General features: G+C 36.8%; 2 protein-coding genes across 3 annotated transcripts; one reads left to right on the top strand and one right to left on the bottom strand.

Annotated features, from left to right (window-relative positions):
• Positions 1–86,116: 86,116 nt before the first annotated feature.
• On the top strand, positions 86,117–170,314 carry IRAG2 (inositol 1,4,5-triphosphate receptor associated 2). Of its 2 annotated transcripts, XM_043968703.1 has the most exons (18): positions 86,117–86,238; positions 97,697–97,859; positions 132,234–132,280; positions 132,375–132,436; positions 132,553–132,660; positions 136,689–136,759; positions 138,638–138,698; positions 141,149–141,212; positions 141,300–141,327; positions 141,620–141,760; positions 145,320–145,454; positions 150,162–150,309; positions 163,968–164,011; positions 167,085–167,147; positions 167,258–167,307; positions 167,551–167,652; positions 168,807–168,914; positions 169,767–170,314. In XM_043968703.1, the coding sequence occupies exons 4-18, from the start codon at positions 132,412–132,414 to the stop codon at positions 170,008–170,010; spliced, it is 1,392 nt and encodes a 463-aa protein (XP_043824638.1). In that variant the 5' UTR covers positions 86,117–86,238; positions 97,697–97,859; positions 132,234–132,280; positions 132,375–132,411; the 3' UTR covers positions 170,011–170,314. The 2 variants fall into 2 exon arrangements, with proteins under 2 accessions (XP_043824638.1, XP_043824637.1); XM_043968702.1 differs by lacking the exon at positions 86,117–86,238 and having other exon boundaries at positions 97,536–97,859.
• Positions 170,315–170,447: 133 nt separating this feature from the next.
• DNAI7 (dynein axonemal intermediate chain 7) lies at positions 170,448–239,496 on the bottom strand. Its single transcript, XM_043967598.1, has 14 exons — positions 239,431–239,496; positions 224,413–224,460; positions 216,536–216,637; positions 213,221–213,358; positions 210,441–210,587; positions 203,870–203,973; positions 197,996–198,305; positions 190,744–190,828; positions 188,260–188,420; positions 182,799–182,958; positions 181,733–181,947; positions 177,298–177,465; positions 173,541–173,654; positions 170,448–170,798 (listed from the first exon to the last, which is right to left on the bottom strand). Exons 1-14 carry the CDS (start codon positions 239,494–239,496, stop codon positions 170,523–170,525), a joined length of 2,094 nt encoding a protein of 697 aa, XP_043823533.1. The 3' UTR covers positions 170,448–170,522.
• Between the last annotated feature and the right edge of the window lie 2,424 nt (positions 239,497–241,920).

Below are 241,920 nucleotides of genomic sequence, written 5' to 3'. Positions count from 1 at the left end.
CTGCCTCCATTGCATCCTCTTCCTCACTCTGCAAAAATGTGAAAAGGGACAAGAATGCCAAACCTATAGATTATGAAAACAAGGCATTATTGTTTCAGAAGATATTTATTTCTTTTTATTGATCACACTTCAGGAACCATATCTAGGTACTGTCCATAGGAAAGCATTAATTTTAGAAACTTTTGTTAAACTCTTTTGCAAATGATCTCAAAGCATTCGTAATTCCATCTCAAGTCTCTGCTGCTGTGAATAATTACAGCTGGGTACCAGTTCTTTGTGACATTCTCCTCAACTGTATTTAAACCATTTCTATGGGAATTTGATCTGAGCTGTCATCATCATGCTTCATCAGCTCAAACAAATAGACTAAAAAATATCATGTCCACTGCCTAGGATGCCCTACAGCTAATTACTGGAGTCTTTTTGAGGAATAAAATTCTTATCCTCTTACTTCTCTCAACTTGTCACTCTATTATATGAGTCAGTCCTGCTGAGCTACTGAGGCTACAATTCAAGCTTTGTTTCCATGTGAACTTTGCTAAAAAGATTTTGGATGCTGTTCTGTTTGTGCCTGTTCATTGTGTGGTAGGAAAAAACTCACTTCTAGGGGGAAAAAACCCTTAAAGTTAGAATGCCTATAAGAGCTATATGGCCTTAAATAAATCAATTCACTTCTTTGAACCTCAGTTTCTTTATCTATAAAATTGTGATAGTGGTGTTTACATTACCTCCTTTAGTACATTCCCAGACACATAATAATCACTTAATAAATACTTGTTACTAGTCAGTCAATAAGCATTTATTAAGCATTTAATATGTGCCCAGCATTGTGCTAAGATCCAGGGATAAGAAGAAAGCAAAAGACAGTCCCTGACCTTAAGGAGTGTACAGTCGAATGGGGGATTCAACAAATAAATAAATATGTACAAACAAGCTATATGCAAGATAAATAAGAAACAAAAAAGGAAAGGAACTAGAGCTAAGAGGTATTGGGGTTTCCTACCTCCAAAGAGTAATATCAAAAAGTCACAAGCCCAAAAAGAGTTCTTGGAAGAACTTAAGCAGTCAGATATAGGTTGCACATGTGTAATTATGTAAAATATTACCATATTAGTAATTTTTATAATAAAACTTGAATAAAAATGAAAGAAAGTGAAAAATAGCATGCTTCTGTCTGTGTTCCATCAACATCAGTTCTTTCTTTGGAGGTTCATAGTATGTTCCATTGTTAGTCCTTTGGGATCGTCTTGGATCATTGTATTGCTGAAAATAGTTGTCATTCACAGTTCTTCATCAAACAATATAGTTGTCACTGTGCACAATGTTCTCCTGTTTCTGCTCACTTAACTATATATCAGTTCATACAAGTCTTTCCAGGCCTTTCTGAAATCATCCTGCTTGTCCTTTCTTATCAAAGAATAATATTCCATTACCATCATATACCACAGCTCATTTAGCCATTGATTTCCAATTCTTAGCCACCACAAAAAAAGGAGCTGCTGTAAAAATTTTTGTACAAATAGGTCTTTTTTTTCTTTTGTGGGATGTCTTTGGGATACAGAAGTAGTAGTGATATTGTTGGATCAAAGGGTATGCACAGTTTTATAGCCCTTTGGACGTAATTACAAATTGCTCTCCAGAATAGTTGAATCAGTTTTCACAATCCCTCATTAGTATCTGATGGGGAGATTCTGAAATACAAAATAAAGTAGAAAAAGATAAAAGGGAGAAATTATATTATAAAAATGGGACATAGGGGCAGCTAGATGGCGCAGTGGTTAAAGCACCAGCCCTGAATTGAGGAGTACCTGAGTTCAAATCTGGCCTCAGACATTTGACACTTACTAGCTGTGTGACCCTGGGCAAGTCACTTAACCCCCATTGCCTGCAAAAAAAAAATGGGGCATGAAAGGAAGAACTAATGCAGAAGAAGCAGGTGGTAGTGGAGAACTGGTAATGTTGGAACCTTACTTCCATCTGAGTTGAAGAGGAAACAATGTGTGTAGAAGGGTGTAAAAGTACTCCGGACATGTAGAGAGGTAAAAAAAAATGGGCGACAAGTGGAAGACAAACTTTTACAGGGGTGTGTGGATTGGGCTTTGGGATGGTGGGGGGGAGAAGTTGGGGAGGGACTTCTGGAAGGGGATGGGTATGTGGATTGAGATTGAAGAAGGGACTCTTGGAGGGGGTGAGGTGGGAGGGTGGGGGGAGAAGATAAGGTAACAGGGATAGGGTAAAAAAAGAAACTGAAAAAAATGGTCGTTAAAAATAAGATGGAGGGACAGCTGGGTGGTGCAGTGGATAGAGCACTGGCCCTGGAGTCAGGAGTACCTGAGTTCAAATCTGGCCTCAGACTCTTAACACTTACTAGCTGTGTGACCCTGGGCAAGTCACTTAACCCCAACTGCCTCACTAAAAAAAAAAAAATAAGATGGAGAGAAATTCACAAATAGTAATTATAACTTTGAATATGAATGGGATGTTTAGCTCTTTTTGTGGTGGCAGAGAATTGAAAATTGCATTTATTCCCATCAATTGGGGAATGGCTGAACATGTTGTGGTATATGGTTATGATGGAATACTACTGTGCTATAAGAAATGATGAGCTCAGTGATTTTAAAAAGGCAAGGAGAGACTTGCATGAAATGATGAAGAGCAGAGTGAGCAGGACCAGAAGAACTCTGTATACAGTAACAGCAATATTGTTTTAAGATTACTTTGAGCAGGGCAGCTAGGTGGCACAGTGGATAAAGCACCGGCCCTGGATTCAGGAAGACCTAAGTTCAAATCCAGCCTCTGACACTTGACCTGTACTAGCTGTGTGACCCTGGGCAAGTCACTTAACCCTCATAGCCCCCCCACAAAAAGATAAAAAGAAAAAAAAGAATGACTTTGAGGGGCAGCTATGTGGTGCAGTGGATAAAGCACCAGCCCTGGATTCAGGAGGACCTGAGTTCAAATTTAGCCTCAGACACCTGATACCTTACTAGCTGTGTGACCTTGAGCAAGTCACTTAACCCTCATCGCCCCACCCCCAAGAAAAAAGAATGACTTTGAGTGATTAAGTCATTTTGACTATTATAAATACCCAAATTAACTACAAAGAACCTATGAAGAAAAACACTATCTACATCCAGACAAAGAACTGATAAATAGAAGTATGTATAGAATAATTTTACATATTTATACTTATTTGTGTCTAATGTTACCCATCTCTAGGGTGGAGGGGTAAGGAAGAAAAAAAAAAGAAATTTACATGATATCTTTGTGGCTATTCCTGTTTGGTGAGAATAGCAAGTTGTACATGGTAGACTTACAGTTTTATGTGCAATCATCTTTTTTATTATACCATATTATGGAAATGCTTATTTTGTTCCATGAATTGAAAATAATTTTTTTTACAAGAGGGATTAGGAAAAACTTCCTGTAGAAGATCAGATTTTACTTGAGACTTAAAGGAAACCAGTAGGCATGCAGGGCGGCTAAAGAAAATGCCTAGAACCAGAGCACCTTCATGAGAGATGGCATAATGATGTAGTGAGTAAAACTCAAGAAGACCTGAATTCAAGTTCTGCTTCAGATAGTACTAGCTACATTGACCCAAATACCTGTGACAAAGTTACAGAACAGTTGCTCACCTACACTAGTAGTTTTCCCACTTTGACCTCTCTTTACGAATGAAATCACAGGTCTGGACAGAAAAGAAATGCCATTTCACCGTTATTGTATGGATCAGATGAGATGACATTTAAAGCACTTGGAAATGACAAAGAATGCTACAAATGTACATCTTAGGTCAGAGAATGAGAGTACAAAGGAATTAAGAGACCATCTAGTTCAAAATGCTCATTTAGGTTTTTTTAATCATAAAAGCATTTTATTGTTTTCCAGTTACATGTAAAAATAGTTTTCAGGGGCAGCTAGATGGCACAGTGGATAGAGCACCGGCCCTGGAGTCAGGAGTACCTGAGTTCAAATCCGGCCTCAGACACTTAACACTTACTAGCTGTGTGACCCTGGGCAAGTCACTTAACCCCAATTGCCTCACTAAAAAAAAAAAAATCGTTTTCAACATTTGTTTTTCATAAGATTTTGAGTTCCAAATTTTTCTCCCTCCCTTCCTTTCCTCCCCCCTCCCCTATATATAAAGCAATCTGATAAAGATTATATATATATACAGTCATATTAAACATATTTCTGCATTAGTCATGTTGTGAAAGAAGAATCAGAGCACAAGGGAAAAACCTCAAAAAAGAAAACAAAAACAAAAACAAAAGTAGAAACAGTATGGTTCAATTTGCATTCAGAATCCACAGTTCTTTTTGTGGAGAACATTTTCCATCATGAGTTCTTTGGAATTATACTGGATCGTTGCACCACTGAGAAAAGCCAAGTCTATCACAGTTGATCATCACACAATATTGCTTTTACTGTGTACAATGTTCTCCTGGTTCTGCTCACTTCACTCAGAATCAGTCCGCTTAAATCTTTCCAGGATTTTCTGAAATCTGCCTGCTCATCATTTCTTATAGCACAAGAGTATTCCATTACATTCATATACCACAACTTGTTCAGCCATTCACCAATTTATGGGCATTCCTGTCGATTTCCAGTTCTTTGCCACCACAAAGAGAGCTGCTATAAATATTTTTGCATATGTGTGTCCTTTTCCCTTTTCTATGATCTCTTTGGGATACAGACCTAGTCGTGGTATGACTGGGCCAAAGGTGTATGCACAGTCCTGTAACCTTTTGGGTATAATTCCAAATGGCTCCCTAGAATGGTTGGATCAGTTCACAACTCTACCAACAATGCCTTAGTGTTCAGGGCAGCTGGTTGCACAGTGGATAGAGCACGGGCCCTGGATTCAGGAGGACCTGAGTTCGAATCTGACCTCAGACACTTGACACTTACTAGCTGTGTGACCCTAGGCAAGTCACTTAACCCCAACTGCCTCACCAAAAACAAACAAACAAAAAACCCCAATGCCTTAGTGTTCCAATTTTTCCACAGCTTCTCCAACATTTATTAGTTTCCTTGTTTGTCTTATTAGCCAATCTGATAGGTGTTGGGTGGTACCTCAGAGTTGTTTTGATTTGCATTTCTCTAGTCAACAGTGATTGAGACCATTTTCTTTCATATGGAAATAGATTGCTTTGATTTCTTCATCTGAAAACTGCCTGTTCATATTCTTTGACCATTTCTCAATTGGGGAATGACTTGCATTCTTACAAATTTAATTTAGTTCCCTATATATTTTAGAAATGAGGCCTTTATCAGAAATACTGGCTATAAAAATTGTCTCCCAGCTTTCTGCTTCCCTTCTAATTTTAGCTGCATTACTTCTGTTTGTACAAAACCTTTTTAATTTAAGGTAATCAAAATTATCCATTTTGCATTTCCTAATATTCACAATCTCCTATTTGGTCATAAATTGTTTCCACGCCATAGATCTGAGAGGTAAACTATTCCTTCCTCTCCTAATTTACCTATGTTATCATCCTTTATGTCTAAATCATGTACCCATTTTGACCTTTTTTTAGTATATGGTATAAGATGTTGGTCTATGCCTAGTTTCTGCCATACTATCTTCCAGTCTTCCCAACAGTTTTTGTCAAATACTGAGTTCCTATCCCAGAAGCGAGAGTCTTTGGGTTCATCAAACAGAAGATTATTTTAGTCATTTACTACTGTGTCTCTTGTGCCTAATCTATTCCATTGATCCACCACTCTATTTCTTAGACAGTACCAAATAGTTCTGATGACTGCCGCTTTATAGTATAGCTTCAGATTTGGTACAGTTAGCCTGCCTTCCTGTGCATTTTTTATGCGTTCCCTTGAAATTCTTGACCTTTTGTTTTTCCAGATGAATTTTGTTATTATTTTTTCTAACTCTATAAAATAATTTTAGGTAGTCTGATTTGTCTGGCAGTTAATACATAAGTTAACTTAGGTAGAATTGTCATTTTTATTATATGATCTTGGCCTATCCATGAGCAATTGATATTTTTCCAATTATTTAGATCTGATTTTATTTGTGTGAAAAGTGTTATGTAATTGTGTTCATAGAGTTCCTGGGTTTGTCTTGGCAAGTAGACTCCCAAGTATTTTATATTGTCTACTGTTACTAATCCAGTATCTTTCCCCCAAAAAAGCCCCAAATGGGGACACAAAGAGTTGGACATGACTGAATTGACTGAACAACCACCACACTCAGGGTATCAGGGGTCTCTGAAGAGAATATAAAATATAATAGATTTGGCATGAGAGAGTGAGGTCCAGAGTTAACGTGTTAAACAAACCTTTGTCGCTTATTCTGTCAACTCTTCCTGAACGTAGAATAGGACTTGCACTGGATGGAAAAAAATTGCATAATACCCTTGTAAAAGTTCATGATTTAACTATACAACTTAACACACCACGTGGCTCCCTCTAGAAGCCAAATACATAAAGAAAACTTAAGGATAGGCAATAGGTTGACAACCTCTGAGTTGAACAAATCTTATTTTTAAAAAGGCATCTGAGAACATAAGTAATGAATGACCTTTGAGCATATGAGAAATAACAGAGTAAGATATACTGAATCATCTTCCATAAGTGGATGGGTATAAGTAACAATGATGGGATTTTTAGATCAGTTGTTAAGCATAGTTAAAGGGAAATAGAATGTTATAGAGGAAAGAATACTGGATTGAGAATCATGAGACCCTAGTTTAAATATCAGTTCTGGCACTGATTAGTTACGTGACATTTTGCAAGTCCTTTTATACCTGCCTCTCAGACTCAGTTTCCTTATTTTTTTCAATGAGGTCAAACTAAAATGGTTTTCTAAGGTTCTTTCCAACTCAAACATTCTATTAGAAGAATAGCATTAGAGTTTGAAGGGACCTTTGAGATCAGGAAGTCCAGCTCCCTCATTTTACAGGAAACTGAAGCCCAAAGAGGGGAAATGCAGCCTAATGACAACTAATAAGTATCACAGCTAGGATTGGCATCCAAATCCCCTGCCCCTAAAATGTAGCACTGTTTTCACTGTATCACACTACCTCCATAATTCTCTGAATGTTATGAATAGAGGAAGTTACTATTAACAAGAATAGATTTTCAAAGAAATTTGAGAAATAACAACGGCTTTTAAAATGGGGTGAATTTTCATCTGAAAAGGTTATTATTATTGTTATTGTGGTGGTAGTAGTGGTGATGATGATGTTGAAATGTTTTTATATTTATTGTCCTGCCTCTGACTCATTTTATATGCCTTTGGGCACTAAAACTACATGTAGAGAAGGTATATTAGTAGCAAGGATTTTGCATCCATGGAGTTTCCTATATTATAGCAATGAAATTACAGGTTTAGTTCCTATCCCTTATGTTTATTGTTATTGCAGTTTGTATAGTGATTTATGATATACAAAGTCTTTCACATGCATTTTTCCTTATTATAATGTATATTTAAGTTGTAGTGGCTCCTAATAGAATGCAGGAAGATTAATTAGATGATCTCTCTAGGTAAATTCTATTCCTCTAAAGGTATTCTTTTGGTCTATGACCCTATTGTGAAATTCTTTATGTGATTCTGAAATATATATATAAATATATTTACATATATTTATATATATATTTGGGTATGTATATATATATACACATACATACATACATTTATATATGCATGCCAAAACATATACACACATATATATCTATATATAGATATATATGCATGAATACAACTACATATACATACACACATACCTTGGGCTTCTTTTATTATAAGATGATCTGAAGCCAAAGCAGGATGAAGGCATTTGCTCACAAAGGCTATGCAAAAGGGTATATGGAACCTCCTTTTATCACTGAGAGATGGTTCTGCAAATTGTTTGTCCATTTTCTCTTTAAGGTAAGATTCCCCATTTGTATGATATAAGAGGAGTTAACAGAAAACTTTTGGCATTTCTTTCTTCATATATCAATAAAAAAATCTGTTGTTGTCCTTAGTATGCATATCTAGTTTCTATTCCTTTCTTGCTTTATCATTCTTGGTGCTATCCCTTTTTATATTTTTTATTCTAAACATGAATACCCAAAAAGAAAGATTATTTCCATACATACAGCAGAGCACAGAAAAAGAATTATATATGAAACCATCAATCACAATGGTGGGTTTTTTTACATCTTGTTGGCATTTTCAAAAGAAGTATATACCACGTTTCAAACTGTTCTGGTTAGCTGTTTCCTTCTGAACTTAGCTTTGATCATGAGACAATTAAAATTCTTGATCCTATACTCTCTGGTGATGGGGCTTTGACAAGAGTTCTTAATTCATTCAAAGTTCTTTAAATGTACATTGCTAGAAGATGGCAAAGAAAAGCCAGAAATTTACCTGAGTTCTCCCAAATTCTCCTCCAAACAATTTTAAATCATACTTCAAAACAAAAATTGGAGCAATAGGACATACAAAAGGATGGAGTAAAACAATTTTCCAGCCCAAGATAATTTAAAAGGACTGCAGGAAAGATATGTGTCACTTAAACAAAAGGGGAGTACAGCCCAGGGTAGGTAGTATATGGGCAAGCCAGTGGGAGGCTTCTAGCCCTAACACAGATCAGTAACCAAGGTCCTGTGGACCAGTACAGCAGGCCAACAATGCATTGCACCAGCCATGAGCCTTCTAGTCATGGTCACATTAGGCAACTGTCCAGGCCTAGAAACTCTGGCTCAAGAAGCTTGGGACAATGCCTGGTGTATCCCAGGAGCAGAGCTCAACTTTAAAAGTCATAAAATAGATTGAAAATGAACATGTGAGGAGAGATGCCTTTCCACTATTCTGGTTCCCTCCCTGTGGTCACCCCTAGTATTGTAATAAAACTTGGGAAACTGAAAAAAAAGAAAGAAAATTAATATGTGAATGTGTATGTGAGTGCACATTGACTATAAAAAACTACTATGGTGACAGGAAAGATCAAAACACAATTCAGAAGAAAACAAGGTCAAAACACCCACATGCAAATCCTCAAAGAAAAATATGGATTGGTTTCAGGCCCAAAAAGAACTCCTGGAAGAGCTCAAAAAATATTTTAAAAATCAAATAAGAGAGGTAGAAGAAAAATTGGGGAAAGAAATGAAAGCTATGCAAGAGAATTATGAAAAAAGAGTTAATAACTTGGTAAAGGAAACACAAAAATGAAAAAAGATATACCAAACTCAATGAAGATAACAACAACTTAAAAAGCAGAATTGGCCAAATGGAAAAGTACAAAAGACAACTGAAGAAAATAATTCCTTAAAAATTAGAATTAGGCAAGTGGAAGTTAATAATGAAACATCAAGATCCAATAGGAGAAAAATATTCTAAAATTAAAAATAGAAAAAAAATGTGTAATTTCTCATGGGAAAAACAACTGACCTAGAAAATAGATATAGGGGCAGTTAGGTGGCGCAGTGGATAGAGCACCAGCCCTGGAGTCAAAAGTACCTGAGTTCAAATCTGGCCTCAGACACTTAACACTTACCAGCTGTGTGACCCTGGGCAAGTCACTTAACCCCAATTGCCTCACTAAAAATAAATAAATAAATAAAAATAAAGGTAAAAAAAAAACAGATCTAGAGTAGATAATTTAATAATTAGTAGACTAACTGAAAGTCATTATCAGAAAAAAGAATCTGGACAGCATCTTTCAAGAAATTGTCAAAGAAAACTGCCCTGATATCCTAGAACCAGAGGGTAAGATAGGAATTGAAGGAATCTACCAATCATCTTTTGGAAAAGATCCCCAAATGAAAACTCCCAGGAACATTATAGCCAAATTCCAGAACTCTCAGATCAATGAGAAAATACTATAAGCAACCAGAAAAAAAATCAAATATCATGAACCTCCAGGCAGAATTATAAAGGATTTATCACCTTCTACATTAAAGAATCAGCAGGCCAGGAATATGATATTCCAGAATGCAAAGGAGCTTGGGTTACAAGCAATAATCACCTACCCAGCAAAACTGAGCATAATCCTTCAAGCAGAAAATGGATATTTAATAAAATAGAAGACTTTCAAACATTCCTGATGAAAAGACCAGAGCTAAACAGAAAATCCAATTTTCAAAAACAAGACTCAAGAGAAGCATAAAAAGGTAAACAGGAAATAGAAAACATGTTATTCAATATGGTTAAACTCTTTATATCCCTGTATAGTAAGATGAAATGTGCAACTCTGAAGAACTGTATCACTATTATGGCAGTCAGAAGGAATATACATAGACAGAGGGTGAGGGTATAAGTTGACTTTTTCTACTGTGCCTCTTAGCTGTGACTTTGACTTAAATGTGTAGTTCCCAATGGAAAGTAATCAGAATTCATTTTAGAAAAACAAATTGGAACCAAATCATGTAAGGCTTTAAATGACAGATTATCTTTATCCTTTATCAAGCTTTTGATCCTTAAGTCGATAAGGAGACACTGAAACTTTTTTCTTTTATTTTTTTAATCATAAAAGTATTTTATTATTTTCCATTTATATGTAGAGATAGTTTTCAACATTTGTTTTTATGAGATTTCTAGTTCCAAATTTTTCTCCGTCCCTTCTTTCCCTCCTCCCTTCCCAAGACAGTAAGCAATCTGCTATAGGTTATACATGTACAATCACATTAAACATATTTCTGCATTAGTCATGTTGTGAAAGAAGAAGCAGAACAAAAGGGGAAAATCTCAAATAAGAAAAAAAAAACAAAAAAAGTAAAAACAGTATGCTTCAATCTGCATTCAGACTCCACAGTTCTCTTTTCTGGATTTGGAGAGCATTTTCCATCATGATTCCTTTGGAATTATCTCGGATCATTGTATTGCTGAGAAGGGTTAAGTCTATCACAGTTGATCATCACACAATGTTGTCCATATTGTGTACAGTGTTCTGGTTCTGCTCATTTCACTCAGCATCACTTCATGTAAGAGAGTGAAACTTCTTGAGCAGGGAAGTGATGTGGTCAGAAGAGTAATTTGCATATATGCAGAGAATATATTGGAAAGTATAAAGATTTCTAAGCCTGAGAACCAATTAAAAGGCTACAGCAATAGCTCAAATGAAAAGTGATAAGGGGTTGAACTAGAATGGTGATCATGTGAATAGAGAAAATTGCAATGATACAAGGAAGATATATTCCTCCTCTCTGCCATTATTTCCATGCTACCTCTTCCCTCCCCATCCAAAAATCAGTCAAGGTAAGTGGAAAAAGTATTAGCTTTACAAAATATGTGGTAAATAATAACAATAACAATAACTCACATATATACTATTTTAAGGTTTGCAATGCAAGATTAGAAGTCAAGCTCAAGGAGCTGTCACACACTTGAAGTCACTGATCTTAAGTGAAGTAAGTGTGCCTAAAATTGCTCTTGAGCTGAAGAGCCTATTTATCATGTCGATAAATTTGTTCTCTTTTCTTTCTTAAGGCTCTCTATTTAAATAAACCAAAAGAAGCCAGATGTGCATACAGGTTTATTGCCCAGGAGCTTATATCTCTGAGAGAGGAAATCTCAGTCAATGAAGGTCATGATTAAAAGAGACGATGTTATTGAGATCACTTTTGCCTTTTTCAAAGAAAGGCCTTTAGAAAGTTTTGACATATGGAGGACCTGAAAAAAATACTATTACTAACACAGTCATATCCTAAAGAGTTCAGCAGTTAGTCCCTAGCAGGTACTAAATAAATATTTGTTGGTTTAATGTAGCTTGAGGAACTCATGGTATAGGAGATAGAGAATTGTCCTTTGGACTATGAAGGTTAGGTTTTAGATATGTGTCTGACATATGACAACTGTGTGCTTTCAGGCAAGTTTTTGAGACTACAAACTGCAGAGAAGGTGCTCACCAGTGGGGCTCAAGGGAGTTTCCTCACCTGGAAATTCTTTATTTCAATCAAATCATGGATCTAAACCCTGACCCTAACTTCTAGAACAAAATAGAATGTTTTTTTTTCTTCATAGGGTACATAGTACAATGGAAAATAATTTTATTTGGAAAGCCACACGAGGCACCTTATAAAGAAAGTTTCTTTTGATACAGTTATCCCAGAACAGGATTTGCTTTTAAATCTGCTCATTATAATTAAGAAGATTAGGAAAGCAGTAAAACCTATAAGCTTTGTTTCATAATTGTTAACTAGAACATTCATTTCTTCTTTGGATTCCAAGTGGTAATTCTAGTGGATCTAGTGTTTTATTTTCACCAGAAATTTAGGACCACTTTGCAGTTGCCATAATAATGAATCTTTCTTTGGTGAAGAAATATAAACCAGTTTCAAGTTTCATTAGTGATTCAGGCATTCTTCTATGAATCGTATTTCCAACAACTCATTTATAAAGGTGTGTTTTTTCTTCCCCAGTTCCTCACTTAAAATCAATAAATAAGCATTTTAATCACCTATGCTCTGCCAAGCACCATGATAGGATTTGTGAATGCAAAGACAAAAGTGACATTACCCTTTCCAAAAAGAGTTTATATTCCACCAAGATGAGATAACATGTACACGAAAAGGTAGCTATGGGAAGCATGCTCAATTTGAAATCAAAGCCTAGCCCTCCTTTCTTACCTGTGAGACCTTGGCCATTCTGAAACTCAGTTTCTCATCTATAAACTGAGGGAGTTGGATTAGGCAACTTTCTGATCTAAATCTTTGACCCTATGATATTTGAGTATGTAAAACAAACATACGGTAATTTAGAGGAGAATTATTAACAATTAAGGGAATTGGGAAAGCAACATTTGAGCTGAGACAATGAAAAAAGTAGAGATTCTAAGAGAGATAAGAAGGAAAGATCCTAGACATAAGGGACAGGCTGTCCCAAAGCACTGAAGGAAGATGGAATGTGATGTACAGCAAGCAACCAGAAGGACAATGGGTGATAGAGAATAATGTGTAATCAATCAATCTGGGATAGTTAATGACTATGTTTTACCTCTTTATCTATAATACCTAGTATGGTTTTCAACTTCAACAAACATTTATTATCATAATAAACTAGTATGATTAAGGACATTTACTAGATTTCCTGGACCCAGAACACTCGAAGAAGAAGAAGAAGAAGAAGAAGAAGAAGAAGAAGAAGAAAGCCAGGCTTTGAAAAAATTGTTCCTAGGGTTAGGGATTACACAGAAACATTTGAAGAAGGTCCAAAACTCTAATGGCAGTGGCAATCATAGAGACTCAAAATTATGAGTACTCAGAAATTACTTGGTCCAAACTATATTTGAAAAAGGGTCACCTCCATAATATACTCAATAAAGGATTATCTAGACTTTGTTTAAAGAACTTTGGCAAAGAGGAATTTGTTACCTGAGGCAAGTCCATTCTACTGTTGCATAGTCTGTTAGCAAGTTTTCACTGAAATCAAGCCTAAACTTGTCTCTGCAACTACTTCCTTGCTCTTAGGTCTCCTGTCTGAGGTTAAACAGATCAAATCTAATATTTCTTCCATATGGCAGCCTTCAAATATTTGGAGAGTTAGTTATCATGTTCTAAATTGTTTCTTCTCTTTGCTAAACATGCCCAGTTGCTTCAACGGATACTGATATAGCATAAACTCAAGACCTTCAGTTGCTAGTTCCCTTCCCCTCTATATTTTTCAGCCCCCAATGTCCTTCCAGAAATCTGGCACCTAAAACTGAACATGATATGGATTGGAAATGAATTGTTACTGATATAAGAGTTATTTCAAAGTCAGCTATCTATGTATAGAATCATTGGTTTCTTAAAGTTCAAAATCAGTAACAAATCAAGTTATTTTCAAAGGAAGGTATTAACAGCTTGGGGCATTAGAAAAGGTCCCATATGGAAGATAGCACTTGAGCTGACCCCTGAGGAAAACTAGGTATTCTGAGAAATGGACACCAGGAGGAAATTCATTTCAGAAATGGGGAGCCAGACAGTGAAAAGGCACAAAAGTGGGAGATAGAATGCTTTGTCTGAAGAAGAGCAAGAAGACCAAATTGACTGGACCACAGTGTGTGCAGAGGCTAGTAAATGTACAATATAGATGGATATATAGTTTGGGGTCAAGTTTTGAATCACCTTCAATTCCAAACAAAGTAATTAATATTTGAAAGAGCCATCATACTCTGAAACTGACTTTCAGAGGCCATGCTCCATCTTGCCCTAAGGGAGTTAATCCACTCATTTTTGGAACTTCACCCTGGAACTGGGTTGTTTTACTCATAAGTGTAAACTCACCCAATCTGCTACATTTAACTGGTACAGAATATGCTTTACATTCAACCCACAAAATCTGCCTTGACATAGTATGATTGATATAATTCCACTCTTTAAGTATTTTGTCTATACTTTGGTTACTAGAGAACAATTCTACATTTATATATCATAGTTAAATTAATATTTATAGATGCTGTAAAAAGTACATGATTCTTAGCAACTTCTGCCTACTGTTTCATTTCAGGCATACCTCATTATATTGGGCTTTACTTTATTAAGCCTTGCAGATATTGTGATTTTTACAAATTGAAGGCTTGAGCCAATCCTTCATCTAACAAGTCTCTTGCCACCATTTTTCCAACAGCATGTGCCCACATCATGTCTGTGTCACAATTCTTACAGTATTTGAAACTTTTTCATTGTTATTTTCATTATTATTATATCTGTTAGGGTTAGTTATCTTTGATGTCACTATTGTAATTGTTTTAGAGAACCACAAATGTTGCCCATATAAAATAACAAACTTAATAAATGAATACTGTATGTGTCCTGACTACTCCACTGACTAGTCATTCCCCTGTCTCTCTCTCTCTCTCTCCTCAGACCTCCCAGTTCCTTGAGGCACAACACTATTGAAATCAGGACAATTAATAACCCTACAATGGCCTCTTAGTGTTCAAGTGGGGAAAAAGCTCAATTGATGCCATGAATTTCATTGTTGTTTTTTTTTAAGATATTGCCAGTGACACCTAAACCTTCAGCAACCACTACCCTAATCAGTTAGCAGTTATCAACATTGAGGCAAGACTCTCCACCAGCAAAAAAGATTATGACTCACTGATGATGACAGTATAATTTAGCAATAAAGTATTTTTAATTTAGATATGTACATTGGGGTTTTAGGCATAATATAATTGAACACTTAATAAACTATAGCATAAGCATCACTTTTCTATGTACTGGCAAACCAAAAAGTTTATGTGACTCACTGTATTGTGATAGTCACTGTATTGTGGTCATCTGGAACTGAACTTACAATATCTCTGAGTTATGCCTGTACTTTGTTACTGTCACTGCAGAAGCAGAACAGGACTAGATACCATTTCATATCAGTCATTGTTTCCAAGATTATAGTGGCCAAATAATTTCTCACTAACTGACCAGCCTCCTGGTGATGAGTTTCTCTGTAATTAGCTGTGCTGGCCCTCAAAAAGTAGACATAGTCTGTTATTAGGGCTGTACTTGAAGCCCTCCCAAGATGGTAGAAAGTGCCATAGTTTTCATTCCTCTTGTATAACCTTTAGGAGACCAAGGTCACCTCCATACTCTGAAGCACATCCTGATTGAACTTTTTGAAGGAATTTTGAAAATCTAAGTTTGTAGGTTGAGTTCTTTGTTTGTCTACATCAGTCTCTATAGACTACCCACCCTGCCCCTGATTTTTATTCATCAGAATTATTCCTCTCTGAGACTTCAGAATTTTGTCCTTGACTAGGCTAACTTGGTAGAATTTTAGTCTATGGGACAGTCTACCTCTCCTTTCAATGAACCCTTTGAAATATGCCCTCTCAAACTCTAGGAGTTTCCTTTCTCTAATCTCAAACTCTAATGTTGAGTAGTCACTTTCTCCCAAGACTCCCATCATCCCATCATCCCAATGTTTCCTGTTGGTAAGGTTCAGATTCAGAATGAAGTTTCCCCTTGCTTCTTCCTCCACATTTCCAAGGATTAAATTACTATTAAGGCAGGGCAGCTAGGTAGCGCAGCGGATAGAGCACCGGCTCTGGATTCAGAAGGACCTGAGTTCAAATATGACCTCAGACACTTAACACTTACTAGCTGTGTGACTTTGGGCAAGTCACTTAACACCAATTGCCTCTCTCTCTCTCTCTCTCTCTCTCTCTCTCACACACACACACACTACTATTAAGGCAAGTCAACAAGTTATTAACTGTTCTACTGTTGGTGGGAGATACCTCTAGCAGAGGTCTAGATAATTGAAATGTCTCATTATTACTATACCATACTTCTTTGTGTACTTCCTGGACACTTCGTTTATTTCCTCTTTTTTCTCAAGCTGCTATATTCCAATGAAAATACCATCTGTTTTCTCTCCATTCCTATTTACCCAAATGATTTCTGTCCTGTTTTTACTAGGAAACTCTCTGGTTCCTGGATTTTCTCACCTGAGTACATCTTTTTAATATATAATACTATTAGAAGCTATTCCCTTTTACATATCCTATTCCTTTTGGATAAACTTTAGATTTCCACTACTATATTCTAATCATTCTCCTCATTCTACCGAGTCTCTGTAATATCTATGAAATCAAGTTTATCTCCTTACATTAGGATTTAATTTAAGATCTTAAGCTTAAGATCTTGCATTAGGATCTCTAGATTGCTTTAAATGGATACCTTCAGATTCTATGTATAGACATTTAAAGCCATTGGTTTTATTACTGGCTTCTCTCTATCTAGGAATCTAGAATATCTAGTCAGTGACTGAGACTCCATAAAGAAAGATAAGCAAGCACTGATGAAGCCATAGAGACAAGATAATGATCCTTAGGGCAGATTCAGGTGCTGCATGGATGGAATTTTGAAAAATTGTGGGAAATGGGAGAGGTACCAGAAAATATAAGGGCAAATGTACAAATTTTCACACAAAACAAGGAAAGGAAAGGAAAGGAAAGGAAAGGAAAGGAAAGGAAAGGAAAGGAAAGGAAAGGAAAGGAAAGGAAAGGAAAGGAAAGGAAAGGAAAGGAAAGGAAAGGAAAGGAAAGGAAAGGAAAGGAAAGGAAAGGAAAGGAAAGGAAAGGAAAGGAAAGGAAAGGAAAGGAAAGGAAAGGAAAGGAAAGGAAAGGAAAGGAAAGGAAAGGAAAGGAAAGGAAAGGAAAGGAAAGGAGGAAGAGGGGAGGAAGGAACAAAATGGAGGGAGGAAAGGAAGAAAGAAAAGAAAGAAAACAGAGATTGCAAACAATGCCAGTGAGCATAACTATGATTTTTAGGACAATGTATCATTAAATAGACAAATGACAAAAATCAAGAAAGGAAAGTGGTGATTACAAAGAGCTATCATGTCTTCATCAAGAATAGGTCATGAGAGATTGGTACCTCAGAGCCACTCTCTCTGTGCAACGCCTTTCTCCCCATGAGAAGTCTAAAGATTTCTTTCATGGTTTCCCTTTCCCTTCCCTTCCCCTTCCTCTAAATAAATGACTATCTTATTCTAACAACAACAACAAAAAAGAATAGGTAATGAAGGGGGCAGCTAAGGTAGCACAGTAGATAAAGCACCGGCCCTGGATTCAGGAAGACCTGAGTTCAAATCTGGCCTCAGACACTTAACATTTACTAGCTGTGTGACCCTGGGAAAGTTACTTAACCCTCATTGCCCTGCAAAAAAAAAAGGTCATGAAAACAAGTTGTGTTATATGAATGTAATGGAATACTATTGTGCCATAAGAAACGGTGTGTAGGCAGATTTCAGAGAAACCTAGAAAGACTTACATGAACTGATGCTGAATGAGATGAGCAGAACCAGGAGAACATTGTACACCATATCAACAACATTGTGTGATGATCAACTATGATAGATTTGATTCTTTTCAGTAATACAATGGTCTAAGATAGTTCCAAAGGACTCATGATGGAAAATGCTCTCCAAATCCAGAAAAAAGAACTATGGAATCTAGATGCAGATTGAACCATACAATTTCTACATTTTTGTTGGTTTTTCTCTTTTGTTCTGATTCTTCTTTCATAGCACGACTAATGCAGAAATATGTTTAATGTAATTGTACATATATAACCTATATCAGATTGCTTGCTGTCTTGGGGAGAGGGGAGGGAGAGGAAGGAAGGAGAAAAAATTTGAAACTAGAAATCTCATAAAAACAAATGTTGAAAACTATCTCTACATGTAACTGGAAAATAATAAAATACTTTTATGGGAGAAAAAGAATAGGTCATGAACTAGGTCATGTGAACAACATAAGAGAGTACTAGATATTTTTCCTAATTCTTATGACCTCTCAAAATTCTCCAAAATAAGAATTATGCATCTTCTAAATAGAATTCCTCAAGAATTTATTTATTTCTCAGCATCACATGCAAGTTGTTTTTTTTTTGTTTTGCTTTGTTTGTTGTTTTGTTGTTGTTTGGGGTTTTTTCCCAGGGTAATGAGGGTTAAGTGACTTGCCCAGGGTTACAAAGCTAGTAAGTGTCAAGTGTCTGAGGCCACATTTGAACTCAGATCCTCCTGAATCCAGGGCCAATGCTTTATCCACCACACCACCTAGCTATTCCCATCACATGCAAGTTTTGCAAACACTGACTCTGAATTAGGGCATTAAAATATTGCAAACATAGAGACAGAAAAATTAAACATATTTTTTACAAACCATAACACACTCACAATGATCAGTTCAGGGAACACAAACAAAAGACATAGATCCAAATGAAGACAACAATGAAATTTAAAATAAGTAGTAGGTCAAAGAACAAATCATAGATCAATTAATAATTATGTAAAAGAGAATGATAATGATGAAACAACCTACCAAAATTTCTGGGGTGCAACTTAAAGTAATATTCAGGAAAAAAATGTATCCCTTAGACTATATTAACTAAATAGGAAAAGAGTAGATTAACGAACTGGTTATATATTTTTAAAATGTAAAAGCCAAAAATAAACAAACTGAAAGCAAGTACAGAAGATGAAAAATTGAAAATTAGGGGAGAAATGGATAAACTGGAACTCTCCCAAAAAATCCTTTAGAAAAATTATAAAGAAAACTAAAAATCAGTTCTTTATAAAGATTAGCATGATTGATAAATCTTTAGCCACCCTCATTAAAAAGTGCCGGATAGGGGAAGCTAGGTGGCATAGTGGATAGAGTACCAGCCCAGGAGTCAGGAGGACCTGAGTTCAAATCTGGCCTCAGACACTTGACACTTACTAGCTGTGTGACCCTGGGCAAGTCCCTTAACCCCAATTGCCTCACCAAAAGAATAAAAAATAAAATTAAAATTAAAATTAAAATTAAATGAAAGTAAACAGATAGGGGTAGCTAGGTGGAGCAGTGGATAAAGCACCAGCCCTGGATTCAGGAGAACCTGAGTTCAAATCCAGCCTCAGACACTTGAGACTTACTAGCTGTGTGACCCTGGGCAAGTCATTTAACCCTCATTGCCCTGCAAAAAAAAAAAAAAAGTAGCCAGATAATCAAATCGACAAAAGAGTAAACAAACAAGGTAAAATGACAGCAAAACCAGAATATCAGATCCTACCATGCACAGTATAACACAAAAGAAATGGAAGAATACCTTCAAAAATATAAAACACCCAAGCTAACAGAAAACCAAATAGAAATTCCAAATAACTCAGTCTCTGAAAAGGAAATAGAAATTGCTGTATGGGGCAGCTAGGTGGTGCAATGGATAGAGTACCGGCCCTGGATTCAGGAGTACCTGAGTTCAAATCCCGCCTCAGACACTTAACACTTACTAGCTGTGTGACCCTGGGCAAGTCACTTAACCCCAATTGCCTCACTTAAAAAAAATTTTTAATTAAAAAATTTAAAAAAAGAGAAATAGCTGTAAAAGAACTAGCCAGAGGGGTGAAGGAAGATACAGTTCTGATAGATTCACAGGAGAATTCTATTAAAATTCAAAAAAAATAATTAAAACTAATTATTTCCCAAATATGAGAAAGAAATGACAAGGTTCCTATTATGAAATAAATATTGTCCCAATACCAGTGAAGATTAAAGCAAAAAAGGGAGAACCATAGATCAATATTATTAATGAATACCATTCAAAATTTTAAAATAAAATTCTTTCAAACAGGTCGCATCAATCCATCCAAGAAATTGTTTATTATAGCCAAGCTGGATTTATGCCAGGGATATAAGGATGTTTCAAAATTAGGGAAAGAATCCACCACATTAATCACATTTGAAACAAAAGGCTCAGTTTGTTCCATTTGACTCCAGGAGCAATGGATGGAAGTGGGAAAGAGGTAAATTTAGGCTCAATACTAGGAGAAACTTTCTTACAAGTAGAGCTGGTTGCTTAGAGAGATGGTGACTTGCTCTTTTCAAGCAGAGGCTGGATAACCACTTGTGGGCTATGTTTTAGAGGGAATTCCTTTCATGTATGGGTTGTTCTAGACAGCTTCTAAGGAAGGACTTTTCTAAGTCTCAAATTCTGGAATCCCCCTCCCCTTCACTTAGGCTACAGAACACACATACACACGCACACTCACTCACACATGTACCTTCTTCCTCTATTAGAGTAATAAATTAATTTCCCAAGCTTCTCAAGAAGGACAGGAATGCAATTATACTTGCTAGTCAGTGTGTGTCTTTATTTCTCTGTTTCTTTACCACTGGTTTCAGTTACAATTAAATGAATGTTTCATGTGTAATACTACTCCCATCCCCACCCCCAGCCCTGACTGGAACTGTCACTAGTTATTTCCCTGTTATTTTACCACTGGTTCCAGTTACAATTAAATTTTCACTGAGAACACTCTCTCGACTCATACTGATACTTGTGTATTAGGTCTCCAGAGACGTGGCTATTACTACTAACCCTGTAGGTGGCTATTTTTCCCTCTACTAGCTCAGAAGCCCCACCAATGCCATTCCACTTAGTAAGCAGGCAATAGACTCATTTCTTTAGCAAAAGCATTTACTCAAATGGCATAACAAAAGCAGTAGTTATAAAGTTTTGTCCCAAAACCTGGGGCACACTCTAGAGTTGTGGATAATATGGATATGTGTGAGTTAAATGCACTTAGTTTTGTTTTGTTTTTGGTGGGACAATGAAGGTTAAGTGACTTGCTGAGGGTCACACAGCTAGTTAAGTGTCAAGTGTCTGAGGCTGGGTTTGAACTCAGATCCTCCTGAATCCAGGGCCTGCTTTTTATCCACTGCGCCACCTAGCTGCCCCCATTAAATGTACTTAGAGCAGAGATTTTTAACATTTTTGCGTGTGATTCCCTTCTCAGAATAATGTATCTTGCCTACATTCATAAATAGGTTAGTGAAAATAAAAGTTTAATTTTTTTCTATTCAATTTCTTGGACTTTCTGAAATCTATCCATGAAGAAGCTCAAGGACCTTAAGTTAAATATCCCTGATTTAGAGGAATCTGAAATTAGTTTGTTAGAAATGAAATTCCATTATCATCAGCAAATGAGAACACAATGAGGGGAAGGGTCTTCCCCCTGTCCCTAAGTATTTTGTGTCTGCTCCTCTCACTTTTCCTGGTTCCTTTCCACTTGTACTCATGGGACTATCTAGAGGAATAACAGTAAGAATTGAAAGTGTACAATGTATACTTCAGGACAGTGAACCAAGTAATAATTATAATCGACTTATTGTATGAAGATCACTTGCAGCATGTAGCTCTGTAACTTAAGCAACAGCTAAATTTCTGTGGATTGAGTAAAAACTATCTGCATTTGGGATATCATATAAAGTATTTGGAGTTTCCTAAGAAAGTCATCATGGTTATCAGGAATACAGATGGACATGACTATTATATGTGCAGACCAAGAAAAGCTCTCTGGAGATTCAGCATTGTTTTAAGGAACAACTCCATCCTATTTAAAATACTGGGGACCAAAAGCTAGAGCTCAGTACTTAAATACCTTGGAAACACCTTGCTTTCTGTGCAGAAACATAGAAAAATAGAGGATGGAGTAGTCAGAGAGCATGGTATAAACATTAAACCCTTCAGCTTAGAGGTATATCCAGAGAAATTCCACTTTGGCTACTCCTTAGTGTTTAAGAAATGTACAAATCATGTAGGGAAGAAATTCACTCTGAGATCTGATATATTATCTTGGCAGGAGCGAAATACAGGATATAACCAAGAAATATTTCAAAAAATCCACTTGAAAAGTTGACCTTTTATAGCGTGATCATACGCAAAAATTGTTTCCTCTTCAAAACCAGGATCTCAGGAAATAACTAAAGGAGATTTTCTTTGAAATTTAATAAATATTTATTAAGTACCTACTATGTGCCAGGCATTGTGCTAAGAAGTGGGGATAAAATTAAGGTAAAAATCATCTTTGGGTCAGCTAGGTGGCACAGTGGATAAAGCACTGGCCCTGGAGTCAGGAGTACCTGAGTTCAAATCCAGCCTCAGACACTTAACACTTACTAGCTGTGTGACCCTGGGCAAGCCATTTAACCCCAATTGCCTCATTAAAAAAATAATAATCTTTGGTCATAAGGAGCTCATAATTTAGTAAAGAAGAAAATATGCAAATAAGTATGTACAAACAAGCAATATAAAGGATAAATTGGTAATAATCAATAGAAGGAAGACGCTAAGGTTAATGGACACTAGGAAAGTCTTCCTATATAAAGTGGTATCATAGCTGGCACTTAAAGGAATACAGGCAAGTCATGAGATGGAGATAAGGAGGCAGAGTATTCCAAGCATGGGAGACAGCTAGTGAAAATGCCTGGAACTGGAAAAAGGAACATCTTGTTCAACAAACAGCAAGAAAGCCGGTATTATTGGATCAGAGAATGGGGAAGAGAGAGGAAGACATGGGAAGGTTATTAAAGGCTATGAATAAGGGAGGATTTTAAATTTTATATTACAGGTGACTGGGAAACCTCTGGGATGCAATGAGTTGGCAGGGGTGAGGTTTGACATGGTCAGACCTGAAATTTAGGAAGATTACCTACAGCTGAGTAGAGGATGGACAAGAGTGGGAAAAGACTTGCTGCAAACAGACCAGACCAACCATCAGGCTATTGCAATAGTCTAAGTATGAGGTGATGAGATCTACAGCAGGACTGTGCCAATATCAAAGGAGAGAAAGAGGCATATCTGAGAAACATAGAGCAACTTTATCACCTCCAGGATCAAATATAAAATTTTCTGTTTGTTATTCACCATCTCCCCCTTCCCCTCCACTATCCCATTCTCTCATCTAGGGATACTGGCTTCCTTGTTGTTCCTTGAACAGGATATTCCAAACCCCAACTCCAGGCATTTTCACTGGCTATCTCCCATGCTTGGAATACTTTTTCCTCCTTACCTCCACTTCCTGGCTTACCTGTCTTCCTTCAAGTCCCAGCTAAAATCCCACTTTATATAGCAAGACTTTCCTAGTCCCCCTTAACTTTAGTGTCTTCCTTATTGCCTACTGGACACATTGGGTTTAAGATAGCTTCCAGGTATCCAGTTTGAGATGTCCAATAGGTAGTTGGAGGTGCTTCCCCCAGAATAAGCTTCAAAAAAAAGCTTCTAATCTAATCCCCTTGGAAACCACCTCCTTCAGCATCTTCTCCCTTCTTATTGGAAGGCTAGAGGGTGGAGTAGTAAACTCTTCCCAAAGCTTTCCTTTTTAAAGGGCAGAAATTGGACTTTGACCTCATTCCACTTTCCATTGGCAACTCTGCCAAGTCAGGTACCCCCTGCTACCCACCGCCTTCCAGCTTCATTTTGTGTATTGCCTCCCCTCATTAGACTATAAGCTCCTTGAGGGCAAGAACTATCTTTCTTTTTCTTATATGTAACCTCAGTGTTTAGCACAGTGCCTGGCAAATAGCAGCTGCTTAAGAGATGTTTACTGAATCAGTTTGAATTGGAGATACAAGACTGGAGGTCAACAAAGAGGTTAGGGCTCAATAAATGGATTTAAGAATCATCAGCATAGAGATGATCATTGAATCCATAGTATTTGATGACCAAAGTAAAATAGCATAGAAGGAGAAAAGAAGGTCCAGCACAGAGCCTTGTGTGACAAGCATGGGTAGAGAGTGCAAACTGGATGAAAATAGTGGGAAGGACACTGGAAAAGAGCAATCAAAGTGGGAGGAGGAGAAGCCGGAAAGAGTAGTGTACTGAAAACCTAGAGAAAAGAGAATATCAAGGAAAAGATGGTTATTGACAAAGGCTGCAGAGAGGTCAAGAAGGATGAAGACTGACAAAAAGACATTGAATTTCCCAATTAAGAAATCACTGGTAACTTTGAAGAGATCAGTTTTGATTTAATGATGAGGTCAGAAGTCAAATCATAAAGTTAAGAAGAGGGGGAGAAGAAAGGAGGTGGAGGAATCTACTGTCAATAGACTACTCAAGGTGTTTGGCCATGAAAGAGAAATGTGATATGAGATGATAGCTGGCAGAGATGAATGGATTAAGTGAGGGAGGGGGGGAACCTGATCATGTTTGCAGGCAGTAGAGAATGAGCCAGTAGACTGGAAGAGATTGAACAAAAGTCAAGGAGTGGGAATGAAAGAGTGAGCAATATGCTGGAGAAAAATGGGGTGGAATAGGATCACTTGTATCTGTAGAAGGATTTGCCTTAGCAAGGTGAAGGAAGAGCTACCTCACCATGTGAAACTGGGGTGAAGGAGGAGATAGTGACACAATTCATCTGGGTGTGAGATAAGGAAGAGGGAGCACATGGTGAATGACCTCCATCTTTTTCAGTAAAATATGGCACAATGTTCTCAACTAAGAAGGTGTGGGCAGAGGCAGGCATGGGAGGTTTGAGGAAGGATAAAAAGATTTAGAAGAACTGGTGTGACAGGTGGGTTAGTGAGCAAAATAGGGAGATGTGAAGGATCGCCTTGTAAAAGTTAAGGCCTAGTTGAGATTTTGTAACATGAATTTGTGATGGACCATTTCAACATGGTTTCATAATTTTCTCTAGCTTCATTTAGCAGCACATGTAAGAGCAAAGACAGAGGCTATTGGGAGTGATCCAAGGCTAAGGCTTTGTAAGGTAATGTCTGCAAGGGGATAAGGTACTCGAGAAAAGAGAAAAGCATAGAGTTGAACTGGTTCAGCAAAGGATCAATAGGGAGAAGGGGATAGATTGTAACTAATTCAAGGGCCTGGGAAAGAACTGAGGCATTAAGGGATTATAGGTCAACGTGCAAATGAAGAACAGGGTTTAGGGTTGTAGGGTACTCAGATAAGGAAATTTCAGAGTTCATGAAAATTAGAAATGCTGCATTTGTGGGCAGTGGCAAGATCAAGGGTATGGCCATCTTTATATGTGGCTAAATTAGAGTATAGGAGTAATTCATGAGAAGTGAGTAAATTGAGGAACTAGGAGATTAGGGTGTTTGAGGGAGTATCAATATGTATCTTGAGTCTCCTGGTATAAGAGCAGAATGTAGGGAGGAAAGAAAGACTATGAGGCTGGCACTGAACTCATTGAGAAAAGAAGGGTATACTAGAGGGTTGTAGCAACAGTTACCAGGATTTTGATTAGGTTGTATTTACTGATTGGATGAACCTCAAGAGAGGAGAGGTTACTGAGTGATGGTGGAAGAGAGAGAATATAGAAGTGACCAGGGAGATCAAGGAGTATGCTGACTCTCCAACCTTGACCAGTGAATTGGGAAGAATGTGTGAAAGTACAGCCAGTGCTAGAAAGGGAAGCCAGGAGGCTGCGTGATCAGGAGAGAAACAGGCCTCGGTGAAAGACAGACGATAGGAGTGGAAAAGGAAAAGATTTAAGATAAAAACAAGTTTGTTGCCTATGAAATAGGCATTCCAGCGAGTACAGTGGGAAGGGTGGGTAGTTTTAGAGTGGACACTGGGATCAGGCCAAGGTAGACAGAGCATGGTGTTTAAACAATGACCACTGGTGATTCAGAATCACTGGGATTGAGAGGCTGTGACCAGGGGGGTGTTGTCTGTTAATCATTAAGGAATGAGTTCCAGTAGGTTTTCATTATCCATAGAGGTTTTGCCTCAGGGAAATAACATAATGCCTCACCGGGAAATGAGTGCTAGACACATTGGAAGAATGCCTTGTGTTGTTCAGGCAAGGGGATAGGTGCTTAGATCTGAAGGAATGGTACCATTCCCCTTCCCAACAGGCAGGAAAGTCGTCGGGAGACATAATGGAATGCCATTTATTCCATGAAGAGAATTAAGGCCATGACTCAGGGGAACAGTGTTTCTCCTCTTTTGGCAAGAGGCTGGAGACCAGTTTCCTCTGTACTAGTTATTCCTTTCATGGCAGGAAACCTGGCCTGAAGGAATGATGCTTTCCACCCTAAAAGCGGGAGATTGTTACTAGTGGAAGAGTATTTTTTTCAAAGGAGGCTGGTGACAAAAATTTAACAGCATCATCAAGGAATACCATTGTCTTTATGCCTCACCCATAGTAATGAGATAGAAAAATAAATACTGGGAAGTATGGGTGCATATGGACTATCACACTTTAAATAAGAGAATTAGGGTGGATCAATACAGCATAACATAAGTCCAAGATGCCTTATTGGGAAGCCAATTGTTCTCAAAGTTGAATCTGCACACTAGGTACTATTAGATCATCATAAAAGAGGATAATGGGGAATAGACTGCCTTCATCTATCCAGAAAGATAATAACAACCTGAGCACCTACTGCAGGGGATTGCTGGGACCCTTGCCTCTTTTCATATCTGGTAATATAAAATACTTGGAGATGTTGGTATATCTGTATTTCAAACATTATTGGAAAAGCTAGAATATCGAAAAAATTGAAAGAATATTGAAGGTATTAAATTAGCAAGAAACTCTGGTCAAAAAGTGACATTCAAAAACTGCCACTGCTAAAGATCAAGAATTCAGTATGGGGGCAGCTAGGTGGCGCAGTGGATAAAGCACCGGCCCTGGATTCAGGAGGACCTGAGTTCAAATCGGGCCTCAGACACATGACACTTACTAGCTGTGTGACCCTGGGCAAGTCACTTAACCCCCATTGCCCCGCAAAAAAAAATTAAAAAAAAAAAAGAATTCAGTATGGTATTGGGGTTAGAGAGTTGGACTTGGAGTCAAGAAGACCTGAGTTTGAATCCTGCTTCAAACATTTAATGGTTTGATGTTAGGCAAATCACTTAAGCTCTTTGGGCTTCAGCATCCTCACCTGTAAAATGTGAGGATTAGACTAGATGGTCTCTGAGACCATGTAGCCACATAATCCTATTGACCTCTAGACCTCCAGTTCTAGAACAATGAACCTAAATTCCTATGATTCCCTGGGAATTGTTAATTAATTTATTAAATTATGAAATGGAGCAGACATGCTTGGTTTTTTGGGTACTCACTGGGAAAGTCCATGATGGTGGTGCAAGGTGAGGCTGCAATCACACTTTAATAAGGCACAGAGGATGTGCAACACCTTTCAGGGGTGAACAGCAAAGAAAATACAGAGACAAGCAGCAAAAGAGGTACAGAGGCAAATGGCATGGGATAGTGGAGAAAGGCAGGCAACATCGGGAATAGGGAGGCACAGAGAATCATTCAAGGAATCACAGATTAAAATCGGTAGCACTCAGCAGGATGGACCCAGATGGAGACAGACAAGGGCTTGGAGGACAGGAGTTTTGGGGTTCATTTTATAGGGCCTTTGTGGGGGACAGACTCTCTTATCTTTGCCATCTTAGGGCTACTTCATTAACATAGCCAGATTATCTCAAAGTTGTCAGTAAATTAACATGTCCACACCATCTCCAAGTTCTCAGTAACATTTGGTGTTCTGCTGATCTTACTGCAGAAATCTGGAATGTATCTGAGCTTCACATATAATAGGACCAAAAGATTCTAACAGCAAAGCCCAGATGGCGTCCTCTAATTTAGTACATATTACCAGAGTGTAACTTTTAGCTAATACATGGTGCTATTTGCAAATTATGCTCCTTTGATCTTTGGGATGGTCAGCACCTGACTTCTAGGTTCCCCTTCTTGGAGCAAGACATCTGAGTAGACCTCTAAAAAACTTGGGGAACAATGACACCATGGAAAGAATATTAAATTGTAGATTATAGGACCTCCATTCAGTTCACAGCTCAGCTGTTTATTGTGTGTTTATAGGAAAATCACTTAATCTCTCTGGTCCTCAGTTTATTCATCTGAAAAATGAGAAGATTGGACTATTTTGCCTCCAGTTTGTTCTATATCTATGATTTGATGATCCTGCATCCTAGTCAGCTGTCTCACACATCATGCATCAGTGTTGGTTTTTGAGGATCTAAGGAAAGTCTTTAGGTCATATATTGATTGCCTCTTAAAGGATTCATGAGCAGATTTATATCAGGACAGCAGTAGCTAACTTGTCAGTAAAGGTCTCACTGACAGGGAGAAAAGTGATCCTATCCATAAATTGAAGTTTAAGAATTTGAAATGGGCTCTGACTGATGAGTTCTGAGACAACATATTAGACCTTGATTCTAAGTGTAACTTGGCTTCCAAGCCTGGAGCATCTTGTGTAAGGTTCTCCTAATTAGTGGACATAAAGATGTTTTCACTCTGCTTGTCCATGTGAGGGGCAGAGTTGGTATGAGCGTTTTGGAGAGAAGAGACATTCTTCATTCATTCTTCAAGAGTGATACATACAGGAGCAGCTAGGTGGTGCAGTGGATAGAGCACCAGCCCTGGATTCAGGAGGACCTGAGTTCAAATCTAACCTCTTACTAGCTGTATGACCCTAGGCAAGTCACTTAACCCTAATTACCTCACCAAAACAAAACAAAACAAAAAACAAAAAAAGAGTGATACATACAGACACTTGACATACTTACTAGCTGTGTGACCCTGGGCAAGTCACTTAACCCTCATTGCCCTGCCCCCCCCAAAAAAGAGTGATACATAGTTATAGACTCTTTTCAGAGAGAGACCCATAGAAGGAGAAAAAAAAGACTTTGGAAAGCAATAGGTACATAGAGGATCTTACACCTTTTCCCTTAATTCTAACTTGTATCCTTAGAGACATCAGGGTAAGATTGGGCCTCCTTATAATCTGTCATATTTTAAATTTTCTTTTTGTTCATTCCTTAGATTAGTTGGGCAAGTAAACTGGATAAATCACTCTTTGTGACATCATGCTTCCAGGTTTAAGCTAGGAATGACTTCCCTTATTAATAAATAATGGCCAGGAAAATAGCTTGAATGCAAAAACTGTGCCCTCTGAATTTTAGGGAAACAAACAAATATAATTCTAATCTTGGGCTTCTCTCAGAGGAAAACAGAGACAAGTCTCACAGCTTCTTCTCTTGCTCCCCTGAAGAAGGAATTTCAGTCCCTCTTGCAGAAGAGAGGGCAAATTTTCAGAGATATCCATCTCTCCAAGAGCTACATTTAGCCATCCCATATGAAGATATACATTTTTTCATGGGCAGGATAGCTACCTTATACCTGTATGGACATATCAGTAACTGAGGAACTAAATTGGATATTGCAAGTTAGAGAAGGGTAATAGTCAATCATGAGCACTAATAAATAGGGAAGACCAACTTGGTTATAAATTCATTATCTTATAGAACCCTCTTAACAGAGGGACAGTTAGGTGGCACAACAGATAGAGTGCCTGGGAGTCAAGAAGACCCATTTTCCTGAGTTCAAATCTGGCCTCAGACACTTACTAGCTGTGTGACCCTGGGCAAGTCACTTAACCCTCATTGCCCTGCAAAAAAATAAAAGAAAGAAAAAGAGAAAGAGAAAGAAATGAGGAAGCAGGCTGAAAGACGGGCCCTTCCACCAACTGCCAGCAGAAATTTGATGTCTCAATTTTTCCATTCTTAAGTGGATTTTATATTGTAAATCATAAAACAGAACAAAATTAATTTGTATTTTATTGAACAAAACAAGAGAACTGATTCTTAGTAATTAAATGAGTTCTTTCTTTCCTAAATAACAAAAGTTTTCTTGTAAACTAGATGTTCACGTAGTTACATTTGCAGCTTTGTAGATATTTAAAAAGAAATGCTGCTTGAATTCTATTGACTGTTTCCAGTATGTAGTTGTACTGCATAAATTATTCACAAATGTCTCAATCAGACACATGGTTATTGCCCAGATTAATTATCATCCAACCCGCAGAGATGGGAACTTCTGTGAGATTCTGACAGATTTCATTCAATTGTGGTTATGAGGGAGGTGGAGAGAAAAAGGTTAGCTGAGGTCCCACTCTATTTCTGTTCCACCACATTAGACTTTATCATCAAAGGAGTAAAGAATGAGGAAATAACTTGCAATCTGAGTTACTGAAGTATAATATGTATGTATACAAGTATGTGTATAAACATGAAAACAAAACAAAACAAAACAAAAAAACCCACAAAGACCTTTCCTGCCAACACTACCCAGTGTTATTTTTCTGTAAGATGGGAACTTTGTAGAAAAAGCTGAATTTTGTCTTCCACTTATTCTCCACATTTCTACAGCATATAGCATAATGCCTTATACACAGTGAACAATTATATACTGCTAATCTTTAGCTTTAAAAAAAATTTGATTCTCTGATGCTTGAAAGATATAATGTTTAAAAATTCAAAATGGTTGTTCTTACACAAGTGTTAGATTAAAGGACTTTATTATGATATGATGCATGAAATAATAATCTCCAAATTGACTACATTAGAAAGGATGAACGATGTTTTTAATCCTTTTAGGTTCACTGAACTAGGTCAACCTTTTACCAGCAGAGGGAGCTAATGAACCATCTTTTGCATTTAATATTTCTGTTGTATACTATCCCTTGATCACTTCTTAAAGTGTCAACTTTCAGTACAGGAATATGTTAGCTCTCGTTTTACCAATTTCATTATTAAGTAGATTTAATTCATCAAACTTAAATAAGTGGGAGATAGAAGGCTTTTGTATGCAATAAATGTAGCAGTAGAAAAAGACGAGATTATTTTTTTTCTAATCCTTAAATTGTGAGGGAAGCCTTATATACTTTCAATAACCTATATACAGAAGACACATTCAACCTGTGTAATGGAGGCAGTATGGTATAGCGGACAGAACACTAAATTTGGAGTTAGAAGACCTGTTTTTAAGTCCTGGTTATACTATTTCCTACCTATGCAAATTTGGCAAATCTTATAAAAACAACAACAAAATAAATCAAGATTCTGTGGGAACAGATCAAGGTATATGTCATTCCAGTCATCCTGTCTGCTTCTGGACTTGTACCAAAAATGTTTTAAGTGAGTCTACAGAAGATGAGCTTATATCACTACATGCTTGTCCAGTTATTAAAAAAAAATAGTCATTCCATTTGCCTGTGCAATAGTCTGCAGAACATTAAATATAAAAGTGTACAACTATGTGGTAAAACTTGTCCTTAAATTGTTTATATCTGAACCCCATAAAATATTAAAGACAAAAGAAATGATAATAATAATATCAATAATAATTATAGTCTTCAAAATTCACATAACCAGAACTATACCTGGAACACATCATAGAATGATTGGACAGATAGATAGATAGATAGATAGATAGATAGATAGATAGATAGATAGATAGATAGATAGACAGACACCTAGATAGACAGACAGCTAGATGGATAGAGAGATAAGATAGATATTTGTATATCTATTTGCATATATTGCCTATATATTTCATATGTGTATATAACACTTAAACATAAAAATTTAAGAATGTTTTTAATAGACTCTGCCATACTGAATACTTACAGTCTCAAAACTACATGAATTGAAAACCTTTCAAAATGTAGAGACTTAACAGAAGAAATCAAAGCCATACTGGAATAGCATGAGATTCCCATCATCTTGTTGGCTATTAGGGTTACCCCGACAATGCTTTCAATGAGCTTACAGAAGATGTGCTTACATCCCAATATTTTTATTCAATGAAATAAAATAATCATTGACAAATGTTTTTAGAATATTAAACATAAAATAATAATCTCAGGATAACAATTTAACCCAGAATTTTTCATCTGAATTAAACTAAACAATATGAACACACAAAATAACAATAAGATTTTGAGTTTAAATTAGAGGTCATGGGTACTTACACATTTGAATTTTCCCTAAGCAAGATGCACTGGGCATGAAGTAATCAAGGAGAAAGTTGTGGTTTTATATGTTGGGCCTTTTTTTACAATAAAGTAGATAACAATGAATTTAGAAAGTATACAAACAAAAACCTGTATAATGAAACACTGTACCCTTCATCTCAAGGAAGCTATGGAAAATTAATACTTATTACATTAATACATCAAAAATGAGGAAGGAAATTGATTACTTCATTCAGATCACGTGATAAACAGGTTAAAAAAAACTTATGGAAATAATTCTGGAACAGAGAACTTCACAGAGAAATAGTAGCTGGCAATAGTTAAAGTCTTTTGGAAATTATTGAATGCAATTGATATTTCTTCATTTCTGTTTAGAACCTATGAAATGGTTCAAATAGAGGAGTGAAATCAAAGGTCCTTTAATGGATAACATCCACGTAAACTCATTCACAATGTCACCAAAGTTACAAACAAATAATCAAGTCATGCATATTTGTTTACAAAGAAGTGTTTTTGAGAATTATACAAAACCAAGTTTCTGCTACTAAAAATTACATAAAGACTGCCCTTAAGAAGTCTGGATTCATTGATTGATGTAGTTTTTGCAACAAAATGATAAAAAGTATGCAACATATCACTGCAGGTTGCAAAAATTTAGCATCTGTCTGGCCTTGGGGTTCTAACACACAGAGATATCTGAGGATCCCAATTCTGTCTTTAGATTTATTTATTTATTTGTCCCAACTCTTTCATGTTTGTGAATCTGACAAGCAGGCTTCCTACGTCTTCATTCAAATAATTTTCTAGGTGAGCTGATTTACTGATTTTAAAATAAATCTGGGTTGTTTTGTTGCAAAAAAAAAAAAATTTAGCATCTGTTAAGTACCTAAATGCATATGATCAAGTGGCCACAATGATGTAGCAGAAATTCCTTATCTTACATAAACAGTTGACAAATTGCCTTATTAAACATAAGCCCCCAAATATGTTTGAGAAATTTCTAAATAAATTATACTGGAACTGAAGCACCATCACAGACAAAACTTTATTCTATAATTCCTTGGAAATAACAGACTCCTAAGAATTTAAGAACATTCTTTTTTTTTTTAAAGTCCAGCACTTTGTTTTTTCGGGGCAGTGGGGGTTAAGAGACTTGCCCAGGGTCACACAGCTAGTAAGTGTCAAGTGTCCGAGGCCGGATTTGAACTCAGGTACTCCTGAATCTAGGGTCTGCGCTCCATCCACTGTGCCACCTAGCTGCCCCCAAGAACATTCTTAATGGATGTGTCCATACCAAATACTAATAATTTCTGATCTATGTAGAATGAAAAGTTCTAAAATAAAGAAATCTAGTGGGCGGGGAGCAGCTAGGTGTCTCAGTGGATAAAGCATGGGCACTTGATTCAGGAGGACCTGAGTTTAAATCCAGCCTCAGACACTTGATACTTAGTAGCTGTGTAACCCTGGACAAGTCACTTAACCCTCATTGCCCCCCCCCCAAAAGAACTGGAAGGACCTGCATTTTTTAAAAAAAGAAGAAATCTAGCAGAAGAAATCAAAACCAGGTGAGAGTCGGATGAAGCACCTATCATCCCTGATATCATGTCTGCTATTGAAGTTACCTTGAAAATGCTTTTGGTAAATATGCAGATATTACATCCCTACACCTTTATTCAAATGTAAAATGTCATCATTTTATACCCATGCAATTATCCACTGATTGTTAAACATAAAATAACAATAGTTAGGATAGTGACTTTTCCCAGTATTCTTTCTATATTAACTCCATTATATATGAGAAGATAATAATTAGAATAATAATAACTTGAGGAGAATAAAAATATAGTAGCTTGTATTCATAAAGCAATTTAGGTTTACAAAGAATTTTGTATAAATTATTTCATTTGCTTCTTACAACAACCTCATGTGGCAGGTATTACATCATTTCTTGGACATAGTAATTAGAATTTAAGAACATTTTTAGTGGTTGTTTCCACACCAAATGCTCAATAACTTCCAATCTCTGGGGAATGAAAAGTATTATTCCCATTCAACAGATGAGGAAAATTAGACTCAAAGAGGTAGGTCAGCAGCATGATTCAAATCCTAGCTTCTCAATTCCAAGACCAGTGGTCTTTCTGTCACAGGGCTTCCATGTTCAAGTATCCCCTAATTTTTCTAGGCCTCAGTTTCTACGTTTATGAAATAAAGTGCTTAAACTAAATTACCTCCAAGTTCCTTTCCACCTTTAAATCCTATTAACTAAGATAACATTCTTTATCTCCAACTCTAGAACTAGTGTTAAAAAGCCCTCAATTCAACTATAGATGTAGACATTTATTAGCTGTGTCACCTTCGAAAAGTGGCTTTATTTGTCAACCTCAGTTTCCTCACCTGTAAAATAGAGATAACAATACCTCCCAGGAATAGCACTTGTAAAACTGTTATGCAAACCTGAAAGTGCTATATAAACACTAGCTGTTACTCTTATTACCACTCTTTTCATCTCCTTCCCACAAAGTAAAGGAAAATACTTGTATTTTTAACTTTAAAGAATTCCTTTTAATCTTCACACCTTTCTGAAAGGAAGAGATAGATGTTTACAATTCTTAATTCCTTACAATAGGGGAAATATATTTGGATTTGAGATTCTCTAGAACCCCTCTTTGTTAAATTTTGTAATAGAAAAGCACGATGCTTTATAACCAAAGACATCTAAAATATGTGTGTGTGTGTGTGTGTACAATGCTAATAATGTGTATATATATATATGTGTGTGTGCGTGTGTATATATATATACATATATATATATGAATGCAAGAAAATGCAATTTCTTTTACATGGGCTGCATGAGTTTTGGAAAATGCACAATATATTTTGTTATACTGCTTTAGAAACATTAACTATAATAAAAGCCAACATTTAGGGTTTTTAAGTTTTTCAAAGTGTTTCACGTTACATTATTTGATCCACACAATAACCTTGTGAGATAGGTACTATTTTTTACCTCATTTTACAGATAAAGAAAATGAGGTGAAAAAAAATGAAAAAAGAAAATGAGGTGGAAAGAATAATAATAAAACACTGAACTTTTATAGGGTTTAAGGCTTGTAACATACTAGACCCTATTGGATTCAGGATTTAAATTGCATTTTTTTTCTCCATCACTGACTTTATGGCTAGGGAAAAAACTGCCTTAGGGAAAGTAGTGGCTTAGTACAAAGCTTCTTAAACTGTGGGTCAAGACCCCAAGTGGGGTTGAGGAATGTGGAGGTCCTGAAAAATTTGGTAGTAAATGTTTGATTTGTATACCTATATTATATATATACTTGGGGGTATGTAAAAATTTCTTGGGCAAAAAAGGGTCAAGAAAAAGTTTAAGAAGCCCTACCTTATCAGATAGAGTGCTGAGCCTAGAGTCAGGAAAACTCATAGTCTTGAGTTCAAATGTAGCCAAAGCCTTACCAGCTGTGTGACTCTGGGCAAGTCACTTAACCCCGTTTGTCTCAGTTTCCTGATCTGAAAAATGAGCTGGAGAAGGAAATGGCAAACCATTCCAGTCTCTTTGCCAAGTAAACCTCACTTGGAGTCACAAATTCAGACACCACCAAAAAATGACTAAACCACAACAAAAGTTTTCTTAACGTTGACTTTTATAATCTTTGGAGTAAACATCATAGATTTAAGACTGGAAGGAAACTCAGAGGTCATGTAGTCCCACCCCCTCCTTTTATAGATTGGAAAGTGAAATGCACAGATGTTAACTAACTTTCACACAGTAAATTACAAAGTCAGGATTTAAACCCAGATCTTCGAAGGAACTCTAAATCTGGGGGGCGAGTGGGAGAGGGGGCATCGTATTACAGCATTATCTCTTACCCCCAAGAATGGATGCTATAAATTTTCATTGGTTGGGAAGTTATGCAAAATCCAGCAAGCTAACAGAAGGAATTTTTTAACAGAAAATGTATTTCGTGCCTTAAAATTAAGTCCAGCATGAACAAGTGAAACAAAATTTTAGGGAATATGTATATTGTAGCAAGCACAATTAATATTCTATTGTATTTAAATTCACTCCTCCTCATTTGAGGACAGAGAAATTATTCTACTTGTAAGCCCTGGAAAAAAGGAGTTATTACAGTGCCCAAGGCTACATTCTGTCTTTGCCCTTCCTGGTTTCTAACATTAGAATAACTAGAGGGAAAATTCAGGGCCTTCCCCAAGCTTTGTCCTCCTTACCAATAAAAACCTCATTTCCCACTACCCTTTAGTGCACACAAAACCTCTGCTACACTCATCACACAACTGACTTATCACAGGATGTTACCGAATATCTTTGGTATCACCATGACCCACAGGTGAGACACTGATTAGGAACAGGGTTTTAAGGGGCCCCTATTTGCTATAACTCTCACCACATGAAAAGGCAGGCAGAAGAAACCGTCATTTCATCAGCATAGGGACCCCCGACAGAGGAAGCTACAGTCCCTTTCATGGAGGGATGCAGATGTGAAAATTGGCCCTTCCTCACACTCATTTCCCTGTGATTACCTCTAAAACCCAGAGAATTATGTCCCACTCAGAGAAATGGTAGGTTGGCTGGGGACTGTTAGGCCTAATTTGGTCCCACCTGCAACCAACCCCTGACCACGCCTCCAGACTCCATTTTCATTTTTCAGAAGATGGTGTTTGGGGAAACCCCCATAGTGAAGTCAACTCAGGCTGGTGAACTCATCCTAAGGTAAAGAGTTGGACCCATGGCTAATGCTGGCCTTTTTTTTTTTTTTAATTAAAGGAAAGTGTTGCATCTAAGGATATGCGTTAGTTATCCTCCCTAGCTTGCAGTTCTCTGGCAATTGGAAGAAATGGGATAAAAATCTTCTGATTTTTGTATTGTCTAGATTTCAATTTGATGGAAAACTAGCAATTCACTAAGGAAATTGAGAAAGGGCAGATGTAGGGAATGAAAAACATTTTCTTAGCAAGTGACAAAATCAGCATTTCCCAGCAATGAATGCATTTCCACAACCCAGCAATGTGCAATTTGTCTCAGAACTGTTTGCTAAAAGAAAGGGGTGTTAAAAATCCAAGCCCCCATAACTGGTGTGTGAGGAGAGGAAAGAGCGACAGGGACAGAGAGAGGGACACACAGAGACAAAGAGCTGGAAAAGACAGAGAGACAGAGACAAGGGAGGAGAGACAGAGGGGGAGACAGAGACAGACAGACAGTGAGTGAGTGCTGGGAACTAGAGTTAAAAATGAAAAAGAAAGCAATCTCTGACCTTAAGAACTTTACATTCCCTGGGGAGTGGGGAGGAATGGAGATATCATGTACAAGTATATAAAAAACAAAATAAACGCAAGGTGATTGTTTCATTCGGTAAAAATTAACAATGTGCTGACCTCTGAGATCTTTTCCAGCTGGAAATCTTTCAGTGTATTATCAGAATTACAATTTTTGTCATTTGAGTGGTGGTTTTCTTGTCTTTTGTTTGAAATGCTAGGATTGAGGTGTTTTCTAAATTCTTAATATTGAACATCTACCACATATCTTCCTCTGGTTACAAGCTAAGTTCCTGAGAAAGCCAACCTTTCCATAATAAACTATGAATTAAAGTAACAAGTACCCAGACTTTGGGACTTAAAAAGTATAGGAGAATGGTGTTCCTCATTTAGGGATTTTCTCAGTAACAGATGCTTAGAGTAAGGTCAAGGGAAATAAATGGTTGAAAGTTCTGTGAGAATCAGCTCTTTGACTCTAGTGATAACTAATTGGGTTTGCAGAAAGCAGGCCTGTTAAACGTTTAGTATATATATATGGCATGCTTTGGGAAATAATTTTAATCAAGTTCTGCTATCTATGGAACTTAAGTAGAAAGTGTTTCTGTTAGAAAGGTGAGCCTTAACAAAATTAATGGATTCAGAGTTTACCAGCAAATACAAAATTACTTCTGTATAATGTAAGCCCCTTAAAGGCTGACCTAGGTTTCATTTTTTCTTTATATCTCTGGTGCCTAGTGCATAGTGGGTGCTCGATGCTTGAACTGAAATGAATTGAATTGAATTCACTAGGTAGCTGGAAAATCGTGATCTGCTTTTTTTCTAGTTCCCTTGGAGATCATTTTTTTGGCTTTCCATCAATGAACAATCAATAAGCACTTATTTAATAAATGTGTGAAACTGTGCTATGTGCGGGAACTACAAAGAATAAAATAGTTCTCACTATTAAGGAGTTTAAATTCTAACCAGTGGGACAACAAGTACATTTGCAAATATATACAGAATAAATATAAGGAGAATATATACAAGTAAATACAGGGTAGTTTGTCAGGGTGCTATCATTTAGGGGAGGAGACTTGGAAAGCCTTTTTGATAGAACACAGTGGTTGAACTGTGCTTTAAAGAAAGAGAAGGCTTCTGAATTGGAGATAAGGAGGGAGTGAAAAAGGGAGATGGGGTGTCAAGTGTGAGGAACAAAGAGAAAGTCAGTTTACCTGGATAATGGAATACAGGCCAGGGAGTAATGTTCAGTGATGCTGGAAAGATGGGTTATGAGGTAGATGTTATTTAGTATATCATGATGAAAATATTGAAAGACCTCTTTGACAAAAACAAATCATTGCTAGCAATTTTCTAAAAAACATATTTGTCTTCCTAACTATATATTATTAAGACTTTTAACTCATTGATGGTGTGTGTAGTAAGTGCTGAATGACTTGTTAAATATTGCTCAAAACTTGGTTTTTCTAGAACCAGAAATTTCAGTATTCTCTGAAGGAAGTGAAAAATGACACTGGGCAATTTGCATTTGTCCATGTCTTGAACACCACCATAGAAGAAATGAGATTGTCAAAGCAATAGGAGTTTAACAAAAGATTTCTTTGTAAAGAAAAATTACATCTTTCATGATATTGTCTAAGTTTAAATTGAATTCCTTTTTTTCTGGTGTGGATTTTTTTAAATCAGTTTTTTAAATCTACTAGCTTTTGATAGATGAAACTCCAATCCATTGGGTTTAAAATATAGAATGAAATCTGATATCTGCTTTGGGCAGAATCAAATTTTCAATCCTATTAAGGAAGGGAGTTTGTTTCTCAAAGAAAGTAGAGGGTCTGGAAATCTTTCCAGGTCAAAATCAGTCCTTCTCTATGGAGAATTATCATCTTAAATCATCCTTCTATATCATATATCTGTATGCCCCTATAGAACAAGAAGACATATTTTTTTAATGTCAACAGATTATTTTTTCTTATGTTTAAGATCTATGTTTTATTCATAGCTTTGCATCACTGATGTTATAACAAAAGAAAAAAAGAGTAGGGAAAAGTTCAGCAAAGCTAACCAACACATTAACAAAGTCTGGCATTTTAGTGTCCCACACCCTTAGTCCCCCATGTCTGAAAAGGAGAGAGAGTTGGAAGCATTGCTTCTGCTAGACATGGTAAAATGCTTTGAGCAATTGAGAATTCTAACATACTTCTTAAAAGCCTTATTTTAAAAAATCAGCTTGCTTGCAAATGATTTATGGAAAAAAGTATGGGGTATTTTGAACTTATGAAAAAACAAATCCCCTGAATGCATACAGATTTTCAGAAATAAAACTTTTTAGTTTAAAGGTTTTAAGCCTTTAAAATTAATAAGTAGGGGAAATGAATATGGATTTATTAAGCCAATCTTCAAAATATATCATGCCTTATTTGGATCTCTTTTTGCAACAGGTAAACGGACTTGATTGGAATGTTGCTATTCATCAGGAACTTTAATTTTGGCTTGGAGTACTTGATCAGGGAGATGGCCCATAAGAGACTAACATTATCTCAACAAGTACTGAAATTTGACATATGTCAAAAATGATGTTAACAAGAAAAATGACAATGATTCTGTGAATGTCAGTAATTTAAGCAATGGGAGAGAAAAAATTAAAGAGCAGTAGGATAATATTGACTAAAATAATTGCTTATGTTGGTCTCTGTTAAGTTCATGTAGGTCAGCAGGGCTCTTCATTATAAGAGTTGGGGTTTTTTTCCTGTCTATTTTATTACCATTGATTCAGTAACCACTCTGTATCACATGATCCTAAGCATTACTGTGGGATTGGGATGAAAGAGGCACAAAATCCATGAATCCTCTTCTCTAGAGCAGGGGTGTCTATCTCAGGCTGCCTGCCAACCACAAGTCTGTCATCTGCAACTCCTCAGTACAGTCTGAACCAGATTAAAGTGTAATTGGGAAATGTTTAACAAAATAAGTGAAAAATACAATACAACACAGTAGCTACTGCTCAACCACCGTCTGTCTGCCAGCTGGAAGGCTTTGCAGCTTCAGTGTGGCAGAACTGCAGGTTCCCTTTTGGTCTGGGATTATTGCTCTGATTGTTCCACTGAAGACTTCAGACTGGGCTGGAGGCTGGATTTGAGATCCTGCTCTCCTGCTCTTGGGGTCAGAACCACAGAGCTACTGCTTGCTTCTAAATGTGTTCCTTTCTAGGTACCATGTAAGGTCCTCAGTCCCTCTTCCGCTCGGAATACCACCCCTAGCTACAGGTCTTTGCTTCATTCTACTCTGGATCTTTGACCAGGAATTGGGAAGAGAACCTACAGTGGCCATGTTTTCATACCTTGCACAAGATCATATCATGCTTTGAATGCTCTTCACTCCCTTTCCTGGCTTCTCCAATACCGGCAGACCTGTCTGTCTGACCCCCTGTCCTGAAGTGAGCTGGGAAAATAATCACTGTGATTTTTTTCCCCTTGGATTTCCCACTCAGAACTTGGTCTGGTGTATTTTCTAGATCTGATTTCTTGGACTGAGCGTTAAAGGAAGTTAGGGAGTCTAAAAGGCAAAGGTGAGAAGGGATTGAATTCCTGGTTTCAGAGGCTGGGAACAGCCTCTATAAAAAGGGATGTTGGAGATTAAATTAATAGGGCTTATTATCAGACCAGTGGCCTGGAGTTTAAGAGCCCGAGTACGTTTCTAGGTCTTCTATCTTTTAATCTTTTAATCTCTTCTTTTAATCACTTTACCCTAACTTGTGCCCTCTTTTGTAGTCTCCCAGGATGTTTAAAAAAAAAAAGCGTAACCTTCCATATACTGTGACCACTGAAAATATTTTAAAACAAACTATAGCTCTCTTTAGCTTGACTAGGATATAAAATAGTATATTTTCACTTCATTTTCATAGAATGTATTATATGTTATGGAATTTTAGGCCTTCTGTTAAATAGTAATGGTGTAGGGGCAGTTAGGTGGCTCAGTGGATAAAGCATTGGCCTTGGATTAAGGAGGACCTGAGTTCAAATCCAGCCTCAGACGCTTGACACTAACTGTGTGACCCTGGGCAAGTCACTTAACCCTCATTGTCCTGGAAAAAAAAAAGAAAAAAAAGCTCCATGATTCTTTATTGTCAAGATTAGATTTGTTCTAGAGATAGGTATCTCAGAGAGCCACGCCTCTGAGTCATGCCTTCTCCCCATGAGAAGTCCAAGGACTTATCTCTTGGTTTCCTTTGCCTAGCACCTAAATAAACTATTATTTTATTCTAATTGTATTTGTGTGCAAGAGGGTGTAATTCTTTAAAGAGGAATTCCAAAGGACCCCTACCCCAAACACCCACACTATTTCCCCACAATACAAACCAATTAGATATTATTGAAATATTACACACACTAATAATGGTGTGGTAATTAAAAACAACTCTGTTTTAACTTTGTTAAACTTTTACTGTTTTTTTTTTAAAACTTCACAGGTATTTCAAGTTTTCACACCCCTAGCATTCAAAAATTATGATGGCTTTGTATTCTTAATAACTTTTCATCGGCATATGCTTGAGTAAATTTTATTTCATAATAGCATATTCAATTGGAATTTGTTGTTTTTACTATCTGGTGTTTTTGTTAAAACATTTATGCTGTTTTAACCTTTTTTCCTTCCCTTAGTATTTTATTTCATTGTGAGCATTACAAACTTCCACAGCATTCACCTACTTTTTAAATATTGTCCTAACTGTTGTTATTGCAGTATTTTGAGGCAAACTGAATTTTTGTACCAATTGTGACTTATCAGAGCCACCCTTAATGAGGTATCTTTTATCTTTTTTTTTTCTTCCCTGAAAGGTATGATTGCTGTTGCAATTAATTTCTAATGAAAATGTAAAAAGATGTACCTTCCTACCTTCTAGTCTGTGACTTTCTACAAAACTAAGATTTAATTCTCTCCCCAAAGTGACATCCTAATCTCCCTTTCTTTCTGAAAAGGTTCTTAGTGTCTCTCCAATTCAGGTTCAGTTGGATCCCTCTAAACTTCTTCTTTGGGTCTCACAGTATCACTTTCTCAGAGGAAACTGAGGGCATTAGGTACACTCATTAAGGACTATCTATTCTCTGGTCTCTTAGTCCTTGCACTAGTCCTTTTATTTCCTGTTTGTGTTGCTGTTGGTCTTGTCCAAGACCTGAGCAGTAAATGTTTGTGTGATTCCTAGATCACCTGTGGTTCCTAATCCCTATATTCTCCTGAATCTCGTTCCCCATTGACATGGGCTTGGAATAAAGCAAAACCAAAGATGGCCATATCCAGACATATCCAGGAATCAAGGGACTGTTAAAGTTTAGATTGGCCACCTAGATCTCAGAACAGACACACCTAAGAAGAGGAGATACAATTCTATAGCAGGAAGGTCAATTAGGCATGGCAATTACCTGACCAGAGCTAGGAGATGGAGATACCCCCAAAGGTCAAGACCGTCATTTCAAAAAAATTCCCCTGACTCTCAGCATCTAAGCTTTCCCCACCCTACCCCAAAAGGGAACTTTTCAGTCTTCAAGAGGACACCCCATCTACCTTCTATAAAAGCTTTTTCCTTCTCTCTTTTCAGGGAGGAGAATGTTTCTAAGCCCTCCTTCCCTAGGGGTAAAGTCTTTGACTTACCCCTCAGTCACTTTCCTAGTGCCAAATAAAAGACCACTTTAATTCTAATTAGACTGTGTGTGAGAGTGTAATTTTTGTTGAAGAATAAATATAACTGGGGCAGCTAGGTGGCGCAGTGGATAGAGCACCGGCCCTGGAGTCAGGAGTACCTGAGTTCAAATCTGGCCTTAGACACTTAACACTTACTAGCTGTGTGAACCTAGGCAAGTCACTTAACCCCAATTGCCTCACTAAAAAAAAAAAAAAAGAATAAATATACCTAAGAACTGACACCTCTCTCCCCTTGATACATGAGATTCCACTGTTTTCACCATTGATTTCTGTAGTGTGACTTTTTCAGCGTGCCCCTTGATGTGAATGGCCAGTCTCTTTTTACCTTTACCTGGAAGGGACTACAGTACACTTGGACTGTTCTGCCTCAGAGAGCCCCTCCTACTTTCCCCAAATTTTGAAAGCAGACTTGGCCGACTTTAAGTTTCCTTCAGGCTCCACCCTCTCCAGTATGTAGATGACTTACTCCTTTGCTCCCTGGATCTCCAATCTTCAAAAGCTGATTCCATTTTTCTCAAAAGGCCATAAAGTATCTTGTTCTCAGGTTTAAGTTTTTAGGACATCTGATATCAGCAAATAGTCTTCCTCCTTGCAGGATCAGAGATCAAGCTACTATCCAAATCCAATGTAACTAACTACCTCCAGGTGTAGAGCTCTCAACCCAACCACTCTCCTCCCTGACAAAGAGGAAGAGAACCCTGACCAAACTCAGGATCATGACTATTAAAATTATTGACTTTATTTTTTTCCTACTTAACAAAAAAAGAGAAGTAAAGTGTTTTTGGTTATTTTTTCAATCTTTTTTTTTTTTTGCTTTTTAATGCTTTTTTAAATCATAAAAATATTTTTTAAAAAAGATTTGTTGGGGCAGTAGGTGGCGCAGTGGATAGAGCACCGGCCCTGGAGTCAGGAGTACCTGAGTTCAAATCCGGCCTCAGACACTTAACACACACTTACTAGCTGTGTGACCTTGGGCAAGTCACTTAACCCCAATTGCCTCACTAAAAAAAAAAAAAATTGTTCTTTCCATTTTTCCTGTATTATTGTCCTAGCTAATTGTCATGTTCTATCATCACCCATTCTTCCAAGATGTCCCTGCCATTTCTTTTGATAATTTGTATAAGACATAGACAAGGTACTATTATATGCACCATCTTTCTTTTCTGGTATTTTATTTCTTTAAATTGTGAATATACATTTTTGTTAAAGGCTCAAGTACCATTTGCACCATGGCTGATGTTGAAAAAGCTTTTAATACCTAAGCTTCCATATCTATCAATTGATAAACTTCTCTAGTAAATTGTTGAATCTCTTTCCTAATTCCAGCTTCCTGCCTTATAAGAGCTGGAGCATTTTGTCTTCCTAACATGCCTAACTTTACTGGGAAATAGAATTACATCTTGATACTAGTTATCTAAATCTAGAAATAGAAGAATAACATATAGAAATTGAACTAAATAAAAAAGCTTTCTGCAGAATGTAACAATATTTTTCCTATGCTTTCAAATTTGATTTAAGGATATATCATATATTGCTAAATTGATTCCAAGACCATGCCAACATGTTGAAAACTTATTTACTTTTACCTGCATTTCAGAAATATTAGACACAGAAGGAAAAATCAACAATGGCTTCTAAAAGACAGGCAAAAAATAAGCGTCATAATCCAGTGGAAAGCATTTGTAGGAAGATCAAAACAATACAGAAGAGGGACCGGTCTTGCCATCCTACAATTCAGATTGTCAGATTTCATTCTAGGAATTTTGATAGTATTTACACCAACACAGTGGAAATTTTTGAAGAAACATTGAATAAGATGACTATTGGACACTCTTGTGAATCAGAAGCTCACCTCTCAAGTCCTGAGGAAGATGATGTTTCTGATCAGCCTTTGTCTTCTACCACTCAACACAGCTCTCATCTCAGCTCTCCTGAAAAGGCAACACATTCCTTCATTCCCCAAAGCCCTGAAGAAATCTTCAAGCCAAGAACACCAATACTGAATTACATGTCTTTCATGTCTCTCGTGAGAAAGAGGAAGCAAACTTCTAGCAACGAATTTAAAGACTTCCCTTGTGGAAATGATCTTATTACTTCAAACCCTGAATTTCATTACATTTCTAATCAAAGCCCTGACCTTTCTTTGGTGGCAAGAAGGCCATCCATAAATGAAAGAGGTAAAAATTCTTTGAAATTTTTACTCTTTCAAATAAAACATTCACCTTATTTGATTACACAGTTTTTGAGGAATTAAAAAAAATACCCAGGGGCAGCTAGGTGGCGCAGTGGATAGAGCACTGGCCCTGAATTCAGGAGAACCTGAGTTCAAATCTGGCCTCAGGCACTTGACACTTACTAGCTGTGTGACCCTGGGCAAGTCATTAACCCCAATTGCCACACACACACACACACACACACACACACACACACACACACACACACACACACACACACACAGTAATAGACTCTAAACAAATCACTTAACCTTTCGGTGGAATAAGCAACTCTCTAAGCTACTAGTTGCAGAGAAGATGCCCACCTGTTTTGATAGAGGTGAGTTTCCTCACCTGGGAGTTCCCTATGCTAATGAAATCACAAATCTAATCCCTATCCTTGTAGTACTCTACCACTGATTTCAAAAACAAATAATCATTTTTAAGACCAAATTGGAATGTGACCATGCGAGAAATTAGGGGGAAAGTTGAGTCGAAATTCGGAACAATCTTAGCTCCTTTACTAGAAGCAACGACTTAAAATATTCTATGAGTAAAGATTAAATATGTTTGGGGAATTGTGTCATTGTATAGATTCTATGGAAAACAAAAAATAGGTACCCATATAAATAAATAAAAATATGCACACATTCCAAGGGAGGCAAAGGGCACTCTCCAGGCTGGGCTAATGAGGTGTAAGAAAATACATAATTTGGATTTCAATGCCTCTTGGAGGGGTCTGATCATTTTTAAAAGGTTAACACGGCAATTATACTTGTATTGATTCAACTGTGCTAAGCATGGGCAAAAAGAAGAGAAAGAGGCAAACTTTCTGTAGCAAGGGTCTTATGCTACTTATCTCAGTCACCCTATTATATTCTTACACTAGATGCTCTCAGCTAAAAAAATGTTTGATTCTTCAGGGAACCCAAGACATGTAATCATAGGATCTCTGAGTTGAAATGTGGGAAGAGAGGGAACAAGTATTTGTTAAGCATCTACTATGGTGCCAGGCACTGTATTAAGTGCTTTACAAATTTTATCTCATTTGAACCTGACAACAACTCTGTTAGGTAGATGCTGTGATTATCCCCATTTTACAATTGAGGAAACTGAGGCAGTCAAATGGCACATGACTTGCCCGGGTCACACAGTTAATAAATATCTAAGGCCAAATTCACTCTCAGGTCTTCCTGACAGCAGGCCCTACATCACTTAGTGCCTCTGCTGAAGGGACTTCAGCAACTTCTCCAACATTTTTACCCAAACAAGATCCCCTCTGCAATATCCCTGCCAAGTTGTTATCCAGGCTAGGTTCCAGTGATAGGGATCCTAGTATCCTTCAAGGTTGACCATTCTACTTCCAGATCACTCTGGTGGTTAGGTATTTTTTCCTGATGTCAAACCTAAATTTTCCTCTTTGCGACTTCCATATATTGCTCCTAATTATATCCTCTGGTGCCCTCCAGAACATGTATAATCCTTCTTCTGCATAGTAGCCCTTCAGATATTTGAAGAAACTTAATATGTCTCCTCTGAAGTCTTTTCTTCCTCTGGCAAAATACCTCCATTTCCTTCAAATGATCTTTGTGTTGTAAATTTGAGGCTTGTTATCAATTTCATTGCATTCCACTAGATTTGTTGTTGTGTCTGAGTCTTCATGATCCCATTTGAGATTTTCTTAGCCAAAATACTCAAGTAGTTTTCCTTTTCATTCTTCAGCTTATTTTGTAGATGAGGAAACCAAAACAAATAGGGTTAAGTGACTTGCCCAGGGTCACATAGCTAGTAAGAGTCCGAGGCTGGATTTGAACTCAGGGAGACAAGTCTTCCTGACCACAGTCCCAGCACTCTATCCACTCTGCCACCTACCTGCCTCTCTAAATGCTTTAGCTTATCAACCTTTCTATAAAGTAGTATACAGAACAGAGTGCTCCAGATGTCCTCCATTATGTTAGTGATCTGTCATGGCTTTGTGTTCTTTCTTTTTCCAATAACTGATTTTGTTGTGTAAGATATTTAATCTCACTTCAATCTTTTCCTCTTTACTGATTCCTTCCCCTCTATCTGTTCATTTTTTTATTTTTTCTTTTTCCTGCGGGGCAATGAGGGTTAAGTGACTTGCCCAGGGCCACACAGCTAGTAAGTGTCAAGTGTCTGAGGCCGGATTTGAACTCAGGTCCTCCTCAATCCAGGGCCGGTGCTTTATCCACTGTGCCACCTAGCTGCCCCCTACCTATTAATATTTTCAAATCTCACCTATCCTAAAAACAACCTAATAAATTGATTCCCTTTGCTTAATATGTCCTTAAGCTGCCATCCTATAAATTTCCTTCCCTCTACAGTTAAGCTTCTAAAAAGACCAGTCCATGCCTCTATTTCTTCACTAGTGGTTCACTTGTAATGTGATTTCCACCCCCATCACTCTTCTGATGGTGTTGCTCCAATGTCATTATTGACCTCTTAATTAACAACATCTAGTGACTTTTCTTGTTCCTAATTCTCTCAAAACTTTATGTAGCATTTAAACTATTGACATTCTATACATATATTTCTTGCTCCTTTCCCTTCTTTTGACCTCCATGATACTGTCCGCCAATTCTCTGAGACTTTTCCTTTTCTTTTTTTTTCTACTGACTAACCTTTTTTCCTACTTCCTAAATATGGATTTCCTATTTTTAAGGAATTCTTTTCTTCAGTGAGGTTTTATACCTCTTTTGCCATTTGGACAATTCTACTTTTTAAGGAGTTATTTTCTTCAGTATATTAGGGCTGGATATAAAGATTTTGGAAAAGATATCGGAGTAGGAGCGAAAAATAAAGCAATGGGAGTGGATAAGAGCAAGGAAGGAAATATATGAAGAGAGAACAAAAGACTAAAGTCATATCCTGCAGGATATCCATATATGGGGACAGAGCCAAGACAGTGGAGTAGAGGGAACATTCTAGCCAAACTTCCAACATTCCCCTGCAAACAACTTTACAATAACGCTAAAAAAAAAAAAATTCTTGAGCGGGCAAAACATTTATTTATTTGATTTACTGCTCAAGAATATATAGATAGATATACACATACATGCACATATATATATACATACATGCATACATATATATGTATGTATGTATATATGTATGCATATGCACACACACACGCATAGACGTACACATAGACACCCCAGGCTGGTCACCAAATATTTTGAGGATGGTAGGCAGATAACTGGAGTTTGAGGGGGTTTTTTCCCCAGATGAAGGACACTAGAATAGTGAGGTAACTATAGGCTATGTTACAAAATACATTTGAAGAAACTGAAGATGTTTAATCTAGAGAAGAGAAGACTTGTGGGAGAAGGGAAGCACTTCATGTCAATCTTCAAGTATTTAAAAGACCGCCATGTACAGGAGGAAATTAGACTTGTTTTATTTGATGTGGAGTATAGCATTAGGACCATTAGGTTGGAGTCTTAGTGAAATTCCTTTTAACAGAATGTAAGAAAATTCTTCCCAATAACATGAACTATTTCCAAGTAGAATTGACTGACTCTGAAAATAATAGATTCCCCTATCACTGAAGGTCTTCAGGCAGAGGTTTGGAAAACCATTTCTTGATGTTGCATAATGGGTATTTTGTTCAGGTATGAGTTGGACCAGATGACCTCTGACATCCAACCTTGACCTGGAAGTCTGTGATTCTGAGAGAATCATTATTTTTTTTTTATCATTTTTTTTATCAATAGGACCAGAATGGAAACTGGGATCAGATGTTGATAAAGGAAATATGATCCAAAATGATAGCCAGATCTGTGAAGAACAACTATTAAAAATTTTTTATGATTGTGATATAAAACAAAGAGGTATGTTTAATTTTTTCTCCTGTTATGTACGAGAGTGCACATGAAAGTCTGGAGGATTCAGTTTCAGAATGTTTTAAGTCAAACCCGATTCGAGCTGTTGTTATATTTAATGTTTGGAATTGGATATTTATTTATTTAAACAAAATAAAGAAGGGATATTTAGTAGGGATGTAGCCTTGATTCAGTTGTGTTCAGTTTTTCTGTCTCTATGTTCTCTATTTGAGTCTACCCTACTCTAAGGGAAGAGCTCTTGACTCTTCGTGTGCTTTTTATCCTTTGGATACTAGGAGTTTTTGCCACGCTTGCGCTTGGGTGTGTGGAGGTCCCTCATCCTTCTACCATTGGGAGTCTTAGAGAGTTTCAGTTCACAGAAGTATGTGCCCTCTCTCCTTTTAAACTGATTCAGCATAAACCCCAACCTTGACTCCACACCCACCATTCCCAGCAAATCAGTGAGAGTGCATTTGACATATTTGTCCATATCTCCAATTCCTGAAAGGTCTCTAGGTTCCTAGAAAGGATCCAGCAATATCCTTTCAAATGCCTCCCCCACTGCCTTAAACTAAAGAATTCCATTCAAGTCCAGGTTTCATCATTCTCAGTAGTTTCCCAAATGCTATATAGAAAGTTTCATTCAGTACTTTCAGCACAGTTCTTTGAAAATCCCAAAAATCTAGTCACTAGGGAAAACCCGGACCAACTATACTAGATAGGCCTCTAAATCACTATCGCCCTTCCCATTAAAAAAAAAAAAATTATGTAAATTTAGTAAATTACTGTTTGTAGCATTGATCATCTTCAGATCATGATTCTTAAAGATGCAAATTTACATCTGTCTTGGGTTGATGAATGCCCACAGTTCACTCTATTATCTCCCTAGAATTAATAGTAGACATGTTACACTGCAGAACCAGAGACCCCAGGTCATAAGGTTTCTGAATCAGGATCTTCAGTTATCCAAGGCATACCTTCTTCCACATCAGAGGCAGCAAACACAGGGCTCATGAGCCACATGCAGCTCACAACACTCCTAAATATGGACAGAACTAGATTAAAATAGAATTGGGAAATATTTAATATTATAAATTAAAATAAAACCAATAATATTACATTTCAAAACTAAATCAATATGTGGCCTGCATTAATGGCCCCCATTTCAATTTGAATTATATTCCACTGTTCTCCATGATCCTTCCCTAATCCAGTGAGGTCTTTGTGAGTCAATCCTTCAACTATCACCAAATGCTGTAGGCCAGGCTTTACACTGATGGGTCCAGTGGTTCAGGCTCAGGATTAGAGGCACTCAGTACCCCATCTGACGACTGTTAAGAAAAGAAAGTTTACTTAGCCATAGCATGGAAAATTTATTTAGCAAGGATACAGCATTGATTCAATTGAGCAAAGTTTCCTGGCTCTTGCATTTGGCCATACTGGCACACTAGTCAAAACTATGTGTCAGGTGTTAGAGAGGAGTTCCTGATTCCTCCTGCACTTGATTTTGTATGTAGGACACCAAGAAACTATAGCAATATCCTGAGCTAATAAGACTTGGGGAGGAAGGGGCAATCAGAGTTAAGTGACTTGTCCAGGGTCACACAGCTAGGAAGTGTCAAGTGTCTGAGGCCAAATTTGAACTCAGATCCTCCTGACTCCTGCTCCATCCACTGTGCCACCTAGCTGCCCTGCTAATTGTCTTGATGGTGGGTTCACTACCTTTTTAGAGAAAAACTAGCCTAATCTAGGTAGCAGAAAACAGTGTATATTATTCCTACCCCTCTAAGCCTCTCCTATATTTGACTTTTAAAGTCATTTTTTTAACCTAAGGTTAACAATTTACATTTAACCTTATTAACTTTCAACTTTTTCTATTAGGCCCATAGTTACAGCCAACTGAGAACTTTTGGATCCTGGCTCTGTTATCCAACATTTCAGCGCGCGCTCGAGATCTCTCTCTCTCTCTCTCTCTCTCTCTCTCTCTCTCTCATACACACACACACACACACACACACACACACACACACACACACACATACACACATTTTATGTCATCTGCAGATTTGCTAAATATCACTGTTAAAAATATTAAATAGCACAGGACCAGAACAAATCCCTTGGGCGTTCTACTTTTGTATTGACATCAAGATATAAATTAGAGCTCTTTGTCTATAGTCATTGAACCAGTTGTAACTCCACCAAACTGTACTACTGTCTAGACCATCCATACATATATCTTCATTTATCTACCACTGTGTCTTGAGAAACTTTATCAAATGCTTCACCAAAATCTAAATAAACTATGATTTGGGTATTCTCTCCAAAAACAAATATCTCAACCTATTCCTATTTATTCATCAAAATGAGTTTTATCTATGTCCTCTCATAAATTTGCTATCAGATTAGGGAAGAGAAGCAAAGGGAGGGCCAGAAGTCTTTCTCACCTTCTCTTTATATTGCAAAGATACCAATAAACAAGACCAATCTACTAGCTATCCCTTATCATCACCACATGTGCTGCCCTTCTTTTTTGATCCTACTTTCTTTGATGATATCCTTAGCATAGCTTCTTTTGCATAATTCCTTACTTTTAATGTCATAGCCTGCTCACACCCACCATGTGTTTTCCATTGTCCTCTTAGAAATCACCTACAGTTCTTTAGAAATTGTAGTTTTCCAAAGCTGGTAGACATACACGATCACTGGAAGCATACTAGTGTTTTAAAATAATATTCCCCTGAGAATCTTGGAGTCATTAAAAGAACTTTCCCATATCCCAAAGACACTTCAACCCACTTTCCTCTTCTGGTTCAATTCTGTACTTATCTCATTGTCCATTTTTACTGTCTGCATATATTTGTTCTGATGGATGTTGTACATCCTACTACATATCGTAGTTTGGACATTTTTCCATCCATGTATGACCATTTTTCCTATGTAGCCAAAACATTTAGATATTATGGTTTCCAATTAGAAAACTCAGAAGGGATAACATTCTGGAGACACAAAGAATTAAGAATTGAACTTCAATAGTATCGTGGTATTCATGAATCAAAGCATCTGGAATTCCTCAGTATCAAGACGGAAGCCTTTCTTTCCTTACACTGTGTCCTGGATCTTTCCCATGGCTATGGCAAACACCTTAAAAAGCATAGGTCTCCCTGCTTCATGCCACATTTATGCCACCTCCATGTTTAAAAATTCCAAAATCTGCTTATCTGACCATATTCTATTGGCCTTGCATGTCTCCCTCTGCCTTTCCTTACCAAACCCTGCTCTTCATCCACATGATAATATTTAATCCTTTGACCCTTCAGTTCTGTTCCAGGCCATCACCCCTGCACTAACCTTAACATTCTTTTAAACAAATATGAATGAAATAATCACAATAATATATTATGGCATAGTATATTAGAATAATAAAATAATTGGAGGATCAACAGATAACATTTTCTGCTATTATAGCTTTCTGGGAATTTTGTATGATTTTTTCCATATGCATGGTGAGACACCTTGCTGAAAGATTACCATGAAAGCTACCCTTTGCTATACCAAACCAAACAATTTTTTGTAGTCAATGAACAGCAAGCAGAGTGGGATCTTGTGTTTTCTTCACCTTTCTGTCAGTTGTGTGATATAGTCTAAACAGTCTTTAAAAGTCTGCTAAAAAAAAATCAAGTTATCTTCCTGATAGAGCTGCACTGCCCATAGTTTTCACTGCTTCCTTTTCTATGTACTCACTAAGCATCCTCTTAGAAATATATTCTAACATTTTACCAGAAATTGAAATAAAAATCACTTGCCTATAGTTTGCAGACTCCAATTTCTTACCTTTTTTTGAAAACTGATACATCTTCCCTTCTTAAATCATTTATGATTCTCTATTTTACTTCCCATATGAATCTATTTCATTAAGTGTGTATCTCATTCTCCTATTTGATTATAAGTTCCTTGAGGACAGGAGCTGTCATTTTTTTCAGCTCTGTCACTAGTACCTAGAATATCATTGATGTTTAATAAATGTTTCCTGAAATGCATGTTGGAATTTTTGTCTTATATTTATTTTTCTCCTTTTCAGAAGGCAAAGTAGCCATTTCTAAAATAATGGATTATTTGAAACTTTTAACTCACTGGAACTCTGAAGACAATGACCTTGAAGAACTGTGGGCCATGTTTGACCCTGAAAAGAGAGATCTGTTTGTGGATTTGGAGACTTATCATGCCGTTATGAAAGAATGGATAGCAGATTGTAGAAACAGATGGTAATTCATGGCTCTTGCTGATAATTATTTTCATGAGTTTCTGCTTTAATTCCAATGACAGCTGATATATCTAACATTTATCCCTATTTTATGAGAAGCTAGTAAAATTCTGTATAGTGTTGCTCGGCTTTTGAACTATCTTTTTGATAGTGTAACTAGACAAATATCACCATTTTATATATAAAAGAACTGAATCACAGAAGTTAAATGAATTTATGATACTCTTTAACAGTAATAAATTTGGGGGGGGTGGCTTTCACTCTGGCTAAATCAGGGCTCCACTATTTTTTAACTATAAGAAGTTAGATGGTGCAGAGAATAAAATACTGAAACTGAAATCAGGAAGACATGAATTTAAATTCAGCCTTAGACACATAACAAGTTATGTGACCCTGGGCAACTCACTTAATTTCAGTTTTCTCATCTGTCAAGTGAAAAGAATAATAACACATATCTCTTGGGTTGTTGTGAGGAGAAAATGAGATAATATTTGTAAAAGCACTTTGCACACCTTGAAGCTCTATGTTAATGGTATCTATTAGCTATTCAAATAGTTCTAGATAATGCTTCTAGATACTAGGTTTAAATAGGGAGAAGAGAGGAAGATGAAGTTAAGGGGAATAGGAAAAAGGTGAGCTACAGCAAAGGTAAATGTGGTAAAAGTGTGTAATGCCAAGGGGTATCTAGGTCAGAGGGTACCTATTACCATGTTTGACCCTGCTGCCTTCATTATTACCATTGTTAGCTGTTTCCCTGTTGATAGAAGTTGAAAATATTCTTTACAAAACACTCTTTAAGCATCTTATAAAAAAAAAAAAAAAGATGGTCATTCTTTTGGTCTTGCCATCAACCACAAAAGCACCACCTCCATGTTTAAGAATTCGGAAATACCCCCACCTGACCACATTCTGTTGGCTTTCCACCCCTCTCTTTGCTTTTCCTTACCAAACCTTGCCTTTCATCCTCACTTTGAGTGACTTTCAATCCTTCAACCCCTAAGTTCTCTCCCAGGCCAGCAATTCTGCCTGGCCTCATTATTCTTTTAAACAATTAGAATTGTTTAAATTAAATTAAATTGCTTAAATTAAAAGAGAATTAATAGAGAGATTTGATTTTATGTAAATATAAAATTGCTTTATTTAAAAAAAACATTGCAACCAACACAAAAAGATAACAGATTGAGAAAAATACTTATACCAATTGGGACCCCCCCAAAAAAAATTGTATCTGAAATATGGGGGGAATTGTTTTTAAAAATTACAAAAACTCCTACTCACCAAATGATAAATGGTCAAAGCATGTGGACAGACTTTTCAAAAGAGAAAACAAATTGTTAATAGTCATCTGAAGAACGCTTCAATTTTACAAATCAAGGAGATACAAATCAAAATATCTTTGAAGTATCATAATCATCAAATTGCTAAGAATGATTAAAAATTAGAGCATTTGGTAATGGTGGAATCATGGATAAATAGGTACGCTCTTATATGTCTGGTGGAATTGCAAATTAGAAGAACTTTTGTCAAAAGCACTGTAATAGTATACAGTAAAAGACACAAAAACAATTATTATTGGCTCAATAATTCCATTGTTGGACATGTACCCTCAGAGTGTTATCAAAAACAAACCAAAAAAGTTATCTATACAAAGATTTTTTAAATCATAAAAGTATTTTATTATTTTATAGTTACATGTAGAGATAGTTTTCAACATTTGTTTTTATAAGATTTCTAGTTCCAAATTTTTCTCCCTCCCTCCCCTCCCTCCCCTCCCTCCTCTCTCCCCGAGACAGCAAGCAATCTGATATAGGTTATATATGTACAATCACATTAAACATATTTCTGCATTAGTCATGCTGTGAAAGAAGAATCAGAACAAGAGAGGAAAATCTTTAAAAAGAAAAACAAAAAAAATTAGAAATAGTATGGTTCAATCTGCATCTAGATTTCACAGTTCTTTTTTTCTGGATGTGGAAAGCATTTTCCATCATTAGTCCTCTGGAATTATCTTGGACCATTGAATTGCTGAGAAGAGTCAAGTCCATCACAATTGATCAAAATGCAATGTTGTTGATACTGTGTACATTGTTCTCCTGGTTCTGCTCATCTCACTCAGCATCCATTCATGTAAGTTCTTCCAGGTTTCTCTGAAATCCACCTGCTCATCGTTTCTTATAGCACAATAATATTCCATTACATTTATATACCACAATTTGTTCAGCCATTCCCCAATTGATGGGCATCCCCCTCAATTTCCAATTCCTTGCCACCACAAAAAGAGCAGCTATAAATATTTTTGTAGATGTGGGTTCTTTTCCCTTTTTATGATCTCTTTGGGGAAAAGACCTAATAGTGGTATTTCTGGGTCAAAGGGTGTGCACAGCTTTATAGCCCTTTGGGCATAGTTCCAAATTGTTCTCAGCATGGTTGGATCAGTTCACAGCTCCACCAACAATGCATTAGTGTTCCAATTTGTCCACAGCTTCTCAAACATTTATTATTTTCCTTTTTTGTCATATTAGCCAATCTGATAGGTGTCACATGGTTCCTCAGAGTTATTTTAATTTGCATTTCTCTAATCAATAGTGATTTAGAGTATTTTTTCATATGGCGATAGCTTTGATTTCTTCAATGGAAAACTACCTATTCATATCCTTTGACCATTTCTCAATTGGGGAATGACTTGTATTCTGCTACATTTGATTTACTTTCTGATCTATTTTAGAAATGAGGTCTTTATCAAAAGAAAACTGGCTATAAAAATTTTCCCAGCTTTCTGCCTCCCTTCTTATTTTGGATGCATTGCTTCTTTTTGTACAAAAACTTTTTAATTTAATGTAATCAAAATCATCCATTTTGCATTTCATAATATTCTCTGTCTCTTGTTTGGTCATAAACTGTTCTCTATTTAAAGATTTTTTAAAACACTATTTGTAATTTTTAAAAAACTGGGAACAATTTAACTGTCCAACAATGATTTAATGGTTAGTTAAATTTCAGTGTAGTCATGTAAAAGAATATTATAATTCAAATCAATATATTTCAAATACTTAGATCATAAAAATTTTGGGAAGGCCTTTGTGAAATAATATCAAGCTGAAAAAAGCAGTACCAAAACAACCACTTGCACACTTTGTGAGGAAAAATGAATGTTCACATATAGACAAAAAATGCTGATGGAAACTTAGAAAGTTACTGAAAAGTTGAGGTATTTTAGGCCTTGAAATCAATTGATTTGAGTGTAAGTACTTGCAAATAAAAGTAGCTGGGTAGTATAATGGATAGATCATTGAGGCTGGAGTCAGGAAGACTCATCTTCCTGAGTTGAAATCTGTCCTCAGACACTTACTAGCCATGTGACCCTGGGCAAATCATTTTACCCTATTTGCCTCAGTTCCTCATCTGTAAAATGAGCTGGAGAAGGAAACCACAAATCACTACAGTCTCTCTGCCAAGAAAACCCCAAATAGGGTTATGAAGAGTTAGATATGACTAAAACAACTGAATAACAACAATCCTGCAAATAAAGTTACACTGCTCCTTATGACATTTAATGTTAGTTTTATAATGAGTCATTTTTAAAAGAGTGAGAATAAGATGGAGAGAGCCAAATAGTATACATTTGTATGCTAAATATGTAAGAAAAGGGTGTCATTTAGTGAGAGGTGTAAAATAAGAAAAAGCAATAATGAAGATGAGAATTAGATAAAGTGGTAAGATAGGGATGCTGGTGTGAACTTCTTGTCATATTTAATTTTCATATTCATCTATCATCAACAAAAATTAAAGAGAAGCATATCTCTATGGATTCTTCTGATTGTTCCAAAAATATGAACTAAGAACTTTTTTCTAAGCATCTTAAATAAAGGATTAATTACTAAGAGTCAAAAATATAGTGTGCAGGTTTTGGACAACAGATAACCAAAAAAACTAGTTGGAGATTTTGTGCATAGTTGTAAAATAGAATAAAAGAACAAATACCTTGAATATGAAATGTCAGTTGAGCTACAAAAGTTAATTTTCAATAGGAATAAATAACCCTCTTTCACTATACTGAAGATTTGTGTTATTCAGGTCCTTTTCTTCATGTTTTTCCTTCTGTCTTTCCTTCTTCTTCATCCCTAAAATACTTATTGTTAGCACTTTATGAAGAGTGAAGGAGTTAAAAAGAGTCTGAGTACCCCAAGTAGTCTATTTGAGTACTTATTTGCATCATTTATAGTAATGAGGATAATTTGTGCTTTTTGCTAAAAAGAAACCATTTCTACTTGAACGTCCCCTTCCCCTAAATTTACCTACTATCTTATCCTCTAAAACTGTTTCCCTTATCAACTTCCTTTTTTTGCCTCAGTAACAGATATTATCTTAGTCTGGGCCCTCAGCACTTCATAGATTGACTACTGTAATCACTTCCTAAATGATGTTCTTGTTACTAATCTTTCCCTACCTCCAATTTATCCTAAAAAAAAACAGCAGATGAATCTTCCTAAAAATTCAACTCCATCACTTTATCCTCTTGGTCAAAAGCTTCCAGTAGATTGTCATTATCTAGCAGCAAGTCCAGACTAATTTTTAGCTTGATGTTCAACCAAGGACCTCCTTAATATGGTTCTTTTCACCCATACAAACTAATCTTCCATCACTCACCAATGCAAATCTTGCAATTCAAAAGGACTCATTTCCTTCCCATTCCTATAATGTACTGTGTTCATTTTGATGCAGAAGCTATGTCCCATTTTGCTCCTTTCTGTCAACTAAGTCCTACTTCTTCAGGGCTCAGTCCTATTTCTTGACCCCCAAAGCTTTGTGAGTTCCTCCTTTGCTAAACACCAATCAATATTATAAATACTATTTATTGGGACAGCTTTATTTTGACACTTTGCTTGTATACTGCTTTCTATGAATAGCAGAACATCATTCTATGCATAGAATAACAGAATGTTGAATGAATAAATGAAGTCTTTACTAACAACTTACTATGTGCAAATCTCTGGGCTAGTTACTGGGGATGCAAATAGTAAAGTAAGACAGTCTCTGCTTTCACGGAACTTGTATTCTATTGAGTGAGACAATACATACGGACATTTTCCGCTGAAAGTCAGATAGAAAAGTCCTATAGAACTTAGGGTGCGGTAGCAAAGCAAATAGTAATGCTTTTTCTTTAATGGCATTTCCACTGGTAAAATCCTATCCATTTCTGATGTTAAACCATTTGGCAAAACCAAGAACTCTTTTTTCTGAGTCTTTAGTAGCTGTGACTTTAACTCCTATAGGAGCAATTGCCAAGCTGCATTTCCACAGGGGTCTCTTCCCAGGAAAAAAACTATGGCTATAGATGGCTATAGAAACAGGGCTGGAAGTGGTGCTATTCCTAAATTTCTTGAGGTCAGGTCTTGGGTTGTCACCAACATGGTCTTAAGGGAGATGGTGGTCAAGGTAGTGGTGTGTTTTTTTTTAATTGTCTAGAACATACTTCATCTCCCCCTCAATTTGCTATGCTGCTTCAGATAGAATGGCTTGCTTGCCCTATGAATATCAGAGAATGGCTAGAGTTGCCTCCCCAGATGATGACTGTGAGGGCTTAGCTAGAAGTAGGACCATTGGTCTTAGAGTTGCTGCCTCCCCTAGAGCTCCTGTGCTTATATTTTCCTTGGTTACTGTTTGCCAACAGCTTTTGCTAATAGTGATGAGGATGTAGGTCCTCTTCTCCACAAGGATTTCTTCCCTAGATGCTGACCATAAGGGCTTCATTGGAAGGAGGTTCAGTAGCCCAGGGGACACGACTATTCCCCAAGTTCTTGGGTTGAGAATTCTGGGCTATCTTCAAGTATCAGTCCATCAAGAATGACACCTACATAAACCTAAGGGATTAGAAGGGTAGTGGTACCTTCTACAGTAATGGGAAGATAAACGATGGGGAAGGTTTGGGGAAAATGATCATGAATTCTGTTTTGGACATAATGAGCTTAAGATGTCTACTGAATAGCCAGTTTAAGATGTCTGAAAGATGATAGTTGGAGATGCAAGATTGGGGGTCAATAGAAAGATTGGGGCAGCATATATAGATATGAGAATCAAGATGGTAATTAAATCCATGGGAACTGATGATATCACCAAGTGAAGTAGTATAGAGACGAGAGAGAAGAAGAGATAAGATAGAAATCTGAGGGATACATACAGTTAGAGGGTGTGATCTAGAAGAGAATCCAGCAAAAGAGACGGGGAAGGAGAGGTTCAGATAGGTAGGAAGAAAACAAGAAGAGAGTTCGTGCTCCTAAAATCTAGAGAGAAGAGAGCATTAAAGAGGAAAAAGTGATAGTGTCAAAGGTCACAGAGAAGTCAATGATAATAGAGTTTTAGGCCATTGACTTTGGCAACTAAAAATAATTAGTAACTTTGGAGAGAGCAATTTTAGTAGAATAATAAGGTCAGAAACCAGATTATAAGGGGTTAAAAAAGAGACCGAGAGGAGAGAAGGAGGCAGCATCCATGGTTGAAAGCCTTTTTGAGGATTTTAGCTATAAAGGCAGAAGAAATAGAGGATGATAGCAGATATGGAAAGATCAAGGGAAAGTTTTTTTCAAGATGGAGACATGGGCATGCTTTGTAGGCAGTAGGGTTATGAGTCAATAGACAGAGACTGAAAATATGATATAATGGTGATGACAGAGGAGGCAATCTTTTGGAAGAATTGGAGTGGAATGGGATCACTTGAACAAGTAGAAGGGTTGGCTTGGTAAGGAGTAAGACTATTTCATCATGTGAGACAAGGATAAAGGAGGAGAGTGTCAGAAGGCACCTGAATGATAGGAGATGAGGAAGACGGGAGAAGAAGGAGTTTGTAGTGAATGGCCTGAGTTTTTTCCTGCAAAGTATGAAGTGAAGTTCTCAGCTGAGAGATCATCAAGATCTAAGGGAGGGACAGCTAGGTGGTGTAGTGGATAGAGCAATGGCCCTGGAGTCAGGAGTACCTGAGTTCAAGTCCGGCCTCAGACACTTAACACTTACTAGCTGTGTGACCCTGGGCAAGTCACTTAACCCCAATTGCCTCACTTTAAAAAAAAAAAAACTAAGGGAAGTTGGTGGTCAAGAAGGCAGTGGTTTTTGACTCATCCAACACATACTGCCTCCTATTTCTCTTCCAGATTGGTTGGCTCTTTGTTAGATCTAGAAGGACTTTCTAGTATTAACCTCTCATGGAAGAGTAAATTGAAGCCAAAGGAAGGAGAACAATCTGCCATAGGAAGTTAGTATGAGAGGCAGTACTTTCTTCCAGCTTTTCTTGATTTTCTGTCTATCACTCTTTCCACTATAACCTGCCAACTTTGTTTATGCTGGATCTCCCCAACTAGTCTGAAAATTCCTAGAAAGTAGAGACTCTGTCTTGTATTCTTTTTCATCCTACTCCTTACCGAGCACAGTATAATGTATATGTTAAATACTTAATAAATACATGCTGAATTTATCAGATTTGGCTAAACTAAAGACTTTTAGAAAATGCCAGTAAGGACCAAAATCATTGCCTTTCTGGAATCAATATAGAACAGTTATATATTAAAGTGAAATTTATCACATAGGTAAGAGCCAAGCTTTGGTTTCTAATATTTCTAACTTGCTCGTTTTGTTCTTGTTACAGGGGAAAAGAGATGAATAAAATGAACTCTGCAAAAGATTCTGTCTGTAAAGCATGGCATAGCCAGAAGTCAGGTGCAGTCTTTATGTCTCTATCTATAATTTCCTGCCCCTTTCCCATGTTCTCCAAAAATGGCTTTACCCTAGATTGTTTTTGTACATTTTAGTTAAGATGACCTCAAATACAGTGAATATAACATCAGGGAGCCTTGAGGCTTTTGGTGGAGATGCAAGTAAAGATGACTTGTAAGTATGATTACTTTTGGTGATATTTGACATATTTCAACTTGGTATTCTGACCAATTTACAACGTATACATTTTTCTCATGTGTGTAAAGACTCAGTCTGACACTTACTACATGATCCTGAGCAGATCACTTGATCACACTGAGCCTGTTTCCTCATCTGTAAAATAAGGATAATAATACAGCTACTATGGGGCAGCTAGGTGACACAGTGGATAGAGCACCGGCCTCAGACACTTAATACTTACTAGCTGTGTGACCCTAGGCAAGTCACTTAACCCCAATGCCTCACAAAAAAAAAAAATGAAAAAAAAAATACAGCTACTATGTACCTCAAGGTTTTTTCCAGTTATTCAGTCAATCAAAAAGTTTTTTTAAAGTGCCTACTGTTTGGCAAGCACTGTACTAGGCTCTAGAAATACAGATTGAGTGAATAAAATAATCCCTATTCACAAGGAGTTCACATTCTAACAAGGGAAACAAGTATATACATAAATATATACAGGAGAAAAAATGTAAAAGTTAATTAACAACAACAATAATAACTACCATTTATATAGCACTTACTATGTGCCAGGCACTATGCTAAGCACTTTACAATTGTTATCTCATTTGACAGTAAGAAGTTTGAGGATAAAGCACGGGCCCTGGATTCAGGAGGACCTGAGTTCAAATCCAGCCTCAGACACTTGACACTTAATAGCTGTGTGACCCTGGGCAAATCACTTAAGCCCCATTGCCCTGCAAAAAAAAAAAAAAAAAAAAAGTTTGAGAGGGAGGGAACCAGCAGTTTAAGGAGAAAGGTGCTTAGGAACCCTTAAAATAATAGAGAAATGTATAGTATTCATAGTGTCATCACCAAAACTCTTTTTCCAATTAGTCTAAATTAATTGAATAGCCAGGTTTAGATAATTCTTTCCCCCCAATTTTTAAAATGTTTTTATTTAAAGATTTGAGTTCCAAATTCTATCCCTCCTTGTCTCCCTCCCCTAACCCCTTGCTGAGATGGTAAGCAATCACATATAAGTTATACAATGTGATTATGTAAAACATTTCCATATTAGTAATTTTGTACAAGAAGACTCAAATAAAAGAAAAAAAGAAAAGAAAGTAAGTAAAAAATAGCATGCTTCAGTCTGTAGTCAATCAATCATCAGTTCTTTCTAGGAGGCAGATAGTATGCTTCATCATTAGTCCTTTGGGATTGTAATGGATCATTTTATTACTGAGAATAGCTAAGTCATTCACAGTTATTCATCAAACAATATTGTTGTTACTATGTAAAATGTTCTCCTGGTTCTGTTCACTTCACTGTGCATCAGTTCATGTAAGTCTTCACAGGTTTTTCTGAAATCATCCTATTTTTCATTTCTCACAGCACAGTAATATTCCCTCATAATCATATACCACAGCTTGTTTAGACATCCCCTGATTGATTAGCAGCCCTTTGATTTCCAGTTGTTAGACACCACAAAAATAGCTGCTATAAATATTTTTGTACAAATAGGTCCTTCCCCCACCTTTTTTGGATGTCTTTGGGATATAGACCTAGCAGTGGTATTGCTGGATCAAAGGGTATGGACAGTTTTATAGATTTTGGGAATAGTTCCAAATTGTTTTCCAGAATGGTTAGATCAGTTCACAACTCTATCAACAATGCATTAGTATCCCAGTTTTCCCACATTCCCTCCAACATCTATCATTCTCCTTTTTTGTTCATATTAGCCACTCCATATTCAACTAATTCTTAACCATTTTGTACTATCATAGAATCTAATTTATGCTTGCCTTTTTCTCAAGGAGAGAGGAGGGGAAGGAGAGAGGGAGACAATATGAAACTCAAAATTTAGGGGGGAAAGAATGTTAAAATTTTTGTTTACATGAAATTGAGAAAAAAATTAAAATTAAATGTAAAAAATAATGTAATCTAAATTTACTAGTAATTTATACTTATACTTTCTCTTTCACAGAGCCCAATTTCTCATTCAAATAACCTCACTTGATATCAATGAGAAACAAATTATATTAGAAGGCATCCCAGAATAGAAAAAGGCAACTGTGAAAAAAGCTGTAGGCCCTGACAGAATAAAATCCTTATCTTAAGAGCAATTGGGGCAGCTAGGTGGCACAGTGGATAAAGCACTGGCCCTGGATTCAGGAGTACCTGAGTTCAAATCTGGCCTCAGACACTTGACACTTACTAGCTGTGTGAGCCTGGGCAAATCACTTAACCCCCATTGCCCTGCAAAAAACAAAAACAAAAACAACAAAAAAAGAGCAATTGATCCCTGAAAATCCAAGAACCTTCATTTCATGATGATGATAGTTGGGTAGGCAGTAAATCTCTTGAGAAAATTTAAATCCATGAAGGCACTCATATGCTTTGTTTGGTGTGAAAGGGGTTGGGGAGAAAGAGATGCTTTATTGAAAAATATTCCTTTTTTATTTCTTCACCTTCAGAGAGACCTCTGACTTGATTACATGTGTGAAAGACCTGCAGTTTAACAAACAAAAACTACAAGAGGAAAATAACAAATTTAAGCTGGCATTGGAAGCCCTAGAGGAAGCCAACAACCAGTTAACAGAAGACTGCTATGAACTGCGCAACCAAATGAAAAGGTGAACTTATTTAATGCAATCTGTGTATGTGCTCCAAGACTATGTACTATGATATCTATGCTCTTGAATAGTTCATTCATGTCCATGCCTGAGTCTTATAGGCCCTACAAGCCAAGGAATGGGCTCACCTGCATTATTTGTAATTGTGTCAAACTGCTTGTAGCACTATGAAATTTCAAAAAGCTACATTGTTTGCCTCAGTTTCCTCACCTGTAAAATGGGGATAATAATAGCACCTACTTCCAGGTTTTTTGTGAGGTTTGAATGACATTGGTAAAGTACTTGGCACAGCACTTAGCACATAGGTGTTGTATGAATACTAGCTGATATTATCATCGTTGCTGTTATTATTGTTATTTTTATTAAAAGTATTATTTTTAAGAAGCTGTTCCAGCATATGCATGTGGATATTTCCCCAGTTAATGATTACTTAGGAAAACAGTACCAGAGAAAGGGATTTGGATTTCTAGTTCATGGCTTAAAATTGAAGAATAAAAGATTCTTGGCCAAAAATGGAGTTGTACTTAATAAGGAGTGGCAAAATTTTTATTTACTTGGAATCCTACTCATTTGATCCAAAGGGCCTTAAAATAAAAAGAAGGAGAAATGAATGAAGAATAAATGTATGGAAGAATTAATGCTTAAAAAAAAATGTTTTTAAGTGTTTACTATTTGCCAAGCACTGTGCTAAGAAGAGAAGCCTTCAACTACAAAAATGAAACAGTCCCTGACTCCAAAAACGCATGTTCTAATGAGGGAGGAAAACACATATATGGGTGTAGTGGCCAAGAAGGAGTGTTTTGGTTTTGAAATCACAGATATAGTGGGCCATACAAGGCACCCACCAATCAGTATAGCACAGGGTAAGAGTTAGAGGACCAAAATAGATACATGACCTAGATATTATCAACATAGCATAAAGGTATATCATAAAGGAGAGAATCAAAGAAGTTACCTTTGAGATCTATGCATAGAGAAGAGTTCATGACTAAGAAAGTGAAAGGATTACATGAGATAAATTTTGAGCCATTCCCCAAATAGTGAAAGGAAAAGGGAAAGGCAGTTTTCAAAGGATAAAATCTAAGCTACCAATGATCATGAGAAAATCTTCTAAAACACTAACAAGTAGATAAATGCAAATAAAAGCTGCTTTGAGCTTCCACCTCATACTTATCAGATTGTTGAAGATGAGAAAAGAGGAAAATAATAATTTGTGGAAGGGCCACAAGAAAAAAAGGTACACTAATGTTCTGTTGGTAGACCTGAATTACCCCAACCATTCTAGAAAGCAGTTTGGAACTATGCCCAAGAAGCTACCAAACTATATCTACACTTTAGCCCAGATATAACACTACTAGGTCTATACTTCAAAGAAATCAAAGAGAAAAAGGATTTAAATGTACAAAAATATTTATAGCCATTCTTTCATGGAACCCCAAAATTGGAAATTAAGAGAGGGTCCCATTGGAAAAATGGAATATTGTTAGACCATGAGAAATTATGAAATGGATGGTTTCAGAGGAAATGGAAATATCCTAATGTACTGATGCAGAGTGAATGAGAAGAACTAGATAAATTTATACAATTATAACTATTATGAACAAACAAACAAAAAAACTCTTATAAAGCCCTGATCAATGGCCAAAGCAATGAAGAAGAAACATAGCATTCAACTCCTGCTAGAGAGGTGCTGATCTTAAACTACAGAAAGATACATAGATTTTTCTAGAAGTGACTTAGGTGGAAATCTGTCATACTACACTGCATAGATATGCATTTTTAAAATTATTTAGTGGTGGATGATGGTGGCGGGAGGGATTTTTTAAAAAGTACTTGTTACAGGACAGCTAGGTGGTACAGTGGATAGAGCACCGGCCCTGGATTCCAGAGGACCTGAGTTCAAATCTGGCCTCAGACACAACACTTACTAGCTGTGTGACCCTGGGCAAGTCACTTAACCCTCACTGCCTTGCAAAAAAAGAAAAATGGAGGGAAAATGAGAAGCAATGGTATTGCAGAAATATATTAAAAACCATCAGGGCCGAAAGAGAAAAGTGACAAGAAGTTCTTGAAGCATCCCCAATCTGGCATGGAGGCATGAAGGCATGCTATAGAAGTGATGAGAGACTTCAGTTATCTGAAACCCTCTTTCTGCCAAAGGAAGAAAAATTAATAATTTCCTGTCCTGTTTTGTGAATGATTTTATCTTTCAAAAGGTGGAGGAACTAAGAAAGGGAACTGTCATTCTGGATCTGATTCTTGCTGATGAGGAAGAAGTAGATACTGCAACATAAATAATGTGGACTTTAGGGGAGAAGTGGCCACACGCTCTTAAAATAAAACACACAAAAGGAGAAGAAAGTCGAATGCAGTCCAATATACTCCCTAGATTTGGGGAGAGCAAATTTCAAAGCATTCAGAAAAAGGATAGGTAGCATTCCACAGCCTAAAATTCTACAATGAATGTCACAGTGAGCAGAGTTAAGAAGCTATCAAGAATGAAATTCTGAAGACACAAAGAGATTAAATTCTAATAAGAAGGAAGCGCGGGTAGGGAAGCTCAGGTACTCAGAAACCAATGTTTTGGGGAAGGAGTTGTTTTGTTTTAAAATGGAAGCACCGGCAGGTAACTGAGAATGAACATAAAATATGGCCTGGTCCTGTAAGAATAATGTCAGAAGTGCTCAAGTTCAAAGTGAGCATAGGCTGAAGAAGAGTCCTAAGGACAACAGAAGAGGAATTTTTTTTTTGTTATTTTAGGGAAAAGATCGAAGATCGGATAAGCTGCTGCTTGAGGTTGGATGGAACAGTGATAACTGATAATGAGATGACAGAACTACTCAAAATTAATTTTGCTTCTTTTATCCCTGCCAAGAATTATTTTAGGTTGGAAAAGAGAAAATTAAATGACTAATATAGAATTAAAACCAAAGATACAGATAGGATGGCACCTAGGCATTTTTAATAAGTTCAAGGCTCTAGACCCAAACACAATACAACCCAGAAGACTGAAAACCAGCAAATATCCATAACACTTGAAGGATCATGGGAGATGTGCTTCAAGTTTGAGGAATGATAAATGTCCCAATTTTCAAATTATAGGAGTAGAGGTTAGCCAGTAAATTATAGACTAAGGAAGCTGACTCACATTCCTAGCAAAATTAAAGGATACATTTGGGGGGGGGTGGGACAATGAGGGTTAAGTGACTTGCCCAGGGTCACACAGTTAGTAAGTGTCAAGTGTTTGAGGCCAGATTTGAACTCGGGTCCTCCTGAATCCAGGGCTGGTGTTTTTATCCACTGTGCCACCTAGCTGCCCCCTCAAGGATACATTATTAAAGTGATGATTAATGAATTTCTAGAAAAGAAGGCATAAGCACAGATATTCAAAATGATATAATTTGAAATGAGCATGCCTAACTGACCTAATTTCTTTTTTTTTTTTTGATAGAGTTAATAAACTGGCAGATCAGGAGAATATGCTAGTTTTTCACCTAGGTTGTATAGAAACATTTGATAGTTTCCCATGCTATCTTTCTAAACAAGATAAGGGATATGTGGGCTACTCTTGGTATTCATTAAATAATTGCATCTGAAAAGTAATGTTATATGGCCCAAGTCAAATCAAGTCACCAAACACTTATTTATTAAACACCTACTATTTTGCAGACACTGTGCTAGCTACTGTTAGTACAAAAAGACAGCCCCTGCTCTCAAGGAGCTCACAGTCTAATGGAGGAGACAACATCAAAACAACTATGTGCAAACAAGATATATTACGATAAATTAGAGATAATCAGCAAAGGGGAAGGCTTCTTATAGAAGCAATTTTAGTTGGAACTTGAAGGCAGGAAGTAGAAATGAGGAGGGGGAGAATTTGGGCATGGGAGACAGCCAGTAAAGCCTTACATAGACAGAAGATAGTGTATAGAAAAATTGGTCCCTACAATAGTGAATGAGTCTTATGCAAGGAACAGCAGGGAGGACAGTCACTGGCCTTACAGAATCACTGGATTGCAATATAGTAGACATCATTAAGGTATAAGAAGACTGGAAATGTTGAATTTTATATTTGATCCAGAGTCAATAGGGAATCACTGTGGGCACTGAATGACTTCCTACTCAAAGATTCTGTGAACTTGCAAGTCATAGGACTTCCATTAATGGATGGGCTTTGTCTGCTAGTATTCTCTATAGAAAATTTATTTGATTAAGAAATCCCACCAGTAAACATATCGTAAAGACAGAGGAAAAGAACCTCAGAGACATAGGGTATCATGAATTTGAAAGTTCCTTCCAATGATGCAGATTACAACCCATCCAGGCCTGTCAGTCTTGTACAACTTCCATCATTGTCTACCTAAAGTGCCAGATTCCTTCTTCTCTTTCTCCTGATTTCACAATGGTACGAATGGAACACTAAAGTTATCAACATGACATCTCTAATTTTCACCATGTAACCATTCCATATTTATGGAATTTTTAAATTATGTCTTTCGCTCCTGTTCTTTGAAGTTGTTCGTTGGTTATATATTATGGTTTCCTCACATAACCTATGTCATTGCTCTCTGCATGACATTGATTTTTCTTTTTTTTTTTTGAGACTTGTATTGCATGTTTTGCTCCCTTAGAGCAATACTAGTAGGATGTTGGTGTATAAATAGTGGACTTTTGCTTTTATGCTAAAGTTAAGGTCTCTAAAAGAGCTCTGCAGTTTCCCAAAGGAAATCCAGCCTGCTCCCCTCCTCTTTCTTCAACTCTAGACTCAACTCCTCCAACTTTTATGGCTGTACCAGATATATGTAATAATGGACAAGCTATAAAAGTTGTCTATACAAAAGCAGTTGTTATCTAGGCAACAAACTTTTTCATCCCCTTGTTCCTTCTTATGTGGATGATCAAACCACATTCCTTGAACTGGAAACAAAGTTGATGCCCACCCATTGAGAAGTGTCTAAATAAAGTCAATCCTGAATATAATGAATATTATTTCTCCTTAAGAAACAATGAATATGAAGAACTCAGAAGAGTATAGGAAGACATGAACTGGTGAAAAGTGAAATAGGTAGAACCAGGAAAACAACATGTACAATCACAACAATGTAAATAAAAAGAATAACAGCAGAAAAAACAATATTGTATTCTGTACAATTATAATGACCAAACTGGAGAAGAGATGAAAAATGAATCTCTTTCCCTTCTTAACAGTGGTAGGGAACTAGAATGTGGGACATTGCATATTCCATCTGATGTGTTGGTTACTTTTGATAAACTGCTTTTTTTGTCATCCTTTTTTTGTTCTTTGTTATAAGGGGCAACTCACTTGGTAAAAGGAAAGAGGCTAGATTGAGAAATGGAGATGAATAAAAACAAATGTTATTCATAAAAAATTAAGTTCAAAACAAAGTTTGGTAGGTTAACATTAAAGGATCCCTGTGTTTTCCATACCTCTAAACTGGCAATTTTGGCAAGTGGGGTAAACTGAATAAAACATAAGCTCAAATCACCTTTTTTAGAAAATTTGGTTGAGTGAGGTAGGAATACAAAGACCCATAGAGGGAGTCTTCTAACATCATCCCATTGTGGGGGGGGGGGTCAGAGGTCCTAGGATAAAATATAGATACCTCCTTTGGCATAAATGTACTATGTGCTTTAAACCCACCAGTCTGTGGTGGATTTCAAAAGCATCCTGGTACAAATCTTCACTCTAAGAATGGAATTCTTCTGGTGACTTTAAGGTCTAAGAAAGAAGCTTCCTTGAAAAACCTGTTTCATTAACCTCCTTTCCACAAATTGTGAATTAATCTTCCCTAGAACTAATGGGCACATTAAATACTTTGTTCAACCTCTGGCATCCATTCTTAGTGGTTTTTAATGCATGTCCAAAAATAATCCTGTGCTGGTATTAATAGTTCTGACAGTTATATTTGAGGTTTTGCTTATCAATTTTTTTCCAGTGCCCAACAGTCTATTAAGAGAACCAATCTTTTAAAAGAAGAACTGGAGGAACTGAAAATTAACCTGAATGTCTCAGAAGAGGAGAAAACCAAGATAGTAACTCAGAATAAACAGTTAGTAAGTGACCCAGTTACCTTTTAAGGGGCAGAAATATGAATTGTGACTTTCACGATAACATTTAGAAGGCAACTTAGTCAAGCTGCTAGATTAGTAGGGAAAAAACAGAATGTGGAACTAATCTTCCTAAGTTAGACCTGTATTTCCTACAAAGCACTGTCATCCACCTATTAGTTATGAAGGTTTAGAATATTCACAGACTAGTATGGGTTTATGCCCCAGAGATAGTTGAACAAATGCTTTAGCCCTTGAAAACCATTCAAATTTGATCATACCATTGATTTGCCTGCCAAATTTTCATCTCTTCACAGGATATTGACTAAAAGGGTGAGGTGCTCTGGAACTTATAGGCCCTTTTTAGGTTTCACTAATTTGTTTTTTATTACAATAAGAATGCAAATTAGTGAAGGATTGAAGTTCTGGGGCACAAAAAAGTTAGCTAATTTAGTCTTTAAATCATACTCTAGGAAAAAAACATTTTAAAAATAAAAACAAATTATCACCTACATTCAATATAGACATTCTTTTTCACGTGAATGGTTAGTATTATTGTTTTTATTTGATTTTTTTTTACCATCCCCAGCCCCTATCACGGTGCCTGTCAGATACCAAATGCCTACCAAATGATAATTGACTGATTATCAAACACATAGTCTTGTTAATACTGTTTAATATAGAAGTGAAAGTCTTTTAAAACCTATTTATCTTTAAGGAAATATGGTTTATTTGGGAAAGCTTTTGCCAGGAAGTCAGAAGAATTATAAGAGAGTCCCTGTGCTGACACTGCGTAACTAGGCAACCTTAGGCAACATTGCAAGGCGTCAGTTTCCTCATCTACAAAATGAGGGTATTGAATTCTAGCTCTAAAAACCACATGATTCCATAGACCTCTAGCATAGTGAAGATTGACTTGACAAGCTCCTTTAGAACTTGGGGATGTACAAAGTATTCCTGCTTCAGCCCTTCTCCTACGTATGTCTTCGTATAGTCTCTCATTGTATAGCCCTGGCTTATTAACTTCTATTCTCTGACAATTTGCAACTTTGGTTTGGGATGTAAACTTCTGATGTTCAGATTGCCTAGGAAATATGAAACTTGAAATAGGAAGTATAGTCATATGTGTTTTCAGGGTGCTTTTTTGATAGCAGGGTTCACTGCTGCTTCTGACAAAAGTATTGGGGTGGGGGGTGGAGAATAAGGCCAGAGGATACAGCTAAAGCATGCTAGAGGTTTGTTGGGTATTTTTTCCTCATTATCTTCAATATAGGTAAAGCCTTCAAGGAAGAGTTTTCTTCTTATTGGTCCCCTAAACTACCTGGACTTCTAGTAACATTGTCTTCAGTGAAGTTTTAGACTAGCTATCACCTGATTTGTTGATATCTTTCAAAGGAGTTAAGATTCAAAATAGCTACACTTTCATGGGCTTTGAAAATAAGTATATTATGACATCTTAAACTACTTAAGCGTTTTTAACATTTTCCCGTAAATTAACCAGGAAAAAGAAAAAGAGAACCTGATTCTTAAGATCCAGAATCTTCAAGAGGAGGTATGTTGAACAAGTGAAATGCTGGCACAGACAAACATAGGAAAATCACATAGTGACTGAACATAGCAAAATTACTAGTGGTGGACAGGTTAAATCTTTTTCTTTATGGGCTACTGGTCCTATCCATTTGGGGGGCGAGGTGTAATGAAAGGGCAGAGTTTTTACATGTGAACTGTGAGAAAGTATCAAGTCTCTGCCACCTCAGAGGAAATGAGATTTAGGGGAAGCATTAAAGACTGCTTGAAATTCATTTATCTAGTGTTGAAAGCAAGTCCCATTATGCAAAGAGGGGCTCTTAATTATACTGTGAAATCTGAGAGGATAGAAATTGTTTCATTCTTCTTTTCATCCCTCAAAGCACCCAGCAGAGTGCCTTGTACTAACAGACACTTAATAATTATTGACTGAATGAATGAATAAATAAGTAAATCTTAACAAATGAATTTCTATTGTGTGATATATATTGGAGCCATTGAATAAGAATATGAAAAAGTCTTTTTAAAAAGTAAAAAAAAAAAGAGAATACTTAGATTTGCTATAATTTTTACAAAGAAAACAAATTCCCTATTTATAACCTTTAAAGCTCAGTTGTGGTTAAATATTTTTCATTTGGCTTCTGTGCAGCCGATCAACTTGAGGGCTACCCCATTCTCTGCTAAATGTTTTGGTGATATATACAAAACATAAGCCAGGTGTTTGATTTAACACTTCCTCAGTAGGCTGAGTAAACATCTGGAGAAGGACCCTGCAATATTGTTTCAGTAGAACTGAGGTTTCACTGTTTTTCTTTACAATCCAAATCTTCAAGTGAGATCCATTAGATGTTAAGATGTCTAAATAGAATTACTGGGTTATATTAACAAATTTAAATTTGTTTGGGGGAGAGGGGCAATAGAGAAAGGTATAAAAGGAGGGAAAATAGAGAAACAATTTCTAAAGCAGTAATTATCTATTTATATTGGGACATATGTTTAGCTATGCATGATAAGTAGGTAAGAAAAATCGATTTGCTGTGAAGAATAACATCCAAGCTTGTTTCCTTTATTTAGCTAGTAGTCATCCTCCTCCAAAATAGTAAGCTTTGGTGACTTCCACAAGAAATCATTTACCGGTACTAGAGTGAATATTGAAATTATTTTTATACAGTCATGTTAAAGACATGGACAAAAATTGCATAGGGTTAAGAAGGTACAGAGAGCTTGTGATTTCCTTTGGTGAAACTCCCATACAGATGAAATTAAGAGCCACAAAAGTTTTACAAAGTAATGTTGTATTGCAACTAGAGATGGCCTTAAATCCAAGAAAACCTGGGTTAACATCTGCATCCTGACATGTATTGGCTGTGTGACCCTGAAAAGATTTCTTAATTTCTTTTTTTTCTTTTTTTTTTTTTTTAGTCGGGGCAATGAGGGTTAAGTGACTTGCCCAGGGTCACACAACTAGTGTCAAGTGTCTGAGGCTAGATTTGAACTCAGGTCCTCCTGAATCCAGGGCCGGTGCTTTGTCCACTGCGCCACCTAGCTGCCCCCAACTTCTTAATTTCTTAATGCTCTAGGTAACTAAGACCAAATTGCAGAGGCATTTCTAACCTTCGTTGGCATAGAAAATATCCTCACCCAAGAGATCCCTATGCCATTGAAATCACAAGTCCTTATCCTATAAGTAATTTAAGTCACTGAAGCTTCAGTAATTTCATAACTTTCAAAAATCAGTGTTTTCCTTCCAGTCAGTTTTATATACATGTTTGTCTATATTTTTTATTAGAATAAAGGGAATATCTTGGATATAGACAGATTGGAAAAGAAGATTGAAAAATTGACTAAAAGTGAGATTGAATACCAAGTAAGCACTTCCCAAATACTGGGAAAACATTTTCTTCTGTTATTGACACCTGCTGACATTGAAACTCTTGCCTTTGATTTTGATCCTTGAAATTTTCCTACCAATTATTTGAAAGCTGGGGAAGGAATTAATATTGTTGTTGTTGTTATTATAAAGAGTACCTAATCATTGTAAATTGCTTCATATTCAGGATTGTATAACTCATACCCCTAATAAAGAGGAATATGATGGAGGGACTAGAAAAACTGCCCTTGATGGCTCTGATAGCAGTCTGGGCACTTTTCATATATCATATGCGTATATTTTATGTGTTGTTAAGGGCTAAAATTCTAGCTAGTCTGTCTAAAATATCTAATGAGTGGTCGCCAATAAATTATAAGCTTTAGCAAGAGTTAGACTTTTAAGCATTTATTAAGGAGAATAAGAATTTGGTAAAGAGAGAAAGGCCTAGATTCCTATCTATTAAAGGGAGAGCACATTTCTAGCTCCACTCTCCACCAGAGTCCAAAGGAAAGAGAGTGAGACTGAGCGCCAGTCTCTTCCTTCCACCTCCCACTAGCCCGTGTCACTTCCTGACGCCAAAGAAAAGACTCCTGGTCTTGCCCTCAAAGACCTTTGCTTCATGGGCGGAACTCTTCTATAGTAAGTCTCCAGCAGGTGGCATTATTCCAATCATTACAGTGTGTAGATCTATAGTTTACAGTAAACAGAAAGGAGCTATTTGTAAGTTCATTAATTTGAATCATCTTAAATTATTTAAAATCATTTATTTGAACAGAAATCACATTCCTTATAGTATATTAGTTTATCTGAAATACATATGAATTTCACAAATTTTACATTTCCTAGAAGGGATACAGACTCCCTGAATATTTTCACATGATAATAGTTATGAGTATGTACTAAGTCCCTCTTAACAATGGGAATGACTGCCCCAAGCAATAGAACAGTATTGGGATGCCAATTTCTGAATTACTCTCATTTTTTTTCCCTGTAGACTGAAGGTCTATGCTCATTTTATGCAAATATAGAAGGATCATTTATATTCTATTTTATTATTATATATGTTTACTTATTTTGAGTTTTAAATCATATTTAAATGCCTTTGAAATGATCATTTCTGAAGAAAGTCAAGGACATTTTTTTAAAAATTGTGTTTTTTACAACTGACTCTGACCTTCAAAGGGAAGAAGCAACTCTGTCTTACACTTGTCTATTTGTAAAAAATATGAAATATTTCAAAATACATATGTATATGCATATATATGTTTATATGTAATAGTTTCATTTTTACTAAGAAAGTGTGTGTTTTCTACCCTCATATAGAACTATTATTCTACCATGGAATATTTCCCTTCCTTTGCAGGAAATAAGATAGGGCTTTGAAAAAAAAAATCACTCAGAGTTAGATAGGACCTCAGAAGGCATCTAGCCTACTCCATTCCTGAATAAGAATCCTCTCTACAATATCTGCAGTAAGCAGTCATCCAGCCTTTGCATGAAGATTTTTCATTACCACCTGAGACAGTCCATTGTATACCTTGAGGGAGCTCTAAGTGTTAGGTGATTTCCCCTCCTATATAAAGCCTACATTTGTCTCTTAGCATCTTTAACCCATTTCTTCTAGTCTTACTTTCTCAGACCACGGAGATCAAATATTATTCCTCTTTTATGTAAGAGGTATTTAGACACTTTAAGACAGATATCATGTTCCCTCTAAGGCTGCATGATATGACATGTTTGGTAGGCTGGGCAATGTATCTTACATGATGATTAGGTTCTAATAATTTTCTAAATAATACCTGAGACACATACGTCTACAACTACATAGGTTAAAACAGGGCCTCTGTGCACTAAAGATTGTCCATATCAAAATTATATCAAAGATTGGAGACTGTAAAAAGTCTTTGAGGGGGCAGCTAGGTTGTGTAGTGGATAAAGCACTGGCCCTGGATTCAGGAGGACCTGAGTTCAAATTCAGCCTCAGACACTTGACACTTACTAGCTGTGTGACCCTGGGCAAGTCACTTAACCCTCATTGTCCTGCCAAAAAAAAAAAAAGTCTTTGAGAACCATAAAATGTGAAGTGAAATGATGCCAGACAGGAAATCTGTTCCAAATGGCTGAGGTTTTTCATCTTGCCTTCTGATTCCTGTATAAAAGCATCAGGTTAGCTGGATGGAAAATAAATAAGACAGTCCTTACCCTCAAAGGTCTTATCTTCCAATGAGGGAAAGATACAATATTTGTCACATGACCAGCAAGGTAGCAGATTAGTCACTTTCTCCAAACCTTTTCACAATCCTCCAACCCCCCCCCCAAAAAAAAAGGACACATGCACCTGATGTATAATAAAAACAACTTGACAGAAGATTGACTTCCAAAGAAGGCAAACCCCTTTAAAAATCAGCAATAGAGAATTGCAATACTTAATTAAGAGTGTTCACCCAGCACTCCTCCCCCATCAGTTTCCATGTCCCAGTGGCAGCAATAGAAACATATCCTAGGACTTGTGCAGGGCCCCATCCTAGGATAGATGTAAAGGAAAGGAAGATGGAAGAAAGGAAGGCTGAAAACATGTTGTTTTTTGACTGGGAGTAGGCCCTAAGGTCAGCACTCTTATAATGACAATGGTTTGTCTGAACACATCTACACATGCCTGCTGACCTTTGCTTTGGCATTTCTTAAGATGTGAGAGATATAGCTATCCATCTTACATTCAGTTGTAAGATCATTTGAGGAAGGCCTACCACCTAGTCATGGCATTATGTCAGAAGACTACGAAGAAGAACAAGAAATGGTTTTAACAGTTTAACCATTAAAAACTATATTGAAGGATATGGTCTTGCTATGAAATCTCGTGCTGGGATGTGCTGGGAAAATACAAGATGGCACATCAATAGAGAGCCACCCCATACAAGTCATGGAAAGAGTAGGCATTCTACCAAGCTATAGAACTATGCCAGAGAAAGATTGAGCCTTTCAAATATTATGTATTTTAGTTATCTGTTGTCCATGGGAGAAAGTCACCCCCACCATTAGTAAGTGAGAAAAGGGACAAGAATGCAGGAAATACAAGAGTTACATAATTCTATCCTTCTCCTTCCTCCATACTCACCTTTTACTCATTCTGAATATAAACTCCCTGAGGGCACAGACTGTTTCACATTTATCTTTTTTTTTAAGTATGTGAGACATTATTTTATTATAATTCAATCTTCAACTTCATTGTAATACAGAAAGAGTTTTGTGCCTTTAGTTTATTGGTTAGAATATAAACCTCAGATGTTGGGCTTTTCATCTCAAGGTGTAATTAATATCATGTCTTCCACAGATTTCCAGTTACTTTCCTGAGTCAACAATAGGATTCAATCTTTGTTTAAATTTTTGTACAGCAGTTCATTTTGTTCCTCTGCATGTGGTTCCTTTCTTATGATTCCCAATTCCACCATAGTGGTCTTGTTCTATTGAAATTATTATCTTCTTTAGTCCCCAGTCTTCTTGCAGTTCTGAGTCCAATAGTTTTCTAGTTTTCTAGATATAGTTTTCTAGACTTTTTTTTTTTAGTGAGGCAATTGGGGTTAAGTGACTTGCCCAGGGTCACACAGCTAGTAAGTGTTAAGTGTCCGAGGCCGGATTTGAACTCAGGTACTCCTGACTCCAGGGCTGGTGCTTTATCCACTGCGCCACCTAGCCGCCCCAGTTTTCTAGACTTTTAATTTCTTTGCATACAACATAAAACTTTGACTTTTCTTCACTTGTCAAATTCGAGGGTTCATAGGATAATATGTTTATAGATAGAAGGGGCCTTAGAGATCACCTGGTCCATTCCCCTTATTCTAAAGATAAGGAAACCAAGGTACAGAGAGAAACCACACTGGTAGCAAGTAACAGAGGTGGCCCTAAAACTTGGATCTTTCCACTCCAAAACCAATACTCTTGCACTGTGCTGCCTCATCTATAAATAGACAGATCTCTAAGGCTCCCTCCACTTCTGAATACTATGTGATCTTTTCATTTGTTTCACACTTATCTTTGTATCCCCAGCACCCAGCACAGAATCCAGTGTATTGTAGGCATTTAATAAGTGTTTCTTAATTGGATAAGTTTGTAGCATCATCAAGCACTATCATAGTTGAATTCAACAGGCACTGTAATGAGGTTACAAAGATGAAAAATGACAGTCTCTACTGTCAAGAAGCTTTCAAATTAATGGGGAGCAAGAAATGTTTACATCATATATATACAATATAGTTTAGAATGAGGGAAGTTCATAGGAAGGGCCAAACAGAAACATAAGAGATTTAGGAGGAAGATTGGGGATGGTGTAATTAAAAAAATGGCTTCTCTTACATTTGCTTCCTTTCAGATGAAACTACACATGTGTGAGAATACTTTGCTTAATAAAGATGCAAGTCTGCATAAGGTTGGTTTTTTTTAATATAAAAGTTATGATGGACTAAATTTGGGGAGAAAATAGCAAAGACAAAGTAAGTCATCATAGTTTTATTACCTATTAAAATAGTTCATGTTTAATTCAATTTTAATGTCCTGTTATAAGACTTCTCTTTATAGTGCTTATGAAAAAATTCCCTCACTTCTTCTCCTGGAATGAATTTAAATATATCTCTATATTTGGAAAAGCTGGAGTACCTTTTCTCCCCTTATAAGAACATAAATATCTCCTATTGCAATACTGAAGGGAGAAAATGTAAGTCTTCACCATCGAATGGTATACACAGTTGGTTCATAGGATCATAGATTGAGTAGGAAGGGACCTTAGAGTCATCAAATCCACTCCCTTCATTTTATAGACAAGACAAGTAAAGGACAGTAAATGCCCAGGATCATACATTTGGTAACTATCTGAGACAATATTTCAAGTCATGTCTTCCAAACTCCTAAGTCCTGTACTCTATCTGTAAAACCATTGGATGAACCTGACTCTGCTTGGCATTTTAACTTACCTCAGTTTTGGTGATCTTTGACTACTTCCTAGAAAAGATTCTAGTGAGAAATGACTTAAGGTAATCTGAGAATCAACGGGTAGAGCACAACCAAAGCAAAGGGCCTTCTGAATAATGAACTCTGATTAATGGCAACTCCTTGTGGGAAAGGACTATTTTCTTGTATCCCCACCACTTAGCACAGTGGCTGGAACATAAAAAACACTTAATAAATGCTTGTTGACTGACTGATAGAAGAAAAGTCATTGGGAAGGAGGCAACATTTGACATTCTTTCTTGCCCTTCCTTGAGAGAAAAGAAGTTTAAAGGTCACTTCCTGAAGGACTTTGGCTAGCATACTGAACAGAGTACTGACCAGTAGGCCTTTGGGACTCTTGTCACTGGAGGAGGATCAAAACATAATCACCATCTTCACCTTCAATCTCTGCTCTATGGCATTAAGATACTAGTGATTATTTCTGTGTCTCTGATTATAAGACTCAATTTACCAGTGTGAATAGCATGATTTTATAGGAGGTGTGAATTGATATTGCTAGTGTTAGGTGCATAATAAATCATTTCTTGGGTGCATATATAATGGTTTCATCTTGAATTCAGTTACAATAGCTATAGTTTGGGACCTGAACTTGTGCAAATGTCTCTTGCAACAGAACTATTTTCACTTTTATTTTTTAAAATGTCCGTGTCATTAGACAGTCAGAGAACAATATGGCTAGAGAGAAAAGGATGTCTTACTGATGCCATCTTTTTTTCTTTTTTTTTACTCAGCCTGTGATAGAATTCCCAGTGATGAAATTACCTTCATCAATGTAAATAGCAGTTGCTCAGCAAAAATCCTAGGGAATTTCCTGGAGGCATTAAGAGATTAAGTGACTTGCCCAAGGTCACACCCATTATGTATCAGAGACAGGACTTGAATCCAGGTCTTTTTGACTCTGAAGCCTGCCTTCTAACCACTATATCATGCTCCCTCTTCTAGATTACCTTAATCTGTGTCTGAAGCATCTCTAGAATTCAAATAGGAAACTTCTAAACTCGTTTGGTTCATAGTCAGTAACTATCTTGTTTAGTTGTTAAGCCATAAACCTGGCAGTGAGTCTCAGAGTGAGAAGGCAGAATCAGTTCACCTAGTACTGTAGGACTTAATTGCTAATGAAGGTTGATGTGTTAGTCTATTAGACCTTTTGCTATTAACTCTCTATTCAACCTTACAGAAAGATTTACACATAGAAGACCTTAAATCAATCCTTGTGGAATACCACACAACCATAGAGGTAGCCCAGTTGTTTTATCACTGAAAAGCTTAAATGTGTTTTTAGTAACTGCTGACAAAGTAACTCAACTCATATTTATTATTCCTGTAATTCTAGAATTTACGAGGGGAGAAAAATCAGCTGGCACATGAGTTGCAGCAATCAAAACAGAAGCTTCTGTTGTAAGTATACTGCAGCCTCATTCTTTTGACCTGGAAAAGAACATCAGGAAAGTCCCAAAGCAGTCAGTCTATCTGTTTTGGGGGTTTGGGAGCAGGGGTTGATTTTAAGAAATGGATTCAACTTATATGTCAATGGGCAACTTTACAGGGGCATTCCTGAAGGCGAGAAATCATTGTACTATGAACTTCTACGTGCTCAGCCTACAGAGGTATGCACTTCTGAGTTAAAACTTTTCAAAACTGGCCATACCTGTGTGGGAACTCACTGTTAAATGTCTAGTTTACTGAACACAGAACCCTGTACTTTTTAAGAAGTGGTCAATAATGCTTATTTGGTAAATAAAAATGGCAATGTAGGTTAATGGTTATTCTTCCAATTGCAGATAAATTTTATGCTTAGACCTTAGGTAAAGATTTTATAGAAGTATTTACTTGTTATATTAAGAAATGCTTTACTTGGTACATAGTTTCTTTTCACTGTCTTTAAAGGGCTTTCCAAAGGAAAGATGGTGTAGTAGATAGAGTGCTGGACTTGGAATCAATTCAAATCCTACCTCAAACACCTACTAGCTGTGTGACCAGGCAAATCATTTAACCTCAGTCTCAGTTTTCTCATCTGTAAAGTGGGATCAATAATAACACCTGCATAATAAGGTTGTTCTGGGGATCAAACCAGATAACATGTGTAAAGAACTTTGCAGCATCTTGAAGCACATCATAAATTCTAGCGATCATACGTTATGACAGGATGCTGCCCTGTAATGTTCTGGGACAACTTGAAGAGGGAGGATTCAGAAGGACCTGAGTTCAAATCCAGTCTCAGACACTTGACACTAGCTGTGTGACCCTGGGCAAGTCACTTAACCCTCATTGCCCTGCGATAGATAGATAGAGATAGAGACAGACAGACAGACAGACAGACAGACAGACAGACAGACAGACAGACAGACAGATAGATAGATAGATAGATAGATAGATAGATAGATAGATAGATAGATAGATAGATAGATAGATAGATAAACATACCATGGTCCTACAAATTTTTGTTTGTTCCCCTCTAATTTAAAAATGGAAAATAGAGACATAGGATTTTAGACCTACCCATGTATAAGATTTTGAAGGATAATGCTCTGTCTTGAATCAGTGCATTTTCCTCCCTGCCCTTCATCTGGAAAGACTGTCTGATCAACAAGCACACCATCCTGCAGTGAAGGGTATCACAATGTCACAGAATTTCTAGGTTGAAGTGGGTGATAGGATGATACATCTAGAGCTGGTAGGGATCCACAGACCACCTGGTGCCACCCATGCCTGAGCAAGAAAAAAATAAACCCAAAAAGTGATCATCCTGCCTTGACTTGAAGTGAGGGGGAAATCTATTCTCTTTCAACATAGTCCATTTTATTCTTGGATATCTCTCTCTCTCTCTCTCTCTCTCTCTCTCTCTCTTTCTCGCACGCGCGCGCATGCATGCATGCAAATACACACACACACACACACACACACACAGTTTGTCTAACTCTCTCCTTTAGTCATGAGGTAACTGACACCCCAAGAGGTTAAGTGACTTTCACAAGGACACAGATAGTAAGTGACAGAGTTAGGACTCGAACCCAGGTCCTTCAACTTTAAATCCAGCTTGTGTCAGAGGTCAAATTTGAACTCAAATATTCCTGACTTCAGACCCAATGCTGTTTCAGTTGTATTGCCTAGCTGACAGTATGTTATAGTCTAGTTGAGTAGAATAAGTATGAAATGGTTACAAAACAACATGAAGGTGTAAGACATCTGCACGCATTGAAGCAGCTTGGTACAATTAAAAGGGCACTAGATTTGGAATCCTAGGAGTTGGGATCAAATTCCAATTCTATACTTAATTTTTGTCTAACTGTTAATCACTTAACTTTTCTGCACCTCGGTGGTTTTTTTATATATATAAAATGAGAGAGTAGGACAAAATGGTTTCTGTGGTCCCTGGCAGCTCTGAAACTATGTCTTTATGATTCCACATGTTGAAAAGACATAAATGAAGTTAGAAAACCTCGTAACAGGAGATAAATTTTGACCTAAAAAAACAATTGAAAAGAGAGTAGGAAGAAGGAAAGGGTATTCCAGCTTGAAAAAAAATCATTGTTTAGTCAAATCAATAAGTATTTAGCAAACACTTACCATACTCTTGGCATTGCACTTAGCACTGGGAATACAAATACAAGCAGAAAGCTAGTCATTGTCCTAAAGGAGCTTACAGTCTAAGATTATACAACAGGAGCCATAAAGGGTAGGTGGAGAGGGTGAAGGTACCTAGCACAGCAGCATGGTAGGGAAAGTCCTGTGGGGCTGAGTTAGAGGTGTATCCTGGAGGGGAATGAAAATGTAGTTGGCATGAGCCTCTTCCCGAAAATGTCTGGTTTTGGAGGAACCAATCAGAGAAAGAGGTCACAGGGGTAGAAGAGTATTTCTGATACGAGAAATATTCCAGGTGTGGACTGAGCTTCTAGGGTAAAGAAATTTCTGTGGCATGGTAGAGAAAATCCTGTGGAGATGGTGCAGCCAGGAGAGGGAAGATGAGCAGTGAAATGTATGCTTGGAAAAAGTAGCACAGGGAATAATAAAGAGATTGGCTTGACTAGATCAGATGAGTCAACATGGAAAGTACTAAGGGGGTTGTGTAGGTGGTGATAAAGGGGAACCAGCTAATAAAGAGGGAGATACAGATGGATACTTATTGTATATATTTGATAATAAAAGCCAGTACCAGCTCTTGAGAAGGGTAACAAGAAACATAACACTAGTGACTTGGGGAAGATTACTAGAGCATATACATGCAGACTGGACAAAATGAAGTAGGTTTCTCTCAGCTGGGAGGGGAACCAAGAGGACACTGTCAGGTTTAGGTGCCCGCTCACTTGCTAACTTACGGGGTGACTTCTGTTAAGAAGATAGAATAAACACTTGACTCAGGTTGTAATAGCTGCAGTTTAAATAGCTTTAGTAGGATTATTAGTTGGGGCTATTTCATGATTCAAACTACACTGACTTATGAAAATGCTGCTATTAAAACAAAAGTAGCAAGTGGCCTTTAAGAGAATGACATTTTGTGGGGGGTTGGGATGGGCCTTCATTTCAGGCCAGTGAATCAGAATGGCCATACACTTCAATAAATTCAACGTCTCTGGATGACATGATGGACAAAGAAAGGATGGTGCTGCTGAAAGAACCTGAGCCAATGAGAACAGAATTTACAGCTACCCTCCAAAAACTGGTATTGTGTAAAGGATAGATTTAACTTTGACTAAAAAAAAAATCACCCCCCCAAATCCTCTTCACCTTTAATTTTATTTGTTGAGACCAAAAATCAGTGTGGTATAGGAGATAAATAGTGGGCCTTAAAATTAGAAAGACCATTGTTTAAGTTCCACCTCAGATATATATTCATCATGTGAACCTGGGTAAGCCACTTATATTTTGATGCCCAGAAAACTCCAGAAGACTACAAATTGCCAATCTGCATTGATGGAGGGAATTTGCTTACTAAGCAAATCCACCAATGAAATCACAGGTCTTGACCAAAAGAATTAAAAAGGTAAGAGCCCATGTTCTTGATCAGAACAAAACTCTAATATGAAAAAGACAATTTTCTCCTGAAGTGAGTCTTTTAAATCTGAATTAGTCAACTTCAAATTCCACCTTTCATTAACAGGACATTCTTCTACTCGGACAGATTGTATCTGGAGAATTCTCTGGTAACTACTGGCTATCACCTCTTTCCTCCATGTTTATTTTTCAACTGAAACCCTTGATGTTGTAACTTAATGTTTTAAAGGGATCTCCTCTCAAAGGAAAACATTTTGCCCCTATTTTATATGGCAAGGGAGTGACCTTTTTTTCTCCCTGAAGGTGGTCCTAGTTTGACTTGTACATTATTAAGGGAAACAAACTTTTAAATGGGTGAGACTCACCAAGTGCAAAAAGGTTCTCTTTGGCGTCTGACTGAGTGGTTTAAGTAGCATCATCAGAAGCACCTAATATACCCTCCGGATTTTGTCCTAAATTACTTCTTGCTACAAAACAGCATGTGTATTTCACCTTAATTACTAGTTGGAGGTTTGGAAATCTCTTACAGCATGAAGAAGTCTCTGAAGTTGAAATGCTTATTGCCGCTTCTCTTCAGTGGGTAACTGACCCAGAAATAAATGTGAAGGAAAGATGGGAGGACAGGCTTACAGTAAGTATCCTGTGTTTTGTATTTTATGGCTCTTTCAGATGTTTATTTTTCTTTCTAAATTACTTTGATGTAACAATTCTTAATTACCATGTTTGATCTGGGTCTTCTGCTTCTACCTTTAGTTGGATCTATTTTATAAATCTTCAGTTCTATTTCTGAGAAGGCAGATTACCTAGAAGGTGGGGACCTAATCCCTCTGCCTGACATTTTGCCCCCTATACCATCCCAGCTGAGAACATATTTCTCAGTTCTTCTATAAACATTTTTAATTATGAAGGTCTTTATTTCCATTAGAAATTTATTTTGTCACCTCCTACCCTACCTCCCCCCACCAGAAAAAAAATTCTAACAAATACACATAGTCAAATATAACAAATTCCACCATTAGCCATGTCAAACAAAATATATGTCTTTCTTTACCTGAAGTCTATCACTTTTCTTTAAGGGTATGGGTAGTATGCCTCATCTCTGATCCTCAAAGACACCTAGGTGGCACAGTGGATAGAGTACTGGACATGGTTTCTGGGAATACCTAAATTCAACTCTAGAATCAGATGCTTGCTAACTGTGTGACCCTGAGCAAATCACAGAGACTCTATTTTCTTCAGTTTCCTCAAGTATACAATGGGCATAATAATGGCACCTACCTTGCCAGATTATTGTATGGATAAGATGAAAAATCTGTAAAGTGCTTAGCACTGTGCCTCACATATAGTAAGCACTTAATAAATGCTTGTTTCTTTCCTCTGGAATTATGGCTGATCGTTATGTTAATAAATATTCTTAAGCCTTCCAAAGTTATCTTTACAATGTTGTTGTCTTATAAATTAATCTAGTTCTGCATACTGTACTCTATGTCAGTTCATACAGATCTTCTCAGGTTTCTCTGAAATTGTTCCTTTTATCATATAGCATAATAGTTTTCTGTTATGTTCACACATTTTTTTAGAAAAGAAAAAGAATAAAATATTTTTGTAAAAGAGACAATAGTATAAAAAATTAACACATGGCCAATTCAATCTGCAATTTTTATTGTGACCTACTAAAATTCTGTGGGACAGTGGAAAAAGAATCATTCCTGAAGGCAGAAGGCCTGGGCTTTGATATCCTTCTCCAACATTTAGAGCTGTGTGATCTTCAGCACTAATGCTGGAGATACAAAGAAAGAAGCAAAACAGTTCCTGTGCTCAAGGAGTTTACATTATATCAAAGGAGATAAAATGTTCACAAGGTGATTTGTGGGAGAAAGGGCACCAGAACTTTTGGAGAGGGAAGTGGATCAGAAAAGGGTTTATGTAGAATGCACTTGAACAGAGTCTTGTCGGATACTAGGAATTCTAAGTGTAGATGAGGTGGTAATGTGTTCTAGGCATGGGGGACCACCATTACAAAGGCCCCAAGATGGTAGATGAAGTATTGTAAGTAACAGCAAGATTGCCATTTTAACTGGACCATGGATAATACAAAATAGAGTAATATCTAATAAGGCTAGAAAGGTTTGAAGGGGGTTTGTGTTTGTTCCTCTGAGTAAATGTTTTAATTTATTGAGAAGAGGAGCACTTTTTCCCACATAATTCCAATATATTTTTCCAGAAAGACTAGATCAATTTGATGCTCCACAAATAACATATTTCTGCACCATCTTCATTTATTTGCTCATATGGTATTTTGAGATTGTTTTCATACAAAGGAGCTAGGTGGTACAGTGGATAGAATGTTAGATTTGAAAGGAAGAAGACATGAGCTTGAATAAAGCTTCAGACCCTTTTAAACTGTGTGACTCTGGGTAAGTCATGTAACCTTTTTTTAACCATGGCTTCTTTATCCATAAAAGGTAGATGATGATAATAGCATGTATCTATCTCCCAGAGTTGTTGTGAGGATGAAATGAGATAATATTTATTGAGAGAGAGAGAACATTTTATCTCCTTTGATATAATGTAAGATACTTGAGCATAGGAACTGTTTTGCTTCTTTCTTTTTAGTGCTCACAAATGTTGTTGAATTTAGATCATTATTAATCAACCACTTAGTGATCAAAAATTGACTATGGGCTTAAATAATGTCACTGAGGCATCTTGAGATAGTGCGTGCCACCATAGCAAAGCCAAGAACATTGTATGCTGGCTATGAGATTTATTCATTTTCATCAATGTGTGACGCAGAATTTTGTTTTGTAACTTTCCTTGTAGGATCTCAAACATGACCTAGAAACAAAGCTAAATCTCTGCATTCTAAAACTGAGCCTCTTGGAAAACTACAAAGAATCTCTTGATAAAGAGTTCATTAAAGTGTTAGGGAATCTGAAGAGATTCAAGCACGAATATCACCGTGTCAAGAAAGAATTACATTTCAGGTAATGTTAATTCATTATTTTTTTAAAGCAATCTGTGTTACATAGGTATAATTAATTTGTAAGTCTGTGATATGGCTTTTATTTTTCTTTGTTTAGGTTGTGAAAATGTGACTTGTTCTCATAAAATCTTTTATTTGCCGGATGTGACATCTTGTGTTATATAATTAACTTACAAGTTCAAATATGTGAGCAATAAATGTCTAAATCTACAGATTATAAAGTCATTCCTCCACAACAAGAATTTTAGAATCATAGAATGAAATTGTTAGAGTTAAAAGGAATAAGATCAAAGATCCATAGATTGAATCTAGAAATAACACAGGAGGTCATCTAGTCTAACATTCTTATATTACAGATTTTTTTAAAAACTGAAGTTCAAACAAACCCTCAAAGAAATTACATTATAATAGGGGAAACGACATCCACATAAATTGGTACATAAAAGATAAAGAAGAGATGGAAGGTAGAATAAGAAAGGGAAAGCACTAGCAGTTTGAGAGACTGGGAAAGGTTTCTTGCAGGATGTGATATTTGGAATACATATTAAAGGAAGCCAGGGATTGCAAGGGTCAGAAATAAGGAGAGAGAGCATTTTAATCATGGAGGACATCCAATGCAAAGGTGCAGGGATTGGAAATGTGTGTGAGGAACAGCAAGTAAGCCGGAATGGCTGGAAGTAGAATGGATGGAGGGGAGTAATGGGTTAAAGGACTAGAAAGAAAGTTTATCTTTATAATGTAAGACTTCCTGTAGACTGGATTAAAGAAACTGCTGGAGTAGAAAGCCCTTTCTCTCCCTATAGTAGCATGGCTTCATTGCAAACATAGCTTCTGAGAAGTAGGACACCCTACTGGATTTAGGATTTTTATGCCTTAGGTGACTGGGAAGCTATATAAAAGCTCAAAACCCCATCCTCTGGACCAACAAGTCTTAGGAATATCTTCTCTGTCTTTTAAGGAAATAGCCCAGCCCCTGTAGCCAGGACTCTAATAGATGTTGCCCCTACCACACCCAGGACTTAGTTTCTTTATCAGTAAAAGAACAAAGGTTAAAAGAGGATTAGAATCTAATTTCTTCCAACTATGGTAGGCCATGTGTATATTATTATGTGTATATTCTATTGAACAATATAGCAAACATCCACTGAGCACCCACTATATGATAAACATTTAAGAAGCTGAGAATACAAAGACAAAATAAAATATAGTTCATGCACTTAAGGCACTAATATTCTATTGGGGGACACAACATATACACAAATAAGTAAATAATTTTAGGAGAAAGAGATAGCATTTACCACTAGGAGGATCAGGGAAGTCTTCCAGACCTGAATGAAGTGAAGGATTCTGAAAGGTAGACATAAGAAAGAAGAATATGTGCCAGGATCACTTGTGCAAAGTCATGGAAGTACAAGGTGGAGTATTGAGTTCAAGGAATAGCAGGTAGTCCCCTTTCACTCAAATGTAAATCTGTGAAATAAGACTAGAAGGGTGGAATCATAGAACTCATTTATTTCCAGCTCTAAGAGACACTAGAAGTCAGTCATCTTGTATAACTGCCTCCTTTTAGAAAAGGCCCAGAGAAATCAAAAGACGTCTAAGTTCAAAACAGTGAACGGAGATGGAATTTAGACTCAGGTCTTCTGGACCTCACTTACCTTGGGGCCAGATCATAAAGGACTTTAAAAACCAACATGAATTTATATGTTAATCTAAAGGCAAAAAACTGGTTCCTCTGAACTTAATTGTACGTAGAGCTCAAAATTATATGAAGCAGCCAGGAACATAGACAGAGTTCCATGTTTGAAGGAGATAACTCAAGAAAGAATTACTTTTCTCCTTATTGATAAGGGACTGAGAACACCAGAAAGAGCATGTAAGGCATGATTTTTCTATTTTCCTTAAAGAGTAAGGAGTTTGGACTTCCTCATACTAGTGGGTGGTGTGGGTATGCGACTTCCTTAGAGAAATACCATCCCCCTCTGTTAGGGTTATCATTATTTCCCTTTCAAGTAACAAAGAGCAGTTAAGAAAGAAACACAGGCAAGACAGTGCCAATTAGAAATCAGCCTAAGTATACAGATCTTCTATTACATTTGCTCTGAGAAGGTGTGGTATAATGGAAAAATTTGAAGAAACCTGAGTTTAAATCCCATTTCTGCTGCTGACCAAATCTATGTTCCTGAGCAAGTCTGTAAAACACTGAGATTCACTTTCACATTTAAAATGGGGTATTAATACTTGAGTTTCCCTACAGTAGAGAATTATGAGAAAAGCTCTTGACAAACCAAAATAAATACATTAGGGGTATTATCTGACATCATATCCGTCCATTTTAATGTTCATTAACTCATTAGAGCCTATTTGTAAAAGTTATATCATGAAATATATTGATTTAATGCCCTTCTTGAGTGTGACCTTGTGTTAAATAGTTATTATCCCTTCCCTTACAAGTAGCCAGGTAACTCAATGGACCAAGGTCTGGGCCTGGAGTCAGGAAGACTTAAGTTGAAATATAGTTTTAGACACTTACTAACTATCACCCTAGGCAAGTCACTTAACCTCGTTTTCCTCAACTGTAAAATTGGGATAATAATAGTGCCTACTTTCCAGGGTAGTTGTGAGACTCAAATGACATAATATTTGTAAAGTGTTTAGCACAAACCCTAGCATATAACAAATGCTTAATAAATATTTATTGCTTTCCTTTTTTCCTTCTCTCCTTCCTTCCTTCTTTTATTAAAAGATTTACCAAGAGAAAATGGAAACTATATTTTTAAATATAGTTCATTTCCAGGTCCCAAACAGATGTGAGAAAAAAATTCTAGTTTCCATGTAATCACATGTTATCTATGGCAGTCTTTATTTCACCCCCACCAAAAACCAAAACAAACAAAAAAAAAATACCAAGTCAAAAACAAACAAGGAGTGGCTAGGTGGCGCAGTGGATAGAACACCCGCCCTGGAGTCAGGAATACCTGAGTTCAAATCCAGCCTCAGACACTTAACACGTACTAGCTGTGTGACCCTGGGCAAGTCATTTAATCCCAATTGCCTCACTAAAAACAAACAAACAAACAAACAAAAACAAACAAAAAACTATAAAGGACTGATGGTAGCTCACTACGGGAGGTAGAGTTCTTGCTCCCCTTCTAGAGAGTGCCCTTTCACAAAAACAGGAAAGACCTCAAGGCTTTACAGTACACTATCCTAAAGGTTTAGACTCCATCCGGAAGGGAAACTTGCTCCTGTAGAGTATAACAGAGGAGAAGAATGGGGGGCAAATTCTGCCCTGAACCCTAGATTTATGGAATTCACAGTCTCCCATGGAAGGAGATATATATAATGTCCTGCACTTAAATTCTATGTGGGAAGTCAGAAGAAGAGGGATAACAGATGCCCAGTGATGAAATTCAGAAAACACAAGGGAAACATTTTCAAAGAGGATGAAAAATGAAAGCTGTTTAGAGATAGTAATGTGGATGAACTGGGAACTCATAAACCAAATGGGGTCTTAAAAAGAAATTTATAGAAGAGGAGAAGAGGAATAGTTAACAAATGATGAATATAAATGTGTGGCATAGCACTGTAAGAACAGGATGAGGAATGCTCATGCTCAGAATGAGCTGAGAGAGATGAGGAAAGCAAAGGATAACAAAAAGGGTTTTGGTTTTCTAGCTAACTGGAGAGGAAAGAAGATCAAAGAAGGCATAGGACTGCTTTGGGGATGAAGCTACGGTAATTGATAATAGAAGGGAGGCAGGGTTATTCCATTATTATTTTGCTTCTGTTTGCTCTGCCAGGTAGTGCATTCCTTGGCCAGTAAAGGACTGAACACAATTGGTTAACAGGGAGTTGATACCCAATATAAGGAAAGATATATTAAAAGAAACTATTTGCCCTAGTTCAGGTCACCTGGCCCAAATGACCTATATCAGGTAATGAAATTGGTAGATCTATATTGCCAATTATCACCATTTGAAAATCATGGAGAGGGGCAGCTAGGTGGCGCAGTGGATAGAGCACCAGCCCTGGAGTCAGGAGGACCTGAGTTCAAATCCGGCCTCAGACACTTGACACTAGCTGTGTGACCTTGGGCAAGTCACTTAACCCCAATTGCCTACCAAAAAATAAAAAAATAAATGAAAATCATGGAGAACAAGAGAGATGCTAGAGGACCAGTAAATGGCAACTGACCTTTTTTTTTTTTAAAGGAGAGATATTTTTGTTTGTTCTTCGTTCTTTTTTTTTAATTTTTGTAGGGCAATGAGCGCTAAGTGACTTGCCCAGGGTCACACAGCTAGTAAGTGTCAAGTGTCTGAGGCTGTATTTGAACTCAGGTCTTCCTGAATCTAAGGCCAGTGCTTTATCCACTGTGCCACCTAGCTGACCCCATTTGTCCTCCATTCTTTTCTTTCTTTCTTTCTTTCTTTCTTTCTTTCTTTCTTTCTTTCTTTCTTTCTTTCTTTTTTTTTTGGTGAGGCAATTGGGATTAAGTGACTTGCCGAGGGTCACACAGCTACTAAGTATTAAGTGTCTGAGGCCAGATTTTAACTCAGGTGCTCCTGAATCCAGGGCCGGTGCTCTATCTACTGCGCCACCTAGCTACCCCTGTCCTCCATTCTTGAAGAGGGCCATGGCATTGGGGTAATGTTATGATTTGCAGTGAATTGGATTTAAGTGAAGAAGGACTGTGCAAAGTCACCAGCCTCACTCTCTCCTCCAAAACCATCTGGGTCCAATGAGAAAATATATATCAGGATGACTGGAGATGGCCCTGGATGTTTTTAAGGCAATTGGGCTTAAGTGACCTGCCCAGAGTCACACAGCTAGTAAGTGTCTGAGGTGAGATTTGAACTCAGGTCCTCCCAACTTCAGGGCCAGTGCTCTATCCACTATACCACCTAACTGCTCCTTACAGGGGAAACAATACAGTTGGCAGCCTATAAGCCAGTGAGCTTAATTTTGATTCCTGGGAAAACTCCAGAACGGGTCATTAAAGAAAGTTTGTTAACAGCTAGAAAAAGATTGTTTCTCTTTAAAAACAAAAAGGGAATATTTACCCTTCACCAGACCCACAATGTTCAGTTCAATCCTATTCTGCTTGATCTTTCTCATATTAATGAAAGTGGCTCAACAATCACATCTAATATTTCTGCCGGTCCCCAAGGATGCAATTCATCTGATCCAGCTGATTTGAATACACACAGAGCAGTTAGATGCTCTCTTATTATACCTTTCCTTAATTAGTTATGAACTCACTGTTACCAAGATGATTATTATTACATTCATAACAATAAAATGTTAATAGGTGGTGATTATAAAGAGCAACATAGGTTTATCAAAAAAAGTCATAACAGATTAGCTATATTTTCTTTATCTGCAAGATTAATCCACTGATAAGAATTTTTTTTCACTTATATCCTTTTTAGGTTGGTAAAGCACTTTATTCATGATGGCCTGGTAAGAGAAGTATTGCAATGATTATAATCCCTACCTCACAGATGAGAAAACAGTGACCCTAAGAAATTCAAGGACTTGCTGACTACCTGTCCAACCTACATTTTAAAAATTTCATTTTATTTTTGTTTGTTGCATTTTAAGTTCCTAATTGTCACCTTCCTTTCACATAGATATGTGTATAGAAGTATGCATAGTAAATACATAGATGTGTGTATGTATATTTATATATACACACACACATCTATGTGTATGTGTGTGCATACACGTTTACATATACAAATATATAAAACTATGCATACTTCTATTTATCCGTTCTTTCTTTGAAGGTAGATAACATCTTCATAGGTCCTTTGCAGTTGATTTGAATATTTAGAATTCTCAGAATAACTTAATCATTCTCAGTTATTCATGGAACTATATTGCTGTTATTGTTTACAAAGTTCTCTTGGTTCTGCTAATTTCACTCTTCATTATTTCATTTGTCTTTCCATGTTTTTCTAATATAAACCTGCTGCTTATTGTTTCTCATAGCACAGTAATAGTCTATCATGAAATTTCACAGATCCAGTTTGCTTAAATTCTAGCAAAGAATTTAATAATGGGGGGGCAGCTAGGTGGTGCAGTGGATAAAGCACCAGCCCTGGATTCAGGAGTACCTGAGTTCTGGCCTCAGACACTTCACATTTACTAGCAGTGTGACCCTGGACAAGTCACTTAACCCCCATTGCCCCGCAAAAAAAAAACAAACAAAAAAAGAATTTAATAATGAATCTGATACTATTTATTCTTTTGGGCAAACATGGAGAGATGTGGGTTAGATGATAGTATGATCCCATGGATTTGTAACTGGTTGGCTCACTCACAAGAGTCAATGATGGTTTATTCTCAAAGTGAAAGGTATCCATGGAATAACTCCAGGGATCCCTGCTTGGACCTGGATGATTTAACAGTTTTATCAGTGACATAAGTTTGGGAAGGAGAGTTAAGACAGTGGCTGACAGAGGCAGGAGCTAAATAAATAATGAGAGGCTGGAACATTGGGGGCTGATTCAATAAGATGATATTCAGTAGGGATAAATGTAAAGTCTGACACAGTTCAAGAAATCAGTGTCATAGATATAAGGTGAGGGAGGCATGATCTAATAGAAGTTTGAAAAAAAGATCTAGGTGTTGTTTTTTTTTAATTGTGAGCTAATTTGAGACAAAAGTCTGTTGTGGCAGTGTTGACACACAGGCATGACTTTTGAGAATAAAGAGGTGATAGTCTCTCTGTTCTTTGCCCTGGTCAGACCACATCTACTCTACTACATTCACATCTGAGGAACAAAGTACAGGAAATTGATTAGGTAGAGAACATCCAGAGAAGGGCAGCCAGGATGGTGAAATGAAAGATGGAATCAAGCATTTATTAAGTGCCTACTTTGTGCCAGGCACTGTGCAAAATGTTTTACAAACATTACCTCATTTGCAAGGTAGGTGCTGTTATTATCCCCATTTTAAGTTGAAGAAACTGAGCCAGATGGAGGTTAAGAGACTTGCCCAGGATCATACATCTAGAAAGTGTCTGAGGCTGGATTTGAACTCTGGTCTTCCTGACTCCAGGCCCAGTGCTCTATCCTCGGTGCTGACCTCGGTGCTTCAAAAGCCTTGAGATTATGCCTTTTTGAAAGAACCAGGAATAACTAGCCTGGGAAAAGAGAGTGGGAGGAAGATCATAGCTGTGTTCGAGTATTTGAATATTGTTGTATGAAAATAGGATTAGACATGTTCCATTTGAGTCCAGAAGGCAGAACCAGGAACAATGGGTGGAAGTTTAAAAAATAAAAATTTAGACTAGATGTCAGGGACAACTCTCTTAATCTGAGCTATTCCTAAGTGTGAGGCACTATTTTAGGAGATAGTTTGTCTTTGGAGGTCTTAAAGCAGAGGCTAAATGACTACTCATGAGTATGTTGTGTTAGGGATTCCTTTTGACTTATCAGTCAAGTCAAATCAACAAGAATTTATTAAGTGCCTACTACTCAATGGCCACTAAAATCCCTTCCAGCTTTAAAATTACGGGTTGCTATGGGGGCGGCTAGGTGGCACAGTGGATAAAGCACCAGCCCTAGATTCAGGAGGACCTGAGTTTAAATCTAGACTCAGACACTTGACACTTGCTAGCTGTGTGACACTGGACAATTCACTTAACCCCCATTGCCCTGCAAACCCCACCCAAAAAAAATTACGGGTTGCTAGATAATTATTCCTTTGGCATTCCAGTAAGTTCTTCTTTCATCCTGTTGGAAATATATAAGCCTCTGGCCTTCAGCTGTATCCTAAGTCTTTGTATTTACTCCTCTGGAAGGGGAACAAACTTGATGTTGCTAGAGAAGCAAGGTCCTGTGGCCCTGTGAACTAGGGTTTGGGTTTTGGTCTGTTTCAGCTGTTCTTTTCAGTTCTGAGCATGGTTCTGAGTCCTCTACCTGGAGCATGAGTCAGAATAACCTTAGATTTAGGACTACAGGAAGAATGTTGCTGCCAGCCATGGTGTCATAAGGCATTGTTCAAATGACTGTAGTAGGAAAGCTTGTTTTGTTTATTTGCTTGTGTGTGTGTGTATGTGTGTGTACACACACACATACACATACACATACACATACATTTGGTTTTGGTTTTGCTCCCTTGCTGCTCCTTCCACTCTTCCACCTGCTGGTTCCTCCCTCCAGAAACTCTGGATACTCCTCTGGAAAGCTGGTTTGGGTACTGCTCAGTCACATTTCCTCACTATAGCTGCCACCTCTCAGTCTGAGAGGTTATGCCATTGCCTCTCTGTAGGTGAATTTAGAAATTGGGTCCAGGAATTCCCTCTCCATGTACAGGAGTCTAGATCATGTTTTCTTTTAGGGCCAGGTGGTTGAAAGACCTTGTTCTGTTTCCTTCCCTTCCCCTTTCTCTCTTGAAGACCCAGGTCTGCTCCTCAGCTCTTCTCTTAACCTCTGCCCTAGTTCTTTCTCTTTAGCTGTCCAGATTGTATATCTCTGGATCTAAGAACATAGTCAATAAGACACCATTAAAGGGTTTTGAGCATAGTAATAACATAATTACATCTATCAAAAAGAAAGATGTCTATAACCGTTTGGTAGATAAACTAGAGAGGGGAAAAATAAAGGCAGAAATATATTTTAGGAGGCTATTGCAAAAGTTCAAGTGAATCATAATGGTTTGTACTAAGATGGTAGCAGTGCCCACTAAGTGAAAAACCCTGGAGGGAACTCTGAGAGAGAGAGATGATTAATGATATAATTCCTCCTCCCAAGGAGTTTATAATCCAGGAGGGCAACAAAGGTACATAAGCAAATAACCACAATATCAAATAGCATATAATAAGCACATAAGAGAAATATAAACAAATAAGCTATGAGCTCTGAGACAGGGAAATCCTGGAAGGCTTCAGGTAGGAAGTGCCCTTGAACTAGAACTTAAAGGATGAGTAAGATTTTAACAGGCAGAGGATGGGGAGATTCCAGGCACGTGAAATGGTGTAAGTGATGTTACACAGGGAGATACAGAAAGTGCTCTAGAAGCTGTTATGAATAGGTCATAGAGTTGGAGCATCAGGTAAGTGGCAGAATAGCATGAAATTAGGCTGTAAGGTCATGGGAAGATTATGGAAGGCTTGGCATGGCAGGTTGAAGTCTAAAGTCTATAAGCCATGAAGAGCCTTTGGAGATTTTGGAGCAAGACAGTGACGTTATTTGAGTTATTTATCAGAAAGATTGATTTATATATCTTGGGTCAAATGAATTGGAAGAGAGACAGAAGCTAAGAAACTGGTAAGGAAACTAATAGCTATATACTTATTAATAGAAGTATGAAAAATTCTGTGGTAGGAAAGTACAATAATCTTCCCTTACAATTTGAAATTTTCTAATTGAACTAACCTCTATTAGAATTGAAAAGTACTTTTTTTAAAGGGAGAAGAGGTCTAGACCTATGATACTGGTGTTAGAAACAATGCACAAGCGCGCGCGCGCGCACACACACACACACACACACACACACACACACACACACACACACACACCAATTCAGGTCAACAACTCATTGTAAATTCTAGTCTTAAAAAATGTGGCCTGAGACACGGAGAGGTAAAATTGAGTTGAACATCTTCATATAACTAGTGTGTATTAGAGATAGGACTTGAACTCAGGTTTTTCTGATTCCAAAGCTACCCTTCCTTCCATTATGTAATGTAACTCAAATAACAATTGACACACATACTAAAGATTCCCTAGCTTTTACATCACAACTGGGCAGTCTGAGGGCTCAACTAGCTTTTTAAAGTTCCATTAGAGAGCCTATGGGTTTGAAAGAAGCTAATATTATTATTGGGGTAATATACAGGAAAAAATAAAACTGTCATGGCATCAAGCAAAGATGAAGCTACTGACCCAGTGTCAGTAGATTATTTAATTTCAAGAAGTACTAATAGTTTTGAACTAAACTTCCCAAACTTTCTGGTTTTCTTTGTAACCAGGACTGACTTCCTTCACAGGTGAAATAGGTAGCCATCTCCCAGCATGATCTAGCTAAAAGGTCATGATCTTACAAATATTTTCCTGTGCCAGTTTGCCATTAGTAACTAATATATCCAAAATTGTTAATTCTCTTGAATTCAGACATTGTTCCCAGGCAATCACTATGAAAACATCAACCCATTACTGCATTAGTTCCTCAAGATGTATCATTATATTTTCTTGAAAAGAATAGAACCCAAAGGAAATGGGAGATGGTAAATATATTCCACTGAGGATTGAGAGAGAACCCAACCCAAGATTAGCATAATAGAAGCTTTAAAGAGAGGAGAACATGGTTAAAATGAGCAGTGACATCTCTTGCACATTCATCTCAGATAAACCCTAAAGAACAATCTCACATTTTCAAGATGGCTAACTGAATTGTATTCCTGAAAAAGATCATGAAAAAAAACAAACATAGCTATATTCTCAGTCTTACTGTAGAATTATATACTGCAGTCAGCTGGCCTAATTCACTCAGGAAAGAATCAAATGAGATGATATTTGTAATACATTTAGCACAGTACCTGATGCATAGTAGGTACTAAATAAATGCTTTTTCCCTTCCCTGCACCACTTCCTTACTCAGACAACAAACACTTTATTAAGCACCTACTATATACCAGGCACTTTGCTAAGTACTAGGGATACAAAGAATGGCAAAAGACAGAACCTATTCTCAAGGAATTTATAGTATAAGGGATAGTTTGCAGCAAAAATAAATAAAATTTGCCACAAACTGCCATTTCTGTCTGAAATACAACATGTGTGTATGTCATTTTAATTTGTCCCTTAATTTATGAGGAACTACATTGAATTTAAGTTTATCAGCACTCTCCAGGTGTGTGACATTTGAAATGTCACTGACAGCTTGTGGTTTGCACTTTCCCACCTCCCACCCCCTTCCAGAGAGAAAGAGTTAGAAGCCATTAAAAGGTCACAAGAAGATGCAGTAAATGAGGGAGACGCACTTAGGAAGCGGCTCCAAGAAGCTATCCAACGACTGGAGAATGCTGAGCAGCAGGTAAAGGGGAATCTGACTCATTTACCCACCAACTCTCCTTGGTGTGATGAGGCAAAAATGGAGGAAGAGAAAAAAAGAAACCCAAAGGGGAACTGCTCAGTTCAAACCCTAGTTCTCTTGCTCTAAGCAGAGGAAGTAAAAGGGGGAGTTGTAAAAGAGGTGGTGTCAACAGCTTAGCCTGCTGATGAAAGAGGCAACTTGGCACATAGAGACTTCTACCGTTGCAGAAATAGCTCAAGCATACCAAACCCATGCAAATACAGAATTGCAGAAGTTCAGCAGGAGCTTATCACCCCCCTGAGAAGGAAAGCGAATTTTGAGTTTTTGTGTACAGGAGAGAGGTCAGATTGGCAGTCAATTATTTTCAAAGTTTGCTGCTCTGTTAAAATTCAGCGTTCCCATTGCATGTCCAGGCTAAGGATCAAGAACAGGCCCTCCATGCCGCCAGGGAAAAAGCCGAGTCTTTGCAGCACAAGTTGGAGGAAGCTGTTTCTGAAGAGCAGGATTTCCAAGCATTAAATATTACTTTATCAAATGCTTGCCAGATACCTGGACAGAAGACAAGAAAAGTGAAATGTAAGTACAACTTAATCTTTTTTTATCCTTAAATATAGCATAAAGTTAGGCAGTGGGTAAAAAACTTGCTTTTTAGTTCACAACCGCTATTAATATCTGGACTGGTGACAACAGTTGACCCTGTGGTCTAGGCTTTTATGGGCTGTCCTAAGGGCTGTTTAATCTGTGTCACCTAGACAACATAACTTGCTCTTTTGCACTTTCATTAGGGACTGGATCTTTCAGTAGCTCTAATTCTTAAGAATAACATTTCTCTAAGACCAAACAGAGGAAATAACTCCCTAAAAATCAAGTCTGGATATGCTATGTTGGTCACATCATAAGTCACTTAGGACCCAGAGAATAGAAGACTTCTGTACATTGACACATACCCCATGAGATGAGAAGAAATAATGTTATGAAATTATTGAAAATCTCTCTGTAATAGCTGGTACTCTGAGTATTCATTGAATGTATGTGAAAAGAAAATAGTCTAACGACCTCAATAAAGCATTCTTGCTTAAAAGTTTGATAAAACAAAGATGTTTTTCAAATTTCTCTTACATTTATGGGTGTTTCTCTTTGCTAACAAAATTTTATAGCCAATTGTATAAGAGACACTTCACTATTTTTAAATTGAAGGATTTCAACTAAAATGAGTGGAAGTTAAAGGTTGGGTAGAGGGTAAAGGGTATACTTGCATTACCCTGTGCTCTAAAATATCAGTGTTGACAACTAAAAAAAAAACCCACACAAAACTTGCCAGATTTCCTTAAATCGAGCTGTAGAGTTCATTTTGTATGAAGCTGTCAGATAACATGGTTTTGTTTTGTTTTTTTCTTTTCTTTTCTTTTGTGGAACAATGAGGGTTAAGTGACTTGCCCAGAGTCACACAGCTAGTAAGTGTCAAGTGCCTGAGGCCAGATTTGAACTCAGGTCCTCCTGAATCCAGGGCTGGTGCTTTATCCACTGTGCCACCTAGCTGCCCCATACAATTTTGCCACAAAACACTCAGTCTTTTTCCCCTTGTAAAATTAAATGGTTGGAGGAAGATTACACATTATTTGAAATTGCCTAAACATGGCAAAGCTATATTATAGGCATCCCAAAAATAGCTTATGCAACTGCTGCTTAATTACCATTTTTAAAAGTTTTATTGATGTACAAACATTTATAGATTGCCCCTATATGGTGAGCTAACTCACTTCTAAATGTGATTGGGGCAGCTAGGTGACACAGTGGAGAAAGCACTGGCTCTGGATTCAGGAGGCCCTGAGTTCAAAGCCGACCTCAGACACTTGACACTAGCTGTGTGACCTTGGGCAAGTCACTTAACCCTCATTGCCCCGCAAAACAAAAACAAAAACAAACTTCTAAATGTGATCTTTTAGACTATTTAGTAGCACAAGATGTTCATGAATAAAAAGTTATTAATCAATAATCAGCTTAATATGCATAAAATTTAGTGGAAAATTGTGAGTTCCTATCACTTTCCATAATTTTCTTTCATATATTTTAGACATGAAGGTGTTTTGCTCTGCTCTGAAGGAAAGCAATACCCACGATGATGAGGTCTTAGAATCTATCTAAGTATCTTATCTCTTAAGTGGGCCTGTCTCTCAAATATCTTCTTGGTATATGTATTCATCTCTATTTCTTCCCTGGAGATTCTTCATTAACCTTCAAAGAGCTGAATGAGTAAGATATTCAAAGTGGATTTAGAAGATTGACCAAAGATACTTCTAGTTCGAAGAGAAATTAGTTTGGAAACAGTGACACTTGCATGTGTTTCCAATACTTACCCCCAGTATAATGTATAGCAAGTATTGTCACACAGTAAACATTTAATAGATGTTTGCTTCCTTCCTTCCTTCCTTTTTTGCTTTTTTCTACTAAAGTGTCTTATAGATACTTAATAAATGTTTGTTGAATTTAATTCCATATCAGAGAGGTAGTATGATACAGTAGAAAAAAGCGCTAGACTTAGAATCAGAAAATCTGAATTCAAATATTGGTTCTGCCACTTACTTGTCTGTTGGACAAGTCATGTCACTTCTCTGAGACTCAGTTCTCATTGGTAAAATGACAAATTTGGCCTAGATAATCTCTAAGGTCCCTTCTGGCTCATAACCTACAATCTCATGATATGATGCAACTTGCCACCCATAATTAACTTTACTTTTACCAGTGGTGTACCTTGTCTCCAAAAGGCTGAATCCTGCCTTTTATAACATTTGTCTAAATAGCTTCTTTTACACTATAACATTTCAAAAATGGATCTCAGTATGACTTTAATAAAGCTCATAATGGGTCCCCAATAAAGATTCCCCAAAGCCCATTTACGCCTCTAAACTTCTCCATTTTTGTTGTGGGTACCACCATACTTAATCAGCTAGATTCAGATCCTTGGAATCATTTTTTTATTTATATAAAATTTTATCACTGTATTTTGCAAGGAAGGGAGAGAAGCACATTTTCATATCTCTTTTTTTGAGGGAATCAGGCTAGGTCATGGAATTTTTTTTTACTTTTTTTTTTTAATTAGTAAGCTTTTCTTTTTCTCTCCCTCCAACTATGACGCCAAACATGCATACAAACATACACACTTACATATATACACACATACATATATACATACATACGTATAAAAACAAAAACCTTTATAAGAAATATGCTTAGTCAAATAAAATAAATTCTAGCCCCGGCCATGCCCAGAACTTCATGACTCATTCTGCATCTGAGTCTGTGACTTCTCTGTCAGTGGGTAAATAGCATGATTTATCAACAGTCCTCTAAAGTTATGGCTGATCATTGCCCCGGTCACAGTTCTTCTAAGTTTATCTTTGTAATGTCGTTATTGTTGTTATTATTATTAGAATTTTTCTTCTAGCTGTGCATCATTTCATGCACATCTTTTCAGGTTTCTCTGAAATCATCCCTTTCATGATTTCTTACAACACACTAATATTCCATTTCACTGTGCTAAGCACTGGAGATACAAAGAAAAACAAAGGACCAAAAAGCAAAAGTCCCTACCCTCAAGGAGCTTAAAGTCCAGTGGGGGAGACATCAAAACAATGGTGTACAAATAAGCTACATATGGGATAAATTAAAAATAATCAACAGAAGGAAGGCCCTCAAATTAAGATAGATCAGAAAAGGCTTCCTGCGAAAGGTAGGAATTTAGCAGGAACTAGAAGGAAGCCAAAGAAACCTGGAGGCAGAGGTGAGGAGGGAGTGGATTCCAGGCATGGGGGCCAGACTGTAAAAATGCCCAGAGTTGCAAGATGAAATTCCTTCATTCATTGAACACGTGCTATAATTTCCTGCCTATTTGTGTTTTTCTTTTATCCTGGAATGTGCTCTCCCCTATTCCTGCCTGTCAAAATCCTACCCATCTTATTTCCTATCTTTTTTTATTGTTGTTAGTAGTTTTCTCTTTAATAAAATTTAGAATGGTTGGGTAAGATTTTATCCCTTAATTTATGTGGTTATTTGATTCAATTTATGGGCAATTATTAAGTCCATACTTAATAGATCTGTGGTCTCATCAATGTAAGTATACTCTCTGAAAGTGATGATTGTAACCCCCATACATGCCTTCTCTTATCCATGTTCTCTTGTAAATCTTCCCTGGGGTTGGGCACCCAAGAAACTGAAGGCCTTTTTCTAGATCTCTTGACATTGTACACTGGGCAGCACACAAGCCGACCGTGTGTATCAGCCCAGCTCTGTTTCTAATCACATATCTCTCTGATATTCTTTATACTATTCCTGCACAGTTCTTCTTTGGTAATATATTGTAGCCTACTCATGACCTCTATGCAGCAAAGGTATTTGGCACTAAAGTGTATGAAGTCTAATGCAGAAACTAATTTGAAGAATTCTTTATAGTGGCAGCTAGGTGGTGCAGTGGGTAGAGTACTGACTCTGGAGTCAGGAGGACCTGAATTCAAATCCAGCCTCAGACACTTACTAGCTGTGTGACCCTGGGCAAGTCACTTAACCCCAATTGCCTCACCAAAAAAAAAAATTGAAAAGAAAAAAAGAATTCTTTATAGAGTCATATAGATTAAGCCCGGGATTATTATACAACCTATTAATATGATCACTAATCATTCAAAAGAGCTCATCATATATCCAAAAGGCTGAATGTTTATAATAATAATAATAAGTATTGTTGTTGTTATTTTATAATAGCCAAAATTGGAAAAAACCCTATATTTTAAGGGCCATCTCAAATACTTCCTTCATGAAGTTATTGCCTAATTCCCCCAAATGAGTGTCATCTCTCCTTCCCTGAACCCACATTTGTATCATTCTTATGACATTTGATTGTAATGTATGTTATCCTGGCCCCTGTTTCCTTAAAGGCCCACATGTTACATCTCAGCCCATCCCAGTGTTCCCCAGTACCCCAGTGGAGTTTGGGAACATCTAGGCTCTCTGCTAATGTCTCCAACCTCCATGAACAGAGTTTCCTCATTTGGAGTGGTCCCCTTTACTGCAGTTCCATTTAACCACTTAACAGTCAGGTTAGCTTTTATAATGGAATATTTACTTCCAAAGCATAGCTAGAACAAATATAATAATACTCCCACCAATACTTAAGAGAGCATATTCTCCCTCCCCCACCTCCAAACATACACACACCCTGTCCCACCTCATTTTCTGAGGGAGAGGCATTAGTTTCACTGTTTAATTCAGCTACTATATAGCATATTCCTACCAAGGTCCAAGTCCAAAGCTCTTCTTGGGCTCAAGTGCCAGGCACCCTGGTTTCTTAGGGCATCCAACATTTGACCTGGGATCCTTTCTTCAAGGTCATCATTGCTCTAGTCGAGGTTCTGGGATTCTACCACCTGTGCCTAGAATGGAAAAAGACAAGTAAAACAGACAAGAACAGAACCCCAAGCCCATTTTTCAGGGTCACCAGGACTAAAAGTGGGGAGGAAGGTAAAGTAGTCCTTTCCCTCATGACTTATAGTGTCCTCATGGATGAAAAGGACTCTACAGAAATAGCTCTACAGAAAGCTCTCTGCAGAAAGAGCATGTAGTTTAACATATGCAGCCTGTTCCAACTATGCAATCAATGAAAAGATTTGGTAAGAGGGAAGAAGAGAAAGAGGGAATCTGTTAACTTCTATTATAACATGATATAGAATTCACTAGAGGACAAAGGAAAAGGGGCCTCATTACCTAAATTAAGAAAGAAAGATTGGTTTTTACTGGAGTACTTTTTTTTGTTTGTTTGTTTGTTTGTTTTTAGTGAGGCAATTGGGGTTAAGTGACTTGCCCAGGGTCACACAGCTAGTGAGTGTTAAGTGTCTGAGGTCGGATTTGAACTCAGGTACTCCTGACTCCAGGACCGGTGCTTTATCCACTGCGCCATCTAGCTGCCCCTTACTGGAGTACTTTAAAAAAAAAAAAAAGTGATTTATTTTAAATAACATTAAACTCAAAATTGTTTCACAACTATTTACATTTAAATATCGTGAATTTCTATTCATAAAATATAACACATTTTTATTCCTTCCAAGTCTCTATCATTAGATTTATTCATGCATTTTTTATCCATTCGAATGCACTTTTTAAAAAGTGTTTTACAGGGGCAGCTAGGTGGCGCAGTGGATAGAGCACTGGCCCTGGAGTCAGGAGTACCTGAGTTCAAAGCCAGCCTCAGACACTTAACACTTACTAGCTGTGCGACCCTGGGTAAGTCGCTTAACCCCAATTGCCTCACTAAAAAAAAAAATTTTTAAAAAAAGTGTTTTACATAAGCTAATGAAGAATGAAATAAGCAGAACTGGGGGGGGGGGCGGGGAGGAAATTTTGCAATAACAACAAGACTATAAAAACAAACTTTGAAAGCTATAAGAACTATGATCAATGCAATGACCATTCATGACTTCAGAAGGCTGATGATGAAATATGCTATCAATTACAGAGAAATGATGGATTTAGGGTGTAGAGTGAGACATAAATATTTTTGTATATAACCTATGAGGTAATTTGTTCTTTGTGACTATATATTATTTTCTTACAAGAAATTTGTTTTTCTTTTTTTCTTTTCAATGAGGTGGAGAGTGGGAGAAAGAATATAATTTATATTATTTTTTCAAATGAAGATATGAGGGATAATGTTACAGATGTAAAATATTGTATGTACTTACAGATGGGGTCACTATATTGCAAGTTTTACTTTTTACTTTGTTATAAGATATCTTTTATGAAGTGGAAATAATTCGTAAATGTTTAACTAAAAACCAAACACGTCAATAAAACTTTAAAAAAATAAAAAGGTTTCACATACATTTTCTCATTTGATCTCATTTTGCTACTTCACATATAGTGCTTTATATAGCTTTCCTTTTCTTAATTTTTAAATTATCTCTTCCATTGGCCTCCCCCATTTGAAAAATTTAAAACAAATTCTTACATTGGACATGTCCAAATTTGTATGTTTCATTCTGGATTTTACATCTATCATCTCTTTCTGGCAGGACTCTAGATTTCAAGTTGGCAACTAAAGATATATCTTTTTAAAAGTTTTTCTCTTTCAAATCGAGCCTCAGACATTTGACACTTACTAGCTGTGTGACCCTGGGCAAGTCACTTAACCATCATTGCCCCACCCCCCAAAAAAAAGTTTTTTCTCTATAATATAATAATACCTTATTTGTCTATTATCATTGGAAAATGAGGCACTCAGTGTATGTGAATTTTCCAGAAACCGATGTTTTCTCCTTTGTGTCAAACTATCTTTATTTATATAACTTTTTTTTGTTTGGTTTGGTTTTGGTTTGGTTTGGTGAGGCAATTGGGGTTAAGTGACTTGCCCAGAGTCACACAGCTAGTATTATATGTCTGAATCTGGATTTGAACTCAGGTCTTCCTGACTCCAGGGCCGGTGCTCTATCCACTGTGCCACCTAGCTGCCCTATTTATATAACTTTTAACAAAGATCTTTCTAAATTATATTGCATACTCATCTGCATGTACTTTGACTTCTTAGTAATTTAGGATTTCCATACCATGCTGAAATTCAGTAATATGTCCTCCAGAGCTGCTGATGTATAGGACTGTTCCCAGATTTCTGTGCTTAATGAGTTCCATTTTTAAAAATTGTTTTTGTCTCTTCTTTCATTTGTTATAGTACCATCTGTCCCTCTTAGCTGTTGTCATTCTGCCTGATTCTAACAACACTCCTTACACCTATCCATCTCCTACCTGCCCTCCCTTCTAATTTTATTTGTTTTTAATCTGCTATGAGGTCAGTAACCAAATTACTAACTTTGTTGGAATTATGTGTTAAATAAAAGTAGTCAGAGATAGAACTGGAAAGACTATTCTCTGAATAAAGTGCTTGTACTTTTTGGTACGAATTTTGTGATATTGTTTTGGTTTCCTTTATTCTTTTGCTCTCAGAGAACACTGGAGTCAGGACACATGAGTTCAAATTCCACCTAAGAAAAATAGCTGTGTAATAATGAGTAAACCACTGGTATTCACTACCTTTTTGACCTAGGGAAAAACATTTCGCCTCTCTGACTGTTTTTTTCCCCATAAAATTAAGAGGCTTAAACTCAAAAACCTCTGAAGTCCCTTCAAGCTCTAAATAATATGCGAAGCTCGGGGGCAGCTAGGTGGCTCAGAGGATAAAGCACCAGCCCTGAATTCAGGAGGTCCTGAGTTCAAATCTGGCCTCAGACACTTGACACTTACTAGCTGTGTGACCCTGGGCAAGTCACTTAACCCTCATTGCCCTGCAAAAATAATAATGATAATGATAATGATGATAATAATAATAAGTGAAGCTCTTGGAGCCTCTTAGTTTCCTCATCTGTAAAATGAGAATAGTAATATACTACCTACCTCTTGTTGGGGTTGCTGAATAAGTGACCACTTTATGAGTGAGAAGCTATTATATACCTCAAATACTGAATTAGCTTTAGAAAACATTATTCTAAAATACAGTCCACTAACTCTTATATGAATGTAAAGTGGTGTCAAGTGAAGTGAGCAGAACCAGGAGTACACTGTACGCAGTAACAGCAACATAGTATGATAAAGAACTATGAATGACTGAGCTCTTCTTGGTGAGACAATGATCCAAGACAATTCCAAAGGACTTAAGGTGAAAAATGCTATCCAGCTCCAGACAGATTGAAGCATCATTTTAACTTTATTTTTCTTGGCTGGGGGGCGGCGGGGGTGCTCTGTGTTTTCTTTTACAACATGACTAATATAGAAATATGTCTTACAGAATTGCACATGTATAATCTATATCAAATTGCTTGCCTTCTCAAAGAAATAGGAAGGAGAGAAATCATTTTGGAATACAAAAAAATTTTTAATGAATTTTAAAAATTATTTTTGCATGTAATTGGAAAAAATAAAATATTAAAATTAAATTAAACAGTTCATTCACACCAAGCAGGGCAAGTAGAAAGAGACAAAGTGCTGTAGTAGAGTTCTGGCCTCAGAGTCAGGAAGATCTGGGTTTAATTCTTGCTTTGACCACATATGTAACCCTCATTGTCCTCTCAGGCATTTCTCTAATGCTCTCAATTGCCAGCTTGTACTAGTAGAGAAATTGCCTTCGCTAAGTATTTCCTTTATCAATGACATTATAGGTCTGGTTAAAAAAAAAGATGAAGGTGTTAATTTTACAATTCTGAGGATGATAGAGTAAGTGCAAGTCCCAAATATTCTCTTCTCCTATGCCTGTTTTTTAACCTTTTTTTAAATCACTGTCATATTTGGAATGGTCTTCTCCAAAGTAGTGATCTACTATACTGTCTGGTTTCTGTTTTCTTTTCCTTTATTATCTAAAAATTTAAGTGGATCAATGACATTGTGAAATGATTGGGCACAAGATAAATGATATACTGAGATGATTGTAAATATCTCTTTATAGCAACTGTTGACTCACAGAGTGGGAAGTTATTCAAAGGGCAACTCCGTGGAATACCTTATCAGGTACAAGCTCTTTTGTTGGTGGTGGGAACATATGAATGTGATGTCTTTTCACCAAGGGAAAATATCTGGCTCTCATAAAGTTTTTAAAATACCAACGTTAATAGATTCCAGTTTAAAGACCAAATATAAATGCCAGTAGTTTTACTACTAGATAAATATTAAAGCATTCTGGAATAGTAATAGTTTGGGCTATTACTAACAATATGTTTCATTGGACTTTTGAAGAATTGAAAATCTGGTATATTAAGTGACAAAAAATAACTCAGTGGTAGAAAAATTTATTCTAACTCCTAAAGGGAAATATGAAAATACAGAAGTCTTAAAAACCTCCATTCTTCTGGGTGTTGTGCTCTTATACAGCTATTTCTACTTATATAGTTAGTGGTTTAATTTTGAGAACTTCTGAAAAAATTTTGATTGTCAGTAGTTAACTTTTCTCCTGAATTAACATTCAAAATCCTCCCAGCTTATCCTTCCAGAGACCAAACTGGAGGTTTCATCTTTTTGTTTGTCCATTCTATGCTTTATTTTTGTTTTTCTACCATGCTATGTGAGACCATGGTGCAGTAAGGTAACAAAAGAAGCATTCCCCTCCCTGTGTTGTTAATAAGCTAAGAAAGAACTCTGGCACTATGAAGTAAGAGTAATAGATTTTCATGTATTGGTGTCTGGGACATAATGTTTAAAAAAAAAGACAGGATGATAAAATAGGTTGCTGAAATTTAGTAATAATGATCTTAATTAGTTTGAACCTGAGTTAATGCTAGTGCTTCCCCTTCATTGGTGATCTCCAATTTACCCTGTATACATTTTGTATACACACAGTTGTTTGCATGTTATCTCCCCCATTAGACTATGAGCTCCTTGAAAGCACTCTTTTTTGTGGGGCAATGAGGGTTAACTGACTTGCCAAAGTTACACAGCCAGTAAGTGTCAAGTATCTATGACTGGGTTTGAACTCAAGCCCTCCTGAATCCAGGGCCAGTGCTTTATCCACTGCACCACCTAATTGCTGAGCAGACTCTCTTTTGCCTTTCTTCCTGATGCCCAGCACTTAACACAGTGATTGGTAGATTTTTATGTTGTTCAATTGTTTTTCAGTCATGTCTGAGTCTTTGTGACTCCATTTGGGGTTTTCTTGGCAAAGATACTAGAGTGGTTTGGCATTTTCTTTTTCAGCTCATTATAGGTAAGAGACTTGGCCAGGGTCACACAGCTAGGAAGTATCTGACACAGGAAGATGAGTCATCCTGACTTCAGACCTGGCACTCTAGGTGCTTAATAGGTGTTCCTTGATTTGTTGTGAACAACTTGTACTTCAGAAATCCAAAATATCCATGATCCCATTGATATGGTATTCTCTTCACTAGTTCATATTCTAACTCACTCATATCTGACCCACAGAATCCTCATTCTTTGATTCTCATCCAGATTCTCCTATCAATTATGCCCAGATAATCCATCCAGTGTTATGAAACTTCCAGTCTTCCTCTAGTATAATATATACATCAAAAAGTGGGATAATCTCCCTCTTATGAGTATCACCGTGATACAAATAGGTTGAAATACAGAAAGAAACCTCTAGTTCAAAATATGATTTAATTAACTTTAAAAGTAATAACCAAATTGTATGCACTGCTATGGTAAGCATGTGTCATCTCTGAAACTGAGGATTTAATCTTTCAGCTTTAACATTTTTGTGAACCCACACTGATCCATAATACCAGATTGCATATCCAGTGAGTTTAGTAACCTTTCTTATGAAGACCTCATTGGTAAAGCTATCTCAGATTCTTGGTGCCCCATATTGCCATATTGGGCTCAAAATTGGATCTAGCAATGGGAGAGCAATAATGGAGCATTCCACTTTGCAGTATTAATTCTCATCAACAGTGGAAGCTATAATAAACTTGAGTCATCTTGGTGATCTTCACATCACACTTTAGTTCTAATTTTTACTTTTAATTTGTTTTCTAAATAAAACACTTCCCCTTCACCATTCTGATTTTTTTCTACTCACTGTTTCTTTTAACACAGACCTGTTTAGATAGAAATTTTTTACATCATGACTCCTTAGCCACCCCAGATTTAATTCAAGAACCACTAAAAGAACAAGCAGTAAGTAAAAGTTAAGCTTATTGTCACTGGTGCCACCTATAAACTAGATACCGTGCAAAACCTAAAGATCCAGTCCTTGCTTGACAGTCTTGGGGTCTAAATCACACTCCTGTTTAATTGAAAATATGATGTGATAAAGAAAAGTGATAAATCTCTTATTCAAGCATGGTTGTAAAGAGATCCAAAGTATAAAGGACCTATGAGTTTTGGTTAAATTCTTAGAAGTCTTAGTATCATGGTATTACATCAATATTGAATAATACTTCCAAGAAATGAGTGATTATAATAAAATAGCACTCTGGTGTTCAAAATGTTTCCCCTTACAACAGCCCTGGTACATAGTACAGAGATTATTATCACCATTTTATTGTTGAAACAACTGAGGCCCATACACTACTAGTAAGTATAAGAAATAGGATTCAAACCCAGGTATCTTGGTTCCAAGTTTAGTGTTCTTCCCATTATGCTGTACTGTCTTTTATTATATCCTAAGTTAAATTATAATTTTTTAAAGTTTAGAAAAAAACAAAACTTTAATTTCATGATTAAAAACTATTTAGACAGAACTTTATTGCATTTATAAAAAGCTGATTAAGAATTATTTGTTGTGGCAGCTAGGTAGCGCAGTGGATAGAGCACCGGCCCTGGAGTCAGGAGGACCTGAGTTCAAATCTGGCCTCAGACACTAAACACTTACTAGCTGTGTGACCCTGGACAAGTCACTTAACCCCAACTGCCTCACCAAAAAAAAAAAAATTATTTGTTGAAGAAGGTGCAAAATGTTGGAGTAAAGGATCTGAAATTCCTTCTGCTTCTAGAACTAAAACATGAAAGACTTGATTGTATAACTGAAAGACAGCTAAATTAACAAGCATTTCAGTGTCTACCATGTGCCAGATACTGTTGTTTTTTTTGTTTTTGTTTTTTTTTTTAGTGAGGCAATTGGGGTTAAGTGACTTGCACAGGGTCACACAGCTAGTAAGTGTCAAGTGTATGAGGCCAGATTTGAACTCAGGTCCTCCTGAATCCAGGGCCAGTGCTCTATCCACTGTGCCACCTACCGCCCCCCCCCTCCCAGATACTGTTCTAATCATTAGAAATACAAAATGAATCAACAGTCCCTTACTTCAAGGAACTTAGATTCCACAGAGAGACAAATACACATATATAAAGATATACAGAATATATGCAAAATGAATATAAGATATTTTGAGAGTGAAGGTACCAGTACCTGGAGGGACTAAGACAGAGCTCTTACAAAAAATAACATGTGAGCTGAGACTTAAGGGAAACTAAAGATTCCAAGAAGTGGAGGTCAGGGAAGAAAATATTCAAAACCTATGAAACACACTATACAAAGGCTTCCTCACACCATTATGCATGAGGAAAAGCAAGTAGGACAGTATTAATGGACCATAGAGTGTATAGACAAGACTAATGTGTAAGACGACTGAAAGATAGGAAGGTATTAAGTTATGAAGAGCTTTAAATGTCAAAAGGAGAAAATTGTATATCATCCTAAAGGTAATTGGGAGCTACTGGAATTTATTGAATAGGGAATTAAATGGTCATACCTTAGTTTAATTTTATTTTTGTATTCATTTCTTTTATTTAATTTCATTAGCTTTCATACATTTTAAAAAGATTTTTTCCACAAATATCTCCAAAAGTTTTATTTGTACTTTTATCCTGTAATGAGTATTTTTCTTATTCTTTTACACATTGCAACACAATAAGATGATTTTAAAAGATAATTCTAAAAAAAAAAAAGTCGGTAGGTTTTTTTATTCATGTTTAAACTTAAATACAAAACAAGAAAAGGAAAAGAAACATTTTCATGTACATGGCAGAACATATAGAGTATTCAATATAAAACAATAAATTTCCATTTCAAGAAAACCTACATAATAAATGCTACCCATTGTTTTCAAAACTACCGAGCTTTTCTTTGCTAGCTTCTAGTTTTCTGTTGTTCTTTGCTGTGCACTTTTTACTTTTTTGTCTCTCCCCCTCCCCACCCCACCCTAAAGAAGGCTACAGCTAAACACAGATATATATGCATATAGATAGATAGATAGATAGATAGATAGATAGATAGATAGATAGATAGATAGATAGATAGATAGATAGATATCTACAAACATATATGCATATACACACATATGTATGACCGTACAATGCCTATTTACACTTATCTCTTTCACTGGAAGTGTAGAGTGTACTCCTTCATAGGTCCAAGTCTTTCTATGTTTTTTCTAAATCAAACAGCTTATCATTTTCTATGCCACAGCAGTATTCCAACACAATCACAGCCTATCTAAGAGATTGTCTATGAAAGTTTTTCCCCAGTTTTCTGCATTCTATTCTTGGCTACAGTGTTTTATTTCTACAATAAAATTTTAATTTAAAGTAATTAGAAATTATCCATTTTACACTTCAACAATCCTCTCACCTTATAATTTAAGGTCTGAGGCTGCTGAATCTCCTTTCTCTACATCTTTTCCCCTGGTTTCCTTGAAATTCCTGACCTTCTGTTCTTCCAAATTAACTTTATTATTTTTTCTAACTCAGTAAGATTTTTTATTAAGTTAATTGGGATGGCATTGAATAAATAGATTAGTCAGGCAAAATTGTCATGTTTTATCAAATTGGCTTTACCTACCCTTGAATAATAAATATTCCTTCATTTATTTAAATCTGACTTTATTTGTATAAATAGTATTTTATATTTATGTTCATGTATTGCCTGTGTCTTTTTGGGCAGGTATTCTTGCAGGTATTTTATAGTGTCTAGTTATTTTAAATGGTCTAAAACAATATTGAATAATATTGGTGACATAATGTTGTTTCCCTATTTTTCTCTTCTGATCAAATCTATTTTAGCTTTAACTTTATCTGAGATCATGATTACTATTCCTGTTTTTTACATGATAAATTATACTCCAGCCCTTTATTATATTTTTGTGTATATCTCTCATTTTTACTGTGTTTCCTGAAAGCAGCATATTGTCGAATTCAATTTTTTAATGTGCTATCTCTTTCCATTTTATGGGCAAATTCATCCCATTCACATTTTTAGCTATAGTTACTTGTATATTTCCCTCCTTCCCATTTTTCCTCAATATCCTTCTTACCCTATTTACCCTATCCTTCCTCACTCCTCTAATTTACTTCTACCGGCTACCTTGCCCTTCTATTCCTTAACCTGCCCACCCTCCCCCCCCCCACCGCCAAGAGTCCCTTCCTTATCCTCTTTACCCTATCCCCTTTCTGAATTTAAAAGACTTTCATACTCATATATATATATGTATGTATATGTATATGTATATGTATATGTATATGTATATGTATATGTATATGTATATGTATATGTATATGTATATGTTATTCCCTCTTTAACCCATTCCCAATGAGAGTCAGGCTCCAGCATTACCTGCCCTCTCCCTCCCCTTTGCTTCCTCTGTATCAATTCTTCCTCTCATGCTTCATTTGTATGAAATAATTTCTCCCTACATACAATTATTTTTTATTCACCCCATCATATGAAGCTCAGCCCAAGCCTTTCTTTCAAACTACCAAAATAATGATGACAGTCATAAGAGTCCTGATAACATTTTAACATATAAGAAGTAAACAATTTGACCTTATTAAGTCCCTTGTAATTGGTCTTTAATGTTTCCCTTACATATTGAACTTTTCCTTAAGGTTTGCTGTTTTTTGTTGTAAATACTTGAAAGTCTGTCAGGTCATTATGTGTCCTTTTTTTTTTTATTCAAGATTATACTTAACTTTGCTGGGTAAGTTACCCTTGGTCTTAACCCCAGCTTTTTTGCTCTACAAAATATAGTATTCAAAGATCTATGATCCTTCAATATAGTCAGACCTTAGTTTTAGAAAAATTATTTTGGCCACTGTGTGGATAATAGATTATAATAGGTAGACTGGTCAATTGCAATCATCCAAGTGAGAGGTGGTAAGGGATTGGACTAGGGTGGTGGGCATGTGAGTAAACAGAGAGATGGAGAGAGAGGTGGTAGATAGGTTCTGGCTTAGAGTCAAGAAGACCAGGGTTCAGATCTGTTCTGAGACACTTAAGTAGTTGTGTGACTTTGGATGGAGGTTCATATTGATAATCTCTAAACTCCCTCACTGCTAGCTCTCTTGTGCGTGCTCTTACTCTTCTCTTTCTTTCTCTCCCTCCCTCCTTCTCTCTCTGTCTCTCTCTGTCTCTGTCTCTGTCTCTGTCTCTGTCTCTCTCTCTCTCTGAAACTATAATCTGATGGTATATGTGACAGATATTGTAGAGATCAAAGATGCCGCAAGATTTGGCAACAGGTTGGATATGTGGGTTGAGTGAGAGTAAGATGAGAATGTCAACAAAGTCATGAGCCTGGGGAACTGGCTATATGGTAGTGCCCACAAAATTAATAGAAAAGCTCATCAGACAAGAGAGTTTAGAAGAAAAGGATAATGAGGTCTTTTTCCCCACTAGAGACAATTCTGCCACAAGAAATTTCATGTTCAAGAAGCAGGAATACATAAGACACCTTTGAACTTGGAACTTGCAAGCTGGTACACACCTCTGCTAGGTAAGCATGAATTATTGTGACAGTCTGCCTAATTAGACATTTTCAAGGACAGAAGGTACGCCTTTTAAAATAGGAGGAAAGTGCATGTATTATTATCCCTTTTAGTCAATCAATCCACAAATATTTATTTAAACCTTACTATTCAGTTTATTTCAACAAGCATTTATTAAGCATCTGGTATGTATAAGGCATGATGCTAGGTGTCAGTTATACAAAAAACAAAGCACAATACAGATCCTCTCTTCAAGGACTAGCCAGCCCCTTTGTCTGAAAGTGTTCCCTCCTCACCTCTGCCTCATAGAAGTATCTCTTTCTTCAAGGCGCAGCTTAGTACCACTTCCTACACTAAGCCTTCCCTGCCTCACACACTTACTAGCTGTGTGACCCTAGGCAACTCACTTAACCCTGTTTGCCTCAGTTTCCTCTGTAAAACTGGGATAATAACAGCACTTACCTCTCAGGGTTGTTGTGACAATCGAATGAGATAATATAAATTGCTTAGCACAGTGCCTGGCACATAGTAGGTGCTTAATAAATACTTGTTTCTTTCCTTCCTTCTGATCTACCCAACAGCTTGTATTGTTCCTCCCCAACTACAATGTATTCTGTATACACACACACGCGCACACATCTCCATATTGTCTCTCCCAATCAAATCTAAATTGGAGAATAGAGATTTTCATTTTTCCACATCTATATCTCCAATACCTAGGAACTATTAAGTATTTAACCCCTTCAATTGACCTAGTAAGGCTGACACATGAATAATGTGCATAATTATGCAAAACACTGTATAAGAGAATACCAGGTTGTACGGGGAAAAGAATTTTAAGATGTGTCCCGCATTCAGAGTTAACAGACAATAAGTAGGGATCATAGGTTCATAAATTTAAGTCTTAAAGATTATCTAGTTTAATCCCCTCATTTTACAACTCAAGAAACAGATCTAATGATCATGTGAAGTGTTGATTGTATAGTGCAGAAAATAAGTAAATAGGAGTTAAAAAGCAGGAGACCTTGAGCAAGAGTGATCTTAGAAGCCATCCAGTCCAAGTCTTTCATTTTATAAGTGAGGAAATAGAGGTTATGTGACTTTCCTATGGTCATATGACTACTCAATACCTGAGGAGAGATTTAAACCTAGTTCTTCCATCTACTACATGATGCTGCCTCTGTCCCCTTCCCTACATTCACATAGCACCTCTCTTATTGTCCTCATAGCCTCTCTCTATTTCAGTAGCTTCTCTATTATGGTTGGCCTCCCTACCTCAAGTTTCTGTCCATTCCAATCCATCTCCACATCGTTGCCAAAGTGATTTTCCTAAAACATGGGTCTTAATGTGCCATCTCTTTACCAGTAGGCTACGATAGCTGCCAATCACTCCAATAATTAAATATAAATCCCTCATTTCCTTGTTTAAAGGTCTTCACAACTTGACCCCTTCCTAGTTTTTCACTCTTCTTTCACATTCCTATCTTCTACTCATTCTGTGTTCTAGCCATATTGCCTTACTTGGTCATCCTCACACACAAAGCTAATCCTCCAGTCACCATGCTTTTTGATTCTGCTGCCTCCCATGTCTTGAATCCTGTCCCTCTTTATCCTCCCTCTTGAACACTCTGCTTTGCTTGAAAATTCAGCCCAAATTCCACCTTCTCTTCAGTTGCCCCCACCTCCCCAGGTGCTGGTCCTTTCCCATTCAAGGTTACCTTGAGTCTGCAGTGTGTCATATATAATGATATACTGTATGTTCCTGTTGTAAATTCTTTGAGAGCAGGGATTTCACTTTTATTTTTGTATTCCCATTGGTTAGCACAATGCCTAAAATGTAGTAGATAATAAAATGCTTATTGGTTGTTTTTTTAACCAGTCAGATACCTGAGCAAAAGATCATCAAAGAGCATTTAAGGCATCTTTTTCAAGGGCTATCCTATTATTCTATGAGGTGAAGTTGAAGATGTCTCTGGGGATATATTCTATAGACATAGACATAAACATAGGCATAGACATATAGATAGATATAGACATAGATATAGCGATAGATGATAGATGATAGACAGATGGTAGATAGATAGATAGATAGATAGATAGATAGATAGATAGATAGATAGATAGATTGATTATATTCAACTAAGTTGGCTTCTGAGAATTGCAAACTAACCTTGCATATTTTTTCTGCATTCAGTATTTTTAAAATACTTTGTTAAATTTTCCTGGGCAAGCTTTGGTTTAAGAAGTATCAATTTATGTAGTACTTATTTATACTAACCAACAGGCTGAATAGTCAATCAGATCTGTGGTCAATCAGGTTGGGTGGGTGAAGGGTATGCCTTTTTCAAGGTAGGAAACACAATTGAAGACTTCAGAAAAGATTGGCTACTATCTAAATAATATAACTTCTCTCATCCTTCCTACTGCTCCTGTGCATACAACTGGGATAGAGTCAGTATTCAAATATGGCACATAGGACTATTCTCATGACTTTCTTAAGAACTCTAGTGAATAGCCTGCTATTGGACATAATTATTTTTGTATTATAGTAATAATGTAGTTAGTTTATTTGAAAGTAGAAGGTATTGGATTTGTAGTGTTATTTTCAGATATTAATATTTATTTTCATGTATGCCTATTAAAATACAGATGCCTTACATCTAGACAGCTTAACAAAGACACCAAGGCTGAACAAAGCAAATCCCTCGTGTATATCAAACAGAGTCCATTTTTCATGTGAAAGACCAGACTATGGAGAAGTGAAATATGAGTCTACTTTGGACATAGCACCCAACAAAGGACACAAGTAAGACAGTAGATGTTGGGTTAGATATATGTTATTGAACAGCAGTTAAATGTTTTAAGGTCTGTCAGCAATTTTTTCTCAACTTTTTTTTTATAGCAATGTGAGTTGCCTAATTTCTAACAAATTAATCTTTTAAAAAACAGGAATCAATTCCCACATTTTTTCTACAACTAGCACAGTATTTTGCATGTAGTAGGTATTGCAAAAAGATTTGTTGAATTGAAATGAAGTAGTTTTCTTTCTCTTAAATTAACATGCATTTCAAAATTTCAAAAGCAAATTGGCCTATTTAAAATGTTTCTTGTTGTTCCAAACCTACAAGTTCACTTGATAAAAGTGAATTTAAGAAATTATTTCTGCTATCAATTCCTAGCAAGGCAATGTTAGCTTTTGAAGTCTTCTCTGATCCATTTCCTGTTAGAGTCTGAGCATTTGTCTGGGTTAAATGACTGACTTCTCTTAGGCTCAGAAATTTAATTACATTGGTGGCCATTGTCTTCCCCAAAGAAGCCTCACTTCAGTAACCAAGAGTGAGGAAGCAAGGTTTTGAATTGCAAACTCTTTATTTTCATTTTCACCTGTCATCTCTGTGGTTTGTCAGCTTTAGTTGACAGGTTCGGGAATGCTTTTGCATAATACTTCATCCTTCAGGATTTAGAGAAGCTGAAGGAAAGCTATTTTATAATTTAGGATGCTCCCAAAAACATACATTTATTCCCAGTTAAAATACAAGGGGAAAACCTACAGTTTCTTGCTTTTAAGTATTCAATTCTAACTTCTACTGCTAGGTGCTCAGTCATCTCAGTTGGTATCCAGACAATTACACATCTTGTTTCCACCACAATGGATGATCTGTGTGTGAAGGTGAGTATTAGACAAGTCTTCTATCATTTTCTCAGGTCTGTCTTAACCTGTTGTTGCCTTCATGAGTATTTATTGTTTTAGTATTATAGATACCTTTAAAAAAGAAAAGGAAAACTGTCCGGTGTCTACTCTATAGTTTGTGTTGAACTTAATAATTAATTAAACAAATGTTAATCTAGTACCTATAATGTGGCCAGCATGCGTTAAACATTTTACCGAAGACAGAAGAAACTTTTCTCCCTCTAAAGAAACAAATGATCTAAATAGCACACAAAATCAAAAAGAACTAAGAATTTAACCAGGTGCAGTAGATAATCAGTGGAATAGTTGTTGCAAGAAAAGAGAGACGAGTAGAAACTCAGAAGCAGCTTCATGAGGAGAATCAGTCATGAGGTAGGCCTTAAAAGATATGTAGGATTATATGTATATGGGTTGGGGAAAGACATTTCTGGTAGGAAACAACATGAAAAAGGTAGAGAAGGCATGCCTAGGGGGGGCATTTTGTACCCTGTTTTACTAGAGCACCAGAGGAAGCATGTTGGGGAGTAACAAAGAAATGGTTAAATGGAATGGATAGAGTGGAGTCAGAGCATGGAGACATTTGCAAGCCAGGAATTGAAGCTAGAGGAAGAGTGGCGTGAAATAAAGTAGTGTTTTAGGAAAATTAGTCTGGCCTCAGTACAGAGCATAAATTGAAAGAGAATCGAAAGCAATGAGGCAGTAACTAAGAAGCTAAATGGGATCAGTAGCTTCAAGAATACAGAGGAAAGAGGGGATCCTAAAAACATTTCCAAGGAAGGAATGACATAACTTGGCAATGAATGTTCTATAGATGATGAAGGAGAGGATTTATTTGAGAGTCTCCAGTCTTCTGGGAGATTGGAATAGTAGTGCTACTGTTCATTGAAGTAGGAAGTGATTATACTTTTCTTCTCTAGGAAAGAAAGCGAGTTGTGAGAGGGAGGTAGAGAAAGAGAGAAAAGACAACTGGAGTGGGAGGAGAGATGGAGACAGAGAAAGGAGAGAGAGAGACAGAAGATACAGAGAGACAAAGAAGAAACAGAGAGTGGGGGTAGCAGAGGGGAGGGAGAGGAAGAATGTTCCTATTAATGCTGGAGATTCTGATGAGAATCATAGAGAACCTATTTTCAGTTTTAGAGGCTGACTGCTTAGGCGCTCAGTTTACTTGACTTGTTAGTACTTAGATGGCCATGGTGAGGCCATATAGCGCAGGAATTTGAAATCCTTCATAATCATCATAACCTGGAAGGTTTCTGAGGCACTCTGTAGTTGCAATCAAAGTTAAATAACCTTCTGGAGGATGGCCATTTTTCAAGGTCACAGCAAAGGGTATTGGACTGAAAATGGACTTTGCAGTTTGAGTTGTGCACATACTGCTTCTTTGGATAAGAAAACAAGACTAAGTTGTAAAAAGGACATGATGGGATCTCTTGCTCACATATCAGGGGATCTGGTAAAGTCTAAGGATTCCTTATCAAAATGTTTTTATTTGTTTGGTTTTTTTTTTTTGTGGGACAATGGGGGTTAAGTGACTCGCCCAGGGTCACACAACTAGTAAGTGCCAAGTGTCTGAGGCCGGATTTGAACTCAGGTACTCCTGAAACCAGGGCCGGTGCTTTATCCACTGAACCACCTAGCTGCCCCCTCAAAATGTTTTTAAATACATAAAATAAAATACTTTAAATTATAAGAGAAATGACTTATGTTGAAATAGAATTTTCAAAAACAATTTAAGTTCTCAGACCCCAGGTTAAGAACTTTTATTCTAGAGTATTCCAATTCTAGCTCTGGTCATAAATAATTAAAACCTTTCTCAGCCTGTAGCTAAACAGCTCATATAGTTTATGTGGTCCAGAGTATATCCCAATAAAATGGTATAATCAATTCTCTTATGCAGTATCTGCCTATGCTTTTTCTAGATGCTTACTTCTTTGTCAATACCCCTTTCACCAACCCTATAGAACAATTAGGAAATAAAAAACTGAAACTAATTTTGCTATCAGTTAATAGCTCTTTTAAAGTTTTACTGGAGAATAACATTAAAATTGAGATCCTATTTTATTTTGAGGAGGGAGAAAAGATTTGGGGGGAGGAATGGTGATACGAATAAGAAGGAGAAGAGGAAGGAAGGAAGGAGGAAAGAAAGAAGAAGGAAGAAGGAAGGAAGGAAGGAAGGAAGGAAGGAAGGAAGGAAGGAAGGAAGGAAGGAAGGAAGGAAGGAAGGAAGGAAGGAAGGAAGGAAGGAAGGAAGGGAGAGAGAAAAGATCATCAATAAAACACCTGATTAGTAAAAACACATCATGGTACATTGAAAAAGGACTGGATTTGGAGTCAGAATTCCTGAGTTTAACTCCCACCTATGTCACTTATTCTCTTTGTGCCTTTTAGCAAGTCATTTAACCTCTGTAGGCCCCAGTTTCTTCATCTGTATAATAAGGAGTTTGGTCTCAATATATTTTAAGAGCCATTCTAACCTTATACCCATGATACTATGAGAGTTTACCACATCTGGTGGGCCCCAGACACAGAAAATTTAGTTATGTCCATCTTCTTGTCATGTTGCTATGCTCTACCCAGCACTTCAGTCCTGGGAAGTCCTGTGCTTTTGATTGGTGAGAATCCATTCTATCTAGAGTGGCCCTAGATACACCAAACTGTATTCAGGCCATCTTCCTACCATGATACCACATCCTCTTGCTCCATTAATTTCATTGGCTTCCTATTTTCTCTAGGATAACTATAAACTGAGTTTATCTTTTAAAACCTATAACACCCTGGCCCCATCCTGTCTTTTCAAATTGATTGGACATTATTCCTCTTCCTAAACTCTTCAATCTAGCCAATTTGTCTTTCAATTTGTTCCCTACACATCACACTCCATCTCCCATCTCACTGCTTTTGTAATAGCTGTCCCACATGCCTGGAATATATGCCTTCAGTAATTCTGCTTAACAAAGGCAGTCTCTTCCATTAAGATAAAGCTCATATAGGTCAGCTGGGTGGCACAGTGGATAAAGCACCAGCCCTGGATTCAGGAGGACCTGAGTTCAAATCTGACCTCAGACACTTGACACTTACTAGCTGTGTCACCCTGGGCAAGTCACTTAATCTTCATTGCCCTGCAAAAAAAAAAAAAAAAGATAAAGTTCATGTATTATCTAGATGGAGTTTTTATTGATTTCCCCAACAAATAGTACCTTCCCTCCCAAGAATTTTTGTATTTAACTACTCTGGATATATTTATATTTGTTTACTTTATATTTATGTTGTATATATTTATATACACACATACATATATACATACACACACATATATATGTGTGTGTATATATATATATATATATATGTATGTATGTGTATGTATATATATGAAATTGGTGTTTCCCCCCATTATAAGATCCTTCCAAGTAGATACTGTTTGATTTCCGGTACCTGTATCCACAGCATCTAGCACAATGATGGGCAGATAGAAGGAATTTAGCAAATACTTGTTACTTGATTGGTTGGTTGGTTGATTCATCAAGGATGCTCTTGTGTGTGGTCCAGAGTATATTTTTCTCATAAAGATTTTGTAGAGATGCGTAAGTAAGTAAATAAATTGATAGTTATCAAGACTTTCTGAATCACCTTTTTCATTAGTAAAAAACGTCTGGGATTTTTGTTCAGTGTTTTGTATTTTCCTTTATTTCAGATACCTTGAGAGTCCAACTCAGCACTCTCAAAACTGTTACACTTCTACCGTAGAGCTCCTCTATATGAATACTGTGGCACTTCCATTCTTAGTTTTCTTTTTCTTCCATTTCTATGTCCACATATAGCAATTAGTAATCATAATGTTACAATCCAAATGTGATGGCTCCACAGTCATTGACAGGGACAATTGTGTTTTAAATTCTTAGCAGACTTTTCCTTTTTTCATTTATTTGTTGTCCTTCTTGTAGTTTCATCCTTAAAGGGCCTCAGCTTCTTCTGGTTTAATTGGATTTCTCCCCAAATTTTTTGTGAACTAATTTCAATACGGATCATAATTTTGTACCTTCTTATGTAAGATTTTATAAGAGTTTGTTTTAACTGATGTTTTCCTTCGCTAACATATTTTACATGACCTGAAGATTAAATTTTATTGGCTGAAGTAGTTTTTTAGCTTCCTTTGGCCTCTTCATTGTAGCAACTGATATAATCAGATAATCATCCTTAGAATTTAATACATAACATCTGTTCTTTTATCTACGTCCCATTGTGGCTAGCTGGTTAATAAGTCAGTAGCATATGAATAAGTCAAGTTGGAGCTGTTTGAATGTTCTGTCTTCTCATCTTATTTCTTCTAATTTGGTAATGATTTTGGTTTTTGTTCTAAGAAGTCAATGATCTGACTATACACAGAGAAATAATTCAAAAATGACTTCTACATTGATAACTAGTCATTTGCTGCCTATCAAGATTTAGTCAGTATATATGCTTTTTTTGGTGGGGCAATGAGGGTTAAGTTACTTGCCCAGGGTCACACAGACCAGATTTGAACTCAGGTCCTCCTGAATCCAGGGCCAGTGCTTTATCCACTGCACCACCTAGCTGCCCCCAGCATATATGCTTTTAAAGTTATTCATATCATAAAGCATTCCTGACATACAGGCATGGATCTCTCATGTAGTCTACAAATATTTTGCCACTTTCACTTCATTATCATGAGCCATGTTTTCTAAAATATTTTTCACCATATACCCCTATGCCCACCTTTGCATGGATGTCACTGAATTTTAAAAAATTTCTTAATATAATTAGCAATGTCTAATTGAGTTCTTCATGGATGTTTTCTACTGCCTCATGCTCTGCAATAAATATATAGTAAACTAGGACAATCAAGATACTGATCTTTTAATAAATAGCTTTTATGAGCAATGTAAGATAAGTGTCCCATGAACTGCTTATTTTTTATTACTCCCCTAAAAAATAAATGCTTATTTTTGCTTTTACAGAGTAAAAACATATCAATAAGTACTTTATTTTCCTCTCCTAAGCAAACTTGTGGACCATTCATTTAGCATCAAGTATCTTTTATCTTTTAGTTTGCTAAAGAATAAGAATGCCAAAATTCATATCACTGAGTTCCACTAGTAGAAACTTATTGGTCACTAGAAAAAGATGTTATGTTTAGGGTACCAAGAGTTCATGTTTAAAGGCTGTAAAAATTATTTGATGCTTTCACATTTTCCTCTTTGAACACCAGTCTGACATAGTCATTGAAAAAAATGGAAGGGGACTACAATGGACTGAGGAGAATTCCCCATTTTTCTTTGTTTTATGAATTGCCTGGGGGCAGCTAGGTGGTGCAGTGGATAAAGCACTGGCCCTAGATTCAGGAGGACCTGAATTCAAATCCAGCCTCAGACACTTGATACTTACTAGCTGTGGGACCCTGGGCAAGTCACTTAACCCTCATTGCCCCACCAAAATATTTATTTATTGTTTGTTTGTTTGTTTGTTTATTTATGACCTAGTAGCCAGCCACTAGTGGAAAGTTTTCGGAACTTAGTGATAATGATAAAAAATTATTTATAACACTTTAAGTTTTGAAAAAGACTTTGAAAACATTCTCTTTTGATCCCCACTTTACATTTGAGGAAACTGAGGTGGCCCATGGCCACCCAGCTAGTAAGTGACAAGAGGCAGGATTGGAATGAAGATCTCTCCTGACTTGAAATCCAGTACTCATTCCTCTATACTTTACACTTTCCATTACTCATAGATACCCTGAGGATATTATTGATTTAAGAAATATGGGATTTAGTCATTACAAAGATGATTTTCTGATGGTTAGGGTATTTGATTTGAACTCATGACTCCAGGAATTTTCATGAACTTTCCCTATGCTTGAATTCTATTCTTCCTCACTGTTGCCTCCTGGCTACTGTAGTGTTTTTAAGTCTAAGCAAAAATCCCACTTCTACAAGAAGCCTTTCCTGATTCCAGTTAATTTTAGCTATTGATCATTATAATTTATTTTGTAGATAACATGTTTTTTCATATTTATTCACATGTTCTCTCCCCCATTAATCTGTGAGCTACTTAAAAGCAGGGAATATCTTTTGCCTTTTTTTGTATTCCCAGCATAAAGCACAGTGACTGGCATATAGTAGTTACTTAATCTTTGTTAACTGTTTCTTATCCAGATTTTACCCACTTTAAGAAATATAATCTTGGATAACTTTGTGTGATGCCTTGCGTTTACCAATATGAGTATATTTGGCTTTGTGAAGACAGCAAGGAGAAAGATTTGGATCACTTGTTTTCTTGGCCCATTCCCGTGATGTCTTATCATTTGAGAGTTTACAGAATCACATTGAGTAGTATGAAACAGAGAAGATTGCACTGAATGCTGGACATGTAAAGTGGTAATCAAAGTGGTCTATATTTGGTCCATATTGTTCTTCATCAAAGATAATACATGAAAAGGTTTGCAAACCTTAAAACACTATGTAAATGTAAGTGATGCTATTTTCAACAACATATGATTCCTCTCCATAGTATAACAATGGGGGAAAAGGTGGAGTCCTGATATCATATTGGAGAAAAGAAAGTAAATTCAGTGGTGAAAGTGCTGGATTTTTACTCATAAGATCTGAGTTCACACACTGCCTCTGCCACTTACAATCTTTGTGACCTTGAACTAGGTGCTTAACCATATGTTGTCTCAGTTTCTTCATTTTTATAACAAGGAGGGATCAGGTGACCTCATAGGAATTTTCCAAATCTAAATCTATGATCCTACAGATTTTTAAATTACCTCAGTAGCTGTCCAAGCTATCTTTATTATTATCTTGGTCTAAGAGGACAAAGAATATTGTTGATGATGAAAAGGTTGGAGAAGAGTGCAGGAGGCCTAAGACTTATGAAAATCAGAGGTGTATCACTATGGTTTGAAGGTATGATGTGTATCTAGCCAAAGTTAAAGAAAAATTGCTTAGGATTTGTTATTTATTATTTTATTCCTATTCCAGTAGTTGTTCATCTCAAAGATTTGATCCTTTCAAATTTTTTTTCCTGGGCAATTGGGGTTAAGTGACTTTCCCAGGGTCACACAGCTAGTAAGTGTCAAGTGTCTGAGTCTGGATTTGAACTCAGGTCCTCCTGATTCCAAAGCCAGTGCTTTATCCACTGCGCCACCTAGCCGTCCCATCCCTTTCAATTTTTTGATTATATGGATGTGACTTTGAACTATTTCAGTGTTTCCCTGTTATATCTTCAAATAAAGTTAATAATGACTTACTTTTGTTCAAGGCTTATATGTATGTGGAAAGACTTGGATCTGTTTTCTTTTTTAATTTAAATTCATCTAACTATTCTCTTGTCCAAACAAACAAAACATTGGTTGGTGATGTAGGCTTTAATGTGGGGAAAAGCTTGCACTACCATTCAATGTTTTGCTATTTCAGACAGGAAGATAGTCAGACAAGCTTAAATTTAAAAAAATATATATCTAGGGGGCAGCTAGGTAATGCAGTAGATAGAGCCCTGGCTCTAGATTCAGGAAGACCTGAGTTCAAATCCGGCCTCAGACACTTAACACTTACTAGCTGTGTGACCCTGGGCAAGTCACTTAACCCCAATTCCCCCCCCCCATATATATTATATATATATGAGCCTTCTCATGCACATTTTTTAAAAATTTATCTTAGAATGATGGTAAAGGAATCTTGAAAAGTAATATAGTCCAACTTCCTTCCTTTCTATAACTTTCTGGTTATTTCTTATTCTATTAATTTTATTACCCAATGTCTGAACATATATATATATATATTTTTTTTTTTCTGGAATGATTCTGTGACCCAGTCCATGGGAAAATCTGTTTCCCCATTGCTTCACTCTGTCCCATCCCATTTTGAGGTTTGCTTAGCATCCAGAACAAATGTCTATGCTTTGGATTTCCATTCAAATGTTATGCAAGTTAATATTTGAATGCCCTGAATAGGATGAGGGTGTTGTTGTTCTACCATGTTTCATTAGAATGTACGGACATCAATGGCTTCTTCCCCATGTAAGTAAGGTTTGTTTGTGGCCTTTTTTATTTCTTTTACCCTCTGTTTTGTCTTAACCCATTGATTTATGCTTCCTGAATTATCCTATACTGACTGTAGTATAAAAGGTTCACAGAGGCTCTTCTTTTTTCTTTTTGTTTTGTTTTGGTTTTTGTCTGGATTAGTAGTTTGGCTAGAGGATTCTTCTCACACTAATTATAGTAACTGAAGGTACAAGTTATATGAATGCTTTGGCAAATTTTATCTATGGACTATATACTTGCCAACTTTGACAGACATTGCTATAGTCATTACTACTGACTCTAAAGGTACCTTAATATTATACCTAACATCTTTTTTGAGCTCTATCTTAGTTTTCTTGGAATTCATAAGGAAAATTGGTGGATCTAATTTATTTTTTAAGGTTCATGTTCACTATATACTCAGTTTAACTTCTAATTGCCTAGGTTTATATAATTTAAGATTTGAGGTTAATATCTAACCCATTTATCTGTTTAACTTATAATTATATGACAACTATTCTTTATAGAACTTCCCTAAAATTACACATTTATTGTGTTTCTAATGAGAATAGATGGTTCAGATTGTTCAGACCACTCTGCTATATCTTTAAAAGTCTCACCGAAATGTTTCTATTAAAGGAATCAGAGGAATAACTCAGAAGAAAACTAAGTCATATTTTTTGGTTGTTGAAAATAGAACTGAAACTCTCAGGATCTTTTTCTCTGTCTCTTTCATTTTGCTTTTATTTATTTATTTTTGGTGAGGAAATTGGGGTTAAGTGACTTGCCCCGGGTCACACAGCTAGTAAGTGTCAAATGTCAAGTGTCTGAGGCCGAATTTGAATTCAGGTCCTCCTGACTCCAGGGCCAGTGCTCTATCCACTGTGCCACCTAGCTGCCCCTTCATTTTGCTTTAAAAAAAAAAAACAGAAATTTTACAAACCATGAAGAATTGGGATATTCCTGTTTTCCCTGTTCTAAAAACTGAAGAAACTAAAACAATAAAACAACAAAAATGAAAAATTTATCTTATATTAAATATTTCCCTCCAAAATTCATATGAGTATAAATAATATCGATTTGCATGAAGTGAAGTCTTTATCTGATGAGATTTTCTTTTTGGTTGTTGTGAAATAATGAGAAATATCAGTAACCTAAGCTAAGAGACAATTCATGTATTACTCAGAGTGCTGGCTTTCTCTGCAGAAAATCACCTCTTGTTGACTTAGAAAATATCTGATGATATTTTCAACACAGAAAGGAGGGGCATACTTGTTACTGGAATATTTCCTTGTTTCCCCCTTTTTGATAAGACATCTGCCATTTGACTGTAATTAAACATTAGATTAATTTACAATGAAGACAGTGGGATATCCTTTGTTGTTTCATCTGCTACATCAACAATTTAAATCCATACTATATAATAATACCAATAAAATATTAACCAACATTATGTAAGTGGCAATAGGATATAAGATTAGGTGATCTAACATGAATAACTATTAAGGAGAGATAAGTTTCTTAAATATATAGCAGTGATAATATTAAGTGATCTAACATTGATAACCAAAAGAGATAAGTTTGTTAAATATATAGCAGTGATAATATTAAGTGATCTAACATTGATAACCAAAAGAGATAAGTTTGTTAAATATATAGCAGTGATAATATTAAGTGATCTAACATTGATAACCAAAAGAGATAAGTTTGTTAAATATATAGCAGTGATAATATTAAGTGATCTAACATTGATAACCAAAAGAGATAAGTTTGTTAAATATATAGCAGTGATAATATTAAGTGATCTAACATTGATAACCAAAAGAGATAAGTTTGTTAAATATATAGCAGTGATAATATTAAGTGATCTAACATTGATAACCAAAAGAGATAAGTTTGTTAAATATATAGCAGTGATAATATTAAGTGATCTAACATTGATAACCAAAAGAGATAAGTTTGTTAAATATATAGCAGTGATAATATTAAGTGATCTAACATTGATAACCAAAAGAGATAAGTTTGTTAAATATATAGCAGTGATAATATTAAGTGATCTAACATTGATAACCAAAAGAGATAAGTTTCTTAAATATATAGCAGTGATAATATTAAGTGATCTAACATTGATAACCAAAAGAGATAAGTTTCTTAAATATATAGCAGTGATAATATTAAGTGATCTAACATTGATAACCAAAAGAGATAAGTTTCTTAAATATATAGCAGTGATAATATTAAGTGATCTAACATTGATAACCAAAAGAGATAAGTTTCTTAAATATATAGCAGTGATAATATTAAGTGATCTAACATTGATAACCAAAAGAGATAAGTTTCTTAAATATATAGCAGTGATAATATTAAGTGATCTAACATTGATAACCAAAAGAGATAAGTTTCTTAAATATATAGCAGTGGACAAAAATAATTCTTGCATTATCTGATTTGATGGGTATTTCACAACACGAAGTTGATATCAACTTAATTCAAATATTCAGATATTTTTCACTGCAAGGTGATAGCTTGGGTTCTATATTTGACCGGCATAAACCTAACAAAGCCAATCAAAAGCTTCCTGCAGTTCTGTTCTCAGTCAATTGGTATTTATTAAGTGTTTGCGTGTGCTGCTGATATAAGTACAAATTAGATAAACCCTGCTTCAAAAAGCTTACATTCTAAAGGGGAAAACAAGTATCTATACAAATGTAAAATGAACATAAACAAAATAATTTGAGAAGGAACTAGCAGTTATGGAATCAGTAAAGGCTTAATTCAGAAGATCATTAGCTTTGTCTTAAAGGAAGAGAATTTTGTTAGTTGTAGTTAAGGACTACATTCCAGACATGTGGAAGAGGCATAGCAAAGGCACAAAGACTGTGGGTGGAGTACTGTGTTGAGGAACAGGAAAAAAAAAAAAAAGGTCAATTTGGCTACATTGAAAAGTGTTAGAGGAGGACTAATTTCCAGTGTGACTAGTTAGAATGATGTGAAATGCATTGGATAGGGGAAAGACATGAGGCAAGGAAACCTATAAGGTTTTTGCACTGTTCTAGGTGAGAAGTGATGAATGCCTAAACCAAAGTGAGAGCTGTATGAATAGAGAATAGGTTGCCTGTGAAAATGCTGTTGAGGTAGAAACAGCCAAGTCTGGCAATTGATCATATACATGAGGTGTTGGGGAGAAGAGACCAGGATAAATGTTGAAGTTACAAACCTTGGCAGACTGGAAGAATGGTGGTATCATTAGCAGGAATTAAGGAAGTTTTAGACTTGTAAAGCTTGATATGTCTCTGGGACTTCAAGTTTGAAGTGTCCACTAGGCATTTAGTAATATAAGGCTGAAGCTCATGGGACCAGCTAGGTGACACAGTGGATAAAGCACTGACCCTGGATTCAGGAGGACCTGAGTTCAAATCCAGCCTCAGAAACTTGACACCAGCTGTGTGACCCTGGTCAAGTCACTTAACCCTCATTGACCTGCCCCCCCCCAAAAAAAATCAAAGTAGATAACTAGTGCTGTAAATATACATAGAGAGAGAAGGTGTCCCAAAAATCTTAGTGTGGTTTTAAGCCTTTGGTCCCCTATATATAAATACATATTATGTATGTGTGTGAGAACACATATATGTATTATATACCTATGTGTGTGCATATATGTATATGTCATCTGCATAGAGATGAAGTTATGGGAGCTGATGTGGTTACTAAGAGAGAATGTAAGAGAAGGAAGCCTTGGACAGAACTTTTGGGGAAATATCTACATAGTAGGTAGTTAATAAATGAACACTTGAATGAATTTTATTATGAAGTATGTTACTGTCCTGCTCTGATATCTCACTGTGCCATGAAGGTTATTAGGTCCTCAAACTCTGGCACATCTTAAAAAGCTGGAAAGGCTTGGATTGGTGACATTTTGTGTGTCTGTTTAGATATGCTCATTGACAGATCATTACCATTGTTAGTAAGTGACTAATTTTTTTTGACCTTCCAATTCAAGAACATGACCTATTAAGGCATGGAGGGGTTATGTTCTCTATCAAAAAGGGAGTACACGGGGCAGCTAGGTGACGCAGTGGTTAAAGCACAGGCCCTGGATTCAGGAGGACCTGAGTTCAAATTTGGCCTCAGACACTTGACACTTACTAGCTGTGTGACCCTGGGCAAGTAACTTAACCCTCATTGCCCCACCAAAAACAAACAAACAAACAAAAAGGGAGTACACTACACACACACACTGATGAAAATACAGATTTTTATGGTTTTATGGTTTTGAAGTAAATTAGATGACTTTTTGTGCTAAGCATTTGTTTAATTTGGAACAGGATGCAGAATCACAGCTTTTCACAGTTGAAAAGAATTTCAGTCACCATCTGATCCAATTCATGCATGGGGGAAAAAATCTGCAACACACCTGACAAGCAATCATTTTCTTAAAGGGCTTCCTGTATTAGGGAACTATTTTCTCCCAAAGCATTCCATTCTGTTTTGGGATAATTCTAATTGTTAGGAAGTCTTGTTTTGTTTTTTTCTTTATATTCAGTCTAATTTTCTAAATGTTTTAGAAAATTGTTCTCGTAGGAGGTTGTACCAGGTGGTCCATGGAACACTGGTAATATTTAAACAATTATGGCAATTTATACTAGACTCTCTGTATAACAATGGGATATTTAAATAGCTACTTTTTTTGTTTTGTATTTGGTTTTCCTTAAAGAAACATCTATGTCTGATTCTAGTTAAAGTTTGCTTACATGCCAGAAGTGATCTGAATCATTCCAGTTAGTAGTTAAAATTAAGTTTTTGTTTGTTTTAACTCAATTAGCATTTATTTCATATAAACGAATAAACCTATGCAACAGGGATGATTTAACCTGGGAAAGAGAAGATTTAGGAGGTGACATAATAAAATAGTTGTCTTCAAATTCTCAGGATTGTCAGGTTAAAGGTTATTTATTATGTTCTGTTTGGTCCAAGAAGATAAAATTGAGGAGAAATGGGTAGAAATTGGAAAGAGAACAATTTAGGCTTGAGTTTAGGAAAAACTTCACAACAATCAGAGTTATGTAAAAAGATGCCTTGGGGCAAGGGGGGAATTAGGTGGTGCAGTGGATAAAGCACTGGCCCTGGATTCAGGAGGACCTGAGTTCAAATCCAAGCTCAGACACTTGACACTAACTGTGTGACCCTGGGCAAGTCACTTACCCCTCCTTTCCCTGGAAAAAAAAAGAAAAATAAATGAATGAATGAATGAATAAATAAATAAAAGGATGCCTTGGGTGGTAGTGGTTTCTCTTTTTTAAAGTGGGTCTTCAGGGCAGCTAGGTGGTGCAGTGGATAACGCACTGGCCCTGGATTCAGGAGGACCTGAGTTCAAATCTGACCTCAGACACTTGACACTTACTATCTGTGTGACCCCAGGCAAGTCATTTAACCACCACTGCCCTGCAAAACAAACAAACAAGGCTCTTGTGAAGGCTGAAATTTAATATACGGACCATTAATTGGGTGACTCGCCAAACTATTGGGGTCCCAGAAATAATGAGGGACCTTTAGGTTCAAAGCTCCCTCCCTTCTTAAGCAGGTCTTCAAGCAAAGGATGGATAGCCTTGTGTTGGTAATCTTGTTAGAAGAAATTCTTTTTCAGATATGGGTTGAACTTGGGAACCAATGAGATCTCTTCTGACTCTAAAATCCTGTAATTCCCTGTTTTCCTGTTCTTCTCAGTTGTTGGTATTCTCTTTTGCCTCTGATTACCTTGCATTTTATCTATCTGCATGTTGTCATCCCCTTGGGGTAATATAAGCTCCCTGACAACAAGGACCATTTTATTTTTGACTTTGTGTCCCCAGCACCTAACACGGCATGTTTCACATACTATGTGCTTAATAAGTGTATGTTAGCTTGAATTAAACGTGTTGAACATAAACCACAGAACTATACTGTGGTTTTGAATGTTTAGGGAAGTGAAAAGACTGAACAATGGATAAATAAGCTAACTTTGTTAATGATGGACTTTGAATTCTTCTTAGCTTTAATGAAGAGCTTGCTATAATCTAAATACAAATTAGTACTTTGCCTTGAAAATCAAAATTTTTTAAAAGTACTTTAAAAAAAATTAAATTAAAAATTAGGAGATGGAAGTCTAAGGTTACAGAATGAAACAAGCAACACTTGGATAGTGAAATCCTCCCAGAGTTATTAATTTGTGATATAGGAAAAAATATATAAAACAAGAGTTTAAAATACTTATTTCATAAAATTGATTCTGTTCACTGGATTCTAGCCAGGCCAACTTTCATCCTTCTGTGTACCCCAAGACCTATGAAGTATAGATCAAATTTAAACCTTATGATTCACTTTAACATGAACTCAGAACTTAACTTGAATCTTCAAGATAATTAAGATTGACTGTGCATATGTATCTACATAGAAACAATATATTTTGCTTATGGAGGGAGATTTGCTTCCAAGATAACTCAATATATTTGTGTTTTTATAAACCTCTCTAACTCACCTATTTTGTAAGTCCCCTGAGGATTATTTACATTATATAAATTTTCCTTTAAATTGCTACCATTCCTAATATATTTAAAAGTTGGACTGTTAGGGGACAGCTAGGTGGCCCAGTGGATAAAGCACCTGCCCTGGATTCAGGAGGACCTGAGTTCAAATCCAGCCTCAGACATTTGACACTTATTAGCTGTGTGACCCAGGGCAAGTCATTTAATCCTCATTGCCCGGCAAAAAAAGGAAAATAAAAAAGTAGGACTGTTTACAGATAAATTTTGAGAAGCTATGCACACTAGTGGCCAGAAACCTATATAGGGATTGAACCTACCCAGTGTATAGATGAAAACATGTCCACCTCTACTATAATTTCAGATTATCACCCAAAAAGGGGTAAATTGAGTACAGATTACAAATCACAAGAACCTTTTGAAAAATGAATATCAGTTTGAATATCCCCTTTTAATTTTTTTTAAAGGAGAACGTGGCTCATCAGTTACCACCTGAGGGTCTGCTGCAGACCAGGTTTGCCTATCTTTTTTCATGTTCATTTGCTTTTTAAGATAATTCTTTAGCCATAATAACTCTTTTAAAAATGCTACTTTCATATTTTTGACAGTGAATATTCCACACCACCCACCGGACATACTTCTTCCATGAACAATACTATAACCTCCAGTGGTAAGTAATCTTGGAAATGGTAGTCCCTGTGTACTGTGCTGAAATATGCAAATAAGTACTTACGCAAATGATACATTTGCATTGTATTCATTTTGTCTGCTTCCTCCTCTTTGTAGATTCAAAATCTGAATTTTTGACTATGGCCTCTGATCATCTTGATTCCAAATCACAATATGAAAAAGAGGAAACAGCACAGTCAGCTTCTGTAATGATAGAGAACCAAGGTGAGTTGTAAAATGACATAAAGAATTATTTTTATCCTAAGACTGCACGTAGCAAAACTATTGTCTCTAAGACAACAGTTGTTACAACTTTTTGTAACAAAAAGTTAAGGAACTTGAATTAATTTCTAGAACTCATCTGCTCCCCTAAATCCTCCACACCTCTTATATTTGTCAAGGGTACTACTATCATCCCAGTTATACATGCTATGTAACCTGAGTCATACTTAACTCTTCCTTTTTCCCTTACCCTACATATCAAGTCAGTTGGTAAGTCTTACAGATCCTACTTTAATAATGTCTTTTGCATCTGCCCTCTTCTCTACATGGTCAACACATTAGTTGAATTTCCTCGTTTTACTGATGAGGAAACTGAGGGCTAGAGAAGTTAAGTGACTTGCCCAAAGTCACACACGTATTATACTTCAGAGGTAGGATGTTGTCTGATTCCATAGCTAGTCTTCTTTCCATTGGACCATGCAGCAACTCTCACTGAAGCCAAACACAATTTGGTTTCTATATGACTTTCCAGGTTTATTTCATATTGCTCTGTGTTTCTCGTAACTCAGCCTTCTATACACCAGTCCAGAAATAGACTTCTTCATTTCCACTTCTTAGACCATAGCTTAGTTCAAGACTCCAAGTTAGCACAAATCAAGTGCTAACTTATATTCAAATATTTCCTGATTCCCACAGCTGCCAGTACTCTTTCTCTCCTGAAATTATGAAGTATTTGTTTATCTGTGTGCCTGTTGTATCCCCCTGTAAAACATTACTTTCAGAAGAAAAGGACTGCTTTTTTTCTTAATTTTTATCTTTATATCTAACTTCTAGCACAGAGCCTTTCATATGGCAACAGTGTGATAAATATTTGTCTAATTGAGTTAAATTGTAGATAAGATAACTAAGTGGTAAGCATGGCCTTTCTTGATGTTTTTTGCTTCTTCTGAGGATAGAGTGAGAAGAAATGGGTCTAAACTACAGGATAAAGATACTTGATGAAATTTGAGAATTTCCTAATAGTGATAGTGATTTAACACCAGGACAGATTACTGAAAGATGACTTATATATCTTACCTACTTCCCTGGGGATATTTAAAATCAAATCTAATCTTTTCAGAATGATTTAACATCCAGTCTACACAGAAGGTAATGATTTTAACTGGACAACCTTTGAAAATGCTCCTCTGGTCATCCAAGTCAGAGAACAAGATGTTCTCTCCCTTTTTTTTTCAGGGTAATGGGAGTAAAGTGACTTGCCCAGAGTCACACAGCTAGTAAGTGTTAAGTGTCTGAGGTCGGATCTGAACTCAGGTCCTCCTGAATCCAGGGCCAGTGCTTTATCTACTGTGCCACCTAGCTGCCCCCAAGATGTTCATTCTCTTTTCGCTGGATACCACTATACTTGTGTTCATTGAGAATCTAGGCCAATGACCAAATAGGGGAAGGAAAATAAACAAACTTCATTTCCTGAGGTAAAGATATTTCTAATGGACTAGTAGTAATGTATACATTACAAATTTGAACACTATTACATGGGTCAATAGAAGGGTATTGGACTGCTAAGCTAGTCAGTCAGTCAATAAAAATTTATGAAGTACCTGCTATGTTCCAGGCATTGTGCTAAGAACAAGGAATATAAAAAAAGAGGCAAAAGATAGTCCCTGCCCTCAAGGAGCTGACAATCAAATGGGGGAGAAAACAAACAAATATGTACAAACTAGCTCTATAGAGGATAAATAGAAAATAATTGAGAGGGAAGGCACTAGAATCGAGTGAAGTTGGGACAGGCTTACTGTGGAAGATGGGTTTTTATTTGATACATAAGGGAAGCCAGGGAAGTCTACAGGTAGTAGATAAGGAGGAAGAGCATTCCAGGCCGAAGTAACAGCCAGAGAAATGCCCTGAGCTGAGAGATGGAGTGTCATGTTTGTGAAATAACAAGGAGGTCAGTGTCACTGGACTGAAGAGTATATGCTGGAGAGTAAGGAGTAAGAAGACTGGAAAGGTAGGAGGGGATTAAGTTATCAAGGGCTTTGAATGCCAAATAGAGGAGACATTTTCACCAAAACCACATTCAAGTAACTGTACCAGGACTCTTTCTGCATCTGCCAAATAAATATCATATACACTTTGGTGGGTATTTTTCATTTTAAACTTGTTTACATTCTAAATGTAAAGAACAGAAACCAAAAAAATAATCTTAACACCATGTAATTAATTTTAATGATCAACTTTGCCCCAAAGGAGATATGAGAAACTGTTACCTCCCTCATGTTGGAAAACAATCTGAAACTATGCCGCTAGGGTAACTACATTCTTCATACTCCTTAACACAGCAATACCAGTGAGATCAACGAAAGAGGAAAAGTGTCTATCTATATAAAAATATCTATAAAAGCTCTTTTTTGTAGAAGCAAAAAGCTGGAAACTAAGGAGATACCATTTATTGGGGAATGGTAAAAACAAATTGTGATATATGAATGTAATAGAATATTCTTGCTTCATTTTTTTAAATGACAAAATGAATGATTTAAGAGAAAAGGCTTGAGTGAGCTGACACAGAGTGAAATTAGCATAACCAGGACAATTTATATAATAAAAACATATTGTAAGGAAAAACAATTTTAAGCAGTTTAGGAACTTTGATAAATCCAATGGTAAGCTGCAATTCCAGGGGATCAAAAATGAAGCATGCTACTCCCCTCCTGACATGTGATAGCCTCAAGAAATAGAATGATATGTACACTGTTAGACATGAGCAATGTGGGAAATTACTTCTTTTACTATTCACATTTGTTAAGGTTTTTTCTTTTCTTTTCTTTTCTTTTTTTTGGTTCAGTTGTGGTATGGGAAGTGATAGAGAAAAAAGGGCTAGGTAATTGAAACTTTTAATTTATTATATATATATGTCTCTTCTGTAGAGGCAGGAAAATATAAATATGGAACATTATATATACTATCAGACTTGGTTCATATGTTGCTTAATTTTGCTGAGCTGCTTTTTTTCTTTCTTTTTTATTCTTTGCTATAAAGGATGGGCTCAGTGGGGAAGAGAAAAGAGGGATAAATTTGGAAATGAAGATGATGAAAAATAAAAGAAAAAAATTCAAAATAATTATAATAATTTCTTTTAAATAGTGAAAAAATATGAATTAAAAATTAGTTTCGCCTCTTTAATCTGTCTTTTTATTTGAAAGAGAATAGCATTGTTAAAGGAAATTGCTTTCACATACCAGTCATATATATGTAATCTCCAATATATATTTATCAAATTACAAAAGGTAGGGGCAGCTAGGTGGCACAGTGGATAGAGCACCGGCCCTGGAGTCAGGAGTACCTGAGTTCAAATCCGGTCTCAGACACTTAACACTTACTAGCTGTTTGACCCTGGGCAAGTCACTTAACCCCAATTGCCTCACTAAAAAAAAAAAAAAATTACAAAAGGTAGCCATGATTCTCAAAATTGTTTGCCATACCTTTCCCAATTTGTTATTGATATAGTAGTGATACAGTTTATATATCTCATTATCCCTTTTAACACAAATTAGTGTGTCCTTTCACCTATTAAATTATAAGCTCCGTGAGAGCAAGGGTTGTGTCACCTGTGTCCATTATCTCCATCATCTGATCTATCGCCAGCACCTTTTATATAGCAGGCACTTAATAAGTATTTGTTGAATGAAATTTATGAGAGTGAGCAACACCTCCCTAAATAAGTACCATGCTGGCTATGTATTTATCTTTTTTCATTTTTAACAGTAAATTATGGCCTTTGTGTTTGAACATTGGGAAATTGTTTCTGTGGATTTTAAAAATTCTAGTCAACCTTAACTTTCAGAGCTTTATTACATACGTGTGTACATGTGTAATCTATACTCACGTGTATATGTATGTATGTATACATACATGTATGGTTACTTCTTAAAGGTCCATCATAACTATTCATATTCCCCTTGTCTCCTCCTTCATCTCTTTCTGTTAACCTCTTTTTTTTTCATTTCATCTACCCTTGGATGTTTCTCTCACAGGTGAAAGCTTAGCTAATAAAGATACGCCACTCTACATTTCTGTGGAAGAAGAGAAAACCGCATTAAATTTGGTAAGACTCCACTAATTCTGTTATTAGTGATGATCATCTCAGCATAAAAATGGATCTAGCAAAGACCTTAGAAACTATCTAGTCCAATCCCCTCATTTCACATACAAGAATCAGAGAAGTGACTTGCCAAGGGCAGTTAGTAAGTAACCAAACTGGGCTTCTAACATCTGTTGACTAATTCCAAACACAAGGCACTTTATGATTATAATGTTGACGATAATCATAATAACATTTGTATTGTAAACCCTTTCAAAAAATTTCTACGAACAGCCTTTATTAAACCCATATTTTGAAATGCCAATGTTTCTATTTTTTTTCAATACTACAATGATCTACAATTGTACCATTTTATGGACTTGTCTCCACTAATACGGATGACTGCCCTTCCATACCTTCATAAACCAAATTCACCAAAAACATTCCTTACAAGTTAACTAAGCCTATGGCGATGAGCTTCTTCCTGCTTATCTGGCTGATTTTTGGATAACATATTGAATGCCCATCCCCAGGGCTTTATTTGAAATCTTTACAGCTTGGTAAGACTTATGAGAGTTTGTGCATCCCCTATGCATATCCTTTGAGTTCCCAGGTTTCCCTCAACCCCATAATGAGACATCAGGGTAAGGCTTTAGTGATAGCGACCCTGGATTTGCAAAGTTGTACCAGCAGAATAACGGCTGATTGTAATAGAAATATATGTAATAGAAACATTGTTATTCTTCTCTATTACTCTACTAACATGATTATGTAGTGAAGATTTTTTTTAGGGACTTCCTTATTCATCCTTATAATCCTCAGTGCACAGTGATTTACACATAATAGGGCTTAATGAATATTTAATGAAGTGAATAGAACATTTTGAACATTAAGTATTGTTAAATAAATGATTGTGATTTCATAGACTATCAAATGCATCCTTCTATTCAATATAATTGGGACTTATTATATAACAATTTCACAGTTTTTAGTTATGAAAGAGGTAATAATTTTATGTTCAATGAAAACAACATTCATTGCCCACATATATATATATATATATATATATAGACACACACACACACAGAGTAAAAGTCCTGCCTACCACCATTTTTCTATATCAGCACATTTCATGATAAACTTTGTGTTAAAATAGCCCTTAAAGGTCTATCCTTTCCTGCCTGTCTAGAAGTGAAGTCGTGTGGTATAGGAGAAAGAACATGGATCTTCAATCAAGGAGGCCTGTGTTCAAGTTTGGGGTTTTGTTATTTTCTAGCCATGTAACTGGGAATAACATAAAATCTCTCAAAACTACTCTCCTCTTCTGTAGAATGCGGATAATGAAATTTTTTTTGCCTTTGTCTCGGGATTACTGTAAGGAAAGTATTTTATGAGTTGTGACGCCCTATATGAATGTAAGCTATCTTTGCTAATAATAGTATTTATTCAGTAGTTCTCTATAGTATTTACTCAGTAGTTCTCTATTCAACATACCCTTTCCATTCCTCTCTCAGTAACAAGATATCAAAATTCTAATCCCTTCTCTTCCATAGATCTTTCTTAGACTCTTCTGGGCCTACAATAAGTGATCTCTCCTTTCTCTGAACTCATAGCTCTTATTGCCAGTCTCCATTAATCTAAGCAATACATGGCCTTGTGACTGCTCTTCTTTTGTTGCCTTTTACTTATTTCAGTCTTTATGCCTTGGCTCTTACTAGATCATAAAATCCTAGAGTATGCTACTTTCTTATTTCCCAGGTTCTCAGACCTTGCTGTGCATATGCTAAATACACATTAAATGTCTACTGATAGGGAGGAAAAACCCAAAGGATTATAAAGAATTGCATCTGTAGCAGTACTCTGGTGGTTCTTTATTATGTCTTTCATCTCTAAAACCTTTAGGAAACCAAAGAAGGACCTGAAGCAGTAACAGAGTGTAAAGAAGAATGTGCTGTGGGAGGAGGTAAGAGGAATTTTCTCCCATTTCTGTGTTGATGCAGAATCTCACTAAGAGAAGTTAAAATCTTGTTACTTGATGTAGGGCAAGAACAATAAAGGAAAGCAGATATTTTACTCCATTTTTGTCTCCCCTGCTTTGAAACATCAATGAATCTAAGATATTATTGATAAGGGTATTCTCTCCAACAGTGAAAATCACAATCCACTCATACTTTGTTGCCCTGTTCTATTTGTGTCCGTGTCAGTCTCTAAATATTTCTCTGGGTCTTCTGACATTCCATGGGAGAGGGTTGTACATCAGTTTCCCTTTGTTCTTGCTACATGACTGGCCCACCTATTCTCCTGATCATTCATGCCTCTGATGACATCCTTCAGACCAATCCTCCTGCACAGTACTTCTTTGGTCATTGTTGTTGCCTGCTTGTGGCCACCACAAATGGACTTTCTGGGTGGTCTACTACTCAGAATCTTCTCAGACTATGTTGTTCTATGACTCATAGCCAAACAGTTCATCTGAAGAATACCAATATTACAAAGATGAGTCCTTGTATAAGGGAAAAGCTTGGGGTCAATAAAAGCACTGCCCAATTTCAATTCAGGCAACTCAGCCTTCCCTCCTCCTTTTATTCAGTTTTGGGTCCTATTCATTATCCATCTGCAGTATCTATTCAAAGTATATGTGTTGGTTAGGCACTCAGGTGGCATAATAGATAGAATGTTGAACTTGAAGTCAGGAAGACATGAATTAAAATCTTGCCTCAGATTCTTACTAGTTGTATGACCCTGGGCAAGTCACTTAATCTCTTAATAATTAACCTCAGTTCCTTCACCCATAAAATGGAGATAGCACCTATCTCACAGAGTGGTTATGAGAATTAAATTACACACACATACATATACATGCATATATATATGTAAATATATATGTGTGTGTGTGTGTGTGTGTGTGTGCTTTGCAAACTTTGAAGTGCCATATAAATACTATGATTATAATTATTGATGGAGCAACACTATGGGATTCCTATCCATCTATATATCATGTTCTGGAGAATAGACATTCTTCAGCCACTTGGTGTTTCCAGTACAATTCATTCAACTCAAATTCTCTTGTGTGATTGTGAGTGTCACCAGGAGGCTCTGCAGTATTCTAGATTTTTATGTAGATGACATGAAAAAGGGAAGATATGGAGGATCTCACCATTAATAGGGAATTTCCTTTATTTGGATTCTGTCTTGGTGATCCTTCATAATCATGGCTAACTCATTTAACAACTACTTGTTTCCTTCTTTTTATACTTCACTTGATAGTAATGATCAAGGATCATTAAACAAACTTACCTCCTTTTATACATTTTTCAAGAACTTTGTATGATTTTTGTTATATGGGTGGAAAATACTTTTAATATATTTTTATTTATTTTGCTAGATATTTCCCCATTGCATGTTTTGAAATTTTTTTAATATTCATTTCCTAAAATTTTGAGTTTCAAATTCAGAGATTCTTTTTTGATAGAGAACTGAAGCAGCTTTTGGATCTAGCAGATCCAGTGCTTTTTTGTAACCAACAAACAATAAGCACAATAGAAACATTGTATTCTTAACACCTTCCAGTTTATTGCATAACTGTAAAGATGTAGCATGCTTTTTCACTTGGAAAAGCCTACCCGTTCCCAGTAACCTAAGTGGTTATACCTCCAAATGTTAACATCAGGTGGTTACCTTTCATTAATCCTGCCTGCCTCTACACAGGTCCAAACAGTTTTAGCCGCTATTTCAATTTTGTGAGCTATGATTCCTGACATATTTGTGAAGCATATATAAAACAAAGCTTCTGCCAAAGTGGTGCTAAATTCCAAGGTCTGCTGCTTGTAGAGGAATCTCTTATCTCTTTTTTTCCTTTATTAAGAATTAACTTAGGGGCAGCTAGATGGTGCAGTGGATAGAGCACCGGCCCTGGAGTCAGGAGTACCTGAGTTCAAATTCGGCCTCAGACACTTAATACTTAACTAGCTGTGTGACCCTGGGCAAGTCACTTAACCCCAACTGCCTCACACAAAAAAAAAAGAATTAACTTAGTAAACATTCAATCAACAAGGATTTATTAAGGGCTTTGAATTTTGCCAGTACATATTACTGCTAAGAATGGTGTTACGTTTTTTCTGGTATTCAGCTCCAATAAGAGCAGCTGCAATATCTATGAACCTGAGGCTCAAACCACATCTCAGATATTTTTGTAAATTATAGTGTTTGGTTTCATCACTGGAACCAGTGTGGTTTAAACATTGTTCTTACTGAAATCATCAGGACTTCTTAAGCAATAGTACATAGCTGGCATGGTTTTTGAATGACATACTTTTGCTACTCTTGCTTTAGGGGATACAACTCAGCTAAATCAAAGGACATTAAGTAGTTGATGTGATTTAACCAAATAATGTCCTTTTTCCCCCTTAATAGAAACTGCTGCTTCTGCTATTCCAGTAACCAGTGTTCAATCAGCCAACTTTAGACAAAGTGAACAGTAAGTTCATTTTATCTCAATCTGGGAATGTTTCTTATACCTTTCTTGAAGGTTTTGTTTGAAATCCTTCTCTTTCTTGTTTGGCAGCATTTCAACAAATGAAAAAGAAGTGGAGGTACGTGTGAAACATTTTTATTTGAGGCTTTTACCAAATACAAAATGATCCTTAAGTTCACACAGGTATAACTGGGTCACGAATCCTATCCTGTTTGGTTAGCAACACTGCAATTTGGCTTACTAAGGAGCAACTTCACTAAGGCCCCTGGAAAGATCAGATTTATTTATGTCTCTGTTGATAATAAAAGGAACAATGGTCTTGATGCAGTCTTTCTTTACATTTAAATCTCATGTTAACTCTCATTTTCTCTCTTCCATCCTATAACCATTTTATATTATTTCCATAACAGGCTGAATTTCTTAGATTATCTTTGGGATTTAAGTGTGACTGGTTTACCTTGGAGAAAAGAGTCAAGCTTGAAGAGAGATCTCGGAATCTGGCTGAAGAGAATCTAAAGAAGGAGATTGCTAACTGTTTAAAGTTATTAAAGGTTAGACTAATAATATTTAGGGCTGGGGCAGCTAGGTGGCACAGTGGATAAAGCACCATCCCTGGATTCAGGAGGACCCGAGTTCAAATCCAGCCTCAGATACTTGACACTTACTAGCTGTGTGACCCTGGACAAGTCATTTAAACCTCATTGCCCTACCCCCCAAAAAAATTAGGACCTTACTTCCATACTCTGGAGCCTAGAGGGGATTCAAAGTTTGGGTAACACTACAAACAGTTTTTTGTCTTTCAGAGATTTTTTATTTTTCTTCCAAGTCTAAGCTCAGCTACTACTTCCTCTGTGAAGCCTTCCCTAATATTTCCAGCTGTCTTCTCTTTTCCTTTTATATTAGCTTATAGTTACTTATTTGTGTGTTTGTGTGTTCAGTCAAAAATGCCTAGATGGCAGGCACTGGTTTATTTCTGTACCCCTGATGCATAACAGAATGCTTTGCACACAGTAGGCATTTAATGTTTGAATATAACCTAAGAGTGAATTTGCTACTTTCTTCCAGCCATACCACATTATTAGCTCATTTGACTTGTGGTTCACTAAAATACCCAGATTTTTCCCCCTCACATTAGCTATTATCTAACCATGCCTCCACATTTGTGCATCTAAGGTTGATTTCTTTAACTCAAACATAGGGTTTTATCTTTATTACATTTCATTTTCTTAGATTCGACCTATTGTTATAGCTTACTGAGATCCTTTCAACAATTATGTCTTTAATATGTTAGATTCAATATGTGGTCATTACTTCCCCTTCAGAACTTCACAAATGTCTCCTATTTGTGTGTGTGTGTGTGGGGGGGGGTAACAGGAAGTGTATCACAGAAAGAGGGAAAGGGAGGGAGGGAGGGAAGGAGGACATTGAGATTTCTAATCTATCTATGGAGATATTAGATATCTATAGACCTATACTTATCTATAGATAGATTTCTTGACTTCCTGTTCCCTACACATTTAATAAGCATGCCTCCTATGTATTCAAAAAATTATTGGTAAAATTGGGGGGGGGAATATTAACAGTATGGAGCCAAGAACAGATTGCTATAATGCTTCATTAGAAACTTCTCTAAATATTAGCTAGTAGACAATGAATCTTTGCATTATATAGAAACTGTCATTATGTTTTCTTCTCAATGTAACTTCAGCAATAAGAATGGGAAAATATGAAAGCTAATTTCTGGTAAAGTGCCTTTAATTAATAAAAATATCTTTCTTTGTTCATTCCATACAGCTGCTAACATGTAGGGGTTTTATTTAATGTTGTTGTTGTTGTTGGGTTTTTGTTTTTTTTGTTGTTGTTTTTTAGTGAGGCAATTGGGGTTAAGTGACTTGCCCAGGGTCACACAGCTAGTAAGTGTTAAGTGTCTGAGGCTGGATTTTAACTCAGATACTCTTGACTCCAGGGCCGGTGCTCTATCCACTGCGCCACCTAGCTGCCCCCAACATGTAGTTTTAACTCCTGCTATGAACAGTTCTTTTAGCTATCATAGTTGATTTATTATGTTTTGGTGGGATACTTGAAAGCTGCAGACCTGTGATTTCATTGGTTTAGGGAATGCCTAGTGTAAGACCTCTCCTTTCTGATGCAGAACTGTAACTTCTCTGAAACCAAATAGTTTTAGAGTTTTCCCAGGGCATTGAGGGGTTAAAAGACTGGCCTAGAATTACATAGCCCATAAGTATCATAGCTGTGCCTTGAACCAAGGTACTTTCTGACTCTGAGGTCTGCTCAGACCCTTGCTTTACTGCCATCTTGCAACCACCCTGAATTCAATCTATTTTTCACACATTTCTTCAAAGTAAAATGTATACTATTTCATTCTAGGGAATTTGTCAGGACAAATTCCTTAAGAATTAGTGCAACCAATTGTTTATTATACACCTATGTCACCTAATCATGAGCAGCTAGGTGGCACAGTGAACAGAATGCTGGGCCTAGAGTAAGGAAGAATCATCTTCCTGAGTTCAAATCTGGCCTCAGATAATTCCTAACTTAACCTTGTTTGCCTCAGTTTCCTCATTTGTAAAATGAGCTAGAGAAGAAAATGGCAAAGCACTCCAATATCTTTGCTAAGAAAACCCTAAACAGGGTCACAAAGAGTTGGATACAACTGAAATGTCTGAACAACAACATCACCTGATCAGGTGCTAGACCAGTGATACTAAAAGTGAATGAGAATTAAAGAAAATGAAGGGGCGAAATATGGTCATTGGCCAACTAACTAATTCATTTAACTATTCAGTTTCAAAAGTTATCAAAGCTCTATCCTAGGGTCAAATTTGAAAATTTTTGTATCAGCCATTATTGGCATTCTCCAGTTATGTTATTCTCTGATGATACTAACTGCTTCTTCTAGGAAATCATAATATAATATTACTTTAAATAAGATAATCAGCATATATATATATATAGTGCCTTAAAGTTTGCAAAGAGTTTTACATATATTATTTCATATAATCCCTTATTAACCCTGGGTCTTCCTAACTCCATGTAAAGTACTTAATGTACTCTTGACTTTTGTTCAGAATACTTGAGTCCTTGCTCATCTACTTATTAGCTATATAACTTTGGGCAAGTCACTTAACCTCCTTTTCTGAAGAATAGGAGTAATACTTGTACTGCCCATATTACAGGATTGCTGTGAGAATCAAGTGAGGTAATATATATTATATACATGTATGCTGTTATTCTCTCCACCTTCTTAATCCCCTAGTGTAGAAATAGGTTGGAAAGGATCTGAGAGGCCCCTCATATCTAAAAACATCTTCTATGAAATTCTCAAAAAGTCACCCAGCCTTTGCTTAAAGAGCTCTAGTGAGGAGTGACCCTCCATAACCTACAACAACCTATTGCATTTTTAGATACCTCTAACTGTTAGGAAATTCATCAAGCCTAGAAAGCTTGGGAAATTCTATAAAGTCTGAATACATCTATAATTTCCACACATTGTTTCTAGTTCTGCACTCAGAACTAGAGAGACCACACCTAATTCCTCTTCTATGTGACTGTGGTAGTACTCAGAGATACCTATCACATCCTTCCTAAATCTTCATTCTAAACACCCCCCATTTGCTTCAGATGATCCTCATATGATATTTAGATCCTTTACTAGTTGTCTCCTTTAGACATTCTCCTTTTTAACAATATCCTTCCTAAATGGCAGTACCCCAAAACTAAATACAAAACTACTTGTCATATAAAATCTGACCATCCTGAAATACGGTGTGACTGTCACCTTCCTAGTCCTAGACAGAAAATATTCCTATTGTAATGCAGGCTATAATCAAATTAACATTTTTTAGCTGCTCTATCACACTCTTGATTCATATCATGTTTACAATTCACTAAAACTTCCAGATATTTTTCAAAAAGAATGCTATCTAGCCATACTTCCTCCATCTTGTACTTTTGAAGCTGATTTTTTTAAAGCCATGTAAAAATTTAGCACTTTTAGTACTATTACATTTCTCATTTTTGAGTTCTGGTTTGTCTGAAATGCAACATTTGTTATTCCTCATATATGACAGTTTATTTCCCTTTCTGCAGTCTTTAATAACCCTATGTGAAGATGATAACCAAGCCCAGGAAATCATTAAGAAGCTGGAGAAGAGTTTAAAGTTTCTTAACCAGTGCACAACAAGAGTTGCTAGCAAGGCAGAGATGCTGGGAGCCATTAATCAGGTAACACTAAATTATTTTCTTTGCAAGTGGAATAAGTGAAAGACTTTGGGTTCCTAAGTTACTAGATTATCTGAATTCTTAGTCACCACAATTTGAAACTTCAAAAATTTCTATCTGGACAAATCTATGAGGATTTTTCTTATCTAAATATATGTTGTACTAGATCTGAAGGGCTGGTTTTCAGAAGCTAGAGAGGTTCTTCTCCCTTGCCTGTTGCCCCTGCACTCAGTAGTAAATACTTTGTAAGTGAATTTTCTTGTGATAAACTTGCATGTGTACCACCTAAGAGAAAGAACAACCCAATGCACAATTCATGGATTGAATCAAGGCTTTTAGAGAAGCATAGGGTAGACTGAATCCAAGGTGATCAGGGAGTATAAGAAACCTCAAGTGCTTTCAGATTAGAACCACGTTCTTCTGTAGCCATAGAGTCTCTGGTCACACACACCAACCTAAAAACCAACATTTTTTTCATTGCTCAGTAGGCCCAGCTCATCTGGGCTCATCCTCTTTTTCAGATTTATGCCTCTGAGACCTTGAGACAGTGATTGGCTGGTATGGGGTCTCTGGGCTCAGATCTGGCTGAGAATTCTAGGCATTTATTATTACACAGTAACTTTGGGCTTGGGTCTGGCAGAGTCTCCTCATGTACTCTACAGAACCAGGGCATTTAGACCCTCCCTTCTGAAGGTTTGTAGATGCTTATTTTCTATGTGCTCCAAATTCTGGGATAGAGAACAGCGAAAGAAAACAATGGAGCTATTAGCCATGTGGTGAAGCCGGGGAAAGTATCATTTTAGGTTTGCATCTATGTTTCTAGAATGTGAGATATCTAATACAAAGATGTTAAACTTGAATTTTCCTTAAGGAATAGTCTTCTTGCAGCTACATCTTATGCATCTTCTAGGATACTGCTCAGTACAAGAGCCTTAGTTTACATAACTGCTTTATATTCCTGCACTTTTCTTATCCACTTTCTGTATACAAGACTGAAGTTTCTGGGGAAGTAGGTCAGGTGAGCAGAAGTACAAATGGTTTATCTAAGGTGAAGAGGAGAGTAGAGGAGGAGAGATTTAAATAGGATACTGTGAATTATCAAGCATTCAGTCAGTCAGCAAGCACTTAATGAGTATTTACTACATCCCGGGCACTGTGCTAAGTGCTAGGAACAGAAGAACATGGAGGGAAAAAAAAAGACAGTCCCTGTTCTTTTTTTTCTTTGTGGGGCAATGAGGATTAAGTCACACAGCTAGTAAGTGTCAAATATCTGAGGCCGGATTTGAACTCAGGTCCTCCTGAATCCAGGGCCAGTGCTTTATCCACTGTGCCACCTAGCTGCCCCTGAGGGTCCCTCTTCTTTTTATATTATTTTTTGTGGGGCAAATGGCCTCCCAAAGCACATACTTTGATTCAATAAACATTTATTGAATATCTTATATGAAAGAGGCTTGGGGGAATATGTGAATAAATGAAACAAATAATACCTGCCCTCAGGAAACTTACTTTTATCCTATTTCTATACGGACCCTCTCTCCTACTTTTGTGAGATGATGTATGCACAAATGATTATAATATATAACACATATAGCATATCTATAACATATATAGCATGTATACATGTGTGTGTATATATATATATATATATATAGCAGGTAGAGTGTTAGACTTGTCAGGAAGACCTTATTTTTTTCTTAATATATAACTTTTTAAAATTAAATCTTATTTTTTGTCAATGAAAATCTACTTCCCAATGTATATAATTCATTTGAGAAAGAAAAACAAAATACTTGTGAAATATATATACATATAGTCAAGCAAAATAACACTTTAGCCATATCCAAAAAAATATGTCCCAGTTTGCACCATGAGTCTATCAGAAGACGGGTAGTATGTTTCTTCATGAACTCTGGAATGCTCATTGGTCATTGCATTGTGAAGCAACTCAGTTGCTTGTCCGTACAATATTATTGTTACTGTATTAATTGTTCTACTGGTTCTGCTCCTTTCTCTCCATACCAGTTTATACAAGTTTCCTCTGCAGCCATCCCCTCTATCATTTCTTATGGCACAATCATATTCCATCACATTCATATAGTATAGCATGTTCAACCATTCCCCAATTAATGGGCACCACCGTAATTTCCATATTTTCGCCACTGCAAAAAGAACTGCCTTAAATACATTTGTATATTCTTAGTTTGGTTTGTTTCTCCATTAATCCATCTATCTTTTCATTTCCTTCTCTCCCTTTTCCCCTTTTTCATGTTTTCCTATTGAATGAAATGTTTCTGTGCCAAACTGTGTGTATTCTTCCTTTTGAGCAATTTGGATAAGGGTGAGATTAAATTCCTTAACCTTTTCTCCTTGTGTACCCCAATTATGTCAGATGATTTTTCCCTATTCTCCATATCCCCTTTACCCCACTTGTGTATTCCTTTGCTACTCACATTCCATTCATTCTTCTTTCAAGATCATCAAAAAGAAAAAAAAGAAAAACCTAACAGAACCACTCCCAGTCCTTTTCTAATTAGATTTCCAATATGCTTTTTGATAGGGTTCTGAAGGGATATATGTCATCTTTCCATATAAGAATATAAACATTTTATCTTTTTTTAGTCACTGTGATTGTTTGCACACATTTACCTTTTTATGTTTCTCTTGACTCCTATGATTTTCCTTTAAAGTTTTGTCATAGCTGATCTTTTCATCTGGAATGTTTTCTCACTAAAGGTCAGTTTTTCCCCTGAAGAACTATACTGTTTTTTCTGGGTAAGTTATAAGTGTCTATCCCTTGCCTTCTGGAATCCTATATTCCAAGTTCTCTGCTTCTTCAGAGTGATGGCTGGTAGATTGTGTTTTATCCTGATTATGACTCCTCAGTGTTTGAATTCTTTCATTCTGTCTGCTTGTAAACCTGGTAGCTCTGCATTTGGGTTGTAAAGTTCCTGGGAGTTTTTATTTGAGGGTTTCTTTCAGGAGATGACTGGTAGATTTTATTTTCACTTTGCCCTTTTTTAAGAGACTTTTTAAAAAATGACATTGTTTTTAAGGTTTTTTAAGGTTTTAAGAGATCTTGGGGCAGCTATGTGGCATGGTGGATAAAGCACCGGCCCTAGATTCAGGAGGCCCTGAGTTCAAATCTGGCCTCAGACATTTGCTAGCTGTGTGATCCTGGGCAAGTCATTTAACCCTCATTGCCCCACAAAAAGAAAAAGAAAAGGATACAGATATACAAGATGACAAATCATGCCCATGGGAAATAGAGGACCAGTAGAAGGGCAGAATAGGAATGTGTACAGGAGGAGATAACAGTAGGAAGAGGCTAAAACTTAGCATGGAAATTAGGTCACAAAAGTAGAGGAAGTTAGAAAGTAGGAGGGACATAGCACAGGAGGAAACAAGGTTATTGAGTGGGAATAATTGTGTTTCCTCATTTTTTAAGTAAGTAAAATAGCAAGTAGGTGCCCAACTGGAACCAAAACTTATTGAACCAAGTGCTAGGCTCTGGTTGCTCATTTCTAATAACTTGTATTTAATGATAGAATTCTTTAAAACACAGCAATTACTAAAGGGGGAAAGAAGCAATTAAGTATTCATCTTAGTTTCATCCTTTTGTCTGCTCTCTGGATAACCTGTTTCATTGTTCAACCTCTCAGAAAAGAACCATAACATGGAGGGGGTAGGTGAAGACTGGCATATAAGTTGAGATACCAAAAAGTCTCCCAAACTCTTGATCAAAGAACATTGGATACGGAGGCTGAAGATCTATGTTTGAGGCCTGGATCTTCCACAGACTAGCTTTTTTTTTAGCCTTGGGGGAGTCTCTTCTGCTCTAAAATTCAATGCCTTCTTCTATAAAAGGAGGGGAGTGGATTTGGTGACTTCTAAGGGCCCTACTATTTAAAATGCAGGGTAACCTAAAGGTCTTTTTTTTTAATAATAAAGATTTTTATTTATAGTTTAGGGCTCTAAATTTTATCCCTCTTTCCCTCTCTCTCCTACCCCCTACCTGAGGCAGCAAGCAAACATATATGGGTTATACATGTATGATTATGTAAAACATTACCATATTGGTCATTTTGTAAAAGAAAACTTGATTATTAGGAAAAAATGAAAGAAAGTGAAAAATAGCATGCTTCAGTCTGTTCCATCAATATCAGTTCTTTCTTTGGAGGTGGATAGTATGTTTCATCAATAGTCCTTTGGGATTGTCTTAGATCACTGGATTGTTGAGAATAGTCAAATCATTCACAGTTCTTCATCAAACAATATTGCTATCTCTATGTACAATGTTCTCTAGGTTTTGCTCGCTTCACAATACATCATTTCCTACATGTCTTTCCAAGGGTAACCTAAAATTCTTAGAGCAGTTTTAAGCTTTAAAACCGAACTGAAGATTTTTGGGCTACTCTATATTTAATAATTCCTTTTATGGTTGAGAATCTGAAGTAAAGTTGCCGAAGGCTAGAAATTAGAAAACTTGGGTTGAAGTCTCTGTTCTAATGCTTACTAGCCTGCTATTTAAATAGGATCTAATTATTATTTATATTTTTGTTGTTCTGAAGTTGATATTTAACATGGACTTAAATGAGAAATGATTAGTATTTTTTTTGTTTATATCATTTTGATTTCTTGCATCATCTCCTCCTCTACTTAGCCTCACAAGAAGGAACTACTTTTTAAAAAAAATGTTTTTTCCCCTATCAGGAAAGCCGAGTCAGTAAAGCAGTGGAAGTGATGATTCAGCATGTTGAAAACTTGAAGCGAATGTATGCCAAAGAACATGCGGAATTAGAAGAGCTGAAACAAGCTCTCCTTCAGAATGAAAGGCCATTTAGCACCCTTGAGGATGAAGGTAATCAAGGATGTTTAAAACTTCCCCACTTGTTCTTCTAACAGTCTGCATGCATTCTCCTGTAACATGTTTGGAATAAGAATTCATGATAGAGATTATGCTAATAAAATAGCTTGCTTCTGCTGCCGTGTTATTTTCACAGCCAAAACATGTTTCTTATTGGAAAATTGAGGACATACCCTAATAGCCTCAACAGAATGGAAGGAAGAAGGGCAGCTAGGTGGTGCAGTGGATAGAGCACCGGCCCTTGGATTCAGGAGGACCTGAGTTCAAATCCGGCCTCAAACACTTAACACTAGCTGTGTGACCCTGGGCAAGTCACTTAACCCCAATTGCCTCACCAAAAAAAAAAATTTTTTTTAAAGAATGGAAGGAAGATATACTTGCTACTGAACACTTTGCTAATACTGGTGTTGCTTTAGGGTAGTTTTGGCCTGGGTTATTATTGCCTCTGTTTCCATCCATATACTAGGAAGTGAAAAAAAAACAACTTGGTGTATGTGATCCTATACCATGGGATTCTGTGTTCTCCAGGAGAACATATGACCTACTTCACCACAACAGACTGAAGGGACTTGGGTCGGGGGAGGGGGGGGGTCCAAAATTGGATGTGGAGAGGGGGAGGTGAATGGGTAGACAAAGTAGGTATGACAGGAAGATAGATATCAGTCCTCAGGAAATGTCATAATATAAGATATACATGAAGTTAAGCTCTGGTTGTTTGTTATTGCTGTTTTAAAGTAAATACAGGGGGCAGCTAGGTGGCATAGTGGATAAAGCACCAGCCCTGGATTCAGGAGTACCTAAGTTCAAATCCGGCCTCAGACACTTTACATAAACTTACTAGCTGTGTGACCTTGGATAAGTCACTTAACCCCCATTGCCTCACACACAAAAAAAAATCAATGATAAAGTAAATACAAATGTATAAGTTTGTGTTAGATGGATTTAGGTGATACTTCCCACTGATCAAATTTCAACCGTCTTATTCTTGTTAGAATACTATGAGGGGGCAGGTAGGTGGCAGGGTTATTGCTGGTTTTATTGCAGGTTGTTATTGCTGTTTTAAAGTAAATACAGGGGGCAGCTAGGTGGCATAGTGGATAGAGCACCAGCCTTGGATTCAGGAGTACCTGAGTTCAAATCCAGCCTCAGACACTTAACACTTACTAGCTGTGTGACCCTGGGCAAGTCACTTAACCCCAAATGCCTCACTTAAAAAAAGAAAAAAAAAGAATGCTACGAGTAATCCTGGTGTAATCTCTTGTTTGAATTATCCACTAATTTTTCAAGAAATAATCATACATGACATCCTTGATCTGTAAATGTGAGTGAAATGCCACAAGAACATTTCTGTTCAAGTGGAGGTTTTTATCTTATTTTTATTTTCAAATCTAAATTTTTTATCTTCCTTTATCCTCTCTCCCACCCACTGAGAAGTCAAAAAAACACAATATGAAGTCAAGCAAAACACATTTTCACATTAGCCATGTTCTTAAAAACAAAAAACAAACCAAAAAAGCATGAAAAATAAAGAAAAAATATGCTTCAATCTGTACTTTGAGGCCATCAGTTCTCTAGTTGGAAGTGGAGAGCATTTTAGATAATGAGTTTTTTGGAGTTGTGGTAGATCATTTTATTGATCAGAGTTACAGTTGGTTATCTGTACAATATTTCTATTACTGTGTAAATTGTTCTCCTGATTCTGCTCACTTCATTTTGTATCAGTTCGTATAAGTCTAATCAGGCTTTTCTGAAACCATCTCCTTCATCATTTCTTGTAGCACAATAGTATTTCATCACATTCATATATCATAATTTGTTCAGCAATTCCTCAATTAATGGGCATTCCCTCATTTTCCAATTCTTTGCCATCATAGAAAGAGCAGCCTTAAATATCTTTGTACATTGGATCCTTTATTCCCTTTTAATCTCCTTGTGGTATAGAACTAGTAGTGGTATTGTTCTATCAAGTGGTCTACACAGTTTTATATCCCTTTGGGCACAGTTCCAAATTGTTCTCTAGAATGATTGGAATAGTTCACAGCTCTCCCAACAGTGCATTAATGCACCTATTTTCCCACATGCCCTCCAGCATTTGTTATTTTCCCTTTTTGTCTTCTTAGCCACTACAGGTATGAGGTAGTACCTCCAAGTTCTTTTAATCTGCATTTCTCTTATTGTTAATGATTTAGAGCATTTTTCATATGACTACTGATAGCTTTGATTACTTCTTCTAAAAACTGCATATTTACATCCTTTGTCCATTTATCAACTGAAAAATGGTGCCTGTTTTTTAAATTTAGGTCAGATACATGCATACATACATACATACACACACACACACACATATATTTGAGAAATTAAACCTTTATCAGAAAAACTTGCAGGAAAAAAATTTCCCCCAAATTCTTGCTCTTCTCATTTTGGTTGCAATGCTTTTGTTTGTGAAAAAAAAAAAACTTTCTAAATTTCTATAATCAAAATCCATTTTGCCTCCTTTGAACTTGCTTTTCCCTTGTTCAATCATGAACTCTTTCCATAGATCTGACAGGTAATTTCTTCCATGTTCCCCTAATTTGCTTATGATATCTCATGTACCCATTTTGAACTTATCTTGGTATGCAGATGTTGATATAGTACTGGTTTCTGTCAATCTGATTTCCAGTTTTCCAGAATTTTTTTGTCAAATAGTGAATTCTTGCCCTAGTAGCTTGGATCTTTGGGTTTTATCAAACACTAGGTTACTGTGGTGATTTATTTCTCTATATTGTGTGCCTAATATATTCCACTGATCAACCACTCTATCCAGTGCCAGATTGTTTTGATGATTACCACTTTGTAGTATAATTTGAAATCTGGTGCTCCTAGGCTACCTTTCTTCACTTTAATTTTTTTTTATATTCTTGAACTTTTATTCCTCCAGATGAATTTTGTTATTATTTTTCCTAGATCTATAAAATAATTGTTTGGTAGTTTCAGTTCTACTACCTGAATAAGTAAATTTAAGTGATATTGTCATTTTTATTACATTAGCTTGGCCTATTGATGAACAATTAATATTTCTCAAATTGATCTATTTTTGTTTGTATTTATTTGTAGAGTATTTTCTATTCATGTTTATATAGTTCCTGTGTGTTTCTTGGCAAGTAGACTCCCGAGTATTTTATACTGTCTGTAGTTATTTTAAATGGAATTTCTCTTTCTAGCTCTTTCTGCTTGGTTTTATGACTAATAATTTAAAATACTAATTATTTGTATAGATTTATTTTATATCCTGCAACTTTGCCAAAGTTAATTGTTTCAACTAGTTTTTAATTGACTCTATAGGATTCTTGAAGCATATCATCCTATCATCTGCAGAAAGTGATAGTTTTGTTTCCTCATTGCCTGTGCCTTTTCTTTCAATTTCTTTTTTTTTTGTCTTATTGCTATAGGTCACATTTCTATAATATTGAGTAATCATGGTTATAACTGACATCCTTGCTTTGCTTCAGATCTTACTGGAAAAGCTTATAGTTTATTTCTAATATAGATGATGCTTGCTCTTGGTTTAAGTGGCTATTACTTAACCATTTTCTGAAAAGCTCCATTTATTTCTGTGCCCTCTAGTATTTTAATAGGAATAATAGTTGCATTTCATCAAAAGCTTTTTCTGCATCTGTTGAGATAATCATAAGATTTTTGCTTTTGTTATTGATAGGGGCAATTAGTCTCATAGTTTTCCTAATATTTAACCAACCTTGCATTCTTGGTATAAATTCAGCCTGGTCATAGTGTATGAACTTTATGATATGTTGTTGGAATCTCCTTCCTGGTATTTTCTTTTTTAAATTTTGTATTAGTATTCATTAGGGAAATTGGTCTATAGCTATATTTTTATCAGAGGTGAACATATTTTTCTTTTTCTTTTTGTTTTAGCTATTGATGATCTAACTGCACACAGACAGCTGATTCTGATCAGTTTTTCATATCAGTAACCATCATTTATATGCCCCAAATTGCCTATACCAGAATGATATATTTATTTTTCAAGTTTCTTATGCCTCTGGCAGAAATCATGAGACCTTAGAATGGTTCCTGACCCTAAAATCCACTTTATTCTTTATCTCTTCCCATGCATTTCTCTCTGACCTCAAGAAATACATAGCACTTAGCAATAAAGCTATAGTTCAGTAACCTAGCAGTAGAGGTCAAGATGAACAGTCACCATTGCCTTCCCTTTGGTGAAGTGGTATATGAGAAGAAAGGAGATCCACAAACTATATAATACCAGCATACTGAATGTGATATACTTGACTTTATTGAAGGTGTTGGGTGTGCCCCTGGCCAGAAAAGCCACAATGAAGTTCCTCAGGGCCAAAAAGTCCATGTATGTTGCATACAATATAAGAAAATGATAGAGCCTTCATTACGTCCAATGATGATGTAGCCATATTCAGAAAATGTGTCTCCCTCTGGGAATGGTGAAGAGGTTTCTAGCCAAATGCCACAGAAAATCATTTGAATTGTGGAGCAAATGAAAACTACACAGTTGGATACTCTAGGATGCACCCACAATCCTGTTCCTGCCCCCTGGATTTATAACCCTGAAGGCCAAAACCTCTATGATGATTTTTGCTAAAATGAAAGAAGCAGCCACAATGAACACAACTCCAAATATTGCTTGTTGGAAGAGGCAGATGGCTTTTGTGGGACAGTCTATGAAGTGCAACAAACAAAGGAAACAGAAAGCAAGAGACAAGGAAAATTTGGCTAACACCCTGGTTATTGGTTTTAACTATGGGATGTCTCAGTACTTCACACAAACCCATACAACCAGAGCTCTCAGTATAGAGAAGAAAGTATCTAAAGATGCCAAAGTCATCCCAGAGGCTCTGAAAAATTTAAGAATATAGTTATCTTGGGAAGTAGCAATTTCTCTCCTCACTTGAATACTCAACTACTGGGCACTTTACACGATGCACTGAATCTTTTTATTCTCTTGAGTCTTATGTCAAATTTTCTATTAATCTCTGGCCTTTTTAAAAAATCAGTAATATATGAAAGTCCTCTATTAAATATCCAGTTTTCCCCTGAAAGATTATACTCAGTTTTGCTTGGTAGGTTATTCTTAGTTGTAATCCTAGTTCCTTTGTCTTCTGATACATCATATTCCAAGCCTTCCATTCCTTTCACATAGGAGCTGCTAAATCTTGTGTGATCCTTAATTGATTCAATGGAATCTGAATGGTTCCTTTCTGGCTGCTTATAATATTTTCTCCTTGACCTGGGAGCTCTGGAATTTGGCTATAACATTCCTGGGAATTTTCATTTTGGTATCTCTTTCAGGTGGTGATCAATGGATTATTTCAATTTCTATTTTACCCTCTGGGTCTAGGATATGAAGGAAATTTCCCTTTATTGTTTCTTGAAATGTGATGTTTAGGCTCTTTTTTTGTTTGAAAGTGATACATTGGGGGCAGCTAGGTGGTGCAGTGGATAAAGCACCAGCCCTGGATTCAGGAGGACCTGAGTTCAAATCTGGCCTCAGATACTTGACACTAACTAGCTGTGTAACCCTGGGCAAGCCACTTAACCCTCATTGCCCTGCAAACAAACAAAAGAAAGTAATACATTTAATGTTTCTGCTTTTCTATCTTTGTTTCTGAAGTTTTTATGCCATATTACAAGGTCAACTCTTGTGAAAGTGCTCTGACTTTTGAGAAAAAGGTATACTCCTATCTATTGCTATTCAGTATTCTCAGAGATTATCACATTTAACTTTTCTAAAATTCCATTCATATCCTTAATTTCTTCCTATTTTATGGTTAGATTTATCTACATCTGAGGGAGGTAAATTGAGGTGACCCCACTAGTACAGTATTAGTGTCTTTTTCCTCCAATAATTCATTTAACTTTTCCTTCAAAAATTTTGATGCCATGCTATTTGGTGCATATATATTTGGTATTGCTATCACTTTATTGTATTTTTTGTTGTGGAGTCATTTAAGCTGTGTCCAACTCTTTGTGTTCCCACTTAAGGTTTTCATGGCAAAGATACTAGAGTGGTTTGTCATTTCCTTCTCTAGCTCATTTTACAGATGAGGAAACTGAGGTAAACAGGGTTTAGTGACTTGCCCAGGGTCACACAGATAGTAAGTGTCAGGCCAGATTTGAACTCGGGAAGGTAATTTTTCCTGATTCTCACCCCAGTGCTCTATCCATTGCACCACGTGTCTGTGGCACCATTTTAGCAGAATGTAATTTCCCTGATTATCTCTTTAGTTAGGTCTATTTTTGGTTTTGTCTGAGATCATGATTGCTACCCCTGTTTTTTCTTACTTAAGCTGAAGCATAACATATTCTGCTCCAGCACCTTATTTTAACTTTCTGTGTATATTCCTATTTCAAGTGTGTCTCTTGTAAGCAAAATATCGTTGGCTTCTGATTTCTAATCCATTCTGCTATCCTTATTCATTTTATGGGTGAATTCAGTCCATTCACATTCACAGGTATGATTTCTTACTGTGCATTTCCCTCCATCCTATTGCCTTCTATTTATCCTTCACTTTTTTGACTCTGTCCCCTTCTCAGAAGTCTGTTTTCTTTGAACTAATGGCTCCCTTAATCTGTTCCCTTTATCCCACGACACACACACACACACACACACACACACACACACACATACACACACACACACACACACACACCTCCCTTGTTGAACCAGTTAAGATAAAATTGAGGTTCAACATTGCCCATTCTCCCTTTCCTATTTTTCCCTTAACTATAAAAATTCTTCCTTGCTCACCTCTTTCATGTGAGATAATTTTCCCCATTCTTCTTTTTCTTCCCCCTTCTCCCAAAACATCCCTCTTTCTTATGCTTCCATTTATCTTTTGAAATAATTTCAACATAGTAGGCTCACAGTCACACTGTCTAAGCCGACTCCATCTAATGGCCCTAAATGATTAAAAACTTATTAGGGATTATTTCTCACCCACATTTACCATTTTTGTTTCTCTTGAGTTATGTGTTTGAATGTCACATCTTCTATTCAGTTCTGGTCTTTTCATAAGGAATGCCTGAAAGTCCTTTATTTCATTAAATGACCACTTTTACAGCTCAGTGGATTCCTGTCATTTTTCAATGCTTCTAAAGTGGCTTGATCCAGGGATAGGTCTGATCCCTACCCTCCTGATTTTTACTCTGGTCCTTGTACAGGCAGGATCCCTGTCTCCTCATGACTGTAACAACTCCACTCCATCCTATAAATGCAACCCAAAACTGGGTAATGATTGAAAAAGCTGTCAAATGGTACTAGATCTTATGCCCAGTACTAGTTCAGGGGTCCCCTGGGATCTTTTTCTGAGCAGGTTTTCAGTCCCCTTACCATCTCTGGGCACTATTTACCTTTGCCACCCCTATAGTCCATAGTGGGTACAGCTTTCCCCATGTGCTGCACTCCCAGGCAGTCCTCACCCCAGTGTGCACAAGATCTCTCTGTCTGCCTAAGTTGCCCTGGGTTATAAAAATTACTCACTGTGATTTTCTGTTGGTTTTCCCCACTCACAATTAATTTTGATACACATTTTAAAGTTGTTATATAAAGGTGTTTGTGCAGCAAAAATGCTTGATTCCACCACCTTGGCTCTGCCCCTCTACTTCATTTATTTAAATAATAAATTTTATTGATATATTTTTACCACCTTCAGTCTATCCACTTAGCTATCCTTTGTAACCAAGTAAAACAGTTCAGCAAAACTTTATTTAAAAAAAATAATGTGACCTTTTGTATTTCAGTTAAGTATTCATTTGGAATTTTTGTGGCATATTGCATGAAGTGTTTACAAATATATACATATATAAAATGTATGTGTATAACTATATTCTACCAGAATGTATGAGTTTTCTCAGTAGGTCTTGTCAAATAGTGTATCTTTCATCTATTAATTTATATTCTTGGTTTTATTAAACACTGGGCTTCTGAGTTTGTTTCTGGTTCTTTATTTTGAGATAGCAACTTTCAGGGGGAATACTTCAAATATAATAGAAAATTTCAAATACTGTTCTGCATATCTGTATGCCCTTCTGAACTTCCTTCTGATTATTTCTATTTATTTAGTGAGTCATTAGCTTCTTTTAAATCTTTCATTTTCTTAGTATCGTTATCAATACTCACATAAAAACTAGTAATCAGGGGCAGAGACAAGAGGGCAGAGGAAAGGCAGTGACTTGCCTGAGCTCTCCCCAAGACTCTTCCAAATACCTTCATATAGCGACATAAGACAATTCCTGAAGCAGCAAAAACTACAAAAGGACAGAGTGATGAAATACTCTTCCAGATGGAGACAACTTAGAAGGTCAGCAGGAAAGGTCTGTTGTACCAGGGTGACAGTGGAGTGTAAGACCTAGCCCCAACCCCAGTAAATAAGGAGCAGGCCTTGGGATCCTCTAAATCAGCAGCATCAGCAACTGCTTCTGGAACTCAACCCACAGATGGTAAGGAGGTCAAACAACTGTCCTGAAGGAGATTACAGGGGTCTCTTTGCTAGCACTGAGGCAGGACTCTGTTGTTTTGTCTATAGTCAGATCCAGGTCACATTCTTGGGTGGCAGTCCCAGGCCAGGGAGGAGCACAAGCACACCAGAGCTTGCGGCCAGTGGAGCTAGATGCTCCTCATAGTTCCAGGGCAGAAAAGCAGGTTTATGGTGGCTTACAGACCAGAGCACAGGCCAGTATAGTAGTAAACTTACCTCTCCCTGAATCATACCACCTTGGAAGAACTAAAAACTTTCAAATTTCTAGAAGTATCTGTGAAAACAGCTACACAAAGCTGGAACAGTGCGCCCTCCACCTTGGAAGCAGTGCCCCACTTTAACAAAGAGTTAAAAATCAAGAAATAGGCTGCGAAAATGAGCAAACAGAAAAAAAATCTGACCATGTACAGTTTCTATGGTGACAGGGAAGATCAAAATATATCCTCAGAAAGATAACAAAGTCAAAGCTCCTACATACAAAGCTTCCAAGAAAAACAGGTATTGGTCTCAGAACATGGAAGTACTCAAAAAGGACTGAAAATAAAGTAAGAGAGGTAGAGTAAAGAATGGAAAGAGAAATGAGAGTAATGTAAGAAAATCATGGAAAAAAGTCAACAGCTTTGTAAAGGAGACACACAAAAAATACTGAAGAAAATAACACCTTAAAAACAGACTAGGGGGCACCTAGGTGGCACAGTGGATAAAGCACTGGCTCTGGATTCAGGAAGACATGAGTTCAAATCTGGCCTCAGACACTTGATACTTACTAGCTGTGTGACCCTGGGCAAGTCACTTGACTCTCATTGCCCTGCCCCACAAAAAAAAACAAACAAAAACAAAAAACAGACTAGGCCAAATGGAAAAGGAGGTACAAAAGCACTCTTTACAAATTAGGATTGAGCAAATGGAAGTTAATGACTTTATGAGAAATTAAGAAGCATTAAAGCAAAACCAAAATAATGAAAAAATAGAAGGTGATATCTCCTGAAATATCTCCTTGGAAAAACAACTGACCTAGAAAATAGATCCAGGAGAGATAATTTGAAAATTATTGGACTACCTAAAAAGTCATGATCAAAAAAAGAGCCTAAGGGGCAGCTAGGTGGCTCAGTAGATAAAGCACTGGCCCTGGATTCAGGAGGGCCTGAGTTCAAATCCGGACTCAGACACTTAACAATTACTAGCTGTGTGACCCTGGGCAAGTCACTTAACCCTCATTGCCCTGCAAAAAAAAAGAGCCTAGACATCATTTTCTAAGAAAAATTGCCCTGATATTCTAGAAGCAGATGGTAAATTAGAAATTGAAAGAATCCACTGATCACCTTCTGAAAGAGATCCCAAAATGAAAACTCCCATGAATATTATAGCCAAATTCCAGAACTCCCAGGTCAAGAAGAAAATATTGCAAGCAGCCAGAAAGAAACAATTCAAGTATGGTGGAGCCACAGTCAGGATAACACAAGATTTAATACCTTCTACATTAAAGGATAGGAGGGCTTGGAATATGATATTACAGAGGGCAAAAGAACTAGGATTACAACCAAGAATCACCTACCCAGCAAAACTGAGTATAATCCTTCAAGAGGGGGAAATGGGAATTCAATGAAAGAGAGGACTTTCAGGCATTCTTGATGAAAGACAGGTGAATAGAAATTTTAACTTTCAAATACAAGACTCAAGAGAAACATGAAAAGGTAAACAGGAAAAAGAAATAATAGGGGATATTAAAAGGTCAAACTATTTACATTCCTACATGGGAAGCTGATACTTGTAACTTATAAGAACTTTCTCATTATTAGGGCAGCTGGATGGGGTACATTTAGACAGGGGGCACAGGTGTGAGTTGAATATGATGGGATGGTATCTTTAAAAAAATAAAGATAGAGGAATGCACTGGGGGAAAAGGAAAGGGAGAGGTGGAATGGGGTAAAGTATGTCACATAAAAGAAGCAAGAAAAAGCTTATACAGTGGAGGGGAAGATGGAGGAGGTACCAGGGAGTAAGTGAACTTTACTTTCATCAGAACTGGCTGAAAGAGGGAATAACATACACACTCATTTGGGTATTGAAATCTATCTTATCCTGCAGGAAAGTAGGAGAGGAAGAGGATGGGGGTGGGGATGATAGAAGAGCAGAAAGATTGGGGGAGGGAACAGTCAGAAGCAAAATACTTTTGAGGAGGGACATGGTGAAAGGAGATAGAGAATAAGCATTGTGGGGAGGGAATATGATGGAAAGAAGTACAGTTAGGATAGCAACTGAAAATTTTTTGAAGCAAGTTTGATAAAGGCCTCATTTTTCAAACATATAGAGAACTGAGTCAAATTTATTAAAGTAAAAGCCATTCCCCAACTGATAAATGATCAAAAGATAGGAACCATTTTCAGATAATAATAATCAAATCTATCTATAGTCATATAAAAAAATACTCTAACTCACTATTGATTAGAAAGATGCAAGTCAAAACAATTCTGGGGTACTACCTCATGTATTGATTTGTATACTAGGACAGAAGAGGAAAATGACAGATATTGTAGGGAATATGGAGAAAATGAGACATTAATGCACTGTTGGTGGAGTTGTAGACTGATTCAAATATTATGTAGAGTAATTTGAAACTATGGCCAAAGAGCTATAAAACCATGCATACTCTTTGACTACTAAGTCAGTATTCAAAAAAAGATAAAAAACAAAAAGTTAAAGGACCTATATGTACAAAAAATATTTATGGAAGCTTTTTTTCTGGTGCAAAAAATTTGAAATTGAGGGCATTCTCATCAATTGGAGAATGGCTGAACAAATTGTGGGATGTGATTATGATGGAACACTATTGTGCTATAAGAAATGATGAGCAGGAAAGACATATGAAATGTACTTTATACAAAGTAACAGCAATATTGTAAGATGATCAGCTTTGTGTGCTATTCTCAGCAATACAATGATCCAAGACAACTCTGAAGGACTAATGATGAAAAATGTGATCCATCTCCAGAGAAAGAACTGATGTCTGTATATAGATTGAAGCATATTTTTATTTTTCTTGAGTTTTTTTGTCTGTTTTCTTTCACAGCCTAATATGGAAATGTTTTGCATGACTACACATATATAACATATTGAATAGCTTACCTTCTTAAGGGGGGGGGGGTGGAGGAAAGAAGAGAATTTGGAGCACAGAGTTTTTAAAATGTATGTTAAAATTGTTTTTATATGTAATTGGGGAAAATAAAATTCTAAATTAAAAAAAGAAAAAACTAATAATCATTATAATGAAAAAGGTCTATATATTGTCTAGCTCTGAAAATATGTTTTATTTTGCACTACAAGCCAATCATCTCTTTGCTAAGGGGTAGGAAGCATGGCTCATTGTCTGGAATCTTTTCTTCTAGAATAATGACTGGTTATTACATTGATCAAAGTTCTTAAGTTTTTCAAATTTGTTTTTCTTTATAATGTTGTATAAATTGTTCTCACTCTGCTCACTTAGTTCTGCATAAATTCATATAAGTCCTTACCAGTTTTCTCTGAATCTCTCCCTTTAATTACTTCATGTAATAATATTCCATTATTTCACATACTATAATTTATGCAGCCATTCCCCAGTTGATGGACACCTACTATTTCCAATTCTTTAATACAAAGAAAAAAGGCTCTCATACACACACACACACACAAACACACACACATATGTACACATACACATATACATATGTATTGTGTATATGAATGCAATATACACACTATATATATATATAGATATATATATGTGTATTTATATATGGTTCCTTTCCCTCTGTCTCTGATCGTTTTGGTGTTACAACCTAGTAATGGTATCATTAAGACAAACAGTATTCTAGTTAAGGAACTTTTGAGGTAAAATTCCAAATGGTGAGAATGGTTAGACCAATTTACAGTTCCAACAATATGTTAGTATATCTGTCCTCCCACATCCTCTCTAATAATTGTATTTTTGCTCTTTGATCATCTCTGCCAATTGGTCTGAAATGAACCTCAGAGTTGTTTTAATTTGGATTTATATTATTAATAGAGTGTTTTTCATATGGATGATTTCTTACTATCTTCTTTTGAAAGTTTGACCAATTATAAATTAAAAATTACTGTTTTCATACATTTGTATCAGTGTGTTATCTGTCCTTAAGATGAGACTTTTAACAGAGAAACTGGCAACAATTATTTTTTTGTTTCCTCTCCACTTTTCTTCATTATTTGTGCAAAAACTTTTCGATTTTATATAATCAAAACTATCCAGTTTATCTCCTTTTATCTACTCTCTCATTTAATCAAAAGCTCTATTCATAATTGTTAATGGTATCTCTTTCCATGTTCCTCTGTTTATGATAACCTTTTATATTTAGGTAATATATCCATTTGGAGCTTGATATATTATATGAGATAGTGATATAAATCTAATTTCTGCTTTCCATTTTCCCAGAAATTTTTATCTGATATAATTCTCACCCAGTAGTTGGAATCATTAGATTTTTTAAATAATCATTTGAGTTTTGTGTGCCTAGTCCATTCCAATGATCAACTTTTACATTTTTTTAATCATTAGCAAATAGTTTAGATGACTACTTTGCAGTATTTTTTTGAGATCTGGTCCTGCTAGCCCTTTTTCCTACTTTTCCCCCATTAACTCCCTTGAAATTCTTGACCATATGAATTCTTATTTTTTTTTGTAGCTTGATTCATATGACACTGAATCTATAAATTAATTTTTGTAGTAATATCATTTATTTTATTTTATTAGCATGGCCCAACTCTGAGCCATTCATCTCTCTCCAATCATTTGTCTGTATTTTTGTAAAGAATCTTTTATAGTTGTATTCATATTTCTGTCTTATTAGTAACTGGACTACTAGATATTTTCAAACACTTAGCTGTTGTTTCAAATGGAATTTTTCTTTCTATCTTTTCCCACTGGACTTACTGTAGGAAATTTTGAAAAGCTATTAAATGATTACAATAAATTTTTAGATTTTCCTTATTTTTTAAGCTTTCATGAATGAATTTACTGACATTCTTTATTTTTTCAAGAGTTGACATCTGAAAAATTGAAAACCATTACTTTAATGTAAATTGTATATATAACTTCAATAACGTGTGTGTTTTTCCCTTCAGATGACCCTCAACCTAAAAGGCGTTCAGCATCTCTAAATTCTAAGGTAATTAAAGTTGCATGGATTTTCAGAGTTTATGGGATATATATTACCTTACTATTTGTTCCATAATGTCCAAGTATAAACTATCTTTTAATCTTATCCAATACATAAAAAACTGGATTTCATAAAAATATAGGTTATTTTAGTTTTAAAATCAGAGGAGACCTTGGAGGCCATGTTGTTGAGTACTTTCATTCACTAAAGATGAAGCTTCTGAGGGCCAGAGAAGTTCAGTAATTTGCCTGAGATCATAATCTAGTTTGTAAAAGATCTAAGTCTAGGATTTATGTCTTCTGACTCTCAGTCTATTCCTCTTTTCAGCATACCCTGATGGTAAAAAAATATATATTATGGAGTTATTACTTGTTTTACAAAACTATAAAATTACATTAAGTAATATATTTATTTAGTGAATTAAAGTGACTATTAAAATTTTACTTAAATATTATTTTTATATAACATCTTGTTTCCATAGAGTAGACAGATCAGCATATGTTTAAAATGTACAATGGGAGAGTGGGAGTCAGGAATGACTCCTAAGTCCTGCCTTTGGCACATATATGTCTTTTAAACTCTAAGGTGCCCCTAAGTAATTCCATAAAAGTCATAGATGAATTGACAATCTGCATCAGTGGAGGGAGATCCCACATCAGGAATACCCTAACTTATGTAAGTCATAGGTTAGGACCAAAACAAACGAATGAACAAAACTCAAACCCAAAAGATGTCGAGTCATCCAAAAAACAGGTTACACAAGAAAAAAGTGATCCACTTAAATAATGAAGCAAATAGATTCTGTTGTGCATTGCTAAGAAATAACTGCTTAAATTGTATAATATGCTCATGAAACAATGCAGCTAGTTCCAGAAAGACACACATTAAATATTCTCCTGATTTTCTAAGTATACTTCATAACCATTTCATGTATTTTAACGCAATGAAGCTTGAGTCATAGGAATATTTTACAGGAGAATTGGGAAATGTGAAACTAAACATTTTAATTACCTATAATCTGAAAACATTTTAGATAATTTTTTTCAGATTAAATTTTTTTTCAAAAATTAGGATAACAGAAAATAAGTATCAAAATTATAAAATCTTTACAATTTTTATTTACCTAAAAACTGACTGTCATATTTCAATGTTGAATGTTTCTTTCTAAACTATATGGGAGTCAGCTAGGTGGCACAGTGGATAAAGCACTGGCCCTGGTTTCAGGAGGACCTGAGTTCAAATCCGGCCTCAGACACTTGACACTTACTAGCTGTGTGGCCCTGGGCAAGTCACTTAACTACTTAACCCCAATTGCCTCACCAAAAAAACAAAAACCAAAACCAAAAAAAAAACCCTATAAACCATATGGATTTAAAACATAGTAAGGAACATTTTAAATGAAAGTAAATCATAAAGTTCATTTCTTTGATTTTAATGTTGTGATTACCAAAAAAGGAGTTTAATTTGTAACTTTGGAAATTAACTGTTTACTACATTGGCTCAAAACAAAACAAAACAAAAAACTGTGTGTGTGTATGGGATAGGGATAATCATTCCCTTATTCCTATGTTAGTCAAAGTTAATTGAATATTTACAGTATGACTTAAAGAGGTTGGGCCTATTGAAAGCTAGATTATGTCTGCTTCTGTTACCTACTTAGTCTCTACTCTTGTTTGCAACATCAGAATACTTACTGACATTAACTCAAACTCCCCACTGTTCTGGATCTCCTTTTGCAGTTCTGTGGAGATAACTTGGGATAGTGGAAGAAGTCCTGGACTTAAGAGTCAGGAAACTTAAAGTACTAACTCTAACACATATGGCCAGGTTAATTTTCTTGAGCATCAGCTTATTCAAATATAAAAATATTTGCATTACCTGCCTCATAGAATTAAGAGGAAAACATTTAGTGGGATTTATGTAGTTGTTATTTTTTTCCCCTCCAGACCCTTTTTCTTGTTTCCATGTCTTCATGAATCCTTACTGGAGAGGTTTGGTTCCTTAAATTAAAAGCTATAAAGTAGGTTCTTTCAGCTGGCTCCCTCTTCATAAGCTAAAGAATAAATATGCCTGGGGCAGCTAAGTGGCCCAGTGGATAGAGCACTGGCCCTGGAGTCAGGAGTACCTGAGTTCAAATCCAGCCTCAGACACTTAACACTTACTAGCTGTGTGACCCTGGGCAAGTCACTTAACCCCAACTGCCTCACTAAAAAAAAAAAAAAGTATGTGCCTTATGTTGTTAATACAGTGAACATTAAATAATAGCTAGCATTTGCATACCACTTTAAGATTGAAAAATTTTTCCATACATCATCTCATTTTATACAATAACTGTGACACAGGTGCCAAGTCAAAAAAGTCACCTTTTCCATGAAGTCTTCCCTGTTCTTCAACCAGAAGTTATTTCCCTTCTCTAAACTCTATGACTTTTGTCAATTTGTATTACAGTTATTTAAATGTCTCCATCCCCTCCTAGGTAAATTCACAGTATCATATTTCCTTCACATTATATCTCTCCTGCACACACGACACTTAATGGTTGTTGAAATTTCCTTGTCCACAGTTAAGTACATTTGTGCAAAGCTTATATATAATCAATATAAAAACCGCTAATCCTTAAATCATCAAACCCAACAAAGATAGGTAGTTGGAAAACACCATTAGTCCAAATTGCCCAGATTTTAAAATTTGTAGGATTCTCTATTCTATAGTCTTCTTTGTGACCAAATACTGAACTGAAATAGGCTCACTGCAGAGAGCAAATATAAAAATTTCCTTTTGGGGACTGCCACAAAAAATCTCTCCTCTCAGTATATCGTATGGGGCATTCTTCCAAAGGTTGTAGACATTACACTAGGCCTAGGACGTCATCACAACAAACATTCAAATTTTATCTTCTATTTCAGTTTGAAATGTGGTTTAGACTTTCACTAAAATAACTTCAGTAAATGGGGATATATCTCATTCATCTTAATTAATAATCTCTGGAAGTTATTGAAATGCATCATACAATCTTATCATTTTCATTTATCAAAGAACCGTAATCATGTGTGCATGTGTGTGTCTGTGTATATGTCTGTAGCCAGCTTCTCTTCGAAGAGTCAGCATTGCAACCTTGCCCAGGAATATTGGAAATACAGGATTGGTAAGAAAATTCCTCAAGTTGCTCTTTCAGAAGCAAAAGTTTTCAGATAGGAAAAATAGAAACATTAAATTCATGTTCTAACTTTTCTTTTAAAACCTTAATTAATGAAGATGTCGGGAACTGAAAAAAATGACCGCTTCAGTAGGAGATCAAGTAGTTGGTAAGTTTATGATTTTCTTCACTATTTGGGAAATTTATGCCTGTTTTTAATTGTGTAAACTTGTATTTGAAATATATACTGTGACAACATTTAATTGTTACATGATTTTTGCAAGGTCAACTAGTACAAAAATTTGGTTTGTCCATGAATAAAATGTGTCAGGTTTTCCTTTGGTCTTAGTGAAACAAGAGTTGTATAGCGCATTTTAGTAATGTGAAATGAGCTGTATTTTTTTTTATTCAGGCGTATTTTGGGATCAAAGCAAAGTGAACACCGTCCATCACTTCAGCACTTCGTTAGTACATATTCTTGGGCTGATGATGAGGGAGAGAAATGTGATTCAAAGTAAGTGAAGCCTATTAATATAGCTACTGAAAGTATACATAAAGCCTTCAACATTAGAAAGTATTTTTAATCTAGATTAAAAAACAAATTTTTTAAATTACTATCTTCCAATAATCTTGGTGGGAGGATTTGCTAATGTAATTCAGCTTTATAGTATGGGTGCAGATGTAAACAAAAGGCGAAATTAATTGTGCTACTTGAGAACTTTATTGAAATGCAATTGACTTTGACTTTAGATCTCATTTTCCTTTAAAAATCAACCAAAAGAAAAAATTTTATAGACCCCTTAGGAACAGCAAAAACTGAAAGGAAAAGGTTAAGTGCCAGGATCCATTCTCACATTATAATTCTGTGTTGCTGGACAAACAAGACTTTGAAATTTCAAATCCAAAGAGATACTACTTGGTGAACATAATGAAATGATATACTTTTTTAGAAACTCTTAATCATTATTAGCTTAGAAAAATGACAATCTTTGGTTTGTAGAATGGAACACATGGGAATCTTCAGGTTGCTGGTTCAAATCCAGTCTGCAGGGAAACAGCCAGTATCAATTTAACAGTCAGCATTGCTGTCATGGAAAGACTGGTTTTCAACCTAGATGACCTGAGTTCAAATTCCAGTTCAAGTAATACTATTTGTGAGAGTGTGGCCAAGTCACTTAACTTTGTAAGCCATAATTTCTTGACCTGGAAAATAGGAGTAACAATAACCATATTATTTATCTCTTGGGTTTGTGAGGCAAGTACTTTGAAAGTCCTAAAATGCTATGCAGATATTAGATAATACTTCGGTTCACTTTTTCTTTCCCAGATTATAGTCATTAATATTTGTTTAAAATTGCCAGTGTTTCCATAAAATCCTTTTCCTGGTCAAATTATTCCAGATTTAAAAGTATTAAAAATTAATGAGGTCTTTGGGGAGGGGGGGAGACCAAAACTATCATGCTTTTGATACTATAAAATGTAGTATGACCCAAAAAATATTTTTTCAAAGAAAAAGTTAAAAATAAAATAAATTAATAAAATTAGGAACTTGTTAGAATTGTATAATCATAGTTTTCTAAAAGTATATTTTAAATCAGTCAAATTTAATATTTTATTTTATATGTTGAATTCTTATAGTCTTAAATATTAAAATTGACTTATTTAAAGAAATAAAGAAGAATCAGAACCACCTGCTGAGGAAGTTTTAGAGAAAACAAGAAAACTAAGCCTTTCTGAAAAGAAGAAAAATCTATCCAGATGGGATGTTTCTTCACTGTAAGTTGTATGTTTGCTAAAAGATGTAAATTCTGTATATGTGTATGTATGAAGGGTTAGAGGGGAAGATGGAGGAAGGGGTATTAACCTGAATATCCTTAATCAGACTACTTCACAACACAGACAACATATCTAAATGTTGAAATTTATCTGGTTAGTTAGCTGAAAATTTAATCCTGACAGTCTTTTAAGTGATGCTGAGGTCAGCAAAACGATGATGATGATGACGACCATGATACAAAGCGAATTTACTCAGTTTTAAACTGTCAGGAATGGGAGGCAGGAGTATTGAATCTTAAAGAATTAGAATTCTAGTTATTACCTAGATATAAAACAGCTACCAGAAGCAGTAAAATTAGATAAGGATGAGTTTGCAGGGTATGATGGGAAATGACTTGCTTTACATGAATCTGGCTAAAACAAAAATCTCTTAAATTCTAAGTCCCCTCACTTCTGAAAAGGAAATGATGCTTTTAATCTACTTAAAACATAGGTTAGTTGAAAAAAATTATATATGTGTGTATGTACATATACACATAAATATATTTATATCTTTGTAAATCTTAAGGCACCCTATAACTACTAGCTATCATATGCTATTAATAGTGGTACCTTCGTGCTAGCTAAAGGTAGAAACCTCTTGATTTTCTTCATGAAAGAAATTTCATTTAAATTTGTTATCTTAACAAGAAGGAAGCAAAATAATATGTAGCCAGTTGCAATGATGCAGCATTGATGTATAGAGAGTCTATGAAGTATACCAAAGACAATTAAGTCTATTTAACAAAAGGATCATTAAGAAACACAATGCACTGGCATAATCGGCTTCTTGTATTTGTGGTTTCCTCATAGTTATGACATAGGAGCAACCTGGGCGTGTGATCTCAAGACATCCTTCCGAAAGACAAATGTAACTCTCTGGATATCTGTCATGCTTATTGTATTGTTTGCAGCTTTTATGAGTTTTCTTACAGGTCGATTTTTCCAAAGGCCTGTAGACGCTGCTCCTGTAGAAAACGGGGGCTCCTGGACTTCGCTCCAACAAACTTTGTGGCCTTATACCAAACTCCAACACAATGGGCCTCCACCAGTATAATGGCAACATACAACAGCAATCCCATGTTGATTTTTAAATTGACTTGTAAATCAATGATTTTTACTCTGGAAAGTTGCTTTCTTGTTTTAGTATAAAAAGTGAAACATAGAAAACTACCACCTTTTAGAAATGTTTCTGTCATTCTTATGTCCCAGATAATTTTCTAAAACTAAGCTAATGAATATTGTTCTCTTCTCAAAGTACATAGGAAGTCTGTGATTTTTAGTTGAACCATATGAAGAAAATTTGCACTGTTTTGTCCACTGTGAAATATTAAAGAAATAAAGGATCCTTACAGTTTTAATATGATGGTAGTTGAAATTCTCAACATGCCTAATTGTTTTATATAGAGCTCTCATTCAAAACTAAAATTTGTGTGGAAAAAAATGCTAAGCAGATTAATGGGAAATCTAAGTTAGACTTATATTTAGATATATAATATTTAGATGAATGGATACCTGATTTTTTTTTCAAATGTACTTGATTCACCGTATTTTAACAATCTGTGCCCATTAAGAATAGGTTAGCACTCTAACAGAGAGCAGAAGTTTGCATACAGCATCAGTAAATAGGTAGTTTGAATTCCTGATTCTCTGCAGTGCTGCTTCACTAGTAAAATCTTTGATCATGTGATACAGAGTGGAATGAAATTCAGTATCATCTTGTAATTCTTCCGAGAACTCCTCACTCAATTCATTAATCTTGAGTTTTTGTGCTCTTTCACCATTAAACATATAAAGGGACCATTCATGATCTTCAACGTAATCTTTTTTGAGAAGTTCACTCGCCTACAGAAGATTGAAAGAACAAAGAAATCTAAGAGTTACAAAACTACCATATTGCCCAATAGTGGAACATTATGTGGACCCTCACTGGCATTTGTCCAAGTACGAAAGTACATCAAAAATAAACATTTATCCACTTTCTAACTGCCCAGTTATTTATTCTCATCTCAAAACTATTTATACTCCTGGTGTGAATTTGAATTTGAATTTATGAACATTCCATTTGGACTAAAATGTGCCCGGGTGTTAAGCTGTTGGACCTTGCTGAAATGTTGAGGGTTTTTCCAGGCAGTTCTGAAAATGAATGAATACTTATTCATCCCATCATTCTCTGAGGAATAAGCACCACACGCATAGCTGTGATATTTATGTATAAAAGGTACTTCATTTGCCTCAGTTCTGGAATCATTGTACACAATACACAGATACCACAGACATCAGCTTGAAATGAGTTCGTTTCACTTTGGGATCTCTTAGTTAACATCACTGGGTTTTTGATAAATTGAGACTGTTTTACGTTTGTTAAACTGCACTTTTAAAAAATGTTCACTGGGACAGCTAGGTGGCGAAGTGGATAGAGCACCGGCCCTGGATTCAGGAGGACCTGAGTTCAAATCCAGCCTCAGACACTTAACACTTACTAGCTATGTGACCCTAGGCAATCCACTTGACCCCAATTGCCTCACCCAAAAAAAAAATGTTTATAAATATTCCTTCTCTGTCATTGGCAAACTCCTCTTCTAGCTTCTGGGCATTTCAGAAACTTTGGCTATCTCTAATAAGGCTCTATATTCTTGCCCACCTCTCAATAAGGGGTTGCTCCTTCTTTCATGCATCCTAATGGATAAGGTTAAGGGGAAGAGTAAACAAACCCCTTGTTCCCCATGACCAATCGCAGTCATTCCCTTCACTGCCATCCCTTGGCTACCTTACTTCTTTTGGTATTCACTCCATCCCTGTATATTACTCAGTCTAGATCCCAGTGGTTATAATCTGTCAGGTTACTTTCCGTCCTTTTTTTTTTTTTTTTGTGAGGCAATTGGGGTTAAGTGACTTGCCCAGGGTCACACAGCTAGTAAGTGTTAAGTGTCTGAGCTCGGATTTGAACTCAGGTCCTCCTGAATCCAAGGCCAGTGCTTTATCCACTGCGCCACCTAGTTGCCCCCTTTCCTTCCTTTCTAAAAGAGTTCAGTACCTGGACAACAGTATTTTTCTCCATCCCAGTCTCTGCACCTCATACCTGGTCATTTCAACCTTCTCAACTGCCCTTACTCGTGTCTTCACTAAACTCTAGCCAGGAGGCTAAAGTCATAACTTATGTCATCTCCATCATTACTCTACTGAAACTGCATTCTCAAAGGCTGCCAATAATCTCAACCTGTTGTCATTTTTTCTCAATCTTCAAACCTTCTTTACTTTTTCTACTGCTTTTGACACTTTCAGCCATCCCTTCCTCTTGGATACTCTTTTCTCCCTTAGATTTCTCACTCCTAGTTTTCCTGCCTGATACTTCCAGCCTCTCTTCTGGTTCAACATCTATCTCCTGTGCCCTAGTATAAGTGTCCCACAAGGTTCTGTGGTCGCCTCTCTTCCCTAGCCATACTTTAAACTTAGCGATTTCATCTATTCCAATTGGTTTAGTTATCACCTCTCTAAAGATGATTTCTAAATCTATAGATGAGGCAGCTAGGTGGCAGAATGGATAGAGTGCCAGGCCTGAAGTCAAGAAGACTCATCTTCCTGAGTTCAAATCTAGCCTCAGAAACTTACTAGCTGTGTTACCCTCAGCAAGTCACTTAACCCTGTATGCCTCAATTTCACCATCTGTAAAAGGAGCTGGAAGAAAAAAAATGGGAAACTATTCCTGAATTTTTGCCAAGCTTAAAACCCCAAATGGGTTTTACACAACTGAACACCAACCAAAAAATCAATATATTCATCCCTAACATATCTCTGGAATTCCAGTCCTATATAAGTTCTCTGCTGAACATCTCTGCCTGTGTCTTCCATCAACATCCTAAACTTGCCTGCGCCATTGCAATAGATCCCTAATGGCATCCTTACTTCTAATCTCTCTTTCTTCTTCCTGAAACCTAAATCTAACTCTACTACTCCCTTACTCAAGTTTTCAATAATTCTCTGTCCTCTAAAATAAAATGTGAACACCTTCATTTGGTTTTTAAGCCCTTCCGCTATCTAGATCTAACCTACCTTTACAGCTTTATTTCTTAATAATTCCTTCCTTATACTCTCCGTTCCAGGCAAAATAGACTTTTAGATGGTCCCCAGACTCTACAATCCATCGCTACATTTGCACAAGTCAACCCTCCATGCCTTGAATGCCCTCCTACCTCATCTCTGCCTCTCAACATTCTTGTCTTTTTCAAGATCTAGCTTGGGTGCTAGATCTTTCCTAGAATTCCTTAGTCATTACTCTTCTCGCAAATTCCTTTGGAGTTACTTATCTGAGCCCATATTTTATCTTCCCTCTCCTGCCAGTAGAACTGCAGCTTCTTTTAAGTGATAGACTTTTTCATCCTTGTCACATTATTTTAGTGTCTAGCTCAGTGCCTTCCGTTTCAGTGGCTGAATAAATACTTGTTGAATTGCTTTTAATTAGATTTTTTCATATTTTAAAAGGAGAAATTAACTTTAGCTTTCCTTTTTATTCTGCTCCTAAGGTATTATACAGATTCTTCTTTACAATGATACTGTAGGTTGAATTTGGACTTTTTGAAAATATACCTTAAAAACAACTTTTTCAGGACCAGATAACTTATTCCACTTACTCCAACTGAAAGAAAAGGCAGAGGCCAATAGGGCCATTTGTTGATAAGATTTCATTTCTACTAATGGATCCTGCAACATAAACACAAAAGAAACTAATCACATACTATAAAAATAAACATTAACACTATATTCATCACTTGAAGGGAGGAGGATGCTTTGGGCAACCTGACTTAGGCACATTTTGTTATACAAATACACATTTATATCATAATATATCGACCCATCCTGTTTTCTATAATTTTATGAATATTTAAATTTAGATAAGCTTATGGTGTTTGCAAAGTGAAAGATCTTTAATGACTCTTGTTTATAGAGTCATTCTGGCTACACTGCACAATATGCTTTGCCTCATGATTGTATAAATCAAGCATCATTTTTGTGCTAAGGATAAAGCCAATGGATTGCCAGTACAGTGTTCTGACAAGGACATCATGCTGAATAGGATGATAAAATAAATCTGTGAAAGCATTCAGCAAGTGGACAATTCCCAGCTCAAATGAATTAAAACCTATGACTTAAAAATTCTAGGGAAGGGGGCAGCTAGGTGGTGCAGTGGATAAAGCACTGGCCCTGGATTCAGGAGGACCTGAGTTCAAATCCAGCCTCAGACACTTGACACTTACTAGCTGTGTGACCCTGGGCAAGTCACTTAACCCCCACTGCCCCACCAAAAAAAAAAAAGAAAAATTCTAGGGAGCTTCCTATGATATATATAGTTAATGACATACCCATGTCACAAACTCATACAGCAAATGTCAGAGAGGAGATCTGAACCCAGGTCTTCTTGATTCCAAATTCCCATTTATACAGAAGTTTAAGGTTTATAGGGGGTGCCATATTATTATTATTTCCCTAATAAAGCTCAGGAAACTGAGTCATGGAAGTTAAGTGACTTGTCCATTGTCATATAACTGGTGTTGTTAGAGCTTTGATACAAACCTTGACCTCTTTCAAATACAAATCCAATGAAAATTCCATTCACCATACCACATTGTCTCCATAGGTTCATAGCACTTAAAGTTGGGCACAGAAAAGGAAGTCAGGTTTAAAAGCTTTTCTCATTTTTATTGGAGTAGTTTCCATCTATACTCCCTCAGGCACTACTAGTGCAAGAGGGGATGTGTTCTATTGAAAGCTCTTGGTCATATGCCCATTCCTGGGGCTTACAGGTATTCCAAAAGCATTTATCAAATCCCACCTTTAGAGGGCAAATGTCATAGACCATAGATTTAAAACTGGAAGAGAGCTTAGAGGCCAACAAATGCAAACACCTCCCTTAACAAAGGAAGATACTGAGGCATAGAGAGATGAAATGACAGCTCAAATAAATGTCTAAGGAGTGAATGGAACTTAGGTGTTTCTGACTCCAAGTCCCAAACTAAAAACAAGAATCATAATAGTAGTAATAATAATAGCTTACATTTATATGGCTCTTTAAGGTTTGCAAAGTGCTTTATAAATGTTATCTCCTTTTGTCCTCACAACTACCCTTAGAAGAAGAGAGGTGCTATTATATCTCTCTCCCCTCCGTTCAGAGTGCTGGAGGGCAAGGGCCAAACTCTTCTCAATAACCTTCCTCTAGAGAGGGCAGAAACTGAACTTTTAGCTCATTCCACTTTGCATACGCTGCTCTGCCTGATTTCAACTCTACAGAACAAGATGCTTCTGCATCAAGCAGAGGTTCCAGGTATCCTGTCCACCCCTTGCTTTCCTGTCTCCTTGTGTGTGCTGTCTCCCCTGTTGGGTTGTAAGCTCCTTCAGGGCAGGGGCTGCCTTTCCTTTATGAATTGTATCCCCCAGCACTTAACATGGTGCCTGGCACATAATAGGTACTTAATAAATGTTTACTGGATTGGATTATTCCATTTTACAGATGAAGAAACTGAGGCCAGAGAAAGTTAAGTGTCTTGGCCTGTGGCAAGCAATGTGGGTCACAAACAATAAGTATCCGAGGTCATATCTGAATTCAGGACTTCCTGACTCCAGATCTAATGTTCTACCCACTGTACAACATAACTGTCTTGTGAAGGAGGAAGTGTTCCAAGAAATTTCAGTCCAATGATCAGTCATAACAAGATTTTTAATAGATGCCTTGGGAATCCTATAAGTATTCTTCCTGTTATTCAATCTTTTCAATCATATCCAACTCTTTGTGACTCTATTTGGGGTTTTCTTGATAAAGATACTGGAGTAGTTTGCCATTTCCTTCCCCAGCTCATTTTACAGCTGAGGAAACTGAGACAGAGTTAAGTGACTTGCCCAGAATCTCAAAGCTAGTAAGTGTCTGAGGCTGGATGACTCCAGGTCTAGCACTCTACCCACTGCACCATCTAGCTGCCCATTATACTTCCTAGTAAAATATAAATTCCTTGAGGGCAGGGACTGTGTTTGTCTTGGTATTCTTAGCACCTGGCACAGTGCCTTGCACATAGTAGGTATTTAATAAGGGCTTGTTAACCTGAATAAATGTGTTTTATAAGTTTAATCTTGCTTGATTTATTACTATCTATGGCAGAGAAACAAAGAAAAATGCTGGCTTTCCAAAAGCCAGAAAATGAAGGTTATCCAAACTTTTCAGACTCTTACTTGGAGCCAGGCATGGTGGTAGAAATAAAATACAAGACAAGAGTAGGGAGTGTGGCACAGTACATGCAGTATGCAAAATGCCTTTGAATGCTACCTCTGATGCTATCTGTATGTGTGAGAAAATGGGTAGTTGTCTCCTCTCAATGTGGATATAACAGTCAGTCATACTCCTCCTGACCTGTTTGTAGGACAAAGGTCTCAGATCCCCTCCTCCCCCTCAGGTTAACAAAATCACATGGTTCAAGGAGCCCTGGTCTCAGTAAGGTCCATGCCTGAGTTATGCCCATACAAGGAAGAGGGGTGGGAACACTGTGTTCCAATTAGCTAGTTTTTGCATGTAGATTGTAACCCTTGAGTAATCGAACCAGTGATGAAAAAGGGGGGGTCCATTCAAGTTAGGGACTAGGGTATAAAAAGGGCCTGCGAGCCCCCTTTCTTTGCACCCACCAGCTGCACACTAGGGAGCCTCCTTCTCATGAGAAGGAAATAAAGAGCCTTTGTCACATCGCTGCTGAGTTCCTGAGAATTATTGAGAAGAGGATGGTTTTTCCCTCACAGGATGGCTACGGACAACTCCCTTAATGCCTCTGAGACTGTTTCCTCAGCAATAAAATAGGGGCAACCCTACCTGTAAAACTTACCTTAGAGGGCCTGGAAGCTCTAATAAGGTAATGGACTTGAGGCACTTTGAAAACCTCCAAGTATTATATGTCATTAACTATTATTTCAATGTTTGGTCTATACCCTACAGTTACTAAGTGTGGATGGTCTTCATTTTTCTAAATAAAAGCCATTGATGGAATTGTGTGTTTTTATTAAGGGATTTAACTTCAGAGAAATGTAACTATTTATAGTATCAGCATTTAGATCAAACACTGGGAAGTTAAAGGACTTGGACTCAGTTTCTAATTCTGCCAATGATTCCCAGAAGATTAAAGGGACAAGCAGAGGGGTTTTTTTTAATTATTCCTCCCCTTCTTCCTCTGCCCATGCATACCTGAGTCTGTCAAACGCTCTCGAACTTCTTAAAATATATGTACATACATATTCATATGTATGTACATATATAATATATAACTAGATTCAGAATCACCAACAAATTTCATTTGAAAAGAATCATGTTTACCTTGTTATTCACGGCAACGTAAGCATGAGAGTACTCAGATGGGAAGATGTTTAATCCCGTCTCTTTCATGGCAATTATTAAAGAAGTAATAGTCGTCCACTTTCCTAACAAGTGAGAGAGCTCATAGTTATCACCTAGTTCAACTGCAGCTAGCATGCACTGGTTATCCTGTTTTCAAGGGGGGGAAAAAATACAATTTTCAAGATACAATTTACATTATTTTAAAACTTTGTGCTGTTTTCTAATCTTCTAGTCCTACTTCTGCCACTGATTGTGTGGTCTTGGGAAAATGAGTTAGATTCTCTAGGTTTCATTTTCCGTAAAATGAGACTGGACCAGATGACCCTAAAGGATCCTTCCAGCTCTAAGTTCTTTGATCCAAATAATGAGAGTTGATCTACTAAATGTATAATGTGTACTGTGTAATACTTTTGATTATTGAGCTAAAATAGTCTAATGGAAATCCTTTTTTAACATTTTTAGTTCTATTAGATTTTAACACAAAGCTATAAATTATGGTCAAGTTTCTCAAGTGCACTGATTTGTGGTAGGAAGCTTTTACATGGGAGTTCCCTAAGTAAATGAAATTACAAATCTGGACCACTACCCATCCTGCTATCTCTGCCTCCCCACCCACCCCCCCCAAAAAAAACAACAACCCTATAAGAGTGATAAGGAAATGTTATCCAGTTCTAAATATAGGTAAACTGGCAGATGTGTCTATTGTTATCCTACTCAATTGGAAGTTGGGCAAGACTAATTTTAATGTCATTCAGATCTTTTTGCTAAATTCATATAATGTGTGACATCACACAGATGTAATTTTTCTTTAATGGTCATTATGAGATTGGCTGTTATTCAATCATGTTTGACTCTTCATGACCCCATTTGGGGTTTTAACTTGGCAAAGATACTGGAGTGGTTTGTCATTTCAGTTAATTTCACAGATGAGAAAACTGAGGCAAGCAGGGTTAAGTGACTTGCCTAGGGTCCCCAAGCTAGCATCTGAGATGCTCTATCCATTGTGCCAACTAGCAGCCCTTATTTGGGGATTAAGAGCCAGGAAAAGCACCAATTTTAAGTTGGAGATTTCAGTCATAAAGTTGAGAAATCAGACTGCTCCTTTAAGGGAAGCTAGAACAGAAACACTTCTCATTCATTCTTTTGTTTTCTTTTTTAAAATGTTTCATTAATACTCTTTTCCTTTTTATATCACTGTCCATTTATATATTCCTGCTATTGAAAAATGACTAAACAAATTGTGAAATATGAATGTAATAGAATATTATTGTCATAAAGAAATGATGAAATGGACAGTTTCCAAGGAAACTTGGGCAGACCTACATGAATCAATGCAGAACAAAGTGAGCAGAACTAGGAGAACAATTTATACAATGATAACATCATTATAGAGAAAAACAATTTTGAAAAATGTTAGTGCTCTGATGTATATAATAATAGTCATGATCCAAAACACTGAAGATGAAATATGCCACTCATCCCTCCTGATAGAGAGATGGCGAACATAAAATGAAGAGACCTAACTAATGTTGAAATTTTTTCCCAAACTATGCAACTATATACTGAGAGCTTTTTTTTTTTAATTGATCAATGCAGGTAGGATCGTAGAAGAGGCAGATTAACTTTAAAATATTTGTTAATTGAAAATCATTAAAGTACACTTTTATAAAAAGAATGTCTTCTTGGTGCTTGGTCCACAAAGTCATTCTCATTTGGTAAGGCCTATCAGAGCTTGCCTGGCCTTCAAGAATCCAATATCACCTTCCTACTATAAATAATCAAAATAAGAGTCAGAGAATCTCAGAGGAATATTGTAAAGGACTTCACAGAACATCTAGTCTAACACTTGCCTGAGAAAGAATTCCCTCTACAATGCACTCTGCAGCCCTTGTCTGAAGTGCCCGTCAAGCCTTTCGTTGCAAGCAAAATGAATATAAGTAAACTAGCAGTTTTAATTCTTCTACATGACAAATGAAGCTAAATGCTTTCACTACCTTTTGAAGAATGAAACTGTTTCTAAGGCAAGCTGAGAAACTAATTATTAGCTGATCTGCTTTTAGCAGAGAGGAAGGAGATAAAGAAAAAAGTGGGGGAGAAAGAATAACAAGGAAAGGGAAAGAATGAAATAGAGGAAGATAGAGAGTAAACTCCAGAACATGTGCAAAGAATTAATCAGTACCATAGCATTGCTCCTTGCAAAGCCAGGAATATTATTTTCTGAACTCATATATTTTCTCTTTTCATCCAAGTACAATGATGTCAATATCACTTAAGCTTCTGTGTGCTGCTTTTCCAACTCTGACATTTCCTTGTAGTTGTTTTTTTTAAACATGATGTACTGTATAACACTAGTTTGCAAACCCCTCATTTCCCTCCCTCCCCCTAATGCCCACACTCATGACTTTTAGCTGGTCTCTGCTTTGTGTATAAAGGATCTCTTTCAGAGTTATTTTACAGTGATAAGTCCCATTCCATCACTAAGTTTCAGGGATACCTTTGTAGTCAAAATTACCTCCATGTGTTCAGATCTCTAGCTCATCACCCACACATTGTACATTTGTGCAAAAATATCTGAAGTCATGGGTTTTATGGCTGGATCCTTTCATGGAATCTGTCTCCTGTCAACTACTGTATATCCCTGTTGCTATTCTTTGTCCTACACTGTAGCCACTCTCATGGTATCTAACTTGACAGAACCAAAATTTTTATTATGCCTCTTCTATTTCAGTCTAAATATACTTTGATTAGATTTTCAAAATTCTAGGCAAATATATATTTTATTAGCCCTTATTAGAAATACCCCATTCTTGGCCAATAATTCATCATTATTACCAATATTTTAAACCATGGACCAGAAATCCAAATCCCATTCTCAGACACCATTTTCTCATCTAGCCACTGATTCATATCCAATACGAAATTCTCTTCTGAAGTGCGTACCTTTGATTAGTAACAATAATGAAAAGCCACTTGTGTGTGTTTGTTTTAGGAAAGGGCAGGTTCAGAGACATTGTTGAAAATGCTGGAGAGTTAGGGGAGGAATATGGGAATAACGCCCCTAGAGAGTAAGGAACAGATAGGATGAGTGGCACAGGGGGAAAGATGAGCCTGAGAGGAGAGACGCCCTCTGACAACAGAGAGGGGGATGAGACGACAGACTCATCATCATATTGTTATATCCCATTTAATATATTACATTTAATAAAATAATCCACTGAGAGGAAGGCCAGGAGGTAAGAGAATATGGGTCTTAAGGGAATAGGGGAGAAATCTGGAATAGACCTAATGGGAATGGGCTAGAGAGTCATCACAACATTAATAAAGAGTTGCTGGGTAGTGCTAAGAACTCAGCTGAATTTTGATATCAGTTATAGGGAAAAGTCAACTGGATTTGGAGTACAGGATTTGAATTCAAATCCTGCCTTCAACTCTATGTCCTTTGAGAAGTCATTTAGCTTCTCTGAGCCTCAGGTTCCTTATCCATAAAATGAGAGGGTTAGACTTGACTTTCTCTGTTCCTTTCTAGTTCTAGATCTATGATCCTATGTCTACTTTTAATGTACACCATTACTTTAGTAGATATTTTGGCTTCACCCAACACTACTTTTCATAGTTGTGGAAAATGCAAAGTGCAACACTGGGTCCCAGTGATACAAGTTGTACTCAAAAACTAATTTGATAATGTAGGGACACCAGCAATGGAGACAGCACCCCACATAAATCCTGTTCCACTTTTTTCCATGTCCTTCCATAAACCTGCCACAGAGGTCCATACAATGTTTTAGGGGGCTTTCTCGCACTTTGATATAGCATAGGTAGCAATAGAGGCATAGACTGTCTATTGATTGCTCCTCCTATAACTTCATGACCAACCTATCCTTTTTTCTGGTAATACATTTATCTGATGACCACCTTCATACTGTTTCTCTTCTGAAATACCTTTAAACATGCTGAAGCCCATTCATGTCCACAATGAACTTCTCCATTGCCCCTAAATTCAATTACTCAAAGCCATATATCAGCATTAGCAGAATATTGATCCCTAAAAGATGGGCCTTTGCTTCAGAGAGAAGCTTGGGATGATTCAAACAACCACATGCATTCCTAGGTCAATCCATAATCCTCCTCTTGATCAATTCTTGACCCAACTCTCACTGACCTTTTCCAGAGTTTGTCAAAGAACTCAGACCAGGTCTGTGGATTGTTGTCAAACTTATTAAATCCCATCACTATAATAATTTCTAATTTATAAATTCTGGCTCAAGACTTTTAAATGAGATGATAAAATAATAATACCTTTAAGCACAAAGCAGAAACAATCAAAAGCTACCCACTGTAATATGTAATATGGAGATATTACAACATATAAATAAAAACACTTTAACATACAATTTATAGGCACATAATAATTTACCTTAACTTGTATGTCAATATCAGTAAATGTTGTAGTAATATTTAAAATTATTTCATTCGAACTAATTGGTCTCAGTTCCCATGACTCATATGGCATATGAATGTGATTATCTTGAATCAATGTGACAGGATAAACAGATTCCAAACCGAATGACACGATCCGTTCCTTCATGTTATAATTGAGACTGACAAAGCCATCAGTTCGCCAACCTTTGCCTTTATAGTGAACAGGGGAAAATTATATGAATTTTTCATATAAAATAAATTTAATAGAAATTGAGAAGCTCTGAAATGGCAGTTTTCCAGGAGAATAATCTTCTATTGAAAAAAGAGCATTTTCCTTAGGAAATGAAATAGATACAAATCCCATCACCTTCCATATTATTGTATGTATTGTCATTCATTCCACAAACTTTGAGTATTGATGATATGTAAAACACAGTGTTCGGTAACATAAAAAGAGGGATGAATCCATGACGTATCACCTCTATCACCTCCTGTGAGGCTGCTTTTTTGACACTATTTCTGAGAATACATGTAGGTAGCTCCTACCATTAGGTTACATATCAAGACAAAATAGTGAAATCAACCAATTTAATTATTTCAGGTTTTTAAAACCTTTTTATTAAGATACAATCGTACAACTCTAAATCTCATGAAAATAAATGTTGAAAACTACCCTTACATGTAACTGAAAAATAAAAATAAATGTTTGTTGCTTAAAAAAAAAAGATACAATCATACAACCAGATACTGATTGCTGCCATGTTAAATTTAATATGTATTTTTAAAAAACAAGGGAGGGAAAGAGGGAGGAGGAAGAAAATATTACCAATCTTCATTTTCCAAATAAAGAAACATAGGGAGATGAAATGACTTGCCAACAGCCACACAGCTAGGAAGTCTTAGAGATAAAACTTCAGTCCTGGTGGGAACAATGTACATTCCCTTTTCATCCCCCATCCAATTGTAATTCTAGATGTGGTTCACATATTTTGCGATCTTGGTTCTGAATGAATCACTTGCCTTTACTTACTCTATTCCTAAATGCTATTTAATGACTGTACCTTTTGAATCCCATCGGGCAACCATAGGTTTCTCGAAAAACACCACATTTTTATTCATTTCAATGATGATCTCAATTGGTGGGTAAAGGTTTTCTGTTTCAACAGAATCATCTGTGACCTCTGGAGGATACACAAAAGTCTGTAATCCTCCACTGATGAGCTTTAAAAAAAAGGCAAATATTACTAATATAGGAACTACCTCATGACATTTCTAAATATTAAAAATAGTATTAAATCTGATAGACATCAATGTTTTTAATATCTTACAGCTGAATCTCATTTTACAATGGATGGCTATAAAGTTATTATTGGGTCTACCTAAATTAATTTACTTATTCAGCACCATACCAATCAGATTACCTAAATATTATCTTATAGAGCTAGAAAAAATTAAAAAATTCATCTGTAAGAACAAAAGGTCAAGAATATCAACGGAACTAATGAAAAAATGCACAGGAAGGTGGGCTAACCATACCAAATCTAAAGCTATAATATAAAGTGGCAGTCATCAAAAATATTTGGTACTGGCTAAGAAATACAGTGGTGGATAGGTGAAATAGGTTAGGCACAGGAGACACAGTAGTAAATGGCTATATAATCTACTGTTTGATAATCACAAAGACTCCAGCTTCTGGGATAAGAACTCACTATTTAACAAGAACTGCTGGGAAAACTGGAGGCACAGACCAACATTTTACACCATATACCAAAATAAGGTCAAAATGGGTACATGATTTAGATAGAAAGGGTGATAACATAGGTAAATTAGGAGAGGAAGTAATAGTTTACCTCTCAGATCTATGGAGAGGAGAAGAATTTATGAGCAAACAAGTGATAGAGAATATTATGAAATATAAAATGGATCATTTTGATTACATTAAATTTAAAAGGTTTTGCTACAAACTGAAGCAATGCAGCCAAAATCAGAAAGAAAACAGAAAGCTGGGAAACAATTTTATAGCCACTATGTCTGATAAAGGCTTAATTTCTAAAATATATAGGGAAATAAATCAAATTTATAAGAATACAAGTCATTCCCCAATTGAGAAATGGTCTAAGGATATGAAAGACAGTTTTCAGATAAAGAAATCAAAGCTCTCTATGATAAAATGCTCTAAATCACTATTGATTCGAGAAATGCAAATTAAAATAACTCCTCAATCCTATCAGATTGGCTAATATGACAAAAAAAGGAAAGTAATAAATATCGGAGAAGCTGTGGACAAATTGGAACACTAATGCATTGCTGGTGGAGTTGTGAACTGCTCCAGCCATTCTGGAGAGCAATTTGGAACTATGTTCAAAGGGCTATGGGACTGTGCATATCCTTTGACCTAGTAATACCACAACTAGGTCTGTATTCCAAAGAGATCATAAACATGGGAAAAGGACACACATATGCAAAAATATTTATAGCAGCTCTCTTTGTGGTGGCAAAGAATTGGAAATCGAGGGGATGCCCATCAATTGGGGAATGGCTGAACAAGTTATGGTATATGAATGTAATGGAATACTATTGTGCTGTAAGAAACGATGAGCAGGCAAATTTCAGAAAAACCTGAAAAGACTTAAGTGGACTGATGCTGAGTGAAGTGAGCAGAACCAGGAGAACATTGTACACAGTAACAACAACACTATGCAATGATCAACTATGATATACTTAGCTCTTCTCAGCAATACAATGATCCAAGACAATTCTAGAGGATTCATGATGGAAAATGCTCTCCTCATCCAGAAAAAAAGAACTGTGAAGTCTGAATGCAAATTGAACCCTACTGTTTCTACTTTTTTTTTCTTTTTTGAGGTTTTTCCCTTTTGTCATGATTCTTTTTTCACAACATGACTAATACAGAAATATGTTAATGTGATTGCACATATATAACCTATATCAGATTTCTTTCTGCCTTGGAGAGGGGGAAAGGAGAAAGGGAAAAAAAAATTGGAACTCAAAATCTTATAAAATTAAACACTGAAAACCATCTCTACATGTAACTGGAAAAAAATTTAAATAAATACTATTAAGACTGAAAAAAATAAGGTTTTATTGGGGACAGTTAAAACTACAGAGAACCCAAAATTCATGTTGTTCAATCCTCACATTTTTCTCATTTATCCAGCAGTTAGGGCCAGGGAGTGTATAGAGAGCTGTCCTTGGAGCCATGATGCCTTAGGGTTCAGTTCTGCATCTGGCTGTGTGAAAATATGGTCAAGTCACTTAACCTCACAGGAGTGCCCTGAACCAGGGCTTCCTAAACTTTTTCCATTCGTGACCCCTTTTTGACAGAGAAATTTTTACATGACTCCAGGTATATAGATATATAAACTAGGTATACATAACCTTTTACTGTTGCCAAATTTTTCACGACCCCCACATTCAGTTATGCTACAGTTTAAGAAGCTAGGCCCTAAACAATTCCCCAGAACTCTATTGTTGAAGAGAAGGGGCTGAACTGCACTGCTAGAGGGATTCTTCTCATATGCAAAGTTCCCTGTATCAGTGAGATCACTGGCTCAGTACTTATCCTTATCTCTTCTTCCTCCAAATGTTTAATAACTGACTAGTATGTACAAGTCCTAGATGCTATGGACAATTCAAATAAGTAAAAGACATCACCACATAAAGGGTCAATTATCTATCTAAGGAGAAACGGGATATACCCAGTGAGGTGCTGGTTCTCCAAAAAACACATGCAGATGAACAATGATACAATTTTAAGTTTAATCTGAATTATTAACTTTCTTCCATTACTTTCTTAAGTCTAGAAAATGGAAAAAAAAAAAACCCAGTAAGTCAAGTACTGATTTGTGGCATTTGCTGATCCCATGGTATAAATTCTCACTTTGAAAATTTAATAGCTTTGAGCTGGCTCCAGAATACATACACACACACACACACACGTGTGTGTGTGTGCATAGAGAATATTTATGAAAGACAATCTCTTTACCCCACGTTCAGATCTTTCCCACAATCAGACACCAAACTACTTTCCTAACTTTACTCACATTACTTTACATATTCTGCACTAGATGGACTGTCCTATTTACAATCTTATGAGCAAACTACTTTTCCATTTCTGTGTCTTTGTCCATGAAATTTCCTATACCTGGAATATCTTTTTCTCACATCTACACTTATGGAAATCCTATCGGTCCTTCACGACTCAGCTCAAACACCACTTCCTCCCAGAAGCCTTTCCTAATCTCCCTAGCCAGAAGCAATCAATCAGCCAACAGCCACTTAGTAATAAGTACTTCCTATATACCAGGCACTTTCTAGTCACGGATTATGAGGTCACATGCCATACTTAAACATGTGTGTATATGTATACACATATAGCATAAAAATAAAGTTAATAAACACAAATATAAACAAAGCAGTTAAAGATCCGGTAGTTAAATATCCACTAGCAGTTGAGGGAATCCAGAAAGAGAGAACCTTTGCCTTCTGCTGTATGGGACCTCCCAGCAGCCTTTATAAGGAGGCTCACAGAAGGATCTTACTGCATAAAATTGAAGCTCACTACTACCCCAAAACAATTAATCAAAGAGGATTTATTAAGTACCGCTTATGTGCCAGGCCCCATTGTAAGCAGTGGGGATTGTCAACTGACAATCACAACTTCAGAAACTTATGTGAAAACTAGGTTTATTTTAGGAGAAATGAATATGTACTTTGAACCCAAAGAGTTCACAATTCATACACCAGTTTGCATATTTATGACTTCAGGACAAAGAAAGGAGATCCCAGAGTCTCCACCTAAAGGGGCGTGGCATGGGAGGGGAAAGGTACAGTGAAGGACAAAACCCTACCCAAAGGGGAGGAGTCAGGTAATGGCAAAAGCCACATTCTTTTCCCTTGGGAACTGCTAGACCATGAAGACATGATGTTCTCCTTATCTACAAAGGTTCCAGCTGAACAAGCTTAGTACGGACTGTCTGGTGCCTGTCTTAATTCCCAGGGACACATAGGGAGTCCAGTTTGGGATGCAAACAACACATTACGTCAGCTCAGGTTGGGGGAAAGGGGGATGTTGCTTCACCCTTGACACATTTAGGGCCTTCTGCATGCTCTGGGTCCAGTGTTTCTGGAAAATATGGCAACTCAAAAGACAAGTTCAGGGGACCCCTTAACAGTCCTTAATAAGATCTAAGTACAAAGAATGAAAAATCCTCTAATGTAAGCAAAGAGCTCACCTTCTAATAGTGAACTCACATGGTATTTTTTCCTTCTCTGACTCACCTACATGCTGTATTGTCCAAACGGCAAGCTTGGCTTAGCCTGGAAATATGAACTTCTAAGGGTGGGCATGCTTGGCCAGGGGAGCGGGGGGAGGAGAGAAGAAAGGGTTTGGAAGTGGGAAGAGAGGGGAACGGAGCCTCTGCAAAAGAGTCAAAAAGCAGCTGACAGAAATGACATGGATACAGCAAGAAAGGGGACAGGCACTGAAGATTTTTTAAAGACACAAGAGAAAAGAAAACAAAATGAAGATAAGGTGAGAAGTCTGCTCTGTCTATATTTCTGGTTGTGAGGCTGCAGTGTCTCTAGGTAGGAACTGGTTTGTGAGAGACCTGTAGGAAGGTAGCAGTGACAGAGAGGTAGGTAGAAGGCCTCTGAGGCAAATTGAAGAGAGAATCATCTCTGCAGAGATGTTCATGGAATCCATAGGAGTTGATGAGGTCACCAAGTGAGAGAGAGCTCAGGGACAGAGCTTGCTAGTCCACAGTTAGTAAATGATTTTAAAATAGGAGCTCCATGATGATCCATGTATAGGAGAGGTCAGATAAACAGAAAGAGAACTAAAGGAAAGCAGTAACATTAAAACCTGTAAAGTATTTTAAGTTCAATAAATAGTACTCTTCATAAGTGCCCTCTTCACTAAAATTTTATTTAGCCTCTGCTACACAGTTAACTACTTTGAGCTTTCACATGAATTAAATTTCAAATTTCAAATGAATTAAATTTCTGATAAACAAGTTGGTCAAAAAAATTTAAATCGGTAAAAACTGATTCTATTTACATATCTATCCATCTATCAACACATTCTAAGGATTAAAAATTAGGTTAAGATGTGTGTATTCAATTTTACTTTGTAATTTTCTCTTCTGACAAATTTTTCATTTAATACTTGATTTATATTTTCAGAGTCTGCAAATGTGAATACTTTTTTTCCTATATGTGCAATATGTTAGGCCCTTTAAGAAAAGATAAAAATTACCAGGACAATTTTTTTTCAAATGATTGTGTTCCAAGAATCTACCTACTTCTGGGGCAGCTAGGTGGCACAGTGGATAGAGCACTGGCCCTAGATTCAGGAGGACCTGAGTTCAAATCTGGCCTCACACACAACACTTATTAGCTATGTGACCCTGTGCAAGTCACTTAACCCCAATTGCCTCACCAAAAATAAATAAATAAATACATAAATGAAATTTTTTAAATAAATAAAAAGAATCTACCTACTTCCACAATGGTCCAGCCTTTTATTTGTTTACACTGTGGAGGAAGCTGTAGTATATTCAAATGGTATATTCCACCCAGTGGCGTGAATCCTTTTAAATCAACTATATCCTCATCAGTAACAGTTTCTGGTACTGCTTTCTCTGGTATTGTTGCCATTAGACCTAAAAGTTGATCATATTTCAAATTAATTCAGGTCTTGAATATTTAAAAATTATTCCCTTAAGAAGATTATGAAAAGATTATGAGGATACTATAAATGAAACCATTTGTGTTTAAACAGTTATTAATATTAAAGTCTTTGATGGGTTAGCTCAGGAATCACAATTGTCTGTATTTAACAGGTTTTTAAAATTTTGAACATACTGACATATCCATCTAACCCCCAAATTAGCACAATTTCAAACTGAGCAGATAAATTCATACAAATCAAATCTGTAAATCACTGAAGCTCTGTGGAGATTTAGCAATTTAAGGCATGCCTTGTGAAAAATAAATGAGAGAACAATTGGATTAGATACTTTTTTTTTTTTTTTTAGTGAGGCAATTGGGGTTAAGTGACTTGCCCAGGGTCACACAGCTAGTAAGTATTAAGTGTCTGAGGCTGGATTTGAACCCAGGTACTCCTGACTCCAGGGCCGGTGCTCTATCCACTGCGCCACCTAGCTGCCCCCGGATTAGATACTTTCTAAAGATCCTTTCAGCTTCAGCATTCTTTGCTTTTCAGCTAACAATCACAGAAAATTTGCAAGGTTCAATTTAAAACTTTCTTGTTTTCTTTTATGATAAATGAAAGATGATGGTTATAACTGGTTTTAACCAGGTACTTAATATTAATTAAAACTCCTAAGGAAGCTTTTAATTGAACCATCCACAGTATGTGACCTTCTATTCACTTTGGTCCACTCTACTCTCTCCTCTTATCCTTATTTAGTTTTGTAGTCATCATTTTTGGAAAGAAAGCAAGAAAGAATACTGTCCAAAAAATGATCCTCATGGAACAGGTGTTAATTACTTTTGGATTATGCTATAAAGATCGTGTCCCACTGAGAAACATTTCCTGTATAAATCATATGTGATCATCACTTAAAAGATGAATCATATTAGCTATAAGAAGCTCACTCTATTTTTTTTTAATTATGGAAAGGTTGTAAAGATAGCAGCATGGATAAGTAGAAGAAGCATGGCACTCAGTTAAAAGCACTGGATTTGGAGACAGAAGGCTTCTTTTCTGCCACTTACTATCTGTGTGAACTGTAGCCTATTTCCTCATCTGTAAAATGAGATGCTTGGGTAAGGTCCCTTTCAATGCTCAACCTATGAACCCATGGTTTTGTGGTCCCATGTAAACTAAAGACTCTAGTCCCTGGGGAAAATAATCCACTCATCTTTGGACCTCCTACACTAGTATTCTACCATCTTGACTGAATGAATGCAAACTTACTTAACCTTTTATCTAACTGACCAAGCTTTCATTTTACTATATTCCTGTCTCCTGTGCTTACCTTTCTACACACACACACACACACACACACACACACATACACACACACACTCATTATATATATATATATATACATATACTTTTCAATTCTTGTTCTGGGGACAGTATTCAAATCACTACAACTGTTGCTTCCTGAAACAGTATGTCAATTAACTGCCTAATGGATTATCTCATCATCCCTGTGATTCCCCAGAACAAAACTCCTTATTACTGATTACTACTCCCCAGGATGTGTTATCTTCCCTTATGAGAATGTAAGGTTCTTGAGGGCAGACTGTCACTTTTTGTACCTGAACCCTCAGTACTAAGCTCAGTGCCTGACATATACTGAGTGTTTAATGTTTTTTTTTTCATTTATTGATTAAAAATTTCCAAGTGTGGTCTGAGGAGAAGGAAATGAGGAAGTAGTGAAAGGACGTGTTATGAAAATATACCAAATTATAGAAAAATTCTCAGAGAGAGAAGCATTAGAATAAAATGTAAAGTTAATTAAGTACTCAGATTTAGGTTTTGATGGTCTTTACAATGATACAGAACATAACCCATCTGTGCCTGCTCACCCTATGTGACTTTGATTCACATCCTCCTATACATTCACCCAACATGCAAAGAACCTGTCTCACTTTCTCCTGATATCATAAAGATATTAGTGGACATCTTGGCTATTCATCTGTTGGACCCTGCTTGTGACACTTGACCAGCCATACACTAATCTATTTACCTCCTTTCACGTCTATATAAAAGGTCAACTTAATTAGAGAATATTTACATATGCATACAAATATATATGTTATATATATGTTTTTATATATGACACTGTCATTTTTCATATTTCTAAATTATAATAATAGCTATTTGGATGACTTCTAAGGTCCCTTCCAACTCTAAATCTATTAATCCTATAATCTTATTTTGCTGAGAAAAAAAAAAGATTAAACCCATAAGCTTCAATTACGCAAAAGAATGATCATTTGACAGCTTACCTCCTAAGGCTGATTCACTCTTTAATGGTTTTATTTCAGTTTCCTCTTTTTTTGCTTCAGCTTCTTCTTTGAATGAGGTAGTGCTCTAGGAAAAACACATTCACAGGTAGATTAAATTCAACTCAATAGAAATTTATTAACTAGAAGACTATTATGGGCAGGGTGCTATGTTAGAGGATAGAGGAGATATCAAAATAAGTAAAACACGATTCCTATCTTCAAGGAACTTACAAATCATATGCAAATAGTTATAACACAAAGTAGAACATGGTAAGTACATAAGAGCAGTACAAACAGCTACAAACTCATGAGATTAATGGATACTCAAGGTGAGTTCTAGATGAAGATGTAAAGAATACAAACTGGGGGTAACACCTCCAGTGCTACTTCAGTAGCTCCATTCACATTGGCAAGCCATGGCACCTGAGGGTGGTTCTTCCTCTCAAGATTCTAGGGAGAGCTGAGACATCACGGTTGTTCATGAGCCCCCACCCAATATGCTCCCTACTGATCATCAGTTGGCCAGTCGGCATTAATTAGTTTTTTTGGAAGTGACACTTACTAAGCAGATAAAGTGTCTCCCCCCCACCAAAAAAAAAAAACCAAAACCTGAAGGCACCATCTTCCCTTGCACATGCAAGGTCCCTGGGAAGAAAGAACACGAACTTATAGAGTGTATGTGACAAGGGGGTAGCTCATGGCTCCCAGCCATGGCAGCCCTCTTATCTCTTCATGGATTTTTCATGAAGTCTCTCTTAAATAGAACTTTTTGGGGCTCAAAGTGCCTATGCCCTTGTGTTCTGCTGTGACTCTAGCTATCCATGTGTGGTCTCAGCCCTGGTGCAGATACAGCAATCGGGTCTCTTTTGTTTAGGGCATACTGCTTCCAATGAGGATGGAAAGTCCAAACTGTCTTCTAACCTTTCAAGTTGGACAAGGGCCACCTTCTGGGTCAAGGGTATGTGTAATATTACTCCCTTGGGATTTCCCTTACTGCTTTCTAGATATGGGAGGAAAGATCTTCTCCCTCAAAGCATCTGCCTAAAACTTAACTGTTTTCCCTACTGGAATCAATTCCTCTAATACACATAGGTCCAGATTTAAGTCCAATTCTCTCAACCAATCCTGATATTGATACGAATCCTATGTAGTCACCATCCGATTTATCCAATGTCTCGAAAGCACTTTGGTCACTCCTAAATTGATTAAGGATACATTCACACTTAGTTTATACCTTTGGTCAATGATCTATAATTCAATCAAAGAGTGTGTTGTTGATACAGGTATAAGGGGTCATAAATCATCTTATTCATTATATTAGGCTCAGGAGTGTCTAACATCCATTTGTGTGCTAGTACTTCCCAATTCCCAATAGCATTCCTATGGCCTTCCTTCCTTGTCTCACGCCCTTTGCCTTTATTCTCTTATTTATTAGGGACTTTTCAAAATATCTGAAATCATAGCACATAAGTCATGCCTATTCTGTCTAGCAGGACTGATCTTACAAGCAATATTAAAAGGAGCAGACTTCAGAATTCTGGAGAATAATCTTCTACAACCAAAAGCAACTTTCTTAAACAGTAAGGATAAATATTATAAAGTATAGCATAAGGAACAACACTGTACTAGCAGCATTAGAAGGATTTTGTTTTTTAATTTTCTCTAAAATGGGTTTTGTCTTGGTAGAAATTGCTGGATCTGGGCATTTGGCTTTCTAGAGGAACAATTCTGAAACCCATATTTAGGTATTTGGACTCTATAAGGATGTCTCTTTTCTAGGAAGCTTCTCTTCTCCACCCCGCCCCCAAATTAATGTAGAACCACTTACCACTTCATGTTATTGTGATGTGATGAAAGAACATTGGACCAGGAGGTCAAAATACCTGGATTCTAGCCCTGATTCATAAACTATGTAACCTGAGGGAAATCATTTAATAACAGGCAACACTTACAGAGAACTTACTAAGTGGCAGGCACTGTGCTAAGCACTTATCTCATTTGATTCTCACAACCCTGGGAGGTGGGTACTATTATTATCCCTGTTTTATAGATAGGTAAACTCAGGCAAACAGAGAGTAAGTGACTTGCCCTGTAACACACAGTTAATAAATGTCCAAGGCTGAGTTTGAACTTAAGTCTTCCTGACTCCAGGCCTGGGACTATCTAGTTGTCACTCTGACTCTTTAGTTTGTCTGTTTAAAACAGGAATAATACTACCTTCCTTCTCTATCTCATAGGACTCTTGTAGATTAAAATATATAATATATAGGAAAGTACTTTATAAACCCTACATAACTGAAAATGTAAGCTATTTCTATCATTTTATAACTATGGAAGGATACATATTTATGTGTCATCTGTATCTGTATTCAATACACATTTGTTTTATCTCTATATTAAATAAACTTGAGAAGTTAGGGAACATGTCTAATCTTAATTTTGTAATTTGATGAATACTCTATGGGTACTTAACAATTTCTGGTGATAATTATGATGGTTGAGATTTAATATTATTCATATTAAGGCACTATACTTACACTGAGCTATTTTAAAAGTGTAATAGGTAATAACTAGAAAGTCAATATTATCTGTCACAGAACAAGTATTCCTCATACAACTTAATAACTGCTTCTACTTCTCAAAGGTGTAGGAGTGGAGGTAAGGGGGGTATAAATTAACTGAAACAGGTGTATCAGGCCCTCTACTGGCAAAGAAAAATATAAACAAAAAAAATCAATGCTTCATTATTTGTAGCATTTCCTAATTTGTACCATATCTAAGTTTATTTACTATGCAAGAGATAGATTCTTTTGTGTCATCAAATAAATGTACAAATGAAAAAGATAGTCTGGTCATATGGCAAGAGTGGAGGTTAATCAAGGGTGGCCCATGGGCTCCATCTGTCCCTGAAATGTCTGACAAAATCAAGGAAGGGCCTCGGGCATATTGCCCTGCAGATGGACTTATTATAAAGAGATGGTAGGAAACCCAGAAGGAAAAAAAATAATTCCACAACAAGTATAAGCAGAGCCTCAAAGAAAGAATGTCCTGGGGCACAAAAGACTATAAAAGTGCCTAGAAGAAATGAAGTGAGATATAAAATACCATGTCAAATGAAATTATATCTAGGGGGAAAAAGAATGGGAAAGGGAAATGAGAGCTTAGAACAAAATTGTGGACATGCAACTTGCCCAAGAGATCTGGACGTCCCTGAAAACTAGCATAGGCCAAAGAAAATCAATGGCAATAAGACAACCAAAAATTTTAAAGAAAAATCAAGACAGGGAAAAAATGTTAAGGTATATGCTATCCAAAACAACTGACCCTTGAAGCAGTGAAGAAGAATCATTTTTTAAATCATCAGTTAGCCTGAAAACCAATGATTCCAAGAATAAATAAATACATAAAGCCCATTTACCTTATCAGTGCATTATAAAGAGAAACTGCCCTGAACTATTAGAACCAGAGAACAAAGTAAAAGATAAAAAAATCAGCCAGTCACCTCCCCATACCTTTTTTTTTTTTTTGGTGGGGCAATGAGGATTAAATGACTTACCCAAGGTCACACAGCTAGTAAGTGTCAAGTGTCTGAGGCTGGATCTGAACTTAGGTCCTCCTGAATCCAGGACCAGTGCTTTATCCACTGTGCCACCTACGCACCCCTTCCCATATCTTATTTTTTTTTTGTTTTTGGTTTTCTTTAGTGAGGCAATTGGGGTTAAGTGGACTTGCCCCAGGGGTCACACAGCTAGTAAGTGTGTAAGTGTTTAAGTGTCCTGCGGCCGGGATTGATAGCTTCAGGGTACTCCTGACTCCAGGGCCGGTGCTTCTATCTACGGCCGCCCATCTAGCTGCCCCCCCAATATCTTTTTAAAAATCATTTAAATCATGTTCCTTTATATTATAGACCAACATCCAGTAGGAAAAAAACAGAGAAGAGACATTCCATTCAAAAATACAAAATTGTGTAAAGTATTTGGGAGTCCTACCTATCCAAACACACAGGAACTATATGAATACAACTACAAAACATTCTTTCAAGAAATCACGGACAATATAAATAATTGTCGAATTATTAGCATGGGTTGGCCATGACAATAAAATTAATATGACAATATTACCTCAGATAACTTACTTATTTGGGTTCCTAGTGGCAATCAAATTACCAATAGGAATGATACCTTATGGAAACTAGGACAATACAAAAACAAAACTCATCTGGAGGAAGAAAAGGTCAAAAATCTCAAAGGAAATAATTTATTTTAAAAGTAGGAAGGGGGGCAGCTAGATGGCGCAGTGGATAGAGCACCGGCCCTGGGGTCAGGAGTACCTGAGTTCAGATCCGGCCTCAGATACTTAACACTTACTAGCTGTGTGACCCTGGGCAAGTCACTTAACCCCAATTGACTCACTAAAAAAAAAAAAAAAAAAAAAGTAGGAAGGAAGGGGGTGGCTAGATGGCGCAGTGGATAAAGCACCGGCCCTGGATTCAGGAGTACCTGAGTTCAAATCCAGCCTCGGACACTTGACACTTACTAGCTGACACTGAGCAAGTCACTTAACCCCCACTGCCCTGCAAAAACAAACAAACAAACAAAAAACAAAACAAAACAAACAAACAAAAGTAGGAAGGAAAAAATAGTAGGAAGAAAGGGGGTCTAACATTTCCAAATTTCAAACTATGCTATAAACCCAAAATCATCAAAACTATTTGGTATTGATTAAACCACAGAGAGATCAATCAGTGGAACAGAGTAGGTATAGAACAAGTAGAAGCATATAAACATAGTAATTTAGTATTCAAATGAACTCAAAGACCCCAACTATTAAGGTAAGGACTCACTACTTGATAAAACTGCTTAAAAATATGGAAATTAATTTGGCAGAAATTGGGTATAGATAAATATCTCACACCATATATACCAAGATGTGCTCCAAGTAGATATACAGCTTACATATAAAAGGTCATATCACCAACAAATTAGTGGAATAAAGAAGGAAATACCTTTCCCAACTGTAATTATGGAAGTGTTCATAACCAAACACAGAAGATAAAACAATCAATTTTTATTATATTTAGCAAGACTCTTGACCTACTCTAACAACCAACATGAGCCCAGAACACAGATGGCTACGTACTCCAGTGTTTTGGGGAAGTCCTTAGGGACAGAGGGGCTCATCTAATGATACTATGTTGAGCCTTCATTCCAGTATGTATCCCTAAATATCAATCACCCAGAATAAGTTAATATCACCCTAATAGCATCCATGTAAGTGATTTTTTGTGGTTGTTCAGTCATTTCAATAGTGTCTGACTTTTTATGAGCCTATTTGGGATTTTCTTGGCAAAGATCCTGGAGTGATTTCCCATTTCTTTCTCTGGCTCATTTTACAGATGAGGAAACTGAGGCAAACAGGGTAAGTGCCTGAGGTCAAATTTGAACTCAAGTCTTCCTGACTATAAGCCTGGAACTTTCTCTACTGCACCACCTAACTGCCCAGTTTTAAATTAACTAGTGAGTTGACTTCTCTTCGATCTTAATTATGTAAGTCATTTCAACTAGCTTTTTTAAAAGCATATTTCCTAAGAAGATGTAGCAAAAACGGAAGTGTAAACATTTTCCCCCAATATCTGGCAGCACACTCTCCCTCCATCTCCAACACTACGAGCAGGAAAAATGAACCACCACACAGATAAAAAAGGTACACTGTGTCTGACTGTGGATAATCAGATCAATATGAGCTCAGAAGGCTGTACCACAGGTCACAAATAGTCAATACAAACACTGGAGTGGAAATCTCTCTAACTCTGCATATCTCCCATTTCTTTTGGGCTACTGTGACTCTGCTTTGCTCAAAGGGCACAGCACCTTCCCTGATGCAGGCACACTGTACTGGATAGTCCAGTGCCGGTATCTCCCATGTCTCACAATCTATCCCAAAGTTCTTCAACAAGCCCTTGAGAGTATCCTTTTATCACTTCTTCTGACCTCAGTGTCAGCACTTGCCTTGTGTGGGTTCTCTGCAAAATAGTGTTTTAGGCAAACATATGTCTGGCATTTGAATAATGTGGCCAGCCCATGGACTTGTGCTCTCTGCCATACAATCTGAATGCTTGGCAGTTCAGAATCTTCCTAAGACAATTCAAATGGAAGAGGTTCAGTTTCCTGGCATGGCGCCAGAAGACCGTCCAGGTTTCACAAGCATACAGTGAGGTCAGCACAATGTCTCTGTAGACCTTCAGTTTGGTAGACAGCCTAATACCTTTTCTCTTCCACACTTTTCTGGAGAGCCTCCCAAACACTGAACTAGCTCTGGCAATGTGTGTGTCAACCTCATCATCTATGTGTACATCCCTGAAAAATATACTGCCGAGGTAACTGAACTTATCCACAGCATTCAAAATTTCTCCATTTGCTATAACTGACAGTTCCATATATGGATGGTGCAGTGCTGGCTGGTGGAGAACCTCTCTTTTCTTGGTATTGTTAGGCCAAAATTAGCACAAGAGGCAAAGAATCTGGCAATACTCTTGCCAACAATGATGAAGAAAGGGACCCTCCAATACCCTGCCACCCCCATCATTGGTGCAGGACAATCTATTGCCTTTTCCTTGACAATGGAAACATCTTGGACTCCTTGGGGATAACCTCACTCCCTTCATTGTAGAGGTAGATGACCATGGGTATGAAATATTACATACTGTGAAAAATAGTCATTAATAATCAATATCCTGGGGGACCCAGTGATCTCCCCTTCTTTCTTAGTCCTTATCCCCACCCATTTTCCTTGACAATGGAAACATCTTGGAACTCCTTGGGGATCACCCACATAACCCAGAAGATTTCAACCAGCTATTGTATGAGCAGTGAACCTTGTAAATCCCAGGAGGAGTAGAATCAGCATCAGGAGCTTTGCCACATGAGCGGAGCCTAATATCATTAAAAACCTTCCTCCTTAATGCATTTAAAACTACAATATGACATACAAAAATCAGCTTATACACAGCTTCAAGAGGAAACTCATTGTATAAAACAGTCCATATGGATCATGAACATTAATCTGATTCTGTGATTAATTGCAAGGTGAAGAAGAGCAAAATGAGACAAAGGAAAGGAGGTTTAAGTTGGCAGAAAAGACATTTCATTCAGACTGCTTTAAGATACTGTAGGAGGAATCATGAGAATTTTATAAGACATCAATGACACCAGTGATCTGAAAAGGTGTTCCCCTTTTTTTGAGACCTTCCTACCTTTTTTAAATTAATAGTGGATTCCTCAGCTTTTATTTCCATTTCAGGGACCGAAGAAGTTGCTATTTCTTGATTTTCAGTTGCCTCCTCTGGGCCTGCCTGAGGAACTTCATCCTTAGGAGTTTCTTTTTCTGCAGAATCTTCAGTAATTGCTTCAACAATTTCTGGTTTTTCTGGTCTTGGAATCACAGGTAGTGGAGAAATGTGATCATAATTAGTATGAAAGATACGGATAGCAATATCACTTGTTGCTAGTGACTTTGGAATTGTAAATCCAACTTCTGTGTCACCAAATTTGATCTTTTTATACCTGTTAATGATAAATTTTAATTAATATGGGAATATAGGTATTATGAAACTAATAATTAATGATGATAATAACAATACTTTAAGGTTTACAAAGCACTTTACATATATTATCTCATTTTATCTTCATAGGTGCTAATATTATCCCCATTTTATAGATGTGGAAATTGAGGAAAACAGAGGTTAAATGACTTGCTTAGGGTCACTCATCTAGTTAAGAGTGTGAGGCCAGATTTGAACTTAGGTGTTCCTGACTACAGGCTGAGCACTCTATCCACTGCACCAACTAACTGCCTCTTAAACACCCAGCTGATGCCGAGGGTCACACAGATAAATATCTAGAATTGGATTTGATTCCAGGTCTTGAATCCACTGACTCCAGGTGCAATGCTTTCAACTTCATGCCACCTTCTTGCTCCTCTCCCTCTCTCTTAATAAAGTCATAAAATCTTGCAGTTGGAAGGTACCTGATGACAAACTAGAAGATCATCTAGTGTAACATGTGCCCACCTGAAATATGAATCTCCCTAAAAGCAGTCCATGCCAAGTAGTCACTTGCTTAAAATGTAAGAGTTCCACTGACAGTGAAAAGCTGCCTACCCAGCCCACTCCACTTTGAGACAACTCTAATTGTTAGGAAGTTTTCCACTGCAGTAAGGGGAAGTCGACTTTCTGTAACTAAGTCCTAGTCCTACCCTATTTCTAAGTCATTAACATTTCTCACCTAGACTACTGCAATGGGCTTCTAATTGGTATCCCTGCTCCTGGTCTCACCAGATAGGTGTTGCAGTATATAGATCTCTGGGCCTGAATTCAAATCCAGAATGTGACATTTGCTAGCCATGTGATCCCGTGCAAGTCATTTAATCTCCATCAGCCTTAGTCTCCTCAGTTGTAAAAGGGGGACCCCAAAGGCTTGTGGCAAAAATTAAATGAGATAATATTTGGGGAAAGCTTAGCACAGTTCCTGGCACATAGTAGGCACCCTAAATAAATGCTTGTTGAATTGAGGAGGAAAAAAATCTTGTTACCTTCTGAATCTAAGCAAAATAAGCCTGATTTCTTTTCTAGGTGATAATCATTCAGACATTTAGAACCTAATCATATCCCTTAATCTCCTTAATGTGACCCTTATCCCCCCTATCATTTTTTTCCCAAGCTAAAAATTCCTAGACTTGCATCTAGTCAATCAGTCAGTCAATAAACAGTTGATGTGCTAGGCACAATGGTAGGTACTAGGGATACAAAGGCATAGTACAATCCCTGCCTTCGAGGAGCTCACACAGCTAATAGAAGAAGACTTCCTATGAAAGGAAGCTGAAAAGGTACTGCAGGAACATGATGGAGGCCAGGGGAGAATGACCTTCTGGGAAATAAAGAGATGGCTGGCCTGGGCACCAACCTTGAATGGAGAGTCTGGGAAGAGCTCTTCACTCTCCACCCTCTCCAATCAGAGCAAGGGAGAAGCCCCATGGGCAGGGGCTGCTGAGGAGGGCTGAATTCTAGGGATGATGTGATTTTACAGGATGACAAGGTTCCTAGGGCATGATGAAGTCCAGAGGAATCTTCACATGGAATGGTTTCCAGTTCTCTCAAGCTTGTGGTCACTCTCCTCTAGACCTGCCCTAGCTTGTGAATGTCCTTCCAAAAACTTAGCACCTCCCAAATAAACATAGCACACTTAGGATATGATGTGACCGAGGCAGAAGATAACAAAACTATCGATATCATTCACTGTTTGGGACATTTTATTCCTATCAGTGAACCCAAGATGGCATTAATGGAGGCAACAGGGCAGAGAGCCAGCCTTGAAGCCAGGAAGACCTCGGTTTAACCTTCCTCCCACATAACACCTATCAGCCTGTTGCTCATATTGAGCTGGCTATATACTGAAATGCTCAAGGTTTTGTTTTCTGCTCGCGGGTAGGGGAGGGGGGTTCCCATGTGAGCTCCTCTTTAGTCATGTCCTCCTTGTGTTCTTTTGCAGTTCCTTTTTGCAACCCAAGAAAAAGATTTTACATTGATCCCTTTCAAATTTCATCTTCTTAGCTATGGGTCCTCATTTTAGTCTGCCAATATCTTTTCTGACCCCAATTTTATCATCTAATATGCTACTTATCCACCTCGGCAGATGAGATTTGATAAACAGATCACCTATGTATTCTTCCAAGTCATTGATAAAAATTTTAGAAAAGAATAGATCCACATGCACCATGATTACAATAATGCAAACGAAAAGGAAAAGAAACAAAATAAAGCTGAGTTCTCTGTAATTATAATAACCAAGTTTGATCCCTGAGCAGACTTGAGAAAAATGCACCTCACTCCCTTCATTGTAGAGGTAGATGACAATGGGTATGAAATTTTACATATTGTAAAGAAATAGTTATTAATAATCAATATCCTGGGGGACCCACTGATCTCCCCTTCTTTCTTAGTCCTTATTCCCAGCCCCACCCCACTCCAAAGGCCAGTTCTCCTGGAAAGATTCATCTGAGTCAAAGGAGTCTTGGGTGGAGACAAATAGTTTTGTCTAGATAGCTGAAAGACTTTACTAATGAGATTTGACCTGCATGAACTACTGTGCTCTGATCAGCTTGAGCGGGGCGTTCTTAATCCTGCCCTGCCTATTCTGCCACAGGTATCAGACTGGGCTGGAGGCTAGAAGTGAAATTCTATTCCCCTCTTGGAGTCAGAGCCACACAGCTACTATTTGCCTCTGATTTTTTTTCCTTGTTCAGTATACATAGCCTAACCCATAGACATAAACCCAGATTCTTCCTCTGATCTCATTCTTGCTAAGATTTGAGTAACTTAAGTCACAAATCCCCAGACTTCATTTTTTTTGTTGGCAAGGCAATTGGGGTTAAGTGACTTGCCCAGGGTCATACAGCTAGTAAGTGTCAAGTGTCTGAGGCTAGATTTGAACTCAGGTCCTCCTGAATCTAGGGCTGGTGCTTTATCTACTGTGCCACCTAGCTGCCCCCCAGACTTCATTTTAACATAACACGACTCCAATCTTGTCAACCAATTAGATGTGATTGCTATGTGATGGACCGCCTACAATTAGAAGGGTATATAAACTGTGACCCCACCACCATTATGGGTCTTTGGTCTAAGAGATATGGCCAATGACCATCCTCTTATTAATAATCTACCAGTTTATTAAAAAAATTATTAAATTACCCTGAAACTATGTCTCTCATATTTTTAATCATCACAATATACTGTCAGACACAGTCAACATATCAGTTTTGCTGAACTGTTTTTTTTCTCTTTCTTTAAGCTTTGTTGCAAGGAGTGACTCACTGAGTAGGAAAAGATGGGATGGGATAAATTGATCAGAAATAATCATTTTTTTCAAAGAAAAGAAATCTAAAGATAGCTATCTCAAAGAATTCTTCTACAGAATTCCCACTAGTTTAACATTTATCCATTAATTACCACTACAGAGTCGGTCACTTGACCAGTGCCAAAATTTACCAAATTATATTATAACACAGTTCTCATCTTAACTACAACGAGAAGAAGAGGAGGTGGAGCCAAGATGGCAAAGCAGCGGAAAGCAGTTTAGCCCAGCTCATCCAACACAACTCCTCCACAAAAATCCAGAAAATATACCAAGCTTAGTTCTGATTGGGAAATCTAAGAAAAAAATTATAGTGAGTGACTCCAGTCCAAGTCAGCATAGGGAGACAGACAGAGAGGTCTACAAACATTGGGAATGGAGATGGAGTCTGACTAGGGGCCCAAGGAGTGTATTCTAGAGCATAAGAATGAAAGAATTGAGGCTGTGCATGAGGGCAGGAAAGGTCCCGCACTCATACAGGAGAACTCCAATATTGTGTAATACATGGGAACAGGTGCTAAGAGGCAGCTTTATCGTTCACTATCCAGTTCTGCGTCACAGATCAGTAGGAGAGCAGTATTTAGGAATGGCAATGAAGGTCACAGGCTATGTATACTGAACAAGGAAAAAAATTCAGAGGCAAACATTAGGTGGGGGCTCTGACCCCAAAAGGAGAACAGAATTTCACTTCTAGCCTCCAGCCCAGTCTGATACCTGTGGCAGAATAGAAAGGGCAGGAATTTCAAAAGCAAAGAGAAGCCTGTAGAAGCTTTCCACCTAAGTAACAGTAGCTGAGTCCAGAAATAGTCTACTGCAAAGTTCAGCCAGGGGCAGGCAAACAGAACCCTAACTCAAGACAGGAACTTACAAAGCTCAGACCAGGAGAGCAGTAATTAGAATTAGACCACATCAGGCGCACTGAAAATGTTCGTGGCCACGGACTGATCACAAACTGTTCCTGAGATCCTGAAATAACAAAACACCTAATTCTCCCAAGAGTTCATGGATCCAACAGGACAAAAGTTTAGCTCAGACATTCTCCCCAGAAGTGTGCAGAGTCTGGCCCTAAAATAAAGTCTGAAATCAGGAGACTGAAAGAATGAGATGAAAGAAAGAAGAAAGAAATGAGGCCTACGGAAGAATGACTTGGCCAATTAAAAGGCTGGAACAAGAAGTTTATAAGGATAGCAAGAGAAACTTCCCCCAGTGTCTCTCACTTGCAGCCAGACATGGGGGAATCTAACAACATGTCCCTTTCACACTCACAAGTGAGTAAGCCTGAGGTTGGCCTGGAATGACTTGTTTTTAATCAATACTGGCTGACTGAATAGAAATCAAAACTTCCAATGGTCCATTAAAATAATGTGTCTGTAATTTCCCCAAGAATCAATGTCCAACTTATTTGCTTATAGTTTGAAGTATCTACTGTCTTCCCCTTTTAAAAATTGGCACAAAACTTGGTAGTCCCAGAGCACTATTATCATTCTCCACAATTCCTCAGAGATTCCCAAAAAAGGGATCACACAATTACTAAGTGTCAGGGGCAGAATTCAAATCAACATCCAGTACTCTTTGCCCTGCCCCAGGCTACCTCCTTATCTATTTTGAATGTTAAAATGCCACAGTTATTTCCTTCCAAGATCCTAATTCACTAACAAGTTAATAGCATTTTAATGTTTAGAGTTTAACAATCCTGAATCTAATAGACAACTGGATGGAAACTCAGAGATCATTTAGTTCATTTTACAAATACTGAAACTTAGAAAGTTATAGTAATTTTCTGAAGTCACACAGATAGAAGCCTTCCAGCCAGCTGGTCTATAACATATTCTCAACATAATATCTCTTCTGTTTCTTCTTCCTCTTGTATCCTCACGCATATGCTCTTTCCCACGCTTTATGTCTCAAGATCATAGTATTTTAAAAAAAATATATACATGTATGAATATATGCATACATATGTTTAAAAATTTAGGGCACAGTGGATAGAGCACTGGCCCTGGAGTCAGGAGTACCTGAGTTCAAATCCAGCCTCAGACACTTAACACTTACTAGCTGTGTGACCCTGGGCAAGTCACTTAACCCCAATTGCCTCACAAAAAAAAATAATAATAAAATAATAATAATAATAATAAAAGATATTCTCTTTAACCTGTTTATGAAAGTTTGACTACTCATTTTTTTCTGCCTAAAAGAAAAGAAACACATTATAGAGTTACTTTGGATTCTTCTTGAGGTTTGCCCAAACATACAAAGCGATATTTTCATCTTGAATGATCTTCTCCATATTTCCACTGTCAGTATCTACTAAAGAACTGGCTTCCTGTAAAAGTAAATCAACAACAACAAAAAATAAAGTTTAAAAACCTAGAAGCCTCCTTAGTGTCCAACAATCAATGTATTAATCAAAAGGCATTTATTGGGGGCAGCTAGGTGGCACAGAGGATAAAGCACCAGCCCTGGATTCAGGAGGACCTGAGTTCAAATCCTGTCTCAGACACTTGACACTTACTAGCTGTGTGACCCTGAGCAAGTCACTTAACCCTCATTGCCCCACCAAAAAAAAAAAAAAGCATTTATTTAGCACTTACCATGTACCACACACTGTACTAGGCTCCAGGGATACAAAGGCAAAAGTAAAACAGCCCTTGCTTTTAAGGAGCTTACATTCTCTTGGGGGAAGACAGCATGTACATCTATATGTACATACAAAAATAAATACAAGTCAATTTTGAGGTGGAATACTCTAGCCGGTGGGAGAAATAAGAAAGATTTCTTATAAAAGACAGTACTGGAGCTGAGTCTTGAGGAACAGTAAAAAGGCCAGGATGGCTGAATTCTAGAGTGTGTGGAGAGGAGTCATGTGTAATAATGCTGAGAAGGTAAGTCAGAGCCAAGTTGTGAAGAGCTTTGAATGCCAAATATAAAGGTTCATATTTTATCCTAGAGATGCTAGGGAACCACTGGAGTTTATTGAGTAGGAAACAAACATCCTAATCGAATCATCTTGATAGTGACAATGGCATCATACCAATAGAGTTGTAAGGAACCTCAAAGATGCTCTAATTCAACCTCTTCGTTTTCCATAAGAGGAAACTGAGGTCCCAGGGAGTGAGCCTGAGAATTGGGTTATGAACTCAGATCCTTGGAATCCAGAGTGAGGGCTTTTGGACATGAATGTGCTAGAATAAATAAGGCTCAACAGAGATGAAACAGAGGGAAAGAAAGAAAAATCCAAAGTATATGTCCTTTGGACTACAAGCTCCTGGAGGGCAAATGCTCTGTGGTATAAATTGTAAAGGCGCCAACAATTTTTTTGCTGACAGGGATGGAAGAAAAAAAGTTATTAGTCCCATTCAGTACCTTTCAAGTCTTTCAGTCTTGGATATTGGCAATCCAAAAATGATTTGCCTGGACCACAAGGAGCATGAAGGAGAATGAAAAAAAAAATTGAAAGTCACCTGTTTCAAGAGAACACTGCAGTCAAGGAATAGCAGTAGAGGTAGAAGCAAAGCGCTAGAATTCAAAAGACAGCATAGAAGGAAGCTAGGTGGCACAGTGGATAGAGCACTGGCCCTGGATTCAGGAGGACCTGAGTTCAGATCTGGCTTCAAATTCTTGACACTTGCTAGCTGTGTGACCCTGGGAAAGTCACTTAGCCCTCATTGCCCCCCCCACACACACACACACACAAAAACAAGCATAAATCTAAACCTAAGTTTCTGTTAGCTTTTACTGATAGACTGGGTCTATCTAGAAGCCTAAACTCAAAAAAAGAACTAAAAACCTGATGTCATGGCGAAATGAGATAAGGTTCCTTCTTGTGGAAAACAGATCACATAAGCAGTTATAATTCAATTTTAAGTCCAACAGATATCACTGAAGGAGCTGAAAAGAGTCACCTAGTAAAGAAGACACAATAGGAGGACACGCCTAGCTTGCAGCACAGTAGTAGATAGTATGACACTACCAGAGCAGTTGATGTCAGCTCCAAGAGACAAGGCCAGGAATACGAGGCAAACAGTAGTACTGAAGAATACCACTCTAGAAACATGAAATGCTTTTGGCTATGGCATGTTCTCAGACCATGAGTGTTCCTAGCACCACATGAACCCTCAACACGCATGCCCCCACATATGTTCCCTCTACCACTGATGGCAGAGTAATCTATATGAGAATATTCCCCTGTAAGTATGGCAAGAATTTTATGTCATTTATTTTGCTATTCTGTTTAATTAAAAATCTTTTTATGAGCTAATATCTCTTCTGATTGATCTAGCAATGGAACATTCCTGGGGGCTTGTGAGTTATGATTTTTCAGGAGAGACCCACCCTAAATGGGCTTTAAACCTGGGGTAGCTTTCAAGAGATCACAAGCTGCAAAAAAAAAAAAAATGTTTTGTTTTGTTTTGTTTTGATTTTTTGATCATCTCAAATACCTAGTAGTTTTCTGTATACCACAGGTGAAAAATAAATGTTTGCTGAATAAGCAAATGAATGAATATAGGCTTACTTAGCTTCTTTATTTAAAAGAACATTTTTTTCCTTTATCAATTAAATTCTTTGAGTAATTTGAAAGTAAAATTGCTTCTTAAATTCCCAGATTTTAACTATTAATTATAGAACCTATACCATTCTTTTACACTGAAACTATTACCCCTTTTCAAGTCATTAATAAGCATTTAAGAACTTACTACTATGACAGGCACTATACTTTCTTAAATAAAGACCATGCCTTAGTAACTTGTAGACAGCACTATTGCTGTGCTTGACTATGCTTGAAGACACCACAAATTCAGTTTAGCAGCTTTCCTGATTATGAAGTCAAGGCCACAGAATCACAAGCTCTCAGAGATGAAAGGGATTTTCAAAGCCTGATAGTCCAACCCATATCTAATAAAGAATCCCTTCTACAATCAATAGCCCCTTCAAATAGACCATCCAGCTTCTGCCTGAAGATTTGGAGTGAGAGTCTTCTATCAGCACATTCCATTCTTGAATAACTAATTTTTAGGAAATGTTTCCTTGCTTCCATTTTCTCAGTGATTGCCCCCATTACACCAAGTCCTTCTCTCAGAGGTCAAGCAAAACACTATTACTCCTGAAATTCCTGAGCATGATGGAAATATCCTGCATAAGTCTTCTGCTCTGTAGGGCAAATATCCCTATACTCTTTCAGTGATCTTTATAGGACCTAGCCCTTTGTCATCCCTCCTCCGGGCATTCTACAGATTATCACTGTCCCACCTAAAATATGGTTACCCAAACAAAAAAATACTCCAAATGTGATCTGACTAAGGCTGAGTCCAACAGTACTATTTCCCTCAATTTGGATACTTTGTTGTTGTTGTTGTTCAATTTTTTCCAACTCTTTGTAACCCCATTTGGGATTTCCTGGGCAAAGATACTAGAATGGCTTGTCATTTCCTTATCTAGCTCATATTACAGATGAGGAAACTGAGGCAAATAGGGTTAAGTGATTTGCCCAGGGTCACACAGCTAGTAAGTGTCTGAGGCCATATTAGAACTCATGAAGATGAGTCTTCCTGACTCCAGGCCCAGCACTCTCTCCATTGAGCCACCTAGCTGCCCCAATTTGAATGCTATGCCTCCTTTAATGCAACTTAAAGATTTGACTAAAATGCCATATCACATTATTAACTCACACTGCAATTGCAAGGCAGATCTTTTGCAGACAAACTGCTGATGGGAAATAATTCTGATATGGAGAAAAAACAGCAACTAACTTGGATTTTTTTTAAAAAAAATATATGTGTAGATATATGTGTGTATCCATATGCATTTATGTGTCTTTTTATTTATCTACCTGTCTATTTATTTATGTATTCATTCATTCATTTGTTCATTTACTTTCTTATTAGGATGGAAGCAAAGACAAGGACCAAAGCATGAACACAAAAGCGTGGCATGGCTCCATAAGAGTAGGGTGAAGAATAGGGGCAGCTAGGTGGTAGAGTGAATAGAGTACTGGCCCTGAAGTTGGGAGGACCTGAGTTCAAATGTCACCTCAAACACTTACTAGCTGTGTGACCCTGAGCAAGTCACTTAAAAGTTATTTTTGGGAAAAGAAGAGGATCAAAGAAGGGACATGGCTGCTAACTCAAAAGAGAGAAGGTAATGCTACTTCATTCTTACTTTTTTTCCATTTTATTTGTCAAGGAGAATTGATTTGGACTGTAAAGAACAGAATAGAAATAGCTAATATAGAGCTGATTATCAAGATAAAGTAAGAGAGAGTAAGACAGCACCTACTTCCCTTGAGGAATCTGAGTCACCTGGTCCACATGAACTATTTCTTCAATTACTTAAACAAGTAGCAGATGTGACTGCTGACCCATAGTGATTTCTGAAAGATCATGGAGAACAAGAGAGGTAATAACAGGACTGAAGAAAGGCAAGTCTCATGCTGATTCTTTTATTTGGTTTTTTGGGTTTTTTTGCGGGGCAATGGGGGTTAAGTGACTTGCCCAGGGTCACACAGCTAGTAAGTGTCAAGTGTCTGAGGCCGGATTTGAACTCAAGTCCTCCTGAATCCAGGGCCACTGCTTTATCCACTGCACCACCTAGCCACCCCATGCTGATTCTTTTAAAAGAAAAGAATAGAATCTGCAAACAGTAACTCAGTATACTGGAATTTAAATCCTAGAAAAATTATAGACTATTATTTTTAAATTGGTTAGTGAGTAAAAGAAAGAGAAGATCACAAAGAGTTATCATGGCTTTAGCATGGACAAATCATTCTAGGCTAACCTCGTTCCTTTTTCAACATTCCCACTAATGTTGTAGAAATAGTTTACCTAGATTTTAGCAACATGTTTAGTTATCACATGCTGTACTGGGGAGGGAGGGGAGGAAATGGAGAGTTGAAGACTAAACAATAGTATAATTAGACACATTCAGAATCAGTTAAATAGTTGGATCTAAAAAAAAGTTATTATTCATTATCAACTTGAAAGGCCATTGATGTTCATTCTTTATAGTCTAAAAACTATTTTCCTTGGTAGAGAAAAGAGAAGCAAAAGGAGATTTGAATATTTTGGCTTCTCTTTATCAATAGTTAATGTGGGGGGAGGGGCTACTGGATAAAGCACCGGCCCTGGATTTAGGAGCACCTGAATTCAAATCTGGTCTCAGGCACTTGACAACTAGCTGTATGACCCTGGGCAAGTCACTTAACCCTCATTGCCCCACCCCCCAAAAAAAATAGTTATTGTGATCCCATACACATCAACTAGTAATTTCTTTGATCCTCCTCTTGAACTTTCCACATATTTTGCAAGAACGTGAAGTGATGCAGAGCTGGGTTTGAAATCAAGGTGTGTAGAATGGCCCACATCTCTCAAGGAACTTCTTGACATAGTTCCAGCAAGTGTAATGGCTAAGACAAAAGAGTTTTCATGCTGCCCTTACTAGAAGCTATAATGATTTGGCTGGCCCTAAAGAGGTCCACATGATAGTACTAGGCAGCAGTGCCTAAAAGAAATGCTGGAAATAGCAGAGAAATCCCCCAAAGGAAATTAGGGGGCAAGACCAGCAGGGACTAGAAAAGGAATGCACCCAGGACCAAGAGACATGATGTGACCAATAAGAAGCAGGCACAGTCAGAGTAGCCTAATGACATCACCAGAAGACATCTGATGTGAGTTACAACCCCCCCCCCACACACACACACACACACACACGGTCCCTTTGTATGAACCCTTGGAGCCTGTTCCCTATCCATGCTCACTGTTCCCACTGCTGGTGTGTATATTTGAGGGAAGACATTCCCTAGTTTTATATGAGGAATGCCCTACTGCAAATCTTCCTATAATATGTCATTAAAAGTTTTTGCTTTTAACTAACTGAATCCTCTACCTGATTAGAAAAAAAAAGCCAATGCATCAGTAGGAGGTTCATGAGGTACTGTTTTGAGGGGATGTTTCCTTAGAAAGGATCTTGAACCTGGAGTAGCTATTCTGGGGGACCCCTTGTAAGGGAGGTACCTTAAAATCAAAGGAATGCCCATCAGTTGGGGAATGGCTAAACAAGTTGTGGTATACGATGGTGATGAAATATTATTGTGCTATAAGAAATGAGAAGCAGGAAGATTTCAGAAAGGCATGGAAAGACTTGTATGAACTGATATATAGTGAAGTGAGCAGAACCAAGAGAACATTGTACACAGAGACAGCAATATTATTTGAGGAAGAATTGTGAATGACTTAACTATTTTCAGCAGTACAATGATCCAAGATAATCCCAAAGGACTACTGATGAAGCATACTATCCATCTCCAAAGAAAGAACTGATATTAATTGAACACAGACTGAAGCATGCTATTTTTCACTTTCTTTCATTTTTTTCTTCTATTCAAGTCTTCTTGTACAAAATGACTAATATGGTAATGTTTTACATAACTGCACATGTATAACCCATATCTGCTTACTGCCTCAGGGAGGGGGAAGGAATAAAAAATTGGAACTCAAAACTATAAATAAAAATATTTATTAAAAAAAGAGAGGTGCCTTAGATGATATATTAAACTTTTTGAATCATAATATGGGAAAGTAAACGTATTGTATTCCTGTAGCAACTGCTTTTTTAACCAAGTTTACATCACATATTATTTAACATAATTTTGTCAATTCCAGCCAACATCGTGCACAAAGTGAGTTTTAGATTATGTATGAAAGAATCGATTTCTTTATTGCACAGCATAAATTTCCTGTGGCATTTTTACTTCAGTTCAAAAAGAATTGAGCGTAGCTAACAATGTATCACACTTACTTTAAGGAGAGTTTCTGTGGCTTCATTGAACTTCAGGTGAAGAAGTTCTCGAAGTTCTAGGATTGATCCTTGGTACTGTGCTACTTGTTCATCTGTCAGCTCATATGGTGGAGTATCCAATAATACTAATTCCAGTTTCTCAATTAGCTAGAATGTAGAAGAATATCTACATTAATCTTCTGACCAAGAATGAAAGGGGAAAGTGGGAGGGAATAACATTCTACATTTTTTATATTGAAAAATTATACATTGTGCATATATTTTATAAGCATAGGAACAATTTCTTCATAATTCAATACAATGGAAATGTAAAATATTTTCCTTGAAATTAAGGAGTACAGGTATTCCACCTGCTTCAAAAAACTTCAACAGTTTTCCAACTTGTGAAATTCCTAAACTAGGGTCCCCAAATTCATTAGAGGAGTTAGGAATCCCTTCATCTACTTCTCACTCATTTCCTTCAGGTGCTACCACTCTGTTCTTGTTCCTCCTTCTCTGGTTTCTTCCTTGTTCTTCCTCCAGTTGCTGCCATCATCCTCCTATCCCAGTTGCCTTGGAGGTCACCACTGCTGTTTTATTTTTGTTGCTTCTGCTCCCCACACTCTCACAAAAGGCAAAGGCCACGTGGCAGGTTGGAAGGATGATGGTGGTGATAAGAGAAATAGGGAATAGAGGATTACCAGGAATGAGTCAGAGATACGATCTGGTTATCAGAAAAGATGAATTTCAGAGTTCAGGATCATGGACACAGATACAGTGGGATCTAAATTATGAACTTTCCTATGTGCAGCTAAGATGGAGTAAAGATAAAGATCATGGAAGTTTAAGAGACTGATGAACTAAGGTTCATCTTAAAGTCTTAGCAGGTTGATTGGAGCAGGAGACATCAAATTGCCTGAGTATGGGGACAGGCATTGAGATAGAAAGGAAGATTACGTGTGAGCCAGTTCTCAAATCTTTGAGATAAGAGTGACATTGAAGCCAACAGATAATTACACAAAGGATATGGATAAGGTGCTATAGATGGAATGATAAACTTCATTAAAAGTAGAAAGCACGGGCGGCTATGTGGCGCAGTAGATAAAGCACCTGCCCTGGATTCAGGAGGACCTGAGTTCAAATCCGGCTTCAGACACTTGACACTTACTGGCTGTGTGACCCTGGGCAAGTCACTTAACCCTCATTGCCCCACCAAAAAAAAAAAAAAAAGAGTAGAAAGCACTAGTGATGGTGGGAGAAGGAGTTATGAAGGTGGTAGTTATAATAAAAAAGCAAGGCTGGGCAGCTAGGTGGTGCAGCAGATAAGCCATCAGCCCTAGATTCAGGAGGACCTGAGTTCAAATCTGGCCTCAGACACTTGACACTTACTAGCTATGTGATCTTGGGCAAGTCATTTAACCCTCAATACCCTGCAAAAAAATTTTTTTATTTTTTTAATTTTTAAAAAGAGCAAGGCCTACTTTTCCTGATCAGTTTTTGTTTCATGTGGCAAGGTGGGGAAGAAGATATACTTGGGAAAGGATAAAAGCATCATTCAGTGATGAAGAGGGTGGCCAGTGATATATTTTCATTGGATTAGAACTAATTGCCATATTTTACATATACTACATTTTACCCTATTTTAATTATAATTTTGAATATTTTTAATTCAAATACATGTGACCACTTTATAGGATTCATTATTCTTACTAATCAGAACCTAAGTATAATCAGGATGAGTGTGGATCTTTTCTACCTTCTTCTGATTCCTCTCACTGAACAGGACCAGGATAGTGGCTAGCTAAATTCCTAATATTTATTCTCTTTCTTCTACTTATACATGTACTTATTATCTCCTCTATTAGAATATAAGGTGTTTAAGAGTAGGGATTGTTTTTTTTCTTTTCTATATTATGCCCAGGACAATGCCTGACACATAGTAGAAGCCTAATATATGGTCACTATCTGGTAATTTAAAAAGACTAGGAGTTACCATGTCTCTCCCTAGTTTTGGTAATAATGACTTCTTGGACACAGTAGGGAAACCTGTTTCTGCTCGGTGGGCGAATTTCTGTGAGATGTCACAGGTCAATGGTAACCTTAGCCTAAGAGAGAATACAAAGTAGAATTCCTCCCCACCCCTACCTTCCTTCTCTGGCACTGCATTAGAATAGTAACAAATAGAACAGTAGCACCTATCTAGGCAGAAAGTTTTCAGGTTATTCCCCTTGCCACTGAAATGAAGGAGAAGGCATTTAGTGTTTTTTTCTCTAACAAAGAGTAAGCAGTACTCAATATTTCACTTTTGTCCAGAACAGCCAGAAAGCCTTTCAATGAGGTCAATGTTGGAATCAGAACAAGGAGCACCGACACCACCTGTTAGGAACTATGGTGAAACTGACATGCTTAGAATGGTCCAATCTTAACATAACAATTGTCTATTTCAATTTTGTTTAGGGAGGAAAAACACTTTCCTGTTATCTGGACAACGGAAAGTAGATTTAATTTTTAAATAACAGCTATATGGAAGCAATGTTGTAAATACTGTGTGCTTCTCTGTGTTATCTATTTTATCCCTTAACCAGAATTTAAGTATGGCTGAACTGATCTACATTGGAAAGATTGTGAAAGTTGTAAAAAAACACACACACACAAGGAAATTATAGAAGGTGCCCATCCATACTTAACTAACCTTATATTATGGGGTTAATTATAATCAAAGGACAATAACACACATGTGAAATTTTTTATTCCATTTCTTGACTGAATACTTAAAAATTAGAGGATTATATAACACTTACATTTAGCACTAGTTTATTCTCTTTCATCACTTCATCAATATCTTCATTTCTCTTTTCTTTCCATAAACTAACGAAAGTGTTAATCTCCTGGGCTACACAAGGATCAGGAGTTCCATCACACTCAATATAATGATACCACTGCAAAAGAAAAAGTAGTCAAGTTCTCCATTAATAAAACCTCAACCAAAGAGGAAAATAAAAAATGTAAAATGAGCATGATAAATAAATTGTTTTTAACAATGCAAAAAATATTCAGATTTAATCTGTAACTAACAAAAGCTTTTATAATGTGAGATTATTGCAAGGATGAAGTGATCAAGTATGCAAAACACTTATAAATCTTAAAATACCATAAACATTATTAAACAAGAGCCACCTTGTTCACCTAGCTCCAGCTCTCTGAATCTGTGGGTTAAACCAGCTAGCACCAGGACAATTCTCCATGTGCACTGTGCTTGATGGAATCCTATATATCCAAAAAAGGTTCCATATATACTGCTTTACAAAACGGGACAGCTCCTCACGGTATCTGACCTCTCTAGCTCCTCTCTGAGATGTCTCTTCCTGATTATGTGAATGTTTGTAGGATTCTTTCCTCATGGGCTAGTGAATTTAGGTTTATAGTAAATGATATATAGCACTTTAAGGTTTTATAAAATGTTTTTATTTGAGCCTCACAACAACTCTATGAAAGTCATTATAGATATTATTATCCCCATTTTACAAATGAAGAAACAGGTTCAAATCAAGTCAACAAACATTTATTAAATGTCTACTGTTGTCAGGCACTGTGCTAAGTGCCAAAGATACAAAGGGGCAAAAAGAACCCAGTCCCTGATTTCAAGGAAGCTCACAGTCTAATAGGAGAGACAAGATTCAAACAACCATGAACAAACAAGATATGATACACCCAGGATAAACTGGAGATCATTTCAGAGGGTATGTGCTAAAATTGAGCAGGACCAGCAAAGCCTTTTTGCAGAAAGTAAGACTTTAGCTTAGTCCTGAAGAATAGCAGGGAAGCCAAGAGGAGAAAACAAGCTATTTGAATGAGGAACAGTTAGTGAACATGCTCATTAACCCCAGAGGGGGCCAAATCAGGGGTTATATGACTTGTCTATGAGAATACAGCTAAGTGGGTGGGACTTGAACTCATGTCTTCCTAACTTTAATTCCAGTATTTGCTCAAGCTAAAGTGCTTTATTTCTTTTTTTCCTTTAAATATTCAATTTTATTTTATTTTCAGTTCCAAAATCTCTCCCTCACTCCCGCCGCTCCCCAACCCATTTAAGAAGACCAGAAAAACAAAACCCATTATAAATATATATAGTTACACAAAACTAATTCCCTCATTAGTCACATGTAAAAAAAAAAGGAAGAAAAAGAGAGCAGAAAACATGCTTCAATTTGTACTCTTGAATCCACCCATTCTCTATCAAATAGATAACATATTTTATCATTTTGTTTAGTCATTTCAGCAGTGCCTGAATCTTCATGACCCTTTTTGGGGGTCTTCTTGGCAGAGATACTGGTGGTTTGCCATTTCCTTCTCCAGCTCATTTTACAGATGAGGAAACAGACAAACAGGGTTAAGTGACTTGTCCAGGGTCACCCTGAAGCTGGATTTAAATCAGATCTTCCTCATTCCAGACTTGTTATCTGTCTCCTGTACCACCTAGCTGCCCATTTCTTTTTTCTTTTTTTTTTTTTTTTGGTGAGGCCGGATTTGAACTCAGGTCCTCCTGAATCCAGGGCCGGTGCTCTATCCACTGCACCACCTAGCTGCCCCTCTAACTGCCCATTTCACCATGAGTCCTTTGGAACTGTGGCTAGTCAATGTATTGATGAGAGTTAATAAGTCTTCAAAGTTGATTATCTTCACAATATTGCTATTATTGTATAAATTGTCCTTCTTGGTTCTGCTCACTTCACTTTGCATCAGTTCATATAAGTCTTCACAGGTTTTTGTGAAACCATCCCCTCAATCATTTATTATATAGTATTCCATCACACTCATATAACACAGATTGTTCAGCCATTCTGCAATTGATGGACATCTCCTCAATTTCCAATTCTTTGCCACCACAAAAAGAGCTGCTATAAAAAAACAAATTGTACATATGGGTCCTTTTCCTCTTTCTTTGATCTCTTCAGAGAACAGACCTAGTAGCAACATTTCCATGTCAAAGATTTTTCACAGTTTAACAGCTTTTTAGGCGTCATTTCAAATCACTTATTAGAATGATTGGACCAGTTCACAGCTCCATCAACAGTGCATTATTGTATCTGTTTTCCTAGATTATTTCTTTTCACACTCTTATTAAAACGGGAAACCTCAGAGTAGCTTGTTCTTGGTCATAGTCATTGTTCTTATGAAAATCAAGTTTTATACTATTTTCCTCTTCCTTGACTTTTTTTAATTCATGGGAACAATATGGTATCATGGAAAACATACTGAATCTGTAGTCCTGCTTCTGCCACTTACTAATGTTATGACTTTAGACAAGTCATTTAACTTTTCTAAGCCTGTTTCCTAATCTGGAAAATGCAGACAATAATATTTGTACTACCTAACTCATCAAGTTGTTGTATAGAAAGACTGTGAACTGCAAATCACAATATAAAATATGAGATGATTGTTACTATGACCCAATGAAATCGCTCAATTTGTACAATCCTGGCCTTTCCAGAATAATTTAATTTGTCAAATATTTATTAATGCAACTAAGTTGTCTTTGACTCAGCAATATCACTGTTAGGTCTATTTCCCAAAGTGATTAGGGAAAAAGGAAAAGAACCTAAGTGTTCTAAAATGTTTACAGCAGCTCTCCTTATGGTGACAAAGAATTGGAAATTGAGGATATGCCCCTCGAGTCGGGAATGAGTAAACAAGTTGTGGTATATGATTGTGGTATACTACCACACTGTAAGAAATGAACTGGTTAATTTCAGAAAAACATGGAAAGACTTGCATGAAATAGTGAAAAGTGAAGTGAGTGAACTAAGTGAACAGTGTATACAGTAACAACAATATTGTTTAAAGAATAATTGTGAACGACCAAGTCAACAATCAAGTTATACTGAGTACTATAAATACTCAAATCAACTATAAAGGACTTATGAAGGAATATGCTATCCACCTGCAGAGAAAGAACTGATAAACAGAAGTATATGTGGTATGTTTTTATATATTTATAAATCTACATCAGTGGTGGCTTCTGGTGCCAGCATGGGGGCGGGGGGGGGGGACAGTTCAAAACTTAAAATGTAAGAAAAAAATAAATAAAATTAAACAATAATAAAAAGTAAACTTACTTTAGAAAGGACTCTAACCTCTTTTCTCCACTTCTCTGCATCAACAAAACATTTCTCTAACAAATTAAGTTCCTCAAGTTCGTCAGTTCTCCTTTGCAGATCCTGTTAGCACAGGAGCAAGAGTTAGAAATGCTCAACTTAACTTTTAGCTGTATGTTTTATAAATAATATCGCCAAACCTAACTTGTTTGAAGCTAATTCAACTTTTTAGGATTTGTCCCTTTCCTGGTTACACTTTGCACTTCCATATACTTGTTTGCTCTTTCTACTATGCTTTATCAATCAATCAACAAGCATTTGGGGGGGGGGGCAATGAGGGTTAAGTGACTTGCCCAAGGTCACACAGCTAGTAAGTGTCAAGTGTCTGAGGCCGGATTTGAACTCAGGTCTTCTTGAATCCAGGGCAGGTGCTTTATCCACTGTGCCATCTAGCTGCCCCTCTTCAAACATTTATTAAGTGATCACCACCCGCACTTATTTCCTGGCATTGTGCTATACACTAAAAATACAAAGACAAAATGAGAAAGTTCCTCAATCTCAAGGAGCTTATATTCTAGCATGGAATAAGATTTATACATGTAAGTAGATAGTGAGTGAACAAATATTTAAGAATCATCTATTATTTGCCAGACACTGTGCTAAGCACTAGGGATACAAAAAAAGTGAAAAGATAGTCTCTGCTCTCAAGGGAGCTTGAAATCTAATGGTGGAGACAACAATTCAATAAATATACACAAACTATATAGAGGATGAATAGGAAATGAATGAGAAGGAAGGCACCAGAATTAAGAGGGGACACAAAAAGCTTCCTCCAGAAATGAGATTTTAATTGAATTTAAAGGAAGCCAACAGGCAAAAATGAGGAGGGAAAGCTTATGGGGAACAGCTAGAGAAAATGTTCAGAGCAGAGAGGTGTAGAGTATCTTGTTCATGGAACAGCCAGGAAGCCAGTGTCACTAGATTGAGGCACACATGTTAGAGAGTAAGATGTAAGAAGAGGGGTTTAGGTTATGAAGAGCTTTGAATGCCAACTGGAGCATTTTGTATTTATTCCTGGAGGCAACAGGGAGCCACTGGAGTTTACTGAATTGGGATCTGGGGAGAAGTTTGACCTACACTTTAGGAAAATCATTTGAGTGGCTGAATGGAGAATGGATTGGAGTGGGAAGACCAACAGCAAGCTACTATTCACAGTCCAGGTGTGAGGTGATGAAAGCCTGTACCTGTGGTGGCAGTGTTGGAAGAGAGAAGGGAGCATATTCATGAGATGTTGCAAAGATAAGCCCAACAGTCCTTGGTAACATTGGATGCGGGGGTAGAGGTGGTGAGAGACTGTGAGGAGTCAAGAATGATACCTATGTGAGGTACCACCTAAAACCTATCAGAGTGGCTAATATGACAAAAAAGGAAAATGTTGGATGTTGGAGGGGATGTGGGAAAACTGATGCACTGTTGGTGGAGTTGTGAAAACTCATCCAACCATTCTGGAGAGCAATTTGGAATTATGCCCAAAGAGCTATAATACTGTGCATACCCTTTGATCCAGCAATATCACTGCTAGGTCCATATCCCAAAGACAGGGAAAAGGACCTATGTGTACAAAAATATTTATAGCAGCTCTTTTTGTGGTGGCTAAGAATTGGAAATACAAGGAATGCCCATGAATTGGGGAAAGGCTAAACAAGCCGTGGCATATGATTGTAATGGAATATTGTTGTGCTATAAGAAATGACAAGCAAGATGATAAATCTGACCATGTCATTCCCCTGCAAAAAAGATCCAGAAGCTCCCTGTTGTCTCTAGGATCAAAACCAAACTCCTCTGTTTGGTATGTAAAGCCCTTCACAAACCGGCTCTAGTCTATCTTTCCAACCTTATTACACATTATGCCATTCATTCACTCTATATTCCAGTCTCTACATGCTCTGGTCTACTACAATTGATAATGAATTCTTTGGATAAACAAATTGATAAAAATAATACACAAAGGAAGCTAGAAGAAAACTATTCCAAAAAGACAGGAAACAAGCAGAACACAGTAAGAGGAGAAAAAGAGAAGAGACTTTGAAAGAGCTATGCCGAGGGGGAAGTCTCTGTAGAGATAATGGATCTAGAGCTCTCTCAAAGGCTCCAGAAGTATGTTGTGCTCTGTGGAGAACCCACAGGGGCAAACAGATGGGAGGAAATATGATGGCCCCAGAAATAACCACTATCACTCTGAAACTTCTCTTCTTTTGAGGTTCCCTCCATCTAGTCTCATACCATCTATGAATCAATTAATCAAAATGCAGTTAATAAGGACTTAACATTTTTTTTTTAAATTAAGCCACCTATATTTGCAAGGAAGTTACATTTTAATGGTGGAAATGGAGAGTACAAATATAAATATATACAAAAAATATAAAGGAATCAAATACAAAAGTAATTCAATATAAGGGAGTTTGGGAGGAATGGGGCTAGAAGTTGTGGAGATCCGCAAAGGTTTGATGTAGAAAGGGACATTTCAGTTATGTCTTGAAGGAGTTTAAAGATTCTATGAAATGGGGGGAGCTAGATGGCGCAGTGATTAAAGCAACGGCCCTGGATTCAGGAGTACCTGAGTTCAAATCCGGCCTCAGACACTTAACACTTACTAGCTGTGTGACCCTGGGCAAGTCACTTAACCCCCATTGCCCCGCAAAAAAAAAAAAAAAAAAAAAAAGATTTTATGAAATGAAGGTTCCAAGACAAAGTCAACATTCCAATGTAGTGGGTAAGGAACAGAGAGAAGATCAATTAGGCTGGAACACAAAAGGTTGGAAGGAGAAAAACATATTGTAAAGAAAGACTGGGGGCAACTAGATGGCGCAGTGGATAAAGCACCAGCCTTGGATTCAGGAGGACCTGAGTTCAAATCCAGCCTCAGACACTTGACACTTACTAGCTGTGTGATCCTGGGCAAGTCACCTAACCCTCATTGTCCTCAAAAAAAATTAAAAAGAAAAAAGAAAGAAAGACTGGCCCAGAAGGACTAAGACCTGAGAACAGGTGATTTCAGTGAGTCAGCTTCTGGAAGTGCCTAATGACACTGAATGAAGCACACCTGGTCTCCACTTCAGCACATGCATGAGTACTCTATGAATGTTTCTGGTCCAGGTATCCCATGATAACTTTTAATTGGCTGCTGAGCCAGAATTGGGTGTACCTTCTTCTCCAGGCTGCTCGTCTGACTGTCATGCTCCCTGCTTGCCCTAGAATGGCTGTCCCTGCTACCTATTCTGATTGGCTCTTTCCTCAGCAAACCTCTATTTGAAGGAAAAAGTCTAGGCCAGTCATGTTTTCATTCCTCTCCAAGTTATACTTCTGGCTTTCTGGCCTTCCTCTACCATTTCCCCTTCCTCCTCCCTTTTCAGCCCCCTTTTACATACTGTCTCCCCCCATTATTACAATGTAAGCTTCTTTGGGCAGTTAGGTGGCACAGTGGATAAAGCACCAGCCCTGGGTTCAGGAGGACCTGAGTTCAAATTCAGCCTTAGTTACTGGCTGTGTGACCCTGGGCAAGTCACTTAACCCTCATTGCCCTGCAAAAAAAAAAAATTAAAAAACAATCTAAGCTTCTTGAGGGAAGGGACTATCTTTCATTTAGTATTTATATTCCCAGTGCTTAGCACAATGCCTGAATCATATTTTGTTGTTGTCGTTTCAGTTAAGTCCCACTTTTTGTGACCCCATTTGGGGTTTTTTTGGCAGAGATAATGGAGTGGTTTGCCATTTCCTTCTCCAGCTCATTTTACAGATGAAGAACTGAGGCAAACAGGGTTAAGTGACTTGCCCAGGGTCACATAGCTAGCAAGTGTCTAAGGCTGGATTTGAACTTGGGTCCTCCTGATTTCAGGGCAAGTATTCTATTCACCTAGCTGTGCCACCTAGCTGCCCTCTGGATGAGAAGTGCTTAATAAATGCTTGTTGATTTGTTTAATTGACAAAAAGGACTAACTGGCACAAGGCTAAATGGTCTCTCTGTGCCCCTATCTGGCTACAATAGAGTAAAGTGACAAGGACTACAGTAAGCGTCTGGGCAGGGAGACAGCTATCACTGATGAACTACTCTCTCTACCTGGGCCATGAGGAGGACCCATGAACATATGGTACAAGTGTTGCTTCTGTCCCTGTTGTGTTGATTCTTTGTTGCCTCAGCACTGAAAATGGAAGAGACTAAGCTGTGGCCTTATGAGCTTCAAAAGGTCTGGAGAGCTTCCAGTGCTCTGACAGCAGGAGTCCACGTTAGACTTAATAGGCAGCTAAGCCTGGTGGAACAACCAGGACCCAGCCCAGCAAAAGACTTACCCCAAAGGCAAGATTCCAGGTCCTACAAGCGAAACAGTAGCTCTGTACATAAGCTATGCTTCATTTGGAAGTGACTCTTATGGGACCAATGTTTTGTGGAAACTGCTTAAAGCTTGAGCCCAGACACTCCCCAGGTACTGAGGTAGAATAAGAAAGTGTGTGTTCCTGGGTGTTAAGGGGAGGAAAGGGAGGTTTATACTTTTTTTTTCTAGTTATACAATCTCAGTAAATATCCCTCTGTAACAGATAATTGATATTTGTTTGTTCAATGAAATTGGAACACTAATCGCTGGTGACTAATACTGGGGAGAAGTACCAGAATGGAAATATGAAAGTATAGCACTACAGAAAAACCTCGTTAAAAAAAGAATAGCAGCAACAATCCTGTAGCCCCTTAGGGCTAGAACTATCCTAAAGGAGATGGCCTGCTAGAGTGTGTGTATATGAGCTGGGAGAAGTTCAGAATCTCATTATATTACATTGAGGCTAGAAAGATAGGTTGGGACCGGGTTGTAAAGGGTTATAAAAGCGAGGTGCTTATATTTTTCTAAGAGGGAATATGGGGCTCTTGAAATTTGTTAAGTAAGGAAGAAACACTGACAGATGTGCATTGTAACCTTTCCTTCTTTGAGGTTCAATCCATCTACCCATATCACTACATCTAGTTCCATAATGCTGTGATATACCAATCTTTACATCGTTCTACTTCCATTGTTTTATTTTTATAGCCTTATCTTTAAAGCCTTATCTTTAATCTTCCTTTTATTTATACAAGGTCAGTAATTGGTATTTGCCTTAATTTTCACCTGTATTATATCAAGTTTTAAAGATTTCCATGCATTTTGTCAGATTTACTCATTCTTTAGCAGTTGACCAAATTAAAATATAATGCTATTTTAAACTTTTAAAAAATCCTTAATGCCTTATTCACTGTATCTAGAGGTTTTCACTTTTCTCTGAGAAAAAAATATCAGTTGTAATTAAACCCTACATATTGTCTACCTCTTACTTCGACAACACAATCTTTGCTGATAAAATTCTCTGTGTTTGTTTGATTTTTATTGCATGGAAAAGGAAATATCATGAATTTCCCTAAGCATCATGTGAAAAGTCTTCAAAGTCCATGCTTTCTCTTACAGTTCAATTACTCTCTGTAATCCATTACATAATCCCTTTTATTCTCCAATCTAAATGACTCTCTGTACTTCTGGTACATCATATGGCTGGTTCACTATGCTTTTCCTGTAGGAAGCCATGGCCTCTTCCTAAAGTATCTGGAAAATTTTACATTGAAGATTATCATGTCATTTCTTTATACTGTATTTTCTGATTTCAAGTATTTGATATAACAAGGAATTACCTGTCAGAAGCAAAAATAACTATAAAACTATCATTCAGGGAAGAAGCCATAGTCAGAGAAAATCAACATTAATTCCCTTTCTTTCTTTTTGCTTTCTAAATCATCAAGTACTCGCAATCTCACCCCAAATAGAATATTCATACTGTTCATCAAAGCCAAGTGTCTTTCTTGTAGTCACCCACATGTAGGAATGCGTGTATGTCAGCCCCATTCTCAATGCAAGTTCTTTACTTAATGTGGTCTTTCTGTCCCCTGATGTACCTGTGAGTAGGAAGTTCAGCAGTCAGGGGCTACTCACTCTCCACAAAAGAAAATAAGGTTGGGGCCCCCTCCATTTTCAAGGAATTAAGTGCCTGGCCCCATGTCTCTTTCTCCACTCCAATCCCTAACCGCTCATTCGAGGAATCAAATATGCATGTGGATATCTCTTCCAATACCCTGGCCACCCCCTTCAGTAAACTCGCCTCCCCTGACCTACCTCTTTACTTTACCTCAGCTATCCACAGGGGTGGTCACAACTTAAATCTCATCATTACCCATAACTGTGCAACCATCAGGATCTCCTTTTTTGAAATTAAACCCCAAGGTACTGAAGAATTTATAGATGTGATTGCAGATGTGACCATTGTCAGCAATCTTTATGGAATAACAGAGAATGGGGATGATTCCAAAACATTGGAGAAAGGCAATTTTCCCCAGATTTTGAAAACATGGGAAAAGATAGACTCCAGAAATTATAAATTGCTGTACCCGATATCATGGCTATGGTTCAGCTACTCCAGTAATAATATCAATCTCGACCAAATTATAGAACAAAAGGCTAGAAATGGAAATGATGACCACTAGGAAACAGCATGGGTTTACTATGAAACAAGTTTGGCCAAACTAATCTCATTTTTTTTGTAACACAAAGTTACTAGAGTTGATAAGATCAGGATCAGAGGAATGTTATCTATATAGTACATGCACATTGTATCAAAATATTTGAGTTTTATGATATTCTTTTGGAAAGAATAGAGAAAGAAGCTCTAAATAATACTATGTACATTCATAGCAACCACAAACATAAAATCTATATTTAGCACCTACTGCAAAGTACTGTGCTAAATGCTAGGAGATATTAAAAGATATGGAAAGATAAAAAGACAGAAAATAAAATAGCCTTCAACCTAGAGGTTGAAGCTACATTGACTATTGGATCATTGTCAACCTAGTTGAAAATTTCTAGTGATATGCTAAAAGGGTTCTTCTATCCTCAGTTCTGTTCAATATAAGTGCTTCACATGAAAACACAGAAGACATATATTAAATTTGTAGGAAAGGACTGCTAGTATACTGAATAACAGAATCACAAGGTAAATATCCCAACGAAGATATTTCATAGAAATCAATATAAACTGCTATGCTTAGGTTTACAAAGTAATTACACAGACACAAAAAGAAAGACATGGTTTAAGAACAAATAATGTGAACAAATATTTAGAAGTTTTAGTAGACCACAAACTCAACATGAGTCCACTGTGATTAAAAAATAATGATAATGACATTTTAGGCTGCACTTATAGAAGTATCCAAAATAAGGGAAGTAACAGTTTAGGTCACACATTAGTCACATCACATTTAGAATACTGTGCTCTCTTCTCAGCACCAGACTTTAAGTGGGATATTGACTGAGAGGCATAGGTCTAGTGAAGGGTCACCGGGATAGTGATAATTGAAAGATTGGGGAGCAGGTAGGTGGTACAGTGCATAAAGCACGGGCTCTGGAGTCAGGAGGACCCGAGTTCAAATCCAGCCTCAGACACTTGACACTTACTAGCTGTGTGACCCCTGGGCAAGTCACTTAACCCTCATTGCCCTGCCAAAAAAAAAAAAGGCAGAACTCTTTCCACTTATTCCACACTTAATTCAGATAAGCTTGAGTAACTACTTTGTGCAAGGCATTGTGCTAAGCATGCAAGACATAAAGACAAAAATGAAATGGCATCTGTCCTCATAGATCTTCAGCAGAAAAACAGTAAGTACAGTATTCCTCTATATCATGGTACCCTTATAGGGTAGGGCTAGATTAGATGACTTGTAAGCTCCCTCCAACTACTAAATTCTATGATTCTAGTATTCTTCCATAACATTCCTTAAATTCCTAATAAAAGTTGTGAACTAACCTTTTCTACTAACGCTTCCCACTTACGCTTTTCAACTTGTTGTCTTTCAAATTTCTCTGTGGCTTCCTGTTCAGCTTTTAAACGGGCTTCCTCTGAAGAGAAAAACAAGCATTTATCAGTAATGCAGTCGCTAGTGGATTTTAAAGAATACTCACAATTGTCTCCATTTTTTTTTTTAATTTCTAGAGGCTTGTAGCCATTTTAGAGGGCAAACTCAGCCTTTACTATATGGCAGAAATGAATTTTGCTATTCTTAACAGTGTCCTATTTCTAGGTTCATAAAAGTTACAAACCTTCCACCGTAGGGGAAGGGGGGAGTAAGAGGATGAAAGGGGAGACAGGAAAGAGGGAAAGGGAAGGAAAGAGAGACTAGTAATCACTTTGGGGAGAAATGCAGCTGAAATGGAGAGAATGGAATTTGTTTTATTATATAGATGGACTATGAAAAAGTCTTGAAAAAATGAAGATCAGGATGCAATATGATCTATAACACTTCTAATATGAGTAATATGAATACAAAGGCTCATGAGATCATTTAGGACAAACAAAATATCCTAATAAACAGACAATAAAAACAAAGCATTCTTACACAGATATTGTAGAGAGAGAAAATATAAATATTTTCAGGAAAGGCTTAAATTAACAGATGATTGATAGTCATAATATACTGCTAAAGGGAAAGTGGGATCTTCGATGTATTATCTCTAATCTCTTTCCTTGTTTTAGCTATCAGACAAAAATGTGGAGTTGGAGAGATTACAGGTGTTTTAATATGACATTTCCCACATTCAATTTTCTAATAAGTAGATAGAAGTGACACTATTTTCCTATTTATAATGGAAACACAAATGAGTTAATACCAGATTACATGAAAAAGTCAAAACAAGAATTTACATTAGAATTCTGAGTTTGACTTTATTGCCTAACTAGATTCCTCTGAATAGCTGCTTTTTTAAAAGTAATTTTTCAATAGTCACTGTTTGTTGGGGTTTTTTAAGTATTTAAAAGTACCACAAATATTTTAAGTCCTAGATTCTCACAGCATTTTCAAAATAATGCAAGTTTTTACTAAAGATTTAACAAAAATTATTTAAAGTACCAGAACCTCCTTAGGTTGGAAAACTATATTTAACTAGAAAATTACCTGGAGGTTTAAAACATCATCATAATTAATTTTAGCTAGCATTTTACTTAATTAAAATGCCAATAGTAAAATTTTAAAATTATGTGCTGCCTCCTTCCACAGGATATAAACTACAAGAGGACATGGCTTATGTCATCATTGTCTTTGTATCTCTAGTACCTCACACAGTGTCTGGGTGCATAGCAGGTGCTTCATAAATGCTCAGTAATTGATTAACTGATGTGTCCTTTAAGTATTTGTCATAAATGCTGCCATAAAGTTATACAATAAAATGATTCGTTCAACTCCTAGGAATACAAGATTGATCAGCCACATCACAGTAACACTAATCCTGTGTGCTGTACCTTCCTCCTGCAGTTTTTTTTCTTCCTCCTCTTGTTGCTGTCTCAGTCGCTCAATTTTGGAGAGTTTCTTTTCTTCTCAGATAAGAGTACCCTTAACAAAAGTTTTAGAGCAAGACTGTTATCACAGGTATAAACTGACAGCATTATTTGCCAAAATAGTTTATCCAACAATACACATTTGCCTTCAAGAATCATTGTCAGGGGCAGCTAGGTGGTGCAGTGGATAGAGCACAAGCCTGAATTCAGGAGGACCTGAGCTTCAAATCTGGCCTCAGACACTTTACACTATACTAGCTGTGTGACCCTGGGCAAGTCAACCCCAATTTGCCTCACTAAAAAAAAAAAAAGAAAAGAAAAGAAAAGAATCATTGTCAGAAACTATGTAAACCGTGTATTTTATTTCAGTAAAACATATTTTATAATATTTTGGCAACTGCCTTGCTAAATACCTAGCAGCCAAGAATAACAATGGCAAAATTCACCTTTACATGACACTTTATGTTTAACAAACAACTCTCCTCATAACAGTCCTGAGTTAAGGAGTTATCAACATTGTTAGCCACATTTCACAGATCAGTACAGCATCAGAGATGTAGAGTTAGAAGAGAACCTCAAGCCCATCCAGTTAAATCCCTTCATTTTACATTTTAAAGAAACTAAGTCCTAGACGTGTCATGACCCAATGATGGAAGAGTTTGGGCCAGGACCTAAAACTCAAGGCTTTAGACTTCACTCTATTATACAAGTTAACATCTTATTGAACTACAATTATTTAATTGGGTACCCTTAATTTTAGAATAAAATCATAATTAAACTGCCAAGTCAGTTGGATAATAAGAATGGCTTCTGTCAAGATAGTAACTTCATCTTCTTGGTTGGTCTTCAGCCTAGCTGAAGGGAGTACTACTGTATGAAGGATGGAGGCTTCTAAAAGAAAGTCTCATCTCCATACCTTGATCCTACCAAGAAATATGAAAGGGGAAAAAAAGAAAAGAAAAAAAGAAAACAATTGCAAGAGAGTAAAGACAAGCCATGCAATCAGGATTACAATGTTAAAAAGAGCCTGAGAAAGAGAACCTGAAGTAAATTTCTCTCCTCTTTCTCTCATTTGACCTCTTCCTCCCCGTAATTCCACTATGTCCAAGCTGGTTGGGAATCATGGAGTCGCCTTCCCTCTCAATAAGGCTCCCCCTTTATTGCAGTGACACCACAAGAAGGGGAGGCAACAAAACTTGGATAGGTTGTAAAGGCACAGGCCTGAAACTCTAGAAATCAGGGAATGGTAACATAGCAGGTGAGATTCCACCCCCATCTCCCTGGAATTTTGAGACCCAGCCTAGAATCTCTTTTCTTGTGCGTAATTGGAAGTCACTGAAACTTCATGGCTAATTGGCTGAGTCCTTTCAGGTTAAGAACTTCAAAGTCATGAATTACAACTTCAGCAGGACCCTGGAAAGGCATAATTTCTGCCCCACTGCCTCCCCCAGCCCCTTGACCATTTTGGGTTTTTTTATTCCTAGCAGTTTTTTTCACTAGGATTTTTTTTAAGGCTTGTTGAGTCCTCAGACAGTACACTATATCCTTCCAGTTCTGTTGTTGTTAATCTGAAGTACTAGAGATCTCAATGTACTCCAAATTTCAAAAATAGTTCAGCAGGATTCCTGGAATAACACAATAAATGGGTAGATGAAAATAGAAGCAGAGATATAATGGATAATTGGCAATCAGCCAAAATGTACTATTCATTGACAAGGCCAAGAGAATCCTTACTTATAAGGGTTTGGGTTTTGTTTTGGTTTTTGCTAGATAAGCTTAGCAAACAAATTCCATTAATAATCCCTTTGATATTTCAATAGATCTGTGATCATATTAATGCGAGTACTTTCTCCAATGATGAAGATCACAATGCAGGTGTAAAGTTTAAATATCACAATTAATAAGTACAAAAGAGGTCAAATTTGAGTTGGAATATATTAAATCTCAGTATAGGAGTGACTTGCCATTATCATCATCAGTCTACGTAAGCTCATATAGATGAGTAGTGTCATCATGCTATTGTTTCTCTTTAGTGTTAGATAAGTATTCCCAAAGTTGAACAACATTTGCGTATATATGTTCAAGTACCATAACATCTATTACAATTCCCAGTGCCATTTATATTAATAAAAATAATATAATAAACTGGCTTCCTCCCAAATTGTAACTTTTAAAATATTGAAATAGTTCAAGAATAATTATAGATGAGTTCAAAAATTCAATTTAAATTTAATTTCCTTAAAAGTGTGTCTTTAACTTTTAAAAAGTAAAACAATATCCCTTTTTAATGGATACATGGATAGCTAATGTGAAGAAAAAATCCACTGGAAGAGCTTAAGTTATAATAAGCAAAAACAATTTAAGTAGCAGAAAAATACAAAAATAAAAGTCCAAATCAATAAAATGCAATCCACGATAGGGAGGGAGGAAGATAGGGAGGGAGGAAGGTAGTTATCACTGGGGTTCACAAGTATTTCTGATAATAGAGACCACTGAAAGACCACTGTATTTGTTTTGTGTGAAGTGCTGCAGGTAGTATGAAACCTAATATGTTGCAACAAAACCTACTGAAAATATACATGCAAAATGTTAGCAAGATGAGTATTTTTTTTGGAGAAAATTATATGTGCTTTCAATAAGAAAATTAACTTTTTCAAAAACCTTGTTTGTGACATCACAAGGATTGCTTAAATTGTATAAAGTTGATTTTGGAATTGCTAAGTCCAAAAAAAAAAAAAACCTCATGCCACAAGAGAAATGTTAGTTCTACAGTCAGCTATTGATATATATAGTGGAAAAAATTATTGTTGACTGATGCAAAGCAGTTTCCAATAGTTTCATTTGAAGATAATACAGTGGATATAAAAATGATTCATGTCTGATGACTTTTACAACAAAATTTATTAAGAAACTAAAATTTCCCTGTTTCATCAGCAGCAGGTGAAGCAACAGATGTACTTAAAGATGCCTATTTGATTTTATATGTATTATATGTTTTTAAAATTATGGTTAAGAAAGATTTGCTACTTTTCAATTCTATAGATGGCAATGCCATATCAAGAGGAATACTCAATATAATTGTCAGATTTTTTCAAATGACAATGATTTAATGTGGGAAAATGCTGCTGAACTCTGTATTCCTGGAGCTCACTTGACATATGAATGAAGTGTAGGTCCGAAAGTACTATGTTAAAATGTCCCTTATACAATCTGGTCATATTGTGTGCTTCAAGAGAAAAAAACTGATAGGCCGACTGATTAACAAGCATCAAATAACATCACAAAAATCAAATAGGTTATGCTTTCTAAAATAGGAAAAGATTGTTACTGATGTGGGAGTTATCCCTGAATAAGTTGCCTGTATACAGTCTGACAACCACTTTGTCAGAGCAAATACTGGAATTAGTTTAAAGAAAAAAAGATGGAATAATGAGAAAAAGGGATAGCGTACAGCTCAAACAACTCACCCCTAAACCATATTTTAAAAGCTGCTTAATCAGTAATCATTTGAAGGACTTGTCAAACACGCAGGCAGCCAAAGCAGCACAGAAATGGGAATAAGCAAAGAGGACGAAACGATGAGGTCAGAGAAGAGTTAGTATTGTCTGAACAGTTTAACTAAAACACATTACGTAGAGGAGAATAATATGAGATGAGGCTAGAAAGGTTTACAGGAGCCCAAGTATTTATAAATGCAAAACTAGGGAGCTTATACTTTATCCAAGAGACGATAGGAAAGCTATTGAATCCCCCTGCTTTTGAGCAAAGAAAAGGCATAGTCAAAACTATGCATTAGGAACATTAGCATCAGTGTGGAGGTGTGGAGTAGGTTGCACTGTGTTATCACCAAAGAGATATGCAGCCATGATGTGAAGGATTTATCAGAGAACTATATAACTAGAAAAGATGCTATGTTTGAGGATCAGCACATAGGCCAGTTTGACCAAAAGAGAGTGAGTAAGGGCGGCGGCGGAATAGTATGTATTCTGTCTAGGAAAATGGGTTAGAGCCTGATTATGAAGAGCTTTAAACGCCAGCCCTCATTCATTGGACATACCAACTTGGTAGCTGTATGGAGGGTAAATTATGAAAAGGGAATGACAGGAGGCAGGTAAACCAATTAGGATGTTATTACAATAGTTCAGGCTAGTGGATAGAGCACCGGCCCTGGAGTCAGGAGTACCTGAGTTCAAATCCAGCCTCAGACACTTAACACTTACTAGCTGTGTGACCCTGGACAAGTCACTTAACCCCTATTGCCTCACTAAAAAGACAAAAACAAAAACAAAAAAACAATAGTTCAGGCTAAAAGTGATGAGGACCTTCTCCCATTGGTAAATTCCTCTCAGAACTTCCATTTTGAAGAAGGGCTTAGACCAGCCATCTTTAATTCTATGTACTTAGACTCAGTACTCTCTTCATAATACATGCTGCCACAAAACCCACTCCCTATTTTCACCTCCTTTTTATGTGTTATCTGTATTTCCCCAAAACTATAAGTATCTTGATGGCAGGGACTGTCTTTCTTTTTGCTTTTACCTCCAGCCCTTAGCACAGAGCCTAGTCAATAGTTAGTACTTGATAAATGCTTATTTATTTGACTTGAAATAGGTTGGTGACCCTGTAAGAAAGAGGCATATATGAGATGTTGTAGAAATACAACTGACAAACCTTGGAAAATTATTGAATATGGGGAGGTAGTTAAGCAAATCAAGAATCAAAGATGACTCTTGGGTTGTGAACCAGAGTAACTGAAAAGACAGTGATGTCCTCTATGTAGGGAACAAATTTTAATTGGGGAGTGTTAGCTAGGTGGCTCACCACAATATTGGGGCAAGGAAGGAGACCAACAGCCTCCCTCAAAAACAGAACAGTGTTTATTAACAAGAATGAACTTAAAAAACACAAGCAAGATCAGTAGAATTAAGGGAAAGGAAAAAAATGGGGGAAGGGAAATGATACAACCTGAATAACACCACCACCCAGGGATCAGCTGAGAACACACAGCTGCGACCTGTCGCTTTGCAACTTCAAGCTAGAATGGCGAAACTCCTCCCTTCTCCTGCCCAGCAGACCCCAGGCTGACCACACACAGCCCCAAGCCAATTGGCTGGCAGCCCTGACTGACAGTCACATGACTGCCCTCACTGGGCTCCCAGTCATTATAATTTTGCCAGGCCCATGTAGGCGTCAGCGAGTGGTAATGATGTGAGGTGCCAGTGCCATGGCGATGGCGATGGCTACAAGCAATGGGTGGAGCACCAGGCCATTGTGGAGGTGCGGAGCCTGAGCCCCAGGCCAGTGTGCACACTGGGTTTTTTTTTTTTAATTCTAGCCAAAAGATGGGGTCATAAAAACCTCAAATAACAATTAATTCTTTACATCTACAAAAAGATAGGTTGTTGAAGACAAAATAATGAGCTGTTTTGGATAGGGTGAATGGAGATTTCTATGGGACATTCCATGGAGAGACATGCAGCAAACATTTAGAGACATGGGGCTCTAGCTCAAAAAAAAGAAAGCTGTATATGTAGGATTGCAGGTCATCTCCATAGAGACAACTAAACACAGCTGTTGAGATCACCAAAAGAGAGCAGGTAGGGAGTGAAGAGAAGGCCCCTGGGTATATTCCTACACAAAGTGAGGTAGAACATAAATGATGATTCAGCCAAAGAAATTAAAGAGAAATACTTATACAGGTAAGAAAATCAAGAGAGTGCAGTGTCAAAAAAAAAAAAAAAAGGTGAAGGAAATGGCCAACAGTACAAAAACCTACGGAAAAGTCAAGAAGGGTAAGAACTGAGAAATGGATTTTGGATTTAGCAGTTCAGAGATCCTGGTAAACCTAGAAGTTTTAGTTGGGTAGTAGAGATAGAAGCCAGTATATAAGGAGAAGTGAAATGAAGCTTACAAAGTGGAGGCAAGGATTTTAAATATCTTTTTCTAGGAGTTTGGCAGTGACAAAAAGGAAATATAGGATAAAAGCTTAAGAAGACAGTAGTATCAAGTCAGACTTTTTTTTATGGATATGGGAGATCCCAGGATCTTTGAAGACAATGGAAAAGAGAAGGGGTGGGAAAAGGAGAGGGGGAGACACTAAAGATTATAAAGAGGGAAGAGGAAAGAAGGATGAATGAAGGGGTAAGTGCATGGAAGGTAGAGGGGTTGAGCTTGGTAAGAATAAGAAACACTTCTTTCATTGGGAACTAGATCAAAGGAAGAAAAAGTGAAGATGTTGTGGGGATATGAAATGCAGAAAGGAAAAGAAAAAGAAAGCTCCTAATAGATGGTTTCAATTTTCTCTCCGTGACAAGATCTTCTGAAGAGAAAGATAAGGGAGGTTGGGGTATTAAAGGCTTAAGGAGAGTTACAAAGGTTTGTAACAGGAACCATGAGGGATGCAACAGGAAGGCAACCAAGAAAGAGTAATAAAATGGGAAGGTGGCAGTGAGAGCTCAAGTGAGAATATACATAGCATTTATTTATAGTAGAACCAGTCTACACAGTCATGCTATTTGCTCCATTGTTATGCATAGGAAAAGTTGGATGGTGGAGGTAATGTAGGCTGGGGGTTTGGAAAGGGATTGAATGGTGATAAGGAGGAAAGAGATTCAAGAGTAGAGGACAGTATGGAGTTCAAATGGTGAACTACAGAAAAGAAAGAAGGAAAGTGAATCCAGAGCAAGGGTGATGGACTCAAAAAGCAGGGAGGAATGAAGTCACTAGAGATTATGATAAAGTTAAAGAATAGGTTGAGGAGGCAGGAGGCACAGGGGGAAATGAAACAGAAGGTTATGGTCAAAGGAATTTCAGTTATGATTTTGTGGGGATAGAACACTTGGAGGTTATCATGGGATCCAAGGGGACTATTCTTGTTTGTGGCTAAAGTGAAGATTAAAGTCATGGGAGTTAAAAAAAAAAAATTGATGAACTGGACACCAGTTTGTTTGAGGAGATATTAATAGATATATTGAAGACCCTGATAATGAGGGTGGGTCTTAGTTGGAGAGGAAGACAATGAGCCAGGTACAGATGCTTGTTATTATTATTATTATTATCCTATCCAAATTGTTACCCTTCCAGATTATGTTATCTACTACTCCCCCGGTCATTTTCTCTCTCTTTTTTTTATTCAAAAAGTTCTACATAAGACTTTAAGGTTCACAAAGCACTTTACAGTTATGATTTCAGTTTATCCTCAACTCTTTGAAGATACTATTATTATCATTCTATTTTACAGATGAGGAAATTGAAGCAGACAGGAGTTAAGTGACTTGTTCAGGGTCACAAAGCTAGTATGTGTCTGAGGTCAAACAGGAATGAAGGACATCTTAAGAACTCCAAATCCAGTGGTCTATCTAACCACCGTACAACCTAGTTGCCTCTACGGTGAACTTGGAAGTAAAATTTACTGAGTGATGGCAGAAGAGAATGGTCTAGAAATAGCAATGAGGATCAAGGGGTAAACTTACTCTTCCTGGTCTGGGGTGATCTGTTGAAAGGCATGACAGAAGGTGCATACAGTACAGCACAGGGTGGCTAGGGGACTCCATGTCTTCTAAAGAGACCTGTTTCTAAATGCAAAGAGTTGAAAGGAATGTGGGAGGAACAAGGCCTGACAAAATAACCAGTCATACCCCAAGGAAAAAGAAACATCACAAGCAGAAAACTTATGAATTTAAGAAGTTTCCTGAAGTACAGACTTTGTAGGCAGCAGAGAGGTCTAGGATAGAGTTAAATGAATGTTCCTCAGGTATGTTTCTTGCTGGATACTCACCAGGTATCTGGGACTATCGAGTTTTTTGGTATCAAATTAGGCAGTGGAGAAAAAGAGATGGGAGAGCAACAGGCTTCTGAAAGAAGCGTTGGATAAAGGATGGATAATAATCCTCACGTGTCACAGGGAGGGTGAACTTTGTGGCTATCCTGGCAACATGGATAAACTCTGGTGTATCAGGTTAGTGGAGGATCAGCTTAAAACACCTCCTAATGTAGCTCGAAAGTTTCATTTCATATAAAAAGTGTTTTATTGCTGATGTACATTAGATGTGTTTAATTTTTCTAGGTCCCAGGGATTCTTAGGCATTAATTGGTTAAATGGGAAAGCAAGAATAGGATGGGAGCTCATCCTTCTTATCTGGGATTAAGACACAAATTATCTACAAGAACTAAGATACTACAAAAAAATTACTGAGCATTATCACAATTTTGGTTATGTAGAGAAATCTTCCCAACAGTTTGGGGATATATGACAGAATAATGAAAGTGTAGGTAAGGAGGGGAGGGGAGATAAAATATCCTTTGGAGTTTTCTTTGTGTTTTACTAGCTGGACTGATGCCTAGGGGAGGAATAGCTTTGGGTCTTGCTTCTAAAGGGAAAACAAAAGCACTTTTTTTTTAAACTTTTTTTAAATTGAATTTTATTTTTAGTTCCAAATTATCTTCCTTCCTTACTCCCCATCCACTGAGAAAGACAGAAAAATAAAACCCATTACAAATACCTACAGTTATGCAAAATAAATTCTTGCATGAGTCATAGTCAAAAATAAATAAGAAAGAAGATATGTTTCAGCTTTCTCTCTGGAGGTGGATAACATGGATCCTTTGGAACTGGAGTTGGTCACTGGGGTTGATCAGATTTAGTAGGTCTTTCAAAGTTGATTATAATATTGCTGTTACTATATAAAACTGTTCTCGTTTTATTCACTTTGTTTCTGTTCAGAAAAGTCTTCCCAGATTTTTCTGAAAGCACCTCCTTTACCATTTCTTACAGCATAATAGTATTCCATCATATTCATATATTCATGTCATAACTTGTTCTGACATTCCCCAGTTGAAGGGCAACCCCTCAATCTCCATTTCTTTGCTGCCAGAAAAATAGCTGCTATGGATATTTTTGTAAATATGAGTCTTTTTTCCTGTTTCTTTGATATTGCTGGAGAATTAACATAATAGCAAAATCTGGGGAGTTAAAGAGTATGTACAATTTAGTAATTTTTTTAAGTTTAATTCCAAAACTTTACAGATTCTCCCTTTAGATTTCATATATTTATGTTAACCTAGATTGGGAGTTTGGAGAACATTCACAAAGATTAAGTAGGAAAAGGCCCTAATTTACTAATCCCTATGCATGAATTTGTTCTCTAGCAAACAATATCAACTGTTTAATGCTCACAGAGGAAAGTTGGCACTTGAAGTTGTAAAAATCATAAATAGCATATATTCTTCTATATCCTATTGACAAGGGTAGAGAATTAAAGAGATAAGAAGTCATAGGAAGCATTGCAGCAATTACGAAATAAAAATGAACAAAAGGACATCAACAGTCATCTGCCCATCTACTTTTTCATCTCCAGATTCTTTATGAAAATTACCTATACACTAGTAAGCCCCAGCTTACTTATTTTCCAGGAAATCCCTAGCCATGACTTACTTCATATTCTCCTGTACAACTACCTCCTTCTCAACCTCCTCACCCACCTTCTAAACTGCTCACACCAGAGACCATGCCCCGAATAACCTATACTGTGTTCTGCCCTGTGGAAAAGGTGGTAGTCTATCAGAACAATAAAAGGATTGTGGGGCCTGAACAAGGATCCAATTATAATTAGATAATATGTGGCAGCATCATGGAATCGTAGATTTAAAGCTGCAAAGAACTTTAGAATGGGGCAGCTAGGTGGTGCAGTGGATGGAGCACTGGCCCTGGATTCAGGAGGACCTGAGTTCAAATTCGGGCTCAGACACTTAACAATTACTAGCTGTATGACCCTGGGCAAGTCACTTAACCCCAACTGCCTCACCAAAACAAACCAAACAACTTAGAAGCCACCAAATCCAAATCCCTTTATTTTACAGATGAAGATACTGAGTCTCAGAGAGGTTCAGTGACTTTGCACAGTTACAGTTAGTAGGTATCTGAGGCAGGACTCAAACTCGGGTCTTCCTGACTCCAAGTCCTGCTCTCTAGAACCATCCACCCTTGGCTCAGTCACTTAATTACTTAACCAGTTAGGAAGTTTAGAACATACTCTGGCCACCAGGGTGTGCACGGTGGTCTTCAGCCACCAGCCCAGTAGCTACTTCAGAAGGTATTTAGTGTGTACAATTATGTGCTGACTGTCCTATAAGCTGCAGTATTGTCCTTTGCTCACACTAGAGGGTACTCATCCTGCAAACTCTTGGATTTCCTCTCACATCCTGCAGCTGTTTTGTCAGACAATAATCCCTGATGCTGATTCAATGTAGATTTAACAGAAAATAAGCCTGGAGACCTTTGCACAGTCCTCCCTCACTTAAATCCAATTCACTGCAAATCATGACATCACCTCCCCGATGTCCTGGTCCTTTTTGAGAATGAAGGACGAAACAACAGCAACAAGAACATGATCTAGAATCTGTGCCCAAATTATTAAATCGAAACTTTAAATAGGAAAAAAAGAGATAACGACTTGAGCCCCATGCAAACTGCATCTGAAAAATCCCTTGTTCTCACAGAAAAATTAATCCAACCATTCTGAGTAGTGAAAGGATTAGAGGCAAGAGATATGTGTGCAGAAACTCCTTTCAGAGATCAGGGGCACCTCAATCACCTTAGTCAAGGAAATATGGAAAATGGGTTTTTCATCCCTGCATCTGACAAGTTGATTTGGCTCTCAAAAGCAGAGATGGGAGCCCTGGAATCCCTCTTGGCTCCAGACCCGACTCCCCTGATAGAGCCAATAGGCAACTACATCTGAGTTGCAGAGTAGAGCTCATCTCCAATTAGTCCTAGTTACAGCAGACAGAAGCACCACCAACTGCTACCCATACCAGCTGCAACAAAAATGTCAGTCTGAGAGTTGTGGCTACCAATTCACTATAGTCAAGATTGGCTGATACCTTTGCATCCCTCCTTTCTGTTCAGTCTTATGAAAGGACATCTTATGAAGGACATCCTAAGAACTCCAAATCCACTGTAGGACCTAGTACACTTCGAAGCCTAGATGGAAAGTCATTGGCTCTTTTTCTCAAGGGCAAAGACAACAACAAACTCTGATGAAGAGCCTAGTTTGCAGGACACACTGAAAAATTTGGCCCTCATCTTCTAATCTTTCCTGAGACTCTTCCAACCTTTCATTTTACTTTACTGCTAACCCAAGGGAAATGGACTTTGCCATATTCTCCCCTTCAGACGAATGCTGAGTAATCCATGCAAAACTGAGGTAGTCGAATATCTATAAATATGTACTATATACATCATAACAGATATTAACATGCACTAAATCAAGGATGATTAACCTTAGACCATAGGTAGTCATACTACCGTACTGTTTACATCATAATCACATTGATATTGCAAATGGTAGATATAACACAATTCAAATCATCTGACAAGGTGCTTTACTAACTATGTACAAGATCAAAGATATGCACATATACCAATGGTAAATGTATACCAATAGTACAAAAACAAATTTTAAAAAATAAAAAATGCATTCTAATAGTATGCATATAGCTACAGTAGTTTTCATATTTCTAGCACAGAACCAAAAAACATTAACAATAAGTTAATTTTTAAAACATAATCAGAAAAATAATTATAATTTGATATATAAATAACATGTACTAATATATGTAATACGATCTACAATGGTAGTAAAATCTAGAAGACGCCTTTGCCACGTAGGCTAGATTAATGTTTTTCTCTAAAAGTAGGAAGCTGTCCCATGAGTCTTGATTAGTCCAGAAGTTATTACTGATGCTTCCTGGTCTTTTAGGCATAAAAAGATGAACCTTGAGAAATCAAGTACCCTTTAGGCTTAGCAGATGTCCCACAGCTCTGAGTCACCACACCCATATGACACAACACATCCAGCCTTACCAATCTTATTAGTCTAAGACAAGGGAAGGGGAGAGGGGCCTATGTCTCCCTGAACCAGTGCTATTTTCTTGCTGAGTGTCTTTTTCCATGGTATTATTCAATATGCTTATTTTTTTGTTGTTGTTGTTAAATGTTAGGTGGTGATTGAGTGTCTTATTTCATTCCAACATTGAACAACAGACCTGATTAAGTAAGGTCTGGCCTATTATAACATTCAAAGCATTCATCATCCCCACAAGTGATAGTGTTGACATTTAGCAATATGTGTAAGCACATCTCTTGCTTTTCCTATGGCAATAACTTGTTCTAGGGCATTAGAACAGTGGCTCTCAGTTTTTTGGAAGCCTGCTAAAACTACTCTGCATCTATACATTGATGGTTTGGGTTCATTGCAACTATCTTCATTGTTTTATGTTTTGTTTTGGTTTTTGTTTTGTTTTGCAGGGCAATGAGAGGTTAAGTGACTTGCCCAAGGTCACCAGCTAGTTAAGTGTTAAGTGTCTAAGGGCCAGATTTGAACTCAGGTCCTCCTGAAATAACTATCTTCAGACCTATACATCTGTATCGCTATACATGAGTTTATGGATGCTTCAAACTGGATATTATATTTATCAAACATAATAATTATCTATGATAACCTTATAAGTTATATAGCGCATGCAGTCACTCTATACATAAACTGAACATTCTCTGTCTGCTTAGCTAACTGCCCAACACTTTCCCCCAACTAATGAGGGAAACCAAGTAACTCATGGGCAATAGCTACCACTTTAGGGAGCTAGTCTATAAAGAGGCAAGTTGCTTAGTCTCTGAGTTACTTGATATGCAGTGGTTTTCTATTATCTGTTATTTTTTTTAATTTAACCTTTTTTTTCCAGGTGTTCATATTTTGAATTTTTTTCAGACTCACTTTTCTTAAAAAAGAAATACTTCAGGTTTCAATTTATTTTTGTTTGCATTTGTCTTCTTTGTATTTTGAATTCCATTTTTGTCTTTTGAGGGGGTGAAAAATCTCACCTATAATGAGTGGTCCTATATCTCTCTCATCTCTTATAAGGATTATGCTGCAATCACAAACTGCTTGTGTAGGCAAAATATGTTTCAATGATACTTTTATATATCAAGTATGGCTTAGTTTATCAATTACTGGGCTTATGAATAAAATATTATTACAGATCCATTGGCACTAATTCACATATTTGTTTTATCTAGTTACCTTTATAAGTTTCTCTTATCTCTTGTATTAAAACAAATATGAAGATTGTACACAGCTCTGGTTTTCTCAACAAGAATGCTTGAAATTCCTCAAGTCTATTAATAATCCATTTGGGGGGGGGGCAGCTAATTGGCTCAGTGGATAAAGCACTGGCCCTGAATTCAGGAGGTCCTCAGTTCAATCTAGCCTCAGACACTTGACACTAGCTGTGTGACCCTCAGCAAATCACTTAACCCTCATTGCACCGAAAAAAAGACCAACACACAAATAATCCATCTTTTCCCCGTATAGTATTACACTCAGTTTTGCAGGATAATTCATTCTTAGTTATAATCCTTTATCTTTTGCTTTTTTGGTATAATATAGTCCAAGAGTTTCTGTTCTTATAATAGTTGCAACTTGGTCTTGTGCAATCCTGACTATGGTTCCTTGGTATTTTACCTTTTTCCTCCATGTTGCTTGCAGTACTATTTCTTCAAACTGAAGACTCTGAATTTGGGCTATCATGTTTCTGGGTGCGTTCAATTTGGGATTTCTTTAAGGAAGTGACTGTTGGATTCTTCATATTTTCACTTTGCACTCCTGTTCTCTTATCTCTGCACGGTTATCTCATGGATTTCTTGAAATATGATATCAAGACTCTTTTTTTGTAATAATTTTCTAGAAGTCCAATGATTCTTAAATGACCTCTTGTTTTCTACTTCAATCATTTTTTGGTAAATGTCTCATGTGTTCTAATTTTTTCAGTCTTTTGACTCTGTTCTAATATTTCTTCTTTTTTATTGATTTTGTTTGTTTGGGGTTTTTTGCAGGGCAATGAGGGTTAAGTGACTTGCCCAGGGTCACACAGCTAGTAAGTGTCAAGTGTCCTGAGTCCGGATTTGAACTCAGGTCCTCCTGAATCCAGGGCCAGTGCTTTATCCACTGCGCCACCTAGCTGCCCCCTGTTCTATTTCTTGTTGTCTCATTTAATTGTTTTCTCCATTCTATTTTTCATGGTGTCAATTATTCATCTAAAGTTGTTCACTTTTTACTCTAATTTCACGTACTATTTCCAAGTGCTGTAATTTTATTTATACGTATACATCCAGATACATGTGTGTGTATACACACACACACACACACACACACAAGACAAACATATCTTGTTTCAGCTCTTCCTTCATATCATCTAAGCATCTTGGGTCATTGTGAATAATCTTTTTTTGTTCTGATTATTTTTAGATTATTGCCTTACTCTGGATTTAATCTTGGGATACTTTTAGGCCACAGTATTTTTTGATTGTAAGAGTTTTCTTGTTTTTGTTCTTCAATTTTTAGATTAGAACTTGGTGCCAAACTAGCATCTATACTGTTGAATGGAATGAGTAGACACTGATACTATTTCCTGCTATAGTCCCAGAGTAAAATAACTACACTGGTATGCTAGATCCTGTCTTCACTAAAGTTTTAAAGTTGATCCCATGGGAGAAGCTGGCTGGAGCCAGGCCTGCATTTTTCACAGTGCTATCCTGGATTATAGTTCTAGACTGGATGATGGATATGGTACCAAGTCGCACCCACTGACAGTCTCCTGCACATTAAAACAATTATAAGGTATCACACCATACTTATCAGATTGGCTAATATAACAGAAAAGGAAAATGACAAATGCTGCGGGGTGGGGAGAGGAAGGATGAAGGAAAAAAATAGGTAGAATAATATACCATTGGTAGAATTATGAACTGATCCAACCATTTTAGAGAGCAATTTCGAACTATGACCAAAGTGCTAAAAAATACACATAATCTTTGACCCAGCAATATCATTACTGGTTCTGTATCCCAAAGATCAAAGGAAAAAAAGGCCTATATGTACAAAAAATTTATAGCAACTCTTTTCGTGGTGGCAAAGAATTAGAAGTTGAAGAGATACCCATCAACTGATGAATGGCTGAACAAGTTTATAGCATATAGTTGTTTGTAATATGTAATATGTATATTATTATTGTGTAACAAAAAATGATGAAGGGGTTGGTTCAGAAAAACCTGGGAAGATTTATATGAACTGATACAAAGTTAGGTGAACAGAACCAGAAGAACATTGTACAACATAACAGCAATATTGAAATGATGATCAACTCTGAAAACTTAGCTACTTTATTCATTATAATGATTCAAGACAATTCCAAAGGACTCATAAAGAAAAATGATATCTCTATCCAGAGAGAGAACTGATGAACTCTGAGTGCAGGACTGAAGCATTTTTTTTCACTTTATTTTCTTGGCTCTTTTTGTGTGGGGGGGGGGGGCAACATGCAAATATATTTTGCCTGGACTTTGTATTTATAATTAATATCATACAGCTCGCCTATTCAATGGATGGGGGAGGGGCTGAAGGGAAGAGAATTTTTTTGAGTTTAAAAACAAAAAAAAATAAATGAATGTTAAATAAAACATAATTACTTTTCAAATATTGTGAATGGTGGCCAAAATTTGGGGTACATTTTTTATTATTGAGGTGAAGTAGAGGAGGGTACTCAAGGTAATTGAGTAGACTGTGGAACTACGAAGTTAAGAGTAATTTGAAGGAACAGTACTATACCCACACCACACTCTCTAGTATGAGGGCAGAAATTGCAGTGAAGAAAAGACCCGGGGTGGGGGGGGGGGGATAGCTAGGTGGCACAGTGGATAAAGCACCGGCCCTGAATTCAGGAGGATGTGAGTTAAAAATCCCACCTCAGACACTTGACACTTAGTAGCTGTGTGACCCCTGGGCAAGTCACTTAACCCTCATTGCCCACAAAAACAAAACAAAGAGGAAAGACAGGGAGTCAGACACCAAACTATTAAGAAAGGAAGAAGAATGCCCTAGGGGTTGGGAGATAAGTCACCAGAATTTGTAAGGTTGACAAATTTAGGTAGCATTGAACCTCAAAAGAAGAGAGTT

This window comes from Dromiciops gliroides, chromosome 5 (genome assembly GCF_019393635.1).
Source record: "Dromiciops gliroides isolate mDroGli1 chromosome 5, mDroGli1.pri, whole genome shotgun sequence".
Taxonomy (NCBI): domain Eukaryota; kingdom Metazoa; phylum Chordata; class Mammalia; order Microbiotheria; family Microbiotheriidae; genus Dromiciops; species Dromiciops gliroides.
Note: the sequence above shows the minus strand (reverse complement) of the source record. Positions and strands in the feature narration are given on the sequence as shown.

What these genes read in the sequence shown, in the direction of transcription:
- IRAG2 (XM_043968703.1), top strand. Translation starts at nt 132,412, where the DNA reads ATGAACAATACTATAACCTCCAGTG. An exon ending in TGTAATGATAGAGAACCAAG is followed by an intron (nt 132,661 to 136,688) that starts GTGAGTTGTAAA and finishes TTTCTCTCACAG; the next exon opens with GTGAAAGCTTAGCTAATAAA. An exon ending in AGTAGGAGATCAAGTAGTTG is followed by an intron (nt 167,308 to 167,550) that starts GTAAGTTTATGA and finishes TTTTTTATTCAG; the next exon opens with GCGTATTTTGGGATCAAAGC.
- DNAI7 (XM_043967598.1), bottom strand. Translation starts at nt 239,496, where the DNA reads ATGATAGCCCAAATTCAGAGTCTTCAGTTTGAAGAAATAGTACTGCAA. An exon ending in CCACTATTAATTTAAAAAAG is followed by an intron (nt 190,829 to 197,995) that starts GTAGGAAGGTCT and finishes TGTTTTTCCTAG; the next exon opens with AGCACTACCTCATTCAAAGA. An exon ending in AAGGCTGGACCATTGTGGAA is followed by an intron (nt 182,959 to 188,259) that starts GTAGGTAGATTC and finishes TTTTTTTTAAAG; the next exon opens with CTCATCAGTGGAGGATTACA.